This window comes from Haliotis rufescens, unplaced genomic scaffold (assembly GCF_023055435.1).
Source record: "Haliotis rufescens isolate VD_foot unplaced genomic scaffold, xgHalRufe1.0.p SCAF_95, whole genome shotgun sequence".
NCBI lineage: Eukaryota > Metazoa > Mollusca > Gastropoda > Lepetellida > Haliotidae > Haliotis > Haliotis rufescens.
Window position 1 is genome coordinate 504,728 of NW_025964389.1, and position 288,358 is coordinate 793,085.

At 42.0% G+C, this 288,358-nt stretch overlaps 14 protein-coding genes and 1 long non-coding RNA gene across 19 annotated transcripts in view; 9 read left to right on the forward strand and 6 right to left on the reverse strand.

Moving 5' to 3' along the window:
* The first annotated feature begins 1,645 nt into the window (after positions 1-1,645).
* On the forward strand, positions 1,646-8,930 carry LOC124112637. The gene is made up of 7 exons (XM_046472768.2): positions 1,646-1,734; positions 4,158-4,370; positions 4,915-4,966; positions 5,989-6,170; positions 6,994-7,166; positions 8,103-8,295; positions 8,791-8,930. Exons 2-7 carry the CDS (start codon positions 4,160-4,162, stop codon positions 8,835-8,837), a joined length of 858 nt encoding a protein of 285 aa, XP_046328724.2. The 5' UTR covers positions 1,646-1,734; positions 4,158-4,159; the 3' UTR covers positions 8,838-8,930.
* A 1,133-nt stretch (positions 8,931-10,063) lies between these two features.
* LOC124112657 lies at positions 10,064-33,109 on the forward strand. Of its 3 annotated transcripts, XM_048391691.1 has the most exons (25): positions 10,064-10,172; positions 13,887-14,107; positions 15,053-15,107; positions 15,633-15,799; positions 16,679-16,733; positions 17,066-17,232; positions 17,342-17,390; positions 17,622-17,701; positions 18,744-18,792; positions 19,011-19,177; positions 20,368-20,422; positions 20,945-21,111; positions 24,174-24,228; positions 24,549-24,715; positions 25,438-25,486; positions 25,718-25,797; positions 26,407-26,455; positions 26,695-26,849; positions 28,058-28,106; positions 28,582-28,748; positions 30,159-30,207; positions 30,474-30,640; positions 32,235-32,283; positions 32,487-32,617; positions 33,007-33,109. In XM_048391691.1, exons 2-25 carry the CDS (start codon positions 13,897-13,899, stop codon positions 33,060-33,062), a joined length of 2,445 nt encoding a protein of 814 aa, XP_048247648.1. In that variant the 5' UTR covers positions 10,064-10,172; positions 13,887-13,896; the 3' UTR covers positions 33,063-33,109. The 3 variants fall into 3 exon arrangements, with proteins under 3 accessions (XP_048247648.1, XP_048247649.1, XP_048247650.1); XM_048391692.1 differs by lacking the exons at positions 10,064-10,172; positions 30,159-30,207; positions 30,474-30,640; XM_048391693.1 differs by lacking the exons at positions 10,064-10,172; positions 25,718-25,797; positions 26,407-26,455; positions 26,695-26,849; positions 28,058-28,106.
* A 10,228-nt stretch (positions 33,110-43,337) lies between these two features.
* On the forward strand, positions 43,338-47,635 carry LOC124112636. The gene is made up of 7 exons (XM_046472767.2): positions 43,338-43,362; positions 44,474-44,676; positions 45,420-45,483; positions 45,891-46,069; positions 46,533-46,702; positions 47,075-47,267; positions 47,467-47,635. The coding sequence occupies exons 2-7, from the start codon at positions 44,478-44,480 to the stop codon at positions 47,604-47,606; spliced, it is 945 nt and encodes a 314-aa protein (XP_046328723.1). The 5' UTR covers positions 43,338-43,362; positions 44,474-44,477; the 3' UTR covers positions 47,607-47,635.
* A 4,606-nt stretch (positions 47,636-52,241) lies between these two features.
* On the forward strand, positions 52,242-58,114 carry LOC124112656. The gene is made up of 7 exons (XM_048391688.1): positions 52,242-52,311; positions 53,144-53,346; positions 54,339-54,393; positions 54,770-54,948; positions 56,025-56,194; positions 56,859-57,051; positions 57,940-58,114. The coding sequence occupies exons 2-7, from the start codon at positions 53,148-53,150 to the stop codon at positions 58,077-58,079; spliced, it is 936 nt and encodes a 311-aa protein (XP_048247645.1). The 5' UTR covers positions 52,242-52,311; positions 53,144-53,147; the 3' UTR covers positions 58,080-58,114.
* A 1,663-nt stretch (positions 58,115-59,777) lies between these two features.
* On the forward strand, positions 59,778-84,648 carry LOC124112655. The gene is made up of 17 exons (XM_048391685.1): positions 59,778-59,800; positions 61,589-61,791; positions 63,324-63,375; positions 64,677-64,855; positions 65,359-65,528; positions 66,110-66,302; positions 68,533-68,677; positions 69,940-69,944; positions 70,146-70,219; positions 76,691-76,922; positions 77,049-77,058; positions 77,185-77,228; positions 78,557-78,617; positions 79,322-79,494; positions 80,995-81,167; positions 82,791-82,983; positions 84,421-84,648. Exons 1-17 carry the CDS (start codon positions 59,793-59,795, stop codon positions 84,570-84,572), a joined length of 2,067 nt encoding a protein of 688 aa, XP_048247642.1. The 5' UTR covers positions 59,778-59,792; the 3' UTR covers positions 84,573-84,648.
* Positions 84,649-87,246: 2,598 nt separating this feature from the next.
* Positions 87,247-92,800, reverse strand: LOC124112635 (glutamate receptor 2-like). Its single transcript, XM_046472766.2, has 6 exons — positions 92,669-92,800; positions 91,523-91,567; positions 90,571-90,759; positions 89,330-89,675; positions 88,077-88,831; positions 87,247-87,691 (listed from the first exon to the last, which is right to left on the reverse strand). The coding sequence occupies exons 1-6, from the start codon at positions 92,714-92,716 to the stop codon at positions 87,602-87,604; spliced, it is 1,473 nt and encodes a 490-aa protein (XP_046328722.2). The 5' UTR covers positions 92,717-92,800; the 3' UTR covers positions 87,247-87,601.
* Positions 92,801-95,080: 2,280 nt separating this feature from the next.
* On the reverse strand, positions 95,081-106,687 carry LOC124112653 (glutamate receptor 4-like). The gene is made up of 6 exons (XM_046472784.2): positions 106,559-106,687; positions 101,205-101,249; positions 99,447-99,638; positions 98,229-98,565; positions 96,223-96,977; positions 95,081-95,572 (listed from the first exon to the last, which is right to left on the reverse strand). The coding sequence occupies exons 1-6, from the start codon at positions 106,607-106,609 to the stop codon at positions 95,507-95,509; spliced, it is 1,446 nt and encodes a 481-aa protein (XP_046328740.1). The 5' UTR covers positions 106,610-106,687; the 3' UTR covers positions 95,081-95,506.
* Positions 106,688-115,747: 9,060 nt separating this feature from the next.
* Positions 115,748-128,340, forward strand: LOC124112650 (glutamate receptor-like). Of its 2 annotated transcripts, none has more exons than XM_046472782.2 (9): positions 115,748-115,939; positions 117,974-118,031; positions 118,821-118,859; positions 120,331-120,531; positions 121,343-121,679; positions 122,559-122,784; positions 124,636-124,866; positions 126,498-126,801; positions 128,072-128,340. In XM_046472782.2, the coding sequence occupies exons 2-9, from the start codon at positions 117,978-117,980 to the stop codon at positions 128,168-128,170; spliced, it is 1,491 nt and encodes a 496-aa protein (XP_046328738.2). In that variant the 5' UTR covers positions 115,748-115,939; positions 117,974-117,977; the 3' UTR covers positions 128,171-128,340. The 2 variants fall into 2 exon arrangements, with proteins under 2 accessions (XP_046328738.2, XP_046328737.2); XM_046472781.2 differs by having other exon boundaries at positions 115,749-115,911.
* A 4,526-nt stretch (positions 128,341-132,866) lies between these two features.
* On the forward strand, positions 132,867-155,543 carry LOC124112652 (glutamate receptor ionotropic, kainate glr-3-like). Its single transcript, XM_046472783.2, has 5 exons — positions 132,867-133,000; positions 135,497-135,547; positions 149,614-149,817; positions 151,430-151,772; positions 153,123-155,543. The coding sequence occupies exons 1-5, from the start codon at positions 132,950-132,952 to the stop codon at positions 153,881-153,883; spliced, it is 1,410 nt and encodes a 469-aa protein (XP_046328739.1). The 5' UTR covers positions 132,867-132,949; the 3' UTR covers positions 153,884-155,543.
* A 1,131-nt stretch (positions 155,544-156,674) lies between these two features.
* LOC124112649 (integumentary mucin C.1-like) lies at positions 156,675-212,225 on the reverse strand. The gene is made up of 4 exons (XM_046472780.2): positions 212,126-212,225; positions 177,963-178,327; positions 176,979-177,060; positions 156,675-158,073 (listed from the first exon to the last, which is right to left on the reverse strand). Exons 2-4 carry the CDS (start codon positions 178,314-178,316, stop codon positions 157,913-157,915), a joined length of 597 nt encoding a protein of 198 aa, XP_046328736.2. The 5' UTR covers positions 178,317-178,327; positions 212,126-212,225; the 3' UTR covers positions 156,675-157,912.
* Positions 212,226-222,488: 10,263 nt separating this feature from the next.
* Positions 222,489-235,364, reverse strand: LOC124112633. Its single transcript, XM_048391690.1, has 9 exons — positions 235,153-235,364; positions 233,483-233,719; positions 231,576-231,821; positions 229,899-230,135; positions 227,994-228,239; positions 226,327-226,563; positions 224,419-224,664; positions 222,761-222,988; positions 222,489-222,620 (listed from the first exon to the last, which is right to left on the reverse strand). The coding sequence occupies exons 1-8, from the start codon at positions 235,217-235,219 to the stop codon at positions 222,762-222,764; spliced, it is 1,743 nt and encodes a 580-aa protein (XP_048247647.1). The 5' UTR covers positions 235,220-235,364; the 3' UTR covers positions 222,489-222,620; position 222,761.
* A 6,899-nt stretch (positions 235,365-242,263) lies between these two features.
* Positions 242,264-258,903, reverse strand: LOC124112647 (pleckstrin homology domain-containing family B member 2-like). Its single transcript, XM_046472779.2, has 6 exons — positions 258,765-258,903; positions 251,784-251,838; positions 251,136-251,281; positions 249,043-249,149; positions 247,560-247,789; positions 242,264-246,139 (listed from the first exon to the last, which is right to left on the reverse strand). The coding sequence occupies exons 2-6, from the start codon at positions 251,827-251,829 to the stop codon at positions 245,997-245,999; spliced, it is 672 nt and encodes a 223-aa protein (XP_046328735.1). The 5' UTR covers positions 251,830-251,838; positions 258,765-258,903; the 3' UTR covers positions 242,264-245,996.
* On the forward strand, positions 253,544-256,036 carry LOC124112648. Its single transcript, XR_006857641.2, has 3 exons — positions 253,544-253,809; positions 255,496-255,552; positions 255,858-256,036. It is a non-coding gene; the product is annotated as an uncharacterized LOC124112648 (long non-coding RNA).
* Positions 258,904-263,394: 4,491 nt separating the features above from the next.
* LOC124112646 (myb-like protein X) lies at positions 263,395-270,628 on the reverse strand. 2 transcript variants are annotated; one of them, XM_048391680.1, is made up of 7 exons: positions 270,048-270,628; positions 269,303-269,435; positions 268,845-268,988; positions 267,096-267,736; positions 266,345-267,011; positions 265,650-265,730; positions 263,395-265,216 (listed from the first exon to the last, which is right to left on the reverse strand). In XM_048391680.1, exons 2-7 carry the CDS (start codon positions 269,412-269,414, stop codon positions 264,597-264,599), a joined length of 2,265 nt encoding a protein of 754 aa, XP_048247637.1. In that variant the 5' UTR covers positions 269,415-269,435; positions 270,048-270,628; the 3' UTR covers positions 263,395-264,596. The 2 variants fall into 2 exon arrangements, with proteins under 2 accessions (XP_048247637.1, XP_046328733.2); XM_046472777.2 differs by having other exon boundaries at positions 266,345-267,736.
* Positions 270,629-285,169: 14,541 nt separating this feature from the next.
* Positions 285,170-288,358, forward strand: part of LOC124112631 — a 71,308-nt gene continuing 68,119 nt past the window's right edge. The window contains exon 1 of the mRNA XM_046472761.2: positions 285,170-285,254. Coding sequence (XP_046328717.1) covers positions 285,190-285,254 — 65 coding nt within the window. The 5' untranslated portion in view covers positions 285,170-285,189. The remainder of the gene's footprint in view (positions 285,255-288,358) is intronic.

A 288,358-nucleotide genomic window follows, 5' to 3' on the forward strand; every position in this document is an offset into this window, starting at 1 on the left:
TCAGGAAGTACTTTTATTAAACTCCCACCTATCCAGGACAGAGGGGCGTCCTCTCCCGTTATACAACGCTAAATCCAACTCCAGCAACCGCGATCACGTTGCTCTGACTTGATTCACACAACGACCGTTATTTTATGCGTAACGTAATGCGTTACGTCAAAATAAATGCACACCATGTTTACTGTTATAATCAAACACACTCAATACTTGAAAACCAGAGAGACAAATCAAGGCCGACAGGATTGTCGTGATATTATCGATGAATCGTCCTTGTCAAAGAAGTCTTATGAGTGAGTGAGCGGTTTTACGCCGCTTTTAGAAATATGGGCTTCACACATAGTACTCGTGTGGGAAATAGAACTCTGGCTTTCGGTGGGACGATCGAACGCTTTAACCATTAGGCTACCCTACCGCCCCATGCCTCACGATAGTGATGCCTTGTTCACGTTATCTTATTCTGGGCCGTTGAAGCGGATACAAGCATGCTGAGACTAAAAATTGCTCAGTTGTTTCTTGAGGTTACGTTTGGAGCCAAAGAAACACTGCTTACCCACAACCACAACACAACTGCCAGTCGTCTCCCTGTTCACCATTGGATACCCACATGGATCAGGTGCTCAACATTTTGGTTATCAATAATATCCGTGTGAGAAAAGGTCTTCAGCAACCCATGCTAACCGTAAAAATCGACTAACGGGATCGGGTCAGGCTTCCTGACTTGGTTGATGCATGTCATCGTATCCCAATTGCGTGGATCGATGCTTATGATGTCATTCTCTGGATTGTCTGGTCCAGACTCGATTATTTACAGACCGCCGTCATATAGATGTAAAATTTCTGAGTGCGGCGTTAAACAACACACAAACTAACAAACAAACAAACAAACAAACCCGATAGTCTTGATAACTTTAACAGAGCAGCTAGATTTTTTAAAGTTAAATATTCTTCTGATAGTTGTTGATTACGGTAGTTAAAGGGATACATTATTCTCTCTGAATCATGACAGTAAGAGAAGCATGCACTGAACATGTACACCAACGTTAACACCTCAACATTAGACAGCCAACTCTCTACAAGTGATCATTCTTTAGACCGAGTCGAAAATATCCACGGGTTTGATTTCTCGTGCGAATCAATATATTTTTTTTGTCACTGATCCAAGATATAAAGCGTTGCTCTCTGAAAGAAGGAACCCCACATTTCTTTTTTCACATTCCATGTTTTCAGGATATCCACCATACCCAGTGAACAACACCTGAAATTTCTCAAAAAATATTTTCTTTCAAAAAAGAAAAAACCTATATACAAGACAGGAAGCAACTGGTATTTATGTTTACTGAAACCTACGTTATCAACACACCACAAAACTAATGCACCAACAGGAAGTGACGTCAGCAGAAGAAACGTATTTCTTCTGCTGATCATTATTATTTTGTGGTGTGTACTAACTACTGTTTGTTGTGTTGTTTGTTGTTTGTATGTTAGCTGTTATGTTTTCCATTTATCAACTGGCGTATAAAGTAGGACACTACGTTAGAGCATCGACATCATCCCAAAATACAATCTTATCACTGGCTACAGTCACACCTTCACCATGTGTTTTTTCCTCGGTCTTCGAGGTGTGGAACTGTTCTTTTATCAAACTGACCAACCACGTGACCAGTCCCGCGACCTTAATATATTTCTGGTGCTGATACTACTCTCAGACTTGAGAAAAAGATCCAAAGCTCCCAGGTATGTTTTTTGCATTACTACATTACTATGAAAGACGATAGTTGTGAATAACATTCGTCGGTGATTGATTGCGTGAGTGAGTTGGGCGCCTGTTTGAATAGTATTCCTGCTATATAAGGTCGTGACAGCATGTAAGAAGAAAGCCCAAGTGATACAGGTCTTGGATGTTTTCCACTTTGGTGAAACACTCGAGTTGAGTATGATGCTGACCATCCATGTATCGCCATATAATCTGGGATTCGAACCCACGATTCCTGGATCCTGGCACGCCAAAGAGACGCAACTATGCAAAGTGAATAACGGCCCCTTAAACGACTGGGTCATCTGTATCCCAAAATATCCGCGGTTATGGCAAGCGGGTAGAATTGATAAGCGAAAGGCAGGGGATACGATTCTTAACATGGCAACTGTTACGATATTGACAGTATTTATTTGCTTATTTAGGTTTTAATGGAAAACAAATTGTAAAACATTTTCATATTTAGACACGCAGATCTGAGGATTTCAGTCAAGTTCAAAGGTCATCAGTACATTTAAGTTGCATTGTCTATTATAAAAAATGTGACTTAAAACATCTGTGAGAAATAAATGAGTTTCATATTCAGTGACTTCAGGATCTATTCTCTCTAACGCCATCTCTCAGATCATATATATCTTATCTTTCCTTACATTTTTTAAAATACTAGCTACTGACTGGTTAAGGAACGGGCACGTATGTTCCATGTAGCCCTCTAAGAAGTCAATCGGAACACATCCTATATAACTTGTTTATAATGAACCGATGTTTATCCGAAAGCATTGGGTAAAGGGAAGTAACTCTCTTCTTTTGCGTCGTCTGCTACGAAACTGCAGGCATATATTCCGGACCTGTATGAATGAATGTGGGAAAGATAAATTCGTTGTCAGCCGATGCCTCGGGGTATATGTGTGATCTACATTGACGACATCACGCCGTATACCCCTCGAGATCGTTGACAACTTAAAATATTGTGGTGACATGGAAATGTGGTGTGTTTTGCGGTTCTGTTGTGTTGAAGTTCATTCTGGCAACTTTGCGAATACCTGCAGGCAACTTATCATACTGTTTCGTTACATTTTACACGTGACTCATTATTGTTGATTAAAGGGATCAAGCATCTAAGCATCTCAATAAGCAATACACATTGTGATGCAGTTTAAATACTGTTTAAAGCGGTAATAAACTCACAAAAAATAAAAATGAGACATAAGGTGCAGCAATAATCACAATCATATTTCTATGAGCCGACGAACACTCCAGATTATCAGGAAGTACGTTTGTGTGAGACCTGAATTTATTAGAAAAGCTGGTAGAGTGGAACTACATCACAAGCCTGAAACACAACACTATAATTATGCATCTTTGTTTTGCAATCACATCTTGATATGGATATAAATGTAAGTGTATCTTAGAAATGTAGTCCTAAATTACCAGCCTCTCTGGAGATCCCCGGGCAGAATAAACCCCTAGTACACACACCTGTCATATGAACCAACTAAACTGCAGGTAAAAAATTTAAAAAGTACACATCTAAAAATGGATTTGACCAAAACTTTAACTTGAACTTTATCAAAAACGTTACTTGGCTGACAATGGTCCCCGAAACACTGCAAACCTAAGGTCCAGAACACAACTATGATACCCGTATCAAATACATCACCACGAATACTGGTAACCATTTCCTGTTTGTATCATCATTAGCCACAAACGAACATGGATGTATACTTTCTTTTGCCCGGCAGTGTATAGTAAGGAGATGTGACTGTTGGTGAAGGTACGACGTCGACGTTGTTTAGAGTCGTTGCGATGTCACGTGTTTGCTGACCCAATTCGACTATTCCTAGAACACCGGAACAAAGGTTGCACATTGCTTACTGCGCCGTACAACATAACTCACGCACTTCAACAAAAGCGACACAACTATTTCCATCAGAAATCTCTGCTAAAAGCAGAGTCCGTTGTACGATTCCGACTACACTAGAAACAGGTGTTTATGAATCACTATCAAAAAGTTATGATACCAGTCGTGCACTAAAAGGTGAGAAGATCCTGCCCCACTGGTGGCACCCATCACAAACACACGCAAAGAGAAGTCAATTGTTCACCCTAAAAAGCGCGGGTACATATCGTTCAAGTCAAAATAAGGAATTGCATCGGAATTCAGTTTTGTCACTGATGCGTCAAATTTGGAAATGTCCTCCACATGTCTGTCATAAAACTTTCTGAAATGTTCCACTAAGGCCTTGAATGTTGTCTGATCAAACACATTTTGAGCAAGAGTCGTATGGCGCTCTTTGTAAATGAGCAAGCCCGATTGTACCTCAAAAGTTGTGAAATGTAGACACCAAAGGAGGGAGGTGTTGGGATATTGCTCGTCATTAATCAACCGCATTCTCCCCAACAGACATGAAGGTCCTCGTCCTCGTCCTCGTCCTCAGCGTCAGCGCGGCCAATGGAGGCAACATTATTGACGGCATCAAGAACTCTTTGGAGACTATTGGTGGCGCGGTCAAGGAGACAGGGAAGGACTTCGTTCCCTTTGCTGCGACTGTGGGCAAGAACCTGCTGGGGACTCTGAAGAATGACACTGTTCAGATGGTCAAAGGTACCCTGTCTGGTAAGAAAACATAGATTCACATTGCTTATATGTGTATATGTTAGTGCTTTATTAAGCGCCAGCTTAAAGGAAGCCATCGAACGATACCCGAAGGTTAGATCACCTAAAATTACACGTGACCTAAATACTTACAATCGAGTTCTCCGTCTGCACACGACACCAGTGTTATTACAAGCTGTACTCAAGTGTAGGTATACCCCGTGACGTTAATATTACACGATGACGTAAGGCTCGTCTTAATACCGAGCGCCAGGGTAACAACAAGTACAATATTTTAACGTTTTGGGTTTGACGCGGCCTGGAATCGAATCCCGTACCTAGCGCTCCCCGGGCGGACGCCCTACCACTAGACAACGGAGACGGTGTCCATACGTTAGGCACTCTTAAAATCACACTTCATTTTCAGTATCTTTACCTTACTTAAGTTAAATATGCAGTGCATCGATGGACTCTGTGGTAGTGTTGGGCAGAACCGCCATCCTCCCGACGTACGGAATAACGTTCGGAATAACGATATTTCACTGTGTGTTGTATCTGATTCCAGATCTCATCGGCAAGGCGTTCGCTGATCTGTTCCACATTAAAAGGGACATGCCGTAAGTCAAGAAATAGAAACATCAGTATCACGTATTCGACGTAATGAGCGCCTAGGGCGCTCTCAAAGTTAGAAATAGGAGGCTCTTATCAGAATATAATTTTGTTACGAAAAAAAAACAGAGTGGAAAGATCGTAATTTTCGTGGTTTACGCCGACAGCCATTAATAATACAAAAGAAAAGTCTGTGCATATTACACACGACAGATATATTTTCTAGAATTTAATTGCCCATAATTAAGGGTGCACATTACACACGAGTGTGGATTATACACGAATAAATAAGTCTTGTGTACATTGATCAATCGGAAGGGGTGCTAATTGGGATTGTTCACTAGCCAATATATTAACAAATATCGCCTTGGGCGCTTATTAAAGCGGGGCGCCTTTTACGTCGAATACGGTAATTATTATATTTAATATATGCCAAATAAGCACTGTTACAACAGTTATTTTTGATAACCATGAAATACAATAATCCAAATGCACTTACATGATTAAAGTACATGATGGCGACACAAGGATTTTAACAGACATATATTCCTATCCTAGTTTTACCGTAGGGACTAACCATTGACAAGATAGTGTTTCAGCCAGTATACAATTCCTGCGAGAGAAGGAACAAACAATTGTTTTGGACCAAAATATCAATTACCGAATGAATACCCATCATACCAATGTACGGATATTGTCATGGCATAAAGCCTGGGAACATGGAATTAGTAGCTTTTCACAGAGCATCTCATTCGAGCATCCCACTCGAAACAATAAAAGTAAAACCGCATATTTACTTATAGCCAGGGGTGATTATTTGTTAATAAATCTGAGCCAGTTAAAGGATAAGCTGATATCATGGGTAGCGCCTAGCGGCCTATGGTACGTTGGCACCAGCCAAATCACGGTGCCAGGCCATGCGTTCCAAGTTAGTCCCCTCTTTTGACAAGCAGTAGAGTGCTGTGGACCAATTCTGACCCATGTTCCTTAGGGATTCATTACATTAATCACTCCTTCATCCTCATTTCAGCGCGATCGTGAATCAAGTGAAAACTCTGGAATCTAAGCTGACCCACCTTCTCGACCTCGGCACGTCCCAGTTCTCTGATGTCATCGACGAGGTGTTCGCAGAGATCCAGACCATCTACACCCAGCTCAAGAACCTCGAGATGCACCCCGAAGAGGCTCTCAAGAAGGTCGAGGCTCTTGTTGGTAGGTTTCATATTGTTTTGTAGGTGAGTGAGTGAATGTTGTTTAACGCCGTAGTGATTCAAACAAGGAGATATTCGTGAATATCGAGGTCATATCGAGGTTTATGAACTCATGACCTCAAGGCTTGCAATGTCTGAAATGTAGCTATAGCATATGAGGTGAAGAGAACAATGGTTTAACGTCGAGTCCAAGACTATATAATATTATATCGACTTATATATATTATGTGCTTGCGTGTTGACTGCTTGTACTTGTCCGGGATTTGTGCCGGTTTGCCGAGCTACCCAACTCTTTATCCCCTTAATGACCAGCGTCAGGCAGGGTAACAACAAGTATCATATTTTAACGTCTTGTTAGTGAGTGAGATGGGTTTAACGCCGCTTTTAACATTATTTCAGTTATATCACGGCGTCAGCTTAATGTGTGAGGAAAACCCGAAATGATGCAGGTCTCAGACGTTTACCACTTCGGTGAAACCCACGAGCAGGGGAAGGTGCTGACAAACTTAGAAACATAATCGGGGCGAACCGGGATTTGAACCCACAATCCTAGGTTTCTGGTGTGCCTAAGGGACGCATCTCTGCACAGCGAATCGCAGCACCTTATAATTAGACGACTGGGCCACCCTTGTGGTATGACGTGCCTGACGATAGAACCACCGACCTTCCGTTCTCCGGGAAGACTAGAGTCATTTACCATTTGATACGACGTTTATCAAATGGGTTTAATGCATCGATAACACTATCAATTACAAGACCACACTTTTACCTTTGTGGACACTATAAGAGTTTAAATGTCGATGACAGCTCGATTCTGTCCGCAGCCAAGCACACATCTTTGTCCAGCGAGTTCCTGCAAGCCCTGGAGAGAGACGCTACCACAATCGTCCACTCTGTGTTCAGTTTGAAGAAGCGCAACGTCATCACAGACACCCTCAGCTCCCTGGGGAGCACCATCGCAGCTGCTTTCAAGCCAGCCATCGACTCTGTTTCACAGGTATGTGATTCAGCACGTGGTTGATGTGCGGTTAAACGGACTTTTGTGCTAGCCCACTTGGATACCGCACTCATACGCGGTATATTGACAGCGAGCTGACCAGTCCTTTGTTATCCCCTTAATGCTGAACGCCAGGCAGCGTAACGCTGGCAGCGGACGTAACCAGCGACCTTCCGCTCTCCTGACTAACGCTCTATCCTCTAGACCACGAAAGCGGCCTGATTCAGAAAGACAGCATCTTCATTAAACATGTGTACCTTTCTTGGCTCTGTTTGGATAATGTTGATGGTTCTGAATTGTTTTAATTAAGTCTACTTCAAGACCCCAAGGGACGTAATTCATGTCATCGATGCTAAAACGTATCTCGAAAAATCACTTTATGATTATAAAATATAAAATATTTGTATATATATGATCATGTTTATTAAAGGTGGGGTAGCTCTGTGGTTATGGCGTTCGCTCGTTCAGTCGAAGGTCCGGGTTTGATTTTATATTGGTACCATGTGCGAAGCCCATGTCTGGTGCCCCAAAACCTTGCTTATTAAAACGTCAGTATATCGATAGCATCGGTTCATATAACAACGACTGCCGATAACCCACAAGAATTGTTTTTGTTCGATATCAAAACAAAATCTTTCAAACTCTTAAATTTCCAATTCACGTGAGTAAATCAGAGGAAGGGAATTGGCTATTTGAGTGTTATTGAACGATATCAGATCATCGATATACCCGTAGCTCAAGTTCAACTTTTTGGCCAAATTGCCTTGTTTTGATTTTGCCAATCCGAGCTGAAATTCCGATTCGTGTGCATTAAGAAACAGATCAGCAAGAAGGTGGCCACTCTTGGTGTCCATGGGGATGCCTACCTCTTACCCCTAAACCTTATACCGACAACGTTCACCCCTGAGTGTTCAGTGCAGGTGATGTTTGCTTCAGATGGTCCATGGCGCAGGATCAGCTCTCAGCGTCGCCGCTAACGGCCTACTGAGCGCTGCCAAGGACTCCCTCTCCCAGCTGGGGGACAAACTAAAGCCCCATGTTGCTGCCCTCTCCACCCAGATCGGCCAGCTGACACAGCACGGCACCAACGCCATCAATGCCATGAAGGACGCCATGACCGACATCTTCAGTAAGTTTCCTCCACCAAGGAGACAGTTCTGTTTAACACCGTTCTCAGTATTACAGTTATACCGGGCGGTGAGGTAGCCTACTTCTTGGATATTACTAAAAGCGGCCTTAAACCAGGTCACTCACTCAGTAATGTTATATCACACCATCCCAGGTTATTGTTTGAGAAACGCCCGAAGACTCAAAGGTTAGGCGTTCGGAAGCCAACAAGAAGGGTATAATGCTGACAGACAAACATCATAGTCGGATCATATTTAGAATTCCAGACCATAATCTGCTGATCCCGGCGTTTTTAAGGGACGTAACTCTTTACTGAAATCTTGGCACCTTCGACCTCGCGATAAACGTTGATCCATCATTACAGGGCCATATTAGCAATTAGCATGGCTTTTCATTTTATTTACAGTCACATTGCTTATTTGGGTTCATACATCTGCGATCATTGTTCTATCCTATTTTTGATGACATGTTTCACTGTTCATGCCATGTATTTCAGGTCAGACCATGCAGAACGCTAAGCCAGCCCTCAACAACATTGCCTAGACTGCTGCCAGCGCCGGTCAGACCATTGTTAAACAGCTCGGTGGTACCCAGTGAAGGGCAAAACCTTTACGACATTAAACACGCTTGCTATAACGACCTTGTCTGGTGTTTGTTTCTTGCTAGTGAAGGTTAAAACCGTCACGACTTTAAATACACTCGCTTTAACGACCGTGTCTGGTGTTTGTTTCTTGCTAGTGAAAGTTAAAACTGTCACGACTTTAAATACACTCCCTATAACGAGCGTGTCTGGTGTTTGTTTCTTGCCAGTGAAGGTTGAAACTGTCACGACTTTAAATACACTCGCTATAACGACCGTGTCTGGTGTTTGCCTCTTCTTAGGTCATAGCCACAAGGTCAAGATCCGTGTCAGGCTTTTCAGAAACATGAGTCAGTGAGAAGGAAGTCTTTACGTCATTGATACATTAGCCAAGATCAGGATAATTTTAGAATTGTACAGAATTTTCAGATATTGGTCTGAAAGTTATCAGATGACTTCATATGAATGAGAATTAGGCTGTCACATCGCAACACAAGGGTAATGCTAAATGTGGTTTAAAAACTTGAGTTATGATCTTTCAATGATATTCTTTCTAAAATATGTACGTTAGCCAGTCTTTTTTGAAGTGGAAAATTACAATTGGACGCATACAGAAATAGAGTTATCGCTCTTGTTTGGGCTAGTTTTTAGGTTCATACGCCAATATGGAATCCTTCCAGACAGGCACGAGTAATCGGACGGACTTGCACGAGCTTGACACGGATGGTGTTTAACCCAATCGGCTCACCTCTGTCACAACAACCACAGAGCTCGATCTGGCTATTTTTGTATTCGCTATATTTAGATCTCTCTATTCACCATAAACATTTCACACAATCGGCCGTCATGTTCGACGAATTATATACATAGTAATCGATTGGTGTTTGATTTACAACCAAACCATTCAATCACTACAACACTGCTGCCATTAACATAGGTTACGGAAAAAGCCGAGTGAACTCTTCGACCAGGTTTCTGGGGACTTCGCTAATCCGGAATCCCCGCGGTAACAGTCAATTTGTACACATGTACAGTAAGAAAGTACACATGTACAGTAAGAAAGTACACATGTACAGTAGGAAACTACACCCTAAGTTTACACACAAACACTTGCAGGTCAGAGATGCAACGGTTATCTTGCCACACCTTATCTCTGTCTCAGTCGGTCCCCAACATGTGCTCAGGTTCTCTGGGAGCGGCTGCAGTCCGCGTGCCGTGCCATGTAGGTCACGTGATTACTCTGAATAAAGTCCACGGATTATATAATTATTTTAGACTTGTACAACACGCAGTCTCAGGTAAGTGTCAACGTCCATCTTTGTACACGAAGGTTTTTTGTTTGTTTGATAACACCACACTCCGCCATCTCCAAGCTATATGACGGCGGTCTGTATATAATCGAGTCTGGACCAGACAATCCGGTGACTGACAAAATGAGCATCGATCTACGTAAATGGGTTACGATGACATGCATCAACCAAGTCAGATAGCCTGACCACCCGATCCCGTTAGTCGCCTCTTACGACATGTTTAGTCGCGATTTACGGCAAGCATGGTTTGCTGAAGATAAGGTTTGCCCCGGCCGTATGTGTGGCTCTCCAGATACTTGAGGGGGACTGGTCAGATCATTAGTAGAAGTACCATATTGGGAAATAATTATTTTACACGTGACCAAATGGCGAACGCCTATTGGATAGGACAGGAGCATCTGCAGGGCCCCGGTCCATAAAGCGAGGGGCGGTCGGGTAGCCAAGTGGTTAAAGCGTTCGCTCGTCACGCCGAAGACCCAGGTTCGATTCCCGAAATGGGAACAATGTGTGAAGCCCATTTCTGGTGGCCCCCGCCGTGATGTTGCTGGAATATTGCTGAAGGTGGCGTAAAATCACACTCACTCACTCACCCATAAAGCGACCTTTGAGCAGAGGTAATGGTAACCCCTACTTTAACTTACGATAGTCGTAGCGCTAAGGTCGCTTTGTGGAACTGGACCCTGCACACTACTTGCAATGTTCAACCATTATTGTTCAAAATACACAAAAGCGGTTTTTCATGGGGTTTCTTAAGATAAGAATTTATTATAGAAAATTCCATCAAATTCTATTGCGGTTTAAAATGTTTTCACATATTTCCACAACATCAGGATGGTGGCATAGTGAATGCATATTGTGTGTTTTCGTATGATAAATATCAGACATTAGCATAGAAATATGCATTTTGCGAACATTTGGTTGTATATTTTAGTCCTATTAATTCTATTTACGATATGGAAACACACGCGGGAAATATTCTATCTTTCAGCCATACCTCCCTAAGCATAATATATTCTAGGCATACCTTTCTAAGCAAATATACTTTGAGCTACCGCGTATGAATATAATGATACGGGAAAGGTCCCCCTTTATTATGTAGATCCTAATGATAAGCAGTCATATTTGTTTACATAAACACTCACACATCGGGAAACCTTTCTCTAGAATTGGAACTATATGTGATATATTTTCAAGCAATCAGACACTGATGGAGAGAGCTTTACAAAATAGTTCCCTCAATGTTACCTCATGTCGATATTTATCGGATCATGACAAATCTATTATAAAAGAATTCGGGGATATTAAAAAAATAACGGATGATTATAGAAACACAGAGAGGTATCGAGTGACGGTAATAGATGGATAAGAAATAGGAAGGACTAAGTGTAATATGACAATCAACAGAACAATGGCGGTGTATTGTGATGGTTCAAATAACCAGGAAAGACGAGAGGGTGTGTAGAAAAAAGAATGAACGTTTGAGATGACTTGATCAATAATAGGTCATGCCTCCACGATTGGTCGAATATTTCTTTATACGGAGTGACTATGGCATAGTCTGAACAAATCTCCTAATGACAATTTGAGAGAGTCTTGTCCACACCTCTTGCAGCGCCTGACCCAGTTCGGCTGACGTAGCGGATGACCTTTGACGTTGACGGACACGTCTCCTGATCATGCTCCAAACGTGTTCTGTGGGGGAAGGATAAGGACTTAGATCTGGCCATTGCATGTTGGTGGTGTTTTGCTGCAGCATGAAGTCAGTTGCAATACGTGCACGGCGAGCACGAACGTTATCGTCTTGAATATAAACCGAGGACGAGCAGACGGCACAGCTATCGGCGCCAGTATGTCGTCTCGGTAGTAATGTCCAGTGACCCTTCCATGGACAATATGCAGTGGCGTTCTGGCAGTCATAGCGATCCCGCCCCATATCATTACAAACCCAGCCCAAAGTATGTCATGTGACCTTACATGCCATACGTCAGGACGCCCCCAGACACGTTCACGCCTGTCCAGAAAGTCCAAAACATAACGCGAGACCATCTTCGATTCCTCCAGTTCTACGCTCTAAATACCACTGGAGTCTGGATTGAATGTGTCGGTTTAATGGTGAATCAACACGTGGTCGTAAAGCATGTAGACGATTTCTAATCGTCTGATCAGTATCTTGAACTTCTGTGGTCTGGCGGAAGCGAACAGCGATTGTATTGGATGTTTGGGCTCGATTTCGTAAAGCCTGGATTCTTATTTATCTACCCTGGACATTTGTTGCTGACCTAGACCGCCCTGTGCGAGGCCGATTATTAACAACTTGTGTCTGCGGAAACCTATTCCAAAGTCTGCAGATCACAGACACATTGAACATATTGGTTCATATATATTACATAACATATTAAGGTTCTACCCGTTTGAAGCATGCTAATAGTCCTTAGGTGTTCATCAGTTGTAGACGACGCATTCCCAATCTGATCCCAAATAATGCCTTCAAGCAAGAGCAGATACGTTACGTGATACTATTGGTAATGGAAATCAACTAGACTAATGGCTCAGAGGGAGTTGATGGCATTTCTCTGAAGTATCAAACCAAGAAAGACCCCCTACCCACCTACACGGAGGAAATGCATGGTTCAACTATAATAGGGGGACACATGTGGCCCAGTCGTCTAAGGCGCCGCGATTCGCTGTGCAGAGTTGCGTACCGTGGACACGCTAGAAACCTATGATTGTGGGTTCGAATCCCGGTTCGCCCCGATTATGTTTCTAGGTATGTCAGCACCATACCCGTGCTCGTGAGTTTCACCGAAGTGATAAACGTCTGAGACCTGCATCACTTCGGGCTTTCCTCCCACATTAAGCTGACACGCCGCGATATAACTGTAATACTGTTAAAAGCGGCGTTAAACACAACTCACTCACTCATCGGTATATCCCCTTTTGCCTTTGAGTTTTGATCTGTGATTCGTGTCCCAGCAAGATGGATCCGAAATCCATTCTCCACGAATCTTGATGCATGAGCCATCATCAGTTGTCCTTCACTCGTTTGTTTGTTTGTTTGTTGTTTCCGCCAATATTCAGCTACATGACTGCGGTCTGTAAATATTCGAACCCAACAATCCGGTCCGGACAATCCAGTGATTGACAGAATGAGCATTGATCGCCGTAACTGGGATACTATGACATGCAATCGACCAGGCCTGATCACCCGAATCATTTAGTCTTACGGCAAGCATAGGTTGCTGGGGGACCTCTATTCTTACCGGAATCCCGACCGGTGCCGTCATGCGTGACCCGCCACCCAGAATGCGGGATCTGTAGGCCATGGTTCTCGGAACATGATACATGATTCGCTCAACATGATGTCGATAGCATCAGATATAAACTGTAATTTACATGCTGATCCAGATGGATCGATTTAATATTTTAGAAACCTTTATGGGAATCAAGTTCACTAAATGCAAATGTTTAAAAAGACTATATGTACGAGTAACTCAACAAAATTACAAAACGAAATTGTCAAGGGGAAAAATTAAACATTCCTTTTCAAAAGTTGAACTCTCTCATGCGTATGGATGGGGATTCCGGTATATGTGTCACTGTTGCATGTTTCTTTCAATTAACAATAGTTTCATGATAGTTCATACGATTCTCGGTGGAAAATGTGGTTTTGGTTCTATATTTCCTTTTATTTTTGGACTGTAGAACAACAAACATGAAGGTTTTCACTGTGGTGCTGACCTTGAGCCTGAGCGTCGCCCTTGGACAGAATGTCCTGACAGGCATCAAGGATGACCTGCAAACCATTGGTGGTGCTATCAAACAGACAGGAAAGGACTTCGTACCTTATGCTGCCACCGTTGGCAAAGACCTGCTCGGAACCCTCAAGAACGACACTCTCAAGATGGTCGGGAGCACAATCACCGGTAAAACACGAGCATGCATGAAACCATTGAAGTACTACGACGACAATATGAACACTAAAACGTTAAACACATAACCACTGGAGTGTCCTTGTAAGCACCAAAGGGGTATTTTAAGCACTACTGCCTTGCTGTTAGCACTGCAACCTCACTGTCGACACTACAAGGGTATTTAAGCACGGCTGCGTAAATGTAATCACTGCAACCTCACTGTATGCACTACAATGGTACTTAAGCACTGCCCCTTAAATGTGAGGACTGCAACCTCACTGTAGGTACCATAAGGGTATGTACGCACCATTGTGTAAATGTAAGCACTGCAACTTCACTTTAGGCACCACATGGGTATTTAAGCACTGCCGCGTAAATGCAAGGACTGCAGCCTCACTATCGGTACCACAAGGGTATGTATGCACCATTGTGTAAATGTGAGGTCTGCACCCTCGCCGTAGGCACCTAAAGGATATTTAAGCATTTGTACGTACATGTAAGTACTGCAACCTCACTGCAGGTACAACAAGGGTATTTAAGTACTTCGCATAAACGTAAGCATTGTCACGACTCTCTAAGCACCGCAGTGGTAATGCCGGCCCTTTGATAGAAACGTAACCCCTGCAATGGTTATGTATTGACCTCGTGTTCATGCAAGCACAAACACGGTAGTATAAGCGCCAATGTGGCAATATAAGGCCTGCAACGATGGCATACACACCAAAAGAGTGGTATATTCACTTCACCTATAATGAAGACGCTATAACCGTAATAATGTACCACAATAGCAATATAAACACTAAAATAATACATACACAATGAACCTTCCGTCATCACCAAAACGGTAAAGTAGGCATATCAATTTTAAACTATACACTAACATACATCACAGTTTGAATCTCACTGTAAATTCAGTGCAAAATAAATTTCACATATTCAAATACATTTCTTTTTCAGATCTTCTTGGACAGGCTCTTTCTAAACTGTTCCATATCGGCAAGAGAGATACGCTGTATGTATAGGCGATATTCTGTAACTTATTATGATCCACTTCTTTGAGAGGCTTTTAGAAGTTGGAGACTAAGTAGGATAAGATAGATGGATGAAAAGCTCCTTTATCACAATTAGGAGCGACGTTTCGGTGTAGGTTCTAACCCCGTTATCAAGTAAGTGACTTACTAACTATTAGGATCCACACAATTGCTTCCAGATTTGCATGCTTCCGAAGTGGTTCAAAAGTTCGATATCAGAAAAGATACAAATTATTTATGTTTTCCGATAAAACTCACCAATACACTCCAAACACTCCATCCTCAGAAAAAACTCTATAAGAAAGAAGCACAGAATGTCATGGCATATATTTACTAAAGGAGTTGTCGAAAGGTTTGATGTCGGATAGAAAGGTTATCTGCTTTAATGTTCTGTTACAAATGCACTCAACCCATAATAAACCTAAAAACGTAACTGCGTAAATGTTGGAAAGTACAAGGAGAAAATGAACGCACAGTACCGTTATATAGATTTTATCACCCCATAGCACAGAAAGGGATGTGTTGACCGGCCTCAAGGATGACCTGCAAACCATCGGCGGTGCTATCAAACAGACAGGAAAGGACTTCGTACCATATGCTGCCGGCGTAGGCAATGACCTTCTCGAAACCGTCAAGAACGACACTCTCAAGATGGTCGGGAACACAATCTCCGGTAAGACAAGCACATACGTGAAACTACTTAAACACAATGACAAATAAGCACTAAAACGTCAACACATAATCAATATAAAGTGTCCCTAAAAAGTAACGCAGTTGTATTTAGGCACTACTTCGTAAATGTAAGGACTGGAACCTCACTGTAGGTATCTCGAGGGTATTTAAGCACTGCAACCTCACTGTACATAGGTACCAAAAGGGTATTCAAGCACTGCAACCTCACTGTAGGTACCACAAGGGTATTTAAGCACTGCAACCTCAATGTAGGTACCACAAGGGTATTTAAGCACTGCAATATCACTGTATGCTCCACACTGGTATGTAAAAACTTCAACCTCACTGTAGGCACCACAAGGGTTCTTAAGCACTTCAGCCTCACTGTAGGCACCACAAGGGTATGTAAACACTTCAGCCTCACTGTAGGTACCACACGGGTATGTAAACACTTCAGCCTCATTGTAGGTGCCACAAGGGTATTTCAGCATTTCAACCTCACTGTAGGTACCACAAGGGTATTTAAGCACTTCAACCTCACTGTGGGTACCAAAAGGGTATTTAAGCACTTTAACCGCACTGTAGGCACCACAGTGGTATTTAAGCACCAATTCGTTAATGTGAGGACTGTAACCTCACTGTAGGCACCACAAAGATATTTAAGCATTACTGCGTCAGCCTGTTCACGCCTCGCAAAGCCCCGCAGTGGCAATGTTACCACTGCACTGGTTGAGTACAGACCCAGCTATCATACAAGCACTGCAACGGTGATATAATGTAAACATACCGTAAACTAAACACAACATACATGACAGTTTGTATTTCATGATAAATTTCAGTGCAAAACACATTTCACGTACACAAATTCATTTCTTTTCAGATCTTCTTGGAGAGGCTATTTCGAAACTGTTCCACATCGGCAAGAGAGATACGATGTATGTATAGACGATATTCTGTAACTAATTACGATCCACCCTCGATCTTTAGGATGTTTTCATCATCATAATCATCATCATCATCATCATCATCATCATCATCATCTTCATCATAATACCTCAGTCAGAGAGTAACATACAGAGCAATAAGATAAAGATATTTAGGCAGTTGCTCCAAAGTTTGATCTCGGATAGAAAACTTAATTCATTAAATGTTACATCTTCTCTTTCACAACATCTCTAAGCCATCAACTTAATTGTGTACATTTTTTGATATATAAAGGGCTTCTTTTACCAAATGTCTGCACCAAAGCCAATTCATTTTAACACAGCACAGAAAGAGATGTGTTGACCGGCCTCAAGGATGACCTGCAAACCATCGGCGGTGCTATCAAACAGACAGGAAAGGACTTCGTACCTTATGCTGCCGGTGTAGGCAAAGATCTTCTCGGAACCCTCAAGAATGACACCCTAAAGATGCTTGGGGGCACAATTTCAGGTAAAACACGTGCATGTGTGAACACTACGACGACACAAAATCCGTTAACACGTCCACTTGAGTGCACATCGAAAAACACGTTTAACGTATGCTCATTCATTCATTTCAGACCTTCTTCAGAATGCTCTGGCAAACCTGTTCCACGGCAAGAGGGAGCTGTATGTATAGATAACATCCGATACTACTGATCCACTGGGTTTCCATCACTTTGTTTGTATTACGTATATGAATTACTTAGGGAGCATTTCAAATGGTCGATTTCCGAATAAAATTTTAGTTATTTAAATCTCCATACCCCTAAACGTTAATTGAAAATACTGACTTACTAAATGACTTTCTTTCGGAAGCAAAACAGACAGAACCATTGTGTACTTTCTGTCCACCCACAGCTCAGAAAGGGGTGTCCTGGAAGATCTTCTTGGAAGCATGGACAACAAAACCATCAGCTTGGTCGGAGACACAATCGCTGGTAAAACACGTACACACAATTATTTAAAGACCATGACAGGAAAATGCGAAATAAGGCGTAAATAAATAATGTTTCAACGTTCGTGTAAGTCCCATAGGGGTGTATAAACAATACAACAGTAATGCATGCACAGGGAACCATAGTTAATCAGTCAGTCCGTAATGTAAATAAATAGAGCGCTGAAGTGTAAGTGTAAGACACGTGGTCTTGTGCACAGCGCACAAGTAATGCAGGCACAGGGAACCATAGTTAATCAGTCAGTCCGTAATGTAAATAAATAGAGCGCTGAAGTGTAAGTGTAAAAGAAGTGGTCTTGTGCACAGCGCACAAGTAATGCAGGCACAGGGAACCATAGGTAATCAGTCAGTCCGTAATGTAAATAAATAGAGCGCTGAAGTGTAAGTGTAACAGAAGTGGTCTTGTGCACAGCGCACAAGTAATGCAGGCACAGAGAACCATAGGTAATCAGTCAGTCCGTAATGTAAACAAATATAGCGCTGAAGTGTAAGACACGTGGTCTTCTGCACAGCGCACAGGTCAGGAATCAGGTGAAGTTAAGCAACGTTGGTAAGCAGAGTGTCCTTGGATGGGTGAGCTTGGCTCCTGAGCGTTTCTGGGACTTCGGTCCTGCCCCACCCTGAAGCACATGTAACACATGTGGTGTCTCCTTGTGCAAGTGATTTTGTCCTTAATGTGCCTCCATATATCCAGTAAAGAATGGGTATCCGGTAGGATGAGATGTCAATGTAGTTGTTAACCTTCTAGCACCTCACAGGCACCTTGGGTTGTATACTCCCCGGGGAGCTGAGAATGATTTTTGAGTGCATTCTGATCCATTGACCGGAGTTAAGATGACTACTAAGCGCTTAGATCAAGCTTCTGCATGGAGTACGGAGCTGTGTAAATATAGATTATTATTAGTAGTATTATTAGTATTATTATAAGTATTATTATTATTATTACTGAACTCTACAACTTTTGAAGTTTGAATATATTATTGTAATGAAAACAACACATATTTACCGATTAAGTTCTGTTTCAGACCTTATTGGGCAAGCTATTGAAAACCTGTTCCAAGGCAAGATAGAGCTGTATGTATAGATATCCGATACTTATTATGGTCCAATCTTTTGTTTCCAGATACATGTTCTACTTAGGGAGTAGTTCAAAACCTAAATGTCTAATTCAAAGCGTAGTTACTAAAAATATCAGACAACCACCACATAGCCCATACCCCTGAAGATTTGAACATTTTGACAGAGTAAAAGATATTAAAAAATCACAGTACATACATTTGATCAAATCACAGCACAGAAAGGGATGTGCTGACGGGCCTGAAAGACGAATTTCAGACCATCGGTGGTGCTATCAAAGAGACGGGAAAGGACTTCGTACCATTTGCTGCCAGCGTGGGTAAAGATCTTCTTGGAACCCTCCAGAACGACACTCTCAAGATGGTCGGAGGCACACTCACCGGTATGACGTGCAAGCTCGATTTTATTTCAGCACCACGACAACACAGTGCCTACTAAGACGTTAACACATAATCATAACAAGCTTTCATGTAAGCATCACAATAGGAAGTGAACATTACTACAAAAATGTAAATAAAAGTGACAAAACCCTTTCTATAATGATAGTGAGTGAGTGAGTTGGGTTTAACGCCGCATTTAACAGTATTTCAGTTATATCACGGCGTGTCAGCTTAATGTGGGAGGAAAGCCCGAAGTGATGCAGGTCTCAGACGTTTACCACTTCGGTGAAACCCACGATCACGGGTACGGTGCTGACAAACTTAGAAACATAATCGGGGCGAACTGGGATTCGAAACCATAATCATAGGTTCCTGGCGTGCCCAAGGGACGCAACTCTGCACAACGAATCGCGGCACCTTGGACGACTTGGCCAGATGACATTTACTTTCATTTTTGTATATATTGTCCTGAATCTTTGATGATAGAGGCGTAAATGTATCGGTGGTCTCTTGTTTAGTAAAAAATCCCTCTAGATCAAAGAATATTCCCCATGGTAATGTTGGATAATGATGTTTAGAAAGGAAAATTGGACAGAATTGAACTTGGTTCTTATCTGAGATTGCAAACACTGAAGCAAATTATTTGAGGTTTGGGGAATCCACATGGTATATATTCCATTTGCCTCAAATACTATTTGTGAATGTCAGGAACGTCTTTCTTCAATTGTATTTAGAATTTGGGTTAATCTTTGAGACGGGGATTTGGTTGCTCATTTGCTGGATCCTGTGATAGCTCTTTCTTGTGTCTTACTATGACACTGTTGTCACCTCAGCTTTACTGTTAGCATGACAAGGGCAGTGTACATATTTCGACAGAACTGTAAGCACTACAACGTTAATGCAAGGACTGGAACACTACAACGGTAATATAAGCGTCTCAGTGATGGCATACACACCAAAAGAGTGGTATATTCACTTCACCTATAATGTATACACTATAACCGTAATAATGTACCACAATAGCAATATAAACACTAAAATAATACATACACAATGAACCTTCCGTCATCACCAAAACGGTAAAATAGGCATATCAATTTTAAACTATACACTAACATACATCACAGTTTGAATCTCACTGTAAATTCAGTGCAAAATAAATTTCACATATTCAAATAAATTTCTTTTTCAGATCTTCTTGGACAGGCTCTTTCTAAACTGTTCCATATCGGCAAGAGAGATACGCTGTATGTATAGGCGATATTCTGTAACTTATTATGATCCACTTCTTTGAGAGGCTTTCAGAAGTTGGAGACTAAGTCGGATAAGATAGATGGATGAAAAACTCCTTTATCACAATTAGGAGCGACGTTTCGGTGTAGGTTCTAACACCGTTATCAAGTAAGTGACTTACTAACTATTAGGATCCACACAATTGCTTCCAGATTTGCATCCTTCCGAAGTGGTTCAAAAGTTCGATATCAGAAAAGATACAAATTACTTATGTTTTCTGACAAAACTCACCAATACACTCCAGACACTCCATCCTCAGAAAAAACTCTATAAGAAAGAAGCACAGAATGTCATGACATATATTTACTAAAGGAGTTGTCGAAAGGTTTGATGTCGGATAGAAAGGTTATCTGCTTTAATGTTCTGTTACAAATGCACTCAACCCATAAACCTAAAAACGTAACTGCGTAAATGTTGGAAAGTACAAGGAGAAAATGAACGCACAGTACCGTTATATAGATTTTATCACCCCACAGCACAGAAAGGGATGTGTTGACCGGCCTCAAGGATGACCTGCAAACCATCGGCGGTGCTATCAAACAGACAGGAAAGGACTTCGTACCATATGCTGCCGGCGTAGGCAAAGACCTTCTCGAAACCGTCAAAAACGACACTCTCAAGATGGTCGGGAACACAATCTCCGGTAAGACAAGCACATACGTGAAACAACTTAAACACAATGACAAATAAGCACTGAAACGTTAACACATAATCATTAAAAGTGTCCCTAAAAAGCAACGCAGTGGTATTTAGGCACTACTTCGTAAATGTAAGGACTGCAACCTCACTGTAGGTATCTCAAGGGTATTTAAGCACTGCAACCTCACTGTACATAGGTACCAAAAGGGTATTTAAGCACTTCAACCTCACTGTAGGTACCACAAGGGTATTCAAGCACTGCAACCTTACTGTAGGTACCACAAGGGTATTTAAGCACTAAAACCTCACTGTAGGTACCACAAGGGTATTTAAGCACTGCAATATCACTGTATGCACCACAAGGGTATGTAAACACTTCAGCCTCACTGTAGGTACCACAAGGGTATGTAAACACTTCAGCCTCACTGTAGGCACCACAAGGGTATGTAAACACTTCAGCCTCACTGTAGGTACCACAAGGGTATGTAAACACTTCAGCCTCACTGTAGGCACCACAAGGGTACTTAAGCACTTCAACCTCACTGTAGGCACCATAAGGGTACTTAAGCACTTCAACCTCACTGTAGGCACCACAAGGGTATGTAAACACTTCAGCCTCACTTTAGGTACCACAAGGGTATTTAAGCACCGCAACCTCACTGTAGGCACCACAAGGGTATGTAAACACTTCAGCCTCACTGTAGGCACCACAAGGGTATGTAAACACTTCAGCATCACTGTAGGTACCACAAGGGTATGTAAACACTTCAGCCTCACTGTAGGCACCACAAGGGTACTTAAGCACTTCAACCTCACTGTAGGCACCACAAGGGTATGTAAACACTTCAGCCTAACTGAAGGTACCACAAGGGTATTTAAGCACCGCAACCTCACTGTAGGCACCACAAGGGTTCTTAAGCACTGCAACCTCACTGTAGGCACCACAAGGGTATGTAAACACTTCAGCCTCACTGTAGGTAGCACAAGGGTATGTAAACACTTCAGCCTCATTGTAGGTACCACAAGGGTATTTAAGCACAAAAACCTCACTGTAGGTACCACAAGGGTATTTAAGCACTTCAACCTCACTGTAGGTACCACAAGGGTATTTAAGCACTTCAGCCTCACTGTAGGTACCACAAGGGTATTTAAGCACTTCAACCGCACTGTAGGTACCACAAGGGTATGTAAACACTTCACCCTCACTGTAGGCACCACAAGGGTATGTAAACACTTCAGCCTCACTGTAGGCACCACAAGGGTACATAAGCACTTCAACCTCACTGTAGGCACCACAAGGGTACTTAAGCACTTCAACCTCACTGTAGGCACCACAAGGGTATGTAAACACTTCAGCCTCACTGTAGGTACCACAAGGGTATTTAAGCAACGCAACCTCACTGTAGGCACCACAAGGGTTCTTAAGCACTGGAACCTCACTGTAGGCACCACAAGGGTATGTAAACACTTCAGCCTAACTGAAGGTACCACAAGGGTATGTAAACACTTCAGCCTCACTGTAGGTACCACAAGGGTATGTAAACACTTCAGCCTCACTGTAGGTACCACAAGGGTATTTAAGCACTAAAACCTCACTGTAGGCACCACAAGGGTATGTAAACACTTCAGCCTAACTGAAGGTACCACAAGGGTATTTAAGCACCGCAACCTCACTGTAGGCACCACAAGGGTTCTTAAGCACTGCAACCTCACTGTAGGCACCACAAGGGTATGTAAACACTTCAGCCTCACTGTAGGTAGCACAAGGGTATGTAAACACTTCAGCCTCACTGTAGGTACCACAAGGGTATTTAAGCACAAAAACCTCACTGTAGGTACCACAAGGGTATTTAAGCACTTCAACCTCACTGTAGGTACCACAAGGGTATTTAAGCACTTCAGCCTCACTGTAGGTACCACAAGGGTATTTAAGCACTTCAACCGCACTGTAGGTACCACAAGGGTATGTAAACACTTCACCCTCACTGTAGGCACCACAAGGGTATGTAAACACTTCAGCCTCACTGTAGGCACCACAAGGGTACATAAGCACTTCAACCTCACTGTAGGCACCACAAGGGTACTTAAGCACTTCAACCTCACTGTAGGCACCACAAGGGTATGTAAACACTTCAGCCTCACTGTAGGTACCACAAGGGTATTTAAGCACCGCAACCTCACTGTAGGCACCACAAGGGTTCTTAAGCACTGGAACCTCACTGTAGGCACCACAAGGGTATGTAAACACTTCAGCCTCACTGTAGGTACCACAAGGGTATGTAAACACTTCAGCCTCACTGTAGGCACCACAAGGGTATGTAAACACTTCAGCCTAACTGAAGGTACCACAAGGGTACTTAAGCACTTCAACCTCACTGTAGGCACCACAAGGGTATGTAAACACTTCAGCCTCATTGTAGGTACCACAAGGGTATTTAAGCACAAAAACCTCACTGTAGGCACCACAAGGGTATGTAAACACTTCAACCTCACTGTAGGCACGACAAGGGTATTTAAGCACCGCAACCTCACTGTAGGCACCACAAGGGTTCTGAAGCACCGCAACCTCACTGTAGGCACCACAAGGGTATGTAAACACTTCAGCCTCACTGTAGGTACCACAAGGGTATGTAAACACTTCAGCCTCATTGTAGGTACCACAAGGGTATTTAAGCACAAAAACCTCACTGTAGGTACCACAAGGGTATTTAAGCACTTCAACCTCACTGTAGGTACCACAAGGGTATTTAAACACTTCAACCGCACTGTAGGCACCACAGTGGTATTAAAGCACCAATTCCTTAATGTGAGGACTGTAACCTCACTGTAGGCACCACAAAGATATTTAAACATTACTGCGTCAGCCTGTTCACGCCTCGCAAAGCCCCCCAGTGGCAATGTTACCACTGCACTGGTTGAGTACAGACCCAGCTATCATACAAACACTGCAACGGTGATATAATGTAAACATACCGTAAACTAAACACAACATACATGACAGATTGTATTTCATGATAAATTTCAGTGCAAAACACATTTCACGTACACAAATTCATTTCTTTTCAGATCTTCTTGGAGAGGCTATTTCGAAACTGTTCCACATCGGCAAGAGAGATACAATGTATGTATAGTCGATATTCTGTAACTAATTACGATTCACCCTTGATCTTTAGGATGTTTTTATCATCATCATCATCATCATCATCATCATCTTCATCATCATACCATCTCTGTCAGAAAGTAACATACAGAGCAATAAGATAAACATATTTAGGGAGTTGCTCCAAAGTTTGATCTCGGATAGAAAACTTAATTCATTAAATGATACATCTTCTCTTTCACAACCTCTCTAAGCCATCAACTTAATTGTGTACATTGTTTGATATATAAAGGGCTTCTTTTACCAAATCTCTGCACCAAAGCCAATTCATTTTAACACAGCACAGAAAGAGATGTGTTGACCGGCCTCAAGGATGACCTGCAAACTATCGGCGGTGCTATCAAACAGACAGGAAAGGACTTCGTACCTTATGCTGCCGGTGTAGGCAAAGATCTTCTCGGAACCCTCAAGAATGACACCCTAAAGATGCTTGGGGGCACAATTTCAGGTAAAACACGTGCATGTGTGAACACTACGACGACACAAAATCCGTTAACACGTCCACTTGAGTGCACATCGAAATAGAAAACGCGGACGCGAACGCCAAAGCCAACGCCAACGCCAATGCCAACGCCAACGCCAACGGCAGAGATATTTTGCCGAAACAGATTCCATTGGGCGTAAAATGCAATATAGCAGTGTTAATGATATGAATATATAATTGAAAATCAGTCATGACAGCAGGTTTTCGCGGAAAGTGTAAATATGCATTGCTATACCGGTAGCACATCCGCTCAAAATATTTGCATAAAATGAGTAGCTGTTTGTTGCCTTATTCGCACTCTGTGTAAAATAATCGAGTCTTGACAAGACAATCAAGTGACGAACCAGACAGAGTTCATTCACTGATATTGTTGACACTAAAACAGATTTGTTAAAATTGAATTACGTCTGCTGTGTACACGTGTAGAACCGTTTAAGAAATAAGTTCGTTTTCAACACAGTGAGGATTAAGCACAACAGTGGTATCGTAAGCACAACGGCAATAATGTACGTGTATTCACCGAATGTTACCGTAATCACCAAAATATGAGCACTGCAGTAATGTAAGCACTGCATCATTTATGTATGCACTGCAACGTTAAAGTGCACACTTCTCGCTATAAATGAGAATATACAAATTCTGTGAAAAAAACACGTTTTACGTATGCTCATTCATATCTTTTTCAGACCTTCTTCAGAATGCTCTTTCAAACCTGTTCCACGGCAAGAGAGAGCTGTATGTATAGATAACATCCGATACTACTGATCCACTGGGTTTCCATCACTTTGTTTGTATTACGTATATGAATTACTTAGGGAGCAGTTCAAATGGTCGATTTCCGAATAAAATTTTAGTTATTTAAATCTCCATACCCCTAAACGTTAATTGAAAATACTGACTTACTAAATGACATTCTTTCGGATTCAAAACATACAGAACCAATGTGTACATTCTGTCCATCCACAGCTCAGAAAGGGGTGTCCTGGAAGATCTTCTTGGAAGCATGGACAACAAAATCATCGGCTTGGTCGGAGACACAATCGCTGGTAAAACACGTACACACAATTATTTCAAGACCATGACAAGAAAATGCGAAATAAGGCGTAAATACATAATGTTTCAACGTTCGTGTAAGTCCCACAGGGGTGTATAAACAATACAACAGTAATGCATGCACAGGGAACCATAGTTAATCAGTCAGTCCGTAATGTAAATAAATAGAGCGCTGAAGTGTAAGACACATGGTTTGTGCACAGCGCACAGGTCACGAATCAGGTGAAGTTAATCAACGTTGGTAGTAGAGTGTCCTTGGATGGGTGAGCTGGGCTCCTGAGAGTTTCTGGGACTTCGGTCCCCACCCTGAAGCACACGTACCACATGTGGTGTCTTCCTGTGCAAGTGATTTTGTCCTTAATGTGCCTCTGTATATCCAGCAAAGAATGTCAATGTGGTTGTTAACCTTCTAGCACCTCACAGGCACCTTGGGTTGTATACTCCCCGGGGAGCTGAGAATGACTGTTGAGTGCTTTCAGATCCATTGACCGGGGTTAAGATGACTATGCGCTTAGATCAAGCTTCTGCATGGAGTACGGAGCCATATAAATAGACTATTATTATTAAAACATCACACATTTACCGATATAGTTCTGTTTCAGACCTTATTGGGCAAGCTGTTGAAAACCTGTTCCAAGGCAAGATAGAGCTGTATGTACAGACGATACTTATTATGGTCCAATCTTTTGTTTCCAGATTGCCATTCTCCTGATTGTATTAAGTATATGTTCTACTTAGGGAGTAGTTCAAAAACTAAATGTCTAAATCAAAGCGTAGTTACTAAAAATGTCAGACAACCACCACATAGCCAATACCCCTGAAGATTTTAAGATTTTGACATAGTAAAAGATATTAAAAAATCACAGTACATACATTTGATCAAATCACAGCACAGAAAGGGATGTGCTGACGGGCCTGAAAGACGAATTTCAGACCATCGGTGGTGCTATCAAGGAGACGGGAAAGGACTTCGTACCATTTGCTGCCAGCGTGGACAAAGATCTTCTTGGAACCCTCCAGAACGACACTCTCAAGATGCTCGGAGGTAACACTCACCGGAATGACGTGCAAGCTCGATTGTATTTCAGCACCACGACAACACAATGCATACTAAGACGTTAACACATAATCATAACAAGCTTTCATGTAAGCATCACAATAGGAAGTGAACATTACTACAAAATGTAAATACAAGTGAAAAAACCCTTTCTATAATGATAGTGAGTGAGTGAGTTGGGTTTAACGCCGCTTTTAACAGTATTCAAGTTAAATCGCGGCGTGTCAGCTTAATGTGGGAGGAAAGCCCGAAGAGATGAAGGTCTCAGACGTTTACCACTTCGGTGAAACCCACGATTACGGGTATGGTGCTGACAAACTTAGAAACATAATCGGGGCGAACTGGGATTCGAAACCACAATCCTAGGTTCCTGGCGTGCCCAAGGGACGCAACTCTGCACAACGAATCGCGGCGCCTTGGATGACTGGGCCAGATGACATTTACTTTCAATTTTGTATATATTGTCCTGAATCTTTGATGATAGAGGCGTAAATGTATCGGTGATGTCTTGTTTAGTAAAATATCCCTCTAGATCAAAGAATATGTCCTAAAAACATTCCCCATGGTAATGTTGGATAATGATGTTTAGAAAGGAAAAATTATATTCTTTGACAGAATTGAAATTGGTTCTTATCTGAGATTGCAAACACTGAAGCAAATCCTTTGAGGTTTGGGGAATCCACATGGTATATATTCCATTTGCCTCAAATACTTTTTGTGAATGTCAGGAACGTCTTTCTTCAATTGTATTTAGGATTTGGGTTAATCTTTGAGACGGGGATTTGGTTGCTCATTTGCTGGATCCTGTGATAGCTCTTTCTTGTGTCTTACTATGACACCTCAGCTTTACTGTTAGCATGACAAGGGCAGTGTACATATTTCGACAGAACTGTAAGCACTACAACGTTAATGCAAGGACTGGAACACTACAACGGTAATATAAGCGTCTCAGCGGTGGCATACAAACTAAAACAGAAAAATATATTCATGGCGGCGATCACCACAATGTTAATATGGGCACTACAACGGTAACATAAAAACAAAAAGGTATAAAATATGCACAACGAACCTTATGTAATAGAAAAAAACGGTAATGTAAACATATACGATAATGTTAACAGTACAACCATGACGGTTTATATAAAAAAATAATGAAAAGACACATTTTCAAGCATACCCATTATTTTTTGTTTCAGACCTTATCGGGCCTGTTCTTGATAACCTGTTCCATGGCAAGAGTGAGCTGTATGTATTAACACTCCGGCACTTAATATGATCCTCCTTTTAGCTTCCGGTTTCCGATCCTTCTGCTTGTATCAAGTATATGTGATCCGTGAAGATCCGGGGTAGAAAAGGTCGTCAGCAACCCATGCTTGCCGTAAAAGGTGACTATGCTTGTCGTAAGAGGCGACTAACCGAATCGGGTGGTCAGACTCGCTGACTTGGTTGATGCATGTCATCGATTCAAATTGCGTGGATCGATGCTCATGATATTAATCACTGGATTGTCTGGTCCAAACTCGATTATTTACAGACCGCCGTCATATGGCTGGAATATTGCTGAGTGCGGCGTAAAACAACAAACAAACAAAACAAACAAACAAGTATATGGTCTACTTAGGTCTACACCCTAATTGGATAATGTTGACTTACTCAGAGAGATTCTTTCCAAATAAAATGACAGTGCCAAAACATATATATATATCTGATCAACCCATAGCTCAAAAAGGGATCTCCTGACCGGCATCAAGAACGATCTTCAAACCATCGGCGGTGCTATCAAAGAGACAGGAAAGGACTTCGTACCATTTGCCGCCAACGTGGGTAAAGATCTTCTCGGAACCCTCCAGAACGACACTCTGAAGATGCTCGGAGGCACACTCACCGGTAAAACACGTGCACGAACGAAACTATTTCAACACCACGACAACACAATGCATACTAAGATGTTCACACATAATCATTCAAACGTTCATGTGATCATCACAATGGAATACAAACGTTACAAAGTTAATGTAAATGTTACCGACAAATCACTTTGCATATTCATGAAACAGTTCTGCTGACAGCGTAGTACATTGAGCGATTCCGACTATGTCATAAGCAAGTGTTTACGAATCATTATCAAACAGTGATGATACGAGGTGTTCACGAAAAGGTGCGCGTATCCCACGACCCAACACCCCCGTCACAAACACATGCAAAGGCAAGTATGTGTTCACCTGAACTATCATGTGAACTTGTGGTACAAGTCAAAACAATCCAGTGATTAATATCATGAGCATCGATCCACGCAATGGGGATCGATGACATGCATCAACCTTAGTCAGCGATACTGACCACCCGATCCCATTAGTCGCCTTTTACGACAAGCATAGTCACCTTTTACGGCAAGCATGGGTTGCTGAAGACCTATTCTACCCCGGATCTTCACGAGTCTTCAGTTCATGGGGATCAGTTCCTGGGGATACCTAACCTAAATGGTATATTCCCAAATTGCAAATGTATGCTATTTATAAGAAAGTCCAGCATTTAACACAATTTTCTCTCCGCACACTCCAACTTACAGTTACTTTCAATTTTGACAAATTGTCCTGAACCTTTGATTACAGCGATAGAAGTATATCCATGGTCACCACGTTTAGTCATAAATTCCCCATGGACAAAGGAGTGAATTTTCCCTTAAGTTTGTCATGTGGTTTAGTCATGTTTAGAGTGGAAACGCATTGGAAGAATTGAACTTGGTTCTATTCTGAGATTGCAAACATTCAAGCAAATCCTTTGTATTTTTGATTAAGTAAATATATATTGTCAATTCAAGAGAATGCCTAATCTAGATTATCCGTCGAAAGTAATTCCATTTGGGGAGAAGGGCAAAATGGTTGTGAAAATTATATGAATGGACTACTGAAAATTAGTGATGATACAAGGTGTTCGCGAAATAGTAAGCATGTTCTGTCTTACCCGTAGCACACACCATTCACACAGTTTGCAGAAACAAATACACTGAATGAACATGTTAACGCCAATCATTATTAATAGCACTGCAGTGGTAATGTAAACACTACAACATAATATAAGAACTACATCAGTAATACATGCACTCCAACGACAATGTTATACCTACAAAGGGAAAATATACACAGAAACAGTATATACACAATGAATCTACAAATGCCATCACGAAAACGGTAAAGTAAACATATCAACGTTAAAGTATTCATGAAAACCTTAACAGTTCATAAAAACGTCATGAAAATATAAATTTTACGCATACCCATTCATTTTTTGTTTCAGACCTTATTGGCAATGCTCTTGCAAACCTGTTCCATGGCAAGAGAGAGCTGTATGTATAAACATTATCCGATACTTTTTGTGGTCCACCTTTAAGCTTCCAGTTTTCCATTCTTCTGATTGTATCAAGTATATGTTTTGCTTTGGGAGCAGGTCAAAAGATCGATGTCTGATAAAAAACTTAATTGTTTAAGGTTTCGGAGACACAAACATACAACTCACACCCCTTAACCCTAATACGTTCATATGGACACAATCAGAGAGATCCTTTCCGAAAATATGACAGTGACAAAGCATATATATCTGATCAACCCATAGCTCAAAAAAGGATCTCCTGACCGGCATAAAGAACGACCTACAGACCATCGGCGGTGCTATCAAAGAGACAGGAAAGGACTTCGTACCATTTGCCGCCAACGTGGGCAAAGATCTTCTCGGAACCCTCCAGAACGATACTCTGAAGATGCTCGGAGGCACACTCACCGGTAAAACACGTGCACGAACGATACTATTTCAACACCACGACAACACAATGCACACTAAGACGTTAACACACTATTATTCAATCTTTCAAGTTATTAGGCATCAGAACTGAACATAAACATCACTATGTAAATGGAAGGGTAAGCTATAAAACTGAAAGTAGAGTACATTGCTCGTTTCCGACTATATCATAAGCTTGTCTTTCCAAATCGTTATCAAACAGTTATAATACATTGTAAAAAGAGAAGCTTATCCTGCCTCTCCACCGGTTCCCGTCACAAAATCTTGCAAAGGCTTAACTGCCTTCCCTTGAAAAAACCATTTGGTTCACGTCAAAATAGAGAATTTTACCGGACATTGTTTTGGTCACTGAATCCCCAAAGTTGTAATTGTATTCTCCGTGTCTATCATGAAACGTTTTGAAAGGCATATTCAAGGCATTGAATGTTGTAACCCTGATCAACTTCCTTTTGAGCATCATTCGTCTGGCCAGCGCTCTTTGAAATCTCCGTAGAAATACCATTCTCGATTGAACTTCAAAAGCTGTGAAATGTAGACACCACCATAGGCTGGATCTACTGGAAGCTTGCTTGACATAAAGGGGCAGCTGATTATTGGAAGTTGAAGTCATCCTTCCTATAAAGTCTTGTTAGAATTTTTCGTCACTCTGAATCGTTGTGCATAGATCTAAATTATCTAATTGGAGTTGTGGAATTATTGCTCGACATAACGGGGAAGTTAACAATTGTAATATTGAAATCGTATCTTCTGTCTTGTTCGGCAAAGTCAAAACAAAGAAATTTATCCATGAAATTTAGCTTAAGCTTCAGGTCTATCGATAATCCGATATCCTTCAATGACGGCGAAATTCTCTTCATCTGAGGGAGGTCGGGTAGCTTAGTGGTTAAAGTGTTCGCTCGTCACGCCGAAGACCCGGGTTCGAATCCCGACATGGGTACAATGTGTAAAGCCCATGTTTGTTGTCCCCCGCCGTGATATTGCTGGAATATTGCTAAAAGCGGTGTAAAACCATACTCACTCACTACTCTCTTCATCTGATTTACCCACCTGAACAATAAATAAAGGCAACGAGTGGGACGGCATGTTTCAAATGCAGCCTTATGCATATAGATTCAAAGTGACAAAATAAATGTCCATAATACTGAAATAAATAATCGCGACAAAACCCTTTCCATATTCACAAGAAATCTCGATTGTACCTTTCCGGCTATATCATGAACATGTGAAATAGTGATGATAACAAGTGTTTGCAAAAAGGTGACCGTATCCTCCCCTCCCGTAGTCCCAAGCGCAAAGGCGCAAAGGCAAGTAAATCGTTCACCTGAAAAGACACAGGAACACATGGTACAAGTCAAAATAGGGAATTGCATCGGACACATTTTTTGTCACTGTGAAAATGCCCTCCACAACTTTGTGACAGGTTTACTGAAGCACCTCAACGGTATTATAAACACAATGTACATTATGTCACGACTAAAACGGTAAAGTTAACATCAGCGTTAATGACTGGAACAGAACCTTGACGATTTTAATGGAAACACACATTTCACGCGTACCCATTCATTTCTGTTTCAGACCTTATTGGGAATGCTCTGGCAAACCTGTTCCACGGCAAGAGAGAGTTGTATGTATATATAATAGCCGATACTTATTATGATCCACCAATAGCTTCAGTCATTTTGATTGTATCAGGTATATGTTATGTTGAGGCAGAAGTTCGATGTCTGTTGTAAACTTAATTGCACCCTAAAAGTAATTGTGAAACTTTTGATGGTCCGTAATGCGATTCTTTCAGAAGGTAAAATACACATATTTTATAAAACATAGAACAAAAGATGATGTCCTGATCGGCCTCAAGGATGACCTGCAAACCATTGGCGGTGCTATCAAACAGACAGGAAAGGACTTCACTGTTCTTGGCACCTTACCCACCTTGAAAGACATCCTTTCGCAAACAGGTATATGAAGACGTTAGTTTGATTTCACGGAATGTTTTAAAAACGATAGGTTCATACATAAATTATGTCTGAATATAATGGTTTTCAGCGTCGTGTTGATACAATGTGTTTGATGATAAAAAGTAACATAGACACTGGTACGAGTGAAGAATAAGAAAATCACCCACTGTCTTTTACTGCAAACAATATCAACAGTAATAAGTTGTATAAGGTGTCGCAATTTGCGTCCCGTGGCTGTCAGGATCTGCTTCTAGTGAGTTCGGATCACAGATTCTCTTCGATAACTATGCTTCGTCTGTACGCCCATACCTGAACCAGTTGGTGTCACTTAACACTCCATGACGCATAACCCAATCATTCACACATCTGTGTGCTTTCTTTACTTCCAGTCCTGAACCAATGGTCCGATCTGATTCACCTTGATCCGATTGAATGGGGTAGTTAAACCCGTTGATGTAGTGTGTTCAAGAATAAACATACCATACCTCTCTAGCTTGTGTGTTAAGCGTTTCAAGTTTGTAATAGAAACTTGAATAGTCATGCGCCATTTTTGAGATAAACCTGTTGCCTTTGTAATTTGGAGGTATGTTTCCTTAATTCTTCAATGACACTGAAGAATGCTTGATTCTGATTGGTAAAAATCAGGTATTAAAAGCCATTAAATACTTCAATGCCTCCGTAATCAAGTGTAATTGCACGTTTTCAAAGCGTTCTTGTCGTCAAGGTAAGATGGAGATAAACTTACTGTGTTTTAAAATTTGAGGTCCCCGCACTGTAGACTCGACAACTCTTATTTAGTTATTAGACTTCTAATTTCACAACTCAAGTAGATTTATCTCTAAATTCGACACCTGAAAATTTCGAAAGGGTTTACTTATCGGAATATTTTGAGGTTTCAAATCAACGATCACATACCTCCCAATATTATTGAATAGGCTAACGCCAGAATTATAACAGTGGTATTACAACAGCATATAAACGGGTGACTGGTTGAATCTATGCTGGAATCAGATGGGTACGACGACACACTAAAACAGACAGGTGCCTGATAAGAATTGTTTGATTGGCCTGAATTTGAAGTTGACAGATGATAAAGTAGACACAATTTATGTATAACAGTACCAGTAATTAAAGAAGTTGTTATCAATAAATTGTGTCTACTTTATCCTGACAAGAAATTGATCCCTATTGTGTCCACCCCATTTCTCTGCATTTATTATCAACATAAGTATTGATAGTACTGACTACGGCAGATTTTTATATCGCCTTTTATCGCTGGCAGTGCCACTTGTTTTTCGTTATGTTTAATTCTGAAACCATTTCAAGAAGACAAGACAATTTCATGGTTTGAGAAGTGATTCAGGTCTCAGACGTTTACCACTTTGGTGAAACCCACAAGCACGGGTATTCTGGTGAAAAACCTTGAAACATAATAGGGACGAACCGGGATTCGAACCCACAATCATAGGTTTCTGGCGTGCCCAAGGAACTCAACTCTGCACAGCGAATTGCGGCGCCTTAGACGACTGGGCCACCCGTGCCTCCCAAACTTCCGTCAATCAGCGTGAAAGGATTACCCAATGAGAATGAAAGGATTAAAACTCCTAAATATATCTGTATGGTATTAAGCATTCACTACCAATTTCATCTAATAATCAACCTTATCTTGTCAAAAGCACAAAATCTAATGCGATGCTGTCTTCATGGTCACACCCGGTGTGACATGTGTCATTCAAGGAACACGCACACCCTACGTGGCCAAACACACGTCTCCAATAAAGTTATAATTGTTTACACAAACACATCACCAACTATGGACATTTGAAATACTTGGGGGAATCGATTTAAAGCCCGGGGTCATTTTGGCCAGCGTGGGTGAAGTGCTCTGGGCCTAAGGGGAGTGAGTGAGTGAGTGAGTTTGGTTCAACGCCGCTTTTAACAGTATTCCAGTTATATCACGGCGTGTCAGCTTACTTTGGGAGGAAAGCCCACGGACGTTTTTACAATACATGACAACGACTAATAACAAGCTACCTGTTTGTAACATTGTCCTGCTCAGGTTACATGCCATGTTTCAGCTAACTTATAACTCTGATTATGGGAGGTGGGTTAGCCTAGTGGTTAAAGCGTTCGGTCGTCACGCCGAAGACCTGGGTTCGATTCCCAACATGGGTACAATTTGTGAAGCTGTTTCTGGTGTCCCCCGCTAAAAGCGGCGTTAAACCATACTCACTCACTATGACTTTGACAAACGCTACTAGACAATGACGATCCAGGAAGAAAGATGTCAACAGGCGTGACAAAGAACTACTTCACCTTGACCTTATGATATTACGCATGCGCGCTGACAAAATTTAAAACCCACAAACGGGAGTATTTACCTTACAGCTGAACAATACTGCATAATACAAACAGTCGAATCGTTTTTCAACAGAAATTGTGCTATTGATACAAATAATCCTGAAAAAAACTCGAACCGATGCCGTGAAAATCAGAATAGGAATACATATTTCGCTATGCACTCTTGCGCTAACACGGTACCCATTGAACTTCAACGGCGTAAGGTAGTCAGTATGAATGTTATATTTCATTATGTACAGATATTTAAATGATATGATTATTCTGGGTCCTTAAACAACGATCTCGCAGGCTTTTCACAGACACTAAATCCTCACAAACAGCTGAGACGTTGGTTTCTATCATTCAAAAGTGTGCTTAAGAAAGTATTAGGCTAAACGAACACTAGTAATGACAATAGTGACAGTGCTGGTTTTGCGTCTTCACCATGGTTTGATGCAGATTGTAAACACATATAAAACAAACAATAAGAAGTTTTCTATAGTTTCAGAGTTACCGTCGACATTGACACGTTGATGATCTTTCATAATACCCGTAATACATTTAGGGAAACATGTCGTGGTGAAATGGGCGTATTCAAAGTAAATTTATTAATGTATCAACATGACCACTGGGTCATTATTACAACACAAAACAACAACAATGCAAAAGAATTTTGTCTGTATGGAGAAAAAGAAAACTTACATTGACAGGTAAAATTACAGTTAATATACCTCTAGCCCTTTCAACATTAGTTCATATATTTTCAGTTCCACTAAATCCGCCCAGTACGTTTATCATTAAATTCAACGAATCATTTTATACACATATGTGGGATGTTAAACAAGACAAAATTAAAAGATCAACGTTAAAAAGAAAGTATGAAAAAGCGGACTCAGAAAGGCTGAGGTTAAAACCTTTATTGATTCTTTGAAGCTGTCATTTTTTAGAATTGTGTAAAATATACCCAGTTTTATAATAACCCTTGCAGTTTCCCCATTAGCATTAAGCTCACTATTCCTTCTCGGGGCAAATATTAAAAAATGTTATTAAAATAAATAATCCCGACTGGAAGGATGTATTGACTACCTGGGAAGTATACTATTGGTACCACAAAACAGACTTGCTGATCGCAACTGAAATACTATCTGAATCTATTTGGCTTAATCCTCAATTCTGAAACCCTTATTTCAAAATACAAAAAAATGGTTTAAGAATGGAATAATACTATAAAGGGTATTTGTAAAACCGATGGAGGATTTAAATCATTCAGTGAGTCACTTTACAGGAACAATACTGGAATATAATCAGATGCTACTGAATATTCCAAAACAATGGAAAGTAACGATTGTCGATACCAAGTTAAACATCACTAACCAAACCATAAACTCAACCCAGTCGGATTTGCTGTCATCAACAAAAGGGTCGAGATTATTCTGTGTAAAACCTATCACCACAGCAATCCTCCAGTGTTTTATAAAACATGAGAACATATCCTTAATATTATAGCTAAAATGGATAGAATTATCATTGAACCGCCCGGATGTTATCAGAAATGAACGGGTCACTGCAACTTTATAATGCCCTCATATTGCTTGACGACGGGCCATTGAGTTTCAATAGTGACGTCATCTGGTTTGTTCTATGACGTTTCCATATTTGTAAAAGTGGATCAGTGACATTCGTTGTGTGTTGATTGCAGTAAAAGTTTCAAAACCGATATTGTTGTTTATTTTTATTTGATAACAAATTCTATCCTCAGTCTTTCCAACTGCCTCCTTCGTCGGGCTGTTAATGGAAGACCTCGGGCTTCCCCAAATGATAATGCCCCGAAAAATAGCGTTACCCTTATGTCAGTATCTCCAAGAAAGATTTTAGAAAATGTACCAGAGATGTTAAGTTACTAGATATTCAGTACAGATTCATTCACATAGTTATTGATGCTAAACAGGCATTGTTGAAAATGAAACTTGTAGATCAGGATTTATCTTTTTTTATAAGTGTGAACAAAAAAGTCTATAAATGTGTACATCAAATGTTAACATGTAAAAATTAAAAAAATTCTCAACTTATATTCAGCAAGTAGTATTTCCCTTATTGGAACATTTCATGAGATATTATTTTGTTTCAATAATTCTAGCAATTTACATATGGCAGTAAGGTTATAACAACAATATTTGAGTTGTGGTATTTTCCCGGATGAATGGTCAAAAAACATTATATTTCCTATCCATTAGAAGGAGAGTGTTCATAATGTACATATCATTGGGGTATCACTCTTATGGGTATTTTTTGGCAAAATATTTAGGCAGGTCCTAAATAACAGGTTGGAACAGTTTGTCGATAAGCTCCAGAACGTCAAGGCTGAATGAAGACTGTAGAAACAGAGCCACTGGACGTCTGGAAGCTGGAGAAAGTCAGACATCAGTAGCCAGGCACTTTAACGTGAGGCAGAGTACCATTTCTCGTCTGTGGCAGCGCTACAGACTCCACAACTCTACAAGAGATCGACCGAGAAGTGGAAGACCCAGGGTCACAACTGCAGTGCAGGACCGCTTCATCCGGGTTTTGCATCTTCGCAACCGGACAATCAGTGCAGCATACATAGCTAACAATGTTCCTGGTCTTCGTTGAGTCTCAGCGCAAACCATCAGAAATCGTCTAAGACAGCATAGGATACGGCCAATGAGACCATATACAGCGCCCGTTCTGAGGCAACATCATCGTCGGGCACGTCTGCAATGGAGCAGAAATGTTCGACCATGGACCCTAGTGCACTGGAGAAGGATATGGTTCAGTAATGAGTCGCGGTTCATGCTGTATCGCTATGATGGTAGGATGCGTGTCTACAGACGGAGAAATGAACGCTACACTCGACACTGTATTCATGAAGTCGACCGATACGGCGGTGGATGTGTCATGATGTGGGCAGGCATATCCGTGAATGGAAGGAGAGATCTGGTGCCCGTGCAGGGAAATTTAACTGTTGTACGCTACCGTGATGAAATCCTTCAACGTCACCTTATTCCCGCCATTGACGTCAGAAGAGAGAGTTCCAGCAAGACAACGCAAGACCGCATACTGCATATGTTACCATGGATTATCTTGCCCACAACAATGTTACTGTGCTGCGATGGCCCTCCAAATCGCCTGATCTAAACCCCTTTGAACATTAATTTTGTTGGATCTGCTAGACAGACGTGTACGACGCCGACAGCCTCAACCACAGACGCTTCAACAGCTGAACCATGCCTTGCAGGATGAGTGGAGAAGGATTCCACAACGCCAGATTCGACGACTCATACAGTCCATGCCCAGGCGGTGCAGAGCTGTGATCGATGCTCGTGGTGGTAACACCCGGTACTGACTTTGGCACAGTGCCATCACAGACACAGACATCCCTTAGGACATTAAAAGATTGTTGGTAGTGTAAGAAACATGTGCCTCATCCTGTATAAAATTTGGTCGTTGTATCTTCATTAGTTATTGTGTAATCCTACGTCATTAAACATGTTATGAACCATCGATTATTCTGTTATGCGTTTCTTTTTTTGGCCAGTGTAGTTTGTGTTCGGCATATCAACGGTATCTGTTTGAGTAAAATTAACGAAAGACTTAAAACTAACGCTAATGTCAATCAAACAATTGGATCAGGAAAGCGATCAGACAACCAATCAAAATTTGGATTAAAATCATAAATATCGCCTAATTGAGAAATGCAAAAATATTTATTATGACAATAAATTTGAATATGTTCTGTGGAAACCAGCGTCGGGGTAGCCAAGTGGTTTAAGCGTCCTCGTCACGAAAAATTCTAGCTTACGATTCCCATCATGGGTATATACGTGAAATCAATAACGTGTCCTCCGCGGTGTAAAACGATAATCATTCACTCACTTAGATAAAGGAGGAGTGGGAAGTTTCCTCGTCATCATATCATCAGGCGTTCGTCGCCATCATCATGAAGGTCTGTGATAGGGCTGAGTGGACTATTAAAGCATTGACTCGTCACACCGAAGATCGGGTTTGAGTCTGACAAAGGTACGATGTGTAAAGTTCATATCATGTGTCCCCTGCCGTGACAGCACTTGTTGTGAGACCCGCCGTGATATTGCTGGAATATTGCTAAAAGCGGCGTAAAACCATACTCACTCACTCACTTGTTGCGAGACACATGAGTTCCTTGAACCTTCGTTTGCCCATCCTCGTATCTCAAAGCATTCAAAGTATTTGCTTTTAGATTTGACCAAGGTTGGTAATCTATCAGGAAAGGTCATTATGTTGTTGGGCTGTATATGCGACGTGGTATCAGTGATTGTAGAGTGACCCTGCTGCATGTAGGTCACGTCTCTCTGATCCCCACAGTTCACGCGAACACCATGTGCACAGTCAGTGTTTGAGTATGTGAGTGAGTGGATATATCAATGAGTGAGTATATGTGTGAGTGAGTCAATGCGTGAGGGAGTGTCAGCTAAAGTTTAACACATGATGACGCTGAGTGTTCATGAATACGGCCGGGGCAAATCGGGATGAATCAGATCGCCTTACTGGGCAACCCCAAGACAAATTTCGAAAGGAACTCAAAATCATTCCAATTTAAACATCACCGCTGAACGCCGCATTCGAACTATCAACCGTTTTGGTATTTTTGTTTTATGAGAAACCATGTAAATAAAATCGCAATTTGGTTCTTATCCTCCAATTAGTTACATGGGTATATGACCGTTTTCCGTCGCAAAACATATCAGCTCTACGTTTTAGGAAAGATATGTATATAGAGAAAAATATATCCGTCCGGGATAGAGACCCGCAGAGATGACAACAATCAGACACATGTCCACGGAAGGCGTCAACAGGTGTGCACTTCTCATGGTTTGACAAATCAAGTCAGGTTTGGGAATGTCTGAAATCCCAGGGAAATAAGTTTTTAGCCGACATCGTACGTTTGGACTGTTTATGTGCGTGGACGATGTGTGTTTCTGGCCATCATGGTTACCATGACATGCTGAAACTGGAATATTGTTGCTGTGTAGAGCTCCGTATCTAATATAAGGACAGATGCCTGGTTTGAAGATTGACTTGGTTGGCATGATCAACACCTATCGCAGTTGACTTCTGACACTAAATTCCGTTACTAGGCAACCGTAATGATTTGAGATAAGAGATAAAGGCGTGTTCACTCTAGATCTGTTCTCAGCGTTCAGTATGTCCGATTATCCACGAACCAGAGTGACAGTGCAGGCACACTGAACACTTGTTGTCAAGAAAAACCAGGGAACTTCTGATAAGTGTTGGAATTAGTGGCCTGTCAGGTTGTGAGTTGTGATCAATCTTGCAAACAGCATATATAAATAACGTGATGATGTTTGCTAGTAAATAGTTGTTTTTGTTCACAGAAACAAAACAAATTCAGCTTGAGTTGTGCGATGTGGAACGTTTGACCGAGCGATCGTGTGTTGAGTGAGTGAGTGAGTGAGTGAGTTGGGTTTAACGCTGCTTTTAACAGTATTCCAGTTATATCGCGGCGTGTCAGCTTAATGTGGGAGGAAAGCCCGAAGTGATGCAGGTCTCGGACGTTTACCAATTCGGTAAAACCAACGAGCACGGGTATGGTGCTGACAAACCTAGAAGCATAATCGGGGCGAACCCACAATCATAGGTTTCTGGCGTGCCCAAGGGAAGCAACTCTGCAGAGCGAATTGCAGCGCCTTAGACGACTGGATCGTGTGTTGAGGTTTCTAGAGGTTGTATATATAAGAGAAGAGATAAGCATTACGTGCGTGCATATTTTCGAGTGATAATCAGCATACGCTTCCCAAAAATGTCGTTATAGACACTGTTCCCCAACCCCTGCCACCCTCATAACCCCACCCGCCAAACTTCTGATAAAGTACAGATTGTAGTACTTACTTGGGTTCCGTCCCATCCGGGATTCGAACCCACGCAGCCAGAGTGAGGCACCTAATCGCCTGCACACAAAGTGAGCGATCGGTACCACTCAGACACCGAGGTGTCCATAAAATGAAAGTCCGACAACTTTGTGTACCCCTCTAGTTCGCGATCTAGGCTACCAGCTGTCGGACTTTCATTTTTGTGGAAGCCTCGGTGCCCGAGTGGTTCTGATCGCTGACTTTGTGTGCTGGCAATTTGGTGCCTCACTCTGGCAGAGTGAGTTCGAATCCTGGATGGGAGGCAACCCTAATATGATCGTAGGTTCGATACTTAAATGCGCCCCGTTAATACTTCTCGCTGTGTCAGTGTCATGCTTGTCGTAAGGACTAAGACTTGCTTCTCTTCGGGTCTTCCAATTTCAAGCCAACTCATTGTGATATAACTGAAAAACGGCTCAACGAGGCGTTAAACCCAACAGGCACACCCATGCACATTAACATGGAAAGGTTGGGCCTCTGTGTGTTCAAATCATGGGGACTGTAGAGTCCCTAGAGTCTAGATAGGGATCACTAAGCGCAGTGAGGTAACCTTTGGTGAGACCGATCCCAAAAGTAGATAAGACTTTCTGATGATTATAGTTCTCTGCATTTGGGTGCGTACGTAGTCCAGCATTAGACAGATAAACAAATAGATACATTAGATTTACAAATACCTACATTTTGAGTTACTCAGATGACACCGGGTATAGCGACAAAGTAAATGTGGTTTAACGTCGCGCTCAAGACTATTTTTCATATGTAGCAAATAGCATGCACCTGTGTGTGGCTGCTTGTTCTTGTTCGGACTAATGCCAGTTTTATTGTGTGAGATACCACCGCAGTTAACATGGAAACCCAACTCTGACACACTTAAACACACTGCAAAGTACTATATTCTAGGTCGGTACGAAGTGTGCATACTGTATCTGAGTGGGGTGTCCATGCTAAACTGCGGCATGCTATCTAAAGCTCAAATGTTCATTATGACTCTGCACCCCAAGGAAAATCCCTTCCAACACTATAGTTTAGTAAATATAACCAACAAAATAAAAATCTCTTATATTTCTAGTTCAGGTGGTTAAATCAGTGGAAGGGTACTGGCTCTTTAACCATTATTGAATTATCAGGTCATCGATATACCTGAAGCTTAAATAAAAGAGGTCAAACCATTCGGCTCAGCAAGAAGGGTTGCGCTGGGTGGGGTGGGGTGGCAAGATTGGTGCCCCTGGGGGTGCCTACTTCTTGTCTTATCCCCCAGGCTCGCACAGATGTGATCAATGGGGGAATTCGAGGATTTCACATACTAAGTATTCTTTTCTCAGTAACCTTCAGATGGTATTTGCTTTCATCTTTGACCTATTGTCCCGATTCTCCGACGATAGAGATGTAATTATATCTATAGTCACCACACATGCCTCAAGCTTTTCCTCAAGTTTGTTGTGTGGGATAGTGGTTTACACAGTTGAATGTTTCTTGCACAAAAAGGAACTTGGTTTCTTCTCTGAGATTGCAAATATTGAAGTAAATCATATCTAGAACATTCAAACCTTTCCTCGACTCATCGTTCATGGACGCATCATCATGATTCATCATACTTTGAATTCTTCTTATTTTGCTCAATCTGGTTCTACAAGCGCTCATATGGCAAAACATTGTGTTCCTGTGCTAACATTTTAGTAGGTATTAGTGGTATTCCATACATTTATTATAATATGATCAATGTCTCATGTAGACATTTCCAAAATGTTCGTGGAAGATAGATGAAAATAAGCATGTTTAACACTTTACAATGTGTATTAATGACCAGCCTTGGCAGTAACTATTCTCAGAAAGTTCTCAACAAAATGCACTCTACCTTCTACATAATGACATACATGCCCCGTTAAGGAACGTAAAATGTGATAATCTGAATATATTATTATAGATCCTTATCAATAAGATGAAACTGATTTTCCTCATGTACGCTTCTTTTTGATACTTATTTTGCATTTCCTTATTCTATTATTCCGATACCCTTGCGTTTGGTTCATGCAATCGTTCAAGAATTGGGTTCAAGAAATTAGCTAAAAAGTTGGTCTAAGAATTGGTTCAAAACTTGGTTCAAGAATTTGGTTTAGATTGTTCTCACTTTTGATAATATAATGAACACTGGATAAGAAATTTTGACAAGTCTCGATGACAAAATTACATTACCTCTTAAAGTCAACTCGTATGTTATAATCACCTCTTTCAAATCAGCAATTACTTCAATAGAGTGGGGATCTCAGTGGGTCACCCTTCCAAGAGGATGGTCACCAGTCACACTTACGTCAGATTACACTGACCGACATATCCAGATAACACTTACAGCGGATGTCCTAATTTGCCCTACCATATGCCATATTTACATCCAAGTATGGCCGACCACGTGACAGCATGAAAAAGTTTAAAAAGACAAGAACCAAGCCTTTGACCTTTGTCTTACCACCCAAACCAAAGGTGAGAAATGTGCCCTTTGTATTTTTTTACTCTGAATTTAATGGTAAGGTTATCTATAGATGTACTGCCTGACATTGTTGTTCCAACTTTCCTATACAATACATGTTAACAGTTGGATGTCAGTTGTTACTTTAGTGATACAAAATAGTTAGTGAGTAAGTGAATTTGATTTTTACTTTTTGGTTTTTGAATGCTGAAGTATTACACTTACAGGTAAAACCTCGAGGACGGGTATGGTTATTATTATTATTATTATTATTATTATTAATCATAATCAGGAGAATCACCAACGCTTGAGGGACACAAATCTGTACAGCGAATTACGTTTTTATGAAACTGGACCACCTGTGCCACCACGTTATAAAGGATTACAAAAAATCCCCAACATTGATGTCGTCATCCAGCAACTCATCTTTTGCAATCGCCAAACAAGCACTTGTAGTAATAGATGAAGCTCAAATTTGCTTAACGAGTAAAAAAATGAAAAGGTTCAAAATCAAATGTATTTTTGTTTGACGCCACAATATGGGTTATAGTTACTTACGATCTATTCATCTGAAAAAAAAAGAGAAAAGAAACCAAACCAGCTTTAGAACATTTCGAATGTACATAATCAAAGCCTGGGCTTGGCTGGGCTGGGTAAACCACTCGTTGATAGCACGCAATCAACAGGCCCTCATTTTGTCAGATCTTGTTATTAGCGTCACGGACAGAGCACCCCAAGGCCCTGGTGTCCACACTCATACTCTCATTAACTTATTTGTATGTATAGCAAAAGTATGAATGGAGTCAAAATAATAAAATAATAAAACATGTGGACCATTAATTTTGTATGATATACTATCTGTGTTTGGCAGTGAACATGACGTGCTCCATTCCCAGATCTCTATTTTAATCATGTCAGCTTAACAACTACTATTGGTCCAAATTCAATAATATGGATGTTTGTCCACGTGCATTACGAAGATTATATTAAGTGAGGAAAATGATGAGACTGTCATTGCAATAATTACTGAACATGTTTACCAATATGAAGAGTAAACTTCCTTGGATGTTGTCTTCCAACTTAAAGCCACGTCTGAAGCTCACATTTGTGTACTTTACATTCCAGCAACATGAAGGTCCTTTTCATTCTATCCGCTGTTCTTCTGGCCACGGCCCAGGCCAACGTGTTCAGTAATATCGGCAGCTCCCTGACCAACGTCTTCAAGACCCTTGGTGGGGCCCTCATGCACCAACTGGACACGACTGGAGTTGATCTTCTGAACGCTGGACTTACCGCAGGGAAGACTCTTATATCTCAAGGAGTTCAAGGCAAGTATACTTCAAAACAAATCATAATTATTTACATTGAAGGCTGTTGATTATGTCCATACTGTCGCTTCTCGTTTTGTCGGCAGTGAGGTAAATATTTTTTGGAACATAATAAATATTGACACTTTAGTCCATAAAGGCTTCTTTGCGTTACAGTTGAACCTCATAATACCTGTATTCAGTATAAAGTAGTGTTTTATTTTAGTGCTTGTCCCATCAGATCATACATGTAGGGTTGACGGAAAATATGAAAAAATGGTTGTAATTATTAATCATAATCATTCTAAACCACCCTGGAATAAGCCCTCCCGACTAACTCACTGACTCACTATTATTGTGTCCATTGGAATCCACCGTGCATGGTTTATATGGTCAAGTTAACCGCACTGACTATTTGACTACACTGTGGTACGGTCGTCAGTGGCTAAGGGCTTTGGAGAATGAGAAGGTTTGAAGGTGTGTGTTCAATTCTTGATGAGACATTGTCATATAAATATACAGACTTGTTATTCATCAGGGAAACCAAACGTCAACCAGGTAGTAAACAGCAAAATTTGAAAGATATGAAAACTAGCTCCTTTTAGTATATCTATCACTTCCTTGCTCCTTGGTTTCACGAAGGTTGTAAACGTTTTCAACGTGTAACAATTTCAACTTTCCTCCATGTTTAGACGACTTACCTAACCATGAAAGTAGAGCCGTCCTTGCTTCATTTTTGCTTCATTTCCTACCTATTGCTTCAGCTTTAGCTCTGAACACTGCGAATGCCCTGGCGAATAAGGATGGCACTTCCACCAGAGACCTCCAGTATGTATAGATACATGTCAATTAGATGTCATCTAACAAAACCGTATGAATACATGACCAAGACCAACTGTTGTTTTGCATAATCACAGTCGTGCCCCTTAATCTGCCTGTAATGAATAAACATAATACACAAAACTAGCTGAACATTTTAAAACTGACAATTCAACCTAATTCATCCATTTTTGGCGAAATATTGACAGTTTTTGAAATCGTAAGAAACTCCATTTGCTGATTTAAATATCTCAGCAAATATTTCGCATGTCACATCTCTCAATGGGTGTTCTTTAATATGTGCATCTTGCACTGAAACTACTTTGGAAGGTGCCTCTCAATTAAAGTTAGGGGTAAAGTTCTTCTATACTGTTCAGGTCCCCCTCGCCCTATTCAGTTGTTCTATCTTCCCATAGGCTCCCCGCTGTACTCCAAAACGTGGAGTCCTCCCTCCACAACGTTGTTGACACTCTGATGGGCGAGATGAAGAACATGTTCGGCTTCCTGGTCAAGGGTCTGAAGGGCGTCATGGATAAACTGTCCAAGCTGGAGATCACCCCTGAGGAGGTCATCAGTGAGGTCGACAAGTTTGTCAGTGAGTAATGTGCAAGGTGTACTTTACATATTGAATTGTACAATGTATAGTCAAGCAAAAGCCAATTCATCATCATCGATCAAAACATAATGATTCCATTTGCTTGTATGCTTAGTAACACATTGGTGGCCAGGTGGTCACTCACCCTCAAGTCTATCATTTGTCATTTGTGTAACTGCAATGAAAATGCAGATATAATTCAAATGCGGTGAAACCAGTTTTAAAAGTCTGGACCCGCATCTATCAAAAGTCATTTCTTTTAGACGAATATGTTTGGAAACGTCATTCATCTATAATAGTTAAATGTGATCTCACTGTATGTATGTAAATTGCATGCATTTAAATTATCAGAGATCCTGTTACATTGAATAATGCCAAATACAAGTACAAAAAAATCATGCCTGACTATTCAAGTGAAATATCAATGAATTCATCTCCATGATATGAACTATCTTTCTCACAGACACCCACAACCTGGTTGCTGATAACTTCTTGAAGACCATCAAGGACAAGGCTGAGGAGGTCATCTCCAGCCTCATCAAGAGCAAGAGGAACGGCTTCACAGACTTCTTCTCAGGGATTGGACAGAGCCTGGCCAGCACCTTCCAGCCAATGGTTGATGGTGTCAAGTCGGTACGTGTCTCCTCAACCATTAGTTAAACTTTTAAGCCACAATGGCGTACAGGGCAGACGAACGTTGCGGATGAAGCGTGAGGTAGAGGAAGGCGTAAGGAGATGGTCAAATGAAAGGCCCAACGAAGATGGTAGCTGGATACTTATCTGGTCCCGTAATGTAACTGAAAACAATTACTGTAATGCTGTAAACTGGAACAGGCTTTTAGGTATATCAAGGACTAAATTCTACCTCCTGGCAAATGTGTGTCCTTCGCAAAATCAGTTAACAGACCGTAATTAAACGAATAAAGACGATATAGATATGAGTTATTATTGCAGACACTGGGGAAACGTTTGTTAGTTTCAACCGTGATATCATGTTCTTTGTAGCTTGCCACTTCTGCTGGAACTGCTATCAAGACCGGAGCCAGCAACCTCCTCCAAGCTGCCAAAGACTCCGTCACCCAGCTGGGACAGAAGCTCCAGCCCCACCTCCAGGCCCTAGGCACCCAGCTCGGAACCGTCGTCATGCACGGAGCCAACGCACTCAGCGCCATGAAGGCAGCAGGCAGTGACATCATGCGTATGTGTCTTGTCTTTTTCGAAAGTCAGACTTAAAACAATCTGAAAATGAGTTGATATTTACACAACTCCAAAACAGATATTAACAATGATGATTGTCTCTTTCTGTAACACAGTAGCAGTAACGACCCTGTAGTTATTTGTTCATCGATACCAGGATATTGCATGTTATGATAATAGCTGGTTTGATCCGTTGACAGAACAAACCCTCTCCAACATGAAGGAGCCTCTCAACAACATGGCCAACACCGTCGCCAATGCTGGACAGACCGTCGTAGGACACGTTGCTGGAGCTCTCTTGGGCACCAACACCGCAACTGATGCCCCCGCAACAAACTAGTTCTGCAATAAACTGTTTTGTAAACCTTGTTTCATAATTTACATTTCATTACATCTTGACAATCGGGAAAGGGTCATTTGTCACACAGGATCCTATTTTCCAAAGCCAGTTTAGTGTCATGGCAACCATAACGCTATGTTGAAGAATGGAAATTGCAACAGTAAAAGCCTTAAGATAACTTTCTAGAAACTGGACACAGGTCATCACAGAGGATTTGAGTGAATGATTAAGTGTGCTGTTTTTTTATGCCACTTTAAACGGTATTTCAAAATAATCCGTTAGGTACCAACCAAATCAAAATAATCTATTTCCAAAACACGTTCGAACAAATAGGTTTGTCCTCCAGCTTTACCCCAAACGAAATATCAATCTCTGAACACACTAGGTCAGCTGAAATAAAGTGTGCTGGGGGTAAAAATAAAATTGTCCTGTTCTTCCTTTCGCCTTTTATTGAAACACTTTCTTAACAAAATAGTCTGTCTCAAAGCAAAATCGACACAAACGCACACACACATACACCAGGATATAAATGGTCGTCCAATAACTTGCCTTCGTGCATGATGATCTAAATATAAACAGGCCTCCGATCATTGACACGCGAACAGGTCGTGTGACTCGAGTTGCATGTATACGAAGTGCTGTGAGATAAAGTGAATGTTGAAAACCCACAGTTGCTTTATTCAAGAAATAACATGTACAATAATCAGTATGAACAACGATCAATCTAATCGATACAAGAAGAGACGAGATCGATCAAGTCACATAGATGGCCACCAGATCTTCTTCAGCTGATAAATACTGGACACTCGGGAACTATCCTTCCAATCACTTCTTTCAGTGGCATTTCGAAGTTGGTGTGATGAAGAAAGACAAGTTCTATGGATGAACAACTTCTTTATTACAAATAGTGCGATGTTTCGGTGTAGAGCCTAACACCTTTATCAAGCAAGAAGTTGTTCATCCATAGAACTTGTCTTTCTCGATCCTTCGAATCGTTTTGGTTTGAAGCCAGGCTGATGGCAATACCAGGTTTAAATTAAACCTAGCACAGAGCCAGCCCTTCAAGGACAGTAACATTTTCACATTCTAAACTCGGAGTACTATGCATTATCTTCAGGACGGCGATATCTAATGCCACATTTCAGAACAAACAAATCTCCCAAATCCTCACATGTATTCGGCTTTTAAAAGGTCCTTTATGCTGCAATACTTTTTCATTTAATATTTCAACTTTTGTTGTTATCAATGTAGCTTAGGTGTGTATTATGTGTACCAATCTCTCAATATATGTTTTATATGCATTTTAACTTATATATCATTTACTTACGCACTATAACTTTAACGAATTCCGTTGTGAGTAAGTGTCATTGTCATGTGCTTGCATGGATGTAGTGTCACCAGAGGGTAGGGTCCAGTATTTTGGAGGGCAAAACACAGTCCAGTTTTGCCTATGTCTGTGTCCTATATCGCCTCTCAGTGTCCGTCCCAAGCATTTTCACCCAGAGAGAGCATCCAGAGAGAGAGAGAGAGAGAGAGGGGTCGGGGTGGCTCAAAGAAGTCATATAACTAAAGCATGTTGGCATTTCGTTACACAATAATTACAATTAATTTACAAAGTGTTGGCTGAGAAGCGTAAATCGTTTCCCGAACGTTTTGCTTCAAACTTTACATTCTTGGTGCACCCCAAACCGTATTTAACAAAATGGCATCACCGCTTGTATAATCATCAATGCATTGATAGTCTAAGTCATCAGATTACTTGTATATGTATGCTTGTCTCGTCTTCCAACAGTTTAAAAACAGAAGGAAATACTCGGAATTTACTCGGAGTTATTTTTTAAAAGTAATGGTCGCATGATAATAATAAAGGAATCGGGAACACATTTCAACCAGGAGTGAAGTATGTTAGATAATTACTCGCCCGTGAAGAGATCACCCGTTTAATAAACATACGGCTGTACACATTATGTAATACCAAGGCGCGTGCTTATGTTATATGGGAACACGTTTCACAAATAAATGATGGGCTTTTTCAATGACGTTGCGTGTGGAGAGCTTATGCACACTCGATGACCCCAGGAACCCTGTTGCTAGGCTGACGTCACATAACATTGTTTTGCCGGTGGATTTTGCAAGAAAATTCCACAAATTGCGTCATAGGGCATTGTGACGTGTTGTATATTTTGTGGTGCGGGGTCCCGTTGCGCACAGCAGTCGTGGCGCAACGACAGTCGTAAGTCTATGTCTACCAGAACTATTCACTCATTTCCTAAAATTGTTATTACACGGGAGCTCGTTTAGTATTCTATATAGATGTTATGACCGCCAACGATTTTGAAGGACGATACGGATAAGATGGGAAATTTTTATAGCGGACGCTGTTGGATCAGTTGTGCGTAATATATACGATTTGTCAAATATCCATTCACTCGACGAGGCACACTGCGTCTTAGTCTACCAATTGCGATTTTAGGGAGTCTGACCTACTCACCTTGCAGCGCCTTGCCGCGGTCGGCGGCCCATGGCGTTGACACGCATGTCTAGCCATCGTGTCCCAGACGTGTTCAATGGGGGGGGGGGGGGGGGGGGGGGGAGGTCTGGGTTCATTGCGGGCCATGGCATTCTATGGATGTTGTGGGCAATGATGATTCGTGCACGGGAAGCAGAGACGTTGCCGACCTGAAGGACAAAAGGTCGACCCGCACGCCTTGCAAATGGGATGAAAATGGGTGTCAGTGTGTTGTCCCCACAACAACTATCCAGTGACCGTTCCTTGCACAGTTGGTTTCACACAGTCATAGTCATACCACCCCACACCAAAACCGATCCAGCGCCACAACTGTCATGAGGAGTGAGTGAGTGAGTAGGGTTTAACGCCTTTTGTAACTGTATTCCAGTTATATCACGGCGTGTCAGCGTAATTTGGGAGGAAAGCCCGAAGTGATGTAGGTCTCAGACGTTTACCACTTCCGTCAAACCATGAACACGGGTAATGTGCTGACAAACCTAGAAGCATAATCGGGGCGAACCGCTATTCGCACCCACAATCATAGGTTTCTGACGTTCCCAAGGGACGCAACACTGCACAGCGAATCGCGGCGCCTTAGACGAGGCCACCCATGTCCCCTGTCATGAGGACTTTGGTTGACATTGGCTTGGCGTTCATTTCGACGTCAGCAGATACGGCCACGCCTATCAAGGAAGTGCATGTAGATTATTTCTGATCGTCTGACCCATAACCCCTGATGAAAGTTTGCAGCAATTTGATTCTCCGTTTGAGCTCGATTTCGCATAGTCTGATTTCGGATTAATCGATCCTGTACTCTTGTCGTTGACCTGGGACGCCCTGAAAGGGGTCGATTGTCAATGGTTTTGGTTTGTTGGTACCTGTTCCATCGTCTTCTAATTGCATACTCTAAAATAGACCCATGAAGAACCGCGTTAGAATTGGTCTTCAGCAACCCATGCTTGTCGTAAGAGGCGACTAACGAGATCGGGTGGTCAGGCTCGCAGACTTGGTGGATGCATGTCATCGTATCCCAAATGCGTGGATCGATGCTCATATCATTCACTGGGTTGTCTGGTCCACACTCGATTATTTACAGACCGCCGTGATATAGCTCGAATACTAAGTGCGGTGTTAAACAAGAAACAAAACGAAAACTGTAAAACATTCAAGATATTGGCCGCTGCACGTTGACTTCGACCAGTTTCCATCATTTCATTAACCCGTAGACAAGGTCAAAAACAGACAATGAATGAAATCAAATAAATCAAATCTGCAGGAAAAGCAGAATAAACAAAATTGACAAAGGTCACGGTCCGCAGAGATTAATCGATCATTTTTGAAAGTGTCAAAATCAGGAATGACACCCTTCGCACGTGGCTCTACTGCGTGTGAGGCACGTACAATCTATAGGATGCCTATAAGGGTTACATTTTACATATATAAACGTTAATACATAGGATGTCTGTTCACATTTATATTTCATGATCCCCTACTTTTTTTAAAGAGTATATTACCTTATGTGCACTGTTCATGGAATAACGATCCAGATACCAGATACTACCATTATGTTCCCGACTGAGTAGCCATATCACAGCATCGAGTGAGCTGTCTCTGAAATGAACTGTCTCTTACAACAGTAGCACCAGACACAAAAAACTAATTACCACTGTCACCTACCAGCGGTTTACAGCGTTCTGCCTACCAATTTATGCCTGGAAACAATACATACTGTTTTAACGAGTTTTAAACAAGCATATGTGTTCATAAGTATTTGATTAAAAATGACTGAGCAAGCAAATTTTACATGGACTCCACAAACCTGAATGAAAATGGGCTTTTTCACACTGACATAACAGATCGTGGAAGTACTGCCAGATCTCTCAATCTTGGATGGAAGTTTCCACAGACAATCTGATAATGCTTCCATATGGTCCGACTTAACATGACAAAACAGGTATATTGATGACATTAAGGATGCAATTTTGTAACATAAAAACTTGTCACTTAAAAAACTAATTGGCTGACGATTTTGATATCTTACAAACGTTCATTTCTATCGCTCTGATGGCCTACATAAAACATGTGTCAGTTTCATAAAGGTTGGGTTTTTTGTTTATTCATACCACGTGATCGAACTTATCTTTAAATGTTAAGAACCTCTGCAGAATTTTTTGTCTTCTCCTAACAAGCACCAAGGTAAGATCATGTCACATTTCATATGGGAAGCCCCCTATAACAAATAGACGCTGTGTATCCAGACACGGAAACTTCCAAGGGGTGAGAAGACATACTGGATGTTTAAATGTGAAATTACCTAAACATATGGTTTCATTTGAGTAATGTTTGCTAATTATCATAAAAGGTGCTAGGATCTATGAAAATGAATACTTCTGTAAGACCAATTATAATATGATATGTCTAAATTGCACGACACAGCTTACAACTGGACTGATAAATGTGAATGCAAATAAAAATGTCTTCTTATATTCTTTGTGTTGGATTTAACATAGTTTTGAACCTTAAAAATATACGGAACTGAATTTACCAAACATTTACGAACATTTGTAAACGTTTTATTTAAAATCATGTTATCTCGAGATTGAAAACTAGAACTGCACAACATATTTGACTTTGCTCAGTTTTCCCCAATTTGCTTAAATTTTCAAACAGCGAAAGTATGTCAGGCGCTAAAATAATCGAAAATGTTGAACATTAATTTCTTATTCCATCATGTCTGTGTTTGGCAGTGAACCTGGTGTGCTCCATTCTTAGTTCTCTGTTGTATTTGGGGCAACCTAACTACTGATCCAAATCATATAATATGGATGTTTGTCCACGTGCATTATGGCGAAACTAAATAAAGATGAGAAAGAATAAATCATGGGAGGTTGTCTTCTACGGGATACTGCAGTGAGAGTTCCCGAGAGTATTAACGCTCACGTGTGGTACATATTCCCACAAAACAGAATGTGTCCATGTCATTTATGTTTCGGGCATCAACTTCTAAAATGTCATAAACTTATTTCAGCAACATGAAGGTCCTGTTCATTCTGTCCGCTGTTCTTCTGGCCACGGCCCAGGCCAACTTCTTAACCACAATCGGTCAAAATCTGTCCAACGTCTTCAAGACCCTTGGTCAGAGCATCATGCACCAACTGGACACGACTGGAGTTGATCTGCTGAACGCTGGACTTACCGCAGGGAAGACTCTTATATCACAAGGAGTACAAGGCAAGTTTAGGTCAAAAACTAGTTTCTAGATTATTAATATTTGTGACCTTATTTTCCCTTTTCCTGTTTCTTCATTGGTACAGACGGAAGTAAGAATTTAATTAATTTTACTCAGTTTTGAGACTTTGTCTCGCTTTTCCCATGGTCCTCTGTATACCACATTCAACACTGAACACACTTATGTTTCACCAAGCACAGGGCATATATACGTATGTATAATGGTGTATACTCAATACTGAATGTATGAAACGGAATGCCAGTGCATAATCAGCCTCAATTATCCGATGGAACATAATTCTATTGGATGTATAACACAAAATAGCGGTTACAATTAAATGAATTGATAAACATTATGCATAGACGTCACATACTAATTATATAAGACGTCAACGAAAGAGAATAATCAGTCGCAAGTATCTGTAGTAAAAAAAACATCAAACTAGTGGTCAAATATGTATATGCATGGATCACTGAAAATCAGTAATGACACTTGTGTTTGGGAAAATGATAAGTATGCCCTGCTCTTCGGGCAGCAACCACCACTCTCATAATTTGCATACAAATGTGTTGCCTGATGCTTGAATGTTTACCACTGTGTTATGTTAAATCCTGATCCATGATATCATATGAACATGAAACATATAGAAATTGTAGAGAATCAATGTTGAGTCTTTTAAGCAGGAGAGAATACAATCAAAGATGTTACAGTCTCACTTAAACAATTCTTTATAGCTTTTGTCGACGTCGTTAATTTTGAATAATATCAGTTCCAGGAGCACGTTGCATAACCCCTAAAATCAACATCACTCTATCACATCACACCGTAGAGTAAAATAATAATTTGTTGTCTTGGAACTCTAAAGATGTACACGATCATGTCTCTTGAACAGCCAAACAGCTACATGCATGAGGTGTTGATTGATATTACCCCACCATACGTTTTATAACAATCAGGTAACAACTGTTGAAAGTCTTGCCACATATCATTTCAGCGCTCGCTCTGAACACCGCTAATGCCATCGGCTCTTCCGGAACAAGAGATATACAGTGAGTAAGTTAGGTGTAGGTTAGCAAAACACTACAATACTCATTGTAACCAATGCCATTCAAAAGCTATATATTTGGAAACAGATTCCACAGAGTGGTCAAACCACACATAACAATCAGACGCATTCAATACATTTTCCCAAAAGTAGCTTAGTTGCTGTTTTCCCAGGGGTAAGTTTCTGTAAAATGGAACTATGCGTTCTAAATATTGACTCATCACTAGTTTGGAATGCAAGTTTAATTCATGTTCCTTCAAGTTTGAGATTATTGCAGTGCATTTGAAGAACCTCGTGAATCTAAACTGTGAAGATTCAAGTATCGACACTGAGTTGTCCAGGTGACTTCCGTCTCATTCCACGGCCTTTGTTTCTGACAGGCTCCCCACCGTGCTCCAGAACATGGAGTCGTCCCTCCACAACGTTGTGGACACTCTGATGGGCGAGATGAAGAACATGTTCGGCTTCCTGGTCAAGGGTCTGCAGGGCGTCGTGGACAAACTGTCCACACTGGAGATCACCCCTGAGGAGGTCATCAGTGAGGTCGACAAGTTTGTCAGTGAGTATTGTACTTGATGACATATTTTTATACGGTACGAAGTTAAGTACATATGCCATCTTTGTCATCATGTGCATGTTGAATACTGATTGTTTGTGGTTCCAGATACAAATTATATAATTTGCATAAATTGCAAATAAAAGCAACAAACCATAAGAGATACCAACTATATCATAACCATGTTAATGAATCACTGTTAGATAGTGCCGATACCAAGTGTTCATGAAAAGGTGGGCATGTCCTGGTCCACAGGTGACACCCATCACAAACACAAACACATACAAAGACAAGTCAAGTGTTCACCTGAACAAACATGAACAAGTTACAAGTCAAAATAAGGAATTGCATCAGACATCATCAGACGTTACTAATGCATTAATTTTGAAAATGTCCTCCTCATGTCTCCGAATTTAAGAAATAAACAACGAGTTGTCTATTGTACAATAAACTATGCAGGGAGAATAAACCATGAGAGGCGCAACCCCGAGAGGTTTATTCGTCCTGCAGTGTTTTATTGTACGATGCACCCCGACCACGAGCCGCTTATTTCTAAAATGAGATATCAATGATACGTACAGCCTCGTTGAGGATGTTAGCAAAAAGTACATGCTTAAATTTACCCGTATTGAAATGATGTTCAATGCCTGAAAAAGAATCCAAACGCGGCAATGTCGGACAAGTCAATTTTAAGAACATGGCGGTTACATTCGGTCTTTCCCGCACATTCTCACAATTTCCTACTCGATTATCTGTACCGATCATCATATGTCTCCCACTTTTGGATTCGAACGTTCAGCCATTGAGCTTATCTACGTTGCCAAGCTACATCTATGGGGATCAACACACTAGACACTTCCCTCTCAAAGATAACGTCGTTCAATTTACGATATCAAGTTCCGAGCGCATGTTCTAATGACATCATAAAAGAACAATGTTTTATCTTCATTGTTCTTTGCGAATTATCGCGCAGTTATCTGATATAACACTTTTGGAATGGTTCATGGGTATTGGGTATTAGGTATGGTCACCTTGGCAGGGTTACACCATCAATACATAATGTATTATTGCGTCTCCAGACGCCCACAATCTGGTTGCTGATTCCTTCCTGAAGACCATCAAGGACAAGGCTGAGGAGGTCATCTCCAGCCTCATCAAGAGCAAGAGGAACGGCTTCACAGACTTCTTCGCTGGCATTGGACAGAGTCTGTCGAACACCTTCAAACCAATGGTTGATGGTGTCAAGACTGTACGTGTCTCATCAATCATATTTTAAAACTTGAAAACGACAATGGGGCACAAGGGTCAGATGAACCTAATTGGTAGGGGTAGGGGTGAGGGTAGGGGTAAGGGTGGAGGGTAGGGGTAAGGAGTGAGGGTAGGGGTAAGGGTGGAGGGTAGGGGAAAAAGGTGAGGGTAGGGGAAAGGGGCGAGGGTAGGGGTAAGGGTGGAGGGTAGGGGTAAGGGGTGAGGGTAGGGGTAAGGGTGGAGGGTAGGGGTAAAAGGTGAGGGTAGGGGAAAGGGGCGAGGGTAGGGGTAAGGGGTGAAGGTAATGGAAGGGAATGCATTAAACAAAAGCGACAAAACCCTTTCCATGTTCATAAGCAGAGTCGATTGTACGATTCCGACTATTTAACCATCAAACAGTGATGATACCAAGGGTACCCGATTAGCCAATCCTGCCCAATCGGTGGCAGAACATCCTAAATCCAGATACTTATATTCAAATAAATTGACGTGACATTGTGGCTGTGCTTATTCAATCTATTTCTTTGAGTCACTTATGGTTCACTGGTGATGTTACGTACGTTGCAGGCTTGCCGCTCCTGCTGGAACTGCTATCAAGAGCGGTCAATGAAGCAGCCATTGATGACAGATACATGATATATTATGTATTTGTTCCTTTCCCACAGTTGGCTACCGTGGCTGGATCTGCTATTAAGAACGGAGCAACCAACCTCCTCCAAAAGGCCAAGGACTCCGTCACTCAGCTGGGACAGAAGCTCCAGCCCCACATCGCAAACCTCGGCTCCCAGCTCGGCACCCTCGTCATGCACGGCAGCAACGCCTTGAATGCCATGAAGGCAGCTGGCGGTGACATCCTGCGTACGTACTTCAGACAGACAATATCTCACGTACCCCAAACCAGTGTAGCTAAATGTAGCAGTGTAACCCAGTGCAGCTTATGTGTTGGCGTGAATGAGATGAAAGAGGTTTTCTGAAAGAGATGTAGCAGAGTGTGTGTCGATTGTGCAACCGTAGGGGGATATTTTGAGTTGGTCAAATGAGCGCAGTTTCTTTGATTATTGCTTAAAACTGCACTCATCAATACCGTACTCTTCAACCAAAGACGGAATGGCATGTTCAACTTCAAATACCCGCTAAGATAGTACATTATTAAGTACGAGATGCATATCTGTTCTATGTTTTGAGAAATGAATCGGATATGAAAACATTGAACATCAATTCTTCCATATGGCTTAACATTCATCGCAGCAATATTGTATTCAAATTTCGTATTTGTTAATGAAAACGTGGCCTCCAATTGCTAACGTTTCACAGAGCAAACTTTCATCATTGCTGAATATCATGTATTACTTGGAATTCTATTGAAATGAACCTGTCAAGATCCGGGGTACAATAGGTCTTCAACAACCCATGCTTGCCGTAAACGGCGACTAGGCTTGTCGTGAGGGGACTAACGGGATCGGGTGGTCAGGCTCGCTGACTTGGTTGATGCATGTTATCGTATCCCAATTGCGTGGATCGATGCTCATGATCAATCACTGGATTGTCTGGTCCAGACTCGATTATATACAGACCGCCGTCATAGAACAGGAATATTGCTGAGTGTGGCGTTAAACAACTAACGCAACAAAAAAATCTATTTTTATAGTTAAAAAAAGAATATGGTCTTACCATTTTCGGATTGTTCATACACATTCGTTTAAATGAAATGTCATGATTTGGAAACTCATTGGTTCACTTCCACAGAGCAAACCCTCACCAACATGAAGGAGCCCCTTAACAACATCGGCCAGACCGTCGTAAATGCTGGACAAACCGTCGTCGGCCACGTCGCTGGGGCTCTCCTTGGCACCAACACCAACACCGAGACAACCCTTGCACCATGACCACATTATTAAGGAAATAAAGAAACGAACATCAATCACCCTTTCTATGTTTCAATGGAACAATTACTGTTTTGATGGTTCATATTTACATAAATATGAAATTCAATAAAAACTTGAGTAAATCAACCCATTCTAGGCGAGCACTTTTCTACTCACTCACTCACTCTTCAGGCTACACACGAAGAGGTTAATTAGATCTGAAAACGCTCGCATGTAAAAGGATTAATTTTCTTCATTGTATTTTTTTTTATCTGTACACCGCCTGAGAGTTTAATGTTATAATCTATCCATTATTTTTCATATATTATACTACTTTTTTAACTCATGTTTTTTGTGTCAATCTTCAAGAAGGTTATCCATGGTCACTTTTGTGTTCTAGATGTGTTGAGGAGAGATTAAGTTCGTCAGTAGAGTGCATTATCATTTAGGTGTTTCGATCATAATCTACAGGATTAAAAAGGCCAGGGGCGATAACAACTGCAAACGATACAGTGAAAGGCCTTTAAAGCTGACGGTATAGTCCAAAATACCTCTAAGCTCCTGATCACCAGGGGGCAGGGGTGGCCCAGTCGTCAGTCGTCTAAGGCGCCGCGATTCGCTGTGCAGAGTTGCGTCCCTTGGGCACGCCAGACACCTACGATTGTGGGTTCGAATCCCAGTTCGCCCCGATTATGTTTCTAGGTTTGTCAGCACCATACCCGTGCTCGTGGGTTTTACTGAAGTGGTAAACGTCTGAGACCTGCATCACTTCGGGCGTTCCTCCCACATTAAGCTGCACGCCGTAATATAACTGGAATACTGTTCAAAGCGGCGTTAAACCCAACTCACTCACTCACTCCTGATCACCAAAGAATGGTTATCTTGTTTTTGATTATTTTGAGTCGGCATTCACGCCTATTGGGGCCAGGAAAGCAGGGTTCAATACCATCATGTAACTTATATTTATGGTCTCAAATAGAATCATCCCGTCGTGTTAAAGACATTCAGGAAAAATATGTGTTTTCTTGTCGACGAGGTCAGCAAAATAGTATACGTTCGTATGTTTTTTCATATCGCGAATTCTCCAGAATCAAATTTGGAAGATGGCATACGTATACAAGGAGATACAGATCTCAATCAGTCACAAGTGTCAATCTGCATAAAGCGACCTTATCCCCAGGACAATCGTTTGGGAGTCCTTGCACTAAGATGTTTTTGTACAAGACCCCGTGAATCTGGGTTAGAATAGGACCAGCTTACTGTGCTGTTCGTTGACTGCGTACCCCAACAGCGTGGGTCCTTGCTCGCAATATCGATCACTGGGTTGTCTGGTCCAGACTGGATCATGTACAGGACGACGTCCTATGGCTGGAATAATGCCGAGTGCGGCGTTGATCAAACAGACAAACAAACAAATATAAAATCTGGAATATTCCTGATGGCGTCCTTAAACAACAAGCAAACAAAAATTATATAGGTTCCCTCTCCCAAATAGCTTGTTTTTTATGTAACGGCGCACTCAGCAATATTCCAGCTATATGAAGGCGGTATGTGTTTGACTAAGTATGGACCAAACAATCTAGTGATTGAAATCATGAGAATCGATAGCATTGGGATGCGATGACATGCTTCAACCATCAGCTGGTCTAACCACCCGATCCCGTTAGTCGCCCCTTACGACAAGCATGGGTTGCTGAAGACCAATTCCAACCCGGCTCGTCACGCGGTGCACGTATGGAAACGTAAGTGTCATGTCAACTTAACCGATGAGATCCTAGTGCCTAACGTGGAAAGACTTTGGTTGATATATTATATCATTATTTAATGTGGTATCTACTAACATAGTCCATTGGAAAATCCATCACCTGAATATTTTGTTGTACCGTTTACACATCCCGGGAATACTGTGCTAACAACAAGAGGACGTGTATACATTTGAACTGGCACTATACGTTTTTCATGACAGCATATGGCAGGGCACATTTGGATGTAAGCTTATGTCAATAAAACGGTGCAGATAATATTCAAGTCCATATGACTCTTTCAGATGAGATCCTCTTAAAAATTCACTGATAAGGTCACGTGATTTCAAACTTTAAAAGAACAGTGACCAATCCTTCTTTCAGTTCTACTTTGCAGGGAGCCACCAGGTAGGTCAGCTAAATTGTCTGCAATGATGGAACCCTCTTAAGGGAAACTTTCGAACAGATGCTTCCATCAATGTCACTTCCACTTTTGTAAACGGCATAAGGATTAAAGAAGAGTTGCTGAGAATCAGCCGTATGGTGGTGTCGAATTTCGGAATAACACGAACGTTTCGATAGTGCGATGAAAGGTTCAGCGCATGGGAAACGAATTACGACGTTATAGAGAGCTAAGGAAATGGGTACCGTTGACAAACAAATATAAACTTATTAAGAATATAACCAGTAACTTAAGTTGACTTCCGCACAACTGTATCACCTCTTTGGGAGAAATTTTCGAAAGAGAGTTGGAGAACGTAAAGGATCTTGAAAGTTTCTACCGAGCTTACAAGAAAGTGACATTAAGTAAATACAAGGTAGTCATGGTATAAGGATAGTAACGCCACAACTACTGAAGAAGACAAAAGCAAGAGATTGGACTGATCTTGGACATTTAAAAACAATAGGAATAATTAAGAGTAAGTGAGTGCATATTGTTTGACGCCGCAGTCAGTACTATTCCAGCTGCATCATGGCTGCATGTAAATACATCGAATCTGAAAACACCAGCAATGGCCCTTGTCCTGAGAGGGTGTTGAAAGATATATCACCACATTTAGCAATATACTAGAAATATCACTGTGGAGTATGCCAAGAAGGCGTGACTCATTGGCCATGTCGTGACTCGAACTCTCTTTGGCAATACCAGCAAATCCCTTGACAAATAAGCTTCTCCAGAGCCCGTACATGATGAGGTAGATGGAAGTGTGTACGGGGATGACTATGTCCTATTCAGAGAGGCGGGGGGGGGGAGTTGTTTTTGGATTTTCATAAAAATAATTTGTTCTCATGTGGACATGCTGGATGTTCTGTAAAACTTTAGGTCCACAAATAACCTGCCTGGCTCTTCCTTTCGGCAACAAAATAGTCTGTTGCCAGACAAATCACAACCGTTGACAGTCGTAATGAAGGTTGTTACATAGTCAACAATTGTTTGTGTTTTTTAGATGAAACAATCTAGTATTATCGTGTGGCTTAGAGTACATAGTCGAAATGGTAGGGATAATCTAGTCGAGATTGGCATTGTGTTGCTTCGTTTCACGCCGCACATCACAGGGGCGCAATGCATTTCAACCATATGATGAAATGCATAATTCAAAATTCAAGAGTCCAAACATTACAAAACAAAATTTATCCATGACTCTTTTGTATCTGTTTTGTGAACACTTACTTCTTTATGTAAATAGTGAGAGAGATGGGTGTTACTGGTAGCAAATGGCATGCTTACACTTTTAGGGACTGGTTATTCTCTATTGTTATATTTAAACTTGTATCAACTTATTTCAGCAACATGAAGGTCCTGTTCATTCTGTCCGCTGTTCTTCTGGCCACGGCCCAGGCCAACATCTTCACCGACATCGGTCAAAATTTGGCCAACGTCTTTAAGACACTTGGTGCGAGCCTCGTAAAACAACTGGACACGACTGGAGTTGACCTTCTGAACGCTGGAATTACCGCAGGGAAGACTCTTATATCTCAAGGAATTCAAGGCATGTATACGTAAAAAAAATCAGATTTTACTGTTTAGTTTAGTTTGCTATTTATGTAGAAGACTTTTTGATGCTGTCGGTCCTTGTGTTTTCAGCACGACCAGATGTAAAAAAAAGAACTTAACTACAAATGGTTCTTTGCCTTACATATGATGCTCATGATACCTGTATATATCTCTTTATCTCTCAAGTATTTAGTGGTAAGTGTATGAGTATGATTTTACGCCGCTTTTAGAAATTTTCCAGCAATATCACGGCGGGGGACACCAGGAATAAGGAAATGGGGGAAATCGAACCCGGGCCTTCGGCGTGGGGGGGGGGGGGGGGGGGGGGGGGGGGGTGTAGCCTAGTGGTCAAAGCGTTCGCTCGTCACGCCGAGGACCCGGGTTTGACTCCTCACATGGGTACAATGTGTGAAAGCCCATTTCTGGTGTCCCCAAGAATGTATTATTGCTACAATATATTCACTCATTCATTATATCTGTCATTACCCAGGAGGATATTGAATGAATGCTACAAAAACCTAAAATTTAAATCCTCTTGGATCAATGGAAACACTGGAATTACTTTTATTCCCCAGGAAATACAGGATTGTGTAATGAAAGTACAATTTCTCAATAACGTAGCCATACTGGACACGAATAAGCTTGGTATGGGAAATCTGTGTGCTGATAGAGGGCGAATCTTTGATTCAGTGAGGTAAGGAATGCCAGATGCCAGAACTCCCAGATGGAGTTGAATTAAATGAATCTGTTGCTGAACGAACTTTCTGAGAGAGTCATTATGGTTTAATACAACACCGCTTTGAACGGCATTACACTTTTACCACGCCGTTTCAACTAAACGTAGAAGGAAATTCTTGGAGTGATGCATGACATAGGCGAATATCACTCTGGTGAAACCACCACAACATGCAGAGGTTTCCATTCCTGCACGGCTAAAGGACGCAACGTTATCTACACGAGTACAATTGGCCCCAAGAACCTATGCTGGTTGAAGGGGCGACTTAATGGATCGGGTGTGTAGACGCGGTGGCTTAGTTGATGGCGTGGCATCTTACCCCGAGGACGTTAACCGTTATTCCTATCGATCCTTTGTTTGCCCGGTCAAGACTCGATTATTTACAGATCGCCGTCATATAGCTTGAATATTTAGTGTCGAACAACAAGCAAGCAGAACCAATTTCCTTCTTAGTCTTCAAATATATAGTATGGTTCTAAAATGGCGAAACTTAAGAACTCAATGATCATTATGATCCATAGTGTTCTACACTCCAAGAAACCCTTTGGACCAAACAAAATCTATTATGTCAACATTTTGTCATTCCATATTTTCGTACCTTGGGTACAATTCTAAATACAGTTATTGCCATATTTGAACTAACTGTTGGTTTGTTTACAGCAGACTGTCAACCAGGAGAGGGTCATTAGTGAAGGGCATGCTACTGTATTTGAAGAACAAGATGCACTGTGCTTATATTTCTGTGTTTCAATGACTTTGTAGTATATGTTGCTACCCGATCGTTGTTTCAGCTCTTGCACTGAATACTGCAAATGCTCTGCAAGGATCAACTCGAGAGATAAAGTAAGACCTTACAAATACTGAATGTTGACTTTTGTTGTATTTACAATGGTGAATACATTTGTAATAACATGATTTGGTTTCTTGTATTGATATGAGGTAAATAACTAATAAAGAACATGATAATTTGCCTGTTTGTTCGTACAACTTCTGGCGCATTTAAAGATGTGTTCAACCTTCTAGCTCCGCACCCTCTCCAGTTTGTAAGAATGGTACAGTTTATTGATTGGCTTTGTTAGTCGGTTGGTTAAGAGAATTACGTCTGTTCATGGTCTGAAATATACATCAACAAATCTGACTAAAATTTAACTTGAAATTTTAATTTCCATGGACATTTTGGGTTCTAACAAAAAATGAGAGACTACTCGAGAGACAGAATTCTTTTCTTTTCTTTCTTTTACGTGTATTGATTATATTGATAATGTAACAGCAATGTTAACTCTTTAAACTCGATATTGATGTATTGCAATCGGATCATGGGCAATTGCTATACGCCGAGAGTAAGATACACAGTCACACCGATCTTAAATGTAATGGTGCGAGGAGGTACAAATTGAACCCTGTGTCCATCCCATGCCTGTCCGGGTTAGAATTGGTCTTTAGCAAACCCTGCTTGTCGTAAGAGGCTACTAATGGAATCGGGTGGCCAGGCTCATTGATGCATGTAATCGTATATATACTTGCATAGATCGATGCTCATGATGTCAATCACTGGATTGTCTGATCCAGACTCGTTTATTTACATACAACGGGCAGATAACAGGAATATTGCTGAGTGTGGCGTTAAACAACAAGCAAAACAAAACAAGCAAAGAACCCATTTTCCGTATTCCCGATTTGGTTAGCATCTGCAAACCAGCGTTTGACGGGTGCTACCGGTAGAGCAGGACATGCTTACCCTTTTTGCGAACACCTGGTGTCAATCACTGATTTTCAGTGATCCATTCATAAATTTATACGGCTGTTTTGCTTTTTACGCTCAAAAGAATTTGTGTCGGCAGATAATCGAGACTGGGTATTCACTGGTGTTTAGATGTTTCCAATCCTGTCCAATGCAAACGATTTCGTTATTGGGTAGTAAACCGACATAGCTCCTTACAATGCAACCTGGCACTTAAGGCTTTCTCTCGTCAAGGTTAGATGGAAAGAGGGTTAGGTCCATATTCTGTCAAGCTTTGTCAGAAAGTTGTTTGTTGCAGTAGAACTGCCTTTGAGGAACCCCCAGATGTTTAGTAAAGGAGGTTCATTTATCAATATTGTCTTACCCAGATCACTCAACCCCATATGGTCTTTGTTTCCGACAGGCTCCCTCCCGCGCTCCAGAACGTGGAGTCCTCCCTCCACAACGTTGTGGACACTCTGATGGGCGAGATGAAGAACATCTTTGGCTTCCTGGTCAAGGGTCTGCAGGGCGTCGTTGACAAACTGACCCAGCTGGAAATCACCCCCGAGGAGGTCATCAGTGAGGTCGACAAGCTTGTCAGTGAGTTGATTACTGGCAATAAGCGTCATCTTTCATATACAACTGTTGAATTATTTTGACAACAGCTTCTGTACACAGTTTTGTTCTCAAAGATGAACAGTTTTATGACGATAATATGTATATGCAGGTGAATAATTTGCAAATGATAAGTAGTCTCATCACCAGAATGTTTTCATTAATTTTTAATCATAAACAATAAAAAACCTCGATAATATTTTGTAACGCATGGAGGTGATGGAAATTAAAGAAGTTCAGCTGAAACAATCACCATGTTGATCATTTCCACACACCTTCGTGACATAACATAATCTTGATTGTAAACCCTCAACCTGACACGACAAAATAAAGAATTTGCATCACTTATAATTTTGGTCACTGATGCGTCAAATTTGGAAATGTCCTCCACATGTCTACTTTAACTTTTGGAATGGTTCCTGGGTATTGGGTATGGTCACCTTGGCAGGGTTACACCATCAATACATAATGTATTATTGCGTGTCCAGACGTCCACAACCTGGTTGCTGATTCCTTCCTGAAGACCATCAAGGACAAGGCTGAGGAGGTCATCTCCAGCCTCATCAAGAGCAAGAGGAACGCCTTCACAGACTTCTTCGCTGGCATTGGGCAGAGTCTGACCAAAACCTTCCAACCAGTGGTTGATGGTGTCAAGACTGTACGTTTCTCCTTAATCATGTTTTGTAACTTGAAAATCGAAATGCGACGCAGGGATCAGATAAACATAATGGGTGAAGGGAGGGGCAATGGAAGGGGGTCGGGGAAGTGAACCTGGCCCACACCTCGCCATTGTTTGACGGTATCAGGAGTATATGTGTCTCCCAAAACGTGGGTTTTAACTTGCAACGATGAAGGGAGTAATGGATGAAGGATTGGTGATTGACTTGTAAGAGGTAACGTTGATGAAAACACCAATGACTGTCAAATATTTAGAGATACCCATCCATGGCTGAATTGTATAAACTATAACTTGCTGCGATATGCGCAACAATGGCTAAGTATATTGAGGGATATTGAGCCATGACGGACCCCATCGATACACTTGAAAGCAATATTATTTTTGGATGTATACGAATTGTACCTGACTTCACATAAAAAAAACGTGATAATGGCTAGTCAGAAATCTTAATGGGCATCGTGAAATTACTCCAGACCATTTTTCAAATGCTCAACTATTCCAATGCCTCTCCTACTGATGAAAGATACACGGCCTATCATGTATGTGCTCCTTTCCCACAGTTGGCTACCGTGGCTGGAACTGCTATCAAGACCGGAGCCACCAACCTCCTCCAAAAGGCAAAGGACTCCGTCGCTCAGCTGGGACAGAAGCTCCAGCCCCACATCGCAAACCTCGGCTCCCAGCTCGGCACAATCGTGGCCCACGGCAGCAACGCCTTGGGCGCATTGAAGGCGGCTGGCAGTGACATCCTGCGTACGTACTCCATACAGACAGTATCTCACATGACCCCAAACAACGTACAAAAAATGTGTGATGAATTTCAATCAGTGTGTGTGTAAGAAGTTGCATGGAACCAAGACGATGTGTAGGGGATTATGTGTCGATTTGCAGTGAGGTTCCGTGTTGACCAATTTTGACCCTTTGCGAGGTTTGTGTTGACATTACAGTCCCTGTGTGAGTGGTTGTGTTCATATAACAGCCCCTGTGTTTAGTGTTGTGTTGTCATTACAGCCCCTGTGTGTGAAGGTTGTGTTGACATTACTGCCCCTGTGTGTGAAGGTTGTGGTGTCATTACAGGCCCTGTGTGTAAAGGTTGTGTTTACATTACAGCCTCTGTGTGTGAAGGTTGTGTTCACATTACAGCCCCTGTGTGTGAGTGTTGTGTTGTCATTACAGTCCCTGTGTGTGAGTGTTGTGTTGTCATTACAGTCCCTGTGTGTGAAGGTTGTGTTGACATTACAGTCCCTGTGTGTGAGTGTTGTGTTGTCATTACAGTCCCTGTGTGTGAAGGTTGTGTTGTCATTACAGCCCCTGTGTGTGAAGGTTGTGTTGTCATTACAGACCCTGTGTTTGAGTGTTGTGTTGACATTACAGCCCCTGAGTTTGAGTGTTGAGTTGTCATTACAGCCCCTGTGTGTGGGGTTGTGTTGTCATTACAGCCCCTGTGTGTGAGTGGTGTGTTCACATTACAGCCCCTGTGTGTGAGTGTTGTGTTGTCATTACAGCCCCTGAGTTTGAGTGTTGAGTTGTCATTACAGCCCCTGTGTGTAGGGTTGTGTTGTCATTACAGCCCCTGTGTGTGTGTTGTGTTGACATTACAGCCCCTGAGTTTGAGTGTTGAGTTGTCATTACAGCCCCTGTGTGTGGGGTTGTGTTGTCATTACAGCCCCTGAGTTTGAGTGTTGTGTCGACATTACAGCCCCTGTGTGTGGGGTTGTGTTGTCATTACAGCCCCTGTGTTTGAGTGTTGTGTTGTCATTACAGCCCCTGTGTGTGAAGGTTGTGTTGTCATTACAGCCCCTGTTTGTGAAGGTTGTGTTGTCATTACAGCCCCTGTGTGTGAAGGTTGTGTTGATATTACAGCCCCTGTGTTTGAAGGTTGTGTTGACATTACAGCCTCTGTGTTTGAAGGTTGTGTTGTCATTACAGCCCCTGTGTGTGAAGGTTGTGTTGACAGTACAGCCCCTGTGTGAATGGTTGTGTTCATATAACAGCCCCTGTGTGTGAGTGTTGTGTTGACATTACAGTCCCTGTGTTTGAGTGTTGTGTTGTCATTACAGCCCCTGTGTGTAAGAGGTTGTGTTGACATTACAGCCCCTGTGTGTAAGAGGTTGTGTTGACATTACAGCTGCTGTGTGTAAGAGGTTGTAATGAGTGTCCATTCTCTATGTGTAAGAGGTTGTGATGAGTGTCCAGCCCCTGTGTGTAAGAGGTTGTGATGTGTGTCCAACCCCTGTGTGTAAGAGGTTGTAATGAGTGTCCAACCCCTGTGTGTAAGAGGTTGTGATGGGTGTCCAGCCCCTGTGTGTAAGAGGTTGTGATGGGTGTCCAGCCCCTGTGTGTAAGAGGTTGTGATGTGTGTCCAACCCCTGTGTGTAAGAGGTTGTGATGGGTGTCCACCCCTGTGTGTAAGAGGTTGTGATGGGTGTCCAGCCCCTGTGTGTAAGAGGTTGTGATGGATGTCCAACCCCTGTGTGTAAGAGGTTGTGATGTGTGTCCAACCCCTGTGTGTAAGAGGTTGTGATGGGTGTCCAGCCTTTGTTTTTAAGAGGTTGTGATGGGTGTCCAACCCCTGGGTGTAAGAGGTTGTGATGAGTGTCCATCTTCTTTGTGTGTAAGAGATTGTGATGAGTGTCCAGCCCCTGTGTGTAATAGGTTGTGATGGATGTCCAACCCCTGTGTGTAAGAGGTTGTGATGGGTTTCCAGCCTCTTTGTGTTTAAGAGGTTGTGATGGGTATGCAACCCCTGTGTGTAAGAGGTTGTGATGGGTTTCCAGCCTCGGTGTGTAAGAGGTCGTGATGAGTGTCCATCCTTTGTGTGTAAGAGGTATCCAACCCCTGTGTGTAAGAGGTTGTGATGGGTTTCCAGCCTCGGTGTGTAAGAGTTTGTGATAATCGCCCAGCCTCGGTGTGTAAGAGGGTGTGATGAATATGTGGCCTCTATTTGGAACAGGACTGATAATTGTGAGTTGTTCTTCTTCAGAGCAAACACTCACCAACTTGAAGGAGCCCCTTAACAACATCGGCAAGACCGTCGTAGATGCTGGACAAACCGTCGTCGGCCACGTCGCTGGGGCTCTATTGGGCACCAACACCGATCCTGCCACAACCGTCGCCCCCTCTCCATAGTCCGATATGAGTTATTATTGAATAAATCCTTAGCCAAGGACTCTTGACTCATTTCTTTTCATTCGCGTTCTTGATGCCATGAAAATATCAAAGACATTCACGCACACACATCTCTGATGCTATATACGAGTAGGGCTGGTGGGGTAAGTCGGTGGGTGAAGCGCCACTCCAGGGCTAAAGGTTCACAGTATGAAGGCCCTGACTAGTGTCATCAGCTGGACAGTTGCGGGATGGAGTGTGGGACTGTGAGTTACCTTACTGGTGGTAAGTGATGAACCACTTGGACTCTTATTGTATATACAACATCTTAAAGTGCACCTTACAACGATGGTTCTGATCTGTGAAGAATTGATCTTTGGCAACCCATGCTTATTTGACGAGGCTTGTCTTTAGACGTGGCAAATCGGACAAGGCGGTCAGGCCTGCTGACTTGGTTGATGCATGTCATCGTGTCCCAGTTGTGTAGGTTGATGATCAGCCCCTGTGTGTGAGTGTTGTGTTGACATTACAGTCCCTGTGTTTGAGTGTTGTGTTGTCATTACAGCCCCTGTGTGTAAGAGGTTGTGTTGACATTACAGCCCCTGTGTGTAAGAGGTTGTGTTGACATTACAGCTGCTGTGTGTAAGAGGTTGTAATGAGTGTCCATTCTCTATGTGTAAGAGGTTGTGATGAGTGTCCAGCCCCTGTGTGTAAGAGGTTGTGATGTGTGTCCAACCCCTGTGTGTAAGAGGTTGTAATGAGTGTCCAACCCCTGTGTGTAAGAGGTTGTGATGGGTGTCCAGCCCCTGTGTGTAAGAGGTTGTGATGGGTGTCCAGCCCCTGTGTGTAAGAGGTTGTGATGTGTGTCCAACCCCTGTGTGTAAGAGGTTGTGATGGGTGTCCACCCCTGTGTGTAAGAGGTTGTGATGGGTGTCCAGCCCCTGTGTGTAAGAGGTTGTGATGGATGTCCAACCCCTGTGTGTAAGAGGTTGTGATGTGTGTCCAACCCCTGTGTGTAAGAGGTTGTGATGGGTGTCCAGCCTTTGTTTTTAAGAGGTTGTGATGGGTGTCCAACCCCTGGGTGTAAGAGGTTGTGATGAGTGTCCATCTTCTTTGTGTGTAAGAGATTGTGATGAGTGTCCAGCCCCTGTGTGTAATAGGTTGTGATGGATGTCCAACCCCTGTGTGTAAGAGGTTGTGATGGGTTTCCAGCCTCTTTGTGTTTAAGAGGTTGTGATGGGTATGCAACCCCTGTGTGTAAGAGGTTGTGATGGGTTTCCAGCCTCGGTGTGTAAGAGGTCGTGATGAGTGTCCATCCTTTGTGTGTAAGAGGTATCCAACCCCTGTGTGTAAGAGGTTGTGATGGGTTTCCAGCCTCGGTGTGTAAGAGTTTGTGATAATCGCCCAGCCTCGGTGTGTAAGAGGGTGTGATGAATATGTGGCCTCTATTTGGAACAGGACTGATAATTGTGAGTTGTTCTTCTTCAGAGCAAACACTCACCAACTTGAAGGAGCCCCTTAACAACATCGGCAAGACCGTCGTAGATGCTGGACAAACCGTCGTCGGCCACGTCGCTGGGGCTCTATTGGGCACCAACACCGATCCTGCCACAACCGTCGCCCCCTCTCCATAGTCCGATATGAGTTATTATTGAATAAATCCTTAGCCAAGGACTCTTGACTCATTTCTTTTCATTCGCGTTCTTGATGCCATGAAAATATCAAAGACATTCACGCACACACATCTCTGATGCTATATACGAGTAGGGCTGGTGGGGTAAGTCGGTGGGTGAAGCGCCACTCCAGGGCTAAAGGTTCACAGTATGAAGGCCCTGACTAGTGTCATCAGCTGGACAGTTGCGGGATGGAGTGTGGGACTGTGAGTTACCTTACTGGTGGTAAGTGATGAACCACTTGGACTCTTATTGTATATACAACATCTTAAAGTGCACCTTACAACGATGGTTCTGATCTGTGAAGAATTGATCTTTGGCAACCCATGCTTATTTGACGAGGCTTGTCTTTAGACGTGGCAAATCGGACAAGGCGGTCAGGCCTGCTGACTTGGTTGATGCATGTCATCGTGTCCCAGTTGTGTAGGTTGATGATCATGAAGCCCTCCACTCAATTGTCTGGTCCACACTCGATTATTTATAGAATATATAGCTGGAATATTATGAGTGTGGCGTTAAACAACAAACAAACAAACAATTTGGTTGTCTTATTATATGTTTTAGTTAAAAAGCGAGTCGGTGGTGTCAAATAAAGTTTAAAAAGCACACTCAATAGTCTTGAGTAGCTGCCTGGGGCGACATACTACCCGAGCAGAGTCCCTACTCCGACGTCCGCGCTCTGTCGTCACCCTTATACATAAGCTCAGTGCGTACGTCAGCGTCGGTGCCCCCGGTGCCTGTTCAAAGACCAGACCTGCTGTCCAGCAGTGCATACAGAAGCTGGTTACGTAACATGACGTTCGACCAGGACTTCTGTTGATATATATAGACTGGTGCCGTGGCAATATATACCTGTGTAGATTATTAATACCCTCTGTGTGCTTAGATCGGGGATCACATACCATGTACGGACACCAGTATGACTGTTTACATCATACGTGTTTACCCCTTAGATCAAGTGTTTACCCTTTAGATCAAGTGTTTACCCTTTAGATCAAGTGTTTACCCCTTAGATCAAGTGTTTACCCCTAAGATCAAGTGTTTACCCCTTAGATCAAGTGTTTACCCCTTAGATCAAGTGTTTACCCCTTAGATCAAGTTTTACCCCTTAGATCAAGTGTTTACCCTTAGATCAAGTGTTTACCCCTTAGACCAAGTGTTTACCCCTTAGATCAAGTGTTTACCCCTTAGATCAAGTGTTTACCCCTTAGATCAAGTGTTTACCCCTTAGATCAAGTGTTTACCCCCTCGATCAAGGGTTTACCCCTTAGATCAAGTGTTTACCCCCTCGATCAAGTGTTTAACCCGTCGATCAAGTGTTTACCCCTTAGATCAAGTGTTTACCCCTAAGATCAAGTGTTTACCCCTTAGATCAAGTGTTTACCCCTTAGATCAAGTGTTTACCCCTAAGATCAAGTGTTTACCCCTTAGATCAAGTGTTTACCCCTAAGATCAAGTGTTTACCCCTTAGATCAAGTGTTTACCCCTTAGATCAAGTGTTTACCCCTTAGATCAAGTGTTTACCCCTTAGATCAAGTGTTTATCCCTTAGATCAAGTGTTGCTGTTTAAGATTTCTCCCCTTTGATATCTGTTCAGTGTGTACTTTGTCCTTGATATACATGTGTCGCCAAATCGTCTGAGGCGCTGTAATTAGCTGTGCAGAGTTGCGTCCCTTGGACACTCCAGACACCTATGCTCGTGAAGCTGAATCCCGGTTCGACCTGATTATCTTACAGTCTGTCAGCACCATACCCGTGCTCGTGGGCTTCACCAAAGTGGTAAACGTCTGAGACCTGCATCAATTCGGGCTCTTCTCCAACAAAAGCTGACTCACCGTGATATGACTGGAATACTATCAAAAGCAGCGTTAAACCCAACCGACTCACCTACTGAAGTAACAGAAATGTTTTTTCCAAGGCGTTTGACAAAATATGGAGGAGGTTTTGGCACTTTTGTTCAGACCGTTTTCCCGGTTTTTTCAAACACTGTAAACTCATATTATGAATGTTACTCTAGTATTCCTTTGAGAGTGTTTATTACTCATCATGGCTGATGTAAACAAACCAACGGTGACAATGATTAAGAGGGCAAATAAAAGCATTTGCCCACACTGACTAGGCCTCATGAAGTACACATTGAACTGGATAGCAACGTGGGAATGTAGGGGAAGGCCTGTTTGCAGGTTTGTGCCATGGGAATAATGATTCTGAAGATATTGGTGTTATCGAGGTTTTAGTACAAGATGTTGGGGCTTCACATTTGAACAGCAACTCGGAGAGATGAGGGAAACGGAAAAGAGAGAGTGAGAAAAAGAGGGTTTGAAAGAGAAGTTGCGAGAAAAATAAAACGAGTGAGTGAGTGAGTGAGTGGGTGGGTGGGTGGGTGAGTGAGTGAATGAGTGAGTGAGTGAGTGAGTGAGTGAGTGAGTGAGTGAGTGAGTGAGTAAGAGCGAGCGAGCGAGTGAGTGAGTGAGTGATTGAATGAGTGATTGAGTGAGATGATACAGAGATTAAGAGACAGTGGCTGATAGTACGGGGAACGACCCACACCGTCAGAAGACGATGAGAAACAGTCATCCAGGTCAAATACTTCACACATCGAGCCCCGTTCTGTTATGCCCTGACTTCTGTGCACGGAATCGGGTGAGCGAATGTCCGGGGTGAAGAAGTGTCCAGTCCAGTTGCCAAACACTCTCCTATTGATGAAGGAATGTCCTCCCCATGGGAGATTGTCCTAACCCAAGTCACTCATTGGCCAGGTGTCAGTCTGAGCCCTGTTTGCTTTAAATGCACCATCATCCCACCTGTGGACAATTTATGCCATTGCATCTGAGTCGTGATTACTACATCCCGCCCCGAAATTCAGAAATGGTGACATGAGAACAAAATCTCTCCCAGTACTGTCAATGGAGAAGGACTATTCTAGATAACGAATAACATGTAGAAGGAACACAGGGTAAATAATCAATACAAATTGGTCACCGGATATTAGAGGATGTTTTTTTTCTATCCCCAAAATGCCAGTGGTAAACGTCCTCTTTGTTTCTATCGATGATACAGTTGTCAGTTCCACACAGATCCGCACCAGGGATCCAGTGCAAGAATAGATTCACCTTTGTCCTTTAAACGATTTTATCACGCTGGTCACGGCTCGGTCAGATATAATCAACCGTCTTATCTCTGTGTCAGAGAACCATAGTTAAAGCCTCGCCATAACATCAACACCAGGAGGGGAACCAACTTGCAATAATAATAATAATAATAATAATAATAATAATAATAATAATAATGCGCTTAATCCAGACGAGAATGGCTGCTCAAAGTGCTACACGGATGACAATAAACATAATTCATGTAACTTTGAAATTGCTTATGAAACAATACACAAAGAGGGAGAAATGAGGTTTTGAAAACTACTACAGCAGCTTACAGACAGGTAGGTGTTGAGGCTCCTAAAATTTCAAGACTGGCATAGTGCTTCAGCTCAAGAGGGAGTTCCAAAGAACTTTAGCAATGTCAGAGAAGAGTAAATATCTGAATTCTTCCCTAGTCGACAGCATTTCAACTTTACCACGAATACCTGTAAATAATCGAGTCTGGCAGAAAGTGATTGATTAGAGGAACAACTGTTGACACTGTCGGGGTAAAAACCACTCAGTCATTCACGTAATAGTTTGTAACGACATGCATGATCCGTTTTAGATGGCTCTTAGGGCAAGCGTGGTATTATGGGGGCTTTTCTGTCCCTGAAACCAACATTGGTATTACGCAGACTGTGATCGAAACACCGACCTTCCGCTCTCAGGGCAGATACTCTATCCACTGGGCCACGATTCGAATCTCGACAGGGGAAGTAGCGGGCCGCGTAGCTGAGAACATTATCATCAGATGTTACTGATGCCGAGTCATAATCAGCTGATTGTGAAATAGAAATAGCACCAAGGCCCTGTAGGTTGACTTGTATATTTTAAGTCAGCTTAAATTTGAAGGACATATGTCAGATAATGCTTCTAATTACTGTGGGTATCTGTACGAAGAATCGCGCCACTGCTTTTTCCTATGTTCAGAATACCCATTTTATGAAGTGAAATTTCCCTGATGTCAAAGGATACGATATCAATACAGAACTAGGTGGAATGAAAACAAAAATCGCATACAAAATTCAAAATATTGTCAAATCAAATTAGTTTACACAATTCAATACACAATTGAATAATGACCTTTTCAATAAAATGTATCTATTTCGTAACTTTGAAATAGCTTGCTTAACATATTGTGGTGTACAGTGTTTTTTTCCATTTTGTTTCTATTCCTGAAAGAATGTTTGTTTTCAGAAAGTGTTGTGATGGTGGCGTATTCACATAAGCCGACATGTGTTGTTTATCGGTCCATATTCAGACTGAGTAAACATGTTTCAATCTAGTGAGCTGAACATGGCATGAGTGTAATGTGTAGGCATATTACTATGGACATTGTGGCTATCAATTGGCTCCATAACGCGCTCGGTTTCATATGGAAGAGAGGACTATTTCATAATATTCGAAGAACATCGTTTGGGCAACAAATGAGTGAGTTCACCTTAAAGCGGCGTTGAACAACATGTCAGTTATATCACGCCGTGTCAACCGGGATCGAACCCACGACTCTGCACATCCAATTTTAGCGCACTAGACGACTGGGTCAGTTATATAAAGAATCACCACATTGGTTAAAATATAATCGGAGCTTCAAGACAAGTTATGTTGCAACATCATCAACAAACAGTCCCATTTTAGTGCAGATGATGGTGCCGCAAACCAAACTTTGAGTTATTAAATATCGACCAATCTGTTCTTATTTCAAATTCCGTGGCCAGTTCAGATTCGGGCCAGCAAACCGTGCTTGTCGTAGGAGGCGGTTAACGGGATCGGTTGATCGGGGTCGTTGACCTGGTTGACATATGCAATCGTACATCGATGCTCATGATGTCAATCCCTCGATAGTTTATAGACCGCTGTCTTATGGCTGAGTGCGGAATTAGATAACACACAAACAAAAACCAATATCAGCTGCCTGTATTCTGAGCCTCCTGGTTTCTGAGATGACAAGGCTCAAACATTTTCCTCAATTTATCCCCGTGTTATGGGTTTTCGGACGCTTAAGAAACATCGTAGTGTTCTCTCTAATCACATCAACAACTATAAAACATCTCTTTCAATATTAAAAGACAACTTTCTCTGAAAAGCAAGCCATCATCCGAGGATTTACAATGTCTGTGTGATGCTACACCCCTCGTTATAGCGCGAGTAATCGCGATAAACATGGTAGTCCGAAAACGTATAACGTCAAAAAACCTTTGATACGAGGATATACATATTTGAAATTTAAAAATCCCCCCAAAATTTGTTTTAAATTCATCAAAAGAAAAAATCCATGTATTGTTCTTGACATGGTCATGACATTTCAGCTTCTGTTAAATTCAAGTGTCAGATATACATGACCAACCGTATAACAAACACACACGTTATAACGAGGTAAGGGGAAGCTTAAGGCATCAATACCTATCAAGACCCTGACCATGTCAGTGCTGAGAGTTTCCAAGTCGGTGACTGTCCAGTGACGCATGTTGGGTGGGGTGTGGTGAGTAGGGAGGGGGAGGGGTGTGGTCTTATCAATAACTCGAATGCGAACATGCTTATCGCAGATGGTTTGTTCTCAAAACATTGCATAAGTCAGGCGTATATAATGAGTACCTCCGCTTGCCGAACTCAATCTTTGCCGAACTCCGTGATTGCCGAACTCAATCTTTGCCGAACTCCGTGATTGCCGAACTCAGCTACAGGTAGGTTTCATCCCACAGCTGCCTTTGATAACTCTCTTAACTTTAGAGTCGATCATTAAAACAGTTTTTATCGGATCATTCTTCAAGAGATCTTTCAAATACAAAGCTGAATTAATGTTTCTATCGAAAATGAATTGTGTCCCCTGGCTGTGCACATATACTGTCAGGCAAAAGAAAGCATGCCTGTTTGATGGTGGCTAAAATTATACAAAAAAAACCCAAAAAGATATTGATGGTGATATTTGATACGGGTGTCATGTTTGTGTTTTGGGTCTTACGTTTGCAGTGTTTCAGCAAATGTTTTCAACCTGGTTAAGTTCTGATAACGTTTGTATTTTGTCTGGCACTTTAGATTAGGTTAAAAGTCACACTGTCGTTGTTTTCATTAAAACTTCGGTAATTTTATTTGAAAGTGTCTGACATGAGTGTGTGGCTTTCGGAAAAATGGGTATTGATAATTTTATACAATCTGGGGTTTCTTAGTATAGTGTCCATGGGAGTGTTTTTGTGTGTAATGCAACTGTTACCATACCTTCAAGCTATCCACGAGTCTAAGAATGAAGGTCGTCGTCCTCTTCACTCTGGTTCTCCTGGCTACGGGGGGAGACGCCGGTAAAGTCAAAGACTTCTTCCACAACGTTGGACAAAAGCTGGGAGACTTCTTCAAAAGTGCTGGACACACCATCCTGCACGAGCTTGACCTACACGGGGGCGAGCTGCTGACTGCCGGGGTACAGGCCGGGAAGATGTTACTTTCTCAGGGCATCCAAGGTACGTCGTGTCGTACTGTTTCAGGGCATCCAAGGTACGTCGTGTTGTGCTGTTTCAGGGCATCCAAGGTACATTGTGTTGTGCTGTATCAGGGCATCCAAGGTACGTTGTGTTGTGCTGTTTCAGGGCATCCAAGGTACGTTGTGTTGTGCTGTTTCAGGGCATCCAAGGTACGTTGTGTTGTGCTGTATCAGGGCATCCAAGGTACATTGTGTTGTGCTGTATCAGGGCATCCAAGGTACGTTTTGTTGTGCTGTTTCAGGGCATCCAAGGTACGTCGTGTCGTACTGTTTCAGAGCATCCAAGGTACGTCGTACTGTTTCAGGGCATCCAAATTACGCTGTGTTGTGCTATTTCAGTGCAACTAAAGCAGATCATGGTATTTCAGTCATACATTGTATGTCATGCAATTTCGGGGAATCCAAGGTTCGTTGTAGGTATTCAAGTAATGCGTGGTATTTCAGGGCATGTAGGATATGTCGTTGCAAATAGACTTCTTCGTGGGAATTTAATGAAATCAGGGAATGTCGGTGAATTTACGCCCGATGTAGAAAATGAAACAGTCGGCAGCTGAGTGTCCAGTAACCATTTGAACAATGCATTCGTGGTAATCGACAACGTCACCCGTCTACTTTAATTATGCTTTCTGTCGCCGACTCGCAAACATCGTTTCCTTCAAGTGGAAGCACAATAATGTCTCAAAGTGGGGGCAAATTGTTTCCAAGCATTCACTTATGTACTGTGAAGTTACAAAGGGCTGTATGTTACTCATTTCTCAATGAAGTGAAAGCTTAAACAACAAAACTTCAATGTAAGACACTTCTCTCTTCCTTCAAACAACTTTTTGTCACTCTCCCTCCCTCGTTTTCTATCTATCAACTATCTTATGTCTCTTCTACAGTCTTGTATGCATTAAATTGAATTATGTAAACAATAGGGGTGGGCCATATATGGTGAAGGACGTGTCACCACTCTTGTTCACATCTTGAGTAAATGCATAGGAATAGTGGATTGAGTTGATAAAGGGGTCGCTAGTGATAACAACGGCTCGCCTCCTGGACGTTGGGTACTCTCTGTATGTTGTCCTTCTCTGTCCACATGTTGGGAGCACCATACACGTCGGTGGTAAGAAAATGACTGATAAAGGTCGTTGTGTGAAATTATAACGCAACGATTATTGAAAGTCCGATTGGCATAGCGCTATGATCGCCTTGTGGAACATGAAATTGAGATGTAAAATTATACGTGTGTGTGTGTGCCTGTACTAGTTAGGACTGACGCCGAATTTATTGTGCCAGCCCACTGAGATACCATTCCGCAGTTAAACAGGAATACCCCACTCAGACACAGTCCTTGTTTTAGTCCCTTTATGCCGAGCGCAAGACAGGGTAACAACATATAACAAAATGACGTAACGTCATTCGACTATGAAATCTAGTGACGAGGACAGCTATCTGTAGTACACAATAAGTTCTCAAAGCAGGCCATCCCTAACAAATGAAAATGAGCCAGTATTAGAGAATAATATGCAAGACCAGAATGGAAACGTTTGTGTAGTCATATGTTCAAGGGAAAAACAAAATCACAATACAATATGACATAACAAGCCATTGTTAGTATGTTGTGTGTTGCAGCGCTGGCGTCTAACACAGCAAATGCCTTTACAAGACCAGATAAAAGATCAGACATGATCAGGTAAGCACAGAGCATCCTCATCCCATGATGTAACCGTCATGCATCTAGGTCAACAACAGGAGTGAGTGAGTTTGGTTTTAAGCCGCTTTATGCAATATTCCAGCAATATTACGGCGTAGGACACCAAAAATGGGCTTCACACATTGTACCCATGTCGGGAATCGAACCCGGGTCTTCGGTGAGACGAGCAAACGCTTTAACCACAAGGCTACCCGACCCGTTATGTACAGGCCGCTTTGACATAGCTGGATTTCGGTGTAAAACAACATTCAACCATCCTTTCATACATATATTACCCCTGCACTGACTTGTCGCACGAGTGAAACGTGAACAGTAAATAAAAGCTACAAATCCTTTTCCATAATATCATATGAAAGCTCTACTGTAAGTATAGTCCTTTGTACGATTCCGACTATATCGTAAGAATGCATTCTTAAAGTAACTGTCAAATACTGGTGATACAAGCTGTGAAAAAGTGAACGAATCCTGCCTCCCCGGTGGCACCGGTCACAAACACATGCGAAGGCAAGTCAATTGTTAACCTGAAGAGATACGGGAGCATGAGGTACATGTAAGAGTGGAGAATTGCACCAGACATCTATCTTTGTATCTACCGTTGGATCTGTTGACGCTAATGCCTTAAGTGTGTGTTTCTGAAGTTTGTATTTGGGTGTTATATTTACTGTATTTTTTGTTCGCAACAGCCAGCTGTTCACTACTCTGGAGCAGGATGTCCACGGGGTCATTGACAAGGGTCAGGCAGAGCTCAAGGCCGTTATGGCGTGGTTCCGGCAAAGTCTCAGTGAAGTTATCGACATGGCCGCCAATCTCGAATTGACACCAGAGGAAATAGTTCAAAAGATTGATGCTCTTGTCGGTGAGATATATATGACGTCATACCTCCTTGTATACTTAACATAATAGTTGAAGATATGTTTCATAAAGGTAATGTATATATTGAAAAAGGAAAAGTCCAATAATAATAATATATCAGCTGAGCACGAACCGCTAAGGGTAAAATTATGAGAGTGAGTGAGTATGGTTTTTAGCAATAGTCCAACAATATCAAGCTGGGGGACACCAGAAATGGACCTCTCGCACTTACCAATGTGATGGCCCGTGACGATTCCGGGGTAGAATAGGTCTTCAGCAACCCATGTTTGCCGTGAAAGGCGACTATGCTTGTCGTAAGAGGCGACTAACGGGATCGGGTGGTCAGGCTCGCTGACTTGGTTGACGCATGTCGTCGATCCCAATTGCGTAGATAGATGATCATGATATTAATCACTGGATTGTCTGGTCCAGACTCGATTATTTACAGACCGCCGTCATATAGCTTGAATATTGCTGAGTGCGGCGGTAAACAACAAAACAACAACAACAAAAACAACAAAACAACCAATGTGATACCGTTATTTCATTTCAAATGGTACTTTTAAATGATATTTTGTACCATATAAGTATGTAAACCTGTTCACTCAATACATTTGTTATTAAAAAAGAGTTATGACAGATGTAACTAAAATACACGAAAGTGTCGATATTCGATTTCTTATTTCATATTTCATTCGGCGGCTACGGTGGCCCAGTTGTCTAAAAGGCGCCGCAATTAACATACACGGAGCTACGTCTGAGGTGTGCCAGAACTCCACCATCTGATACGCTCTGATTATGTTTCTAGTTTTGTCAGCACCACAACCGAGGTCATGGGTTTCACCTAATTTAAGACTTGCATCACTCCATAGTTGTCAATACTTGACACTCAATACTTGCCAATACTTGTCAATACTTGACACTCCATACTTGTCAATACTTGACACTCCATACTTATCAATACTTGACACTCCATACTTGTCCATACTTGACGCTCAATACATGTCAATACTTGACGCTCAATACTTGTCAATACTTGACACTCCATACTTGTCAATACTTGAAACTCAATACTTGTCAATACTTGACACTCCATACTTGTCAGTACTTGATGCTCAATACATGCCAATACTTGACGGTCAATACTTGTCAATACTTGACACAATACTTGTCAATACTTGACACTCCATACTTGTCAATACTTGACGCTCAATACATGTCAATACTTGACGCTCAATACTTGTCAATACTTGAAACTCAATACTTGTTAATACTTGACACTCCATACTTGTCAATACTTGACGCTCAATACTTGTCAATACTTGACACTCAAAACTTGTCAATACTTGACGCTCAATACTTGTCAATACTTGACGCTCAATACTTGTCAATACTTGACACTCCATACTTGTCAATACTTGACGCTCAATACTTGTCAATACTTGACACTCAAAACTTGTCAAAGCGGCGTTACACATGACTCACTCGCTTGTGTGGACTCCAGGGGTACACAACACCATGGTGGACTCGTTCCTCACCACTGTGATCTCTGGAATAGAGAGCGTCATCAGGTCAGCTCTCAAGTTACACAAGAGAAACGGCTTCACCGACTTCTTCTCCAACGTCGGCAGCTCCATCGCATCAGCCTTCTCCCCCATGGTGGATGGCGTGAAACAGGTACAAACTTCCTTTAAAACATTCTTTAATAAAGATTGTGTGGTCTGCGGGGGTGAGATGAGGTGAAATAGCAACGTGTGTTTGTGTTTGTGTGTGTGTTGGTTGTGTGTGCGTGTTGGTTGTGTGTGTGTTGGTTGTGTGTGCGTGTTGGTTGTGTGTGTGTGTGTGTGTGTGTGTGTGTGTGTGTGTGTGTGTGTGTGTGTGTGTGTGTGTGTGTGTGTGTGTGTGTCCGGATTAGTCCAGATTAATACCGGTTTTACATTGCTCCCCACTGAGATACCATATCGCATCAGGGGCAAAATAGCTGTGAAATTTTTTGAATAAACAAGTGAAAATCAGTGAAAAGATAATCGCGAAAAGTGAAATCATGTCCTGCCCTACCGGTAGCACCCGCCATTCACACAATTTTCATAAAAACATAGTATTTATTGACTTACGCCTCACAGCAGTAAAGCGTGCATGAATTAGTACAGACGGCTGGAATGTAACATATTCTTAGCACATATTTCCCCTGACTTTATATACTACACATGTTGCATGTGCTGCAGTAAAGCCAGTTGTTCCCTGTTTATGTTCACGTTTGCAAAGTGCGATTCTTGTGACACCTGTGTGACCCTTCCATTTAGTGAGTGAGTGAGTTAACACTGAACGTCGCATTGGCATGGTTTCAGCCATGACATTGTAGCGCCTCGTTAGTTTTGGTACATATTATGCCAAGGACACACTCATATTTCACCCTTATGAAGACGGTCTGTAAATAACTGAGTCTAGGTAAGACAACCTGTTGGCATGCAGTGAATTTATTTTGCAGAAGGGGTTATTATTACTTGAGAAGGAAGATGAGTTTTATTTTCTGTTAGTTTGTTTTAAATACGACCAGCTTAGAAGTAATTATATCGAACTGCCATTTTAACAAAACCTTATATCAATTATGTCAACAACTGAAAACTCTCCATAATTGTATAACATTACACTCTATCTCTTACCAAAGTGGTAAATGTTTATGCTGGTTCAGTTACTCTGTCTGACGTTACCATTATCGTTCGCAATATTGACTTGATAGAAATAACGTCTATAGCTTATTTGGGAGTTTGAATATTGTGAAAATTGCTTTATGATGGCAAAGGTCCACTATAGATGACATGTCAGTCAATTATTCTTGATACATCTGTAAACTGTCAGTTGGAATACCACGATTCACGACCCGTGAAGATCCGGGGTAGAATAGGTCTTAAGCAACCGACGTTTGCCGTGAAAGGCGACTATGCTTGTCGTAAGAGGCGACTAACGGGATCGGGTGGTCAGGCTCGCTGACTTGGTTGATGCATGTCGTCGTATCACAACAGCGTGGATCGATGCTCATGATGTCAATCACTGGATCGTCTGGTCCAGACTCGATTATTTACAAACCGCCGTCATATAACTGGAATATTGCTGAGTGTGGCGTTAAACAACAAACGCAACAAAAAACAAATCTATTTTGTTAGTAAAAAAAAGAATACTGTCTTACTATTTTCGGGTTGTTCATACACATTCGTTTAAATGAGTTAAATGAGTTTGTTGAGTGCGGCGTAAAACAACAAATAAACAAACCACGACTCACTCCCCCCTCGTTTGTTCAAGATGGCGACGTCAGCAGGAACGGCCATCAAGGCAAGTGCAGCTGGTTTTGCCTCTGCAGCCAAGGATTCCATGAATCAGCTGGGCGAGAAGCTCAAGCAACACCTACACACGCTCGGCCAGCACGCGGGGAAGCTCGTGCAGCACGGACAGAACGCGCTCAGCGCCATGAAGGACGCCGCCGGAGACATCATGAGTATGGGCAACCTTGGAATGTTTTTTCATCAATTGAAACTTGACTATCATTTTAAATGAAAGAGCAACACGCATAGGTAAAACCTCCGCCCGTAACCCCTGCATCGACGTTTTTAAAAATCATAAACCCTGACTAGAATAATTAAAGACTAGAAGACTTGAAGTCTTTCCTTGAGATCTTCTTCGAAATTCCAGTTCCCACGCTCGAAAAATGACGCTTAAATTCGAATGAATGTCACGTGGTATTATAAAGCTGGCAATAGACGAAACAGATCGTGTGTTTCTTTTGTCATGGTAACCGTGTTTCTCTGATTATGAATTGATTCAGAATCGTGGCTACTAAATAATAATCCTAAACAGTCAAGCTATTAATATATTCATCGTTGTCATTTGTTCTGTCTGTATGGTTTAGAAATTGAATATTATGACTCTTCTTATTAAATGCGGTAGTTTAATGCTTAAAAAACTATCAACTTTAATGTCATAAATATCACTTCAACGGTAGAATTACAAGGCGACGATATCGTGTGTTTCTTGGCTATGATTGTCAGTTTGTTGGGGATCAAATACAAGATTCCCCCTGATTGTTTAGCCAGTCAGCAAAATGTCACGTCATTACCCCTAAGATTTCCTGGGGTAGAAATGGTCACCGGTAACCAATGCTTTTCGTAAAGGCAGCTAAAATTGATAGTTTGCCCAGACTGTGCCCCGATAGCTTGGATCAATACTCTTGCTTTCATTCACAGATTTGACCGCCCAAAATTTGATAATTAACAGGCCGCTATGATGATGATGATGATGATGATGATGATGGAAAGTTTACGAGCGCTTCCAGGAGTTCCGATTTCGTACTCAGAACATACCTTGAAACATATTAAAGAAATGATGAAAACCGTTTAAATTTGAACCCCCGGGGTAAATAAAGTTAGGGAAGTAAAATGATTATACAGGAGTAAGGGGATATTTTGGAATAACGTACTGGCTATGTTCATACAGGTGGCTTAAAAAAGTGACTATGCGTGTCGTAAGAGGCGACTAACGGGATCGGGTGGTCAGGCTCGCTGACTTGGTTGATGCATGTCATCGATCCCAATTGCGTTCATCGATGCTCATGTTGTCAATCACTGGATTGTCTGGTTCAGAATCGATTATTTACATACCGCTGTCACATAGCTGGACTATTGCTGAGTGCGGCGTTAACAACAAACAAACAGACAGTGTCTGCGACGTTACATAACATCACTGGAAGCTGCATCTGACCGTCATTGCATTTCTCAGGGTAACAAAAAGTACCATCTGTTCACGTCTTTTGGTATGACGCCGTCGGGGATCGAACCCTCGACCTGTCCACCAGAGCACTGAGGCGGTCTCAGCTTAGATATACGTGATTTTGACGTTACATTACGTCACTGACCGTCATTGTACGTCTCCGTTTCAGAGCAGACCCTCAGCAACATGAAGGATCCACTGACAGGGATCAAACAGACCTTGACCAGCGCCGGGGGCACGATTGTCCAGCAGGTGCTTAACGCCATGAGTGGAGGAGACCACGCCTTGGCAGGAAAGGACGCCGTCCCCACTAACCAATAGAAGGAAGGACTTGGCCTCTGCTTCATCGCTCGCATGATCACCAGCTTCATCATTTCTTAATAAAACTGCTATTGTCGATGCTGTTTTATGTTTTATCAACACGTAGTTAACCAAGAACCACAAACAGGTCACGAGTGGCTGTGTGGACTCAGACGCAATTTGCGGAATGTGTGAGTATAGTTTTACGCCGCTTTTAGCGATATTCCAGCAATATCAAGGCAGGGCTCACCAGAAATGGGCTTCACACAATTTACCCATCTTTGGAATCGATCCCGGGCCTTCGGCGTGACGAACGAAAGATTTAACCACTTGGCTGACCCACCGCCCCTGATATAACTGGAATACTGTCCAATGTGGCGTTATACCAAACTCATTTATTCAATGAGCGCATGGTGATAGTATTTTCTTTTGACTTGGGTTGGATTCCCCCCAAAGGAAAACAACAACACAGTATTGAATCTTTACCAAATAATATGCTCCATGGGTGCTTGAGTTGCAAGCCAGTGTCAGGTACATATGAAAAAAGGCATGATACTCCAAGTCCGCAGGTACACCAGGTATGTTAGATGTTTAACGTTTGTTTGTTGGTTGTTTAACAATATGACGGCGGTCTGTAAATAATGACACATGAAGATCCGGGGTAGAATAGATCTTCAGCAGCCCATGCTTGCCTAAAAAGGTGACTATGCTTCTCGTAGGGGCGTCTAACGGGATCGGTTGGTCAGGCTCGCTGACTTTGTTGATGCATGTCATCGTATCCCAACTGCGTGGATCAATGCTCATGATGTCAATCACTAGATTGTGTGGTCCAGACTCGATTATTTACAGACCGCCGTCATATAGTTTGTATATTGCTGAGTGCGGCGTTAAACAACAAACAAAACAAAAAATAAAAATAATCAAATCTGTACCAGCTAAGCCAGTGATTGATAGCATGAGTATCGATCCACGCAATTGGGATGCAATGCGATGACATGCAATCAACCAAGTCACCACGCCTGACCACCAGATCCATTTAGTCGCCTCTTACAAGCATGGATTATTGGGGACCTACATTCTTACCAGGAATCCCCATGGTAAACCCACAGGAACTCGACGTTTGCCGAGTTCAAGCCCGTGTAGCGCCGTTATTTCCGGCCACCTTTTTCTGTTTACCTCAGTGGCGCAGCGTAGAGCTGACATTTGATGGTTGTTTTAAAATAAATACGAGGTAAGGTGACCGCAGATGAACACGATTGTGTAGCCTATGGATTGTTTAGCAAGTTCCAATAGATTGAAATAAGTGACATTCATATTTTATGCGATATCGTGCTGTGATTCGAACCGAGTGCGAAATCTTGCATAAGAAACAAGATGGCGGGTTTCACTCCTTGTCTCTATGTATATAGAGGGGTGTGATTTTTTTCTATACGAATATATTATGTTATACACGCTATCATCGAGTTCCTGTGGGTAAACCAGTGACGATAAACATAACCAACGTTCCTTGTCACTGGGGTTCCATGATGAGCAATCAGCTCACCTAGCCAGACCACCTATGTCTGCGGGAGTCGGCCACCATGGTCTCGTGGATAGAGCGTCTGCCGGAGAGCGGAATGCCTGTGGTTCGATCCCCTGGCCTCGTCATACCAAAAGACGTTACACGATGGAACTTGTTGTTACCCTGCCTGGCGCTCGGTAAGCGGATAAAGGACTGGTCAGTTCGGAGTGAGTATACTGTGTCTGAGTAGGGTATTTATTTTAAAGTGCGGCGTGGTATCTCAGTGGGCTTGCAATATAAACCGGACCAAGGCAGGGCTAACAAAAGCAACCACACACACATTGGTGCATGGACGAGACTACAAGCTACAATAATCTTGAGCGCGACGTTTAAACCAACTCACCTTACATCCCACCTTTTAGAATAAGCATTGTGTGTTTGCATCTATTCTGATCTGTTATCACCAAGGTTCCATTTAAAGTAAAGAAACACGATCAACACGAATTTATTTGTCAAATCCATTTATTCAGCTACATGCATAAATGGACAAATGTGTATGTGATTATTGTGGAGTTAGTGGGTGGATGAGAGTGAGTGAGTGAGTGGGTGGAGGTGAGTGAGTGAGTGGGTGGAGGTGAGCGAGTGAGTGGGTGGATGAGAGTGAGTTAGTGAGTGGGTGGATGTTAGTGAGTGGGTGGATGAGAGTGAGTGAGTGGGTTGATGAGAGTGAGTAAGTGAGAGTGCTTAAAGTCAGCTGAAACGTATGGATAATTATTCGAGATGTCTTACGAAGGGTACATACCACGAATGGGTTAAATGGGTCCACTTATCCGTTTAACCAGCACAACTTGCTGCTACTTCTAAACAATTTAACAGGATATTCTTTCAGCAAGACATAACAACAATTAAATGTTAAGGTCTTAGCCTTGCACCCCATCCTTCGTTCTGCTTATATAAAACCCCACAAACCAAACGTACTAATTGTGGAATGAAGCACTTCAAATTTCAGATCAACGTGTTCTTGTCAAATTATCCCTTTACAAATCCCTTCCAAAGAATGGTTTGTTTGTTTGTTGCTTAACGCCGCACTCAGCAATATTCCAGCTATATGACGGCGGTCTGTAAATAATCGCGTCTGGACCAGACAATCCAGTGATTGACATCATGAGTATCGATCCACGCAATTGGGATACAGTGACATGCATCAACCAAGTCTCGAGCCTGACTACCCGATCCCGTTAGTCGCCTCTTACGACACACATAGTTGCCTTTTACGGCAAGCATGGGTTGCTGAAGACCCATTCTAACCTCATTCTTCACGCGCCCAAAGAATTCAATACATAACACAAAAAGGGAAATATTCTGAAGTTAGAAAATCATGCTGATTCATTGGAATCCTGATAGTTTTGGATCAGGACATGTTCGGCTATATAGTGACGATTAGCATCTGAAATTTATTTTATGCCATCACAGAAATAATCTCTCTGTAACAAATCTTTCCGCACGGTGGAAATGCCGGGACGTTATCGTTGCTGACGACGTCTGAGAATTAGAGGTCGCTCTCACTCCCCTGTACATGGCGTTCAACAGACAGATTAGGATTGTCAAAGGAAGTTGCAAGGGCTTCACGTTTCCATTTCTGAAATGAAAAAATAATATTGAGCGAGTGAGTTAACACTTCGAACAGCATTTCAGTTGTTTCAGTTTATGACTTTCACTTTTTAGTTTTCATGATGACAAACACCGGATTGCCTTGTTCTCACTCGATAATTTACATACCGCCATAAAAAAGCTGGAGTTTTACTGAGAGCGCGATAAACAACAAACAAAACATACTTTTGTGAAACATTACATTTGAAAATTAAATTCAAAAGCTGCTTGTTGTGACCGAGAAGTTTACATTTAGGTGTTCACTTGTTTATTGATTCTAAAAAAGAAATACACCAAGGAACGGGAGTAATATATGAATGAAACAAAATATATAAAAGCGTGTCTTGGATCTCAGTGTTGGTATATATACTTACATATTTGGTTCTTTTGGTACTGTTCGCTTCAGCGCACAGACAGACAATAGCTAGAACAGCGCCGAGGAGGAACAGAACCAGTACCCCTGTAAACTTTCGCACTGTAACAGGCTTGTCATAAACCAAAGACCCCTTCAATCCCATTGTGTCGATAAAGTCAACACCGTCATATATGAGTTCTCTCCCCTTTGTCGCATCACATCCTCTGTTCATCCATTTCTCCTTGATCCTCAAGATCACATCCTCTTCTTTCATTTCAAGGATTTTGTTGTCAATGACGTTACATATATCGCTTGCAATGTTACAAGCAAACGCATATCCTTTGTCATTCAGCGGTTGTCCGAGCGTGATGAGATCACAGGGCGCACCTCCAGCTGCGTATTCAGCCATTGGTCCTTCCATCATGAAAGCATAGGCGCCACGAGATGCTCGTACTTTCGTGATGCCGGCGGCAGTTGTTTGGACCAGATTAGCATCGTCCCTGTTAATCTGCTCCCAGAGTCGCTTGGCTAACGGTTCCTGGGATGTCTCGAGGAATGATGCGATGTGGCCGTATTTCGCGCAGCCGAAGGATACGTCGTCTTGCTGGACAAGCTCCTCGAACGATGTAAAGGGCACGCTGTAGATGCTGGAGTCGTTGGTGAGGAAGAGCGCGGTGAGGCTGGAGACGAAGGACACAAGGACGAGGATGGAGAACAACCACCAGGCGGAGGTCAAGACACGGCCGGACGATGACCGGGGCAGACAACGGCTTCCTGGAATGGGAAACATACACTCGTGTGGACAAGAACGTTCAACAGGAACTTAACCTGCCACAATTCATCCAAGGTCCGACCTGTGAAGACCCGGGGTAGAAAACGTCTTCAGCGACCCATACTTGCCGTTAAAGACGACTATGCTTGTCGTAAGAGGCGACTAACGGGATCGGGTGGTCAGGCTCGCTGACTTGGTTGATGCATGTCATCGATCCCAATTGTGTGGATCGATGCATATAATATCAATCACTTGATTGTCTGGTCCAGACTCCATTATTTACAGACAGCCGTCATATAGTTGGAATATTGCTGAATGCGGCGGTAAAAAACAAACAAACCAATTGCGTTGACCGATGCTCATAATATCAATCACTGGATTATCTGGTCCAGACTCGATTTTATACAGATCGCCGTCATACAGCTGGAATATTGCCGAGTGCGGCGTTAAACAAAGAAACAAACACAAACGTTACGGAATAGAAGCATATATATACTTACTCTGCCACATCAGTGTACTCAGAGTGTGGAAGAGACTACTGGACAGGGACCTCTCCCCCAGGGGTTCCTCATCCTCCCTGCCAAGTATAAATGACCATTTCTCGTATGGGCTGTATCGGACGATAACGGTGAAGAGGGCGGTGATGACGGCCAGGGTGAGAGCCAGGATGCCCCACATCCAGAGGGAGAAGGGTTTGAGGAGGAGGAGGAAGGCGTGGGATGCCAGCCAATCAGAAGGCTTCGTGTACAGTATCCGGATCCCGGAGGACATGTAGGGCTGGGTGTAGCGGATGAACCTTGACCGCTCGGACACAATAACCAGAGGGGCGGCCGCGATATCGGCCTCCTGCTGGCAGAATTGACTGGCTTGTATAACTTATTGACATTAATTGTTCGTTTATTTGTTTCTTGTTTAACGCCGCACTCAGCAATATTCCAGCTGTATGACGGCGGTCTGTGAATAACCGAGTCTCGACCAGACAATCCAGTGATTGACATCACGAGCATCGATCCACTCAATTGGGATACGATGACATGCATCAACAATGTCAGCGAGCCTCACCACCCGATCCAGTTAGTCGCCTCTTACGATAAACAAAGTCGCCTTTTACGGCAAGCATGGGTTGCTGAAGACCTATTCTACCCCGGATCATCACGGGTGGCAGGACTACTTCTCCTTGTTGCCAGGCAACAAACACTCACTGTTAAATGCAAGGTGTGCGAGTGGCGGTTAGGGCAGGGCATGGTGACCCTTTTCGTTAACACCTAATGGCATCACTGATTTCAATATATTGTTTCACGCCGCACTCAGCAGTATTCCTGCTATATTACGGCGGTCTAAATAATCAAGTCTGGACCAGACAATCCAGTGATTGATATCATGAGCATCGATCCACGCAAATGGGATCGATGACCTGCATCAACCAGGTCAGCGAGCCTGACCACCCGATCCCGTTAGTCGCATTTTACGACAAGCATAGTCGCCTTTAAGGGCAAGCATGGGTTGCGTAAGACCTATTCTACCCCGGATCTTCACGGGTCTCGATCTACGCAATTGGGATACGATGACATGCATCAACCAAGTCAGCGAGCCTGAACACCCGCTCCGTTAGTCGCCTGTTACGACATAATAACAATAAAAAAATCTTTGGAATCGACACACTACAGAAAACGTAAGTTGATGGAATCTTCGACAAGCTGGAAATGGAATAACAAGGAGGTTCCCCGTGCAAGTGACGCACATTGTTGATGACCTCTCCAATCATCCCTGTCCACGTCCCGTCCTGCCGCCGTCTCCCCCACGTGTTGTCTTTCACCAGGTCGAGGGTGTAGGAGAAGTTGCAGCGCCGGGCGACCTCGTCAAGGATGTCGACGATGATACCCTCGAAGCCTTCACCAGTCTTGTGGTTGGGCATCAGGAAGGGCCAGTGCTGTAACAATAGGTGATAGGATTTGTACAGGCATCTACGTAACTCCAAATCCAAGTGAAATCGGATTAATAATGTAAAATAAAGTCATGATACGATCGGAATCTTGCCCACATACAGAGAGAATAACACCCTTGGCAGGTATTCGCAAAAAGGTGTGCGTACGAGTCAAAATAGGGAATTGCATCGGACATAATTTGTGTCAGTGCGTCAAATTTGAAAATGTCATTTGGAAATGTCCTCCACATGGCTATCATAAAACGTTTTGAAAGTTTTCTTAGGTATTGAATGTTGCAACCTTTTTTAGTCGAATGACGCTCTTTGAAATCTTGGTAGGAAGAGTACGCTCGATTGTACCTCAAATGTTTCAACACCAAATATAACTCGACATAAAGGGAAAGGTGAATACTGAAGGGCATATTGTGGAGATATATTTGACACAATGAATCTATATGTATAGATCTAAATATGAAACCACCTAGGTGAACTCCAGTATGTCGAGTCCAGGTGTTTAAATCAGAGGAAGGGAATTAATTGTCTATTTGACCGTTGTGAAACGATATCACATCAGCGATATACATGAAGCTGAATGTTTACAAATCCTAAGTCAGAACTTCCTGTTCACATGCATACAGAAACAGACCAGCAAGATGGGGGATGCAACACAACAAGATACACAGGGGTGCAACTTCATCTTTATTTTCATTAGGATTAATCTAGCGATTGTCCGTGTCTGCTTACCACCTTCAGAGAAAGTCTTGCTTACCTCAATGGTTGTCACGTGAATGACGCCAGGGATTGCAGTTGACGCCTTGAACACAAAGATCAATATACAGTATATATCATACACGCTCTTAAAAGAAGAATACAACAAAGTAAAAAGGATGTAACAAGGTCTTATAGGACGTGAGAAGGATGCATCAATGTCCTGTAAGAAGGGTACTAAAAGCTCTCGTAAGAAGGAAGCATCAACGTTTTTGGCGCAGCACTTTTGTGTAAGGATGCATTAACGTCTTGGGCGCAGAACCGTTGCGAAAGGATGCATCAACTTCCGATAAGAAGGATGCATCAACCCCCTAATAGAAGGGTGCACTAACGTCTTGGGTGCAGCACCGTTGTGTAAGGATGCATCAACTCCCTATAAGGATGCATCAACTACCTATAAGAAGGATGCATCAACGTCTTGTAAGTAGAACGCACCCGTACCCTGTAAGAACGCTACCACAATATCGTGTACGAAGGATGTCAAAGAGTTTTGTTATGAGGATACACCAACACCTTGTAAGAAGGATGCATAAACAGCGTGTAAGAATCACGCCGGTGTTTTATGCATCAACATCCCCCTGTAAGAAGACTTCAAAGATGTCTTGTAAGGAGGATGCATCAACGCATTGAAACAAGGGTGCAACAGTGTCATGTTACAAGGATGCATCAAAGTCCTCTGTGAGAGAGGGAGAGGAGATTTTAACGCCGCTTTTCATAGTATTCCAGTTATATCGCAGCGTGTCAGCTTGATATGGGAGGAAAGCCCGAAGTGATGCAGGTTTCAGACGTTTACAACTTTGGTGAAACTCACGAGCACAGGTATGGTGCTGACAAACCTAGAAACATAATCCGGGCGAACCGGGATTGAAACCCAAGATCATATACTTCTGACGTGATAAAGGAACGCTACACAGTGAATAGTGGTGCCTTAGAAGGCTGAGCCCCCGTAAGAAGGTTGTATCACATCTTGTCAGAAGGGGAAAAAACTTGTAAAAGGGATGGATCGACTTCCTATATATAGACGAGAATATGTATTACGTAGTCATATTCATACAGTAACATACCTATAGAAATAATGATCAGAATTATTTAAAACAAACAATAACCATGATGATATTCCAACTTAGAACGGTTTCTGAATACCTACTTTGTGTAGACTGGTCACAAGGACCAGAGCAAACAGTAGTGGCGCCATGTTGGATTACCGTGGATGTGTGGACCCCACCCTCCGGACCACGGTGTCGGGAACGCGGACTAGCCTTCCAGGCGGATGAAACAGTATCTGTGTCATAGGAGCCACCACGTGTCTGATAATGGCGCGTGATTGATAAGGAACAATGGATGGTCTCGTGAATGTGTGAAAGAAGTGTGCCACAAGCTCTTGTTTCTGACCCCCTCCTCTTCCATCCCCTGTGTTTGTCGCTTAACGCCGGACTCAGCAATAATACGGCTCCGTGACGCAGCCTGTATACAAGGTGATTGATGTTGTGAGCCAGGATCCACGCCATCGATCGGGGTATGATGATGTGTCATCAACCGAGTCACAGGGTCTGACAACCCGATACATGAAGTCGCTTAAAAACAGCATAGGTTGCCTGGGAGCAATGCTACCCCGGAATCCCAACAGATCCTCATGTGCTCTTAAGTTCCCCAAAATGGTTAACGTCACTTCAGACTCTCCTCCCACATCACGGAGAAACGCCGTGCTACAACTGAAATACTGTTCAAAGCGGTCTTGTAAAAAGCCATTCACTCACTAATTTGTTTTCCGTTTCAGACCAGGAATCGAGATTTTAATCTTGATGTGGCTATAAAACATCATGTACAGAGAAGCGAAATGCATGGGTTGCTGAAGGCAAATTCTTCGGGTTACTATGGCAACCAACTGAGCAAGTCTGACCACCCCATTCCTCCATGCGTCTGCCCCACGAAAAGCATAGGGTGCTGGCGATCCATGCTGTACCGAAATCGCATTAGGCCCGCTGAAAGTACAAACTTTGGGGGCTGCAAAATATGGTCACCACACAACAAATCTTTGTCAGGGTGACTTCCGGTATTCTCGATCAGTATGAATGTAATTTTAATGGGAAATAAAAAGTAATAATGCTTTGTATCCAGAATAAATAATGATGTGCAGTCACGACATCGGCCCCTAACTATCGACTTCACAAATGTCAATGTCGTTGTATTGTGTTAAAAGACCATCCGTGACTGTTAGTATCAAGAGCATGTTGAATTTGTCCATGGACAACTGAAATGCATGGTGCTACTTGCGCGGCGCGGGTCCTGTGTTATGTTTTTTGTTTTGTTTGAGACCGCCCGACTCAACATTTTTTCCGGCTATATCACGACATTCTGTAAATAATCGAGCCTGGACAAGACAATCGGGTGATAGACGCCATGGGCATCCAATCACAAAATAATACGATGACATGCATCGAGCAATTAGATCGTCGCTTACCAAAAGTGACAGTCGAAATGTGTTTTCTGATTATGCAACCTCGAAACGGATAACACGAGGTATTCCGAACGACAATAACGGGCTGTACGATTGATTCGTCATAACCATCACCTATTTCTCGCTTCAGTGGGATAAACATTTCAAAAGGAAGAGACTTCCCATAGACCGAGAGAAGTACTGCCACTCTCGATTGTTCAGTGTTCAAATTTGGAATCGAGAACATTTTCAAATTATTTTTCAAAGCGTCATATCAACTAATCACCAAGTCTTATTAAAAGACTATAATACTGTTACCTTGCCTGAATTTTAGGGGATAAAACAAGAACTGGTCGGATAGAAGCCAGTGTGTGTGTGTGTGTGTGTGTGTGTGTGTGTGTGTGTGTTGTTGTTTAATGTCGCACAAGTCTTGACCAGACAATCCAGTGATTGGCATCATGAGCACCGATCCAAGCAACTGAGATACGATGACATGCATCAACCAAGTCAGCGTGCCTGACCACCCGATCCCGTTAGTCGCCTCTTACGCCTCTAGTAGAAGCAAACACACATACACTCGTGCACATAAGTGCAACAATCTTGAACGATACGTCTACCCCCATTTCAGCTCCACTCTTCTATCATTCATCATACAACAACCGTCGTCTAGGAACTAAGAGGAGGCATGTTCGGTGCAAGATCTTTATTTCCTTGGCGTGTATTTACATCGAACTGGGACTATCTCGGAGTATTGTATAAGACAAAAGAGGAACCATATTTGGTGTTCACTAAATCATGTACATGTATTCTCATTCACGAGAGTATTTACATATTTAATGTGAGTCAGTACCGTTAGATGATTATACAGCTGAACACAATATGTGACCGGTCATTTGATATTCTAGTGGTCCTGGGATTACGTACGGAGAATTCATATTTTTACAGCTACAGCTGCAAAACCAGATATTTTAAAATAAAAATATACCGTGGGCCTGAATATTTGTCTTCAGAATATTTTCTGAAGAATATTTTTTCAACAGTCTGAAACATAAATATATTTTTTCCTCCCGATATCCCCCCCCCCCCCCCCCCCTACACACACACACACTCCCCCTACCCCGCCCGAAAATCAAAAGGTCGTTCCCCCTCACATGATATATAATGTATATATGAACTAATATTACCTACACAACAGGTACGATCCTTACAGGAGGAGGCGCTTTCATATTACGAACATTAGACACAGAAATACAGACAGAATCACATTTGGTCCAAGCTAGTGTGCAATCTCGATATACGGACTTCTATGAATGAAGAAAACCTATCGGTGGTACCGCTTACACATATACTAATACAATGATCTATGTACACTGATCCACGCACACAACATGCTGAACACATCACAGAAGAAGACATGGCCTTACAGGGATTTTCAGACACAAGTTGTCCATTTAGGCAACCTTTACGTCAATCTTTCAAATAATGGCTTTACTGTTATTAAAGGGGGGTAACTCCCAATGTCCTGGGCTGTCTAAGTATCTACTACAGTTATCTGCCGCTGTCAAATGAGTCTTGGATTCGTTCTTGGTCGGAAGTACGCAGGCTGGGAAGCACCTACACACAATAAAAAGAAATTAATTATTCATCACGTGTTTGCATGGTGTCTAAATATGATAACATTCAGTGGCGAAAAAAACTGACCCATCGTTGTGTTTTCTTTGCCATCCCAAAATGTATTGTCATAAATTAAGTCATTATTTACATTTCATTTACAATTGTTTTACTACATCACTACACTGATCTCCCTGCAATATTGCAAGATAAAAGTGTTACTAAATATGTCATCGGTATAAATCGCAAAAAGAACTGTAACCGGAAAGATTAATCTAGGAGTATGTTTTTAGCAATGAATTGAATGTGTTATTCCGGTCCGAAAGAGAATAAAGTTGTTTGCAGAAGACATATCCCTTAACAGAAAACTCCACAGAATAGGCAATTTTGACACATTCCCTCTGCCAACTGGTCTTACGTCTTCATGACAATAAGATGTATCGTATCGCCTAGACTGTCTCCCAGACCCTAGAGAATATATTGAAACAGGAATCCAACTGAACTCACGTTTAGAATGAGTTGGCAAGTCTAGATTGTCTAGCATCCATTTACATTTTTTTACTTTTTATACTTATACTTATTTTAAGTAGATAAAATAAAAAAAACTTTATTTCTTAGACAAAATATCAGTCTGTGCTTGACCGTACACTTACATTGACAGAGTAACCACTCTTCTTTGCGTAGACGATTTCCCCAATAAGACAGAGCCCAGCCAGGAAAATCCCAAGGAAGAGGAAGATGAACCCGGAAGCGAATCTCTTCAGGGTCACAGACTTGTCTTTCAGTAGCCCGGACTTCCGGCCGAATGAGTCAAAGAAAGGCACACCGTCGTATACGAGTTCCCTCCCCTTGTCGACATTGCAGCCCCTTGAGGCCCATTTGTTTGTGGTGTTGATAATGAAGTCCTCTTCCTTCAATTCAAGGATTTTCTGGTCGAGAATACCGCACAGGGTAGACTTGTTACTGCAGGCAAATGCGTAGCCACGGTCGTTCAAAGATTCTCCGACGACAGTGAGGTCACACGGCGTCTTTCCAGCCATGTACTCGGCCAGAGGGCCTTCGACAATAAATGCGAACTTCCCAGCCCTGACTTTCTGGACGCCTTGGTCAAGGGTTCTCATCAGTGTGTTCTGAGCGTTCATCGTCGCCCACATTCTTTTCGCGAGGTGACTCCTTGTCGTTCTGAAGAACATCTCAGTGGACCCGTATTTGAATGTGCCATAGCGTATGTTCTTCTGCCTGACAAGTTCTGAGAAGGTTGAAAATGGAACCCTTGACACGTTAGGTTCCTGAGTGATGAAGAAGGCGGTGAGGTTGGCTGTGAAGGCGACGAGAATGAAGAGAGAGAACAGCCACCAGAACGCCATCAGGATGCGCCCTGATATTGATCGAGGGGAGGGGGTGTAGTCTGAAACATATTAGCCAAGTTATTCAGGTTATCTGGCATTCTGGACGTTTAAAATAAACTATAACTTGCTCCATAAAGGCAATACTTTGTTATTATTCCATATCATTCTACCGGTTACCAATTCAATGCTGGTTAAACAGAGGCATATTTTGAACAAAGTGATTTTCTTAAAATAAACTATAACTTGCTCCATAAAGGCAATACTTTGTTATTATTCCATATCATTCTACCGGTTACCGATTCAATGCTGGTTTAACAGAGGCATAATTTGAACAAAGTGATTTTCTTAAAATAAACTATAACTTGCTCCATAAAGGCAATACTTTGTTATTCTTCCATATCATTCTACCGGTTACCCATTCAATGCTGGTTTAACAGAGGCATATTTTGAACAAAGTGATTTTCCTAACGAGACATCACATGTGTTACATGTGCTTCAGTGTCAGGCACGGCCGAATGCCTAGAATCTCCCTGGAGAAAGGCTTGCCAAAGATGGTCATCAATCCCCCTACTTTCCACGACCAACGTGGATAAGCCTGTGCCTAATTTGTGACCTGTACATTGTACTCGGAACCGCGTGTCGATGCCGTGAAGCACACTGTCAGGACCTTTCAGTTAGGAAAGCAGCGATTCTGCTCTAAATAAGACGACAACGTGATAGAGAAAGGAACTTGATGACATGACACAGAATGATGTTGCTATGAGCCAAAACAACGTGGCACTTTGGTTAATCATGTCGGTTCGTATGTGTCGCCACATTTGACTTTGATATCTTTGAAAAGGCATATTTTGTTCTATGTATATGCCAGTTAATGTGTATGTTTGGTTTCTGTTGATATTCGTGGATGGCAATGACGATGTAGGGTAGGCCAATGGTTACAGCAATAGATAGGACCGGGTTTGAGGCCCCTTATGTAATGGAGAACTGGTAAGGGCGAGTTGATTCTACTACCGGAATCAACAGGTGGATTGAGTTCTCTGACTTAAGCTATGTTATGGTTGGTATATAATGTCTCTATAATTTTGCTTGAGGACCATGAGTTGGAATAGTTTCACTTTGTTTGAGTGAACGGTCAGTGATTTCCTGGCTGAGAATCAATTCACAACAATAACATGACGTCATCTTAATGCCTGCTGTGATTCCTACTCTTTCGCTGCTTTTCAGTTTTCGATTCCTTAACTGAATCACATTCGAATTTGTTTGGAGAAATTAATCATCGTCATCAACTGATATTAACTCATCAAACTTACTCTGCCATCCAAGCACGCTGAAAGTATACAGGAAGCTGTTGAGGATAGTCAATCCCGCGTTTTCTCGTTTCTTCTCGCCAAGTGAAGCGTCCTCTAACGGACTGAATCGAGCAATGACGTGGAGAAGAGCTGTAATGGCGGCAACGAGGAGAAGGACAACGATCCACAGTCCAGGACTGAAGACAGACAGAAGGATAAACAGAGGTTCGCTGTTCATCCAATCAGTGGGTCGCTTGTACAGGATCTTCAGTCCGGCGTCAACGTATGGCTGCGTGAAACGCACGACCGCAGCTCTCTGTGGCATGATGGTCAGAGGTGCAGCAGCAATGTGCGCCTCCTGGTGGCAAATATTGACGTTTTCATCACAAAATCATAGAGACAAAGGGAGAGAACTGAAGTGTCGAACATCAGGGAGAATTACGAATGGATGTTTATCAAAGAAGTCAAGGTACCAGCGGACCACCAGTTTTGTTCGTTTGTTTCGTTGTTTAGCGCCGCACTCAGCAATATTTCAGCTAAGTGATGGCAAGGGTTCCTGAAGACTAATTCTAACCCGGACCTAGGAACTACCCGTTGTCAAATATGGAGCCAACGCAGTGGTTGATAATATGAGAATACTGGCGTCATTTTGACTACTCGTCTCCATATTCCGCTTGCAAAAACGTTCCAGATACCTCCCAAGTTTGGAGAAGAAATACAACAAGTTCATCCCACTCCACCTGGTACCATAAACGTAACTCTGAATAACGTTACCTTCCCACAACGCGGGGGGCGGTCGGGTAGCCTAGTGGTTAAAGCGTTCGCTCGTCACGCCGAAGACCCGGGTTCGATTCCCGACATGGGTACAATGTGTGAAGCCCATTTCTGGTGTCCCCCGCCGTGATATTGCTGGAATATTGCTAAAAGCGGCGTAAAACCATACTCACTTACTCACTTCCCACAACGCAGAACGTCGTAGCCTTTTAGACATTTCGTCAAGACACACTCGTCTCCCTTACTTTTTTACTCAATACAATGTTTGGTGAGGGAGTGCATGGCATAAATCTGATTATGATTATGCACTAATTTAATTAAATCTGCTGAAACTGTCTAGTCTCATGTGGTATTGATTGCATCGATGTATTGCCATCGAGACATGAAGAAATGGTATCGACACCTCAATCAAACATTTGAACCATACACGACATCTGTACTTTTTGAAACCATACACATACGTACATTTCGTAGAATTTCCCCAATCATTCCGTTCCAAGTACCATTTCCTCCTCTATCAGGGCTGCCATAGGAACCGTCTCTCACAAGTCTGATCGTGTAGGTGAAGTTGGCGCGCTTGGAAAGCTCTTGAAGAATATCAATGATGATTCCTTCAAAGCCCACGCCGTTTGCTTTTTGCATCACGTGAGGCGCATTCTGTAACAAGACAGGGTGTTTAATACAAGACCACACCTTTGGATTGATCAATCAGAGGTTATATTGATTGACAGGTAGTTTCAATTCAAAATAGACAACCGTTAATTTACATATATGTATGTCCTATGCCTGTTTTACAGCTAATTGTCTATCAAGTTTCGGATAAACATTGTTGTTTTTTAATGATCAAACAGTTCTTTGTTCATTTGCCGGCTCTTATCGTCACCTGTTACTGGGAATCTCATGTGCCCCGGAACTTAGGCTCTGGGTTCTGGTTTAGTTAAGCTTTAACAAGGAATACAAATATTAATATTTCAGCCAATAAGATAAAAGCCTTTTTTATCAATTCATCAATGACCATTCATTGTACCATTTACATAAACATATACATACAAATAAATATTGACTTAATAGTACAGTTGAGGATGATACGGGAATGATGTTCAAGGACGTTCGTCAAAAGGGATTTGCACACTTAAGTACTGCATCCTTTGTGTCTTATGGTTGAATATCTTTTAGATCAACGCATTTGTTTTTAATGATCAAACATTCGTTTGCCTGCCAATGCGCGATGAACATCTATACGCATCAATAATCAATATGATAATGTCAAAGTCAATGAACCTCACACAGTAAACAGGATTAAAGGACACACCAAAACTGATGCACGTCTTAAAATAGAAATTAATATCTAAAATCGTGCCACTTTAACGCGTGTAAATGGCACAAAACGTAGTCGACAAAATTAAAATTTCAAACTTTGATGACAAGTGCACTTGCAATCATCATGGAAAAGAAGTAAATTTGGAGTCATGAACTTTTAATAAATCACAATATGATTAAAAGGAACATCCATGGGGATTGGTCGCACCCCATTTGTCTGACACCTTAAAATCACATATATCTCAGTTGAATTCTCCAAATGTCCAATGGACCCGTGAAGATTCCGGATAGAATAGGTCTTCAGCAACCCATGCTTGCCGTAAAAGGTGACTATGCTTGTCGTAAAGGGCGACTAACGGGATCTGGTGGTCAGGCTCGCTGACTTGGTTGATGCATGTCATCGATCTCAATTGCGTGGATCGATGCTCATGATATCAATCACTGGATTGTCTGGTCCAGACTCGATTATTTACAGACCGCCGTCATAAAGCTGGAATATTGCTGAGTGCGGCGTTAAACGCCAAACCAACCAACCAAATGTCAAATGCATGTTGGCCAAATGGTAAAATTAATAATTAGTCCCGATCATACCTTATTAATCAGAAACTCACGAAATAACCAGGGTTAGAATAACGCCCTGCCTACAACCTATACTAGTCGTAACATGACGCTAATATTAATTAGATGGAGTGTTCAGGCTTGGTGACGCTTGTCAAACTTTTAACGACTATTTCACTCATGTTAACATTAATCCGGATTCATGGCGATGGAAATCTTTTTCAGAATCGTTCATGCTTTTAATTTTTCCGATTCCGACCAATCAAGTGTGACGCAAATGCACCCGTCTGGATTAACGAGGTCGCAGTATCGCTCAAGGCCACGCGGCATCTGTAACATCCTTACCACCACCGTTGTCACTTCGTAGTTGGGCAACGTTTGTCCTGAAACCTGCAAAGATAAAACACAAAACCTTGTGTCAACACATTGTCATTGACCTCTTGCACACAGCGAGCTTTGCGATACGACTATTGTGAGCATCTGTTAAAGGGAACACAATACATTTTGAGTGAGATTGTTTGTCAACTCATTGTATGAGGAAAGCCGGAAGTGATGGAGGACTACTTGGGTGACAAGCTCCTCGCAGCGATACCCCGTTCGCGGAGCTCTCTATACTATCGCGGCCACCAGTCAAAACTCCCCACTGTGATAGGTGGCCCCAGCCATGCTTGGAGTTGAACACGCAGCCGAATGACCGTTATGTTTACAAACAAGTGACGACTGTCATGACGCCGAATACACTTACCCCTGCTAAATTACTTTCTTTCTTTGTCAATTTGAATTTCTATTTCATTAAAACTATCATGTTATTGATATAGTAAGAATCTAAGGGAGAAGTTGGTTGATTTTCCGTTAGTCTGCAATCTCGAACCAATCTGATTATGCAAACAACAAAGTAAATTCATCTGGAAAACATGGTCAGTCGTAAACCTTTTCAAAATTCCCTATGATGGCATTCCCAAAGGCATAAACAAAAGTATGAACGTTACTACATTTGGGGATAGAGGCCAAATTTCAAGATTCTTGTAATGGCCGCGCCCACACTTGTGGCAGCGATGTTGCCCATTCGTCAACACTCGCCCCTTTCCGTAACCTGCAAGATGACTCGTCCCCCTATCGATGAATGTAATGTGCGAACATGCGACAAACCAATCAGAATGCGCGTATGATTTCAAGTTCTTTGTCAAAGAATCCTCAAAAAATATTTTTTGATTTTACATATGTCTTACATCTAAAAATATACCCACGACACAGTTAAATGTGTTTAATCATACTGTATAATTCCGCACGTCCCGATGTGCTTTAAATTGCATCTGAAATATAAATAAATATAATGTATGGGGAAATACATGTGAACTATTACGCAAATAGTTGACAATTGTTTTAGGTATATCCGATTGCCTTAAGACGGAACCCGGTCGCAAAAATGGCCACGAGAGGGGCACGAGTCGCTATTCGGCTTGTCCCGGAATAACACGAGGTGGTCACGAATGCGATGTTACCGTGAGTGTAACGAAGGTGTCACGCGCTGGGAAGGAGCGTGCTTGGGTGAAACTGATGAGTACGGGCATATTACTTCAGGTGTTAACGACAGTTCCACATAGTTTAGAAACGCTTTGCGAACATACATATAATTGATTTGTTAAATACATTCGACATCAAAAGCGCATTTTAGGCATGCAATACATTATCGCGTCAGCTGGAGTCAATCAATGTCATTCTTATGTTGGGGTCGTGCCAGTAATGACCATGTAGGGGCCCCTGAACATCCGGGTTACACTTGGTCTTCAGCAACCCGCGTTCAGCATCCTCGGAGTCAGTATACTGTTTCTGAGCGTGGTATCCATGTCAAACTGCGGCATGGTTTTTCATTGGACTTACACTGTAAGCCGGCATATAGTTGCGACAAGAACAAGCAATAATTACATTTGAATACATAGTCGTGGTATATTTTCCCATCGGTCTGTTTCTATTGGTAGTTTGTTGTTACCAGTTCTAAAATGAAACAGTAACAGTTTAGAAATATGATCTAGAAGGAGTACAAACTTCTCAAAGTACGGAGAATCTTGAAAGAGTCTATAAAACTGCGCTGAAGGACATTGATCACTTCTCCATGAGTGGAAAACATTGGTTGTGAGTGAGAGAGTGAGTGTTGTTTTACGCCGCTTTTGGCAATATGCTAGCAATATCACGGCAGGTGACACCGGAAATGGGCTTCCTACATTGTACCCATGTGGGGAATCGAACCCGAATATTCGGCGTGACGAACGAAGGCTCTTACCACTGGTCTACCACCCGCCCTCCATTGTCTACTACTCTTGTCACAATGCAATTTCTATTACACTCACTAGGTTTCTCAAAAACACATCAGATGTGTTCAATATAGTTTAACAAGGGATATAAATTACCAAGTTTGTTGCGTTCTGTCCTATATTTCGGCGTAAATGACGTTTTCGTATTAACTTGTGTCTCATCTGCTTGATGATTGGGAAAACACATTTAGTACAATTACAAATGTATAAGCATACAAGAATGAGTGAATGAAGTTTATGCGTATGATAAACATGATAAATAATGATGTGACTAATTCTAGATATCACTTTCATCTATGTGTTTTGTGATTTTTAGGCCCCCAGGTAATCCCTTAAGAATTCAGGAGTGGGTTCTTCCATGCCTACGGCACCTAATTTAATAAACCCAGATCACCTATTACCTCCCTTAAGGGTAAAAACTAGGTGAAGTGGGTGGACTCTCTCTCTCTCTCTCTCTCTCTCGCTCTCTCTCTCTCACTCACTCATAAACACATACACTCACAAACACACATATACGCTCACACACACACTCACACACATACTCTTACACATACACACTCAGAAACACACATACGCTCACACACTCTCACACACACACTAACAAACACTCTCTCTCTCAAACACACACATACACACACACACACACACACACACACACACACACACACACACACACACACACACACACACACACACACACACACACACACACACACACACACACACACACACCTGCATGCACATATCAATACAACTGAAATAACAGTGAACGCGAGGTTTAATCCCACTACAGTTCACCTCTATATATTTGATCTCATGTCACGAACCTTAACTTCCTTAAAAAATGCATGATAAAAATGTCTTTTGTAGTAATGCCATATCTTTTCTAAACTTTCTAAATGTTTTTGCCTTAGGAAAATATGAAAGGAACAAATGTGAGTCTTTCTATGCGCACCGAAGCCTGTCTATCCAAGATGACTACGGTGGGGTTATCGCAAGGGGCGTCGAGCTGTTCAACAAAATTAATGTCTCAGTAGGGGATTTGAGATTATTCAGTTGTTCCCCCACCGGCGAATGATGCCCCGAGGCTACCTCAAACACAGAGTGACGCGAACACAAAGTACACCTATTGCTACATATTCATTGCATTAATTATATATATATATATATATATATATATATATATATATATATATATATATATATCAATCGTCGAGATGCATGTCAACGACGTCAACACAATCAACAATTACGGTTTTTACGATTACTTTTTTCAACATTATAAAACGTATTATTTATTATATTTTGTCATGTCAAAGGATCCTTTGTTAAATCTTAAATCCATATTCTTTGTAGCGTTGCAGCAATCAGAGTATATCTATGACCTGTTTTAAGTGTGTTCTCGGCGAAGTGACGCAACATATCCACATCTTAAACATCAGCTGGTTGAATGCCGCACTTGCAGGTAAGTAAAGCATTTAAGTCCTTGAGTGTACAAGTAAATAACTATGACGCTTGTTTGTGGAAACGAAAACCATTAATGTAACTGGTAGTCCCCAGGGAGCTGAGAATGACATTCGCGAGCACACTGTCTTATAACTGGGTTCGTAATGAAGCTGCGATTTGCGTATACGAGTATATGAGACCTAGCGCGTCATTAATGATTATTTTAGTAACAATCGATGCATCGCGATTATACACGGCCCGTGGCTTTTTTGTTTGTTTGTTTGTTGTTTAACGCCGCACTCAGCAGTATTCCAGCTATGTGACATCATGAGCATCGATCCGCGCAATTGGGATCGATGACATGCATCAACCAAGTCAGCGAGCCTGACCACCCGATCCCGTTAGTCGCCTCTTACGACAAGCATAGTCACCTTTTAGGGAAGCATGGGTTGCTGAAGACTTTTACTACCCCGGATCTTCACGGGTCGGCCCGATGGCACCAGCGAATAGATAATACTGATGCCGCACTTCATTATCTGTAGAATCAACTGACGGAGTAACGTGAAAAGCTGCAGGAAATGAGTTACCTTCCAAGTTTCTTTGTTGTCAACATAAACAAACAAATAAAGTAGCCGTTTCCTCGACTCGAAAGTTTGATGAATCAGGTTTTGTTTTGTTTTTGGAACCATTGGAGATCATTCTTAATCTGTATTTTTATTTTTATTTTTATAAGTATTTTTATCGTACGTAATTAGACCTTCAACATTCACCGCCACGTCCGAAACTCAGCATGCAACAACAGAAGATGATATCGACATTTTTAATCAGATTTACGAAAATGATATCCGTTTACTCCCCCTGATCCGGCCACGTTTGAAACAAGATATAGGGCGGTAGAGGGCGTTGTTGGTTGACGTGGAAACGGACATAAAGCACAGTGTGATCGCTAACGAAGGGGGAATACTTGTGAAACTGAACGCACTTACACCTAGATGATAGCACGAGTTGTGAAACATAAAACGACTCGAGCAGAACACTATCAAGCTGTGCTGATCAGGACGCGATAAATGTTGCCTGGTCTGCACTTGGAGGAGTGGCAAAGCGGCTGTCCCCGAGGCTGTTTGGTACGACAGTGTACGACCCATGGCAAAATGAAGGAGTTAAGGCAGTCCCTATGTTGGAGAAACTCCAGGTTTGAGTCAAGTCGCGTATAATCTAATTAGTCTAATTTAACTCAGTTTTAATGATCCATATTAAAGTAACAGTTGATGACCAAATAACAAGAGCATAATGCTCATTGTAACAATGGAAGGAACATCAACAGACAGGAAGATTAGCATTCTTTAACTATATGACGCGGTCTGTAAATAATCGATTCTGGACCATACAATACAGTGATTGACATCATGAGCATCGATCCACGCAATTGGGTTACGATTACAGGCCAGCGAGGCTGACCACCTGATCCCGCTAGTCGCCTCTTACGACAAGCCTAGTCGCCTTTTACAACTTGATGAAGACCTGTTGTATCCCGGATCTTGCGTGGATCGATGCTCATGATATTGATAACTCGATTGTCTGGATCAGACTGAATTATTTACAGACCGCCGTCATATCGCTGGAATATATTGCTGAGTGCGGCGTTAAACAACAAACCAAAGCTAACATCAATCAGAAATGGACTTCACACATTATAACCATGAGTGGAATCGAACCCGGGACGACGACTTGCCTGGACTATGCTTTAACAACAAGGCTATCCTACCGCAGGTGACAATAATCTTACGACCCTAATTATGAAAAAATGCTATTGAACATCTACCGAATCTTCCCGCCACGTGTATATTTGTGTAATCAATATTCTATATGGAAATGCGACTCCTTGATTAGAATCTGGTCAGCATGTCAGTCAATGACAATTCAATAAATATAGTCGCTTACCTCAAAGATGAAAAGCAATAATCCCAAAACTGGAAGGCACGGAGAAACCATTTTGCAAGGGACGATGCTGCTCTCGAGCTGGTCCTCTAATGAAGGTAAAGGAGACGTGTGCACGAGACAGAAGTCTCAGATTACACCCGCGACATCGGAGGCCATGGTTGATGCAGGCTGCAGTGTCAGGTGACAGTCATGTGACCGTGGGACACGGTACCAGGTGACGCCCCACGGTCTCAGTGTCACGAGGAAACACATGTTAGTCGTGTCACATGAACATATTGTAAATTCGGTTGTAACTCCTACAAGATACAAGATCGCAGTGCTAAGGGTATTACATATATTCAGAATCATTGAACTTATGTGGCAATTATAATAGAATGGTTTTGAATCCAACAGGGTATTTACTTGAGAACATAATACCAACTTCGGTACGTAATTCACAGATAAAGACTGTGGTGTTAATAACGCGACAATTGTCTTATGTAAGGGGGTGAACGACAGGGTTTAGTCAATTAAGTCGTACGAAGATAGTCTCTGATATTGGTGAGGTGAGGTGAAATTGGGTTTAACGTCGCGTCCAAGATTATTGCACTTATATAGCGACGTGCATGTGGCTGCTTGTACTAGTCCGGACTGATGCCGATTTATAGTGCTAGCCCACTGAGATACCATGCCGCAGTTTAACATGAATACCCCACTCAGACACAGTATACTGACTCCGAGCCGACCAGTCCTTGTTTTAGCCCCTTAATACCGAGCGCCAGAGAGGTACCATCTTTTAACGTTTTTTGGTATGACGCGGCCGGGGATCGAACCCCGGACCTTCCGCTCTCCGGTCGGTAGCTCTACCACTAGACCACGGAGGCGGTGTCTCTCAAATTAGCTCTCGGATGATATATTTATGTTGAGTATCTTGCTCATATAGAACACATTGCGCGTATCAGCAGGCTATTGTCCCAATGTTCCTATTTAGTTGGGATTTTTTTTGTTTTTGGTTTAAGCAGCGTTATTACAGCTATATGACGGCGTTCTGTAGATAATCGAGTGTGGACCAAACAAATCCAGTGATTGACATCATGAGCATCGATCCACGCAAATGGGATTGATGACATGCAGCAACCAAGTCAGCGATCCTGACCACCCGATCCCGTCAGTCGCTTCTCAGGACAAGCTTAGTCGCCCCTTTCGGCAAGCATGGGTTGCTGAAGACCTACCCCGGATCTTCACGGGTCTCATATTTAGTATTATATTTTGTCTGAAATGTACTTTTGAGACGTCACTTACTTAAGCTCACTGAAGCAAGTAGCATGCTGTCAACATGACCTCTTTCCGTGTATATAAATGCTGGACAAAACACGCATCCTGTGTTACAAAAACGGGTGGCCTAATAGTCTAAGGCACCACAATTCGCTGTGCAGAGTGGCATCCCCTGGGGGCGCCAGAAACCTATGAATGTTGGTTCGAATCCCGATTCGCCACTATTTTGTCTAATTTTATCAGCACCATACCCGTGCTCGTGGGTTTCACCAAAGTAGTAAACGTCTGAGACCTACATCACTTCGGGCTTTCCTGTCACGCCGTGATATAACTGGAATACTGTTCAAACCCAACTCGCTCAACTTCATAATATAACAAACAAAACAAATGTGACTTTCCCGAAGGGTTTATTTTGGATGCAAATTGATTGCCGCACTCACTATTGTTACTTTAATCACTCACTCGTACTCGGCAACCCATCACCGTGATACGTGTCATTCATTCTTTATGCTTCAACAGATTACAAGTTTAGACTGAAAGGATGGCCATGTTTCACGGTCTAAAGCCGTTCCAGTATACATGTAATTAATGTTTTGTGTTATAATATCGTGTCGTTTCTTATATACGTTTACATGCTATTTATGTTTTTCGTGGACTAGTACAAGCAAGCCACACACACACGTGCAAGCACGTAGCTATATAAGTGCAATTAGCTTGGATGCGACGTTCAACCTAATTTCACCTCATCTATTGTTGACAATAACAGATTGTTTTTTTATATGAGACAAAATATCGTCGGGATCCTCCTACCATTTGGGTTCACATCTTTGAAATCAATATGGATGCTGTCGAAGTATGTGCCAAAAACGGGTCAAAAGAGAAGAAGAACCTGTTGAATGTCTTTCAGAGTGGTATGTTGTCATTGTTGGTATGCAAAAACTGAAAACGAGGAAAAAGAATTAGGAAAAACCCATTCTGTCCAAGCCAGATGCCGTCCAGAGTCTTGCTGTCCAACATGAAAAGCTGATAGCTATTCCCTCTATCAAGGCCTTAAATAACATAACCATTACGTGGAAACATCACTACATCAATTGTTCGATCAAAGAAATGTATATATATGACATATTAAATAATGTCACATGTACACGTAAGCCAGTTTTGTTAACTGGGGTATAAACCTGGCAAAACTACGCAATAAAGTACTGTCGGGAATGCCGGAGAACTGCTTTTTTGGCTTCATTTAATAAATACGAGTCATAGAACTATAAAAAGAGCATGTATCAAAATAACGCAAATTGCCCTTATCTATCCTGTCCTAACTGCCACTGTGATCACCCTTAAAATGTACCCTTACAGGTAAAATGGTGATCAACTTAGAAAATATTTGTGTGTTGTCATGCATGTATGAAATGGCCTATAACCTGAGGTAATCACCTGACACCTGTCCCGAGGTGATGACCTCACACCGTCCCGTACATTCTCCCAGGTGCAAATGTCACCGAGTTGGGGGTGGTCTCAAAATATTGCTGTTATTGTACTTAGTTGACATGTGAGTGTGAGTGAGTGAGTTTGATTTTACGCCGCTTTTAACAATATTCCAGCAATATCACGGTGGGGTACACCAGAAATGGGCTTCACACATTGTACCCATGTCGGGAATCGAACCCGGGTCTTCGGCGTGACGAGCGAACGCTTTAACCACTAGGCTACCCGACCGCCCCTAGTTGACATGTTCGTTGATGGGGTAGCCATTAAGGATATGTACTGCATTATATTTGCTTGGAAACATGATGAAATAGTAAAGATCTATGAAACGGGATGAGTATTGGAAGGTTGCGGTTTTGGAATCCAGAAGTATTTGTTGTTCTACTGATGATTTCTTGAGGTAGCATTTATCTCCGCTGATGACGTATATAAATCTGTACTTTTGAAGGTTGTGTTACGTCTTGCCACGAACCCTTTACACTTAGCCAAGATGGGCACAGCAGGGTTGAGCTCACAATGTCTGACTGGCGTACGTAAGACAACGTGACCGTGTTGTGCCGCCAGCACATGTGTCCTGTACTTTACAGGGTTCTTATTCAGCCGTATTTTCTCCATGAGTTAAACTTTCGTCTTATATGGTCTGAAGTCGACAATGTCATATATACCTGAATGGTCGCCTTCAGACTACTCATGGTTTGGGTGACAGTATCTGATTCCCGGACGTTATATTAACCCGCGTTGTCCATGACAATGACACTGAAGTTGTTTAAAATGGGCAATAGCTGATGTTCCAATCAGTCTATGAACACATCACCTCCTATAATTTCCTTATGAAAATCACCGGTTTTCCTTTTCGCCTCGAAAACTAGCACACATCCACCAATAAGCCTCATATCATGGGTTGCAGCGTGCAAAACAATGACACGATTACACTTACCTTATGATCAGTAGTCATAGCAGTAAACATCAATTATATCTTTAATTCCTCCCAAATTCTCCTACAAGTCAGGGTTCCCTTCTGCTCATAAAGCTTGTACACTATACGCCTATCACCCTGTATCAAAGCTGTCTAATATTCCTTTTACGTACCAGTTTTCTTTTTGAGACCACCCCTTTATCTGCATTGTTTTATTTATCATATCGTAAACTTGATGGTGTGAATTGAAAACCACATAGCTTGGGCAGTTCGGTAATTCACCCTATCTAAATTAATACATGGTTTCCCTCTATCTCTCGAAAGTGTAAAGAACTTGTATACATTTCCCAATACAGATTCCGTAACGTGTACCTTTGTTGTGGCTATGCAAGTGTAATGTAACACGCATCATGGGAGCAATGTTAACAAAACAAACGTAACGTCATTTACCATTTTAGAAGATGCACATCATTTTCGCCAAATGATTTTTGTGTGTGGATTAGATATTTTATGAAGACTACATTATTATCATTATAACGGAGTCACGTGCTGTTATTTCTATAGTCTGTTTCAGACTGCCCTCATTTGACTAAGAATAAATGTGAACTTTCGTTTTCGTTCAAATTTGTCTCCTGTGAACTTGCCCTTGTGACTGCAATACTTCAAACCACAGGTAATACGATCGTTGGTTACTCGATATTTCAATAACAACAGTTTGTTAAAAAGTATATCCTTTTTTAACAGGCAAAAAGCACTTTCTAGCATTTCCGACAGTACTCTAGTATTATTCACTTTTAACTTGACTCTAAAACCTGTCGACATGTCAATTTCCCTTTGTACTGAATTTTATAGCACCATAAAAACTTCACGTTCTGACAAATAATTATGCTTTGAGGGAATACATTTTGCCAAATGTTGGACAAACCTGACCTGTAGGAATTGGACGATACTGATACACGTCCACGCTAGGTCATTGATGGCCAAATTGTATTTCATGCTCCGCAGTAGGGACGACAGGCATCACTGAAGTTCCTACATACAAACATTAGGATCCGGGGTAGAGTAGGTCTTCAGCAACCCATGCTTGCCGTAAAAGGCGACTATGCTTGTCGTATGAGGCGACAAACGGGACCGGGTGGTCAGTCTCGCTGACTTGGTTGGTGCATGCCATCGTACCCCAATTGCGTGGATCGATGCTCAAGATGTCAGTTAATGAATTCTTGTTATAAGGGTAGTTAGGTTATTCTTTTACTGTCTTGATCAAAGGGCTGAAGGCTAGCTCTTTGTCTTGGTTGATGATTATAAATAATTATCTATGTCACCAGCCATCATAAAACCTCTGACCACAGTCACTATCACAGCACTGCACCACAGTACAAGTTCAGATTTTAGTTAATATTATTACTTACGAAACTTAGTCTCTTATCTAAAGATATATTAATCCTACTGATTGCATTAAATGACTCGGGGCGGTCGGGTAGCCTAGTGGTTAAAGCGTTCGCTCGTGACGCCGCGGACCCGGGTTCGATTCCCGACATGGGTACAATATGTGAAGCCCATTTCTGGTGTGCCCCGCCGTGATATTGCTGGAATATTGCTAAAAGCGGCGTAAAACTCACTCACTCACGCATACGACATACTGGAAGGGTTGGCCGCCACTCAGGCTGAAAGCTACGCTCCTCTGTGTGTCTTGCAAACACGTTGCCTTTTTTGTCAATGCAGATAATTCTCAATACAAATCGGTATACCAGTAGGATCGGAAGAGTAGCACTCTGGTTAAAGCGTTCTCGACGTCACGCCGAAGACCGGGTTCAAATCCCCACATGGGTAAATGTGTGAAGCCTATTTCCGGTGGCCCTCGTCATGATATTGGTTTAATATTGCTAGAAGCGGCGTAAAACCATATTCACTTACTCAATCGCCCTCCTTCGCGATACATCGATATGTATGTTCATCGTACTCAACACAACGTGTGAGCCACTGTGGTTATTGACTTGCCTTTGCATGTGTTGGCGATGGGTGCCACCGGTGTGGCAGGATACGCTCGGGTATAGTCAGATATAGTCGGAATCGTACACTCTGAGAGAAAGTTAAATTACTCGTTAGGATCGACACGTTAGAAATGTCGGTCAATCGGCGCATGGAATCATATCCGACTGATTAAGAGTCATAAAATATTTTAAAAAAAACGAATCTCATTTTTAACCGCTTACATTTGTATCCGTATACATTTCACACCAAACATATCATCCTGGGGAATGTTTCAGATCGAAAACAGACATACAGGTTTGGAATCCACGATGGCGGCTACAGCTACCGTTTGTTCAGTTGCAAATATGGACTTAATTATAAATATACATTGTATTGCAAGGTGTACATATATATGCATTTTAACATGTGCTAAAACATTGTATATTCCTACACCATGACTACGCATTATTATAACAATGAAATATGTTCTAAGTATATCACTATAGTTTACAATTGTATGCCACAAATGGTGAATCATTATAACGCGTCTATGGAGATTAAATCAAGCAAAAGACTCGTTTAATTAGTATCCAATCAGCTTGATAGAATCTTTTAATCCACTGTACATCTGGCTTCGTTACCTGTGTGCTATTTGGCATTGTTTCTGTACATTAAGCTTCATCCAATTATCTGTATGCTCTAGTTATCTATTACCCGTTGTCGTCCATGTTAATCTGCTACTTATCACAACATGTCACGCATATATATACCTTCATTACTTGGTTGTAATTAAATTAAATTTCTGGGCCGCGTCCCAATCAAACCCTCTCATCCAAAACTTAATAAACCAAAATATCAGCCCCCAAAACCAAGCTCTAGCTCGTAAACACCCCTTACTTACCCCAATATCCCAAAGAATAACAAACTACCTAAATGAACACCAAATTAAAAATCTTAAACAAAACTGCAAACACCCCTAAACTTAAAATACCCAAAATAGACACAACACTAGCTAGCCAAATAAATAAACAAACCGACCCATTCATAGCTAAAACCACCGCACTAGCATACATACACGAAAATTGGCCAAATTGGTGTCACATTTACACGGATGGATCTTCAGATCCGACCTCCAAACACACAGGTTTCAGAGTCCATACCACACAACCAACTAAAACCACACAATCCTTCCGACTCCCAAACAACCAATCAATATTCACGGCAGAACTAATGGGCATGGCCTCAGCCCTCCATAATCAAGAATCCCAATACAATACTTAAAATCCTAATACTTACCGACTCCCTAAGTGGACTACACGCCCTCCAAAACAAAAATACCAAAAACCGACCTAAATTAATAAATCAAATACTCAAAAGCTCCAACGACCTAACTAAGGCAGGCAACAAATAACCTTCTTGTGGATACCCGCCCACGTAGGAATATACGGTAATGAAAACGCCGAAAACTCTCTCTAAACTCAATCTAAACAAGGCTTTCACTCTAGAAGCAATACTAAACCCACAAAATAAACTAGAAAACTTCAAGGCCTTAGGCGTATTCTTAATCAAAACGGAACTAATAAAACGCATCTAAAAACACTATAATCTACCAAATCAAAATTACATAAAATAACCAAACATCCACCATACCCAGCTCCCTTAGTTCTCCTCCCCAATCCCATCGGCATCTATTCCAAATCTAAAAATTCCCAAATTCTATATAAGCAACCCCTAAAGCCCCCTCTTGGGTTGCGCACACCACTTTCGCCCCTTTCGGAAACACATTAAATGGCCTGGCCGGGCCCTTGTGCGAAATACGCATCAGTCGGAAAGCGCACGTTAAATCTCCAAAGTGAGTGAGTGAGTGAGTGAGTGAGTGAGTGAGTGAGTGAGTGAGTGAGTGAGTGAGTGAGTGAGTGAGTGAGTGAGTGAGTGAGTGAGTGAGTGAGTGAGTGAGTGTAATTAATGGTTAAAACTCAGAGATATATTACATTCCGAAATACTTCTCTGTCAGTCCTGGACGGAGCAGGTCAATGGAACAATAAATGGGGGTCCACCATTTCAAGTGAAAAAAAAAACTTTAGGATTTCTATGCAACTTAACAAGGGGAGCACACTGATAATTGGCGCTAATTGGTGATTAGAAATAGACAGCGCTGATAGTTGTGAACAACTGGAAGCCAGAGCCTAAATTATAACTGTAAAGTATTAGCTTCCATTGTGTCGTTAAACCCAACCTCACCTCACCTCACGTCATTTTTATGGCAAGAAATCTAAACAAATATATGCAAATTGTGTGAGTTAAGGGAAGGGTGCTACTGCTAAGCCGAGACTTGCTTAAATTACCCTTTTCGCGAACAACCAGTGTCATCGCTCATTTTCAGTGACCCTCTCATACAATATTTTGTTTTTTTATTACCGCTACGTTGCCTTTTCTGCCCAATGGAATCTGTTTCCTCGGATAATCCAGACTGGTTATTTATGGGATTGACGTTTGATAGTTATCACGATGTTCTAAATTTATGAGCTCCGAGCTCGGCAGACTGATCAAGAAAGCAAGAATTGACACTCGGATATGAGTCTAATCTAACCATTAAAGGTTTCCGGTCTTAGTGACAAAGGGTGTGGTCAATTGCAGAAGCATTGGCACTGATACCAGCGTTGGGGGGATCTAAACCAAACTGATTTTTCTTAGCAGCTCATGGAGCTGAAATGTTGAAATGTTCTCTCATTTAACTCAATATCACTACACATTATAGGCGTATCTTCAATCATTCCCTGAAATCCTTTTACATGTCGTCATTAGTCCACGAGTACATCGAAAGAAAGAAACGTCAAGATGTGAAAAGGGATTTCAGTTGACAGACTTGTAAGTTCAAACTCTGTTTTAAATAGACAAAAGTACAGTCGCAACATTGGTTAATCTCCACTGAAATAATTGGTTCGATAAGATCGGCAGATTTAGTTTCAGACTGTTTTAACTCCTTTTGGCATAGTGAGTGATGGTGCTGACAAACCTAGAAACATAATAGGGGCGAATCATACATTTCCGACGTGCCCAAGGGACGCAACTCTGCTCACCGAATTGCCCCGCCTTGGACGACTGGGCCACCCGTGCCCCAGAAATTTATCAGAAGTTATATAATAATGTATAATCACCCAATAACTTGAATGTTACCAAAATTGGACTTAGAACAATTTAAGGTCTAAGCCCGGATCATCACACGGGCCGGGACGTTTTGCATAGTTTGGTCTATCACACGTTCAGAGAGAATGAACAACACGTCTACTGCTAACATTAGCGTAATTGAGAGCTGTCAATTACCCCAAGTAAATAGGATTTAGATGTAAATATTGTAAATGACCCTTGTGATAAGTCATGCTATGATAAATAACAGAGCTCGTGTTAATTATTGCGTATATGCCTGAATACACCCCAATACACAAAAACAACTTCATTGAAATTTTAAGATGAAAAACAACTCCAGGCCTGATAAATATTCAATATAAGGTGAGGTGTCAGATCAACCACGACACACACGAAGGATCTGTGATCACATCTATTGTCCACAAATGAAAACTAGTGGACCGACCCTGCCAATCATCGTTACTGAAACAGCTGGCGCACGATTTGCACGTGAATACTGTCGCCCTTTGATCGAAGTTCGTTGTTGGGCCGACTTCTGCAACAGTTGAAACTATTTTATGTCCCGGAATCTTGCTTAATCGTAAGTAGACAGATATACGAGACTGTAGGTATGTATATGTTTGTTAAAAGGAACATGTTTTAAAGTACAAACAAGTTTTAGTTCGACCTCATGTGGCAAGAGCATGTTTTTGAAGGAACAGCTGAAATATGATGCGATGAGATTTATAGAATGTGATGGGTCTTTGCGGTTTTTGATGGATCATTTAGACACGTTCAACGAACATGTGTTCGTGTTTCACACTTAATGTATGTTTGATCAAGGAGGATTGAACACGTTCCTACGGAGGCCCATAAGGGCTATCCCATTTTATATTATTGTTAATAATGCAAGATAATATCTTGTTAATTCAAGAAACGTTTACGAAAATGCAAGAAACTAAGTTCCAATTCAGTTGACGATTCAACTAATGAGAAAATTGCACGATGTTGAAAATTCAAGATGGCTGAATTGAGCAAATGAAGGTTTTACTTTTTGCTTGGAGCTGACATTGTTGCCAGAAAGGAACGTGGACATTCAAGATAAAAAATATATAATTTGCGGCCATAATGGACTTCCATAGGTGGCGCACAAATCCTTCAGCAGAAGACCATATATCAAACAGAAAGAAACCATACCTCGTTACCACCAATCCCAATTGCGTGGATCGATGCTCATGATATCAATCACTGGATTGTCTGGTCCAGACTCGATTATTTACAGATCGCCGTAATATAGCTGGAATATTGCTAAATGCGGCGTTAAACAACAAAAGAATCAACCTTACCTCGAAAAAGAGAAGCGAACAAAAAAATGATCGAATCGCGCTGTCCGCTATGAGCGTCGCCTTTTAGAAAGTTATGACAAAACAATTATAGAAATTTAATAAAAAAAGTAACTCCGGTATAAAATTTTCAAAAGATAAGTTACGAGATCTTTAGATGGTCATGCCATTTCACATAAATTTCAAAGAACAACTTTTACGAGGTCGAACTTATTCAAAACGTATTTGACCGTGTATATTATAATGAATTATGAAAAGCATATTTCATGTAGTTGTTGAAAGTTGACGGTGACAAATACACAGTTCACGTGTCGTTTTTCAAAAATGATATCTCAATATTTTGACATGTTGTATTGAAGCGGAGGTGAGTGAAGCTGGTTATTTATGACAGGGTATATGATTTGTTTTTTTTAATTGTTTGTGTTGAACTCCGCACTCAGCAATATTCCAGCCGTATGGAGGCGGTCTTTGAATAAACAAGTCTGATTGAGATGTTGGCGTTCGATTAGGATGCGATTTAGGCATGGGACTGACCCATGTTAAGCTTCATTGCAGGTAATGAGAAAAAAGTAAATATAGAGCGTGCGTGCGTTTGTTCGTTTTAGGAGATTTCCGTAATATCGCAATAGGTATTGCATACTTCGATCAGCGGATGTTGGTGTGCAGATGCTGAACAGCCATCGAGGTCCGGTTTAAGCAGACATTATGCCTGTCACTGTGACATTTCAAACTCCAGAACCTTGTGCACATTCCACTAATTCATTGAAGTGATGTTAGCCCACCGCTATCGTAAGGCGCCGACAATTTGATATTCTGGGTGCCTGGAATTTTATCGAAGAAAATATATTGTTCGTGAAAATTCTTGAAAAAAAACATTCTCCTTCAAAATGTTGACAAAACAACTTTTCTGCCACAAAAAGTACATTGCTGCAACAAGTTTGTCTAAAAAATATTCTGGTTTTGCAGGTATTTCTATTCTCTTGGCAAATGGTCAAACAAATGAAATACACTGTTGATGCCTGCTAAATTTGGCGGCTCCAGTTATATCACGGCGTGTCAGCTTAATGTGTGAGGAAAGCCCGAAGTGATGCAGGTCTCAGACGTTTACCACTTCGGCGAAACCCACGAGCACGGGTATGGTGCTGACAATAATATAATATATAATCGGGGCGAACCGGGATTCGAACCCACAATCATAGGTTTCTGGCTTGGCCAAGGGACGCAACTCTACACAGCCAAACACGGCGCCTCAGACGTGCCCTCCAATGAACCATATAAAATTGTGACCATATAAATTGTATTCCTGTATTCACATTTCAGAAAAATGTCGACCCTGTCATTCGTATGCTACATTATTATGACAAGCGTCACCATGAACGTAAGTAAATCAAACACACAAACACAAGGAAATGTTTAACAATCTCACAGGGAAGTCTATACTGCAGTCCATTCTTTTCCGAAACAGGGTAGAAACATGGTTTTACACCATCCCGATAAAAACGCAGTCTGGATTAAGACCCGTGAAGATCCAGGGCAGAAGAGATCGGGGATCTGGCAACCGGATCTTAATTCTATGCTTAACATTTTATTCCCTTTGAAAGCATTTCTCTTATTGCTTTTGTTTGTTTGTTGTTTAACGCCTCACTCAGCAATATTCAAGCTATATGACGGCGGTCTGTAAATGGTCCAGTCTGGATCAATAGGTCTTCAGTTACCCATTGCCGTAACTGGCGACTATGCTTGTAAAAGGCCACTAACGGGATCGGGTGGTCAGGCTTGCTGACCTCGTTGATGCATGTCATCGTATACCAATCCAGTGATTACCATCATGAGCATCGATCAACTCAGTTGGGATCGATGACATGCATCAACCGATCCCGTTAGTCGCCTTTTACGACGAGCATAGTCGCCTTTTACGACGAGCATAGTCGCCTTTTACGGCAAGCATAGATTGCTGAAGACCTATTCTACCCCGGATCTTCACGGGTCGATTTATGTGATGAACAAAATATTTAACGATGTCAACTCCGTTGTCTATCTCATCTATTGGCATCATTAGAATTGATGATGCCACTTAAAACCACGACACATTATGATCTAACAATGTATTTATCAACCACCATTTTATATCCTCCATGTAACTATCCTCTGTTCTTGCGTTTCGCAGGCTGTCTGTGGCGAACATCATGAAGTCGTAACTCTGCTGGTGAGTATGGCGTTTTGTTTGTTTATTGTTTAACGCCGCACTGAGCAATATTCCTGCTGTATGACGGTGGTCTGTACACCATGAAGTCTGGACCAGACAATCCAGTGATTGACATCACGAGCATCGATCCACGCAATTGGGACACGATGACATGCATCAACCAAGTCAGCGACCCTGACCACAAGATCCAATGGGTTTGCAGAAGAACTATTCTAACCCTGATCGTCACGGATGGTAAGTATGTTGCGACACTGGACCAACTGTTGCCTCTCTGTGATGTTCAGGGCGCCGTTCTACAAAGTGATCTTCGTGCAAGATGATCTTAAACACAGACGTATCGATGCTCATGATGTCAACCACTGGGTTGTCTGTTCCAGACTCGATGATGTTGGAGGCCGCAGTGATACAGCTGGAATATGTCTGAGTGCGGCGTTTAACAACAAACAAACATAGACTTTTTTCTTTACTTAGTCTTAGCGTTACGATCTTTTTGTGGAATGCGATCCTTGTTTACAGTACTCATTGTGAGCATCCGATTATCGAACTTTTCATCTTCCTGAGGCAAGGGTGTTTACAAACTATAGAAGTCCAGTTTCCAACTTTGCCGAACTAGGCTGGAATTCCGGAGTTACATTTTGTCTGGACTTACGAGTCCTATCAAAATCGCGTAACCAACTAGACATTTGGTTCGTAAAGGTGCAGGGTCATGGGTGGCCCAGTCGTCTAAGGCGCCGCGATTCGCTGTGCAGAGTTGCGTCCTTTGGGCACGCCAGAAACTTATGATTGGGTTCGGGTTCGAATCCCGGTTCGCCCCGATTATGTTTCCAGGTTCATCAGCACCATACGGGTGCTCGTGGGTTTCACCGAAGTGGTAAACGTCTGAGACCTGCATCACTTCGGGCTTTCCTCCCACATTAAGCTGACACGCCGCGATATAACTGGAATACTGTTAAAAGCGGCGTTAAACCCAACTCATTCACTCACTCACTCACTCACTCGTTAATGTGCAGATTTCCGTCGACTGTAGGATTTGCAAAGCGTGTGTACCGTCAAATGGGCGTCGACAGATATATGCACCCCATTTCTAGTCTCAAGAGACGATTAACTTGGGAACCTGGGTAACGGGTTAGAATTGGTCCCTAGCAATCAATCCTTGTCGAAGGTAACGACTTGATGGATAGGATGGTTAGGCTCAGTTGATTACGTGTCAATGTAGCTCGACAGCGTGGTTGTTGCTCACAATATCAATCACTAGATTGTCGGGTCTAGTCTCGCTTATTCATACACCTGGAATATCGCTGAGTGGGGAGTGAAACGAGAAACCTTACGTGACAAAAGATATCTGATCATGATGTATCTGTATATCTGTGTTTCGAAAGTGTGGTATTGATCAGACCTAGACTTGCTTAGTGTGTTTGACCATGACATCGCTGCTCTGTCTTCAAGTGATGGAGGACGTGTTCTGTTCTAGGAGCCGCCGTTTGTGATGGAGAAGACCACTCAGCCCCCCTCCGACACCAAGAAGTATGAGGGGATGTTGATCGACATCCTGGACGAACTCGCCCGTCGCCTCCACTTCACCTACAACATTCGCGTGGTCTACGACGGCAAGTTTGGCTACGAGGTGGAGCCAGGGAAATGGAATGGACTTGTTTCGGAGCTGATCAATAATGTAGGAAAGACGAGAGCTTAGTTATTTTTAAAAATAATGCCTCCACTACTAGCATCCCTCCCACACACACACCTCCCTCCCTTCCAAATACGTCTTGCTTGTCTACTAGATGGGTTGGGGCGAGACTAGGCGACAGGTTTGACTGCCTGTGATCGTGCGGCGATGGCGTGGCTCGCTGCTCATGATGCCACTCACTAATTTGGCTGGTTCCCCTCGATTATGTACAGGCCGCCATTATGTAGTTGGAATACAGCTGAGTGCGGCATGACACAACATTAACTCAGTAACTGCCTTGTAACGAAGTCTATCCTATAACCTCTAAACCGGCCTTATGTCTCGAATTTCTCAACACCTGTAGAAAGGTGAACAATTGTAAAATGCAGTTAGTTGAAGGTTGTCAGTCGAAAGAGGCGACTAAGGGGTTGGGGTGGTCAGACTCGCTGACTATCCCAGTTGCGTACATCGATGCTCACGATGTCAGGACTCGATTATTTACAGACCATTTTAACTCACTAACTGCTTTGTAACGATATATGTCCTGCATGTAGCTGGAATATTGCTGTGTGGCGTGAAACAACAAACAAAAAACACCATCGGTACATCTCCTTGTTTGAATACATATAAAAAATTACAGAACCTTAAAAAACAAAATGCGCATTTAATACAAAAGTCGTTTTCAAGTCATATTAGCACATCTACGTGTTTGACTTTAGACAATAATTTCAGTCAAATGAAAATCAACTGATACGTCTTCTGATCATGAATATGTTTGAAAACCTGAAAAAATATATATTGAGTTTATCTCTCTCAGAACTCTGACCTTGCGTTGTCGCATCTGACCATCAACTCGCAGAGGGCAAAGGTCGTCAAGTTCACGCAGCCATTCATGTTAGCCGGCCTTCGCATCCTGTACCGGCCACCCGACCCGTGGACGAATCAGCAGCCTTGGTACATCATGCTTACGCCATTCACTGCCGGACTCTGGGTAGTCATATTTGTCTTGTGGCTTGTGATTGGCTGCTTATCATACGCCATAGACAGATTCAGCCCATTTGAAGACAACTTAGGACAACGATCCAATGATGTCGAGTGTAGAGGACTGCCCTGTGGAAAGCTATACACCCTGTGCTGTATACTCGTCCAGCGAAGTGAGTACTTCTTGCCCCTCCCCCCCCCCCCCATTGTAAACCTTAGGCACAGAGTTACTGTTTTTAATATGATCGCATAACTTGTATCATACTTGTACTTGTACTCATATATCATGAATATTGCCGAGTGTGGCGTTAAACAACAACACACAAACAAACAAACAAACAAACAAACACCGGTTTGCTTGGCCAAGATTCAAATAATTACAGACTGGATTATTGCTGAGTGCGGCGTTAAACAACAACCACGCACTCACTCCCGAGTAAAGATATCTATCCTGTATTACATCCATTATTTGTCAGGTATCTCTAGGTATTGGGTCCCTGTGGAGATACGGGTTATAATTAGAATTGTTTTGCAGCAACCCATGCTTGCCGTTAAAAGGCGACTATGCTTGTCGCAAGAGGCAACTAACGGGATCGGGTGGTCAGGCTCGATAACATGGTTGATGCATGTCATCTTATCCTTATAGCGTAGATCGATGCTCATGAAAACCATTGGATTATCTGGCCCATTCTCTTGTTTTACGGACCACTTTCATATGGCTGGAATAGTACTGAGTCTGGCTTTAAACGACAAACAACAAGACCGGTTCAAGTCCCATATTGGCTGTCCTTATTCATACCCTTGCCTTGGCCTGTGGGTTTGAACGGTGTTTATAAACGTCTATGACATACGCCATTTTGGGGTTTTCTTTCACATCAAACAGACAATATATCGAGAACTGTGAAATGTTGATAATTCGGACCCCGTTAATCCGGAAACCCTTTCTACCGGACGATAACTACACACAATGCGCGGGATTGATTGCCTCTCACTTGACCTGTAATTAGCATCAAATTGATATTGACGCTGACCCATCCCTTTGCTCTCTGCAGATCACATCAATTCCCCGCGGTCTCCGTCTGGGCGCTTCCTGGCCTCCGTCTGGTGGCTGTTCTGTATCCTCATCCTCATCACCTTCACCGCCAGCCTCACCGCCATCTTCCTCTCCCGCGACACTGTCATCAACGGCATCCCCTTCCACAGCTTCGACGAGCTGTCCCGCCAGACGCAGGTCCAGTACGGCGTGTTCAAACCAAGCCTCACTCTCGATTACTTCAAGTAAGTCGACGCTCAACAAGAGCAGATGAGTGAGTGAGTGAGTGATTGAGTGAGTATGGTTTTACGCCGCTCTTAGCAATATTCCAGCAATATCACGGCGAGGGACACCAAAAATGGCTTCACACATGTACCCATGTCGGAAATCGAACCCGGGTCTTCGGCGTTACGACCGAACGCTTTTACCACTTGGCTACCCGGCCGCCCCCAATAGCAGATGACCGACCATTTGTTGTTCTGTGGCAAGGGGCGGGAAGAGCGCTGGGACTTTCGTTGGGGAGACACTGTTTCATTCCAAGTGGTAGCATATGTCCGCAGCACCCCATTGTTGGCCGTAGGAGGCAACTTAATTAAGACTCTTTGGGAATTCCGGGTAAGAATTCGTCCCCAGTAGCCTACGCTGGTCGTGAGAGATAACGGGATCGGGTGGTCATGATCAGGTTCGCTGACTTCGTTGATGCATGTCATCGTTTCCCAATTGTGTGGATCGATGCCACTGGAATGTCTGGTCCAGATTGGATTATTTACAGACCGCCGTCATATAGATGGACTTGCTGAGTCCGGCGTTAAACAACAAACAAACAGACAAACAAACAAACCATACGGGAAGGTGTCAAAGAAGCTGTCAATGGGACCTGACCACCACCCATCCCAACTGATGGTCCACCTGTAGTGAAATGGGGTTTCACGTCGCGTTCAAGTGAGTGAGTGAGTGTGTGAGTGAGTTTATTTCCGCTTTTAGCAATATTCCAGCAATATCACGGCGGGGGACGGCAGAAATGAGCTTCACACATTGTACCCATGTCGGGAATCGAACCCGGGTCTTCATCGTGACTAGCGAACGCTTTAACCACTAGGCCGACCTCGCGCTTCCTGTCCCGCCTCTGGTGTTTTGAGCGTTAACGTTTAAATAATTGGGTCGTTCCTCACACGTCAAACTGCTATGTAGATACACAGCTGTTGAAAGCGTCATTAATCCAAACCGACTCACTCACACACACATATTTGGGCCGTGGGGTAGCCTTGTGGTTAAACCATTAGCTCGTCACATCGAAGACCCGAGTTTTATTCCCTACATGGATACAATGTGTGAAGGCCATTTCTGGTGTTCACCGCCGTGATATTGCTGGGATATTGGTAAATGCGTCCTAAAACCATACTCACTCACTCACTTACTCACTCCATCCCTTACTCCTCATCCATAATTTCCGTAAAAGGCGACTATGCTTGTCGTAAGAGGGTGGTTAGGCTCGCTGACTTTGTTAATGGTCCATGCCATCGTATCCCAATTGCGTGGATGATGTCAATCACTAGATTGTCTGGTCCAGACTCGAATATTTAGAGACCGCCGTCATATAGTTGGAACATTGCTAAATGCGGCGTTGAAAACAAACAAACCAAACAAACTCGCTCGTCACACCGCAGACCCGGGTTCTATTCCCTAGATGGGTACAATGTATGAAGCCCATTTCCGGTTCCTCCGCCGTGATATTGCTAAAAGCGGCGCCAAACCTCACTCACTCACTCACTCACTCACTCACTCACTCACTCCAGTCACTCACTCCTGTCACTCACTCCTCCACTCACTCATTCCTCCAGTCACTCACACACTCACTCACTCCCCCTGTCACTCACACCTCCAGTCACTCATTCACCCAACACCCATGAATGAATGAATGAATGAATGAATGAATGAATGAATGAATGAATGAATGAATGAATGAATGAATGAATGAATGAATGAATGAATGAATGAATGAATGAATGAATGAATGAATGAATGAATGAATGAATGAATGAATGAATGAATGAATGAATGAATGAATGAATGAATGATAACGTTTCTGTCAACAGGAACTCCGAGAAGCCGATGGTGCAGAGAATGTGGCAGGCCATGAATTCCTTCCATCCTAGTGTCTTCATCACAAGTACCAAGCAGGGACTGGACAGGCTGAGACAGGGGAATGGCAACTTTGCGTTCATCATGGAGGGACCCCTGGCGGAGTTCGAGGCCGAGAAAGAACCCTGTGACCTGGTTGTCCTTGGAACCCATATGGACGAACAAGCATATGGGTTTGCGTGCAGGTAGACGGTGTTCCACCCATTAATTCAACATTTGAATCTTGTTCTTGATCTAACACAGCTGGTGATTTGTGGAATAGGTTCAAGCCGAGGTGTTTCGCAGACACTCGTTGGTAGAATTCCCTGCCCATGTTCCCCATGCGTGTTGAGAGCAGGATGATATCGTCTGGTCGGTGTTGAATTTTTAAATCCAGACACACCAACAGTTGATAACTTAGTTAGGTCAATTGTTGCCGGTATGATGCCACACATTTCGTCTGTGACAGAGCCTGACCACATGGTTCCTGGTGGCGGTCGGGTAGCCTATAGGCATAGTGGTTAAAGCGTTCGTTCGTCACGCCGACGACCCGGGTTCGATTCCCGGCATGGGTACAATGTGTGAAGCCCATTTCTGGTGTCCCCCGCCGTGATATTGCTGGAATATTGCTAAAAGCGGCGTAAAACCATACTCACTCACTCACATGGTTCATGTGTTCGTCGCTTCGTTCGAATACCGGGTCGCCCCGATTGTGTTTCTAGGTTACAGCACCGTGCCTGTGCACGTTAGTTTCAGCAAAGTGGTAAACGTCTGAGACATGCATCACTTCGGGTTTTCCTCCCACATAAAGCTTACACGCCGTGTTATGAAAATAGAACTTAAAAAGCGGCTTTAAACACAACTCATTCACTTACCCTTTCGAGAAGCATCAGACACTTGTAACCTGTAAAAGAAAACCTGGAGGATTGATAGTCTAAAAGTCAGCGTCCATGTCCATATAGGGAAGAGTGTGAGTCATTGAGTTTAACACCGCTTTGAAGATTATTCCAGTTATATTACGTGTCAGGGTGCGTTGAATTGACCCGTGAAGATCCGGGGTAGAATAGGTCTTCAGCAACCCATGCTTGCCGTGAAAGGTGACAATGCTTGTCGTAAGAGGCGACTAACGGGATCGGGTGGTCAGGCTCGCTGACTTGGTTGATGCATGTCATCGGTCTCAATTGCGTGGATCGATGCTCATGATATTAATCACTGGATTGTCTGGTCAGACAATTCTATGATTAACATCATGAGCATCGATCAACGCAATTGGGATACGATGACATGCGTCAACCAAGTCAGCGAGCCTGACCACCCGATCCTGTTAGTCGCATGTTACACCAAACATGGGTTGCAGCTGACAAATTATAACACGGTTCTCCACGGAGACCCAATACCTAAAGATGCCTGACAGCAAATGAATGTAATACAGGACAGACATATTTACTCGGGAATGTCAGCGCAATTGAAATACGATGACATGCATCAACCAAGTCAGCGAGTCTGACCACCCGTTCCCGTTAGTCGCCTCATACGACAAGATGAGTCGCCTTTTACAGCAAGCATTGGTTGCTGAAGACCTAGTCTTCCACGGATCTTCACGGGTCAGGTCTCAGACATTTACCACTTTGGTGAAACCCACGAGCACGTGTATGGTGCTGACAAACCTTGAAAACATGATCAACGCGAATCGGGATTCGAACCCACGATCATAGATATACTGGCGTGCCCAAGGGACACAACTCTGCACAACGCCTTAGACGACTATGCAACACCCACTTTTCCCAAATAACAATAACCCAACAAGACTGAAAGTATTGTATTTTCCTGAACGCAGATGGGAAGGAAATCTCTGTGATCGGATCGACCACAAACTCCTCGAGATGAGGGAGGACGAGTTTCTCTACAAGGTCAAGGTCAAATGGATGTACAGTGGGTGCAAGGAAAGACGGCAGCAGGAAGTCTTCTCAGGCGGTCTCTCCTACCTTGACACGTTTGGTCTCCGGCTAGGTGGCACTGCAGCGAAGAGCGTCACTCTCAGAACCTTTGGTGCGGGGTTCCTGGTCTTGTTTGTAGGACTTGCCGTCACGATTCTCATCCTAGGGGCGGAAGTGACCTATGCAAGGTCACGGAAAGTAACGGTAAGATGTCATGAATAGCCGTTCTTATATCAGTTGTATTACGACCTGTTAGCATAATGTGGGTGAGTGAGTGAGTATGGTTTTACGCCGCTTTTAGCAATATTCCAGCAATATCACGGCGGGGGACACCTGAAATGGGCTTCACACAATGTACCTATGTCGGGAATCGAACCCGGGTCTTCGGCGTGACGAGCGAACGCTTTAACCGCTAGGCTACCCGACCGACCCGCGTAATGTGGGAGGTCGTCATGGCCAAACCCACGAGAAAAGAGATTGGTGCTGACAAAGGTTCGTACACGGAATCAATTTAGGATTCGAAAATATGAACATCGTAAACCACTTAGCACAACCCTCCTCCATCCCGTCTTCATCGCAAAAATTCTTCTGCATTTTGTTTCCCGATGCCTGATGTACCTTGTAGAGAGTGTTTGTGATTGATATGTTTGTTTGTTTGTTGTATAACGCCGCCCGTAGCAATATTCCAGCTTTATGACGGCGGTCTTTAAGGAATCGAGTCTGGACCAGACAATCCAGTGATTGACATCATGAACATCAATCCACGCACTTGGGTCGATGACATGCATCAATCTGGTCAGGTCACCCGATCCCGTTAGTCGCATAGTCGCCTTATGATTGAAATGAAAACCAATGCGACGATGAAGCCAAATTGACTCACTATACTTTATTCAGAAGGACTATCGTTTACGAATGTCAGAGATGACCGCCTCCGTGGTCTAGTGGTAGATCGTACGCCTGGAGAGCGGAAGGTCCAAGGTTCGATTCCCGGCCGCGTCATACCAAAAGATGTTAAAATAGGGTAGAATAGGTCTTCAGAAACCCATGATTGTCGTAAAAGGCGACAATGCTTGTCGTAAAAGGCGACTAACGGGGTCGGGTGGTCAGGCTCGCTGACTTGGTTGATGCATGTCATCCTATCCCTATTGCGTGGATCGATGCTCATGATGTCAATCACTGGTCCAGACTGGATTATTTACAGACCGCCGTCATATAGCTGGAATATTGGTGAGTGCGGCGAAAAACAACAAACCAAACCATGGTATCTCAGTTGGCTAGCACTATAAATCGGCATGAGTCCGGACCAGTACAAGCAGCCACACGCACGCACGCACGCGTGCATGCACGTCCCTTTATAAGTGCAATAATCTTGAACGTAACGTTAAACCCCCTCTAACTTCACCTTTTCCGAAATATCCGTTGTCACGTACTAACTCGTAGGTAAAGTTAAGTGACTAATATTCATCTGTTTCAGACCAAGTTCCCCGTGCATCAACCCATGAGAGACGAAGGAAGGGACCCTATCTGTGGAATCTCAACGAACAAACTCATGAATGATGATTCACTTTCATAACACACTTATTACAGATACATACTCGTCTCCTTACCTTTGTTATCTACATTGTTGTGTATGCATTCATAATCAGATTCCCGTTATCGTTACATCACATGGGCACAATGTTTGATTTACCGTTTTTCTATTTTTGTTATGCGATTAAACTGGACGTTATGCATTCATTGATACCCTGAGTGTTGTTACGATATGTTTGATATGTAGAGGTATGCATAGAATTGAATTGTGAAATAGTGAAATGACCACACAAGATTTATGTTGCTCTGTTTCTTTATGGGCAAAATCAAAACAAGGTAGTTTGGCAAAGAAGTTTAACTTAAGCTTCAGGTACATTTTATATCGATGATCTGTTATGGCTCAATATCCATCAAAAGCACATTCCCTTCCACTGATTTACCCACCTGAAGTAGAAATAAAGGAGACCAGTGAGACCGCTTCATCTCGTATTAAGATGTATGCATAAAGATTCAGATTTGCAAAACTCTGCACAAGCCTTTATGACAGCAGATTTGGCTTCAACTTTACAATATTCAACTTTCCATTTACGTGGAGCAATATTTCTGCAGCTCCAACCTGTGGTGTCTACATGTCACCACATTTGAGTACAATCGAGCATGCTTTTTCTGTGAAGATTTGAAAGAGCGTCATACGACTCTTGCTCAAATGTTTTCTGATCAAGGCCTCAGTAAAGGTTTACAAAAATGTCCAAATTTGACGCATCAGAGCCAAAATGATGCCCGATGCAATTCCCTATTTCGACTTTTATCATTTGTTTCCGTGTTTTTCAGTGACCAATTGACTTACCTTTGCATGTGTTTGTGATGGGTGCCACCGGGGTGGCAGGATACGTTTACCTTTCGGCATGGTATCGACACCCTTTGATGGTGAATCATACACACATGCTTATGAATTGTACAATCGAATGAGCTTTTAGAAGAGATTTCTTATAACTTTGGAAAGCGTTTGGTGCTCTTTTTAATGATAGTCATCTAATTCTTAGTTGACTCAGCATAACAGACATATGCGATGAAGGCTATGATAAAACTCGGGGACTTCAGAAAAATCGATCCCGGTAATTCTTTATTCAGACAGAGGCATCGTGGTTGTGGAAACAATCTGATATGAATGCGATTGAACAGAACAATAGCGCCTGGAGAGTTTGTGCAGGCATATACCCTTTGCGTACCGGGTAAAAGTCTGGTTATTGATTACCAACGACGTATTGTCGGGGATTATTGAGTATATTGACTTCTACATTCTTCAGAGAATGTCCCTTTTCCAGACCATCCAACCGTGTCCATACACTAGCTTGGAACGGAATCAGGAATGTGTTTCCTTCGTAATGCATTGGTTATTACGTGAAGAACGCTTTGCCAATCATCGTTTGATCTGAGGAAAAATGACAAGTTACAGTTGATCGAAAAACGTGTTATACAACCAATCAATGAAACTAAGGTCTGGCACGGGCTGAACTCTCAGACCCGCTCTCTTGATTAAACCTGTTTCCGGTGCCGTTGGGTGAACGTCAACCATTAATCAATTCCACCGGCACACCCTTGTAGATTTGTCCAAGTCAAGCCCAACTTTACTGCCTGTTACATTATTTACACTTTAGGCCTCGTCATCTAAAGCGCATCAATTCGCTGTGCAGAGCTGCATTCCTGAAGCGTGCGAGAAACCCATGATTGTGGTTTTGAATCCAAGATTCGTCCTTGACTTGTTTCTTGGATTGTCAGCATCAAATCTCATTAAAAACAGATCTTTTACCCTGACTAAACTTTTACTGCCGGGTCTAAAAGAAGGATCTTTGAAATTACCAACCCAAGTCGGAAGTTTTTATTTATGACCTCGAAGGTACATCTGTTTGGGTGTAGATGCCATGCCCTCAGAAACTAAAGGATGTATAAGATATCCACAACATGTAAAGTGCGACTTTTATTATTGTTCATTCGGAACTGTCCCGGATGTGGAACATCTGTACAATTCCAGGTTAGAGTTGTTCCCAATCATCTGGTGGTTGTGATAGCTGACATGATGGATCAGGTGGGCAGGTCGGTGACACGGTACTGCGCGCCATCGTACCCGGACAATGTGGATCATTGCTCTTAATATCAACCACTGGATTGTGTAGTCCACATTCGAAAAATTACCGAGAAACATCATCTATTGGCGAGTGGGACATTAAACAACCAAAAAATCCAAGTGATTAGTGATATGTTTTATGCGAGGCCCTTAATTCTATGATTGTATTGTATGTGTGTTGGGAGTGTCAGCACCAAAGCCCTCCTGTTTCATCAGCTACAGTGTCTGAGATGCAGTCCACCTTACTGTACTTGTATTGCCTGCACCGACAAGTCGATCGCCGGTCCCGCTTGAGTTGGTCAAAGCGTCACAGGGTACAGAAGGCATCAGATCAGCACAAGTGGGTAGCCGAAACTTATAGGGTCACTAACATTTTCATATGAAATAACTGTTATTGACATACATACACACACGCACGCACGCACGCACGCACGCACGCACGCACGCACATGCAACCCATGTTTGCCGTAAAAGGTGACTATGCTTGACGTAAAAGGCGACTAACGGGATCGGGTGGTCAGGCTCGCTGACTTGGTTGATGCATGTCATCGATCCCAATTGCGTGGATCGATGCTCATGATATTAATCACTGGATTGTCTGGTTCAGACTCGATTATTTACAGACCGCCGTCATATAGCTGGAATATTGCTGAGTGCGGCGTTAAACAACAAACCAACCAACCAACATACATACACACATACACACATACACACATGCACACACATGCACACATACACACACACACACACACACACACACACACACACACACACATTAAAAGGTGTTACTTATTACTCTGATTCTCGACTTTAAGGGGCGGTGGGGTAGCCTAGTGGTTAAAGCGTTCGCTCGTCACGCCGAAGACCCGGGTTCGATTCCCGACATGGGTACAATGTGTGAAGCCCATTTCTGGTGTCCCCCGCCGCGATATTGCTTGAATATTGCTAAAAGCGGCGTAAAACCATACTCACTCACTCACTCACTCGACTTTAAACCCCAATTCACTCACGCAAACCTAAAGCACCGTCATTGTTTCATTTTAAAATGCAACGGTTATCTATAATTGTAGGTTATTTTGCATCGAATGTCTCGGTATATTTTCACAGCTGGTGTATCGTTCACGTTATTACTTCAATGAATAGTCTCAAAGACCACCTCATCGGCCTAGGGGTAGAGCGGCCGATCCCCGGCCGCGTCATACCAAAAGACGTTAAAAGATGGTACTTGTTGTTACCCTGTCTGGCGCTCGGTATTAGGGGCTAAAACAAGGACTGGTCGGTTCGGAGTCAGTATACTGTGTCTGAGTGGGGTATTCATGTTAAACTGCGGCTTGGTATCTCAGTTGGCTAGCACTATAAATCGGCATCAGTCCGGACTAGTACAATCAACCACACACACACGTGCATGCACGTCGCTATATAAGTGCAATAATCTTGGACGCGACGTTAAACCCAATTTCACCTCACCGCATAGTCTCAAAAAATATTCACATTATATGAAGAGTCCGTCTGTATTTATATATGAATTTTTATTTATTAAACAGTTATATAGAATCTATATTATGTTACATCTCTTATATGTTTTTTTCCTTAGTGGGGGCGGTCGGGTAGCCTAGTGGTTAAAGCGTTTGCTCGTCACGCCGAAGACCAGGGTTCGATTCCCGACATGGGTACAATGTGTGAAGCACATTTCTGGTGTCCCCCGCCGTGATATTGCTGGAATATTGCTAAAAACGGCGTAAAACCATACTCACTCACACTCACTCACTTTCGTTAGTGCCATAAATGTTGTCTCCTGCTCAACGTTTTCGGGTCAGGGATTTAGTGTGAACAAGTAAAACAGTTGATATACTTTTCAGATTGTTGGGATGGAGAGTAAGTGAGATAAGTTTTACGCTGAGTGTAACAGCATTTCTGGGATACCAGGCAGGGTAATAATAACTACCACCTTTAGCATTTGTGGTTATGTAGCGGCCGGAACCACCAAACTTCTGCTGTCCTTGGAAGGGGCTCTATCAACTAGACCATTGCGCTAGTCTGAGAGGACAGGAAAACGGATTTGTAAGTAAACGGATAACGGCGTATTTGTTTCATCGACCTTTTCTTCTTTAATAAAACTAGGGGCGGTCGGGGAGCCTAGTGGTTTAAGCGTTGGCTCGTCACGCCAAAGTTCGATTCCCGACATGGGTACAATGTGTGAAGCCCATTTCTGGTGTCCCCTGCTGTGATATTGCTTGAATATTGCTAAAAGCGGCGTAAAACCATACTCACTCACTCACATTAATAATACTATGTTTGTTTCGTCAACGTTGATATGCTGAGAAGTTGAGAAGTTGATAGTTAGGCACACTGAGACGACGAAACAGAAACCGCAGACCGAATTTGTTCCCGTATCAAATAACACGTTGATAACTAGACAATAGATATATAACAAAAGCATAAACGACACATTTCCTCTGTTATCGCGTTGTCCAACTCAAGACACATGCTGGAATGAAACGTAGGCCAATCTCACTGCAGGGATATCACTACGCTATCATGTTTCGACATATTCCAAATTGGTCTGGGTTTGACATCGGTAACGAGATCACGCGAGACTTGTCTCGAGGTGAAACTGAGACATGGGGTCACAAGGCGAGATTCATACCATCTCAATGCCTTGTTCAGCTGCACGACTAACAGTCTACCGCTTGAATAATGACGCCACAAGCTCTCCTGTCTATCGTGATCGCGATATGCATTTCTCAGGTAAGTCAATTATATCCTGAAATATGGGTAGCCTAGTGCTTAAAGCGGTTGTTCATCTCCCCGGGTTCGATTCCCCACATTGGTACAATGTTAAGCTAACTTTGGTGACGCCCGTCGTGAAACGGGTTGTATAATGTTAATTTTGGCGTCTCGCTCACTCACTCAGTCACACTCAGTCACACTCACTCACTCACTCACTCACTCACTCACTGGGAATGTGTCTGAGGCAGGACCCAGATTAACCTCATCTTTATGTCAGTCCATATAAATATATAACGATAGGAGAACTATAGTTCGTTTGCTGTAAAATCTTTCCGATAAGGGGGCACGGGTGGCCCAGTCGTCTAAGGCGCCGCGATTCGCTGTGCAGAGTTGCGTCCCTTTTAGCACGTCAGAAACCTATGATTGTGGGTTCGAATCCCGGTTCGCCCCGATTATATGTTTCTAGGTTTGTCAGCACCGTACCCGTGCTCGTGGGTTTCACCGAGGTGGTAAACGTCTGAGACCTGACCCGTCATGATCCGTGGATGACTAGGTCTTCAGCAACCCATGCTTGCTGTAAAAGGTGACTTCGGGCTTTCCTCCCACATTAAGCTGACACGCCGTGATATAACTGGAATAATGTTAAAAGCGGCGTTAAACCCAACTCACTCACTCACTCACTTTCCGATAAAATGCGAAATAGATATAAATCCGAAAGCTACAATTCGTCTTAAATGTCCTGAAAGTTGTTTATTTGTCCATACCAACGCGTCACCATAATTTCAGACACTGTCATAAAGTGTAGAAAAAATAGCTTAACAAACTTATCAATGGTGATTTAATGCCTGTTTTTACAAGGGATCCGCGCAATAAATATAACAGCGGAAGGGCATCGCGGAACACAGGGATAGTCTCAAAACTTCTATTCTGAAATATTTTCATTGTCACTGTTACTGCCAACTGAAATAATAATTTGACTGACATGGTCTAAACCGTCTCTATTACAATATGAAGCTTTAATTCCGGTTTCAACTTTGACAACGCAACCTGCCCAATTTGCAATAATCATAAACGTGAAATACCAAGGTTTTCAAATCATCTGTGAATTTCATCACGTGCCGTATTGTTATGACTTATTGAGCTCGTTCTGTTTATTTGCATTTGAAATTAGCTGAATAACAATACCAAGAACATCACTAACATTGCTTTGAGAATATGTTTCAGATTCTCATTGTATATTTCGTTTAATAACTACTACAGAAAGATATACGCATTTATAGATTTATAGATTATAGACTTTTCAGTTGACAGGATTTTATTTCATAAAAACATAGTAGTTTAGCCTAACACGCGCGAATTTCACGTAATAAAGGAGGGCTGTTCTGTTTTGCAGTGCAGACACCCTTATAACAATAGGCATTAAATCACCAAAATTACATGAAAGTTTGGTAAACAACTTTTTCTATCCCTCATGACAATGTCTGAAATTATGGTGTCGAGGTGGTATGGACCAACAAAAAACTGTCACGCCATTTAAGACGAATTGTTGCGTTCGGACTAATATTTATTTTGCATTTCATCGGTACGAATTTGCAGCATACGGACTATAGTGTCCCCGTGCTTAAAGGCACTGAGAGTATAGTTCTGTGGCATGTCATTGGGCATGTCAAAGGATCAGGTAATTCCAAACCAATCCAATATTTTGCCGGACCACAGCTTTTTCGGCACCCGTTCCTTTACCACTGTGGTAAATGCCTTTGGAATTCCTTCCGTACAACGAAAGGGAGCACGGGTGGCCGAGTCGTCTAAGGCGGCGCGATTCGTTGTGCAGAGTTGCGTCCCTTGGGCACGCCAGAAACCTATGATTGTGGGTTCGAATCCCGGTTCGCCCCGATTATGTTTCTAGGTTTGTCAGCACCATACCCGTGCTCGTGGGTTTCACCGAACTGGTAAACGTCTGAGACCTGCATCACTTCGGGCTTTCCTCCCATATTAAGCTGACACTCCGTGATATAACTGGAATACTGTTAAAAGCGGCGTTACACCCTACTCACTCACCGTACAACGTAAATATAAAGCGTTAACGCCCGAAGGTAGCCACACTCGATTATCCGCCGAAAGAGAATCTATTGGATGATAAGGGAAAAAAGGCGGTGAAAATTATATGAATGAATTACTGAAAATCGCGAAATCCAACGTGCCAGGAGTCGATGAGGTGAATTATTAGTAAGTACACACTGTCGTTTATAACCTATCTAAATGTAGGGACAATTAAAACAGGTAGGGTGTTTTGTTTTATGCGGGATCGTTAAGCACGTCCATATTAATTGCAGTGTGTCCAAAAAGTGTCTACTTACTGGTTTAGTCTTAATGATGGCCCGAATTGATAATGTCAACTTCAAGTCGAGGAATATTCTAACTAAGTCTGTTAATATCTATTTATTAGTAATCTTCTGTGTGTAAGTAATGAGATTTATTTATGTAGTTGCTCTTAGTCTATAGTTCATATTTCAGAGTTCAAGCCAGTCTCTAAGTGGCCGAAATCTTAGAATCACCACCATACACGTGAGTACAATATACGGACTTGTTTGTTTGTTTGTTTGTTGTTTAACGCCGCACTATTCCAGCTATATGACGGCGAGTTGTTCATACTGCCATAACGTGCGCTCGGTACTACGTGATAAACTCGACTTAATGACCGTATCTCCTAAAATTCTTTAATTCAGATACGAGACCTCCCCGTGCGAAGATTTTAGGACACCCCATAGGATTTTTCGTACGGTAGACTTTCTAATCTTTATGTCAAAGTCGAGGCTCCGTACGAGTGAGCGAACCCTTCAGACAAGCATATCTGATTTCTTGTATCTCGAAAACGAAAATAACCGAGGAATTCCGAATGCAAAATCAGTTTGTTGTGTATATTTTAATCACGATGTCGTTTTTAAGCGCTTTGATGGTAACTTTATCCAAAAGTGTAAACTATGGAGGTTATATCGGTGCTCTATGGCTGTTTTATTTGATGACCTCGAACTTTCCGAAATGAGGTGGTACAAAAATAAAGATGAATCGTAGTAGAATGCTGACATCTGATTGGCTCGGAACCCACTCATTCTTCATTTAGATTGACTGGTCAAATTTCGACCGGGGTTCAATCCCCATTATGTTATTAATCCACACAAGTTAAATGAGCCACTATATATTTAAGTCAACGGAAACTCTTTGCGTAACTGTAAAAAAAATGAACAATGTACAGTAATCTGTGTTTTCGTACGGACGTGCAGGGGGTACCGCTGCGTATGTCTGAGCTTGATCTCCGCATACTTCTTGTATGTCTGAGCGTGATTTCCACTCACCTAATGTATGTGTGAGCTTGATCTCCGCTCAACTCATGTATGTCTCAGCTGGATCTCCTCTCACCTCATGTATGTGTGAGCGTGATTTCCACTCACCTCATGTATGTGTGAGCTTGATCTCCGCTCAACTCATGTATGTCTGAGCTGGATCTCCTCTCACCTCATGTATGTCTGAGCTGGATCTCCGCTCACCTCATGTATGTCTGACTTTGATCTCCGCTCACCTCATGTATGTCTGACTTTGATCTCCGCTCACCTCATGTATGTGTGAGCTGGATCTCCTCTCACCTCATGTATGTCTGAGCTGGATCTCCACTCACCTCATGTATGTCTGAGCTGGATCTCCTCTCACCTCATGTATGTCTGACTTTGATCTCCGCTCACCTCATGTATGCGTGAGCTTGATCTCCACTCACCTCATGTATGTCTGAGCTGGATCTCCTCTCACCTCATGTATGTCTGAGCTGGATCTCCTCTCACCTCATGTATGTCTTACTTTGATCTCCGCTCACCTCATGTATGTCTGACTTTGATCTCCGCTCACCTCATGTATGTCTGACTTTGATCTCCGCTCACCTCATGTATGCGTGAGCTTGATCTCCACTCACCTCATGTATGTCTGAGCTGGATCTCCTCTCACCTCATGTATGTGTGAGCTGGATCTCCGCTCACCTCATGTATGCGTGAGCTTGATCTCCACTCACCTCATGTATGTCTGAGCTGGATCTCCTCTCACCTCATGTATGTGTGAGCTTGATCTCCGCTCACCTCATGTATGTCTGACTTTGATCTCCGCTCACCTCATGTATGTCTGACTTTGATCTCCGCTCACCTCATGTATGTGTGACTTTGATCTCCTCTCACCTCTTGTATGTCTGACTTTGATCTCCGCTCACCTCATGTATGTCTGACTTTGATCTCCGCTCACCTCATGTATGCGTGAGCTTGATCTCCGCTCACCTCATGTATGTCTGACTTTGATCTCCGCTCACCTCATGTATGTGTGAGCTGGATCTCCGCTCACCTCATGTATGCGTGAGCTTGATCATGATCTCCTCTCACCTCATGTATGTCTGACTTTGATCTCCGCTCACCTCATGTATGTCTGAGCTGGATCTCCGCTCACCTCATGTATGCGTGAGCTTGATCTCCGCTCACCTCATGTATGTCTGACTTTGATCTCCGCTCACCTCATGTATGTGTGAGCTGGATCTCCGCTCACCTCATGTATGTCTGACTTTGATCTCCACTCACCTCATGTATGTCTGAGCTGGATCTCCGCTCACCTCATGTATGTCTGACTTTGATCTCCACTCACCTCATGTATGTCTGACTTTGATCTCCACTCACCTCATGTATGTCTGACTTTGATCTCCACTCACCTCATGTATGTCTGACTTTGATCTCCACTCACCTCATGTATGTCTGACTTTGATCTCCACTCACCTCATGTATGTCTGACTTTGATCTCCGCTCACCTCATGTATGTCTGACTTTGATCTCCGCTCACCTCATGTATGTCTGACTTTGATCTCCGCTCACCTCATGTATGTGTGAGCTGGATCTCCGCTCACCTCATGTATGTGTGACTTTGATCTCCACTCACCTCATGTATGTGTGATTTTGATCTCCACTCACCTCATGTATGTCTGACTTTGATCTCCGCTCACCTCATGTATGTGTGAGCTGGATCTACGCTCACCTCATGTATGTCTGACTTTGATCTCCTCTCACCTCATGTATGCGTGAGCTTGATCTCCGCTCACCTCATGTATGTCTGACTTTGATCTCCGCTCACCTCATGTATGTCTGACTTTGATCTCCGCTCACCTCATGTATTGTCTGAGCTGGATCTCCTCTCACCTCATGTATGCGTGAGCTTGATCTCCTCTCACCTCATGTATGTCTGACTTTGATCTCCACTCACCTCATGTATGTCTGACTTTGATCTCCGCTCACCTCATGTATGTGTGAGCTGGATCTCCGCTCACCTCATGTATGTCTGACTTTGATCTCCGCTCACCTCATGTATGTGTGAGCTGGATCTCCGCTCACCTCATGTATGTCTGACTTTGATCTCCGCTCACCTCATGTATGTCTGACTTTGATCTCCGCTCACCTCATGTATGTGTGACTTTGATCTCCACTCACCTCATGTATGTCTGACTTTGATCTCCGCTCACCTCATGTATGTCTGAGCTGGATCTCCTCTCACCTCATGTATGTCTGACTTTGATCTCCGCTCACCTCATGTATGTCTGACTTTGATCTCCGCTCACCTCATGTATGTCTGACTTTGATCTCCGCTCACCTCATGTATGTCTGACTTTGATCTCGGCTCACCTCATGTATGTCTGACTTTGATCTCCGCTCACCTCATGTATGTCTGACTTTGATCTCCGCTCACCTCATGTATGTCTGTCTTTGATCTCCTCTCACCTCATGTATGCGTCAGCTTGATCTCCTCTCACCTCATGTATGTCTGACTTTGATCTCCGCTCACCTCATGTATGTCTGACTTTGATCTCCGCTCACCTCATGTATGTCTGACTTTGATCTCCGCTCACCTCATGTATGTCTGACTTTGATCTCCGCTCACCTCATGTATGTGTGAGCTGGATCTCCGCTCACCTCATGTATGTCTGACTTTGATCTCCGCTCACCTCATGTATGTCTGACTTTGATCTCCACTCACCTCATGTATGTGTGACTTTGATCTCCACTCACCTCATGTATGTCTGAATTTGATCTCCGCTCACCTCATGTATGTGTGACTTTGATCTCCTCTCACCTCATGTATGTCTGACTTTGATCTCCTCTCACCTCATGTATGTCTGACTTTGATCTCCGCTCACCTCATGTATGTCTGAGCTGGATCTCCGCTCACCTCATGTATGTCTGAGCTTGATCTCCTCTCACCTCATGTATGTCTGACTTTGATCTCCGCTCACCTCATGTATGTGTGAGTTGGATCTCCGCTCACCTCATGTATGTCTGACTTTGATCTCCGCTCACCTCATGTATGTGTGAGCTTGATCTCCGCTCACCTCATGTATGTCTGACTTTGATCTCCTCTCACCTCATGTATGTCTGACTTTGATCTCCGCTCACCTCATGTATGTCTGAGCTTGATCTCCGCTCACCTCATGTATGTCTGACTTTGATCTCCGCTCACCTCATGTATGTCTGACTTTGATCTCCGCTCACCTCATGTATGTGTGAGCTGGATCTCCGCTCACCTCATGTATGTGTGAGCTGGATCTCCGCTCACCTCATGTATGCGTGAGCTTGATCTCCTCTCACCTCATGTATGTCTGACTTTGATCTCCACTCACCTCATGTATGTCTTACTTTGATCTCCTCTCACCTCATGTATGTGTGACTTTGATCTCCTCTCACCTCATGTATGTCTTACTTTGATCTCCTCTCACCTCATGTATGTCTGACTTTGATCTCCGCTCACCTCATGTATGTCTGAGCTGGATCTCCGCTCACCTCATGTATGTCTGAGCTTGATCTCCTCTCACCTCATGTATGTCTGACTTTGATCTCCGCTCACCTCATGTATGTGTGAGCTGGATCTCCGCTCACCTCATGTATGTCTGACTTTGATCTCCGCTCACCTCATGTATGTGTGAGCTTGATCTCCGCTCACCTCATGTATGTCTGACTTTGATCTCCTCTCACCTCATGTATGCGTGAGCTTGATCTCCTCTCACCTCATGTATGTGTGACTTTGATCTCCGCTCACCTCATGTATGTCTGACTTTGATCTCCGCTCACCTCATGTATGTGTGAGCTGGATCTCCTCTCACCTCATGTATGTCTGACTTTGATCTCCACTCACCTCATGTATGTCTGACTTTGATCTCCGCTCACCTCATGTATGTGTGAGCTTGATCTCCGCTCACCTCATGTATGTCTGACTTTGATCTCCGCTCACCTCATGTATGTGTGAGCTGGATCTCCGCTCACCTCATGTATGTCTGACTTTGATCTCCGCTCACCTCATGTATGTCTGACTTTGATCTCCACTCACCTCATGTATGTGTGACTTTGATCTCCACTCACCTCATGTATGTCTGACTTTGATCTCCGCTCACCTCATGTATGTCTGAGCTGGATCTCCTCTCACCTCATGTATGTCTGACTTTGATCTCCGCTCACCTCATGTATGTCTGACTTTGATCTCCGCTCACCTCATGTATGTCTGACTTTGATGTCCGCTCACCTCATGTATGTCTGACTTTGATCTCCGCTCACCTCATGTATGTCTGACTTTGATCTCCGCTCACCTCATGTATGTCTGACTTTGATCTCCGCTCACCTCATGTATGTCTGTCTTTGATCTCCTCTCACCTCATGTATGCGTCAGCTTGATCTCCTCTCACCTCATGTATGTCTGACTTTGATCTCCGCTCACCTCATGTATGTCTGACTTTGATCTCCGCTCACCTCCTGTATGTCTGACTTTGATGTCCGCTCACCTCATGTATGTCTGACTTTGATCTCCGCTCACCTCATGTATGTGTGAGCTGGATCTCCGCTCACCTCATGTATGTCTGACTTTGATCTCCGCTCACCTCATGTATGTCTGACTTTGATCTCCACTCACCTCATGTATGTGTGACTTTGATCTCCACTCACCTCATGTATGTCTGACTTTGATCTCCGCTCACCTCATGTATGTCTGAGCTGGATCTCCGCTCACCTCATGTATGTCTGAATTTGATCTCCGCTCACCTCATGTATGTGTGACTTTGATCTCCCCTCACCTCATGTATGTCTGACTTTGATCTCCTCTCACCTCATGTATGTCTGACTTTGATCTCCGCTCACCTCATGTATGTCTGAGCTGGATCTCCGCTCACCTCATGTATGTCTGAGCTTGATCTCCTCTCACCTCATGTATGTCTGACTTTGATCTCCGCTCACCTCATGTATGTGTGAGTTGGATCTCCGCTCACCTCATGTATGTCTGACTTTGATCTCCGCTCACCTCATGTATGTGTGAGCTGGATCTCCGCTCACCTCATGTATGTCTGACTTTGATCTCCTCTCACCTCATGTATGTCTGACTTTGATCTCCGCTCACCTCATGTATGTCTGAGCTTGATCTCCGCTCACCTCATGTATGTCTGACTTTGATCTCCGCTCACCTCATGTATGTCTGACTTTGATCTCCGCTCACCTCATGTATGTGTGAGCTGGATCTCCGCTCACCTCATGTATGTGTGAGCTGGATCTCCGCTCACCTCATGTATGCGTGAGCTTGATCTCCTCTCACCTCATGTATGTCTGACTTTGATCTCCACTCACCTCATGTATGTCTTACTTTGATCTCCTCTCACCTCATGTATGTGTGACTTTGATCTCCTCTCACCTCATGTATGTCTTACTTTGATCTCCTCTCACCTCATGTATGTCTGACTTTGATCTCCGCTCACCTCATGTATGTCTGAGCTGGATCTCCGCTCACCTCATGTATGTCAGAGCTTGATCTCCTCTCACCTCATGTATGTCTGACTTTGATCTCCGCTCACCTCATGTATGTGTGAGCTGGATCTCCGCTCACCTCATGTATGTCTGACTTTGATCTCCGCTCACCTCATGTATGTGTGAGCTTGATCTCCGCTCACCTCATGTATGTCTGACTTTGATCTCCTCTCACCTCATGTATGTCTGAGCTGGATCTCCTCTCACCTCATGTATGTGTGACTTTGATCTCCGCTCACCTCATGTATGTCTGACTTTGATCTCCGCTCACCTCATGTATGTGTGAGCTGGATCTCCTCTCACCTCATGTATGTGTGAGCTGGATCTCCGCTCACCTCATGTATGTGTGAGCTGGATCTCCGCTCACCTCATGTATGCGTGAGCTTGATCTCCGCTCACCTCATGTATGTCTGACTTTGATCTCCTCTCACCTCATGTATGCGTGAGCTTGATCTCCGCTCACCTCATGTATGTCTGACTTTGATCTCCGCTCACCTCATGTATGTCTGACTTTGATCTCCACTCACCTCATGTTTGTGTGACTTTGATCTCCACTCACCTCATGTATGTCTGACTTTGATCTCCGCTCACCTCATGTATGTCTGAGCTTGATCTCCGCTCACCTCATGTATGTCTGACTTTGATCTCCGCTCACCTCATGTATGTCTGACTTTGATCTCCTCTCACCTCATGTATGCGTGAGCTTGATCTCCGCTCACGTCATGTATGTCTGACTTTGATCTCCGCTCACCTCATGTATGTGTGAGCTGGATCTCCGCTCACCTTATGTATGTGTGAGCTGGATCTCCGCTCACCTCATGTATGTCTGACTTTGATCTCCGCTCACCTCATGTATGTCTGACTTTGATCTCCACTCACCTCATGTATGTGTGACTTTGATCTCCACTCACCTCATGTATGTCTGACTTTGATCTCCGCTCACCTCATGTATGTCTGAGCTGGATCTCCGCTCACCTCATGTATGTGTGACTTTGATCTCCGCTCACCTCATGTATGTCTGAGCTTGATCTCCGCTCACCTCATGTATGTCTGACTTTGATCTCCGCTCACCTCATGTATGTCGAACTTGATCTCCGCTCACCTCATGTATGTCTGACTTTGATCTCCGCTCACCTCATGTATGTGTGAGCTTGATCTCCGCTCACCTCATGTATGTCTGAGCGTGATCTCCGCTCACCTCATGTATGTCTGAGCGTGATCTCCGCTCACCTCATGTATGTCTGACTTTGATCTCCTCTCACCTCATGTATTGTCTGAGCTGGATCTCCGCTCACCTCGTGTATGTCTGACTTTGATCTCCGCTCACGTCATGTATGTCTGAGCTTGGTCTCCGCTCACCTCATGTATGTCTGAGATTGATCTCCGCTCACCTCATGTATGTCTGAGCTGGATCTCCGCTCACCTCATGTATGTCTGAGCTGGATCTCCGCTCACCTCATGTATGACTGACTTTGATCTACGCTCACCTCATGTATGTCTGACTTTGATCTCCTCTCACCTCATGTGTGTCTGAGTTTGATCTCCGTTCACCTCATGTATGTCTCAAGTTTGATCATTCGGTCGATGGAATCTGACATCTTGGTTTGTCACAATAACCGCAACTATGGTATACTGTGACATACGCCGCAGTAAACTAACACTTCGTGAAAGTACTGAAACACCAGTCACAGCTGCGTGACTTCGTCATGTGTCTTGAACATGTTTATTCAATATTATCTCAAAAGGACGTGAGTGCCATTGATTTCCACAGTGCGGAATTGTCTAACCTCTCATGCAAATGACAAAACAAGACAGTAATCAGTATTCGCCTTTTGCCGAGCCATCGATTACTTAAAAGGCAACATTGGTATTATCATGGATCACCATTGCATCAACACAAAACTTTCGGGAAATTTTTGCTATCAGCTTTTAGCTTTGTTAACATATATGAGTGCATGCCATTAATGGCACGCCTTCGCCCAGAAACCTCATGTCTGTCTTGTTTGTTGTTTAATGCCGCACTCAGCAATATTTCAACTATATGACGCCGGTCTGTAATAATAGGCACCAGACGGAGGCCAGGAAGCGCCCAGACGGACTCTGCGGGGAATTGTTGTGATCTGCAGACAGAAAAGGGATATGTGAGCGTAAATATCAATTTGATACTAATTACAGGTCAAGTGAGAGGCAATTAATCCCGCGCATTGTCCGGAAAAAAGGGTTTCCGAGTTAACGGGGTCCGAATTAACAACGTTTCACTGTTTCGAAATATTGTCTGCTTGTTTGTGGCTTAACGCAGCACTCAGCAATATTCCAGCTATATGGCGGCGGTCTGTAAATAATCGAATCTGTACCAGACAGTCCAGTGATTGACATTATGAGCATCGATCTGAGCGATGGGATACGATGACTAGCATCAGCCAAGTCGTCGAGTCTGACCACCCTATCCCGTTAGTCGCCTCTTACGACAAACATTGGTTGTTGCTGTGCCGGGAGTCGACACCCACCAACTAAAACGATCATGCGCGATGTCGTAGACTGAATGTGACGACCATCCGACAAGACAGGTCGGTTGGTCCACACAAAAGAAGCCACCGGTGTGAATCTCGCTAGGGGTGGGGACAGCTTTGCCCCCTAAGGAGCCGTTATTGCTCTTTGCCGCGCAATAATGTGACGGTGCTGGTTTCGAGTCACAGAATCGCCCTGATTACGATTCATGGTCGGTCAGCTCCCGTGATCATGGATCTTAGTAAAAGTATAAACGTTTAAGACCTACATTACTACGGGGTTTCCTCCCACATTAAACAGACGCACCGTGATATACCTTAATTTTAGTTGGTTCAGTTTCTTACCACCACTTACCCCCCCCCCCCCCCCCCCCCCAACGACACGCACGCACGCACGCACGCGCGCGCGCCGAATATCAAATTCTGACATGTAACTCTCTTTCTCACTCGTATAGTGTCCAAAAACCCTCTATCTTGTATTTTAAGGTAAAGCGAATACGTTTTAATGCAGTGATGCCCTGTCATGGCAGTACCATTTGTTAAATACTTTGCTTTAATTTAATATTTGTTTTAGGGCCAATACATAACACATATGATCACACAAACATACGTGTTTTGTCAACAAGTCGTGGTTGATACGCATATTTTGTTTGTGGCCTCCGTCAACAATATTCCAGCTATATGATGGCGGAGTGTATATAACAGAGTCTCGTCAAATCTGTGGTTGATATAACGGCAATGTCCAACCAAGTCAACGAGCCTGACCACCCGTCCTGATCCATTAAATCGCCTCTTACGACAAGCCTAAGCCATTGGGTCTCTATCTAATAGTGAGTGAAGTGTGTTTAACGCCGCGTTAACATTACGCCAGTTCTATCACGGCGTCTCAGCCTAATGTGGGAGACAACCCCGAAGTGATGCATATCTCAAAAATTTACCGCCTTGAGGATACCCAGGAGTTCGGGTATGGCTCTGACAAACCAAGAAACATAATCAGGGCGAGCCCGCATTCGAAGTTACGAACGTAGGTTCCTGGCTTGCCAAAGGGACGCAACTCTGCACAGCGAATTGTTGCGTCCTAGAGGGCTGGCCCACCCGTGCCACCACCACAGTAACTGTTCATTGAAAATTTAATCTTTTGAAGAGTGATCGAGTTTTGTTTGACGGTTTTCCAGTAATATCATGGCGGGGGAAAAGTCCGAAGTGATGCAAGTCCCTCGTATTATTGACCCCCTATTTTAAAAGAGGTGGGACATTATGATATGGATTTTCATATGGATATGAATGAACAGTGTCAATATTAATGTTTATCACATATGTTAATGATAGTTCTGTCACAGTTGCTTAACCGTTATGTTTTTTTCCCTATTTTGGACCCGATGTTTTTCTCAAATACTACAAGAACACCCAATAGATGAAGTCACAAAAAATAACCACCCGATCCACTCCTTCTTTTATTGTTGATCTTTTCTGAGATATGAAACGAGGCACTCCTATGGCATTGCTCTTTTAATTCAATAGTACACAAATGTATATTGTAGGATTATAGTAACGTCAAAAAAGCTAATTGGGTCAAATATACTGAACCAAATTAAAAACTTCACAATCCTCAAATTTTAACCCTTATTGTGTATTTAAACAGTAATGGCCACGTATTGTCTTCAGATAACACCCGTTTTTGTGCAGGTGAATCGATCAAAATCATGTGCACAGCACTATAGTGGCAAAAGTGTTTTTTCACGTGCAACTGGTCACGTGGCCATAATACCGCACGTGTTTTCAGCCATACTTGTTAGCAGTATTAACAAAAAAAGAAAAACACAAGAAAACAAAAGTCTTTACGGCCATTTGTCATGCCACGCCTTTCAAATGTGCAACGTGAACGTGCCATCGGCATGTTGCAGACGGGAACGTCCGTAGCTGAAGTCGCAAGGACGATGGGTTGTAGTCCACGGACTGTTTATGATTTACAGACGCGTCTACAGCAAACGGGTACCACCGCTGATCGCCCTCGGCCAGGTCGACCACGTGTGACGTCACATGCAGAGGATCGTCAGATTGTCTTACGTCACCTCCGTAACCGATTTTTGACAGCTACATCAACCAGAAATGAACTGTTTAGGGGTAGACTGAGTGCGCAAACTGTTCGAAACCGTCTGAGAACTGCTCACCTTCAAGCACGACGGCCATACTGCGGGCCGATTCTGACTCAATTACACAGACGTCAACGTCAATTGTGGGCGCAGCGACACTTACGATGGACTCAGAGGAATTGGAATCAAGTTGTCTTCAGTGATGAATCCCGATTTAATCTTCGATTTGCTGATGGTAGGGCGAGGGTGTGGAGGCGCCGTCATGAACGTTACGCCCAGTGTTGTGTACAGGAAGTTGACAGATTTCGAGGCGGAAGTGTCATGGTGTGGGGTGCTTTCTGTGGCAATGCACGTTCCAGGCTTCTTGTCATCCGTGGCAACCTCAACGCTGCTGCTTACCGCGACCAGGTACTGGCACCAGAACTTCTGCCTTTTATGGCAGCACATGGACCCGCTTTGATCTTCCAACACGACAATGCCAGACCCCACACAGCAATTTTGACAAGGAATTTCCTTCAGAATGCGGGAGTCAACCTCATGGACTGGCCGTCAAGGTCTCCCGACCTCAATCCCATCGAACACGTCTGGGATACTCTTGGCAGAAGTCTGCGCACTCTCCAGAACCAACCACAGAATTTGCAAGATCTTGGCACCATTTTGCAGCAACAATGGCGTCGTCTTCCCAATGATGTGTTCACAAGCTTCACAAGGTCCATGCGGAGGCGTTGTGTGGCAGTTGTCAACGCACATGGTGGCCACCCACGCTACTGAACTTGTGTGCCATCAGATTATCGTGCTTGGGACTTATGATTTAAACTGTTAATATTATTACCGATACCGTAGGTGCTAGGAACAAATTATGGTTACCACCGTTAATTAAAATCCTTCTTTGGACATTAATGATTAAAAATTACCTTCTCTGATACATTTGTCCGTTGTATATCATATATGGGATTACTTTTAAAAATGTGAAGTTTTTAATTTGACTCAGTATATTTCACATCCCGAACTGTCTTTGAAAGTCAAACTGATACAAATGACACTTCAAGAGAGCGAAATACCCAAGGGGAAAGGAAATTGTAGAATTCAATTTGTAAACATTTTATCTTATTCAGAGTCGATTCTGATCAATGATTCCTAGGTATGTCAATTACTTTATCTCAGAGAAGAAACATGACATATGATCAATTATTTATATTTCCCTGGGATGCAGCAGTGCGGATAGTCTAAGATGTATACAATGTATTGTCAAGAAGTAATTGCAAATTTGACTTGCAAAAGGTTTTGAGTCGAATGTATGTCCTCATAGAATACGTGACGATCTGTTCTGTGCTGCGTTGGCGAATATGTGAGTGAATAAATATTTGCGCCGCTTTACACAGTGTAATCAGTTGCTATGTTGGGAATCGAACCTAGATCTTAGGCGCGACGTGCAAATGGTTTTATCACCAGGCGACCATTCATGTTACTTTGAAATTCCATATCGTAATGTCCGGCTGCGAATGGTTACAGGAGGCCCAGCAGTTCGCTGTGCAGAGTTGCGTCCCTTGAGCACACCAGAAACTCGTGATCGTGCTCGAATCCTGGTTCGCCCCGATTATGTTTCTAGGTTTGTCAGCACCATACCCATGCTCGTGGGTTTAACCCTCTGGATGCCGAGTTTTTTCCTGAGGCACATTTTCCTAAGATCGGAAAAGTGAAGGTTGTGCGAGAATTGCGCTCATGCGGCGCTGGATCTACCTCTGGCTATACAATTACGCAGAGTTGGAGAATATTAAATTTCCTATTTGATGGTGTAAATTTAACTGCAAATAATTAACCGGTTTTAAAATAAGACACTTCTAAGTGTTGTCCGAGAATTTATTCTGCGTTGAAAAACAGTCAATTTCTCCGCTTTTTATCGTACACCGATAAAAGTACTGTGAGACGATTTTTTGTATTTAGACGCTTTACCGAAAAAGTGAGCGAACAAAATACTGCCTAATATCTGAACGACATAACTACATTTGAAATGGAGTTATATGCGTATGTATAACGACAAACATTCAATTCCAAAAATAGCATGCCGTAAATGACGAAAACTGATTTTTCTCTATAACGTCAAAAGGCGACAGAGAGGTTACACACGTACAAAAAAAGGGGGCATAACTCCACTATGCTTAGCTCTAGTTTGTTGTAACTCAGGTCACTTGATGAGAATTAGCTGTGGGTAAGGACAATATATTTTAGTGGTGTTTTGTTCAGGAGGAACCAAACTATTCCAACACAAATATCGACATTGAAACTGCAGACGTTTAGTTATAAAATATACCCATAAGAAATGATGAAATCGTACTTCATAAAAAGGAGGTAATAGAGAAATGGATGGCTTGATCTAACCTATAACTTAGTCCTTAGGTTGTGTGCGTGATGTATTTTGAATTTTATTCGACTTCAAAGTGAGGGTTGTAGAGGAGGGACATATATGACCCTGTGGCATCCAGGGGGTTAACCAAAGCGGTAGATGTCTGAGACCTGCATCATTTGGGCTTTCGTCACTGTTCAAAGTGGCGTCAAACCAACCACAATCACTCATTCATAACATAAACACAGAATAAGGACCTGAAGTACCGATAACAGTATAACTTAATTCCATAACTGTACATGCTACAACGATGACATCTATTGGCTTGTATTACCCAGAGGTTGAAGAGGCTCATGATGAGATACTAAATTTGTTGGTTTGGTTGGTTGGTTTGTTGTTTAACGCCGCACTCAGCAATATTCCAGCTATATGACGGCGGTCTGTAAATAATCGAGTCTGGACCAGACAATCCAGTGATTAATATCATGAGCATCGATCCACGCAATTGGGATTGATGACCTGCATCAACCAAGTCAGCGAGCCTGACCACCCGATCCCGTTAGTCACCTTTTACGGCAAGCATGGATTGCTGAAGACCTATTCTACCCTGGAATCTTCACTAAATTTGTACGTCACACGTGTGTCTTAAAATGATGACCTCATGATTGTCGTTTGATTGGATAACTCGAACCTCGCCAACTTAATTTGATATTGCCTTGATTAGTGTTGAAAGTAAAAAAATAGTAGGCTGAGAAGAAATGGTGGACGTCGTTGAAGTTTTAATCTTTCGAGGTTTTCATCGGTACCTAACTTGCTAACTCCTAATTTCTGTTTTCAGGCACCACCTTTGGTGGTTGTCAATAGCAACATTTCACAGAGTAGGTACGGTGACCGGTACGAGGGCATCCTCATCGACATCATCTCCAAGATCGCTCGTCAAGCCAACTTCACATTTGACATACACGTCGTCAACGACAACCAATACGGCTTCGAGTCATCCCCCGGACAATGGAATGGCATGATCGGGGAGGTGATCAATAACGTAAGTAGCCGGAGGGGGGAGGGGGGGGGAGCGTCAACGAGGGATAGCCAATGGAAATAGTGAGTGAGTGAGTTGGGTTTAACGCTGCTTTTAACAGTATTCCAGTTATATCGCGGCGTGTCAACTTAATGTGGGGGGAAAGCCCGAAGTGATGCAGGTCTCAGACGTTTACCACTTCGGTGAAACCCACGAGCATGGGTATCGTGCTGACAAACCTAGAAACATTGTCGGGGCGAACCGGGATTCAAACCCACAATCATAGGTTTCTGGCGTGCCTACCTCTGCACAGCCAATGGAAATAAAGGGGTGTATAAGTGGTATGTGACAGCCTGGAACGAAGTGTTCGAGAGGGTGCGCGTGCGTGCGTGCGTGCGTGCGTGCGTGCATGTGTGTGTGTGTTGGGAAGGGGTCGCGAGGGGGGCGGTGGTACGGAGCGATCGAAGGAAGAGAAGCAATGGAAGTAGAGGAGAGAGATTATGCAGGGTGCTCAGCTGGAAGCAGTCGTGTTTCCAATATGCCCTGAAAGGATAATTTATAAGAAACACACAGATATATTTATTTTCGAATGCATACCAAACGTCTTTTTTATAACATTTTTGGAACATAGCTTTAAAAAATAATTTGTTTGCTTATGGTAGTGTGAGACGTTATTTACTTAGGAATTCTTTCATCGGGTGATAAACTTCAGCGAAACAGTACGCTAACGGACGTTGTCTTCTTTTGTTGAGGTTACTGCAAACGTAACAGCAAAACAAATGCGTTACTTAGCTAATCAAATACCATTAATTTTTATATTATTTAATCATAAAATGGAGTCTGCTACATTAAAGGTGATAATGAAAGAGGGAGACTAAAGCCAGTGGACCTCGGGCAGAGATGGAAAGGGCGTGGCAGAAAGGGGCACCAGGGGGGTTAACGGAGACAGGTACAGGGGAGATCTATGTGGGAGTAAGGTACGGAGGGCAGAAGATGAGGCAGGGGATGACGGAGATGAGTAGGAGCAGGTGGTACCTCACTGGCGAGGGTCTCGAGGGTCAGAGCGGGGAAGGAGTGACCGATAGGCTCTTGGACACGAGCAACCGAGAAAAGGTGATAACGAGACACGAGCACGTTTTCCAGATGATCTGGAACCACAGTACCACACGTGAGGTCGACGCGGTACAGATGGGTACAGATGTCAGGGTTAGGGATCTGTGGAGAAGGGTTAATATCGGGAAGGGCAGGATGAGTTAAATATTAGAATTGTCCACAGATGTTTGCTGTAACATGGATGCTGTAACTGTCTATATGTTGCACTAACGCAAAGGTCAAGCCGGAACTATGTTTTTCATTCATCAAAAAGTAACGATACTTCGAGATTAACACCTTTTTGGTACCAAAAGAACCCCATTGAATTCTTTAAATACATACAGACTACAGACAGATCGGCCGGGTCTCTTTGTTAAAATTCTTTGAGCGTGATGCACTCAACCACTTTCGACTGTCAACTTCCTAGCGTAAGGCATAAGGCAGCTTGGGTTGTATACTGCCCAGGGAGCTGAGAATGACATTCGAGTGCACACTGTTCCATTGACCGGGTACTCATCATTATTTTTATTATCATTATCTGTAGGTGGCAGACATCGCTGCAGCTCCTCTTACCATCGCTTCCAGGAGGGCCGGCGTCATCAGCTTCTCCCAGCCCATCATGGACGCCGGCATCCGCATCCTGTACAAGAAGCCCACGACGTCCATGTACAACCAGTCCCTCCTCATCCTCCTCTCGCCCTTCACCACCGGACTGTGGTTCATGATCCTCGCATCCTTTGTTGTGGCCAGCCTCATCTTCTTCGCCATCGGGAAGCTGAGCCCGTATGAGGAACTTCAGGACAACCCCCACGTCGGCGACGACATCCCTCTTACTACCACGCTCATCAACGCCTTCGTCTACACCATCAGTTCCTTCATGCACCAAGGTGAGGACAGCGTGGCTAGCACACCAACGACATCTAGGCCTACACTGTTGCTGAAATGTTGTTCAACAATACTCTGTTGGCTGCTCTTGGGATATGCCTATTCATATTTAATGAGGTTTTGTTATTATATATGTATTTCACTCACTACCTCAAGACATAAAATTAATTTCCCTTAAAGGAGAAAGTAAACCGTTAGTTTGGACACATTTCCAGGCCATAAAGTGAGCATTTTTTTTATAATTGAGAAAGTCTTGTTCTGATTTACATGAAAATATCTGATTTCTGTTCTAACACACTTCGCTATATAAGTGTAACAATCTTGAATGGCTTTAACCTCCATTTCGCCTCACCTCACCACTTTCACAGCATCTAAAAATATATATTTGCTCATTTTTTAAGCCATGCAAATCATGCGGCCCGCCCAAAATCCCCTTATAAAACCTTTCCTTTTTCATTGCAAATGTTTGACAAGTACAGCTATCACTGGTCAAAAAGTAAAAATAAACGTTATTCTCCAGTGTTCTGCACCCTAACCCTAACACAACAGTATTGTGATCATGCGAAGTTAAAGTACCAAGATATTCCTTCGGTACAATAGACACGTCGACTCTCTTGGACCGCAATGCTTTGAGTTTCGTTGAAGGTAGTACCCTACACAAAGCATTTACATCAATGGGCACCGTAATGACATGATAAATACTATGTATGGATGCTACGACCCATCGATCGGACGGCGTGGAACGATGCCCCTCCCATAATCATTTCCCATTTCAAACACATACAGTGATGAATGCTGGACATGTCCCGTCGACCTGTGCTGGTCGTTAGAGGCGACCAAATGAATCAGGTGAACAAGGTGACGTGGTTGATTGCGTGACCGTACCCCGACGGCGTGTTTCGTTGCACTCTGATTTTCTGATCCAGACTCGATGTACTAAAAGCCATCGTTATATAGCAATCGTTATATTGCTGAGGAAGGCGTTAAACAAAAAATACTGATAATGACCAATTAGTGTACATTTTTTTGTGATAGCATCAACGGAATTAAAAACATCAAGTTTTCATGCAACTCTTTTGACATCTAGACTGGTCACACATCAACAAATTCACTTTCACATCATAGTTATATTTGTTAAAATACTCATTTACGAAAATAAAAAGCAAAAACTGCACACTTTCCAAAATATTCAACTTAAACTGTCAGAATACTATAATGTAACAAATTGTGCAGCTGCTATGACCAGCAATATATTTTATAATTTCTGGTCAACATGTCATATGCTTTTCATGTAAGTGTGAAAATGATCTACATGCAATAAAAATGTAAACTTTCGTTTCCTCTTATTCCAGAGAGAGCAGGGGTTCCACGCTCCACTTCTGGCCGCATCATGTCCATCTTCTGGTGGATTTTCACCACCCTGGTTTTTACCACATTCGCCGCCAACTTCACAGCGTTCCTCTTGGTCAGACCCCCCGACATTCGCACCATCCCCTTCATGTCCTTCGACGAGCTGTCCAAGCAAACTGACGTCAAGTACGGCACTCTGGCTAAAGGCTACACCAACTACTACTTCTCCAAGTCCAAGAGACCTCTGGAACAACGCCTGTGGAAGAAGATGTCTTCCGACGCCACCCTGATGGCCAAGAGCGTGAGTGAAGGTGTGGCCCGCGTCAGAAATGAAAACTACGCTTTCATCATGGAAGGTCCTACGGCTGAGTTCCTCTCTGGTCAATATCCCTGCGACACCATGGTCGTTGGAGAACCCTTGGACGACAGAGCCTACGGATTCGCCTGCGGGCAGAACAGCGATGTATGTACCCTTCTCAACCCCTACATCCTGAAACTGAAGCAGAACAGTTATCTGTCCAACAGGAGAAGAAAATGGATGAAGAATTACCAATGTAGCTATGGTGGAAAGAATGAAATCAAGATCAGGGGAAGTCCCGTGGTGGATGTGTTTGGCATTTCAGGAATAAGGTTGGAGACCCAGCTGTCCTTCAACAGGTTCTCTGCCGCTCTGTTTATTCTCTTGGCTGGTGTTGTGCTAAGTTTGATCGTTTTGGGAGGGGAGATATTTTATGTTAGTAAATTTGGTCTCCCTCAAAAGTAGTTTCTGAGATTCTGACTTCTTTGCAATAGGTCGGTTTTGCGGATGTGATGTTCGGTTGATGAACTGTACGCTGGTGTAGGTTAGATAATTCGGAGGGAAAATATTTCATGTCAATCACCCCTCCCAAACGTACTTTATCATGTATAAGAATTTGTCCATGGAAATAGGTTTTCTCTGCTGAAGTCAAGCTATGATACGTTTGATTGTGTTTAGAGGGAAGACACATTTCCCTCCTCATTATATGTTCTCCCTAAAAAGTAGTTTGAGTACGTATATCTTTTGAAGTTAGCATATTAGCGAAAATCTGTATGAGTTATACTCCATGAAAATGTACATGTACTTGATTTAAGTAAAATATTCAGCCGCAGTGGTTGAAGATAAATGTGTATGAGCAAATGTCGTCAGTAGTTTGTAGGTCAAGTTTATCATTTGTAACGTGTTTAAAGGTACTCGAAACAAGAAAGTGTAGCAGCTCATTTTGAAAGTCAATAATCAAACCCCTATTGCCTGGACAATTTAGCTTCTCCTTCAATGTGAAGAAATTAAGCAAGCTGAAAAATGTTTTCCCATGTTACCATAGGTCATTAAAACATTACACATGTGCCGTCTTTACAACAGAGGCAGTGTGGTGACCAGTCGTCAAAGGCGACGGAATTCGCCGTGCCTGAAACCTGTGATCGTTGGTTCGAAACGTGGACTCGCCCCGACTTGAATCGTAGTTTCTTAGTCAATCGGCACCATATCCGTGTTCATGGGAATCACGAAAACGTTTAACAACAAAGACATCCCAAGGTTTGTCAGAACTAGGTCGGTGGTTATGGGTTTCGTAACGTCTAAGACTGCATCACTTTCCTCTCAGATCAAGTTGTCACGCCGTGATATAACTGGAATGCTGTTCAAAGCAGCGTTAAGGAAAACTCATTCTTCAAAACATTTCAATTTACAATGAACATTTAATATAATGGGGGCAGAGGTGGTCAAGTCTTCTGATGCGCTGCAATTCACTGTGCAGAGTTGCGTCCCTTGGACACTATTAACCTTGGGGTCGAATCCTATTTGCCCGATTATGTTTCTAGGTTTGTCAGTACCATTCGCGTTTTCTTTGGTTTAACTAAAGTGAAATAGGCCTGTATCACTTCGGGCTTTCCTCCCACGTTAAGCTGACACGTCGTGATATGAATTGAATATTGATCAAAGCGGAGTTAAGCCAACTTACTCACGTGATATAACAGGCAAAACAAATTTGACATATCTTAAATGGTTATTTTCATTGCAATTGCCTCACTCATTATTGTTGGAAGGGTAGTTTAACGTACAACGCCGCACCCAGCAATATTACAGCTATGTGATGGTGGCCTGTACATAATCGAGTCTGGACCAGACAATCCAGTGATTGATATTATGATGATCGATCCACGCCATCGTGGAAAGTTGATATGTCATCAACCAAGTCAGCGAGCCTGACCACTCGATCCATTGAGTCCCCTCTTACGACCAGCACAGGGTGCCAGGGATCAGTTTTAACCTGGATTCCGCATGGATTCTCTCATCGTCTTCAGCATCATCACACCAGAATTTAACTGAATCGATGTATTTGCCACTTGTACAGTATCGGGATGTCCATATGTAAGTGCAGTTGTCCATGGCCAGTTGCAATAAACGTATTATTTTGGAAAGGGGTTGTGTTTTAGCATGAGGAAACAACAGGATCTGTTTCGTCGGATAATCGAGGCTGGTTTTTGTCTGGCGTTGACGTTTTATATTCAATCTACATGTATGTCACTTAGTCTGATGTCTCGCATTAAGTTTATACGCTATAAAATATCTGAAATTTGGATCAAGACATGTTAAGGGAAGATTCATCCACGACATGTGAAGGTATTGGACTGAAAGATAACTCTGAAATTGTCATCATTTTACCATCTCTCCAGATGCTCGGGTTCGCCATGTAGGGGTGCGTCCATTACGCATTTCAGACACCTATGATCGTGGGTTCGCATCCCAGATTCGCCCTGATAATGTTTCAAGGTTTGTGAGCGCCATACCCGTTGTCATGAGTTTCACCAAAGATGGAAACGTCAAAGATCAACTGGGCTGACACGAGTCACTCCCTCATTATTCCCACCATCTTCGCAAGTTATTTGATTGTGAAATATCAGCTACCTGATAGACACTTCGTCTGTTGAACAAGAGGCGATGTATTTTCATTGACATCAATTGTTTAGGGACATTTTACAGCTGTCATTTCGTTCTCCTGGGACCTGCTTCTCCTGGGCATGGCGTTCAGCACCCAATCCTCGTTATTTATTAATGCATAGTGTCAAATATATAGTAATTACATTTACGAATGGACTGTCACTTTTCTGTGAGTTCAATGGAGTATGACCCTTCATAGAGAGAGGGCAAACATTGTATAAACGTACAGTCTAGCCCGCACTCTATGAAGGTTCATACTCCAATTAACAATCGCCTAGTTAAAGTCAATTCTTATAATTTTTTATCACACTTTCTTACCTCAAAGGGGGCGGTCGGGTAGCCTAGTGGTTAAAGCGTTCGCTCGTCACGCCGAAGACCCGGGTTCGATTCCCGACATGGGTACAATGTGTGAAGCCCATTTCTGGTGTCCTCCGCCGTGATATTGCTGACATATTGCTAAAAGCGGCGTAAAACCATACTCACTCACTCACTCTTACCTCAAAGAATGTTGGCCAAGATCTATACACAATTTTATTTAATATGTATGACTTCATGTTTACACTGACAGCCATACAACAACCAACTATATCGCGGAGTAAAGTAGTTCCTTAAAAAGATAGGTGACATGAGCGTATGTATGCACAACTTGCACTTCAGAAACATCTTAAGCAACACATATATTCAAATAGCATCACCATTAGATGAGAAAGGTCTGTAAAGAACTACTTCAGAAAGTCAGTCACAATGACAGCGCGTCGTAATACATTTACATCAAGTATCGATCGAGCAGTTAACTCCCTGAAGTTTCTCAATGTATACTCAAACGTTCAAAATGAAAGGGTCTAAATGATCAGATGGAACGCTTCCGTGCTTATTCGAGCTTCGGATTTCCCAGGGTTTTCCCAGAAATGTGGAAGTAGTCCGTTAGTGTTTACGTCATTTCAAGAACACGTTCTCGTGAAAAACGAACGTATGAACGTCACATTGAGTCGTTGTTTGTATGTGTGTGTGTGTGTGTGTGTGTGTGTGTGTGTGTGTGTGTGTGTGTGTGTGTGTGTGTGTGTGTGTGTGTGTGTGTGTGTGTGTGTGTCTATTTGTAATTGTCCGGACTTAAACCGGTGCTAGCCAACTGAGATATCATGTCGCAGTTTAAGACTGATACCATCCTTCATATTCTGAATTCGGGCTAACCAGTCTTTGTTTTATCCCTAATCCAGAGCGCCATGGTCAAAGGCAAGGGTGCAGGTCACGTGATCGACACCTGTCAGACAATAACAAACCTCGCAAGTAGTCCTTTATCAATCCCGAATGGTACAGTAACTACATTTGTATTAGGAGATATAAGAAAATGAGTTGGTGCGAATCTTTCACGGGTTGTGACGTAACGTTTACCGTGCCACAAGACGCATATAAAAGTTCATGGAATTTGCATGTGCTTTCGGACTAATTTTTTAGTATTTTAGCACACGATGTATTACAACATGATTAAATACTATTAATCTGGTTCACTTCGGTTTATCCTACACGAATCTGACACGCTGCATTATTAGTTAATCCGACTTTGAAGCCAAAATTACATGTTCACACTTTTAGCGAATGAAAACATGATTATCTTAAACATTTCACAAACAAACGTTACTGTCAGAATTCAAATCTCCCATCCCCAGATCTGTGTTAAGATCAATATCTTTCTCTCATAAGAGCTCTGTTTATCTCTAATTAGATATCTGTTTATCTCTCACAAGATCACTGTTTATCTCTCATGAGATCACTGTTTTTTTCCACAAGATCACTGTTTATCTCTCAAATGATCACTGACTGTCGCACATAATATTATTTGTCATCTTCTTCATCACTCGATTTTTTTACAGGGGCTGGAGTCGTCGTTGTAGTTGTCGTTGTAGTTGTTGTTGTAGTTGTCGTTGTTGTTGTACTTGCGGTAGTTGGAGTAGTGGTAGTAGTCGAGGAGGCAGTTGCTGAAAGAACTGCCTCACCTGTTTGAATATTGTCAAAAGAAAAAAATATATCATTCACAACCTACGTTGTCCTTGGCGTAAAATGTCCACAGATCTAGAGACTCGTCAATTGATGGCGTATAAAACATGACTGATCGCCATGGTAACATGTAGTAGGGTTCATTAAAACATGAAGTACATACATATATTTATTTGTAGCCATCGGGCGGCCATTTCTTAAATAGTTTGGTTACAGGTGTTGTCTGACAAAACCACATGACAGTATACAGTAAACTACGGTTATAACGAACTCAAAGGGACTACTAATTTTAGTTCGTTATAACCGTAATTCGTTATAAGCATATATACAGCATAACTACAGCAAATAGTCGGGACTAACAAGTTGGTTCGTTATATCCGTCAGTTCGTTATAAGCGTGTTCGTTATAACCGTAGTTTACTGTAATTGTTTCTCGTATACTGTTTGACGTCATTGTGGCGTATTTAGTACCCTTGTTGCAATATGTCTTTCCGTCTTTTTGTTTGACTCGATGACTAGAAAGAGGTGAGGTGAAGTGAAGTGAGGTTAACGTCGCGTTCAAGATGATTACACTTATATAGCGACGTGCATGCACGTGTTTGTGTGGCTGCATGTACTAGTCCGGACTGGTGCCGATTTTATAGTGCTAGCTCACTGAGATACAAAGCCGCAGTTTAACACGCCGCATCTTTTAACGTCTTTTGGTATGACGCGGCCGGGGATCAAACCCCGACATTCCGCTCTCCTGACAGACGCTCTACCACTAGACCACGGAGGCGGTGATGACTCGAAGGACCAACGAAGTATGACATTAGTGCACAGTTGGTATTATTACAATGTCATGTGAACAAAAGCCACACAACTATATTAATGATCATAAGGGGGCGGTCGGGTAGCCTAGTGGTTAAAGCGTTCGCTCGTCAAGCCAAAGACCCGGGTTCGATTCCCGACATGGGTACAATGTGTGAAGCCCATTTCTGGTGTCCCCCGCCGTGATATTGCTGGAATATTGCTAAAAGCTGCGTAAAACCATACTCACTCACTCACTAATGACCATAAGAAGCATCAGTATATTTTTCATTTTTAAATAATATGACACCAAGTGTTCGCGAAAAGGTGCCAGACCTTGCTCCCCTGGTGGCACCGTCCCAAACACATGCAAAGGCAAGCTTATTGTTCACCTGAACAAACACGGGAGCATATGGTTCAAGACATAACAGGGACTTGCATTGGGCATAATCTTGGTCACTTTTTGTTTGATTGTTTGTTGTTTAACGCCGCTCTGAGCAATACACATGCTTTATGACGGCGTTCTGTAAATGATCGAGTCTGAACCAGACAGTGATTGATGTCATGAGCATCGATCCGCATAATTGGGATCAATGACATGCCTCAACCAAGTCTGCGAGCCTGACCACATGAACATGTTAGTCGCCGCGTACGGCAAAAATGCGTTGCTGAGGCCTGGGTCTAGTCAGGTCACATTTCAGTACGACGTCAAGTAGAGGCTAGTCAGGTCAAATTACAGAAGGACGTCAAGTAGAGGCTTGTCATGTCACATTACAGTAGGGGGTGAAGAAAAGACTAGTCAGGTTACGTTACATGAGTATGTGAAATGGAGTAGTACGGTTGCAGCCAGGTTACATAAAGTGGAACGTCAAGTAGACACTGGTCAGATTACATTGAAGTGGAACGTCAAGTAGACACTGGTTAGGTTACATTCAAGTGGAACGTCAAGTAGACACTGGTTAGGTTACATTCAAGTGGAACGTCAAGTAGACACTGGTCAGGTTACATTGAAGTGGAACGTCAAGTAGACACTTGTCAGCTAACGTTGAAGTAGAACGTCAGACAGAGACTGGTCAGGTTACGTTGAAGTAGAACGTCAAGTAGACACTTGTCAGCTAACGTTGAAGTAGAACGTCAGACAGAGACTGGTCAGGTTACGTTGAAGTAGAACGTCAAGTAGACACTTGTCAGCTAACGTTGAAGTAGAACGTCAGACAGAGACTGGGCAGGTTACGTTGAAGTAGAACGTCAGATAGAGACTGGGCAGGTTACGTTGAAGTAGAACGTCAGATAGAGACTGGGCAGGTTACGTTGAAGTAGAACGTCAGGTATAGACTGGTCAGGTTACGTTGAAGTAGAACGTCAAGTAGACACTTGTCAGCTTACGTTGAAGTAGAAAGTCAGATAGAGACTGGTCAGGTTACGTTGAAGTAGAACGTCAGGTATAGACTGGTCAGGTTACGTTGAAGTAGAGCGTCAAGTAGACACTTGTCAGCTAACGTTGAAGTAGAACGTCAGACAGAGACTGGGCAGGTTACGTTGAAGTAGAACGTCAGGTATAGACTGGTCAGGTTACGTTGAAGTGAAACGTCAGGTAGACACTGGTCAGGTTACATTGAAGTGGAACGTCAAGTAGACACTTGTCAGCTTACGTTGAAATAGAACGTCAGATAGAGACTGGTCAGGTTACGTTGAAGTAGAACGTCAGATAGAGACTGGGCAGGTTACGTTGAAGTAGAACGTCAGGTATAGACTGGTCAGGTTACGTTGGAGTGGGACGTCAAGTAGACACTGGTCAAGTTACATCAAAATGGAACGTCAAGTAGACACTGGTCAGGCTACATTCAAGTGGAACGTCAAGTAGACACTTGTCAGCTTACGTTGAAGTAGAATGTCAGATAGAGACTGGGCAGGTTACGTTGAAGTAGAACGTCAGGTATAGACTGGTCAGGTTACGTTGAAGTAGAACGTCAGGTAGACACTGGTCAGAATACATTGAAGTGGAACGTCAAGTAGACACTTGTCAGCTTACGTTGAAATAGAACGTCAGATAGAGACTGGTCAGGTTACGTTGAAGTAGAACGTCAGATAGAGACTGGGCTGGTTACGTTGAAGTAGAACGTCAGGTATAGGCTGGTCAGGTTACGTTGAAGTGGAACGTCAGGTAGACACTGGCCAGGTTACGTTGAAGTAGATCGTCAAGTAGACACTTGTCAGCTAAGGTTGAAATAGAACGTCAGATAGAGACTGGGCAGGTTACGTTGAAGTAGAACGTCAGATAGAGACTGGGCAGGTTACGTTGAGGTAGAACGTCAGATTGAGACTGGGCAGGTTATGTTGAAGTAGAACGTCAGATAGAGACTGGACAGGTTACGTTGAAGTAGATCGTCAGATAGAGACTGGGCAGGTTACGTTGAAGTAGAACGTCAAGTAGACACTTGTCAGCTTACGTTGAAGTAGAACGTCAGATACAGACTGGGCAGGTTACATTGAAGTAGAACGTCAGGTTTAGACTGGTCAGGTTACGTTGAAGTAGAACGTCAGATAGAGACTGGTCAAGTTACGTTGAAGTAGAACGTCAGGTATAGACTGGTCAGGTTACGTTGAAGTGGAACGTCAGGTAGACACTGGTCAGGTTACGTTGAAGTAGAACGTCAAGTAGACACTTGTCAGCTTAGGTTGAAGTAGAACGTCAGGTGAGGTGAGGTGAGGTGAAATTGGGTTTAACGTCGCGTCCAAGATTATTGCACTTATAAAGCGACGTGCATGCACGTGTATGTGTGTGTGTGGCTGCTTGTACTAGTCCGGACTGATGCCGATTTATAGTGCTAGGTCACTGAGATACGATGCCGCAGTTTAACATGAATACCCCACTCAGACACAGTATACTGACTCCGAGCCGACCAGTCCTTGTTTTAGCCCCTTAATGCCAAGCGCCAGACAGGGTAACAACAAGTACAATCTTTTAACGTCTTTTTGTATGACGCGGCCCGGGATCGAACCCTGGATCTTCCGCTCTCCGGGCGGACGCTCTACCACAAGACCACGGAGGCGGTCAGAACGTCAGGTAGAGACTGGGCAGGTTACATTGAAGTAGAACGTCAGATAGAGACTGGGCAGGTAACATTGAAGTTGAACGTCAAGTAGAAACTTGTCAGCTTACGTTGAAGTAGAACGGCAGATAGAGACTGGACAGGTTACGTTGAAGTAGAACGTCAAGTAGACAATTGTCAGCTTACGTTGAAGTAGAACGTCAGAAAGAGACTGGGCAGGTTACATTGAAGTAGAACGTCAGATAGAGACTGGTCAAGTTACGTTGAATTAGACCGTCAGATAGAGACTGGGCAGGTTACGTTGAAGTAGAACGTCAGGTATAGACTGGTCAGGTTACGTTGAAGTGGAACGTCAGGTAGACACTGGTCAGGTTACGTTGAAGTAGAACGTCAAGTAGACACTTGTCAGCTAACGTTGAAATAGAACGTCAGAGAGAGACTGGGCAGGTTACATTGAAGTGGAACGTCAAGTAGACACTGGTCAAGTTACATCAAAATGGAACGTCAAGTAGACACTGGTGAGGCTACATTCAAGTGGAACGTCAAGTAGACACTGGTCAGATTACATTGAAGTGGAACGTCAATTAGACACTGGTTAGGTTACATTGAAGTGCAACGTCAAGTAGACACTGGTCAGGTTACATTCAAGTGGAACGTCAAGTAGACACTGGTCAAATTACATTGAAGTGGAACGTCAAGTAGACACTGGTCAGTTTACATTGAAGTGGAACGTCAAGTAGACACTGGTCAAGTTACATCAAAATGGAACGTCGAGTAGACACTGGTCAGGATACATTGAAGTCGAACGTCAAGTAGAAACTTTTCAGCTGACGTTGAAATAGAACGTCAAGTAGACACTGGTCAGGTTACATTGAAGTAGAACGTCAGGTAGACACTTGTCAGCTTACGTTGAAGTAGAACGTCAGATAGAGACTGGTCAGGTTACGTTGAAGTAGAACGTCAGATAGAGACTGGGCAGGTTACGTTGAAGTAGAACGTCAGATAGAGACTGGGCAGGTTACGTTGAAGTAGAACGTCAGATAGAGACTGGGCAGGTTACGTTGAAGTAGAACGTCATATAGAGATTTGGCAGGTTACGTTGAAGTAGAACGTCAGATAGAGACTGGTCAGGTAACGTTGAAGTAGAACGTCAGGTATAGACTGGTCAGGTTACGTTGAAGTAGAATGTCAAGTAGACACTGGTAAGCTTACGTTGAAGTAGAACGTCAGATAGGGACTGGGCAGGTTACATTGAAGTAGAACGTCAAGTAGACACTGGTCAAGTCACATCAAAATGGAACGTCAAGTAGACACTGGTCAGGCTACATTCAAGTGGAACGTCAAGTAGACACTTGTCAGATTACATTGAAGTGTAACGTCAATTAGACACTGGTTAGGTTACGTTGAAGTGGAACGTCAAGTAGACACTGGTCAGGTTACGTTGAAGTCGAACGTCAAGTAGACACTGGTCAGCTTACGTTGAAGTAGAACGTCAGATAGAGACAGGGCAGGTTACATTGAAGTAGAACGTCAGATAGAGACTGGGCAGGTTACGTTGAAGTAGAACGTCAGATAGAGACTGGGCAGGTTACGTTGAAGTAGAACGTCAGATAGAGACTGGGAAGGTTACGTTGAAGTAGAACGTCAGATAGAGACTGGTCAGGTTACGTTGAAGTGGAACGTCAGATAGACACTGGTCAGGTTACGTTGAAGTAGAACGTCAAGTAGACACTTGTCAGCTAACGTTGAAATAGAAAGTCAGATAGAGACTGGGGAGGTTACGTTGAAGTAGAACGTCAGATAGAGACTGGGCAGGTTACGTTGAAGTAGAACGTCAGATAGAGACTGGGCAGGTTACGGTGAAGTAGAACGTCAGATAGAGACTGGGCAGGTTACGTTGAAGTAGAACGTCAAGTAGACACTGGTCAGGTTAGATTGAAGCGGAACGTCAAGTAGACATTGTTCAGGTTACATTGAAGTGGAACGTCCAGTAGACACTGGTCAAGTTACATCAAAATGGAACGTCAAGTAGACACTGGTCAGGCTACATTCAAGTGGAACGTCAAGTAGACACTTGTCAGATTACATTGAAGTGGAACGTCAAGTAGACACTGGTTAGGTTACGTTGAAGTAGAACGTCAAGTAGACACTGGTGAAGTTACGTTGAAGTAGAACGTCAGATAGAGACTGGGCAGGTTACATTGAAGTAGAACGTCAGATTGAGACTGGGCAGGTTACATTGAAGTAGAACGTCAGATAGAGACTGGGCAGGTTACGGTGAAGTAGAACGTCAAGTAGACACTTGTCAGATTACATTAAAGTGGAACGTCAAGTAGACACTGGTTAGGTTACGTTGAAGTGGAACGTCAAGTAGACACTGGTCAGGTTACGTTGAAGTAGAACGTCAAGTAGACACTTGTCAGCTTACGTTGAAGTAGAACGTCAGATACAGACTGGGCAGGTTACATTGAAGTAGAACGTCAGGTATAAACTGGTCAGGTTACGTTGAAGTAGAACGTCAGATAGAGACTGGTCAGGTTACGTTGAAGTAGAACGTCAGATAGAGACTGGTTAGGTTACCTTGAAGTGGAACGTCAAGTAGACACTGGTCAGGTTACGTTGAAGTAGAACGTCAAGTAGACACTTGTCAGCTTACGTTGAAGTAGAACGTCAGATACAGACTGGTCAGGTTACATTGAAGAAGAACGTCAGGTATAAACTGGTCAGGTTACGTTGAAGTAGAACGTCAGATAGAGACTGGGCAGGTTACGTTGAAGTAGAACGTCAGATTGAGACTGGGCAGGTTACGTTGAAGTAGAACGTCAAGTAGACACTTGTCAGCTTACGTTGAAGTAGAACGTCAGATACAGACTGGGCAGGTTACATTCAAGTAGAACTTCAGATAGAGACTGGGCAGGTTACGTTGAAGTAGAACGTCAGATAGAGACTGGGCAAGTTACGTTGAAGTAGAACGTCAGATAGAGACTGGGCAGGTTACGTTGAAGTAGAACGTCATATAGAGATTTGGCAGGTTACGTTGAAGTAGAACGTCAGATAGAGACTGGTCAGGTTACGTTGAAGTAGAACGTCAAGTATAGACTGGTCAGGTTACGTTGAAGTAGAATGTCAAGTAGACACTTGTCAGCTTACGTTGAAGTAGAACGTCAGATAGGGACTGGGCAGGTTACATTGAAGTAGAACGTCAAGTAGACACTGGTCAAGTCACATCAAAATGGAACGTAAAGTAGACACTGGTCAGGCTACATTCAAGTGGAACGTCAAGTAGACACTTGTCAGATTACATTGAAGTGTAACGTCAATTAGACACTGGTTAGGTTACATTGAAGTGGAACGTCAAGTAGACACTGGTCAGGTTACGTTGAAGTAGAACGTCAAGTAGACACTGGTCAGCTTACGTTGAAGTAGAACGTCAGATAGAGACAGGGCAGGTTACATTGAAGTAGAACGTCAGATAGAGACTGGGCAGGTTACGTTGAAGTAGAACGTCAGATAGAGACTGGGAAGGTTACGTTGAAGTAGAACGTCAGATAGAGACTGGGCAGGTTACGTTGAAGTAGAACGTCAGATAGAGACTGGTCAGGTTACGTTGAAGTGGAACGTCAGGTAGACACTGGTCAGGTTACGTTGAAGTAGAACGTCAAGTAGACACTTGTCAGCTAACGTTGAAATAGAACGTCAGATAGAGACTGGGGAGGTTACGTTGAAGTAGAACGTCAGATAGAGACTGGGCAGGTTACGTTGAAGTAGAACGTCAGATAGAGACTGGGCAGGTTACGGTGAAGTAGAACGTCAGATAGAGACTGGGCAGGTTACGTTGAAATAGAACGTCAGATAGAGACTGGGCAGGTTACGTTGAAGTTGAACGTCAGATAGAGACTGGTCAGGTTATGTTGAAGTAGAACGTCAGGTATAGAGTGGTCAGGTTACGTTGAAGTAGAATGTCAAGTAGACACTTGTCAGGTTACGTTGAAGTAGAACGTCAGATAGAGACTGGGCCGGTTACGTTGAAGTAGAACGTCAAGTAGACACTGGTCAGGTTAGATTGAAGCGGAACGTCAAGTAGACATTGTTCAGGTTACATTGAAGTGGAACGTCAAGTAGACACTGGTCAAGTTACATCAAAAAGGAACGTCAAGTAGACACTGGTCAGGCTACATTCAAGTGGAACGTCAAGTAGACACTTGTCAGATTACATTGAAGTGGAACGTCAAGTAGACACTGGTTAGGTTACGTTGAAGTAGAACGTCAAGTAGACACTGGTGAAGTTACGTTGAAGTAGAACGTCAGATAGAGACTGGGCAGGTTACGTTGAAGTAGAACGTCAGATTGAGACTGGGCAGGTTACGTTGAAGTAGAACGTCAGATAGAGACTGGGCAGGTTACGGTGAAGTAGAACGTCAAGTAGACACTTGTCAGATTACATTGAAGTGGAACGTCAAGTAGACACTGGTTAGGTTACGTTGAAGTGGAACGTCAAGTAGACACTGGTCAGGTTACGTTGAAGTAGAACGTCAAGTAGACACTTGTCAGCTTACGTTGAAGTAGAACGTCAGATACAGACTGGGCAGGTTACATTCAAGTAGAACGTCAGGTATAGACTGGTCAGGTTACGTTGAAGTAGAACGTCAGATAGAGACTGGGCAGGTTACGTTGAAGTAGAACGTCAGATAGAGACTGGTTAGGTTACCTTGAAGTGGAACGTCAAGTAGACACTGGTCAGGTTACATTGAAGTAGAACGTCAAGTAGACACTGGTCAAGTTACGTTGAAGTAGAACGTCAGATAGAGACTGGGCAGGTTACGTTGAAGTAGAACGTCAGATAGAGACTGGGCAGGTTACGTTGAAGTAGAACGTCAAGTAGACACTTGTCAGCTTACGTTGAAGTAGAACGTCAGATACAGACTGGGCAGGTTACATTGAAGAAGAACGTCAGGTATAAACTGGTCAGGTTACGTTGAAGTAGAACGTCAGATGGAGACTGGGCAGGTTACGTTGAAGTAGAACGTCAGATAGAGACTGGTCAGGTTACGTTGAAGTGGAACGTCAGGTAGACACTTGTCAGCTAACGTTGAAATAGAACGTCAGATAGAGACTGGGCGGGTTACGTTGAAGTAGAACGTCATATAGAGACTGGGCAGGTTACGTTGAAATAGAACGTCAGATTGAGACTGGGCAGGTTACGTTGATGTAGAACGTCAGATAGAGACTGGTCAGGTTATGGTGAAGTAGAACGTCAGGTAAAGAGTGGTCAGGTTACGTTGAAGTAGAACGTCAAGTAGACACTTGTCAGCTTAGGTTGAAGTAGAACGTCAGATAGAGACTGGGCAGGTAACATTGAAGTTGAACGTCAAGTAGACACTGGTCAGGCTACATTCAAGTGGAACGTCAAATAGACACTTGTCAGATTACATTGAAGTGGAACGTCAAGTAGACACTGGTTAGGTTACGTTGAAGTGGAACGTCAAGTAGACACTGGTCAGGTTACGTTGAAGTAGAATGTCAGATAGAGACTGGGCAGGTAACGGTGAAGTAGAACGTCAAGTAGACACTTGTCAGATTACATTGAAGTGGAACGTCAAGTAGACACTGGTTATGTTACGTTGAAGTGGAACGTCAAGTAGACACTGGTGAGGTTACGTTGAAGTAGAACGTCAAGTAGACACTTGTCAGCTTACGTTGAAGTAGAACGTCAGATAGAGATTGGGCAGGTTACATTGAAGTAGAACGTCAGGTATAGAGTGGTCAGGTTACGTTGAAGTAGAACGTCAGATAGAGACTGGGCAGGTTACGTTGAAGTAGAACGTCAGATAGAGACTGGGCAGGTTACGTTGAAGTAGAACGTCAGGTATAGACTGGTCAGGTTACGTTGAAGTAGAACGTCAAGTAGACACTTGTCAGCTTACGTTGAAGTAGAACGTCAGATACAGACTGAGCAGGTTACATTGAAGTAGAACGTCAGGTATAGACTGGTCAGGTTACGTTGAAGTAGAACGTCAGATAGAGACTGGGCAGGTTACGTTGAAGTAGAACGTCAGATAGAGATTGGTTAGGTTACCTTGAAGTGGAACGTCAAGTAGACACTGGGCAGGTTACATTGAAGTAGAACGTCAAGTAGACACTGGTCAAGTTACGTTGAAGTAGAACGTCAGATAGAGACTGGGCAGGTTACGTTGAAGTAGAACGTCAAGTAGACACTGGTCAGTTAGATTGAAGCGGAACGTCAAGTAGACATTGTTCAGGTTACATTGAAGTGGAACGTCAAGTAGACACTGGTCAAGTTACATCAAAAAGGAACGTCAAGTAGACACTGGTCAGGCTACATTCAAGTGGAACGTCAAGTAGACACTTGTCAGATTACATTGAAGTGGAACGTCAAGTAGACACTGGTTAGGTTACGTTGAAGTAGAACGTCAAGTAGACACTGGTGAAGTTACGTTGAAGTAGAACGTCAGATAGAGACTGGGCAGGTTACGTTGAAGTAGAACGTCAGATTGAGACTGGGCAGGTTACGTTGAAGTAGAACGTCAGATAGAGACTCGGCAGGTTACGGTGAAGTAGAACGTAAAGTAGACACTTGTCAGATTACATTGAAGTGGAACGTCAAGTAGACACTGGTTAGGTTACGTTGAAGTGGAACGTCAAGTAGACACTGGTCAGGTAACGTTGAAGTAGAACGTCAAGTAGACACTTGTCAGCTTACGTTGAAGTAGAACGTCAGATACAGACTGGGCAGGTTACATTGAAGTAGAACGTCAGGTATAGACTGGTCAGGTTACGTTGAAGTAGAACGTCAGATAGAGACTGGGCAGGTTACGTTGAAGTAGAACGTCAGATAGAGACTGGTTAGGTTACGTTGAAGTGGAACGTCAAGTAGACACTGGTCAGGTTACATTGAAGTAGAACGTCAAGTAGACACTGGTCAAGTTACGTTGAAGTAGAACGTCAGATAGAGACTGGGCAGGTTACGTTGAAGTAGAACGTCAGATAGAGACTGGGCAGGTTACGTTGAAGTAGAACGTCAAGTAGACACTTGTCAGCTTACGTTGAAGTAGAACGTCAGATACAGACTGGGCAGGTTACATTGAAGAAGAACGTCAGGTATAAACTGGTCAGGTTACATTGAAGTAGAACGTCAGATAGAGACTGGGCAGGTTACGTTGAAGTAGAACGTCAGATAGAGACTGGTCAGGTTACGTTGAAGTGGAACGTCAGGTAGACACTTGTCAGCTAACGTTGAAATAGAACGTCAGATAGAGACTGGGCGGGTTACGTTGAAGTAGAACGTCAGATAGAGACTGGGCAGGTTACGTTGAAATAGAACGTCAGATTGAGACTGGGCAGGTTACGTTGAAGTAGAACGTCAGATAGAGACTGGGCAGGTTATGGTGAAGTAGAACGTCAGATAGAGACTGGTCAGGTTATGTTGAAGTAGAACGTCAGGTATAGACTGGTCAGGTTACGTTGAAGTAGAATGTCAAGTAGACACTTGTCAGCTTACGTTGAAGTAGAACGTCAGATAGAGACTGGGCAGGTTACGTTGAAGTAGAACGTCAGATAGAGACTGGGCAGGTTATGGTGAAGTAGAACGTCAGGTAAAGAGTGGTCAGGTTACGTTGAAGTAGAACGTCAAGTAGACACTTGTCAGCTTAGGTTGAAGTAGAACGTCAGATAGAGACTGGGCAGGTAACATTGAAGTTGAACGTCAAGTAGACACTGGTCAGGCTACATTCAAGTGGAACGTCAAATAGACACTTGTCAGATTACATTGAAGTGGAACGTCAAGTAGACACTGGTTAGGTTACGTTGAAGTGGAACGTCAAGTAGACACTGGTCAGGTTACGTTGAAGTAGAATGTCAGATAGAGACTGGGCAGGTAACGGTGAAGTAGAACGTCAAGTAGACACTTGTCAGATTACATTGAAGTGGAACGTCAAGTAGACACTGGTTATGTTACGTTGAAGTGGAACGTCAAGTAGACACTGGTGAGGTTACGTTGAAGTAGAACGTCAAGTAGACACTTGTCAGCTTACGTTGAAGTAGAACGTCAGATAGAGACTGGGCAGGTTACATTGAAGTAGAACGTCGGGTATAGAGTGGTCAGGTTACGTTGAAGTAGAACGTCAGATAGAGACTGGGCAGGTTACGTTGAAGTAGAACGTCAGATAGAGACTGGGCAGGTTACGTTGAAGTAGAACGTCAGGTATAGACTGGTCAGGTTACGTTGAAGTAGAACGTCAAGTAGACACTTGTCAGCTTACGTTGAAGTACAACGTCAGATACAGACTGAGCAGGTTACATTGAAGTAGAACGTCAGGTATAGACTGGTCAGGTTACGTTGAAGTAGAACGTCAGATAGAGACTGGGCAGGTTACGTTGAAGTAGAACGTCAGATAGAGACTGGGCAGGTTACGTTGAAGTAGAACGTCAGGTATAGACTGGTCAGGTTACGTTGAAGTAGAACGTCAAGTAGACACTTGTCAGCTTACGTTGAAGTAGAACGTCAGATACAGTCTGGGCAGGTTACATTGAAGTAGAACGTCAGGTATAGACTGGTCAAGTTACGTTGAAGTAGAACGTCAGATAGAGACTGGTTAGGTTACCTTGAAGTGGAACGTCAAGTAGACACTGGTCAGGTTACATTGAAGTAGAACGTCAAGTAGACACTGGTCAAGTTACGTTGAAGTAGAACGTCAGATAGAGACTGGGCAGGTTACGTTGAAGTAGAACGTCAGATAGAGACTGGGCAGGTTACGTTGAAGTAGAACGTCAAGTAGACACTTGTCAGCTTACGTTGAAGTAGAACGTCAGATACAGACTGGGCAGGTTACATTGAAGAAGAACGTCAGGTATAAACTGGTCAGGTTACGTTGAAGTAGAACGTCAGATGGTGACTGGGCAGGTGACGTTGAAGTAGAACGTCAGATAGAGACTGGTCAGGTTACGTTGAAGTGGAACGTCAGGTAGACACTTGTCAGCTAACATTGAAATAGAACGTCAGATAGAGACTGGGCGGGTTACGTTGAAGTAGAACGTCAGATAGAGACTGGGCAGGTTACGTTGAAATAGAACGTCAGATAGAGACTGGGCAGGTTACGTTGAAGTAGAACGTCAGATAGAGACTGGGCAGGTTATGGTGAAGTAGAACGTCAGGTAAAGAGTGGTCAGGTTACGTTGAAGTAGAACGTCAAGTAGACACTTGTCAGCTTAGGTTGAAGTAGAACGTCAGATAGAGACTGGGCAGGTAACATTGAAGCTGAACGTCAAGTAGACACTGGTCAGGCTACATTCAAGTGGAACGTCAAATAGACACTTGTCAGATTACATTGAAGTGGAACGTCAAGTAGACACTGGTTAGGTTACGTTGAAGTGGAACGTCAAGTAGACACTGGTCAGGTTACGTTGAAGTAGAACGTCAAGTAGACACTTGTCAGATTACATTGAAGTGGAACGTCAAGTAGACACTGGTTATGTTACGTTGAAGTGGAACGTCAAGTAGACACTGGTGAGGTTACGTTGAAGTAGAACGTCAAGTAGACACTTGTCAGCTTACGTTGAAGTAGAACGTCAGATAGAGACTGGGCAGGTTACATTGAAGTAGAACGTCAGGTATAGAGTGGTCAGGTTACGTTGAAGTAGAACGTCAGATAGAGACTGGGCAGGTTACGTTGAAGTAGAACGTCAGATAGAGACTGGGCAGGTTACGTTGAAGTAGAACGTCAGGTATAGACTGGTCAGGTTACGTTGAAGTAGAACGTCAAGTAGACACTTGTCAGCTTACGTTGAAGTAGAACGTCAGATACAGACTGAGCAGGTTACATTGAAGTAGAACGTCAGGTATAGACTGGTCAGGTTACGTTGAAGTAGAACGTCAGATAGAGACTGGGCAGGTTACGTTGAAGTAGAACGTCAGATAGAGACTGGGCAGGTTACGTTGAAGTAGAACGTCAGGTATAGACTGGTCAGGTTACGTTGAAGTAGAACGTCAAGTAGACACTTGTCAGCTTACGTTGAAGTAGAACGTCAGATACAGACTGAGCAGGTTACATTGAAGTAGAACGTCAGGTATAGACTGGTCAGGTTACGTTGAAGTAGAACGTCAGATAGAGACTGGGCAGGTTACGTTGAAGTAGAACGTCAGGTATAGACTGGTCAGGTTACGTTGAAGTAGAACGTCAAGTAGACACTTGTCAGCTTACGTTGAAGTAGAACGTCAGATACAGACTGAGCAGGTTACATTGAAGTAGAACGTCAGGTATAGACTGGTCAGGTTACGTTGAAGCAGAACGTCAGATAGAGACTGGGCAGGTTACGTTGAAGTAGAACGTCAGATAGAGACTGGGCAGGTTACATTGAAGTAGAACGTCAGGTATAGACTGGTCAGGTTACGTTGAAGTGGAACGTCAGGTAGACACTGGTCAGGTTACGTTGAAGTAGAACGTCAAGTAGACACTTGTCAGCTAACGTTGAAATAGAACGTCAGATAGAGACTGGGCAGGTTACGTTGAAGTAGAACGTCAGATAGAGACTGGGCAGGTTACGTTGAAGTAGAACGTCAGGTATAGACTGGTCAGGTTACGTTGAAGTGGAACGTCAGGTAGACACTGGTCAGGTTACGTTGAAGTAGAACGTCAAGTAGACACTTGTCAGCTAACGTTGAAATAGAACGTCAGATTGAGACTGGGGAGGTTACGTTGAAGTAGAACGTCAGATAGAGACTGGGCAGGTTACGGTGAAGTAGAACGTCAGGTATAGAGTGGTCAGGCTACATTCAAGTGGAACGTCAAATAGACACTTGTCAGATTACATTGAAGTGGAACGTCAAGTAGACACTGGTTAGGTTACGTTGAAGTGGAACGTCAAGTAGACACTGGTCAGGTTACGTTGAAGTAGAACGTCAAGTAGACACTTGTCAGATTACATTGAAGTGGAACGTCAAGTAGACACTGGTTATGTTACGTTGAAGTGGAACGTCAAGTAGACACTGGTGAGGTTACGTTGAAGTAGAACGTCAAGTAGACACTTGTCAGCTTACGTTGAAGTAGAACGTCAGATAGAGACTGGGCAGGTTACATTGAAGTAGAACGTCAGGTATAGAGTGGTCAGGTTACGTTGAAGTAGAACGTCAGATAGAGACTGGGCAGGTTACGTTGAAGTAGAACGTGAGATAGAGACTGGGCAGGTTACGTTGAAGTAGAACGTCAGGTATAGACTGGTCAGGTTACGTTGAAGTAGAACGTCAAGTAGACACTTGTCAGCTTACGTTGAAGTAGAACGTCAGATACAGACTGAGCAGGTAACATTGAAGTAGAACGTCAGGTATAGACTGGTCAGGTTACGTTGAAGTAGAACGTCAGATAGAGACTGGGCAGGTTACGTTGAAGTAGAACGTCAGATAGAGACTGGGCAGGTTACGTTGAAGTAGAACGTCAGGTATAGACTGGTCAGGTTACGTTGAAGTAGAACGTCAAGTAGACACTTGTCAGCTTACGTTGAAGTAGAACGTCAGATACAGACTGAGCAGGTTACATTGAAGTAGAACGTCAGGTATAGACTGGTCAGGTTACGTTGAAGTGGAACGTCAGATAGAGACTGGGCAGGTTACGTTGAAGTAGAACGTCAGGTATAGACTGGTCAGGTTACGTTGAAGTAGAACGTCAAGTAGACACTTGTCAGCTTACGTTGAAGTAGAACGTCAGATACAGACTGAGCAGGTTACATTGAAGTAGAACGTCAGGTATAGACTGGTCAGGTTACGTTGAAGTAGAACGTCAGATAGAGACTGGGCAGGTTACGTTGAAGTAGAACGTCAGATAGAGACTGGGCAGGTTACGTTGAAGTAGAACGTCAGGTATAGACTGGTCAGGTTTCGTTGAAGTGGAACGTCAGGTAGACACTGGTCAGGTTACGTTGAAGTAGAACGTCAAGTAGACACTTGTCAGCTAACGTTGAAATAGAACGTCAGATAGAGACTGGGCAGGTTACGTTGAAGTAGAACGTCAGATAGAGACTGGGCAGGTTACGTTGAAGTAGAACGTCAGGTATAGACTGGTCAGGTTACGTTGAAGTGGAACGTCAGGTAGACACTGGTCAGGTTACGTTGAAGTAGAACGTCAAGTAGACACTTGTCAGCTAACGTTGAAATAGAACGTCAGATTGAGACTGGGGAGGTTACGTTGAAGTAGAACGTCAGATAGAGACTGGGCAGGTTACGGTGAAGTAGAACGTCAGGTATAGAGTGGTCAGGCTACATTCAAGTGGAACGTCAAATAGACACTTGTCAGATTACATTGAAGTGGAACGTCAAGTAGACACTGGTTAGGTTACGTTGAAGTGGAACGTCAAGTAGACACTGGTCAGGTTACGTTGAAGTAGAACGTCAAGTAGACACTTGTCAGATTACATTGAAGTGGAACGTCAAGTAGACACTGGTTATGTTACGTTGAAGTGGAACGTCAAGTAGACACTGGTGAGGTTACGTTGAAGTAGAACGTCAAGTAGACACTTGTCAGCTTACGTTGAAGTAGAACGTCAGATAGAGACTGGGCAGGTTACATTGAAGTAGAACGTCAGGTATAGAGTGGTCAGGTTACGTTGAAGTAGAACGTCAGATAGAGACTGGGCAGGTTACGTTGAAGTAGAACGTCAGATAGAGACTGGGCAGGTTACGTTGAAGTAGAACGTCAGGTATAGACTGGTCAGGTTACGTTGAAGTAGAACGTCAAGTAGACACTTGTCAGCTTACGTTGAAGTAGAACGTCAGATACAGACTGAGCAGGTTACATTGAAGTAGAACGTCAGGTATAGACTGGTCAGGTTACGTTGAAGTAGAACGTCAGATAGAGACTGGGCAGGTTACGTTGAAGTAGAACGTCAGATAGAGACTGGGCAGGTTACGTTGAAGTAGAACGTCAGGTATAGACTGGTCAGGTTACGTTGAAGTAGAACGTCAAGTAGACACTTGTCAGCTTACGTTGAAGTAGAACGTCAGATACAGACTGAGCAGGTTACGTTGAAGTAGAACGTCAGGTATAGACTGGTCAGGTTACGTTGAAGTAGAACGTCAGATAGAGACTGGGCAGGTTACGTTGAAGTAGAACGTCAGATATAGACTGGTCAGGTTACGTTGAAGTAGAACGTCAAGTAGACACTTGTCAGCTTACGTTGAAGTAGAACGTCAGATACAGACTGAGCAGGTTACATTGAAGTAGAACGTCAGGTATAGACTGGTCAGGTTACGTTGAAGTAGAACGTCAGATAGAGACTGGGCAGGTTACGTTGAAGTAGAACGTCAGATAGAGACTGGGCAGGTTACGTTGAAGTAGAACGTCAGGTATAGACTGGTCAGGTTACGTTGAAGTGGAACGTCAGGTAGACACTGGTCAGGTTACGTTGAAGTAGAACGTCAAGTAGACACTTGTCAGCTAACGTTGAAATAGAACGTCAGATAGAGACTGGGCATGTTACGTTGAAGTAGAACGTCAGATAGAGACTGGGCAGGTTACGTTGAAGTAGAACGTCAGGTATAGACTGGTCAGGTTACGTTGAAGTGGAACGTCAGGTAGACACTGGTCAGGTTACGTTGAAGTAGAACGTCAAGTAGACACTTGTCAGCTAACGTTGAAATAGAACGTCAGATTGAGACTGGGGAGGTTACGTTGAAGTAGAACGTCAGATAGAGACTGGGCAGGTTACGGTGAAGTAGAACGTCAGGTATAGAGTGGTCAGGTTACGTTGAAATAGAACGTCAAGTAGACACTTGTCAGGTTATTCTGAAGTAGAACGTCAGGAAGAGACTGGGCAGGTAACATTGAAGTTGAACGTCAAGTAGACACTTGTCAGCTTACGTTGAAGTAGAACGTCTGATAGAGACTGGGCAGGTTACGTTGAAGTAGAACGTCAGGTAGACACTTTTCAGCTTACGTTGAAGTAGAACGTCAGGTATAGACTGGTCAGGTTACGTTGAAGTGGAACGTCAGGTAGACACTGGTCAGGTTACGTTGAAGTAGAACGTCAAGTAGACACTTGTCAGCTAACGTTGAAATAGAACGTCAGATTGAGACTGGGGAGGTTACGTTGAAGTAGAACGTCAGATAGAGACTGGGCAGGTTACGGTGAAGTAGAACGTCAGGTATAGAGTGGTCAGGTTACGTTGAAGTAGAACGTCAAGTAGACACTTGTCAGGTTATTCTGAAGTAGAACGTCAGGAAGAGACTGGGCAGGTAACATTGAAGTTGAACGTCAAGTAGACACTTGTCAGCTTACGTTGAAGTAGAACGTCTGATAGAGACTGGGCAGGTTACGTTGAAGTAGAACGTCAGGTAGACACTTTTCAGCTTACGTTGAAGTAGAACGTCAGGTATAGACTGGTCAGGTTACATTGAAGTAGAACGTCAAGTAGACACTTGTCAGCTAACGTTGAAGTAGAACGTCAGATAGAGACTGGGCAGGTTACGTTGAAGTAGAACGTCAGGTATAGGCTGGTCAGGTTACGTTGAAGTAGAACGTCAAATAGACACTTGTCAGCTGACGTTGAAGTAGGGGGCTCGGGTGTTCCAGTCGTCTAAGGCGCCGCGATTCGCTGTGCAGAGTTGCGTCCCTTGTACACGCCAGAAACCTGTGATTGTGGGTTCGAATCCCGGTTCGCCCCGATTATATTTCTAGGTTTGTCAGCACCATACCCGTGCTCTTTTGTTTCACCGATGTGACCTGCATCACTTCGGGCTTACCTGCCACATTAAGCTGACACGCCGCGATATAACTGGAATACTGTTAAAAGCGGCGTTAAACCAAACTCACTCACTCTAGTTGAAGTAGAACGTCAAGTCCGCTCGCCACTTGTCAGCTTACGTTACAATACTTCGTCACGCAAAGACAATCTATGTTACAATATAGGAGGACGTCAAAGCCTGATCAGGTAACATTTAGTGTGTCATACAAAGACTATCAGACCTTAACGTTATGTTGAAAGTGATCAGATGACGGCGGAAGATCAATATTTACCTGTATCAGTATCAAAGCTGTAAGACTCTAACCAATACTTACTGATGCAGTTGTATGACGAAGCTGTAGGTTCACAGTACTCCTGGATGCCGCAAGTGTGGCCAGCACAGTTACCAGATAGTCTCTAAAGGACACAATGATGAATAAATAAACAGACAGAAAATAAGAATGCTTGAGACGTCTCCATGATTAGCGACCGCCTCCGTCATCTTGAGGTAGGGCGTCTGCCCGGAGAGCGGAAGGTCCGGACTTCGGAGGTCCGAAGGTGGTACCACTGTCTGGCGCTCGGCATTGGGGGGGCAAAAAGAATGACTGGCCGGCTCGGAGTCAGTGTACTGTGTCTGAGTGGGGTATTCATGTTAAACTGCGGCATAATATCTCAGTGGGCTAGCACTATAAAATCGGCATTAATCCGGACAAGCAGCCACACATGCACACACACGCCCGTCGCTATATAAGTGCAATAATCTTGGAGGCGACGTTCAAACCCATTTCACATCACCTGACCTCCGTGTTTTGCACATTTGCGCATTTGGAATAAGACATATCACATCACTGCCTCCTTTTCGGGGCAGCCTTCTGGTTAAAGTGTTGGGTCGTCACACCGCAGGCCTAGGTACGATTCCCCACGCAATGTTGCGTCCCTTGGGACCGCCAGGATCCTGTGATTGGGGCTTCGACTATTGCTTGGTATTGTTGGTTTATCAAATGCATTCTCAAGGGTTCCACCAAGTGGTAAACGTATTTCACCTGCATCATTGGGGCTTTTCTCCTATATGCAAGACGGCAGGGTAGCCTTGTGGTTAAAGCGTTCGCCTGTCTAACCTAAAGCCTGGATTTGGTTCCCCACTCGGGGAAAAATGTGAAACACATTTCTAGTGTCCCCGTCGTGAAATTGCTGAAAGCGTAGTAAAGCCACACTCACTCGCACACTACTATATACACGAGCCGTGACATACGGCCAAAATTCGGTGTTGCACAAAACACATCCACTCACACAAAAACAGACAAATGTCAGTTACTAACCCCCGGAAACATGTCGGCAGTGGCATGTATCCATCCAATTTCTGCGAGAGGTGGATTCGTTGATACAAGCAACAACTCACAATCTCCGGTATTGGTGTTGAAGTTGATACTGCTGCACGCATTTCTTCTGTTGCAGCGATCTCCGCAGTCCATCAATCCCGATGTTGGAAGGATGAGGTAGGGAGACAGCAACGCCTTTGTATCTATATTCATGCCGTTGTTGCTCAGGATAGTGTTGTCTGCGCATACTTTAGTGGTGGCGGTAACGACAGAATACCATAGCGACGTGATGACAATCACCTGCCGGAAGTTCAAGCAACGACTGAACTGGCTTCGTAGACTCTCCAACGACATCGCACCAGTGTCTGTAAAAGGGACGAGTTGTTAATTGGTAATAGACGAAATGGGTACTCTCATTTCATAACACGTTGACATGTCTCTGAGTATTACTTAACTTATCACCAGGTGTCAATCAAACTACATTGTTGACCAATCAGAAAGTCCGAAACCACGCAGCCAGATTGAGGCATCTAATCGCGAGCACTCAAAGTCAGCGATCTAACCCACTCAGCCACCGAGGCTTCCACTCCAAAAATCCAACGACTGGTAGTTTAGATCATGAACTTTGTGTACCCCCTCTGACATTTGTTAATTGGCACGGCTTCCATTGCCTAAAGCTGTGAGTGAGTGAGTGAGTGAGTGAGTGAGTGAGTGAGTGAGTGAGTGAGTGAGTGAACATTATTCCAGTTATATCACGGCGTCGAAAGCTTTGAACACACAATGCCATTTAGAAAGTGGTCAAATGTATCAAATGTTATGTTTGGGATAACACTTTCTTGGACGGGAGTCACCCCAAAAATGTACGAGAATCCGTACTTTACTAAGAAAGTGTTATCTGAAATATAACATTTCAAACAGGCTCTCCATTTTGTCCAAAAATATCCGCAAAATGGCATTGTATCATATTCATAAATATAACATATTGACAAGAAAACCTATATGTGGGTGACATATTCTTCAGCGTGAGATAGGAGTAGGGGTGGGACATTTCGTGATTGATACATTTGTCCTCACAGACGAATAAATTAGGGTAAATGTTATCTGGTTAAAAGTGGTGAGGTCATAAAGTTATAAGGTTAAGCTAATCTCCCCAAACAGTAAAGCGCATCTCATTATACAGAAAAGCGCATTTACAATTACAATTTTAAGCTCCTTTTGTGGCTATGCCAGTGTCATTTGTTGTTAGACGTATTTAATTCGTATGTTATGTCGGCTTGAAAGGGTGTTTGTGTGTTCAACAAGTTGACTCGCATAATCTCAAGCTTCCATCCCGTGAAAATGCCGGGTTAGAATTGGTCTTCAGCATCCCATGCTTGATGTAAAAGGCGACTATGCTTGTTCTAAGAGGCGACTAACGGGATCGGTTGGTCAGGCTGACTTGGTTGATGAATGTCACAGTATCCCAATTGGGTAGATCGTCTGGTCCAGACTCGATTATTTATAGACCGCCGTCATATGGCTGGAATATTGTTGAGGGCTGAGTTAAACAACAAACAAACAAACAAACAAACAACATCTTCCGGCTTCCTTCTCACATCAGGTTGTCAGGCCGTTGTACAACTGAAACACTGTTCAAAGCTTCGTTAATACGAGCAACATTTGTATACATGTTACGTTGTAAACTGGAAGATATGGAATACTAGACAGAGTCAACCGTCTGTCCTTTGAAAAAAAGATGTCGGAGACCTGAATGAAATTAAACAGAAATATCAAGTGTTTTTTTTCTTGCTGTGAAAAACGTTTGGTTTATGAAAACCGACACAGACAATAACGATATATCAACTATTTTTCAAAGCAACGAAGAAAGATTTGCTTTCATGTTGAGAACAGCTAACCACATAGCCATTGGTACTTTGGTACGACAATACGACAAGTCAGCGATCTAACCCACTCAGCCACCGAGGCTTCCACTCCAAAAATCCAACGACTGGTAGTTTAGATCATGAACTTTGTGTACCCCCTCTGACATTTGTAAATTGGCACGGCTCCCATTGCCTAAAGCTGTGAGTGAGTGAGTGAGTGAGTGAGTGAGTGAGTGAGTGAGTGAGTGAGTGAGTGAGTGAGTGAGTGAGTGAGTGAGTGAACATTATTCCAGTTATATCACGGCGTCGAAAGCTTTGAACACACAATGCCATTTAGAAAGTGGTCAAATGTATCAAATGTTATGTTTGGGATAACACTTTCTTGGACGGGAGTCACCCCAAAAATGTACGAGAATCCGTAGTTTACTAAGAAAGTGTTATCTGAAATATAACATTTCAAACAGGCTCTCCATTTTGTCCAAAAATATCCGCAAAATGGCATTGTATCATATTCAAAAATATAACATATTGACAAGAAAACCTATATGTGGGTGACATATTCTTCAGTGTGAGATAGGAGGAGGGGTGGGACATTTCGTGATTGATACATTTGTCCTCACAGGCGAATAAATTAGGGTAAATGTTATCTCGTTAAAGTGGTGAGGTCATAAAGTTTTAAGGTTAAGCTAATCTCCCCAAACAGTAAAGCGCATCTCATTATACAGAAAAGCGCATTTACAATTACAATTTTAAGCTCCTTTTGTGGCTATGCCAGTGTCATTTGTTGTTAGACGTATTTAATTCGTATGTTATGTCGGCTTGAAAGGGTGTTTGTGTGTTCAACAAGTTGACTCGCATAATCTCAAGCTTCCATCCCGTGAAAATGCCGGGTTAGAATTGGTCTTCAGCATCCCATGCTTGATGTAAAAGGCGACTATGCTTGTTCTAAGAGGCGACTAACGGGATCGGTTGGTCAGGCTGACTTGGTTGATGAATGTCACAGTATCCCAATTGGGTAGATCGTCTGGTCCAGACTCGATTATTTATAGACCGCCGTCATATGGCTGGAATATTGTTGAGGGCTGAGTTAAACAACAAACAAACAAACAAACAAACAAACAAACAACATCTTCCGGCTTCCTTCTCACATCAGGTTGTCAGGCCGTTGTACAACTGAAACACTGTTCAAAGCTTCGTTAATACGAGCAACATTTGTATACATGTTACGTTGTAAACTGGAAGATATGGAATACTAGACAGAGTCAACCGTCTGTCCTTTGAAAAAAAGATGTCGGAGACCTGAACGAAATTAAACAGAAATATCAAGTGTTTTTTTTCTTGCTGTGAAAAACGTTTGGTTTATGAAAACCGACACAGACAATAACGATATATCAACTATTTTTCAAAGCAATGAAGAAAGATTTGCTTTCATGTTGAGAACAGCTAACCACATAGCCATTGGTACTTTGGTACGACAATACGACAAGTCAGCGATCTAACCCACTCAGCCACCGAGGCTTCCACTCCAAAAATCCAACGACTGGTAGTTTAGATCATGAACTTTGTGTACCCCCTCTGACATTTGTAAATTGGCACGGCTCCCATTGCCTAAAGCTGTGAGTGAGTGAGTGAGTGAGTGAGTGAGTGAGTGAGTGAACATTATTCCAGTTATATCACGGCGTCGAAAGCTTTGAACACACAATGCCATTTAGAAAGTGGTCAAATGTATCAAATGTTATGTTTGGGATAACACTTTCTTGGACGGGAGTCACCCCAAAAATGTACGAGAATCCGTAGTTTACTAAGAAAGTGTTATCTGAAATATAACATTTCAAACAGGCTCTCCATTTTGTCCAAAAATATCCGCAAAATGGCATTGTATCATATTCAAAAATATAACATATTGACAAGAAAACCTATATGTGGGTGACATATTCTTCAGTGTGAGATAGGAGGAGGGGTGGGACATTTCGTGATTGATACATTTGTCCTCACAGGCGAATAAATTAGGGTAAATGTTATCTCGTTAAAGTGGTGAGGTCATAAAGTTTTAAGGTTAAGCTAATCTCCCCAAACAGTAAAGCGCATCTCATTATACAGAAAAGCGCATTTACAATTACAATTTTAAGCTCCTTTTGTGGCTATGCCAGTGTCATTCGTTGTTAGACGTATTTAATTCGTATGTTATGTCGGCTTGAAGGGGTGTTTGTGTGTTCAACAAGTTGACTCGCATTATCTCAAGCTTCCATCCCGTGAAAATGCCGGGTTAGAATTGGTCTTCAGCATCCCATGCTTGATGTAAAAGGCGACTATGCTTGTTCTAAGAGGCGACTAACGGGATCGGTTGATCAGGCTGACTTGGTTGATGAATGTCACAGTATCCCAATTGGGTAGATCGTCTGGTCCAGACTCGATTATTTACAAACCGCCGTCATATGGCTGGAATATTGTTGAGGGCTGAGTTAAACAACAAACAAACAAACAAACAAACAAACAAACAGACATGAGGTTGTCAGGCCGTTGTACAACTGAAACACTGTTCAAAGCTTCGTTAATACGAGCAACATTTGTATACATGTTACGTTGTAAACTGGAAGATATGGAATACTAGACAGAGTCAATCGTCTGTCCTTTGAAAAAAAGATGTCGGAGACCTGAATGAAATTAAACAGAAATATCAAGTGGTTTTTTTCTTGCTGTGAAAAACGTTTGGTTTATGAAAACCGACACAGACAATAACGATATATCAACTATTTTCAAAGTAACGAAGAAAGATTTGCTTTCATGTTGAGAACAGCTAACCACATGGTACTTTTGGTACTTTGGTACGAAAATACGACAACGTGACATTGACAAATGTAACGCCTTTTTACACATTTTCGATGGGGCAACCATTGAAAAATCCCGCGTGGTCGCATTGTCGCGATTCGATAAAACAAAAAAGATTATTTAAAGCGCGACAATGCGACAATGCGACAATACGACAACGCGACAATGCAACAAATGGTCAGAATGTCTTACTGTTTTAGGAAAGTCAATAATGCGAAAATGCAACAGCGCGACAATGTTCCTTCTTATATTCCATAGATATATGACCTGCTGTTGCTAACAGTTTAGGTTCGAAGTCGGGATTCTCAAGAATGTAACGTCCATTCGAGGAGGATGTATTGAAATAACCTTTTACCAATATGCACACGTTATACACATTGATTGATGATTGTAACTGATCTTTTATTTTGATCTTAACCAAAACCCATTAACAAATGTATGTTTAAGTTTTGTATTGTGTAATCACGTATCGTATCAAATATTAGATAGAGGTTGAAAATCAGCCATGGTGAGGAGAAAGTTAACGAAAGCTGAAAGATGGCAAGTGATAGGCATGAAAAATGCTGGCATGTCATGCAGGGCCATTGCAAGACAAATGGGTCGTCATCACAGTGTTATCACTCGTTTGATTGTCAAACATGGTCAAACCAATGATGTCAATGACAGACATAGGTCTGGTAGGCCAAGAAAGACCTCTAACAGAGAGGATAGACGTCTTTTCAGGATAGTCAGACGAAATCCATTTGCCACTTCAACAGATTTAAGACTGCAGTGGATTACCCATCAGCAACTGTCGACGATGACCGTAAGGCGTCGCCTCAGAGCGGCTGGTTATAACGCCAGAAGACCAGTAAAACCAGTAAAACGTCCTGAGAGGAACATGCGGAATCGTCTGATATTGTGTCGTGCCCGTAGTCTATGGAACTTGGCCAACTGGAGAAGGATCCATTGGTCTGACGTGTGTCGAATGCTGCTACGAACTGTTGATGGTCGAATACGTGTTTGGAGGCAACGAAACATTCGTTTTGCACCAAGGAACATTCAGAAGACCTTAGCATGTGGCGGGGACTCTGTCATGATATGGGGTTGTGTTTCCTTTAGCTGCCAACTTCCGCTGGTGACAATTCCTGGAAACCTGAATGGCCAACAATACCAAGATACCGTTCTTCGTCCAGTGGTAGTCCCTCATTTTGACAACCATCCTCTTCAGACAAGACCTGTTTACAAGACCACACAGATCTCGGGCAGTTTTTGCTTATTTGCGTCAAGACGCTACTGCCACTCTTTCTTGGCCGGCCTGTAGTCCGGATCTTAATCCGACTGAGCACCTGTGGGACATTCTTGGCCGGAAAATCAGACATCGTGATCCCCCAGTTCAACATCTCGCTGGGCTTGAAGCCGCACTTCATGAAGAATGGATCCGTTTGCCTCAGAGAAGCATTCAACGACTTGTAATGAGTCTGAGGCGTAGGGTTGAAGCTGTGGTCAATTTCCGTGGATCATACAAAATTACTGACGTTTCTGTCTTGCAATAGACTCTGCACACCCTATGGTGTCTATGTGACACCTGATATGATCTGCTGATATCATGACAGTTACATGACAAAAAATGTTTTTCAATATTTTCTAATCCTTCAATTTCTGGTCTTCGGTAAAGTTCCTTTCTTCTCATATTCTTTTGGAACAACTTTTGCATCACATGAGGTTTCAATATACGGCTTATAACAATCGTACATCTCGTTATAATAGTCATTAAGTGCCAAAAGTAACAGCTCACAAATATGGTGGGTGGCGCTTAACTTTTGTGCATGTGTATATATGCTATTTGCAAATCATTTGTCACTATTTGATAAATGGGACTGTTCACCGTAGTCATACTCGGTTTCTAAAGTCACTGCCATATGTCAACGTACGTCCTCAGCATTGAATATTTTATACACGACATTATGTGAAGAAGAAAGCATTTACCTCGTGTGTTTCCGTATGTTAAATGTCAAATAATATATTTTAATTCTATATTATCCTCGCCTTAGATGAGCAAACACGGGTGTGTACCTTCTGTCGCCAGGCAGATTACATATTGACATGAAATGTTCAGAGGATAATCAATAAGGTCATTCTTTACAACGAAGATGGCTTTCATTATGAAAGATAAGAATTGCCATCCTTCTTGTTTTGAAATCGTGTTTGAAATCCCTTGAATATTTAATTTTGTCACTGTACATTGTAAAAGTTATAAAAGTTCCAGCAAACCTTTTCAAGCAGTATACACGTTCGGGTGATATTGGTCAATGATTGTCATTTGTGACCGAAACAGCATGGAGCAAAAAGTGTTTGTACATAGTTAGAGGTGGGGTGAAATTGGGTTTAACGTCGCATTTAAGATTACTGAAGCAATGTGTGTGTGTGTGTGTGTGTGTGTGTGTGTGTGTGTGTGTGTGTGTGTGTGTGTGTGTGTGTGTGTGTATGTGTGTGTGTGTATGTGTGTGTGTGTGTGCGTCTGTGTGCGTGGTGTATGTGTATGTGTGTCCGGATTTGGGCAGATTGTATGATGCTAACCCCTGAAATGCCATGCAGCAGTTTAACATGGACAACGCACTCAGACACAGTATACTATTTTAGCCCCTTAATGCCGAGAGCCAAGGAGGGTACGAACATGTAATATATTTTAAAGTCTTTTAGTTTGATGCGTTCAGAGATCTAACCCCTTTCTTTCCGCTCTCCAGGCAGACTTGTACTCGTCCGGACTGACGCCGATGTGATTTACTTGCCCTCTGAGGTATCATGCCGCAGTGAAAGATGAATATCCTGTATACTGACTCCGTGCCGACCCGTCCTTGTTTGACATTACGTGAAAAGGAGATAACATGAACAATATTCCAGTTATGCCACGGCATTTCAGCTTACTGTGGGAGGAAATCCCCAAGTGATGCAGGTCTCAGACGTTTACCACTTTTGTGGTTGGTTGGTTGGTTGTTGTTTAACACCGCACTCAGCAATATTCCAGCTATATGACGTCGGTCTGTAAATAATCGAGTCTGGACCAGACAATCCAGTGATTGATATCATGAGCATCGACCCACGCAATTGGGATCGATGACATGCAAGAACAAAGTCAGCGAGCCTAACCACCCGATCCCGTTAGTCGCCTTTTACGACAAGCATAATTATCTTTTACGGCAAGCATGGGTTGTTGAAGACCTATTCTACCCGGGATCTTCACGCGTCGACCCGTAATGGGATATCCTCAGTGTGAGTGCGTAAGAGAGTTAATATTTAACGTCAAATCGGCAATATTGCAGCCATATTGTGACGAGAAGTTACACAGTATTAATAGATATAATTAGACTAAATGAAAACCCGTCATCGATGGACTGAAAAGCAACTAGAATATCACAGTAATATTCAAACCTAGCATACAAACCATAAACAGATAACACAATAGGTAACAATACAATAAACAAGGGCTAGGGACCGCCATTAATTGAAGGTAGATCACCATACTGGGCACCATGGGGACTAACAGTACCTTTGCTACCTGTATGGACGCTAGCAGGCTTTACATCACCCCTAAAGGTGTTGGCGACGATTGGGAAGTTTAGCCGAAATATGAAAGAACACATATTCTACGATTAACACTATGATGGGAATAACGTACTTTGAATGATATGGACCTACTACATCCCCATCAAGAGCACAGCGAATAATAATCTTAGTAAGACAAGTTCTATAGATGAACAACTTCTTTATCACAATTAGTGCGACGTTTCGGTGTAGATCCTAACACCTTTATCAAGCAAGTGATGGATAGTGCTAACCAACATAGGTATATATACTTATTAACATCACTGTTTATACAGTAAATTGATTGATGGACAATGAGAGCTGATTAAGATAATTGGAAGCCAGTGGATGACAAATGGACACAGAGTCAGCAAGCAGACTGATAGATATGATTGGAAGCCAGTAGATTAATTGGATGGACATAGGGATTAAGCAATTAGGCGGCCCGCAACATCTTACAGAAAGCATCACAACTACTTGTCAAAGAGAGAATCCGACATCACCGCAAAACCAAGACCCTGACTCTTTACAGTATCACCAAACAACAAGTTCATATCGAGAATCTCCTACATACTGACACCTACTCCACCCTCAGAAGCATCCAGACCGAAGCCAACCAGAAACTAGATGCAGCAACCAAGACAACACAGATTGCCAAACTCCAAAAATTGAAACCATCCAACAACCCCAGGAAACCACGATCTACTGAAGAGTACCTCACGAAGACCGTCATCAACCTCAGCAGCAGAACTCTAAAACATGGAGAAACTGTAGTTCTTTCCAAAGGGTTGAAGTTTTCACCCACCTCTCGCCCAAACTATGATACATTCATGGCCAATGTTGAGAAAGGGCTTCAGCAACTAGACGTGTAGGATCAAAACCTCGTCCGAGGTGTTGTTTGGCAAGTATGCCCGCGGAGGAGGGAAGAGGGGAGGGAAGGCCAAGGGCACACTTCCCAAACAAAACCGAGGGCCAGTTTTTGATCTTACTTATGAACTGATCAAAGATATGATTTTGAAATAATTTTACTAATTGGTATTAACATGAATTCATTGATATTTACTGTTGAGAGTTTAACTGCAATACGCGGGGATTACATCCGCGCGCTGCACGTGACGCACGTGCTTCAGGCCCGTTGTAACAATGAGCGCACGTGGTTCAAGCCAATCGAATGAATTCCACTGAAGAGGATGGACGCAGACGACAACGATATATTTCTGACGCAGTCAGTTTTTAAAGAATCGGCATCATGTGCTGAAGAAGAGAAGGAAAGTGATGACTTTAAATTCCGTTTTGGAGATACATTCTCCGAGCGTGAAATAGACAAGAAAATTGAGATCTGTGTCCCTAGAACAACACGTTTTAGAAATGACTGGGCATTCTCAACATTAAAACGTGGCAAGAAGAACGCAAGTCACGGTCAATTGCGGACAATTTGGAATTACCGCAAAAGTGCTTGACAGAGGATATAGTCGAAATGAGCCTATCAACTATGAACACCGCTTTCAAATATTTCCTTTTTGAGGCGAGGAACTGGACGGCACCCAGTACACGGCGGATACTGTACATTGACTGTTTACCGCTCTACAGAGTGGCTTGAGGCTTAAAGGGCGAAAGGACATTAATTTGTCCGAGGATCAACAGTTTGAAGAGACAGAACATGTCTGGACGCTTTAATGAAGGAACTTTCCAAAAAAGGACTGGGCAGCTCTGCCAGGAAGAAAACTGAAACTATATCAATGGACGACGAAGAGCGCTTGTGGAGTAGCGGTTCATTAGGCGAAGACGACCCTCAGCAACTTGTGGATACGGTTCTTTATCTTACAGGTAAGTAAAGTAAATCACACAGTTGTTTTTCTTTATATGTTCGAAAATTTCTTTTACAAATAGTTTAAACTAAATCATTGGAATTTGTTCATTCACATATAAAATTGAAATATTAAAGTGTGAACCTTTTTGAACACAAAAGTTTAACAGTTATTAATTAATAATTAACTAAATTTTTATTATTGTTCATATTTGCCGTTGTCTAAAATACACATTTTCAAAACATTTACACAGGTTTGCATTTCGCACTGCGAGGAGGAAGAGAGCATAGAGCGCTGAGGCTGTTCTCGAACCCCCAAATAACAGGTCCCCACACTGACGATAATGGCAGAAAGTATCTACTCTACACGGAATCGAAGACGCGTCAAAGACTTATCACGGCGGCCTGAAGCACAGGAAGCTGGAACCGAAACAAGTTCGAGCGTATGAGAACACGGACAAGCGGGACAACCCTAAAAGATGTTTTGTGCGTCTCTTTGAAAAGTACAGGTCTTTGTGGTTAGTGTTAAAAAACACCAATGCATATTGCATGTATTACCTACGTTTACTTAGGGGTTTGGGAACTATGTATTTGATAATCGCTATATATAAATCTTGACTACATTCTAAATTTTGAATGAAATTTTCAGAAGGTGGAGTATCAGCCCACTCAATGCATTGTTTCACAAGTGTCCCTTTCTATCTTATTTCCCCCAGCAAACCTGGTCAACATACTGAATACTTCTACTTCACTCCAAGAAGGACTAGAACGTCGAAAGACTGGTATACTGCAAATGCCATCGGCCACAACACCTTACAAGTTACCTTTGAAAGACTGTGCAAGACGTCCGGTATTGAGGGCATGAAGACAAACCTTTCCTTGAGAGCCACGGCAGCCACTCGATTGTATTAAGGTGACGTTGATGAACAAATGATTTGCGAAATTACCGGTAGGTTGATAAACATTTTAGTCCTGCAGTGATAACAAATTGTTATTCAGCAAAAGTCATAACATATCAAAGAAATATTTTTTCCAAACCAGTACGATGGTCTTTTTTATTTATGAAATATACTCTTCAAAAAAAGAACCTTGACATAGATGTAAAACCACTTTTTTGCCAAATATCTAAAATAATTACATTAAATGAGAACCAAAAAAGTAAAACAGAAAGATGATGTGTCTATAATTCGCGAAAACACATGCAAAGCACATAAACGTAGTGTTTGGGGATCAATTTTATAGCTTCATCCAAACGCAACCGCCTGTAAAAAATGTGCAGCACAGGTTCCTGCATTTAGGCATGCAGTCTCCCCCCCCCCCCCCCCCCCTCCCGTCCCTGCTGAATGGATCTAAAAATCCACATCAAAGGCTGTGTTTCGACACCTTGATTGCATCTATGGGTCGTCTGTGTCAAGCGGTGATTGATGCACGTGGTGGGCACAACCGATACTGACATTTTCTGTACCCCTGTGACATTAACTGTATCGTGTACGTTTGTCTGTCTAGGTCACACGATTAATGTTTTGAACAGTGTGTACATTGATCGTCAAACAGTGTTTCAATTTTGGTTTCTGTGTCCTATTTTGAAACAATCGCATTGTATTACATTTTGAAAGTCAGTGTCAAGTTTCTTTTATTGAAGAGTATATATGGTAATATTGGTGCTTTGGGAATCTGTAATAGTTTTTTAAGTGTATTTGTATACGTATGTTTAATACTTTCAGTAATCTAAACAATTTGTTTCAGGACATCGGAGCGACGCCGTTCGAAATTACAAGAGAACTTCTGACAACCAAAAGGCAACGGTCTCTGACATATTTAGTATGTCGAAAAAAATGAACTCGCAATCACGTGATAAAGCTGATCCGAAAAGAGCAGATGACCAAAGACCTGAAGACAAACTAAATCGAACTGTGACGCTCAATTTCAATTTCAAATAATATCAATAAATAGTTGAGCCACGTTCTGTTGTTGTTTTTCATACAGAAAGGTAATCCAATACAGAGGGTATTCTTCGGGACAAAAACCAGGCTTTCAGTAGAAAATCTCCCGGGATTTCTTGCAGAAAACCCGGGGCTTACCCCAGGAATGCCCGGGGATTATCCTGGGAATGCCCGGTAAACTACCAGTAGAGGTTTAGTCAGTTCAAGAAGACCCTGGCGAGACAATAGAGTGAGTCACTAGAGGTTCATAACCAGGGGGGAAAGTTGACTATTTGAGACATCAGATCTCAAACATTTTAGAAAACAACAAACTACCAAAAGATATCTTAAACATTGCTGAAAGGAAAACTCTTAAAACTTTGAAAGCTAACCCATCCATCACCATAGCCCCAGCAGATAAAGGCAGAGCAACTGTCATCATGGACACCACTCACTTCAATGCCAGTACCTAGCCCGCCTTCTTGCCCCCCTGGGGAAAACAGCCACATCATTCATCACCCACTCAACAGAATTCTGTAGAAAGATAAGCACCATCACTGAGCCAGGCACACTCGTCAGCTATGATGTGGTAGATCTCTTCACTAATGTACCCAGAGACGAAGCCCTATCCAACAAGAACAGAAACAGTATACCGGGCCTAGACACCCATCTATCTATAGACAGTATCATCAAACTTATAACCTCTTGCATTACTTCCACCTACTTCACCTGGCAAGACAAGATCTACCAACAGACACAAGGCCTTCGCATGGGATCCCCGCTGTCTCCTATCATCACAGAAATCTACATGACGGACCTAGAAGAAACCGCCCTCCACACATCATCTATCACCCCCCTCTCCTGTTTTAGGAAAGTCGACGACACCTTTGTCATTCTCCAACCTGACCATGGCCCCAAAACCCTCCTCAACCACCTGAATGCCCAACACCCCAGGATGCAGTTTACTATGGAAGAAGAAGCCGACAGACAACTACCATTCCTAGATGTATGAGTACAGAAAGACAACAACAACAAACTCAATACCAGTGTCAACCGTAAACCAACCCATACCGATCAGTATCTTCACCATTCCTCCAACCATCCGGGGCGGTCGGGTAGCCTAGTGGTTAAAGCGTTCGCTCGTCACGCTGAAGACCAGGGTTCGATTCCCGACATGGGTACAATGTGTGAAGCCCATTTCTGGTGTTCCCCGTCGTGATATTGCTGGAATATTGCTAAAGCGGCGTAAAACCATACTCACTCACTCCTCCAACCATCCGCCACAAATGAAGAGAGGAATTATCGCCACCTTAGCCCGACGTGCCGTCAACATCTGTTCCACGCCACAACAGCTACAAACTGAACTCAATCATCTCCGCCATGTCTTCACTAACTTCAACAATTATCCTTCCAGCCTAGTTGAACAAACAATCAACAGCATCCTCAGCCCCATACAGCGGCCTCCACGACAATAGACAGCCCCGTTTGTCATCCGTCTTCCCTACATAGGGACAGCAAGCCACCAGATCCGCAGACTGCTCAAACACCACGCCAACATTGATACAGTATTCCAGAGAGGCAGGACAATCCAGAACGTCAGTGCCAATGGCAGGCCCCCTACATCAAAGAAACAAGACCCAGCTGGTGCCGTATATCACATACAATGTGACTGGCGACTCCTATGTAGGGGAAACATCCAGGCCCCTGCCCATTAGAATAAAAGAACACAAGACCTCAGTACCAAAAAATGACTCAAAATCAGCCATCTCCGACCACACCCAAACCCACCCCGACCACAACATCCAGTGGAACAACATCCAGATCCTGGCCAACAATCAATCAGACTACAAAATCAGGAAACTCTTAGAAGCCATCTACATCAAAAGGATCCAGCCAGCAATGAACAGAGATCAAGGCTACTACATCCCGCCTGCTTACCATCACCTAATTGCTAAGTCCCTATGTCCATCCAATTAGTCCACTGGCTTCCAATCATCTCTATCAGTCTGCTTGCTGACTCTCTGTCCACTAGTCATCCACTGGCATCCAATCATCTTAATCAGCTCTCTGTGTCCATCAATCAATACTGTATAAACATTGATGTTAATAAGTATATATACCTAGGTTGTTAAGCACTATCCATCACTTTCTTCTTTATATTACAGTCCGTTTGACTCCAAATGAGAACGATGAATTGCAAAATAACTCGAAATCCAGAAAAGTGTATGAAACATCAATACGCTACTTGACCATGAATACCCTGTACCCAACAAAATCTGAATTTTGTTTAATTTAAGACCCATGACGGATGAAGTTCTTTAAGAAACTATCATGTAATTTTGTATAGAAATGTGTACATGACACGTAGGGGGACAAACCGTGGAAGGAACAGCGCAAGCACGGTCTGCACGTGCTACACAGTGACCGTGTTCATTCAATGACAAGATGCGCTACTCAGCAGATGTTAAACAGTTGATGTTGAATGTGTATGATTTCTTTAGAAGTGAAGCAGAAAGAGCAAAGCCTTTTTATGCAATTAATAAATTCTTGAAACGAGCTTCAAAAGCTCTTGGTATGTCCCCTCAGAAACTTAAAATGTTGTTAGTCGACGCATTGTTGCGATTCGGTAAAACAAAAAAGAATATTCAAAGCGCGACAATACGACAACGCGACAATGCAACAAATGGTCAGCATGTCGTATTGTTTAAGGAAGGGAAATAATGCGACAATGCAACAGCGCGACAATGTCCCTTCAAATATTCCATAAATATATTAACTGCTGTTGCTAACAGTTTAGTTTCGCAGTCGGTATTATCAAGAATGTAACGTCCATTCGAGGAGGATGTATTAAAATAACCTCTTAACAATATGCACACGTTATAAGCATTGATTGATGATTGTAACTGATCTTTTATTTTGATCTTAACCAAAACCGATTAACAAATAACTGTTCAAGTTTTGTATTGTGAAATCACGTATCGTATCAAATATTATACTTTCTCTTGCCCGGCAGTTTATGTTTACATATATGCTATTTGCATTATTTGTCACTATTTGATAAGGGGCGGTCGGGTAGCCTAGTGGTTAAAGCGTTCGTTCGTCACGCAGAAGACCCGGGTTCGATTCCAGACATGGTAACAATGTGTGAAGCCCATTTCTGGTGTCCCCCGCCGTGATATTGCTTGAATATTGCTAAAAGCGGCGTAAAACCATACTCACTCACTATTTGATAAATGGGACTGTTCACTGTAGACATACTCTGTTTCTAAAGCCACTGCCATATGTCAACGTATTTCCTTAGCATTGAATATTTTATACACGACATTGTGTGAAGAAGAAAGCATTTACCTTGTGTGTTTCCGTGTGTTAAATATGTCATATAATATAATTTAATTCTATATTATCCTCGCCTTAGATGAGCAAACATGGGTGTGTACCTTCTTTCGCCAGGCAGATTACATACTGACATAAAATGTTCAGAGGATAATCAATAAGGTCATTCTTTACAACGAAGATGGCTTTCATTATGAAAGATAAGAATTGTCATCCTTCTTGTTTTGAAATCGTGTTTGAAATCCCTTGAATATTTAATTTTGTCACTGTACATTGTAGAAGTTATAAAAGTTCCAGCAAACCATTTCATGGAGTATACACGTTCGGGTGATATTGGTCAATGATTGTCATTTGGGGACTGAAACAGCATGGAGCAAAAATTGTTTTTACATAGTTAGAGGTAGGGTGAAATTGAAGCAATCTCGGTGTGTGTGTGTGTGTGTGTGTGTGTGTGTGTGCGCGCGCGCGTGTAGGCGTGTGTGTGTGTGTGTGTGTGTGTGTGTGTGTGTGTGTGTGTGTGTGTGTGTGTGTGTGTGTGTGTGTGTGTGTGTGTGTGTTGGCGTGCGGGTGCGTGTGTGTGCTGGGTGTATGTGTATGTGTGTCTTTGCCCGGACTTGGGCAGATTGTGTGGTGCTAACCCCTGAAATGCCATGCAGCAGTTTAACATGGACAACGCACTCAGACACAGTATACCGTTTTGTCCCCTTAATGCCGGGCGCCAAGGAGGGTACGAACATGTTATATTTTAAAGTCTTTTAGTTTGATGCGTTCAGATATCTAACCCCTTTCTTTCCACTCTCCAGGCAGACTTGTACTCGTCCGGACTGACGCCGATTTGATTTACTCTGAGATACCATGCCGCAGTGAAAGATGAATATCCTGTATACTGACTCCGCGCCGACCAGTCCTTGTTTGACATTACGTGAAAAGGAGATAATATGAACAATATTCCAGTTATGCCACGGCATTGCACCTTACTGTGGAAGAAAATCCCGAAGTGATGCAGGTCTCAGACGTTTACCACTTTTGTGGTTGGGTGGTTGTTTAACGTCACACTAGGCATTATTCCAGCTATATGACGTCGGTCTGTAAATAATCGAGTCTGGACCAGACAATCCAGTGATGATCATCGATCCACGCAATTGGGATACGATGACATGCATCAACGAAGTCAGCGAGCTTGACCACCTGATCCCGTAAGTCGTCTTTTACGACAAGCATAGTCGTCTTTTATGGCAAGCATGGGTTGCTGAATACCTATTCTACCCCAGACCTTCATGGGTACCACTTCTGTGAAACCCACGATCACGAGCATAGTGCTAAGAAGCCTGGAAACATAGTCGTTGCGAACTGGGATTCGAACCTACGATCATAGGTTTAAGGCGTGCCCAAGGGACGCAATTCTGCTCAACAAATATCGGCGCCTTAGACGACTGGACAACGACATACCCTTGCCCATTCCGTATGGTAAAAATATTTTTGAAATATAAATTAATATGTATTATCCTCACAAGATAATGGCATTATACAACTGTTATAGAATGTTTATGAAAGAAAAACGTACTAATAATCTTTATGTATCGTGACGTCATAGCATTCCAGCGTGACGCCATAGCATACAAAAGTGACGTAGATAGAGAGTGCTGTAACCTTTGTATTTCACAGTGTCAAAGACGATGCCGGTTTACATGTGCAAACAATTTGGTGGCTACATCGGTTCGCAATGAAATTTCCGGACATCGAATATTTCTATGACAACGCTATAAGGATAAACACTGAAACGTCGCCATTACAATAACATAAAGAAGTTTCTGTTATCCATAGATTGTGTCTACTTTGTCATCCGTCGATAACACATTTACTCTCCCGACATGAGAACAAAAAGTATCGGCGGGAGCCAAACATGGTTTTAAGAAATGACTTTTATTTTGTTTGCAGAACAGAAATGGTATTTATACTACCATTATTTGCCGTGAACTGAACATTAAGATTTTTTATGATTTTGTAAAAGGAGGTTTTTACTTCTGTCAAAATAGACAATTTGAGTATTGACATGTTTACCATAAACTGCGGAGTGAGCAGGATGTTTGTTCTGCACAAAATCATGAGTGCATTAACGACAGTAGCCGACGGGGAGTCGTTGTAAATGCGAAAATTAACAATGACAGTCTGTTTCTTCTCTGCTGGTGATTAGTCGTTTGATACAAAGTAAATGGGATTAGAAACAAACCTATTCTGTGTATTCAATGTGTTGTTAATTGAATTACCCAAAGATGATGGGGCATAGAAGAAATAAACACGTGGTATTGCGAACGGCAAATACGGGCTTTACCACTGAATCAATACAATCTAGGCAATCTAATAGCCATTCTAGGAGGTACCTTTGATCAGTTTTCAATTGTTCAATGGAAAATGTATCAAAATATGTTTGATAGCGTAGTCGCCAGTTTTTTACGAGGGCCTTAGAGCACCAGAAAGCTGCCTTCTGATTGGCTAATGTCGACTTCTTGTAAGTCATTCCGTTGGTCAGGCTAACGTAACCCCAAATGGTTGGTTTTGGTTGGTTGGTTTGTTGTTTAACGCCGCACTCAGCAATATTCCAGCTATATGACGGCGGTCTGCGGTTAATGTTATCTGGTTAAAGTGGTGAGGTCATAAAGTTAAAAGGTTAAGCTAATCTCCCCAAACAGTAAAACGCATTTACAATAACAATTTTAATCTCCATTTGTGGCTATGCCAGTGTCATTCGTTGCTAGACGTATTTAATTTGTATGTTATGTCGGCTTGAAGGGGTGTTTGTGTGTTCAACAAGTTGACTCGCATAAGCACAAGCTTCCATCCCGTGAAAATTTCGGGTTAGAATTGGTCTTCAGCAACCCATGCTTGATGTAAAAGGCGACTGTGCTTGTTCTAAGAGGCAACAAACGGGATCGGGTGGTCAGGCTCGCTGACATGGTTGATGAATGTCACAGTATCCCAATTGGGTAGATCGTCTGGTCCAGACTCGATTATTTACAGACCGCAATATTGTTGAGGGCGGAGTTAAACAACAAACAAACAAACAAACAAAATCTTCCGGCTTCCTTCTCACACCAGGTTGTCAGGCCGTTGTAGAACTGAAATACTGTTCAAAGCTTCGTAAATACAAGCGACATTTGTATACATGTTACTTTGTAAACTGGCAGATATATATGGAATACTAGACAGAGTCAATCGTGTGTCTTTTGAAAAAAGATGTCGGAGACCTGAATGAAATTAAACAGAAATATCAAGTGTGTTTTTTTCTTGCTGTGAAAAACGTTTGGTTTATGAAAACCGACACAGACAAGAACGATATATCAACTATTTTTTAAAGCAACGATGAAGGATTTGCTTTCATGTTGAGAAAAGCAAACCACATAGCCAATGGTACTCTAGCCATTGGCCATTTAGAACCATTAATCGAAAATAGCGACAATGCGACAATGCGACATTATCAAATTTAACGCCTTTTTACACATTTTCGATGGGGCGACAATGCGTCAACGTGACATATTTTGATCTTGAAAAATGTCGCGTGGTCGCATTGTCGCTATTCGGTAAAACAAAAAAGATTATTGAAAGCGCGACAATGCAACAAATGGTCAGAATGTCGTATTGTTTAAGGAAGGGCAATAATGCACCAATGCAACAGCGCCACAATGTCCCTTCTAATATTCCATAGATATATGACCTGCTGTTGCTAACAGTTTACGTTCGAAGTCTTGATTCTCAAGAATGTAACGTCCATTCGAGGAGGAAGTATTGAAATAACCTCTTAACAATATGCACACGTTATAAACATTGATTGATGATTGTAACTATCTTTTATTTTGATCTTAACCAAAACGATTAACAAATAACTGTTTAAGTTTTGTATTGTGTAATCACGTATCGTATCAAATATTATACTTTCTTTTGCCCGGCAGTTTATGTTTACATATATGCTATTTGCATTATTTGTCACTATTTGATAAGGGGCGGTCGGGTAGCCTAGTGGTTAAAGCGTTCGTTCGTCACGCAGAAGACCCGGGTTCGATTCCCGACATGGGTACAATGTGTAAAGCCCATTTCTGGTGTCCCCCACCGTGATATTGCTGGAATATTGCTTAAAGCGGCGTAAAACACTACTCACTCACTCACTAACTATTGGATAAATGGGACTGTTCACTGTAGTCATACTTGGTTTCTAAAGTCACTGCCACATGTCAACGTACTTGCTCAGCATTGAATAGTTTATACACGACATTGTGTGAAGAAGAAAGCATTTACCTTGTGTGTTTCCATGTGTTAAATATGTCATATAATATAATATAATTCTATATTATCCTCGCCTTAGATGAGCAAACATGGTTGTGTACCTTCTTCCGCCAAGCAAATTACATATTGACATGAAATGTTCAGAGGATAATCAATAAGGTCATTCTTTACAACGAAGATGGCTTTCATTATGAAAGATAAGAATTGTCATCCTTCTTGTTTTGAAATCGTGTTTGAAATCCCTTGAATATTTAATTTTGTCACTGTACATTGTAAAAGTTATAAAAGTTCCAGCAAACCATTTCATGGAGTATACACGTTCGGTGATACTGGTCAATGATTGTCATTTGGGGACTGAAACAGCATGGAGCAAAAAGTGTTTGTACATAGTTAGAGGTGGAGTGAAATTGGGTTTAACGTCGCGTTCAAGATAACTGTAGCAATGCGCGCGCGTGTGTGAGTGTGTATATGTGTGAGTGTGTGTGCGTGTGCGTGTGCGTGTGTGTGCGTGTGCATGCGTGCGTGTGCGTGTGCGTGTGCGTGTGCGTGTGTAGGCGTGTGTGTGCGTGTGTGTGTGCGGGGTGTATGTGTGTATGTGTGTCTTTGCCCGGACTTGGGCAGATTGTATGGTGCTAACCCCTGAAATGCCATGCAGCAGTTTAACATGGACACCGCACTCAGACACAGTATACTGTTTTAGCCCCTTAATGCCGAGAGCCAAGGAGGGTACGAATATATTTTAAAGTCTTTTAGTTTGATGCGTTCAGAGATCTAACCCCTTTCTTTCCGCTCCCCAGGCAGACTTGTACTCGTCCGGACTGACGCCGATGTGATTTACTTGCCTTTTGAGATACCATGCCGCAGTGAAAGATGAATATCCTGTATACTGACTCCGCGCCGACCAGTCCTTGTTTGACATTACGTGAAAAGGAGATAATATGAACAATATTCCAGTTATGCCACGGCATTTCACCTTACTGTGGGGGAAAATCCCGAAGTGATGCAGGTCTTAGACGTTTACCACTTTTGTGGTTGGGTGGTTGTTTAACGCCAAACTCAGCATTATTCCAGCTATATGACGTCGGTCTGTAAATAATCGAGTCTGGACCAGACAATCCAGTGATGATCATCGATCCACGCAATTGGGATATGATGACATGCATCAACCAAGTCAGCGAGCTTGACCACCTGATCCCGTAAGTCGCCTTTTACGACAAGCATAGTCGTCTTTTATGGCAAGCATGGGTTGCTGAATACCTATTCTACCCCGGACCTTCAAGGGTACCACTTCTGTGAAACCCACGATCACGAGCATAGTGCTAAGAAGCCTGGAAACATAGTCGTTGCGAACTGGGATTCGAACCTACGATCATAGGTTTAAGGCGTGCCCAAGGGACGCAATTCTGCTAAATAAATATCGGCGCCTTAGACGACTGGACCACGACATACCCTTGCCCATTCCGTATGGTAAAAATATTTTTGAAATATAAATTAATATGTATTATCCTCACAAGAGAATGGCATAATACAACTGTTATAGAATGTTTATGATAGAGAATCGTACTAATAATCTCTATGTATCGTGACGTCATAGCATTCCAGTGTGACGCCATAGCATACAGAAGTGACGTAGATAGAGAGTGCTGTAACCTTTGTATTTCACAGTGTCAAAGACGATGCCGGTTTACATGTGCAAACTATTTGGTGGCTACATCGGTTCGCAATGAGATTTCCGGGCATTGAATATTTCTATGACAACGCTATAAGGATAAACACCGAAACGTCGCCATTAAAATAACATAAAGAAGTTTCTGTTATCCATAGATTGTGTCTACTTTGTCATCCGTCGATAACACATTTACTCTCCCGGCATGATAACAAAAAGTATCGGCGGGAGCCAAACATGGTTTTAAGAAATGACTTTTATTTTGTTTGCAGAACAGAAATGGTATTTATACTACCATTATTTGCCGTGAACTGAACATTAAGATTTTTTTATGATTTTGTAAAAGGAGGTTTTTACTTCTGTCAAAATAGACAATTTGAGTATTGACATGTTTACCATAAACTGCGGAGTGAGCAGGATGTTTGTTCTGCACAAAATCATGAGTGCATTAACGACAGTAGCCGAAGGGGAGTCGTTGTAAATGAGAAAATTAACAATGACAGTCTGTTTCTTCTCTGCTGGTGATCAGTCGTTTGATACGAAGTAAATGGGATTAGAAACAAACCTATTCTGTGTATTCAATGTGTTGTTAATTGAATTACCCAAAGATGATGGGGCATAGAAGAAATAAACTCGTGGTATTGCGAACGGCAAATACGGGCTTTACCACTGAATCAATACAATCTAGGCAATCTAATAGCCATTCTAGAAGGTCCCTTTGATCAGTTTTCAATTGTTCAATGGACAATGTATCAAAATATGTTTGATAGCGTAGTCGCCAGTTTTTAACGAGGGCCTTAGAGCACCAGAAAGCTGCCTTCTGATTGGCTAATGTGGACTTCTTGTAAGTCATTCCGTTGGTCAGGCTAACGTGACCCCAAATGGTTGGTTTTGGTTGGTTGGTTTGTTGTTTAACGCCGCACTCAACAATATTCCAGCTATATGACGGCGGTCTGTAAATAATCGAGTCTGGACCAGACAATCCAGTGATTGATATCATGAGCATTGACCCACGCAATTGGTATACGATGACATGCATCAACTAATTCAGCGACCCTGACCACCCGATCCCGTTAGTCGCCTTTTACGACAAGCATAGTCGCCTTTTACGGCAAGCATGGGTTGCTGAAGACCTATTCTACCCCAGATCTTCACGGGTCGACCCCTAATAGGATATCCTCAGAGTGAGTGAGTGAGAGAGTTAATATTTAACGTCAAATAGACAATATTTCAGCCATAACCTGACGAGAAGTTATACATTATTAATAGATATAATTAGACTAAATGAAAACCCGTCATCGATTGACTGAAAAACAACTAGAATATCACAGTGACATTAAAACCTAGCATACAAACCATATATAGATAACACAATAGGTAACAATACAATAAATAAGGGATAGAGATCGCCATTAACTGAAGGTACATCACCATACTTGTGACCATGGAGACTTACAGTACCTTTGCTACCTGCATGGACGCTAGCAGGCTTTACATCACCACTTAAGGTGTTGGCGAAATTTAGCCGAAATATGAAAGAACACATATTCTACGATTAAAACTATGATACGAATAACGTACTTTGAATAATATCGACCTACTATACCCCCATCAAGGGCACAGCAAATAATAATCTTAGTAAGACAAGTTCTATGGATGAACAACTTCTTTATTACAATTAGTGCGACGTTTCGGTGTAGATCCTAACACCGTTATTAAGCAAGTAATGGATAGTGCTACCCAACATAGGTATATATACTTATTAACATCAATGTATATACAGTTAATTGATTGATGGACACAGAGAGCTGATTAATTGGAAGCCAGTGGATGACTTATGGACACAGAGTCAGCAAGCAGACTGTTAGAGATGATTGCAAGCAGGTGGATTAATTGGATGGACATAGGGATTAAGCAATTAGGCAGCCCGCAACATCTTACAGAAAGCATCTCAACTACTTGTCAAAGAGAGAATCCGACATCACCGTAAGACCAAGACCCTGACTCTTCACAGTATCACCAAACAACAAGATCATATCCAGAATCTCCTACACGCTGACACCTACTCCACCCTCAGAAGCATCCAGACCGAAGCCAACCAGAAACTAAATGCAGCAACCAAGACAACACAGATTGCCAAACTCCAAAAACTGAAACCATCCAACAACCCCAGGAAACCACGATCTACTGAAGAGTACCTCACGAAGACCGTCATCAACCTCAGCAGCAGAACTCTAAAACATGGAGAAACTGCAGTTCTTTCCAAAGGGTTGAAGTTTTCACCGACTTGTCCTGTGATTGAGGAGGAGTGGTGGGACATTTCGTGATTGATTCATTTGCCTCACAGGCGAAAAAATTAGGGTTAATGTTATCTGGTTAAAGTGGTGAGGTCATAAAGTTAAAAGGTTAAGCTAATCTCCCCAAAAAGTAAAACGCATTTACAATTACAATTTTAATCTCCATTTGTGGCTATGCCAGTGTCATTCGTTGTCAGACGTATTTAATTCGTATGTTATGTCGGCTTGAAGGGGTGTTTGTGTGTTCAACAAGTTGACTCGCATAATCTCAAGCTTCTATCCCGTGAAAATTCCGGGTTCGAATTGGTCTTCAGCAACCCATGCTTGATGTAAAAGGCGACTGTGCTTGTTCTAAGAGGCAACAAACGGGATCGGGTGGTCAGGCTCGCTGACATGGTTGATTAATGTCACAGTATCCCAATTGGGTAGATCGTCTGGTCCAAACTCGATTATTTACAGACCGCAATATTGTTGAGGGCTGAGTTAAACAACAAACAAACAAACAAACAAAATCATCCAGGTTGTAAGGCTGTTGTAGAACTGAAATACTGTTCAAAGCTTCGTAAATACAAGCGACATTTGTATACATGTTACTTTGTAAACTGGAAGATATATGTGGAATACTAGACAGAGTCAATCGTGTGTCTTTTGAAAAAAGATGTCGGAGACCTGAATGAAATTAAACAGAAATATCAAGTGTGTTTTTTTGTTGCTGTGAAAAACGTTTGGTTTATGAAAACCGACACAGACAATAACGATATATCAACTATTTTTTAAAGCAACGATGAAAGATTTGCTTTCATGTTGAGAAAAGCAAACCACATAGCCAATGGTACTCTAGCCATTGGCCATTTAGAACCATTAATCGAAAATAGCGACAAGGCAACAATGCGACAATACGACATTATCAAATTTAACGCCTTTTTACACATTTTCGATGGGGCGACAATGCGTCAACGCGACATATTTTGATCTTGAAAAATGTCGCGTGGTCGCATTGTCGCGATTCGGTAAAACAAAAAAGATTATTCAAAGCACGACAATGCAACAAATGGTCAGAATGTCATATTGTTTTAGGAAGGGCAATAATGCGACAATGCAACAGCGCCACAATGTCCCTTCTAATATGCCATAGATATATGACCTGCTGTTGCTAACAGTTTAGGTTCGAAGTCGGGATTCTCAAGAATGTAACGTCCATTCGAGGAGGATGTATTGAAATAACCTCTAAACAATATGCACACGTCATTAGCATTGATAGATGATTGTAACTGATCTTTTATTTTGATCTTAACCAAAACGATTAACAAATAACTGTTTAAGTCTTGTATTATGTAATCACGTATCGTATCAAATATTATACTTTCTCTTGCCCGGCAGTTTATGTTTACATATATGCTATTTGCATTATTTGTCACTATTTGATAAGGGGCGGTCGGGTAGCCTAGTGGTTAAAGCGTTCGTTCGTCACGCAGAAGACCCGGGTTCGATTCCCGACATGGGTACAATGTGTGAAGCCCATTTCTGGTGTCCCCCGCCGTGATATTGCTGGAATATTGCTAAAAGCGGCGTAAAACCATACTCATTCACTATTTGATAAATGGGACTGTTCACTGTAGACATACTCTGTTTCTAAAGCCACTGCCATATGTCAACGTACTTCCTCAGCATTGAATATTTTATACACGACGTTGTGTGAAGAAGAAAGCATTTACCTTGTGTGTTTCCGTGTGTTAAATATGTCATATAATATAATATAATTCTATATTATCCTCGCCTTAGATGAGCAAACATGGGTGTGTACCTTTTTTCGCCAGGCAGATTACATATTGACATAAAATGTTCAGAGGATAATCAATAAGGTCATTCTTTACAACGAAGATGGCTTTCATTATGAAAGATAAGAATTGTCATCCTTCTTGTTTTGAAATCGTGTTTGAAATCCCTTGAATATTTAATTTTGTCACTGTACATTGTAAAAGTTATAAAAGTTAAAGCAAACCTTTTCATGGAGTATACACGTTCGGGTGATTTTGGTCAATGATTGTCATTTGGGGACTGAAACAGCATGGAGCAAAAAGTGTTTGTACATAGTTAGAGGTGGGGTGAAATTGGGTTTAACGTCGCGTTCAAGATAACTGTAGCAATGCGCGCGCGTGTGTGAGTGTGTGTGTATATGTGTGAGTGTGTGTGTATGTGTGTGTGTGAGTGTGCGTGCGTGTGTTGGCGTGTGTGTGTGTGTGTGTGTGGGCGTGTGTGTGTGTGTGTGTGTGTGTGTGTGTGCGTGTGTGCGTGCGTGCGTGCGTGCGTGTGTGTGGTTGTGTGTGTGTGTGTGTGCGTGTGCGTGCGTGCGTGTGTGTGTGCGTGGTGTATGTGTGTCTTTGTCCGGACTTGGGCAGATTGTATGGTGCTAACCCCCGAAATGCCATGGAGCAGTTTAACATGGACACCGCACTCAGACACAGTATACTGATTTAGCCCCTTAATGCCGAGCGCCAAGGAGGGTACGAACATGTAATAAACTGGGCGGCAAAAGAAAGTATAGGTCGAGTTCCATGATCGATAAAAAAATAACAAGAAGACGTTTTGTTGTGAATTATAATATAATCTAAGGAGGGGTAACAAATGATTGATCCACCACAGTTTGAATGAATTCGTGCAATCACAGGTAATGTAAGCTCAAGGTAAACAATGATGGGGTAAGAAATTTCATATCCAAAAGTTGTCTGAAATGTCACCAAAAAATTGTCAGACACCCTACACGTTCATTGTCGACACAGTTGCCTTCAATAGCGTGTATGACCTCCAGCTGCCTCAATGCATGCTGTGATACGCCGCCTCATCGATGACGTCAGTCTTATGATGGCTTGGACTGGAATCCGTTGCCACTCGTCTCTCAGGGCCTGCTGCAATTCTTGTCACATCGGGTGAGTTGGCAGGTCAGGGCAAAACGTCAACGTTCTGCTGGTTTAGAAAGTTCCGAGTCAGTCTTGCAGTACGGGGCCTGGCATTGTTGTGCTGAAACAATTTCCCCTGCTGTTGGTTTTGTAAGAACGGAAACACAACTGGCTGCAACACTTGGTCTCTGTACTGCAGAGCGTTTAGGTTTCCCTGTATAATCACCAAATCAGTCTTCTGATCTCCACAAATACCGCCCTACACCATGACGACTCCCCCCGCTGAATGGATGGACCTCTCGAATATACGCCGGAGCCAAACGTTCCCCTCTGCGTCGATAAATTCGTTCTCTGCCGTCATTTCGAAACAAGTTAAACCGACTTTCATCAGTAAAGAGCACTCGACGCCAATTTCTCACTTGCCAGGGTCGAACCTGCCTCGCCCATCGCAGTCTCAGGGTCGATGTTGAGCAGTCAGTACCATTCCTCGGAAAGAACTATACGCTCGTATTCCAGCAGCAGGAAGTCGTCGTAGTACTGTACGTTGGCTAATGGGATGTCCCAACGATGTAGCTGCCGTCGCCTTCGCCGTTACGAATCTGTTTCGCAGGTGAATGAGCCGTACTTGACCGTCTTCCAGTAGTGTTGTCACTCGGGGTCGTCCGGTTCTAGGCCTGTCCTGTGTCCTCCCTGTCTGCCTGTACCGTTGAATCAGCCTGGCTACTGTCAATGGTGTACAACCAAACCTTTGGCAATTTGGACATGTGTTGCCCCCATTTCGGCCATATCGATGGCTCTCTCTCTCTGCTCCTGTGACAGTCGTGGCATTTCTTTTGTGTGCTTTCATCACGTGTGGTTATACCCTGCAGACGAACCCATTTATACAGCTAACACGCACGTACAGTTTATGCCATAGGCGGGAAACCTGTTTCTCCATTTATTTGTCACCGCACGAGCGCCGTCAAAGGTGGCGCGTTCGGGTGAGGTGTTTTTGGTACCTGTTCCTGGGCAAACATATTCCCAAGACGTCATTACATTCCAGCGTGACGCCATAGCATACAAAAGTGACGTAGATAGAGAGTGCTGTAACTTTCGTATTTCACAAGGTCAAAGACGATGCTGGTGAACATGTGCAACCTATTCGGTGTCTACATCGGTTCGCAATGAGATTACCGGGCATCGAATACTTTCTATGACAACGCTATAAGGATGTACACCGAAACGTCGCCATTACAGTACAATAAAGAAGTTTTTGTTATCCATAGATTGTGTCTACTTTGTCATCCGTCAACTTCTCAGAAATGTTTATAAAATAATTCATCGAATACTGTTCGACTCACGTAAATTTGGAAAAAGGACTAACACTATAATCAAGAGTCGATAACACATTTACTCGACGGGGAGTCGTTGTAAATGAGAAAATTAACAATGACGCTGGTGATCAGTCGTTTGATACGAAGTAAATGGGATTAGAAACAAACCTATTCTGTGTATTCAATGTGTTGTTAAATGAATTACCAAAAGATGATGGGACATAGAAGAAATTAACAGGTGGTTTTCCGAACGGCAAATACGGGCTTTACCACTGAATCAATACAATCTTGGCCATCTAATAGCCATTCTAGAAGGTTCTCTTGATCAGTTTTCAATGTTCAATTGTTCAATGGACAATGTATCAAAATATGTTTGTTAGCGTAGTCGCCAGTTTAGAACGAGGGCCTTAGTGCGCCAGAAAGCTGCCTTCTGATTGGCTAATGTCGACTTCTTGTAAGTCATTCCGTTGGTCGGGCTAACGTGACCCCAAATGGTTGGTTTTGGTTGGTTGGTTTGTTGTTTAACGTCGCACTCAGCAATATTCCAACTATATGACGGCGGTCTGTAAATAATCGAGTGTGGACCAGACAATCCAGTGATTGATATCCTTGACCCCCGCAATTGGTATACGATGACATGCATCAACCAAGTCAGCGACCCTGACCACCCGATCCCGTTAGTCGCCTTTTACGTCACGCATAGTCGCCTTTTACGGCAAGCATGGGTTGCTGAAGTCCTAGTCTACCCCAGATCTTCATGGGTCGACCCCTAATGGGATATCCTCAGAGTGAGTGAGTGAGAGAGTTAATATTTAACGTCAAATAGACAATATTTCAGCCATAACCTGACGAGAAGTTATACATTATTAATAGATATAATTAGACTAAATGAAAACCCGTCATCGATTGACTGAAAAACAACAAGAATATCACAGTGACATTCAAACCTAGCATACAAACCATATATAGATAACACAATTGGTAACAATACAATAAATAAGGGATAAAGATCGTCATTAACTGAAGGTAGATCACCATACTGGGGACCATGGGAACTTACAGTACCTTTGCTACCTGCATGGACGCCAGCAGGCTTTACATCACCACTTAAGGTGTTGGCGACGATTGGGAAATTTAGCCAAAATATGACAGAACAGATATTCTACGATTAAAACTATGATAGGAATAACGTACTATGAATGATATGGACCTACTATACCCCCATCAAGGGCACAGCCAATAATAATCTTAGTAAGACAAGTTCTATGGGTGAACAACTTCTTTATTACAATTAGTGCGACGTTTCGGTTTAGATCCTAACACCTTTATCAAGCAAGTAATGGCTAGTGCTAACCAACATAGGTATATATACTTATTCACATCAATGTATATACAATTAATTGTTTGATGGACACAGAGAGCTGATTAAGATAATTGGAAGCCAGTGGATGACTAATGGACACAGAGTAAGCAAGCAGACTGTTAGAGATGATTGGAAGCAGGTGGATTAATTGGATGGACATAGGGATTAAGCAATTAGGCAGCCCGCAACATCTTACAGAAAGCATCTCAACTACTTGTCAAAGAGAGAATCCGACATCACCGCAAAACCAAGACCCTGACTCTTCACAGTATCACCAAACAACAAGATCATATCCAGAATCTCCTACACGCTGACACCTACTCCACCCTCAGAAGCATCCAGACCAAGCCAACCAGAAACTGGATGCAGCAACCAAGACAACACAGATTGCCAAACTCCAAAAAATTGAAACCATCCAACAACCCCAGGAAACCACGATCTACTGAAGAGTACCTCAAGAAGACCGCCATCAACCTCAGCAGCAGAACTCTAAAACATTGAGAAACTGCAGTTCTTTCCAAAGGTTTGAAGTTTTCACCCGCCTCTATTTATAGACAGTATCACTAAACTTATAACCTCTTGCACTACTTCCACCTACTTCACCTGGTAAGACAAGATCTACCAACAGACACATGGCCTTCCCATGGGATCCCCACTGTCTCCTATCATCACAGAAATCTACATGACGGACCTAGAAGAAACCGCCCTCCACACATCATCTATCACCCACCTCTGCTGATTTAGGAAAGTCGACGACACCTTTGTCATTCTCATCCCTGACCATGACCCAAAGACCCTCCTCAACCACCTGAATGCCCAACACCCAAGGATGCAGTTCACTATGGAAGAAGAAGCTGACAGACAACTACCATTCCTAGATGTAAGTGTACAGAAAGACAACAACAACAAACTCAATACCAGTGTCTTCCGTAAACCAACCCATACCGATCAGTATCTTCACCATTCCTCCAACCATCCACCACAAATGGAGAGAGGAATTATCGCCACCTTAGCCCGACGTGCCGTCAACATCTGTTCCACGCCACAACAGCTAAAAACTGAACTCAACCACCTCCGCCATGTCTTCACTAACTTCAACAATTATCCTACCAGCCTAGTTGAACAAACAATCAACAGCATCCTCAGCCCCAGAGAGCGGCCTCCACGACAACAGACAGCCCCGTTTGTCATCCGTCTTCCCTACATAGGAACAGCCAGCCACCAGATTTGCAGACTGCTCAAACACCACGCCAACATTGATACAGTATTCCAGAGAATCAGGCTATCCAGAACATCCTCAGCGCCAATGGCAGGCCCTCTACATCTAAGAAAGAAGACCCAGCTGGTGCCGTATATCACATACAATGTGACTGGCGACTCCCATGTAGGTGAAACATCCAGGCCCCTACCCATTAGAATAAAAGAACACAAGACCTCAGTACAAAGAAATGATCCAGCCAGCAATGAACAGAGATCAGGGCTACTACATCCCGCCTGCTTACCATCACCTAATTGCTAAATCCCTATGTCATACCAATTAATCCACTGGCTTCCTGTCATTTCTATCAGTCTGCTTGCAGACTCTGTGTTCATTAGACAATTCACTGGCTTCCAATCATCCCAATCAGCTTCCGTAGTTGTTTACCCTGTCCCATTAGTCATTCACTGGCTTCCAATCATCTTAATCAACTCTCTGTGTCCATCAATCAGTTTACTGTATAAACATTGATGTTAATAAGTATAGAGAGAGATTCTTTATTCTATACCTATGTTGTGCAGCACTATCCATCACTTTATATAAAGGTGTTAGGATCGACACCGAAACACTACAGGTAACTGCCCACACTGCAAACAACCAGAAACCCCAGAACACTCACTCATCCACTGCACACACTACCTAACACATCGAACCGCATTACAAACCACCCTCAATCTAAACAAGGCTCTAACTCTAGAAGCAATACTAAACCCACAAAATAAACTAGAAAACTTCAAGGCCTTAGGCGTATTCTTAATAAAAACGGAACTAATAAAACGCATCTAAAAACACAATAACCTACCAAATCAAAATCACATAAACAAACAAACATCCACCATACCCAGCTCCCTTAGTTCTCCTCCCCAATCCCATCGGCATCTATTCCAAATCTCAAAATTCCCAAATTCTATATAAGCAACCCCTAAAACCCCCCTCTTCGGTTGCACATACCACTTTCGCCCCTTTCGGAAACACATTAAATGGCCTGGCCGGGCCCGTGTGCGAAATACGCATCAGTCGGAAAGCGCACGTTAAATCTCCAAAGTAAGTAAGTAAGTAAGACACCGAAACGTCGCACTATTTGTAATAAAGAAGTTGTTCATCCATAGAACTTGTCTTTCTTTTATATATTAGTCAGTCGTAGAGTGATCGCACTCAGTATTGTTCCAAATAAAACCTGATTTAAGATATTGGCATAACTTCATATAGGCAAAATAACATTTGCCTACATGAATTGTTATACTTGCCTTTCGAGGAAGTTTTTTTTTTTTTTTTTTTTTTTTTTTTTTAAATTTTTATTCAGTCATATACACAGGATACATAAGCACTCGGAAAGCAAAAAAGCTTTATGAATACAGGTACTTCTCAAAAGGGCCTTTCGAGGAAGTTCTTTAGTCCGCCCGTGTATTAAAGTGAAGCTACTCTAGTCACGTTTGTTAAGAGTCTGTCTGGCCTGTCATAACTTAACGATCGAACTGCCGAGTCACATGTGAACACAGTGACGAAAGGAAGGAAGGTTATAATGGTTTTTAAATCGATGAAAAGACCCAATGGTGGAAAATGGTGTACTCACTAAATCTTTTCGGAATTTATATCGCCTAAGTTGCCAAGACTTGTAAAATGCCCCCTCAACACGCAGCCCAGACAGCCTATGTGACTTCTTCCAGGAAGCGCTGCCTAGTCGAACCCACCGAGAACTTTTCGGAGAATGTGACGATTCACCAACACTGTAGAATGCTGCGTTACCCAGATTGTCGGAAGGGCAACAAACCCGGTACTTATCCAATGTCCGACATATTGGGAGGTACCAAACCTATGGCACCTAATTTACATAAACGAATGGATGTCAACTTCTTTATTATTGGGTTGATAATAATAACATTTATCTCAATAATTTTCCCAGTTTCGCGATGGTTAATTTTGACTAGATCGCCGATTGACGAGGGCGACGCAGTGGCTGTTTGTAAACATTGATAGTAGTACCTGGCTGACCTTCCCCTATTTGTTTCTTGATCTGCATATGACCCCAACGGATACTGTTTTTATGCTGCCGAAAAACCTTCCAATTTAATGATAAAATGCTATATCCGCATACGATAAAAACAAAAAGGGTACCAAACATATCTATAGAGAACTCGAGTAAAGTTCAAATTCTCAGGTAAAATATGGGGGTTCATTTCGTCACAATCCAACTCGTCTGATGCACCGCGAGTCGCTCTGCAGAGTTGCGTCCCTTCGGCACGCCAGAAACCTATGATTGTGGGTTCGAATCCCGGTTCGCCCCGATTATGTGTCTAGGTTTGTCATCACCATACCCGTGCTCGTGGGTTTCACCGAAGTGGTAAACGTCTGAGACCTGCATCACTCTGGGCTTTACTCCAACATTAAGCTGACACACCGCGATATAACTGGAATACGCATCAGGAAAGAAAGTTGGTAACATAGCGTTTTCTCCATGATTGGCAACTTTCAATGATGGTTTGCGTTCTTGGAAACTTTCAAGTGATAATCTCCATTATCTGACGAAACAGATTCCAAAGAGCGTAAAGGGCAATGTAATGATGACAATTACAGTAAAGTACGGTTATAACGAACTCAAAGGGACTTCTAAGTTTAGTTCGTTATAACCGTAGTTCGTTATAAGCATATATACAGCATAACTACAGCAAATAGTCGGGACCAAAAGGTAAGTTCGTAATATCCGTCAGTTCGTTATAAGCGTGTTCGTTATAACCGTAGTTTACTGTATATGAATGGTTCCCTGAAAATAACGAAAACACTGTATGTATGATGTGTCTGAAGGTCAATGAAAACAATGAAAGCTTTAAATCTCAAATATGACATTGAGGTGTGACATTCAATCCAATATGTGAAACATCGAAACGCACAGCACACAGTTTAAAGACGGACGTCATACTTCAATATGTATTTGTGTTTCTTCTAATGTTTTCTTCATGCATATTTGTTTATCATTCACCTTCTACGAATTAATTACATGGATTAACACAACTTATATATGTTAAAATGTGCAAAATATGACTGAATGAGGCCATTCATAAAACGCCTAAATATTTAAATAATTTGACAAATTGACAAACAAATCTTTCCATTTATTTGAAAGATTGTCTAACAAGTATCAAGATGTTCAAATGGGCTATCACAATAGATTCATTATGTTAGGATTTGAAGCAAAAATAATCAATATATAATTTGACTTTTGTTTTCATTTAATCCTATCATGGCACTGGATGACATAATTAAGCATTAAAATGTTTGGAATTCGTTATAATATTTATGCATTAAAATGCTTGGAATTCGTCATAATATAGTAAATGGACAGATGTGTCTGCCAGTTTGTAAAATAACTGAAATATTCAGGCGTTTGTATTTGGCATAAGTGAAACTTTTAAAACATACATTGACCGGTTTTACAAACTGACTGTAATATACATATATACTTTAATGACACATTAAAATATAGAACATGATTGTACATTTGCACTATTACACGAATCAGTAGGAAAAGTTTTGAGTGTGAAGTTAGGGTGGCCTTTTCTTTTACACTGAACAACTTCTTTGTGAAGTTTTAATGCTGAGTCTAACATTCACCCACTAGTCTAGCATTTTTTAACTTTGATTCTTTCCACTTTTATAAAAAAGGTTTGGTTTATGCTCAGATACATTGTGTTTCTGCAGTTATTTGGGTGATATTGCAGCAACCTGGTTCTTCAACCAGCAAGACTTCGAGGTGACTCCAAATGCTGTAAAGCTTACCTGTAAGTGCACACTCCTTGTCTGACTCCGTATCTGATTCTGTCTTATCACACACTTCTCCGTCTACTCACTACCTGCATGCACACACCACTATCCCAGTTAGCGCTCAGCGGAATAGTCCTTTTATTGATTTGCTGGCTCCGCCTCTGATCCTGCGCGTACTTGCAGGTTAAAAGATCGATTCGAAGCACGTGTGACGAGGTATCGCTGAGTCACACATCAGGAACATTAATGATTAAATGGAATTAGAAACTAATCTAAAAACTGTTTATGTTACTGTTTTTGTTTATAGTAATCGGATAAACGATCCAGTTATATATGGCGCTACAATTTACTGTGAATAGTGTATGGCGTCTATATGGTATGATCGAAAAACACGTTTTTAGTTCGATTCCCCAATATGCATTGGTTATGGTTTGTCAGAACTTTATCGGTGTTCTCGGTTTTCATCAAAGTGGAGACTGACTAAGACCTGCATCACATCGCCATTTTCTCTCACATCAAACTGACCCACTGTGATATAACTGAAATACTTATCACTGTAGCGTGAAGGGAAGTATTAACCGCTTTCGTGTAATTAATCAGCGCGGGGATGGTGCTCAAAGAACAAGGATCTCAATAAGGGTGAATTCAAATTCATCAGATCCTGTCACGACAACGGGACGCAGCTTTTCACACATCATATTGCGGCGCCTTGGACGTTCCTCGTTGCTCTTCCTTTTAACTGTTTAGTTTTCATGTCCATACTTGATGATCTACACATCGCTTTAATATAACTGTAATATTTCTGGCGTAGCAACATTCAAGTGCTCAAGACGACCATGGATAGCGTTACATGCAGAAGACCACAGACCAGCTTTCGACCGGCTGGACAACCCATACCATATGATTAAACCTTGAGTGGTATGATTACTCCCAAAAAGCATATGTTTGTGGTAAGAGTCGGGGCGATGGGAAAGCCAAGTGGTTAAGCGTTGGCTCGTCACGCCCAAGACCTGGGTTCAAATCCCCGCATGGGTACAATATGTAAAGCTCATTGCTGGTGTCCCCCTCCGTGATATTGCTGGTAAAAAGCGACGTAAAAACATACTCACTCGGTCGTGCGAGTAGACTAAAATGGATTGGTTGTCAGGCTCGGTGACGTGACTGCATGGTGTCGTGCTCTGACAACGTATACGACCCGTGAAGATCCGGGGTAGAATAGGTCTTCAGCAACCCATGCTTGCCGTAAAAAGGTGACTATGCTTGTCGTGAAAGGCGACTAACGGGATCGGGTGGTCAGGCTCGCTGACTTGGTTGATGCATGTCATTGGTCCCAATTGCGTGGATCGATGCGCATGACAATCACTGGATTGTCTGGTCCAGACTCGATTATTTACAGACCGCCGTCATACAGCTGGAATATTGCTGAGTGCGGCGTTAAACAACAAACCATCCAACAATCAACCGACAACGTATTGTTGCTTATAGTATCAAGCTCTGGGATGTTTCGCGTCACCGGCTTGTCCAATATACTAGTATATACAGGCTACAAGTTAGTTGAAATATTGCTGCTTTAGGCGTTCACACACCCTGACTCACACTCACACACCCTGACTGGACCGCCTCCGTGGTCTAGTCGTAGAGCGTCCGCCCGGAGAGCGGAAGGTCCGGGGTTCGATCCCCGGCCGCGTCATACCAAAAGACGTTAAAAGATGATAGTTGTTGTGTCCCTGTCTGGCGCTCGGCAATAACGGGCTAAAACTAGGACTGGTCGGCTCGGAGTCAGTATACTGTGTCTGAGTGGGGTATTCATGATAAACTGCGGCATGGTATGTCAGTGGGCTAGCACTATAAATCGGCATCAGTCCGGACTAGTACCAGCAGCCATACACACAAACGTGCATGCACGTCGCTATATAAGTGTAATAATCTTGAACGCGACGTTAAACCCCATTTCACCTCACCTCACCTCACCTCACCTCACCTCACCTCACCACACACCCTGACGTCTATGCAGCTCAGAGGCGGAACCGTGAAAGCGTATTTGCGTGTACAACATTTTCTTTCTCAACTTTTTTACAACTCTTTCTTTCTTTCCATTTCTTATCGTTATGTCATAAACTTGTGTTTGATTAATTAATTATTATTTTATAATGTGTCCTCCCGAGGTGATGCCGGGTCCGAATTGGCCCACAGCAACCTCCGTCTAAGATGTGACTTGATGGATCGGGGGGCACGGGTGGCCCAGTCGTCTAAAGCGCCGCGATTCGCTGTGCAGTGTTGCGTCCCTTGGGCACGCCAGAAACCTTTGACTGTGGGTTCGAATCCCGGGTCGCCCCAATTATGTTTCTAAGTTTGTCAGCACCATACTCATGCTCGTGGGTTTCACCGAAGTGGTAAATGTCTGAGACCTGCATCACTTCGGGCTTTCCTCCCACATTAAGTGATATAACTTGAATAATGTTAAAAGCGGCGTTAAACCTAACTCACTCACTCACTCACTTGATGGATCGGGGTGTCAGACTCGGTGACCTGGTTGATAGCATGTCATCCGACGGCGTGTATCGTGTTCACAATATCGATTACTGGATTGTTTTGGTCCATGTTCTATTATTTATAATTATTGGTGGCGCCATATATCCGGAATACTCCTGACTGCGGCGTTGAACAACAAAATAGATGTATCTAGATGTGGGACCTGGGTCAATAAAACCTAATACTAAATTAATCGCTTGCATTAACAACAACAAATATGCCCGTGTTTAATCGTTAAAGAAAGACATGTGTGCATAAAAATATACCATTGTACTTATTGGTCTCTACCCTGGGAGTGGGTATTGATAATCGCTGTGGTTCTGTTCATCAGACCTAAAAACATACACCAGTTTTCAATAATCTAGTCCTCAAGATCCGGGGTAGAATAGTTGTCATCAGCAACCCATGCTTGCCGTGAAAAGCGACTATGTTTTGCCGTAAGAGGCGAATAACGGGATAACGGGATCGAGTGGTCAGGCTAGCTGCCTTAGTTGATGCATGCCATTGCATCCCAATTGCGTGGATCGATGATCATGATGGCAGTCACTGGATTGTCTGGTCCAGACTCGAGTATGTACAGACCGCCGTCATATAGCTGGAATACTGCTGAGTGCGGCGTTAAACAACAAACAAACAACATGAAACCAAGAGCCAAGACTAGTGGCAACATTTGAATTTTACAGTACTGTTGTTGAACGTGTGACGAGTACGTTTACCAAATGCATATTTCCTGACGTTATGTGACATGTCTATGAATGGCATTTAGAAGTGATGCACATAAGAGATAGAATGTGTAGAGGTAGTCTTCATCAACTGGGTTATAGAAGATCGACTGAATAAGTGAATGAAGGATCACTCACCTGACGAAGTAGTAAGCATACACTCCGAAACGTTGTGTTCCTCTTGATAAAGAAGTTGACATCCATACGTTTATGGAAATAAGGCGCCTGTGGTTTGGTACCTCCCAGACTGTTGACTGACATTGGGAGAGCACTTGCCAGGAACGCACCCCTAATGGGTAATGGTTTGCTGGGGTTTGCTGTCAGGAATACAGCCCTTCTGACAATCAGAGTAATGCAGAAGACTGCAGTGATGGAAAGTCTTCAAATTCTTCGAAATGTTCTGAGTGGGTTCGTCTAGGCAGCACTTCCTGGGAGAAGTCCTATTCGCTGTCCGGCAAGGGCCCTGAGCTGATGATGAACCCAACCAGCCTGACTGTGCCAGGATCACCCAAACCCGCTTTGCCGGATATGACAAATGCAATATCGTGTAAATGTACCCTATTTTCCCATCCGTTATGCCACGGATTTCTGTTTATGAATATTTCTGATGTGGTTTTGAACCTTTAAGAATCTAAACTGGGCAGATATGTTAACTTAAATGTTGAAGATGTGTTTTAACTATACTGATCACATTGACGATGAAGAACATGTCTTATTTCTATGTCCATGAGGATTTGATCGCAGATTTACTTTATTCAGGAAAGCAGCTTTTTAAACCTGTCAAACAACGAGAAGTGTGTGCCCTATGTAAACATGAGGCACATGTCATTGCCATCACCTGCTTACTTTTATAACATCGCAGAAAGCCTTTGTTTTATGGGTCCATATTTCTATCTCTATATAGTTGTCATATTTGTATTGTCTCCCTGCAGTGCTGCACTATTTTCTATGTATTTATAAACTCCCATTTTATGCATGGCTTTTTATGATGTGTAGCGGTGAGACGAAAATAAACGTATGTTGTCACAAAGCATTCGTAGCACTACGATTTCCTTAACAGTACATTTTAAAGGGAGACAGTGATTCAAGGTTAGTCTCCCATTTCTAGTCTTGGTCTAGAAGTGATCACTGTCATGTTTGAAATTGAAACAGTATAGTCTTTTACCGTTAGAAAATGAAAATGATTTATTGACAGCAGACAGAAAGTGGGGTTTGATTAAAAAAAAACCTGCAAGGACTGCCAATTATCCCGAGTGTTGCACCCCTCTGAAACCCGTGAAGATAGAATAGGTCTTCAGCTACACATGCTTGCCGTAAAAGGTGACTATGATTGTCGTAAAAGGCGACTAACGGGATCGGGTGGTCAGGCTCGCTGACTTGGTTGATGCATGTCATCGATCCCAATTGCGTTGATCGATGCTCATGATTTTTATCACTGGATTGTCTGGTCCAGACTTTTATTTACTTATTTACAGACCGCCGTCATATAGCTGGAATATTGCTGAGTGCGGCGTAAACGAACCAACCAAACCAAACCTCTGAAGACATAAATCTCGCAGCTCTTCGCACGAACGCTTTTTAAGGATCAGGACCCTAATATGGTGCCAAACGTCATCTCTTGGCTTCCGGCTTAATATGTCTTCATACCTTTTTTAAGAACGCTTGAGTCATATCAGTGTACTCAGCTGGTACAACTTAATAAGATAGGGATGTTGACATAAATGTATTATCATGCGTGTTTTGTTTTTATTTGTCACTGTTTGGAAGGCGAAAACAGTTTTAATTGGCCTCCGCATACCACGTAAACATTTCAGCGATCGGAGGCATCAGGAATACCACTTAACAGTGATAGGCATAGGGGTACCAAAAGGGGATAAGCATCCTCTGATATAGCACTAAAGTCATCAATGTTGAACACTTACGTTTTTAAAAGATGTGCATATATATTATTTTGACATCTCACTGTAGTTTTCTTTGTTCAAGGAATTCTTTTGATAAGAACATACGAGTAGTGGGTGAATTGGGTTTAAAGCCGCTTTGAATTTCAACTAAGAACAACAAAAATCAGAAATGTAAAACTTGTTTGCTATTCACCAACCGACAACCACGACGTTGTCTAACGTTAAACACATCCTTACTTTTAGACTTTGCAAAACGTTCGTCTGTGACGAGTATTTGAAAAATAAACAAGAACTCATTGTATACATACTGTGTGAGTCGCCCTTGCGTGATGCAGGTGACACGTGTTCTCTGCAGCTGTTGCACATGCGCTGCGCTCTGTCGCCATCTGATCTTTACATGGTACAAGGCTCTGTACATTTTCGTGTGAGTGAGTGAGTTGGGTTTAACGCCGCTTTTAACAGTATTCCAGCTATATCACGGCGTGTCAGCTTAATGTGGGAGGAAAGCCCGAAGTGATGCAGGTCTCAAACGTTTACCACTTCGGTGAAACCCACGAGCACGGGTATGGTGCTGACAAACCTAGAAACATAATTGGGGCGACCCGGGATTCGAACCCACAATCATAGGTTTCTGGCGTGCTCAAGGGACGCAACTCTGCACAGCGAATAGCGGCGCCTTAAACAACTGGGCCACCCGTGCCCCCACATTTTCCTGTGACCCTAAACAGGTATTTTATCTGTCACTTGAATTTTTAAAATATGCTGACGGAGATTACACGAAATCTAATTACATAACATGACAATCGTGATAGGATACATGATGTAACACAACGTTATACATAAGCTTTAAAGTGAGTGAGTGTTGAGTTGGGTTTAACGCCGCTTTGAACAGTACTCAGTTATGTGTCGGCGTGCCAGCCTGATGTGGGAGGAAAGCCCGAAATGATGCAGGTCCCAGACGTTCATCACTAGGGTCACACACGGGTATGCTGACACACCAAGAATTATTATCAGGGCGAACCGGGATTCGAACCAACGATCAAAGGTTTCTAGTTTGTCCAAGGGGCGCAACCCTGTACACCGAATTGCCCAGAGATTGGCTTTTAAGGATTATACAAATATTTGAACATATTTAGTTCAATGTGGTTCTTTCATTTGTCGCCGTGGCCGAAGTTGACGCCAACAATACTGCAAATCATACGATGCTGATTCGAACACCGCTTGCGACAAGATATGATATAGTTCCGCTTATTCCTGGTGTACATTGATTTAGGAATGGATATCTGACAAACAAATTGTCCATTCATGAAACACAATGGATCGTTTACACTAGAGTAACGTCACAGGTTAGTTTAAACCATATTCATGTACAGAAGAGAATTTATCACTTCAAAATGCCTTTCAAAGACTTGATGTTCCCGTATATGTACTGTCTTGAATCTTGACAGCCAATACAGTGTTCAAATACAACCCTGGGCTCTCAAACGTTTGTATTGAACATCCTGCTAAAGTATTAATGATATGTAACTTAATACATCGATATAGATGCTAGTACAAACATAGCTGAGAGAACTGATTCGTTGTAACCCTGCTGCATCTATTCATGGACAGTTTTTATTCATTCCATCATTATTGGGTATATAACTAAATTGATTAAGTATACGACAGGCACCTTCACACATTAGTGTTTATTCCGTCGTTAATGCGTATTTCTAAGACCCCTAATTTCGATTATAGGTTGAACTTACAGTTTGAATTAATCGAGCCTGGACCAAACAATCAAGTAATTGACATCATGAGCATCGATACATGCATTTAGGATACGATAGCATGCATCAAATAAGTCAGCGAGCCTGACCACCCGATCCCGTCAGTCGCCTCTTACGACCATTTTGGGTTGCTGAAGACCTATTCTACCCCGGATCCCAGGCAAAACCTTGATTCATCTGTTTGTTTGTTGTTTTACGCCGCACTAAGCAATATTCCACCTTTATGACGGCGATCTGTAAATAATCGAGTCTGGACCAGACAGTTAAATGATTGATATCATGAGCATTGATCTACACAATTGGGATCGATGACATGCTTCAACCAAGGCAGCGAGCCTGACCACCCGATCCCCCTGTTAGTCGCCTCTTTCGGCAAGCATAGTCTCCTGTTACGGCAAGCTTGGGTTGTTGAAGACTTATTCTACCCCGGATCTTCACGGGTGCGTCTTTCAGGCGGAAAGCCCGGGTTCGACTTTGTACATGGGTACACTGTATGAAGTCCATTTCTGGTGTGTTCCGCCGTCATATTGTTGGAATATTGCAAAACTCGGTCGTTATAACCATATTCACTCACTCACTTAAGATCCTAGAAAGAAGCAAAGTGGTATGGCAAGAGAACCCTTGTTTCTCAGCTGATGACATGAAGAGAGTCGAAATTGGTGATTTGTTTTGGTTACTTGTTACAAGTGAACATTTCACGTTCGTGACACAAATGTATCTATTCCAATCAATATAGCAACTGGAAACTAAGAAAAGGCATCTCACGTATTCCGTAGAGATACTTTATTTATCTACCATCTATTTATTTACCAAGACACCAAAGCCCCCATACTGATCATGGTCAAAGAATTGTCATGGTCAACTGTGAATCGGGGCAAAACCTTGATTCATCTGTTTGTTTGGTTTGTTTGTTTTTTTACGCCGCACTAAGCAATATTCCAGCTATATGACAGCGGTCTGAAAATAATCGAGTCTGGACCAGACAGTTAAGTGATTGATATCATGAGCATCGATCCACTCAATTGGGATCGATGACATGCTTCAACCAAGTCAGCGCGCCTGACCACTCGATCCCATTAGTCGCCTCTTATGACAAGCAAAGTCGCCTTTTACGGCAAGCATTGGTTGCTGAAGATCTATTCTAACCCGGATTTGTCTGTAAACATGGTGTTATGCCATTGGTGCACAGTCCGTCCCTACTGCTGCCTAAACCACCCCAATCGTTGCCGCCTATGGTAAGTTATTGCGGTCACCTCCTTCACAGGACGCCTTGCAGTCAAGTTGGCTGAAGTTAACGGTAGATGTTGATATTCGCCTTCCTGTTATTGTACGGAATTCTCTAATGATAAGAGCAGCGGTTGTTAATCTATTGGCGTAATGCAAATAATGAGACGATTTTATCTAGGTGTCGTTTATAGGAGGCCTGTCACGTCCAGGTATCATTGCAACTCCAACCGTTTGACGGTACTTGTCCCACAGTCGGGAAATTACACTTTTTGATTTGCCAAACATGTCGGCAACTTGGGATATGAAGGTCCTCCATCTAATGTACTGTTCGATGAGATACTTCGCGGAGGCATTTTTATATAAACGTGTACTTAGCTCAATTACATTAATGATTGTGAGTTCCCCTAAAGGCACACACGCATTGGCGTCTATGTGCACGTGCATGACGTGTGATTCATGGATGATGTGAAATTTCAATCCGATTGGAGTAGGTTGGGTTTATCGCCGCTTTTACCAGTATTCCAGTTATATCACGGCGTGTCAGCTTAATGTGGCATTCGTGACCAACTCGTGTTATTCCGGGACAAGCCGAATAGCGACTTTCGTGGCCATATTTGCGATCGGATTCCGTCTTTGCGCAAACGGGCATACCTAAAACAATAGTCAACTCGTTGCGCAATGGTTCACACATTTTCCCCATATATACATAATATATATATTTCAGATGCAATTTAAAGCACATCGGGACGTGCGGAATTATACAGTATGATTTAACACATTTAACTTTTTCTTTGGTATATTTTTAGATGCAAGACATATGTAAAATCAAAAATTATTTCTGAGGGATTTTTTGACGAAGAACTTGAAATCATACGCGCTTTCTGATTGGTTTGTCGTATTTTCGCACATAACATTCATCATTTGGGGGACGAGTCTTCTTGCAGGTTACGGAAAGGGGCGAGTGGTGACGAATGCTTAATGTGGCAGGAAAGCCCGAAGTGATGCAGGTCTCAAACGTGAAACCCACGAGCACGGTATGGTGCTGAAAAACCTAGAAACAAAATCGGGGCGAACCGGGATTCGAACCCACAATCATAAGTTTTTGGCGTGCCCAAGGGACGCAACTCTGCTAAGCGAATCGCGGCGCCTCAGACGACTGGGCCACCCGTGCCCCCCGTTCAGATGCAACGGGTTTTTTGCATTAAACATTCAAATCTGACGTCCCCTACGCGGATTCATACAGTTTGTACAAAGGTTTTTCGATTTATACCTCAATGAACCGACAAAAATACACACTGTCAATCCTTAATTTCAACCCTTATACACGAAACATGAGCACTATCTGAGAAAACAGTGTTATCATAAATGTTATATTTGCCACACTCGTTTGCCAGAGTTTCAGGGTTCCATGGTTTATTTGTAACACATTTCTGAAAAGTGTATGGGTTGGTTGGTTGGTTGGTTGTTTAACGCCGCATTCAGCAATAATCCAGCTATATGACGGCGGTCTGTAAATAATCAGGTCTGGACCAGACAATCCAGTGATAAATATAATCAACATCGATCCACACAATTGGGATCGATGACATGCATGAACCAGTCAGCGAGCCTGACCACCCGATCCCGTTAGTCGCCTTTTACGACAAGCATAGTCACCTTTTACGGCAAGCATGGGTTGCTGAAGACCTATTCTACCCCGGAATCTTCACGGGACGGAAAGTGTATGGGACATGTAGGTAATAAAAATATGCCCTTCTGGGTAATTGAAAAGATATGCATTTCTATTTTTTACAACAATTGCTTATAACAGGTCACATTTGGCTCAGTAGGTCTTAAAATTCTCGACATCTTGTAACTTGTTCAGTTTAACAGCAAACATTGGTTGCCGAAGACCTATTCTACCCCGGATGTTCCCGGGTCTGCTACTGCTTAAGCAACAACAACAGCAACTGGTCCAACAACCTTATCATTCGTTTCCTTGGATACAGGAATCACAGGAAACAGGGCATCTATGGACTTTTTATTACATCCTGTTAGACCTGTGAAGATCCGGGGTAGAATAGGTCTTCAGCAACCCATGCTTGCCGTAAAAGGTGACTCTGCTTGTCGTAAAAGGCGACTAACGGGATCGGGTGGTCAGGCTCGCTGTCTTGGTTGATGCATGTCATCGATCCCTATTGCGTGGATGGATGCTCATAATATTAATCACTGGATTGTCTGGTCCAGACTCGATTATTTACAGACTGCCGTCATATAGCTGGAATATTGCTGAGTGCGGCGTTAAACAACCAACCGAACCAAACCAAAACATCCTGTTATGTGACACTTTCTTGAATGTCGCAGCGGCTCTGGAGTAAATCTGAAAGGAAGCCAGTTTGGATGATAGGTATTTCTGAATCACATCACTACATATTAAGAGGAATGTAAGTGAACTTGTAAAATTATTCAAATGTTTGTACATTTAAAAATTATACGTGACGTGTTGTGTAAATGTCCTACCTTAGAAGAGTTTTCCACCGACCTCAACTTCGCAGACTGTGAGAACTTTTTTATTGGGTTTTATGTATTGTAACAAAACAAAACGACCCGTTGTCGAGGGGTTGCAGGTCAGAACGTCAGGTCTTGATAGTTTTCCTTTCTTTTGTGCACATGTCATCGGTTGAGAGCTGTTGTTCTCGAAGGGGTTTTCTTTAAATACTAGGATTTCCAGGTCACGGAATTTGTTAGCTGTTATTACAATACAATACTATACCATTATGCATATCAGAAAATAATACACAAAGGTCAAAACAAGATCAAACTTGACAATTTTAACGAAAGATGTGTTGGATCCCACTACTAATTAACAATGGCCATAACTAGTCTTTTTCTTTGCATGTTTCTCTCAACTATGATGACATGAAAAATGTTGAAGTTAAAATATAATTTTCAATATTGCCGCAAGAACTGCACTTATTTGTTTGTTTGTTGTTTAACACCGTACTCAGCTATATATGACGGCGGTCTGAAAAATAATCGAGTCTCGACCAAACAATCCAGTGATTGTCATCATGAGCATCAATCCACGCAATTGGGATACGATGACATGCAACAACCACCCGATCCCGTTAGCCGAAAGAGATTTGACCGTCGTCGTAGAGCTGAGTGCAGCGTTTAGCAACAAACAAACAAATAAACTTTTGAATAATTGCAGTTCTGGCGGCAATAGTGAAAATCAGATTTTCATGTCATCATAATTGGGAGAAACATGTGACGTTTCAGCTTCAATGGTCCAGTGGAGGACCTGATGTTTACTGTGCCAAAAATGCAGTTTCGAATTATGGAGATCATGGCCCAAATGCAAGAGTAAAAAATATATAATTTAAAAATCAGAACATGAAATGTCATTTCAGATCAATCAGAAATTTCGGAATAATTGTCGTGAATACAGTTGTCTAAAATGGCTCCCAATGTACCTCTGGAACAATTTGGTAACTCATCGTTGGGACAAGCCTGTATATTTGAGCTTTGTTGGTCCAGTGGCGTCTGAGGAAATTATGTTTACATTGCGAGGAAAGGCATTTTGAGAGACATTAGGATTACATGTGAAATTGAGGTCGGAATGGTAAGTATATTGCTAATAATTGCTAGTGGCTGTAACAAAATTATTTTTTTCAAAATGGGTACTATAGCAGCGAAAATGCGATTCAAACCTGGTGAACAAGTACAAGGTGAAATCATTGGTTGAGGGGGTGGGACGCAATTTTGGGAGAATTTAAGAGGCTCTCACGTAATAAAGGAAACTGGTCTTGCTTCAACTGTCAATGAGTGAGGACCTCGAAGAATTTGCGATAAATGTGTTCCAAATATTTCAGCATCTACACTGTTCCCGACGTGATATTGCTGATTTGTGTAATGAGATATTGTGTCTTAAATAAATACATGTCTCCCCTAACGGCACTTGGTTTAATTCTAGCACATATTTTGTGTAAGCATTTATATTTCAGCATCTGCACTGTTACCAATGTGTGTTTGTTTGTCAAAAATGTGATTTATGTATCGAGATATAATGTCATAAACAAGAACATATCTCCCCTAACACCACTTGGTATATTCTATGTGCAACGTTTACGATATCATGCTATATAGATATAAAGAGATGTTTTTGAAGCACATACCGTGTCCACCCGTCCGTCCATAAAGGGTGACGTTATGTACATCATAGATATCCTGCAAGTCAACCATCCACCAAGGTCTCGACACAGACTTAGCGGAAGTGAAGCATTGACCTCGTCTGCGATAGCCGCCCTTGTTACCATCAACCACATGGTTAGGATTTGAATACTTGTCATAATCTGTACATCCGTATGTTGGTTTCCTTAGGGCCAGATTGCTGACGTCATTGGTCTTCACCAATATCGCTGCTGGTTGAATATTAGGCCATTAGAAAAATCCCTAAAATTTATTCAACCCGCACATTTTAAGGAACAACCAAATTTCTATCACAAATCATTAATTAGGGAAAGAAGATGTTATATAAAAAAAACCAAGACAAAATCAGATTGAAGACATTCTACAATGCCTTGTCAAAGTCTGCTCCAAATAACTCCCAATTCAGTTTCCCAGTGTTTATAGTTGTTGGGAAAGTACTACCCTGTTGCGAATCTAAACAAGATGTCAGCCTCCATGTCGTCTTCTTAACAGTGGAAAAATATTTTATTTTCTACTTTGTTGCTATTATGACTGAAAGTGAAAATCATCTAAATGGTGAGTAAAAGTTACAGTTTGTGTACAACATTTGGTACAAATGAATAACTATGTTGATCATTTTACTATTTATGATTCAAATGTTCACTAATGTTTGGTTGGTTTGTTGTTCAACGCCGCACTCAGTAATATTCCAGCTATATGACGGCGGTCTGTAAATACTCGCGTCTGGACCAGACAATCCAGTGATTAATATCATGAGCATCAATCCACGCAATTGTTTGTTTCACGCTCCACTCAGCAACATTAGTTATATGACGGCGGTCTGTAAATAATCGAGTCTGGACCAGACAATCCAGTGATTGACACCATGTGCATCGATCCACGTACATGTAACTGGGATCGATGACATGCCTGACAATCCGATCCCGTTAGTCGCCTCTTAAGACAAGCATAGTCGCCTGTAAGGCAAGCATGGGTTGCTGAAGAGCTATTTCACCCCGGATCTTCACGGTTCCATTAGGACAAAGGTTTGGCATCTTAACATGTGGGACAAATGTCATACAATCACAATAATAAAATACTCACATTAACAGGCACATTTCTTTTCAAATATATAACACTGTTTTAATGAGCTTAACATTCTTCGTTTTAATAGCATGATAGATGCACTGAATAACCGTATTTCTTAGTTCGAGTACAGAATATGTAGATATAAATATATCTTTAATAGCTCAAGTTTTTCACAAGGCACACTAAGGAAACCTGTGATAACGTTTCTTTACCTGTTTGTGTCCTGCATCAACAGTTAAACCCCCAACATCCCCTGTGTAATGCATCAAACACAAGACTAATCCCTCAACAAGGAAGAGATTTATACCATATAACACAATGAAACTATCACATAAAATTAAACATTTAACATGCATATTGAATTGTGTAGTTTATGCTTTGTTCGCTAGGTGTGCAAAGTCCTACACATAGTGCTAGTCTTTCTAGGGTTATGTGATTACACACAATAAAGTGGAATTCAGCTTGAATAAAACAAAGTCGAAACGAAAATAAAAATAGAACTTATACAGAGGAATTTTCGTCAAATTTATTATTCTACTGGAGCCGTGTTGTGTTGTTTCATGAAAAAACACAAAATAGTTGATATATTTAAAATTATAGATTACTCAGCTCACATACAGACGAGTTACGTTGTTCGCTGTTAATGCCTTATACTTATGTTTCAATAAGCATTCTCTGTCAATGGGATGGATCCGAAATGCACCCACTAGATTCCCACTTCCATGCCACTGACACGTTATACAACACAACATACCGATATTCTGAACACATATTTTAGCAAGTGAGTCGCTGTTTCCATTTCCTACCTTTCCTTCCATTGAAGAGTTTTCCACCGACCTCAACTTCGCAGACTGTGAGAACTTTTTTGTTGGGTTTTATGTATTGTAACAAAACAAAACGACCCGTTGTCGAGGGGTTGCAGGTCAAAACGTCAGGTCTTGATAGTTTTCCTTTCTTTTGTGCACATGTCATCGGTTGAGAGCTGTTGTTCTCGAAGGGGTTTTCTTTAAATACTAGGATTTCCAGGTCACGGAATTTGTTAGCTGTTATTACAATACAATACTATACCATTATGCATATCAGAAAATAATACACAAAGGTCAAAACAAGATCAAACTTGACAATTTTAACGAAAGATCTGTTGGATCCCACTACTAATTAACAATGGCCATAACTAGTCTTTTTCTTTGCATGTTTCTCTCAACTATGATGACATGAAAAATGTTGAAGTTAAAATATAATTTTCAATATTGCCGCAAGAACTGCACTTATTTGTTTGTTTGTTGTTTAACACCGTACTCAGCTATATATGACGGCGGTCCGAAAAATAATCGAGTCTCGACCAAACAATCCAGTGATTGTCATCATGAGCATCAATCCACGCAATTGGGATACGATGACATGCAACAACCACCCGATCCCGTTAGCCGAAAGAGACTTGACCGTCGTCGTAGAGCTGAGTGCAGCGTTTAGCAACAAACAAACAAATAAACTTTTGAATAATTGCAGTTCTGGCGGCAATAGTGAAAATCAGATTTTCATGTCATCATAATTGGGAGAAACATGTGACGTTTCAGCTTCAATGGTCTAGTGGAGGACCTGATGTTTACTGTGTCAAAAATGCTGTTTCGAATTATGGAGATCATGGCCCAAATGCAAGAGTAAAAAATATATAATTTAAAAATCAGAACATGAAAAGTCATTTCAGATCAATCAGAAATTTCGGAATAATTGTCGTGAATACAGTTGTCTAAAATGGCTCCCAATGTACCTCTGGAACAATTTGGTAACTCATCGTTGGGACAAGCCTGTATATTTGAGCTTTGTTGGTCCAGTGGCGTCTGAGGAAATTATGTTTACATTGCGAGGAAAGGCATTTTGAGAGACAATAGGATTACACGTGAAATTCAGGTCGGAATGGTAAGTATATTGTTAATAAGTGCTAATGGCTGTAACAAAATTATTTTTTTCAAAATGGGTACTATAGCAGCGAAAATGCGATTCAAACCTGGTGAACAAGTACGAGGTGAAATCATTGGTTGAGGAGATGGGACGCAATTTTCGGAGAATTTAAGAGGCCCTCACGTAATAAAGGAAACTGGTCTTGCTTCAACTGTCAATGAGTGAGGACCTCGAAGAATTTGCGAAAAATGTGTTCCAAATATTTCAGCATCTACACTGTTCCCGACGTGATATTGCTGATTTGTGTAATGAGATATTGTGTCTTAAATAAATACATGTCTCCCCTAACGGCACTTTGTTTAATTTTAGCACATACTTTGTGTAAGCATTTATATTTCAGCATCTGCACTGTTACCAATGTGTGTTTGTTTGTCAAAAATGTGATATATGTATCGAGATATAATGTCATAAACAAGAACATATCTCCCCTAACACCACTTGGTATATTCTATGTGCAACGTTTACAATTTGATGCTATATAGATATAAAGAGATGTTTTTGAAGCACATACCGTGTCCACCCGTCCGTCCATAAAGGGTGACGTTATGTACATCATAGATATCCTGCAAGTCAACCATCCACCAAGGTCTCGACACAGACTTAGCGGAAGTGAAGCATTGACCTCGTCTGCGATAGCCGCCCTTGTTACCATCAACCACATGGTTAGGATCTGAATACTTGTCATAATCTGTACATCCGTATGTTGGTTTCCTTAGGGCCAGATTGCTGACGTCATTGGTCTTCACCAATATCGCTGCTGGTTGAATATTAGGCCATTAGAAAAACCCCTAAAATTTATTCAACCCGCACATTTTAAGGAACGACCAAATTTCTATCACAAATCATTAATTAGGGAAAGAAGATGTTATATAAAAAAAACCAAGACAAAATCAGATTGAAGAAATTCTACAATGCCTTGTCAAAGTTTGCTCCAAATAACTCCCAATTCAGTTTCCCAGTGTTTATAGTTGTTGGGAAAGTGCTACCCTGTTGCGAATCTAAACAAGATGTCAGCCTCCATGTCGTCTTCTTAACAGTGGAATAATATTTTATTTTCTACTCTGTTGCTATTATGACTGAAAGTGAAAATCATCTAAATGGTGAGTAAAGTTACAGTTTGTGTACAACATTTGGTACAAATGAATAACTATGTTGATCATTTTACTATTTATGATTCAAATGTTCACTAATGTTTGGTTGGTTTGTTGTTCAACGCCGCACTCAGTAATATTCCAGCTATATGACGGCGGTCTGTAAATACTCGCGTCTGGACCAAAAAATCCAGTGATTAATATCATGAGCATCAATCCACGCAATTGTTTGTTTAACGCTGCAATCAGCAACATTAGTTATATGACGGCGGTCTGTAGTAATCGAGTCTGGACCAGACAATCCAGTGATTGACACCATGTGCATCGATCCACGTACATGTAACTGGGATCGATGACATGCCTGACAATCCGATCCCGTTAGTCGCCTCTTAAGACAAGCATAGTCGCCTTTAAGGCAAGCATGGGTTGCTGAAGAGCTATTTCACCCCGGATCTTCACGGTTCCATTAGGACAAAAGTTTGGGATCTTAACAGGTGGGACAAATGTCATACAATCACAATAATAAAATACTCACATTAACAGGCACATTTCTTTTCAAATATATTACAATGTTTTAATGAGCTGAACATTCTTTGTTTTAATAGCATGATAGATGCACTGAATAACCGTATTTCTTGGTTCGAGTACAGAATATGTAGATATAAATATATCTTTAATAGCTCAAGTTTTTCACAAGGCACACTAAGGAAACCTGTGATAACGTTTCTTTACCTGTTTATGTCCTGCATCAACAGTTAAACCCCCAACATCCCCTGTGTAATGCATCAAACACAAGACTAATCCCTCAACAAGGAAGAGATTTATACCATATAACACAATGAAACTACCACATAAAATTTAACATTTAACATACTTATTGAATTGTGTAGTTTATGCTTTGTTCGCTAGGTATGCAAAGTCCTACACATAGTGCTAGTCTTTCTGGGGTTATGTGATTACACACAATAAAGTGGAACTCAGCTTTAATAAAACAAAGTCGAAACGAAAATACAAATTGAACTTATACAGAGGAATTTTCGTCAAATTTATTATTCTACTGGAGCCGTGTTGTGTTGTTTCATGAAAAACACAAAATTGTTGATATATTTAAAATTATAGATTACTCAGCTCACATACAGACGAGTTACGTTGTTCGCTGTTAATGCCTTATACTTATGTTTCAATAAGCATTCTCTGTCAATGGGATGGATCCGAAATGCACCCACTAGATTCCCACTTTCATGCCACTGACACGTTATACAACACAACATACCGATATTCTGAACACATATTTTAGCAAGTGAGTCGTTGTTTCCATTTCCTACCTTTCCTTCCTTTGAAGAGTTTACCACCGACCTCAACTTCGCAGACTGTGAGAACTTTTTTGTTGGGTTTTATGTATTGCAACAAAACAAAACGACCCGTTGTCGAGGGGTTGCAGGTCAGAACGTCAGGTCTTGATAGTTTTCCTTTCTTTTGTGCACATGTCATCGGTTGAGAGCTGTTGTTCTCGAAGGGGTTTTCTTTAAATACTAGGATTTCCAGGTCACGGAATCTGTAAGCTGTTATTTCAATGCAATACTATACCATTATGTATATCAGAAAATAATACACAAAGGACAAAAAACAAGATCAAACTTGACAATTTTAACGAAAGATGTGTTGGATCCCACTACTAATTAACAATGGACATAACTAGTCTTTTTCTTTGCATGTTTCTCTCAACTATGATGACATGAAAAATGTTGAAGTTAAAATATAATTTTCAATATTGCCGCAAGAACTGCACTTATTTGTTTGTTTGTTGTTTAACACCGTACTCAGCTATATATGACGGCGGTCTGAAAAATAATCGAGTCTCGACCAAACAATCCAGCGATTGTCATCATGAGCATCAATCCACGCAATTGGGATACGATGACATGCAACAACCACCCGATCCCGTTAGCCGAAAGAGACTTGACCGTCGTCGTAGAGCTGAGTGCAGCGTTTAGCAACAAACAAACAAATAAACTTTTGAATAATTGCAGTTCTGGTGGCAATAGTGAAAATCAGATTTTCATGTCATCTTAATTCGGAGAAACATGTGACGTTTCAGCTTCAATGGTCCAGTGGAGGACATGATGTTTACAGTGCCAAAAATGCTGTTTCGAATTATGGAGATCATGGCCCAAATGCAAGAGTAAAAAGTATATAATTTAAAAATTGGAACATGACAAGTCATTTCAGATCAATCAGAAATTTCGGAATAATTGTCGTGAATACAGTTGTCTAAAGTGGCTCCCAATGTACCTCTGGAACAATTTGGTATCTCATCTCATCGTTGGGACAAGCCTGTATATTTGAGCTTTGTTGGTCCAGTGGCGTCTGAGGAAATTATGTTTACATTGCGAGGAAAAGAATTTTGAGAGACAATAGGATTACATGTGAAATTGAGGTCGGAATGGTAAGTATATTGTTAATAATTGCTAGTGTCTGTAACAAAATTCTTTTTTTTTCAAAATGGGTACTATAGCAGCGAAAATGCGATTCAAACCTGGTGAACAAGTACGAGGTGAAATCATTGGTTGAGGAGATGGGACGCAATTTTGGGAGAATTTAAGAGGCCCTCACGTAATAAAGGAAACTGGTCTTGCTTCAACTGTCAATGAGTGAGGACCTCGAAGAATTTGCGAAAAATGTGTTCCAAATATGTCAGCATCTACACTGTTCCCGACGTGATATTGCTGATTTGTGTAATGAGATACTGTGTCTTAAATAAGTACATGTCTCCCCTAACGGCACTTGGTTTATTTTTTAGCACATACTGTGTGTAAGCATTTATATTTCAGCATCTGCACTGTTACCAATATGTGTTTGTTTGTCAAAAATGTGATTTATGTATCGAGTTATAATGTCATAAACAAGAACATATCTCCCCTAACACCACTTGGTATATTCTATGTGCAACGTTTACGATAGCATGCTATATAGATATAATGAGATGTTTTTCAAGCACATACCGTGTCCACCCGACCGTCCATAAAGGGTGACGTTATGTACATCATAGATATCCTGCAAGTCAACCATCCACCAAGGTCTCGACACAGACTTAGCGGAAGTGAAGCATTGACCTCGTCTGCGATAGCCGCCCTTGTTACCATCAACCACATGGTTAGGATTTGAATACTTGTCATAATCTGTACATCCGTATGTTGGTTTCCGTAAGGCCAGATTGCTGACGTCATTGGTCTTCACCAATATCGCTGCTGGTTGAATATTAGGCCATTAGAAAAATCCCTAAAATTTATTCAACCCGCACATTTTAAGGAACAACCAAATTTCTATCACAAATCATTAATTAGGGAAAGGAGATGTTATATAAAAAAAACCAAGACAAAATCAGATTGAAGAAATTCTACAATGCCTTGTCAAAGTTTGCTCCAAATAACTCCCAATTCAGTTTCCAAGTGTTTATAGTTGTTGGGAAAGTACTACCCTGTTGCGAATCTAAACAAGATGTCAGCCTCCATGTCGTCTTCTTAACAGTGGAAAAATATTTTATTTTCTACTTTGTTGCTATTATGACTGAAAGTGAAAATCATCTAAATGGTGAGTAAAAGTTACAGTTTGTGTACAACGTTTGGTACAAATGAATAACTATGTTGATCATTTTACTATTTATGATTCAAATGTTCACTAATGTTTGGTTGGTTTGTTGTTCAACGCCGCACTCAGTAATATTCCAGCTATATGACGGCAGTCTGTAAATACTCGCGTCTGGACCAGAAAATCCAGTGATTAATATCATGAGCATCAATCCACGCAATTGTTTGTTTCACGCTCCACTCAGCAACATTAGTTATATGACGGCGGTCTGTAAATAATCGAGTCTGGACCAGACAATCCAGTGATTGACACCATGTGCATCGATCCACGTACATGTAACTGGGATCGATGACATGCCTGACAATCCGATCCCGTTAGTCGCCTCTTAAGACAAGCATAGTCGTCTTTAAGGCAAGCATGGGTTGCTGAAGAGCTATTTCACCCCGGATCTTCACGGTTCCATTAGGACAAAGGTTTGGGATCTTAACAGGTGGGACAAATGTCATACAATCACAATAATAAAATACTCACATTAACAGGCACATTTCTTTTCAAATATATAACAATGTTTTAATGAGCTTAACATTCTTTGTTTTAATAGTATGATAGATGCACTGAATAATCGTATTTCTTAGTTCGAGTACAGAATATGTAGATATAAATATATCTTTAATAGCTCAAGTTTTTCACAAGGCACACTAAGGAAACCTGTGATAACGTTTCTTTACCTGTTTATGTCCTGCATCAACAGTTAAACCCCCAACATCCCCTGTGTAATGCATCAAACACAAGACTAATCCCTCAACAAGGAAGAGATTTATACCATATAACACAATGAAACTATCACATAAAATTTAACATTTAACATACTTATTGAATTGTGTAGTTTATGCTTTGTTCGCTAGGTGTGCAAAGTCCTACACATAGTGCTCTTCTTTCTGGGGTTATGTGATTACACACAATAAAGTGGAACTCAGCTTTAATAAAACAAAGTCGAAACGAAAATAAAAATAGAACTTATACAGAGGAATTTTCGTCAAATTTATTATTCTACTGGAGCCGTGTTGTGTTGTTTCATGAAAAACACAAAATTGTTGATATATTTAAAATTATAGATTACTCAGCTCACATACAGACGAGTTACGTTGTTCGCTGTTAATGCCTTATACTTATGTTTCAATAAGCATTCTCTGTCAATGGGATGGATCCGAAATGCACCCACTAGATTCCCACTTTCATGCCACTGACACGTTATACAACACAACATACCGATATTCTGAACACATATTTTAGCAAGTGAGTCGTTGTTTCCATTTCCTACCTTTCCTTCCTTTGGAGAGTTTACCACCGACCTCAACTTCGCAGACTGTGAGAACTTTTCTGTTGGGTTTTATGTATTGCAACAAAACAAAACGACCCGTTGTCGAGGGGTTGCAGGTCAGAACGTCAGGTCTTGATAGTTTTCCTTTCTTTTGTGCACATGTCATCGGTTGAGAGCTGTTGTTCTCGAAGGGGTTTTCTTTAAATACTAGGATTTCCAGGTCACGGAATCTGTAAGCTGTTATTACAATGCAATACTATACCATTATGCATATCAGAAAATAATACACAAAGGACAAAAAACAAGATCAAACTTGACAATTTTAACGAAAGATGTGTTGGATCCCACTACTAATTAACAATGGCCATAACTAGTCTTTTTCTTTGCATGTTTCTCTCAACTATGATGACATGAAAAATGTTGAAGTTAAAATATAATTTTCAATATTGCCGCAAGAACTGCACTTATTTGTTTGTTTGTTGTTTAACACCGTACTCAGCTATATATGACGGCGGTCTGAAAAATAATCGAGTCTCGACCAAACAATCCAGCGATTGTCATCATGAGCATCAATCCACGCAATTGGGATACGATGACATGCAACAACCACCCGATCCCGTTAGCCGAAAGAGACTTGACCGTCGTCGTAGAGCTGAGTGCAGCGTTTAGCAACAAACAAACAAATAAACTTTTGAATAATTGCAGTTCTGGCGGCAATAGTGAAAATCAGATTTTCATGTCATCATAATTGGGAGAAACATGTGACGTTTCAGCTTCAATGGTCCAGTGGAGGACATGATGTTTACAGTGCCAAAAATGCTGTTTCGAATTATGGAGATCATGGCCCAAATGCAAGAGTAAAAAGTATATAATTTAAAAATTGGAACATGACAAGTCATTTCAGATCAAACAGAAATTTCGGAATAATTGTCGTGAATACAGTTGTCTAAAGTGGCTCCCAATGTACCTCTGGAACAATTTGGTATCTCATCGTTGGGACAAGCCTGTATATTTGAGCTTTGTTGGTCCAGTGGCGTCTGAGGAAATTATGTTTACATTGCGAGGAAAAGAATTTTGAGAGACAATAGGATTACATGTGAAATTCAGGTCGGAATGGTAAGTATATTGCTAATAATTGCTAGTGTCTGTAACAAAATTCTTTTTTTTCAAAATGGGTACTATAGCAGCGAAAATGCGATTCAAACCTGGTGAACAAGTACGAGGTGAAATCATTGGTTGAGGAGATGGGACGCAATTTTCGGAGAATTTAAGAGGCCCTCACGTAATAAAGGAAACTGGTCTTGCTTCAACTGTCAATGAGTGAGGACCTCGAAGAATTTGCGATAAATGTCTTCCAAATATTTCAGCATCTACACTGTTCCCGACGTGATATTCCTGATTTGTGTAATGAGATATTGTGTCTTAAATAAGTACATGTCTCCCCTAACGGCACTTGGTTTATTTCTAGCACATACTGTGTGTAAGCATTTATATTTCAGCATCTGCACTGTTACCAATGTGTGTTTGTTTGTCAAAAATGTGATTTATGTATCGAGTTATAATGTCATAAACAAGAACATATCTCCCCTAACACCACTTGGTATATTCTATGTGCAACGTTTACGATAGCATGCTATATAGATATAATGAGATGTTTTTCAAGCACATACCGTGTCCACCCGTCCGTCCATAAAGGGTGACGTTATGTACATCATAGATATCCTGCAAGTCAACCATCCACCAAGGTCTCGACACAGACTTAGCGGAAGTGAAGCATTGGCCTCGTTTGCGATAGCCGCCCTTGTTACCATCAACCACATGGTTAGGATTTGAATACTTGTCATAATCTGTACATCCGTATGTTGGTTTCCGTAAGGCCAGATTGCTGACGTCGTCTTCTTAACAGTGGAAAAATATTTTATTTTCTACTTTGTTGCTTCATCACCCCTGATTCCCTGGTCTTACAAAAGACAAAGCTAACATGCAAGTTTTTTCAGTTTAACTGAAAGAGTTTTGTTTAATGCTGCTGTCAACATTATTTCAGTTTGACACAGGTTGATGCCTCAATTACCTCATTGGTGAAACCCATAAGCTCCCATACGTAGCCGATAAACCGGGAACAGAATCAAGACGAATCTGGAATCCCCTAATTTCTGTGCCTTCATGGCCTTGTCAACATCAGAGGTGATGTCTATTGTGTCATTTATTATTCTACTGAAGCCGTTTTAGATCGTTTCATGAAAAAGCTCAAAATAGTTAATATATTTAAAATGACAGAATACTCAAGTCTTACATATATAGACGAGTAACGTTGTTCGCTGTTAATGCCTTATACTTATGTTTCAAAAAGCATTTTTCGTCAATGGGATGGATCCAATATGCATCCACTACTTTCACAAGTTCACGTGACTGACACGTTACACAATACAACATACCGATATTCGGAACACTTATTTGAGCGAGTGAATCGCTTTGTCAAAATCTTAGCCATAAAGCTCCAAGATAAATATATTTTTAAAAAACATGTTAAATTATTGTGAGATGAAATGGGGTTTAGTGCTCGCTTGTATAGAGACGTGCAATACACATTGGTTTGGTTGGTTTGTTGTTTAACGCCGCACTCAACAATATTCCAGCTATATGACGGCGGTCTGTAAATAATCGAGTCATTGGGATCGATGGGATCGATGTCATGCATCAACCAAGTCAGCGAGGCTGACCACCCGATCCCGTTAGTCGCCTTTTACGACAAGCATAGTCACTTTTTATGGCAAGCATGGGTTGCTGAAGACCTATTCTACCCCGGAATCTTCACGGGTCCGTGCAATAAACAAATGTTATTTGTAACATAATTGCAGGTTTTGTCAAAAGACCAATTTCGTCACGACATTGTCACATTATCTGCCAGCATAATTGGATAAAAGTTATCACAGAATAGCTTCAACAGTATATCATCCCACTTGCAACTGTAGAGTGCACAGTAGTATACTCTTGGCGATAAACCATACATGTCGGAGGTACATGCTCATCAGTTTAAAAGCAAATGTTCAGGAATTTGATTGAACAGATTGGTTGGTTGGTTTGTTGTTTAACGCCGCCCTCAGCAATATTCCAGCTATATGACAGCGGTCTGTTATAATCGAGTCTGGACCAGACAATCCAGTAATTAATATCATGAGCATCGATCCAAGCAGTTGGGATCGATGACATGCATGAACCAAGTCAGCGAGCCTGACCACCCGATCCTGTTAGTCGCCTTTTACGACAAGCGTAGTCACCTTTTACGGCAAGCATGGGTTGCTGAAGACCCGTTCTACCCTGGAATCTTCAGGGTCTTGATTGAATATATTTGCAATTTGATACTGACACGTTTTACAATGTTAATCAAAATTAAATTGCAATCCTGATTGTAAAACTGGTTGTACGAACTGTACTCTGCTCAGTCTTCACTATCAAAATAATAACATTTTTGTTCAGTACATAAGCGGGGTGATCGCTTGGTATGTTGTTTACAGTGCAATCATAGCTGTCCGAGAGGAATGGGAAGGGACGACTATACACGAATGTAAGGGATTTTGTTACCTTCTTTGTTGAATCTTGAAGCTGGTGGTTCCGTTTCAAACCCAGTAGCCAAAGAAATGGCCCCGAGAATGAAAATACCGACCAACATGTCCCAAATTCTTCCGAAGTATAAAGTCAGATAAAGCGTTACCTCAAACCATACACGTGACCTCAATCTGAATGCTGTTCACGCCACAGCGTCAGTGTACAAAGAATGCACGCTCTGGAAGACAATGCTATGTTTTTCTCTCGTGGGAAATCTTACTTGAGCTTGTGTACTTAGTACTGGGCACAGTGAAATCAACGCAGCACAAATGAAACACCTTGCTGTTGTTTGGTGCAAACAAAACCGATGTGTTTCATATTTAACTCACCTTACTCAATTTCAGTTGAGCTTATTCGCGCCTTGCATGTCCGTTCTTGCGAGACCGTGAAGATCCGGTGTAGAATAGGTCTTCAGCAACCAATGCTTGCCGTAAAAGGCGACAATGCTTGTCGTAAAAGGCGACAATGCTTGTCGTAAAAGGCGACTAACGGGATCGGGTGGTCAGGCCCGCTGACTTGGTTTATACATGTCATCAATCCCAATTGCGTGGATCAATGCTAATGATATCCATCACTGAATAGTCTGGTCCAGACTCGATTATTTACAGACCGCCGTCATTTAGCTGGAATATTGCTGAGTGCGGCGTAAAACCAATAAACCAAACCAAAAATCGTAGCAATATATCAGCTACATAAAGGCGGTCTGTAAATAATTGACACTGGATCGGTCAGCCCAGTCTTTATAACAACAGTAGTTAAACCGGTTATAAAATATATACATTTTGATACAGATTTGTGCTGTCCCCAATGGGGACTTCTAGTATCACCTAACTAAAAGTCGTATTTCCTCAAATGAAATCCTAAAGATCTAGCCCTTTCTCAGCCGTTTTCAACATTTAGTGTTCATGACCATATTATTTATTTTGTGATTTTTATTTCAAATGTGATATATTTCGGTACATTTGTCGTTTGTTGTGGGTCAACACATATGTTCCGCTTTTTGAGATACTTTGTTGTTATCTTATTTGGGCAATGCTTTGAGATTCTCACAAAATTCATTTTTGGCTCATTAAGCGTGTCAATATTTCCAGGCTGAGGATTCCTCAATGACATATGATGACATATTTTGTTCAGGTCATTAGATGTTATAGTGTATCAGTGTTTTGGCTCAGCATTCAAGCAGACAATATGTGGTGTCAACGCTGACAGCATTTTTGTTTTAAATATCTGTCTTTGTTGACATTTTATTGAATATTGTTGACACTTTATCCAGGTGGGCTACAGTCCCTTGACGCTATGTGTTATGGCTTATGTCACTCGTGACCTCAGTCGTGAATTTTTGTACAAGCAGAAATGAACTTGAATATTTTCCTCGGAATGATAAAAACACCCGTTCTAATGACTTCTCACATGCAACTGATATTGTGATGTATTCCATCACATACCATGTGCGATGTGTCTGACAATTCGCTGCCTCAGAATTACTTTCTTTCAATTCACCTTTAACTACTTTCGAGTCTGAAAGTTTGTAATGTTCACATCAATACACCTCGAACTGTGTGACTTGTAACATTACGCCAATTTTATTCATTTAGTAAAAATGTCAAACTGGCGACAAAATATGCCTAAAAGGCTTTTAAATTGATAAAACGAAAAAATTTCGTCCATAGATAGAAAGGTATACCACAATGATTTGAATTTTTTTCTGATTCTGAAGGTGCTCTATCTAAATTTGTATAGAAAGGTCCGATTCCTGTTTAACCTATTAAGTCACACTATCAATCTGGGTAACCTGTGTGACTCTAAAGTTGTTCCTGTGCTCCCCCACTATATAAACCCCCTTCACTTACACGAATAAATGTGCATTTGTGAGCTTTTAAGTGCATTATATTTTGCCCTGTTTATGATTAAAAGCACTATGAAAATGAGAACAAGACTTCCACAAGTTTAATCTGAAATGTAAAGCATAAAAGATGCAAAGATATTTTTAATGAAACATAAATAAAATAAGAACACAAAACATTCCTATCAGGAGAGAGAGAGCATCTCCTTTAGATCGCAAGTGAACTTTTCATCAACCCAGATTTCTAACACGTCAAAGTAAAGTCTGACAACCGTTATATACAAAATACATATACAAAATAGTGTCAGATTCTTGTTAGAACAAAATATTTCTGTAAATTGTGGCTTTTTTATTGAGAAACTAAAAATAATTTTTTTGCATAACCTAAAGATCAGAATCTGCGCTTTCCAATAAATACCAAATACAAATACACTCATTTTGAACTAATTTTGTCGACAGAACAGTATAATTCTGATGCCACAAAATGTCCATTATTTAGAATCTTTATATTAAGAATCTTGAAATAACAAAATTTGGATCTTGGCATGCAAAACAAATCAATGAGATCATCTATTCAAAGTGTTTGATTGACATTCTAGAAGTTGGGGAAGAAGTAAGAAAACATGCAACTTAATGGATTTCAATTTCTTGTTGATTGCATGCAGCAACGTTCGATGCAGACTTTACACCATTATTAAGCTAGGGCGAGGGAGTAAGCGCAATCACGGTGTGAGAATCTACATCGAAACGTGGCTAAATGCAATAAACCAGAAGTTGTTATTAAAAAAGTTGTATGTTTGTTTGCTTTCCTATTCAAATCACAAGATGGTCGTCATTGAGAAACGAACTAGGTTCAATGTTACAACAGCATTGTATATATCAGGGTGATCTGTACATATCCGAGTCTGGAATATAGTAAACGTTTGTTTGTTTGTTTGTTTGTTGTTTAACGCCGCACTCAGCAATATTCCAACTATATGACTATGTAAATAATCGAGTCTGGACCAGACAATCCAGTGATTGACATCATGAGCATCGATCCACGCAATGGGGATCGATGGCATGTATCAACCAAGTCAGCGAAATACAATGACATGCATCAACCAAGTCAACAAATCTGACCACCCGATCCCGTTAGTCGCCTCTTACGACAAGCATGGGTTGCTAAAGACCTATTCTACCCGGATCTTCACGGGACTATCGGTTTTCCATTTCGGTTTTGGAATAATGCTGTGTTTTGCAATTGTGAAATTTAATTTTGAATATTTCACAAGAGAAAATATGTTTAAGTGGTCATGAGGGGTTTGATGAAAATAATAGAAATATACTCAGGAGAAAAAGAAACCATACCTCTCAGTTGATTTTCAGTTGAAAATATCTGAAGTTAGCGATATTTTATAAAGATATGAACTGCAATGGCTCTTAGGCGGAATCGTACAATCGACTCTGCTTTTAGCAGAGAATTCTTATGTAAACATAAAAGGTTTTGTAGCTTTTATTACTGTTGTTATTATTATTTACAAATAATTTATTTTTTTTAAATGCATCAAAGAGTGTTTTTGTGATCCTGGCAGTCAGGCTGGTTAGGCTCATCAGCTCAGGGCCCTTGCTCCCTCTACACGCAATTAAGCGCTGTCTAGTCAAAACCACCCAGAACGTTTCGGAGAATGTGAAGACTCCCCAACACAGCAGCCTTCTGCATTACCCAGATTGCCAGGTTTGTATTCCTGGTAGCAAACCCTGGTACTCTCCCAATGTCACTCAACAGATTGGGAGGTACCAATCTAAGGCACCGAGAACAACTTAGGATGCAAGCGTGACATTTCAAGAGCGAAGTCTGCATATTTGCCATATTTTTCCTGAATCTTGTCAATCTCATTATTGTCAAAATGGACAGAAAATTCAATGATATAAATGAAATCATTGGATTTATCCAAAATGACAAGATCAGGTTTGTTGGCCTGGATACGTCTGAGGCTGTATACGGGCCTATTCCAAAGAATTTTGTATTTATCGTTTTCCATGACACCCTCTACATATTCTGGGTCGTACCATGGATGGCGCTGTGTCAAAACCACAAGCATACGGTAACAAAATGATCAAGCCACTCCATCATGTCTCTTAAGTTACTGTGTTTGTCCCCAAGCTGGGCATCCACTTATTATTATTTTTATTATATGGACCAAAATATTGTGAGCATCATACCAATTGGAATTACAACTATAAAACCATTGTGTTGAGCATATGCCAAAACACGGTCTTTCACAGTGTGATGTCATTGCCAGAATGCACAAACTGAAATGGAGGTAACAGAATGTGATTCAAAGTATGGCTGACCTGCATGAAAAGTTTCTGGTTCTCACTGATAAGGCCCCAAATAGCACCAGGCAAGCATTACTACATTAATTGTTTGATAAAAAAAAAACATGGAAAAAGTGTAAATAATGCAACATAGAACGCCAGTGGGTTCACTTAGGATGACATCGGCCAATACAGTGCACCAGTAAAATCAACTTTTGACTCGACTCTAAAGTCTGAAGACATGAACATTCCTCTTTTATAAGCGATCCCAAAGCTCCATTCAAGTCTGTACAAAGATCGGTGTATTGCTGGGTCACATGAGAGAACTCTGCATGAACATTCCTCTTTTATACTTGATGCCAAAGCTCCATTCAAGTCTGTGCAAAGATCGGTGTATTGCTGGGTCACATGAGACAACTCTGCATGAACATTCCTCTTTTATACTTGATGCCAAAGCTCCATTCAAGTCTGTACAAAGATCGGTGTATTGCTGGGTCACATGAGACAACTCTGCATGAACATTCCTCCTTTATACTGGATGCCAAAGCTCCATTCAAGTCTGTACAAAGATCGGTGTATTGCTGGGTCACATGAGACAACTCTGCATGAACATTCCCCTTTTATACTGGATGCCAAAGCTCCATTCAAGTCTGTACAAAGATCGGTGTATTGCTGGGTCACATGAGACAACTCTGCATGAACATTCCTCTTTTCAACTGGATGCCAAAGCTCCATTCAAGTCTGTGCAAAGATTGGTGTATTGCTGGGTCACATGAGACAACTCTGCAGGTTTTAAAGCACAGAGTGAGTGAGTATGGTTTTACCCCGCTTTTAGCAATATTCCACAATATCATGGCTGGGGACACCAGAAATGAGCTTCATCAATTGTACCCATGTCGGGAATCGAACCCGGGTCTTCAGTGTGACGAGTAAACGCTTTAAACATATGGCTATGCGAAGGCCCCTTTAAATCACAGAGGACCATCTACAGTCAAAAACCTTTCGGTTTAAAACAAACGACAACACAAACATTTAACATCACATTTTATTATCGTTCAGTCAGCAACGATTCATAATCACAGAATATCTATATGTTTATGAAATAATTGCAATGATGAGCTTACATGGACTTATACCAACATGAGAACACAATCACACTTTAAACCCCAAACAATTTATTATGTATGCATGCTTCTTGATTACATTCAAAATGAAATAGTATTTCTTAACATTTAACATAAGGGTAATGAACAATAGATGTGTACAGGCTCTAGACGGAAGGAATGTCATTGTGTGAAACATTCATTAGGTATGCATGCTACCTCAATTACAATCAAAATATAATGGTATTTTCTTGCCCAAGAATTTCTTTCACATGTACATTAAAATGCATAGTCAAACACTTAACTTACAATAGGCCATCCATATTTTTCTCATCTCAAACCACAACCAGAAAGAGAGTGGGCAGGCAAAATATTCAAAAAAAATATCTAAAAATAAAAAGTGTTTTAGGAGTGGGTGGCGGCTAAGACACCTTCCCCTATTCCTATGAGTCTGATGTTATATTCTTAGTCAATCAGAATAAGGCGGAGATGTATGATTTACATACAGATAAAACAAAAGCAGGAAATGACCAGAAGCACACTTTAAGGCTAAACATGAAATCCATGCTATGTGCTGTTATTCCAGAACTTTCTCTGGGAGAATAATATTAAAGTAGCATATTGTTTTTGAAGATTTTTCACTTTTTCATCAGCTGTACTTCAGTACAAACATTATGACATGCTACACACTGACTAAGCAATAATTACTGTATATGCTATGATATATAAAACAACATTGGTTTACATCATTGTGAAAGAATATTGTAAAATGTCTGTTAAAATGATAATAAAGAGTGGAATACTGTTGTTATCTTCAAAGGCACAGACATTTCTTTCATGTAAATGGTAAGATCAAAAAGCTTTGATCATGAGACAACATGGTGCTGTGAAGATTATGCATAAATAACTGACTAAGTTAGTGTTGATGTCATTATTAATAAAATCAGATTATTTTCCCCCAATTTGGTACCTCTTTGTATCAAAGTCTGACACACCCTCCTGAGTCAGGTTATGTACATTTTTGGCATGATCAAGCGAAACATTCGGAAACAGATGTAAACAGACAGTTCTGAATGGAAAAGAATAATACCTACCATGCTGTAGGTGTTTTACTCTGTTGTGTTCTTTAAAAGAGATAATGTTTTCTTGTTGTGGTTTCTTTTCTTGAAACAAACAATGTGCACTGATATGTGTAAACATTGTTCAAATACCCAGATTGACAATGAAGGCTGTCTAGAATGTGGTCACCTAAAATGGTCAAAGGTGTACGCATATTTCGTTTTAATTGGTTGGCAAAGTCCAGTCAGTGTTAAGCTGATATGACCTGTTTTGAGTGAGTGAGCTGGGTTTAATGACTCTGTGAACAATATTTCATTCATATAATTTCGTGTCAGCTTAATTTGGGAGGAAAGCCGGATGTGACGTATCAGACGTTTACCACCTTTACCACGTTAACGAGCATAGGCATGGTGCTCTGAAACATAGAAACATAATCGGGGACCCGTGATTCGAACCAACAATCCTAGGTTTCTGGCGTGCCCAAGGGATGCAACATAGCAAATTGAGGCAACTTAGACGATTGGGCCCAATAACCTGTTATGAAGGAGTGTCAGATCTTGAAGGAGTGAGTTATCAAATTGGAGTTAAGATCTGATTTCATTCTGAGTCAATTATTCATATAATACAACATGGTGCTTGAATTAATAAATGCATTTAATAGGAGGAAATCATAAAATTGCACATATTGAGTGTTGGAAGTCAATCCAGTTCTAATAATCAGTTCAGTTTGAGTAACACTGACAACGAAACAACTTGCAAGCATAATTGAAAATGTTATTATAAATTGCATATTAATATACTTATCCTATCTGACACTTCGCATTTCTGATTTCTTCTTCAAGGGATGCCGAGGAGTGTTTGGGGAAGTGTTTTATTTTAGAAACTGGAAACAAGGTTCAACCACGTTTCCACATATGATCGAAGGAATAAAGAAGAAATGGCAGTGTGAGATAGGATAAGTTTAAAAATATATATTGTGCAAAACTGTGCGAAACAGAAAAATAGAAAATAATTTGATCATGTCACCATCACCATTGATCACCATGACAAAGGGGTCAGTGTTTGAACAAATTATAAACATAAAATAATAATAAAATATAAAAAACAACAGAGCAATTACGGACAAGTGAAAACCATTTCATGCTTTGGGAGGGTCGGGGACTCAGATGTTATTTTTATATTTGTTGGAGTTTTTGTGTGCAAATGTCAGAAATCGGACGAGTGAATAAAAAAATATACTGGATCATTGAATGATGCTCAAAATATTATGTGTTGGTGGGAAAAAAGAACAAAAACAAATGAAATCATCATCTTAAGCTCCATCTGCTGAATACTTCCCTTATTGTCAGCAAAGTCTGTGTCAAGGTCATCTTAAGCTCCATCTGCTGAATACTTCCCTTATTGTCAGCAAAGTCTGTGTCAAGGTCATGGGATATGACTAGATTTATTATGCAAGGAATTTCTCTACAGCAAAATAGCATACTCAGCAATTTGGCGAGATATTAATGTCAAATTGAACATCATGTTTTACAGATTAATATTTTTTAAACACTGTGTAATCTCAAAATAGATTTGTGTGTTTGACATGTCGGTGACACAAGTGTTAAATAGAAAATAGGGTCGGTGGATCCATGATCAAACAAGCACAGAAATAATACACTTAGAGAAAGAGTACTTGTTTTGCCACTGTTTCAAACATTACTATTTTTTTCTCTGAAAAGAGAAGCGAAACAGATTTTGGAACCACAAGGCAAACATTTTTTGTGGTTGCAAATCTGGAGCCAAAAGTATACTTTTTCCAGCATTTTCTTGAACAGATTATTATGATTTTTAAACAAATCCCTGGTCACCCCCCAGATTATCAAATTATGTTTCAGGAAATCTGGGTTTGCACAATACATATCCATATGACAGGAAGACCAAAGGAAAAATAAACTGCTGTATTGTTTTTTTGATAAATTGATTCAAGCGAACATATTATGAGTGAGTGAGTGAGTGAACTGGGATTAACGCTGCTTTGAACAATATTCCAGTTATATAACAGTGCGTCAGATTGACGTGGGAGGAAAGACCAAAGTGATGCAGGTCTTAGAGGTTTAAGACTTTGGAGAAACCCACGAGAATGGATGTGGGGGCATACAAACATAGAATCATAATCAGGGCAAACCGAGATTCTAAGGCAATCATAGGTTTCTGGGGTGACCAAAGGACACAACTCTGCACAGCGAAACTGTGGCATCTTAGACGACTTGGCCACAAAACATCGTACACAATTTTAAGGTTTAATTCCCCTGAACTTTTCACTTAGACAATTAATATCCCATATGACTCTTAGAAAATGATTACAGGTTTTTCATATGAAAACATATGGAAAGAGGTGTTTAACATTTTTCCAGGAGTATGTCTCCAAAGGGAGATAACTCAGGACCCATGATAAATTTATCTGCAAATGTATTGATCAAGAATATTTTGCTAGGAACTGTACAGTACAGATTAACAATGCTTATTTGTACACAGTGAAAGTCTTCTACCCTTTTGTCCACTTCCAGAACATCGGGCTGAAACTCAATTTCCCCACCCGAACACTGGACACACATGACCTTTACCACCAGAACATCGGTCCGTACATCATGGACCCTAGAGCGGCGCCAGCAACCACACCCATCGCCATGTCCGATCCATTGTAGCGGTGACGGCGGTGGTAGTCGTCAACATATACCACATTTGGTCCTGGGTTGCTAACAACTGAAATGTAAGTTGTTTCTTATTCAAGAACTGTCCGTTAAGAAAAGGGAAGTATTTTGCTTTGGAACAATCTCATTAAAATCAGATCCTCTACTCTGATGTCACACCTCTCTGCTTGAAGATCTATGGACACCACCACATAAGGTCTCATAAGAAGAAAGTTTTAATCACCGAGGTTGAAAACCCTTGGTACACCTGAGACAAAAACAAATATAGTCTGGGGGTTACAAATGCAAAAATGGACATTCAGTCTCAACTCTAACTCACCTGTAGTAGATGTTCCACTAGGTCCATGGATGACACTGCCTAGCAGGTAGATGGTATATCTCAAGTCTAACTCACCTAAACAGTTAATTCACTAGGGCCGTGGATGACGGTCTAAGGCTGGTAGAGGGTCTATCTCAAGTCTAACTTACCTGTAGCTGTTGTTCCATAGGTCCACTAGGGCCGTGGATGACGGTCCAAGGCTGGTAGAGTGTCTATCTCAAGTCTAACTTACCTGTAGCTGTTGTTCCATAGGTCCACTAGGGCCGTGGATGACGGTCTAAGGCTGGTAGAGGGTCTATCTCAAGTCTAACTTACCTGTAGAAGTTGTTCCATTAGGTCCACTAGGTCTGTGGATGACGGTCCCCAGCCGGAAGATGGTCTATCTCAAGTCTAACTCACATGTAGCAGTTAATTCACTAGGTCCGTGAATGATGGTGCCCGGCAGCTTGACAGTCTGCCAAAAGTCTAACTTAATTGTAGAAGTTGTTACATTAGGTCCGTGGATGACGATCACCAGCTGATAGAGGGTCTGTCACAAGTCTAACTTACCTGTAGTATTTGTTCCATTAAGTCTGTAGATGACGATGTGGGGCAGGTAGACGGTCTATCTCGTGTCTAACTTACCTGTAGTATTTGTTCCATTAAGTCCGTGGATGACGATGATGGGGCAGGTAGACGGTCTATCTCGTGTCTAACTTACCTGTAGTATTTGTTCCATTAAGTCCGTGGATGACGATGATGGGGCAGGTAGACGGTCTATCTCGTGTCTAACTTACCTGTAGTAGTTGTTCCATTAGGTCCGTGGATGACGATGTGGGGCAGGTAGACAGTCTATATCGTGTCTAACTTACCTGTAGTATTTGTTCCATTAAGTCCGTGGATGACGATGATGGGGCAGGTAGACGGTCTATCTCGTGTCTAACTTACCTGTAGTAGTTGTTCCATTAGGTCCGTGGATGACGATGTGGGGCAGGTAGACAGTCTATATCGTGTCTAACTTACCTGTAGTATTTGTTCCATTAAGTCCGTGGATGACGATGATGGGGCAGGTAGACGGTCTATCTCGTGTCTAACTTACCTGTAGTAGTTGTTCCATTAGGTCCGTGGATGACGATGTGGGGCAGGTAGACGGTCTATATCGTGTCTAACTTACCTGTAGTAGTTGTTCCATTAGGTCCCTGGATGACGGTGCCCGGCTGGTAGACTGTTTGGCCGAGGGCTCCGTTGTACATGACATGTGTGGTCTGACCAGGGACCCCGTTGTACAAGACCTGACCGGGGTATCCATAGCTGGAGTTTGTAACCAATGTCTGGTAGGAGGGTGGGACGGAACTGCTCCTCTGTCCCATCACACGGGCTTCCTCCAGAGCTATCTGCCATGCCCTGGAGAGAGAGGGAAGTGTGAACTTGGGGTGTCAACATACAGAGCAATGGTTGCAGAGGGGGCTTAGGGGTGTCAAGCTACACATATCTTGCTGAAAATTTCCTCAATCAAAATAAATAATAATCCCAAGGCATGCGGTTATATGTCTATGTTTCACATTACAAGATCACTACCCCAACTGTCCTGTGTATGACCTGAACATTCTCAAAGTTAGTTTCATAATTAGTTAACAAATGTAAACCGCACTGTAGCTCACCTGGATATGTAGTCAACAGTCTTATATGTCACTGCTGCTGTGGGTATTGATACATTAATATACATGTCAAACCGCATAGAAACTTCTTTATTATATATATTTCAGAGCAGGCACAAAACCGGATCTTAACAGGTCGTTTGTTAGATTTGTGAGTTACATGTACCAACCTGCAGCCATCAATTCTCCATTTCATTCTGGCAAAATGGCATGAGTGTATATACTAATTACCACCGCTATGTGTATACTATTTATTCCCTGGATATAAACTGACCCTAAGGTGTTTGTTTGTTGTTTAACGCCACACTCAGCAATGTTCCAGCTATATGAAGGCGGTCTGTAAATAATCGAGTCTAGACCAGACAATCCAGTGATTGACATCATGAGCATCGATCCACACAATTGGCATACGATGACATGCAACAACCAAGACAGCAAGCCCTGACCACCCGATCCTGTTAGTGGCCTCTTACAATAAGCATAGTCGCTTTTTACGGCAAGCATGGGTTTCTGAAGACCTATTCTTCCCAGGAACTTCACTGATCTGCATGTACAATCATTATCAATTACATTATCTCCAGAATATCACAATACAGACACCCTTATCGCAATGCAATTTATTTGCCAATACACAGCCCTGATAATCAGTGTCCCAGCACCACAACTACACGAGGAGATGACGAAGATGGTAGTGAATGAGTGAGTTGGGTTTAACACCGCTTTTAACAGTATTCCAGTTATATCATGCTGTGTCAGGTTAATGTGGGAGGAAAGCCCAAAGTGATGCAAGTGTCAGGCATTTCGCACTTTAGTCAAACACACAAGCATGGATATGGCGCTGACAAACCCAGAGCAAAATCGAGGCAAACCAAGATTCGAAACCACAATCATAGGTTTATGGTGTGCCCAAGGGATGCAAGACTGCATAGTGAATTTGGTGTCATATTTGACTGGGCCACCAGTGCCCACTGTAGATCGCAGGTAAAACAAGATACGTACTTCATATCATCTGAGCTCTCAGCACATAGTCTAAGCTCCTCATTCCTCATGTCTAGAGCAAACAGACACCCCTTGGACATTCCCTCTGGGGGAGTCACACTGTTACACTGAAACAAGCAAATAACATCATAATGAGAACACTAGTGGCAAAAGTAAAAAACAATGCATGTTTGTTTCTGGTTTCCAACCCAAATCTGGAGCCCCAGACATTAAACCCCTTGTTTGTTGTATCACATCACTCAACAATACTCCAGTAATCTGAGGGTGGGGGTCCCAGGCTGGCGTCATGAAGCACATTCACTTGATTTCATTTCTTCTTTCTCTAAAACTTAAGACTTGGAAATCTTATGTAGGCGTTCAGGGTCATAGTTCAACACAGCCCACCTTTAATCATCATGTAAAAGGACGGGATTTGAAGGATTTATTTCTGAAAAATTAAAATATAATCAATAGGAAAAGAAATACAATTAATTAAACTTTTTTTACTTTGAGGATAACATTTTAGTGTTAGACTGTCCCTGAAATGGGGACTGCCTCTGTGGTCTAGCAGTCTAGCAGATAGAGCATCTGCCCAGAGAATGGAAGGGTGGTTGTTTAATCCCCAGAAGCACCAAACCAACAGACTTTAAATGATGGTAGTTGTTGTTACCATGCCTGGGGCTCGGCATTAGGGGATAAGAAAAGGACTGGTTGGCTTGGACTCATTATCAGGGACTTATCTGGGACTCTTTATGAACCAAGTGCTTGTGGCAGGCAAATTGTGAAAAATCATTATTTTGTTCAAAATTGGGATTTTCTAAAAGTGATTATTTTCTTTAATCCAGAGGGATATTGAGATTGCATTTAATGCAATAATATAAAACAAAGCATCAACACCTGTTCCTTCTTATTGGTCTTGCTTTAAGTGAATACAGTTTACCTCTACAAAGCCATAAACAGTGTCTCATTTAACGGTTATAACACTTTTTTTACCGGTAAAATTAAGCTTGGACTGGTAATTCATGTGACACCAGTCCCCGTGGACTGGCAAATAAAGTACTTATTATAATTCTTTGTTGTTGAGCAAAACGTCGGTGATATTCATGCAAATACGTTTTTCGAACAAAGTCAGCTTGTCTGTTACCATCAGGGTGTCCCCTTGTCTATTTCTAGGTTAAACATCCAGTTGTAGCGACTTTGTCTCGAAATAATAAAAATAAAGTGAAAATTGTGACTGAAGTTTATGTGAACGACATATAGATCTAACTAAGTCACTCCAGAGATGACATCTTTGCATTGAACATGAAGTTGAAAGAATTAAAACCAAATAATTTTCATATGTCTTTATATTTGTTGAAAGTTGGGACTGGCAAAAATTAGGGGGGACTGGCAGTTTCAAAAGCCAGCGGGAAGACTGATAAAATTAGTCATCAGTTACATATATATGAATACATTGTAACATGAATTAGGAAATGTTTTGTTCCAAATATCGGCCACTGGGCAGGTCTAAATAAATCCCTGAGAATCTTGCTAAAAGCGGAAAAAAACATACTCACTAACTCACTCACTCAAACGCGATGTTAAACCCCATTTCATATCACCTGGCCTGCTATTGAACAACCGTAGTATTTTCCAGTTATGTAATTGTGGCCTGTAAACAATCAAGCGAAAACAGATGTTCCACACTTGAGAGTATGAAGACACACAATCCACCAAGACACCGAGCCTGATCCCCAATCCACCAAGTCACCGAGCCTGAACCACCGATCCACCAAGTCACCTTACTAGTGAAGATCCGGATAAGAATTAATTTTCAGCAACCCATGCTTTCAACAAAAGGCACCTATACTTGTTGTAAGAGGCAACTAACGTGAACGAGTGGTCAGGCTCGATGGCCTGGTTGATGTATGACATCGTATCCAAATTGAGTGGATCGATGCTCATGATGTCAATCACTGGATTGTCTGGTCCAGACTTTGTTATTCACAGGCCACCTTCATATAGCTGGAAGATACACCCCTCTTAAGACCAGCATAAGTTGCTGAGGGCTATCTTTAACCCCAATCCATAAGGGGTGACAAACAAGTAGGAGTCCCTTCCAACCCCCACTGTACCTCAAAGCCTGGCTTAATCCTTTGTACTCGTGCTCGTACGACAATTCTCTCTTCTGCCCTGGGCTCATCGGGGTTCTCGAAGTACAACAGATCCCCATTGGTACGCAGGACAAACCAGTTCCTCTTCCAGCGGTGAAGGATCGAACCTGTCAAAGACATTAATGATCAATAAATCTTCACTAATTATACATAACATGTATGTGAAGCCCACTGTTTTCTTTCAGCTTGTGTTTGGCTCCAGGGTTAAAAACTAACAGTTTTTGTCCACTAGTCCGTATAATGATAACATATAGCAAAACCCTTAAAATGGGCCAATTTCTACTTGTCCTTTGGATACTTTTAATATTGAGCAGTTTGGTAAGGACTACAGGACTAGTGCCAATTTCTAATGCTGGGCTCTAGGAGAAATTTTAGAGGTACCTGAAATTTAGCTTTTTAAAACCAATACACTAAACTAAGCACATGAGCAATATGGCTACAATGGACAAAAATGGGCTAAACGGCTACAAAGTTGTCTGCAAAATCTAAAATTTTGTAAGAAAACATGCTGTATTATTTCTAACAGATTAGGTATATTTTCCCTCAATATCACAAACCAGGAGCTTCAATAAATGGGCTGCACATACGATTATGACTAAAAACGCTTACTCTGTCTGTGGAGCCAACCCGCCTTGGCTATGTCGAAACTTTCCATGTCTTCTTTCTGTTGAAAGAAAAGAACTTTTTCAACTTCAAGTCAGGAGGTTTCAACAGGTCTGCCTCTGACACCATGACAGCCATGTGTGTAACTCTTTAAAAATATCATACAACATAACGACGTGAACTTGTTAACTTGTATATACACATAAACAAATTTTGGCTTACCTGTACACAGGAAATAGACTTAGATATATATGTATATATTTGGGCTGCAGCAAATACTCTATTAGGCGAATACAATTCGTATCACGAATATTGGGTAACAAATACAAATATTAATTCTGAAAACATTAACAAGTCAGAAGTTGATGTATTATTTGTTATATTCAGTGAAACAATAACAACATAAATTATGATATATTATACATTTATATACTGCACTTATCCAGGTACTAGTAGTAGTATATGATCAAATGCGACAATCAAATTAAATATCATGAGAGTGTTGTCTTTTGAAAACATCTATGCGTAAAAAATATGTTATTATGGATATTTTTAGGTACAGAGTATGTAAATGCACACGATTGCACATTCATTAATACTCGATTCTAGTCGCAACGAGTAACGAATTCAATTCATGAATGGATACGGTTCGATTCACCGATTACGGGAGTGAATACGCGACTTCGAGATTCACACTTTTCCCCTAGCCTGAATCTAATTAAATGCGTGATTACAAGCAAAAATTCAATCATGGTAGTCCTCTTGAATTAGTGGCATTGAGGATATAATTTCATAACCATTTTTCAACGATTCAGTTCTGCTCGACTCCGCTTTGAACAGTATTCCAGTTGCCTCATGGCATGTCAGCTTACTGTGGGTGAAAGCCTGAAGTGATGCAATTATCAGACGTTTACCACTTTGGTGAAACCCAGGAGCATGGGTAGGGTGCTGACAATCCCAGAAACATAATCGAGGCGAACCAGGACTCGAACACATGATCATAGTTTTCTAAGAAGGCAACTCTGTACAGCGAATTGCAGCACCTTAAATGACCGGGTAGGGTAGGTTGCCCCCAATTCTATCCCTGACCCTTGGACCCCTTTCCAATCAAACGCCTTTGACGACTTTAGGGATGGATACAACTTGCCGATCAAACACCACTCTATACTTCTTAGCGTAGGGCACCCCTTTACGATCCTCAGGGTCAGTTATGAGCTAAAGTATAGGTTACCCAGCTAACACACGACGTTGTCACAACGTTGTGGAAATGTTGTGGATTGGTAACGTCGTCATATTATGTTGTCACAACGTTGTTATAAGTCAACGTGCAACGTTATTTCACAACGTTATAACAACGTTGCACATTCACGTTGTGAAAACGTTGTGCATTGGACATCACACAACGTTTTGTAGCTACGTTTCTGAAACGTCGGTGAATCGCTATAGAGTTTGCTTCTCGATAGTCATAAAGGAATAGAACTGCTTTATCAAAATCAACATGAATTTGTCAGAATACCAAGGCAGTAATGCATTACCTTTCTATATATTCGGCATTTAAATTTTCATCTCTTAATACTAAAATTTCCAGAACGTAATTGCGTATCTCTATGACAACGTTATTCCACAACGTAACAACAACGTTGCAAATTAACGTTGTGATAACGTTGTGCTTTGGACATTACAACACTTTTTGCAAATGATGTTTAGGAAACCACTTGTAGATCTACCATCTCTTAGTTTCATTTTTTTTAAACATATATATCTATAACGATGTTATCTGTCTACTAAATGTTGTCACAAGCAATATTACAGTTAAAAACAATTGCGCCCATTTTTAGCCGCGTGAGAGCGACTGCTGAAAAGTTTAGCCTGTTGCCTCGTGAAGTGACGTCAGAATGACGTCACATTGTCGCGGAAGATTTGTTGTCACCAGCCATCTTAGTTCAAGCTCACTCTAGACATATTAGAAGTCTACAACCAAGAGATTGTGCAGCAACTGGAACTGGACAGATGATCTGTGAATTCGGATGAGGTAAGTTAATTTTTCAGAAGCAGCCTCTGCTTGTTGATATGTTTCTGTACATGCAGATCGTCAAATGATTTAAATGTATCGTATTATTCAGCGGTGGCAGGGTTTAGAATGCAGTTTGCCGGTCACTTTCACTGAGCGTCAGTGTTGATATTAATATTTGATACACAGAACATAATGTATATAGAGGTGAAGGAGGCCCAAGACTTTTTTTCCATATTATTATTTTATGGATACCAAGGGTAATTACCAAGGGCAAGCAGTATATGTTTGACCAGAATTGAGTCTGGCGGCGTTTTGTGGCCGTCATATTATGTTCGGGTTTCGATCGTAAACGTGTAGGTCTGTAAATAGGCCTAACTTATGCATCGCCTACTGACCACTGACAGTTATCGCCATTTCTTCCGTGTTATTTCGGAAATCATTACCATTCAAAGTTTACTTGTACTAATCTTCGGACTTTGATTTTTGTGAAACAATGTGGCTCATTCAGGCCATGGGAAAGGTTTGGTAGATTTCTCTTATACAGCGAAGAGAGGGAATCAAAACAATGGAAGTATTTTCAGATCGACTCTCTGTAGGCTACTAGTTATAGCCTTAGTCTTAATGCGCTCAATGATGTTATGAAAAAATTGTATTTTCGGGAAGAGATAGAAACATACTTGCTGTTTCCAAAAAGGCCTAATTAGCACTGACTGAAGTAGCCTAAATGTGGACCATCAGGTTGTTGGTGCTGTCTATACATTTTATTTTAGCAAGGCTCTTATCATGGTGTATTTTTATTATTTCCAAAAAAGAATCAATTCATCATTTTCCGATAACTAGATCTATGTCCGACTCCCTTCTAATGAAAACGAGCAAAGTAAAACGAGTCTCTCGTCGCGCGCTATAACGGGGTGTTTGCAGTATTTTCATTTTGGTGATGATAAGCTAGTCGATAGTCAAAAGTTAAATATCACCATATATTGTCAGTGAGTTGGTCATCGTTTGTTGATTATTAAGGTGAGATAGGTGTAGCCAATGTGCACCAATTGATAGCAACCCTATTCGTTCGGTCTCGATCTCCATATGTTGCCACGTAGGCTACCATACTAGGTCTACAGAATTATATTTAACGATATTGAACTGTATTATTATGTTAATAAACGTAGTAACAAATAAATTTCAATAATTATTTACAGAGCTGTTTCAACTTCGTCTGGTATTGTATAAGCTATTGCATTTTGTTAATTTTCCCATGTTTCTATCTTTGTAAATATTAGAACATAGATTCTATATAAATATCCTGGCATATTAATGTTAGTATTAAAAAAAATAATCACAATTTTAATTAGGATAAATACCCCAAAGTGTTAACACTTCTATTCATAATTCATATTCAACATTCATGCTTCAAATATGGGAACTATTTATTTTATTTGGCAATATATATTTTTCATTTATGTATATATTTTTCAAATAAGGTTTTAGAAACTTGGCCAACATATTCACTTGAATCACTAGTTTGTGATGTACAGCAGAAAGGTAAAGTTACTGCTTTTGAATAACTACAGTTGACTGATATTGACTGATAAAACTATTTGCCAATACTACCACCAGTTACATCATAATCTAAGCAAATGTGATTTATCTATACAGTGCTGGTTTATTTAAAAATGTGATACGTTGTGGTTTCTGTTTTTCTTTCAGGTGGAGAAAACAGTATTGTGGGAGCATATTTGTTTAAAGTACATCACTGACAGAAAGGTATGTATGATGCAATAATATATACAAACATCTTCAAGAATTAAAATTTAGATGATTCTTATTTAATTATACCCACAATCTAAAAGGGCGGGGGTATAAAGTTACACCAATGATTCAGTGCTAAAAGCCTTTTTGCCTATGTATGATCCAAGAGCATCATGGTATTACTGTCTTCGCACTTTCAGCAGTTTTTAACTGTTTAAAGACATCAAAATATTATTTTTGGGAATGCAACCATTATTTTGTTATGTCAGAAATGTCCCTTGCCTTGCCATTTTATAATATTTGTGTCATTTTTTATTCAGGTACCAAGGCTTAAGGAGAGACTATGGATACAGTTGAAGATCATCCCTGTGACTTTTCATTTGAGGACTGAAAAGGCTCCTCAGCCACTCAGCCCAAGTTCTGACTTGTCATTTAATAAATAAAAAAAGGTCACCTCAACCAGAATTCTATTGTCATTTCGTTGCTGGGAAATGGATCTTAGGACAACAGATGCATAGACTATTCTGTTTGTCACAGTGTTGCTCTCAATGCTGAATGTATGGGGTAAGGCCAAGAAAATTTATAAATGTTTCAATTTGTGCAGGGCTTATTGTTTGATGGTTTTTAATTTGCATATTCGTGGGAAAATCAAATATCTTCGAATTGTGTTGAAACATTTGTGAACAATTTGCACATAGCCTTGAAAACTGTTTGGGAAAATAAATATTATATAACCAAATTGTACATGTAATTTAAAACATTTTGATTTTTATCTTGGCCGTATTTCAAACTCTGCCAAAAGAGAGTGCATTTCATTGACTTGCTGTTTCACGGATAGGGTTAAAGTGAATTCAGTTTGCAGAATGTATTGCTTGGTACCTGATGTCTTAACTAGATTGGTACCTGATGTCTTAACTAGATTGGTACAAACTTTTCAGGCTGCCTGGGAGGTATTGAGGAATAAGACAGGCGTTAATCTACATGGACATTGCAACAACGTGCTTCAATGGCTGTAGTGTCGCCATATGTATGCGATACCTACGTTGTCGCGACGTTTTGGATAAACGTTGTAGCAACGTAAAAAATGGATGTTGTGACAACGTCTTGATTTGGTTGTATTTTGGTTTACGCACAACGTTGTAGCAACCAATCTGGGAGTCTATAGATTTACGTTGTGACAACGTAGAATTGTTTGCTGGGTAGCTATCTCTTTTACTGAATTTATCCAATATAATTTGTGTAAAATCTGTATACTTTCCATCAAGTTTCAAGTTACGAGGAGAAAATGTTCATAAAGGTAAACAACCAGGTCATGATTACTTGGTAAATGAGCTATAATTATTCCACGATAGTGCCTAAGGGAAACTGTTGGCTAAATACTGTTAGATTATCTCATCAGCCTCGCTAAACTTTAAACTGGCAACTTGAGTTCGATTATCCAGGTGGCGCAACAGAATATTCTAAAAAGTGAGTCAGGTAAAGTGCTACACTCCCATTCAAGTTCCAAATTCATGTTGCCATATTGAATACCAGATTCAATACATAAAATACATAACCTGCACCTTGGGATTGCGATAGCACTGGTCATGTTCAAGCCCCCTATGTTGGCATTGCCCCCCCAGCTAATCTACTATCAACAGGGGTAATCGCAAATATTGCACCGATTGCCAAAACCGAACCTAGCCCACAGAGAAAACAGAAATGCTAAGTAGATTTAATCTAAAGGGGGGTGGGGTTGAAATAGGGTTTAACGTTGTGCTCAAGATGATTGCAATTATATAGTGATGTGCATGCATGTGTGTGTGTAGCTGCTTGTAGTTTTACCGACTAATACTGATCTAATAGAGCTAGCCCACTGAGATACAAGCTGCAGTTTAACATGAATACCCCACTCAGACACAGTATGCTGATCCTTAATGCCAGGCAAGGTAACAATAAGTACCATTGTGTAACCTCTTTTAATATGACCCGGCCGGGGATCAGGGAGCCCAGGCGCTCTACCACTAGACATGGGAGGTGGTTTTAATCAGATCAAAACATGTTAAATATAAATAAATTAGCATCTACTCTGATTTACTGCATGTCAAACTGAACCTGTATTTGAGATGCATCACAGCATGCTGTCAGATCATAATTAACTATGTTAGTATTGATGTGTTGTATACGAGAAGACAGTCAGGAAACAGTTGCATGGTCCAGCGCTCCGAATCAAAGTTGCCAAAGCATAAATACTACTATAATTAGTCGTTATTATCTTGAGAATAAATATAATTTGCCGTTTATACTTGACCTTTAGCAGTCTTTTTTTGCAAAAACGGTCCTGTTCTAGCCTGCGCACACAACAGGCATACAGACGCTATACAAGCAATTAATATGTTTGCAAAATTCCACTATCTGTTGTGGGAGTGTAAAAAACTTCGAGCTCAGATTAGCCATTGATGACAACCCTTGATATCATAATTTGAAGAGAATAATAAATCGTCTGCAATTTGGGTTAATGAATAGTCTTGGGTAGGAAGCGCTTGAAGAGTCGTGTTTATCCTCCATACATACTTGCTAACAGCGCATGCATATGTTGTGGTAAATTACTAATCAAGGCTACTACATGCCAGTGTGAAATAAATGCGCCACTGTTCCATTCACTACCATCATTACGTAATGTGAACCTCAGCAATGAATATCTGTACAACGCTCTTTCCTAGAACGCATGGGTCGGTTTCTTGGACCCCGATGACAGCGGTATATCGAGGGATCACTGTATCAACTTGCAAAAACCTGCCCCAGTGTTATGTATCACAATAGCAGTGACAGACATCAGTCATGCACTCACTGTCAGATGACGATATCTATCGCTCACATTGAACCTGAACATGCTATATCATTATCAGCTTCATTTCGTAATCGTTATCTATAATCTAGGCCTAATGACATTAGACTAAATGAAGCGACCTACTCCTTGCGTCGATCTCTCGTTACGACTGAATGACATCACTCTCTCTCTAAGCTTCCAGGATGATGACTTATGACTCATGTTTAATTTCTAAAACAAAAACATATCAGAAAGAGATTCAGATTAGGAATTTGTAATAGACAAAATGTCAAACGTCAAAGTGTTCAGTCTGGCCAAATAAAGCGCTAGATGTTTGGGAAAATGTTGACAACGCCTGAAAACAAATGTAAGTTCATTAATGAATGGAGTCGGAATACATGATAATGAATGGTTTTACCTTATCAAGGAGGAATGACACTCTAACTTAAATTGCGATGCGTCAAACGACGACCCTTGTTTTGATATCCTGTTAGCAAACAGCGCATGTGCGGGGATAACATCCGGTTCTCTCAAACTGGTTCCCGGCTCCCTATGCGCGTCGTCAACTTGTATACTATTTATTTAAAGACAGAACCCAGACGCAAAACAAAACTGCCCAACTCCAAAATGGACACGATATTATCAATCCAAACGACCTAGAAAATGATTTGTCAAGACAGGACATATTTTTGTCAAATGAGGGATGTTTTTGTCGGATGGAAAATATAACAGATGTTGTTTCTAATATGAGGTATTATAAAAAACAAAAAACAAAAACAACAACAAATGTACTGTAATATGAAACGGATACCCGTAGTCTCACGATTATCGGTGAAATTATCCTCATGGTCAATACCCGTGAATTTCCGGCGTAGAATAGGTCTCTAGCAACCCATCCTTGCCATAAAAGGCGACTATGCTTGTCGTAAGAGGCTTATAACAGGATCGGGTGGTCAGGGCTCACTGATTTGGTTGATGCATGTCATCGTATCCCAATTGCGTGAATGGATGCTCATGATGTCAATCACTGGATGGTCTGGTCTAGACTCGATTATTTACAGACCGCCTTCATATAGCTTGAATATTGCTGAGTGCGGCGCTAAACAACAAACAAACAAAAATCCTAAGGGTCCGTTTATAGCCAGGGAATGAATAGTATACACATAGCGGTGGTAATTAGCATATGCACTCATGTCATTTTGCCAGGATGAAATGGAGAATTGATGGCATCAGGTTGGTACATGTAACTCGCAAATCTGTAACGACCCGTGAAGATCCGGGCTAGAACGTCAGCAACCCATGCTTGTCGTAAGAGACGACTAACGGGATCGGGTGGTCAGGCTCGCTGACGTGGTTGATGCATGTCATCATATCCCAATTGCGTGGATCGATGTTCATGATGTCAGTCACTGGGTTGTCTGGTCCTGGCTCGAGTATTTACTGACCGCGCCGTCATTTAGTTGAATCGCAGCAAACACAATCATACCTACTGTTGGTCCAATGTTGGAAGATGATATTGTTCCAAAGTACTTTTTCCACAGAGTTTTCAAGTTGGTCCAATGTCGGCAACATGACTTTAGTCCCACATTGTACCAACATGAGGTCAGTGTTTTCCAGTGTATTAATAGGGGTGGTATTCTGGGTGCAGATTGATTGTTTGATGATTGGTGCAGATTGGGTATATTGTGTGGGTACACTGGTTAATGATATTCGCTGTGTTGGCGTTGCCCTTTTGCATCTTAGGGGGATATTATCTCTTAAATGCATCATTAAACCCATGAAATTCATGACTGCAGCTGTATTAAATTTAGTTATTATTCTTCATCTATATTTTGAATCACAATATTCGTTATATTTGCAAGTTAAGTAAATTAGAGTGATAATTTATGTGCACATCATACGTGTCATATATCGGTTCCACGTCCATGGCACAGAATTGTTCCCTTTTGTCTTTAGGTTTCTTGCTTTCAGCTTCTGCATCTGCATTTTGGATTTAATTACATAAATTTTATTATATTAATGAACTCTTTGCCGTTGATCTGTTTCGAAATACCCTAACAGTAGCATCAATTGATGTTGGATAATGATTTAATTCCAGGTGATGTGAATAATGATAAAATATTGTTGAAAATACTCACATCAATAAACATTTCAGATACATTAAACTCAGGATTATTTGAGGAATGCCTTTAATGTGACAAGTTGCATAAATCAAATTGATAGCTTCTATACATGCATTGATGTCTGTAATAATAACATTTGTTAATGACATACATACTTGTGGATTACAAAGATTCCGAGTTTCGATAAACATTAAAATGTCTTGCAACTTTATTTTGAGCCATTCCTGTTAGCAGCATACCCACGACGCGTAGACGTTGACATTCATCAATTCGTTGTATTGCGTATTGCGTTTTAATGAGCACCTCATAGCTTAACGATCCTTGTGTGCTGTTCACATTAAAAACAACACGTGTATGAGTAGCATGCTACCACCAAAGACGCAAACATCCAAATGAGATTTCTCCATAAAAAAAGTTTCAAAGATGCACTATTTATTTTCAGTATAAATTTATTTCTATTGAACTTTATATGAAACAGAATAACGTTTTTCGAGTGGAATATCAGGTTTATCTCATCAAGCGTAGCCACTCGTGGAAATATCTCCTTTTCCCCCGTCACGAGATGAGAGAAACATGATATTTCACGAGACACATGGACTATCCTATTTAGTATATACCTTTTGTGTAGTTTTCTGTCGGAAAACTAAATTATTTCATTACAAATTTATAACCTTGAAACGAAAGTTGTCCCTATCTAACACACAGTGGAGGTTCTCCACCCTGTGTATTTGCGGCTGAAAAGTAGTTTCCTGTTTGCAATATCTTAAAAATATTCTTGAAAACTACGAGACTGCTGTTGGAAGCGAATGAATACACGTTGGTGAAGTAACGAAAATGGCGGTTTCTCGATTGGGTTAAATGACGAAACAATTTCAAGAGAATAACAAACAGCATGAATCTATATTAACTCCATAAATGATATATATTTTTAAAATATATTTTGCCTTGTCAATGTGAGACACTAACGATAAAATTTGAGGGGAAGTAACTCTTGTAAGACAATAGTTCCGTTAAAGCACAGCAGTGAAATATCAATTGTTATGTTCACTGCAATGAAAATATCCCATTTCTCAACTTCGGAAAGCTCAGTTGTTCACACTGCAGTATATTAAAAATGTATACATGTACATATCTTTCTATGTATTGTAAACAGTATGAAGTGGTCATAGTAATCAATTATACCTATTTAATATTGCTTTATGTAAATCCATATTGTATGAAACATACAATTATGATTATTTTATATCAGTCTGGCCCAGACTCGACTATTCACAGACAGCCGTCGTATAGATGGAATATAGCTGAGTGCGCGTTAAACAACACACAACACATCAACAGTGTCTCTGAAAGCGTGACCCTAAGAAGATGATCATAAATAGGTGTCCACATGGACATTTTTCTTCAATAGAGAATTGCTTCCCAACTTAATGTGATATGGCGAGAGGATAAGTACAAATTTTCCCACTGAATGTTCTATAATTAAGAAAAACTTTGTAAGATTGATATGACATGTTCAAATGATTGACAACTATGGTTCCTACTCTTACAGTTTTGATTTCTGTCGTGATAAAGTACACACCAGGATATATGGCCAAAAGAAGTGAATATAGGGATGTTCCGAATGTCAAGGGTAAATCAGTTATAAACAAGTCGCAAGGCACGGGGCATATAGAATTAATCCACTTGGGACAGATAATCCGTAATCTCTCCTTGCTCCTTTCTAAATCATCACACCCTAAAAAAATCGACTTTGGTCAAAAACTGGTTACAAATCAGCCTTCTTGACATCCTTTAGCCTCACCTTTTCTTCAAATCCATGAGATTGCTATAATGACCACAGTCTGATGCTGATTCAAATGTACGCATAGCGTATCTTCACTACGATTCTGAAAGTTCAACCCGTGAAAATCCGGGGTAGAATATGTCATCAGCAACCCATGATGTAAAAGGTGACCATGCTTGTTGTAAGAGGCGACTAACGGGATCGGGTGGTCAGGCTCGCTGAATTGGTTGATGTATGTCATCGTACCCCAATTGCGCGGATGGATGCTCATGATGTCAATCACTGGATTGTCAGGTCCAGACTCGATTATTTGCAGACCGCCGCCATATAGCTGGGATATTGCTGAGAGCGGCGTTAAACAACAAACAGAGAAAGAAAGTTCAGATCTTTCCTTTTTCAGTGGAGATACCCCGGCCACAAAAATACACATGCCATGTCATTTAGTTTCCAGAACTATGTGGAACACGAAAAGAAACTAGACACTCACTGCTGTGTCTGCTGTAAGGTTGAACTCTCTGGCATGAATCATTCACACTCACTCACATTGAATACAGAATCAAACCGCGGGATAGAGGCCTGGTTATTAAAGACTATTAATCGGAAACCAGGACATTATTCATTTGATTGCCTTGGATTGCACTGAGATAAAATAACATTGTGATAGATTTTCAGGAAAATCTGCAGCACAAATCATTGTATTTTTTAATAAATACGATGTTTAAATGCGTCTGTGAGCTGGTGACTGTCAGTATTGAAAATAGCGTTTGGCATGGGGACTGCAATCGACACAATGTCCGCGCCCAGGGAAACAAACCAAGACTTAGTGAAAAAGAGACCTATTGCTGATTTCTGTAAAAAAAAACCTCCTTTGTCAAGTCCGATTGTTTCTTGTGTTGTCAGAATCAAGTGTTTAATACTCGGTCGGCCAGAATGATTGATGTTACGTTAACTGATACAGTGTTAAGTGTTATGTTTTGCTTTGACATTCAATGTAACGCTTATGTCTGTTCTGTGCTTGTTGTTGGAAACCAATACTATTGATGCTGAACAGAACATGATTCATTCATGCAATGCACCTCAATCCATGAACTTAATTTGTCATATACTTTTTATACAGATCTCGAAGCCTTGACAACACCGAGTAATTTTTTGCCTTTATTGAGGTAGCAATACACTTTCATATTCAACCATCTCAACAGCTGAAACAATTCAAACTATCCTGCATAAAATCCTGACACGGTCGCATCACCGCGGAGCTGAAGAGAGGGAGTGCATCCCCTCAATCAATCTTGGACGGTGAAAGAATTGTGGAAATTTCGTTTTTTCTTGACAAATAACATGTTTATCTCATGTTGTTACCATGTTGTTTATCTCATGTCACAAGGGACCGACCTTTTCATATCCGGGTTGGGGATTGGCGGGATATTTTGTACCGTAATCAGATATTGTTTCAACTACAAAACCCGATTTTTAAAAAATTAAATTTAAAACTATGAGCCTGCATTTTGTTTTAAGAAAAACACCTCTCGATAATTTAATGTTTATGGCAATTTCGTTTTTTAAACAGACTGAGACATAATCACTTTTTCACGAATTTTCCGTGAAAATTGATTTTTTGCGACTAAATACCAGGTAAGTCCCTAGGTTGAGTTGATAACGGATAATAAGTCCTTCGATTCTGCGCCGGGTTCCAGTAACAAAGTGAATGCTTATAGTTTTGTTTCACACTAAGCAGACATTCGAAAGTAATAAAAGTCACATAATTGCCCTTGTAATCTTTGAGGGATAAGTCCTCTCGAAGTGTTTCTGATTATTACATATAGCTCTCACGTAACCTGCCACTGATTAATATTTGTATCAACAAGATGATACGTTACCAACAAATACATACACCCTGGCGTTAACCTATCACTAATCATTTTAAGTATTGTAAGGTTAACATGCTTCTGGTTATTATCTGCCCCATCGTCAATACTTTGTACACACTCCTCCATTAACCCAGGATACATACGGATGAAATGCGATGTAACTGTGACACGTATATTAGTTAAATCAAATGAAGCCGTGTTTTACTGATGGAAGTCAAATGAGCTCAACTCTATGCAAATTATTTTGCGAACCCTACCTTTGTCTGACACTGCCTGGTTAAAATTGCGACTGTAAAGCAACCGTATGTATCAGGGATGATCGAGTGACGTATGCATACACAACCGATATATCGACGATGGTTTGACGATTTCTGACTTATACCTGTGTACTGGAGTCAACATTGGAATCTACTCTACTGTATAACAGTTCTTCACGTGTTACACATGTCCTGCAATGCCTGTGTCTTAGACCTTCATCACTTCGTGGGGCGTCCACTGGACATAAGAAGTTTCCACACTGACGTATGTCCGCGTCGTTTTGCTATCATGGGTGCCGTTTCCCAATCACTATTCCTGTCGGTGATGTGTACCACATCCTGAGAGAGGACATACTTAACTATCGCCAAATCGCCTCCATGACAGGCAACATGAAGGATGTTGTTACCGCCATCTTTCACTGCACTCAGGTCAGCACCTGCCTGCAATAGCATTTCAAAGATGGCGCCACGACCCCACCCGGCTGCCCATAACAGAGCTGTCCTCCCGCCCTGGCCTCTACTGTTAATGTCAACAGTATTCTTCGCCAGGACAGTCTTGACGATTTCCACATGTCCTACACGACACGCATGATGGAGGCTGTTGTTACCGTCATCAGCCGTCAGTGACAGGTCAGCTCCTTCATCTACAAGTAAGAGGAGCACTTTGTTATGTCCTTGTCGTGCTGCAGCCATCGCTGGGGTCTGTCCTCCTCGCCCTCTACAGTTGATGTCCATAAGTCCATCAGATAGGGTGTCCTTAACCTGCTGCAGGTCCCCAAGTCTGCAGGCGTCATGGAGAGCGGTGTCGAGGCGTTTATCAGGAGAGGGTTGTTGGGTTGCTGTCACAGAAGCATCATCATCATCATCATCATCATCAAATCATCAAATCATCATCATCATCATCATCAACAAATCATCATCATCATCATCATCATCGTCATATTCATCATCATCATCATCATCATCATTGTGCATCTTGATATTTAATGTTTCTAACTGATGGCATTTCTTCCCAACAGTGATTAAAGGAACTGTTTTGTTTTACGCCGCACTCAGAAATATTTCAGCTATATGACGGCGGTCCGTAAATAATCGAGACTGGACCAGACAATCCAATTGATATCGTGAACATCGATCCACGCAGTTGTAGCTGAAGTAAACCTGATTAACAGGTATTTCTCATTGTACCAAATTTATTAAACGTAACGAAACTGGTAAGATAGCACGCTCAGGTTCATATCTAATGGTGTTTCTAGTCTTTTACTGTTTTACCTCGATCAGGGGTCTCTAATGTCTCACTGACGTCAACGTCAACATCATCGTCATCGGCAGCATGTAACAGGTCACTTAAAACTGAAGAAGAGTACATGTCTTTACATGAGTTAATATAAAGAAGGAGCTATGTGAAGCTGCAGCTCATAACATGCCTCACTGCAGTGGGCTCTGTACTTTATTCAACAAAGACCAGAAAGGACGGTGGTTCGATCCCTGGTCGTGTCATACCAAAACACGTTAAATTATGGTACTTAGTGTTGCCCTGCCTGGCTCCCGGCATTAACAAAGACCGAAAAGGACGGTGGTTCGATCCCTGGTCGTGTCATACCAAAACACTTTAAAATATGGTACTTATTGTATCCCTGCCTGGTTCTCGGCATTAACAAAGACCGAAAAGGACGGTGGTTCGATCCCCTGGTCGCGTCATACCAAAACACTTTAAAATATGGTACTTACTGTTGCCCTGCCTGGTTCTCGGCATTAACGGGATAAAATAAAGATGGGACGGTGTTGTAAACTGAATCCGAGGGGTTTCAATGTTAAATTGTGGAATGGTATATCTTTGACTTGTACTGTAAAAATGGACTTGACGGCTGCATCCAGTCAAACATGCACGTTACTATAGGCGAGAAATACTCTTGGACACGAGGTTAAAACAAATTGAACCACACGTCACCTTTGCTTTACTTTACCTTGCTCGATATATTCCTGTCGTTTCTTCTCTTGTAACTGATCCTCAATTTCACTGTGACCATCAGCTTCCCCCGTAGTCTCACTGTCTGGTGGCCCCTTCTCCTCCCCAGCATCTTCAGCTGTAACTTGCTTTTCACATTCTTGTCCAGGACTCGTGTTAGGTATTTCCCTGTCACTTAGTAGATCCCCATCTTCACCATGTTGACATAATTCTGGTGTGATCTCAGCCCCCTGTGGTTTTCCCACCTTTGATGGGTCTTCACCTTCAGCATGCTGACCGAGTTCCTGTGTTGTGTCAGTCCCCCGCGGCGTGGTCTCATTCTCGTCCGATGTGGTCTCCTCCGTCGATATGGTCTCATTATCTCGCGGTGTGTTCTCATTACCCTGCAGTGTTGTTTTAATCTCCTGTGGTGTGATCTCATTCTTTGGTGGAATAGTCTCATTCTCCCGCGATGTGTTCTCATTCACCTGCCGTGTGTTCTCATTCTCCTGCCATGTGTTCTCATTCTCCTGCGATGTGTTCTCATTCTCCTGCCATGTGTTCTCATTCTCCTGCGATGTGTTCTCATTCTCCTGGGATGTGTTCTCATTCTCCTGCGATGTGTTCTCATTCTCCTGCCATGTGTTCTCATTCTCCTGCGATGTGGTCTCATTCTCCCGCGATGTGTTCTCATTCACCTGCCGTGTGTTCTCATTCTCCTGCCATGTGTTCTCATTCTCCTGTGGTGAGATCTCATTCCCCGGGGGCATGGTTTCATTCTCCCGCGATGTGGTCTCATTCTCCTGCAGCGTGGTCTCATTATCCTGTGGAGTGGTTCCAGTGCCCTCTGGTTCCTGATCAATCAACGAACAGTGTTGATCAAATTCCACTACTGCCCCAATGTCCCGTTGGTCCCTATTACTGACTGTGTCATCCACTGGGCCGTGCTGATCAAATCCCGATGTAGCCGCGCTATGATGCCGCTCACATGATGGAACATGCTTATCACATTCCCGTGTTCCAGTAATAAGTGGTTCCCTCTCCCGGGATCGGTCTTCATCCTGATTACATTCCTGTGAGGTCCAGGTGTCCGGTGAGTTCCTGTCCATTGACGGATCCTTACTTTCCTCAAACTGATCCAATTCCCGTGTAGTCCTATAAGCATGTGACTCCCTCTCATTCAGTTCATCTTCATGTTCATCCTGATCAGGTTCCAGTGTAGCCCTAGTGATCTGTGGTTCCTTCTCACTCAATGGAACCTCGCCATGTTGATCAAATTCCTGTGTCATCACGGTGTCTGGTAGTTCCTCCCTTGTCCCAATACCGTCACCTCCACTGTGTCTGACAGATTCCTGTTCCATCTCACTGTCAAGATGCTCATCATCATCGGGATCCTTCTCTTCCCTCAAAGCTGAAGCACAAAATAACCGTCACAATTAAGTTTACAATTCATATACACATGAACTTAATACACTACTCAAACCAATTTAAGGGGCAAACATTACTTTTACCAAAAAGTTCAGGCATAGAGACTAACAAACGCAGAAGATGCAAGATTCGGTAAACAATGTATAAATACTCCTGAATATTCATTTTAGTAAAAACAAATTCAAATTGCTTGGGTTTGACCTTGAATTGAGGTCAGCGTGATCAGAAGAGTGAGTTAGCATTGTTTTCCGCCACTTTTAGCGCTATCCCAGCATCCCAGCGGGGGATACCCGAAATGGGCGTGATCAGAAGACTGTGACATAACATACAATGTGACATACGGTAAGGTTGTATTACTCGGTGTCGTCATGCATGCCGCCTTTTGCTTGCACAGTTATGCAATTGGAGCGTTCAGTTGTGGGTCAGCGCCAGGTTCACAGCGGAATTCGTGACTTCACGATGGTTCTATGTGAGGAGGTAGTGAGGATGTCTTTTCGACATTTTTTGGCAAATTCCAGCAATTTCAAGCATGGACACCATAACTTGACGTTTTCGAGACGAGGGAACGCTTTAGCCACAACGCTACCTTAATTTTGCAACATGTTTGCTGTCATAGGCACATTCAGATCGATGTCAGATAAAATAAAGGATAACTGTGCAGGCTCGTATCATTCATCTTATTTCAACAGACAGTGACCTGGGTGGAGCGGGGGCACGGGTGGCCCGGTCGTCTAAGGCGCCGAGATTCGTTGTGCAGAGTTGCGTCCCTTGGGCACGCCAGAAACATATGATTGTGGGTTCGAATCCAGGTTCGCCCCGATTATGTTTCTAGGTTTGTCAGCACCATACCCGTGCTCGTGGATTTCACCGAAGTTGTTAACGTCTGAGACCTGCATCACTTCGGGCTTTCCTCCCACATTAAGCTGACACGCCGTGATATAACCGGCATACTGTTAAAAGCAGCGTTAAACCCATCCCCCTCACTCACTCACCTTGGTGGAGTGTATTTCCAAACCCGACATCAGCCTATTCTAACATACATCTGAGCATCCAAGTTTATATATGCCCACAAGTGTGCACGTGCACCTTACCAGCCACTTCAGCTTCTGGCGCTGCTGTGTTCTTGCCTCCCCCAACATCGCATGTTGTACGTGACGCTGGTTCTGGTTTGGTGTCGTGACTAGCACTTCCACCGCCTTTGTCAGCCCCTTTGTCACCGCCTTTGTCACCGGTTGCTGTAGGATGATAATAATTTACTACCGTTGGCCCTGGTTCATGTGAATCATTTAAATGCCCTCTTTTAATCGGTTGGGCTGTATATATGTAGAGTGATGTATTCGGGTGAGATATAAAATAATTTGAAAATGTGTCCTTTTTAAAGGTAAAATGGCTACTATTATTATTATTATTATTATTATTATTATTATAGTCTTCTTATTATTATCATTATTATTGTCATTCATCAGCTGTAACAGGTAAACAAGTATTGAGTGTATGCGTTTGAATAATTTGAAGTCAGAAGGATCTGTGCTACACTAGACGTACATACCCTCCGAGCTATGGATCTGCTCACTTGGTGGTGGTGGTGTTTTAGTGTATACATCCCCATCCTCATCCTTTGCGGTCCACAGACAGCACGGGAGGAACAACGATCCTGCCATATCTCACACAGGTGAACTTTCCTGAAAGTGACCTCTGATAAATTATGTTACTTGGCGCAATCATAATACGCTTGACACATTCACACAATTGGATGAGTGAGTGAGTGAGTGAGTGAGTGAGTGAGTGATGTTTTTTTGCAGTTATATAACGACGTGTCAGTTTTATATAGGGTTACAATCCGCAAAGACGAAGGATTTCAAGTTTAATTAACCCGTGAAGATAGAGGTTAGACTTGAACCTCAGCAACCATTGCTTGTCGCAAGAACCGACTAACGGGATCGGGTGGTCAGACTTGCCGACTTGGTTGATGCATATCATCGTAACCCTGCTGGGTAGACCGATGCTCACGATGTCAATCACTTGATTGTCTGGTTCTGACTCTTATTACAGACTGGCGTCATATACTGAAAATTGTGTAAAGTAAACAACGTGTGAAGCTATTATTGCTGACGTGATATTTTATGAGTCGGCGTCATTATTAACAGTCATTATGACTTTACTGAGACCATAAGTCACATCGCTTTAAAAGAGGTATTGAATTCAGTTATTCTTTGAAAACATTCCACGTAAACAACGTTAGGTCTGATAGAGACAGATATAGTATGTCTACATGTCAACAGGATCCCACCAACCGTGTTATGCAGGCGAGGTATGTCCTTCAAACCACTTCCTCAATGAACGAACCGTCTACCTCCACCATTTTGTCAAATCCAGTGTTGGTAACACGTAGTCCTCGACAATGCTGCAATGTCTCACCAACTAAGCGGACGTTTCCAGATGAGTCCAGTGAATCAGAAATATCTAAATACGTATAGTCACGTCAAAAAGTATGTGGTTACACCAAGGAAAAACCAAATACCCCAGATCTATCTTGGCAATGTCACCCGGTGGGATATTTATAAAGGGCTCTTCTTGTTTACTTAATTCACAACCGTGTTCCACCCAGCCCCGCTACGGTATTCAATAATAAGGCAGGCAGGTGGGTTTACGGCATTGTGAGCACTGACACTGCATGTTTCTCTGACCTATTTCATTTCAATAGCGGCACAAGACGCCTGCCTTTACAGCTGCACATCCGCATTCAGATTCACACAGTGTTACGCATGAGAGGTTTTAAAATACGCAGATCCAAATCTTCACAATTGATGAAAATTAGACGCTGGCTCTTCTAAGTTAAATATTTCAATTGCGATCATGACAAGCCCCGTCGATGATAAAATTGACCAGCTTCTTAAAATAAACATGACGCTGTCACAGGACTATGGACTATATTGCGTCTCATACCAGATATAACAAGTACCGACTCACGGCGACACAGTAAATATAGGAACTTGTTCGGCGGGTTAGTATATGCATTGATATAAGCAGCGTCTATAAATATTAAATCAATATTTGTATCGGTTATTTCACATGCACAGGTAGGATAGTTATGATAATGTTCATATGCTTTGCTTGCATGTTGTTTAACGCCGCACTCAGTAGTCTTCCTGCTTAACGACAGCCGCCCTTTGTGATCGAGTCTGGGCCACGATATACGTGGATCATGACAAGCATGGGTTGATAGGAGAGTAACGATATATTTCAGGGCATTATCATTTGCAGAAGCCCGAGGTCCTCCATTAATTGCCCGACAAAAAAAATAGCCTTACCGTTATTATAGATAAAATGTGTAAAATTTGTTATCAAATGATAAACAAAATAAACAACGCTATCTGTTTAGAAATATTGAATGAAATCAACACACAACGAATGTCACTGACCCACTTTTACAAATATGGAAACTTCATAGATGACGTCACTTTTGAACGTGACGTGACCTATACCTATCCCTATGACGTCAACCAACAACGGGCGTGATAATGGCCCGTCGTCAAGCAATATGAGGGCAAGGTTACAGTGGCCCGTTCATTTCTGACAACATGCGGGCGGTTTAGTGATGTGATGTCATACACCACACTACGTGGCCTAGAGACAATGTTATACACCACACCACGTGGCCTTGTGCCTCAATGATAAACGCCACACTACGTGGCCTAGAGACAATGATATACACCACTCCACGTGGCCTTGTGCCTCAATGATAAACGCCACACTACGTGGCCTAGAGACAATGACATACATCACATCACGTGGCCTTGTGCCTCACTGATAAACGCCACACTACGTGGCCTAGAGACAATGATATACACCACACCACGTAGCCTTGTGCCTCAATGATAAACGCCACACTACGTGGCCTAGAGACAATGATATACACCACACCACGTGGCCTTGTGCCTCAATGATAAACGCCACACTACGTGGCCTAGAGACAATGATATACACCACACCACGTGGCCTTGTGCCTCAATGATAAACGCCACACTACGTGGCCTAGAGACAATGATATACACCACACTGTGTGGCCTTGTGCCTCAATGATAAACGCCACACAACGTGGCCTAGAGATAATGATATACACCACACCACGTGGCCTTGTGCCTCAATGATATACGCATCACTACGTGGCCTAGAGACAATGATATACACCACACCACGTGGCCTTGTGCCTCAATGATAAACGCCACACTACGTGGCCCAGAGACAATGATATACACAACACCACGTGGCCTTGTGCCTCAATGATAAACGCCACACTACGTGGCCTAGAGACAATGATATACACCACACCACACCACGTGGCCTTGTGCCTCAATGATAAACACCACACTACGTGGCCTAGAGACAATGATTTACACCACACCACGTAGCCTTGTGCCTCAATGATAAACGCCACACTACGTGGCCTAGAGATAATGATATACACAACACCACGTGGCCTTGTGCCTCAATGATAAACGCCACACTACGTGGCCTAGAGACAATGATATACACCACACCACGTGGCCTTGTGCCTCAATGATAAACGCCACACTACGTGGCCTAGAGACAATGATATACACCACTCCATGTGGCCTTGTGCCTCAATGATAAACGCCACACTACGTGGCCTAGAGACAATGATATACACCACACCACGTGGCCTTGTGCCTCAATGATAAACGCCACACTACGTGGCCTAGAGACAATGATATACACCACACTGTGTGGCCTTGTGCCTCAATGATAAACGCCACACTACGTGGCCTAGAGACAATGATATACACCACAACACGTTGCCTTGTGCCTCAATGATAAACGCCACACTACATGGCCTAGAGACAATGATATACACCACACCACGTGGCCTTGTGCCTCAATGATAAACGCCACACTACGTGGCCCAGAGACAATGATATACACGGTCACCACGTGGCCTTGTGCCTCAATGATAAACGCCACACTACGTGGCCTAGAGACAATGATATACACCACACTGTGTGGCCTTGTGCCTCAATGATAAACGCCACACTACGTGGCCTAGCGACAATGATATACACCACATCACGTGGCCCAGAGACGATGGTATACACGGTCACCACACTGCAGGCCTTGACCTTTAATGTTATACACCACACTATGTGGTCTCGAGCCACAAGGATATACACCACACTATGTGGTCTCGAGCCACAAGGATATACACCACACTGCGTGGTCTCGAGCCACAAGGATATACACCACACATGTGGTCTCGAGACCCAAGGATATACACCACACTGCGTGGTCTCGAGCCACAAGGATATACACCACACTATGTGGTCTCGAGCCACAAGGATATACACCACACTATGTGGTCTCGAGCCACAAGGATATACACCACACTGCGTGGTCTTGAGCCACAATGATATACACCACACTGTGTGGCCTTGAGCCACTATGATATACAACACACTGTGTGGCCTTGAGCCACTATGATATACACGACATCCTCCCACATTTAGCTGACGCACCGTGATATAACTAACCCACTGTTCTAAACGGCGCTGAATCCAATTTATTCACTAACAAGATCGATGTTCTCACTGTCAATCTCTGGCTTGCCTGCTACGGGTCAAATGAGACGAGTCTACTTGAAGTTTGATTTAATGCTACATGTATATTGCTGCCTATCGCATGATACATTCAATCGACCATTGACATCAAACATGGTGCCATTGCAATATTATGTCTTTTAAGGTCACGATAATTGCCTTCGATGAATGTGCCTCCACAAGAAAGCACATTCTGAGGAGAAATGGAACGAGCTGAAGGACGACACATCTATCTGTAAGCTCCAATATAATACATGTTAAGTATTGTTTGGAGTACGCTGAAATAATATTTGCCTAATATACATTATTGTTTAACGCTGTTCTCACTAATAGTCATGCCATATGACGACGGACCATCTGGACCAGGCAATCCAGTGTTTATTGTTTGTTTATCAGGATATTTAGCAATATTCCATCTGTGTCTCGATCTGGAAATAATAGAATCTGGACCAGACATACTAGTGTTTAATATCACGAACAAAGACCCGCGCCATCGTGTACGAAGACACTCGAGGTCACTGAGGCTGTATAACGCCTATTACAACAGACACGTACGTGTTGATGGGTGTCAGTTCTAACCCAGAATCTCCACGAAGGCACTTTGTGCTACCAGCAAGTTTTAATTACAAAGCGGTGACACTAAGTGTCTATCAACCATTATGACAGTGAAGCACAGAAAGTACACGACATCACGCCGATATTAGTCATTTTCTGGAATTCGGTGAAACATACGGAGAACCGATACAACACTTCATAAGTTTCCTCCCGTGTGTCGCGTTATTATATGACGAAAGTCTTGCGAAGGAGCCGTAATGTTTACTGAAGATAGCGCAAACGTGCCTCCGCGTTCATTTAACGTTTAATCGCGAAAATGTCGCATTAATTTCTTCATAATACCATGATGGTGCCGAATTCGCGATGGAAAAATTTCGCAAAAGAGAGAAAGTTACTTATGAAAGGAGGTGTGGATTTACGTACAGTATAACGGATCTGCTGGGAACATCGTCGGGTTGTCCGTTTTATAACTGACCGTATTTGTCCCGATACAGACACTGACAGTAACCTTACATCTTCTCGAGTTGGGGTTTACTTGGTCCCCTTGCACTAGACGTCCTAGTGGAAAAGTAATGGTGTTCCACTAGTCTTAGCGCTAATATTGCTTTATGCATGTGGTTCCGAGTGATCGCGATAATTCAGATGCAGACCCATGGTGGTACGGATTAGAATAAAAGAAACAAAACCTTTTGCATGTTCAAAAGAAATCTCTGCTAAAAGCAGATTCGATTCCGAGTGCAAGACGACTTCATTGTTAACATGTGTTTCTACATCATTATCAAATAGTGATGATACCAGGTGGAAACAAAAAGAGGAGCGTATACTCCCCAACAGTGGCACCCTCCACAAACACACGCAAAGGCAAGTCAACTGTCAACCTGAAAAAAAGGGAACATATGATACAAGTTGAAATAGGGACTTGCATCGGACATCGTTGATGAGTTAAATTGGGAAATGGCTTTAACATGTCAAGCATAAAAGGTTTTGAAAGCTGTACTGGGGCATTGCATGTTGCAACCTTGATGAAACAACTTCTTAGTAAGAGTCGTATGACGCTTTTTGAAATCTTGGAAGAAAGAGCAGGCTCGATTGTACCTTAAATGTTGTGAAATGTAAACCTTGGAGCTGCTGAAATATTGCTCAACATGAAGGGAAAGTAGACTTGTGGAACGATGAAGTCACCCCCTTTTTCATACTGTGTTGTGGAGAGAGTTCTCTGAATCTCAGCTGCTTCGCGTTTGAGACGACACATTGGGACCCACGGTCAGACATGGTGACTTGTGTGGATGGATGCTCATGATGTCAGTCACTGGATTGTCTGGTTCACACACCAGAAAACTATAATATAAAGATGAATGTTGCTTGGGGCGGGGGTTTAACAAAAAACAAAATACACAGAGTTGTATGGATGTAGAATGAAGTTTCATAAAATCTACAGTAAATGATGTTTCAATATATGACAAGCGAACACAACAACATACTAGTATTTTAGAGGACAAGAAATATTATAATGTTAGAATAAGGCTTCGTTCATTGTCATCTTAAGTTTGTTTTGCCTAATACATACAACAGCGATACAGAATTACCGTTGACGCTGAAATAAGCGTTTAAGAAATATGACAATGATATGTGTGAAATGATTTTCTTTCATTTGTCTGCGTTTGTAGGAGAAACGAAACATTGCTGTGGTTGGACAGGATGATTGTTTGTTTGATGTTTAACGCTAATTCTCAATAAAGCAGTATACTTACGTTTCAGGAATGTGTAAACATATATTTCCTCATTTCCGTCCACGAAAACCACACCATTCGGACAACACTATGTTAGCATTTCAACTTCAAGAAAACATCTAATCCATATAACAATTTTCGAATAGATTGTTATCTGAATATTTACACATTTTACAATACGATGTTTCCTTTTTTACAGCTTTCAGTGTACCTATTTCTTGAGAAACCAACTATTCACAATGTTATCCTTAAGTTATGTATTCATTATTGTTCAAAAAGCTATACGTGTAAGAGTTAGCTATCTTGAACACGTATCGTACCGCACAGCACAATGACTTTGAAGTTTAGAAATGTCAACGATATTTATCTCTTACAAAACATACTCTGTAGACAAAACGGATTTATTATGAAATAATCATGAAGACATCTGACATGACACAAGAAAAGCACGAGTAACAACCCCAGCTCTCAAAGATGTAGCAATAGGGAGATGTTGTAACGTATAATTTAACACTAACAAAACTAAACATAGACAGATACTGAAGGCCACAATGCTGAATTATTCACTTTTCTTGTCATCATGCTCTATTTGGTAAAGAGGCATACTTCGCAGAGTATAGTTGCATAATTTAATGGATTCTCGTCGCAATGGTTTACCATCCTTCAACACACGAAAAATATAGCCACTGGCAAACGAATGAGTAGAGACCTTTTTATGTCAAAGATTTAAGGGACAATTGTTCTTGAACCTGCATGAAAAATGTTTGCTGCAATCGGAACCCACATGTGATGCTGTGGTCCTTACATAGTCTTGAAACGTATGTTTCAGCATGACAGCATTTATCAATTAACTTTCAACACTTATTATTTTGGGAATAAATTATAACAGAAGACTTTATTGATAGTAAGGGGAACTACATTTTTCGTTCGAACTTTAACAAAGTTTAAAAATATTCAGTTCTCAATGCAAACGAAAGTAATCTAATGAAAACTGTTGTGTTGTCCCAGTGAGTACATCGTCCATTGGTGGTCAAACAAGACCTTCAACGTTGTAACGTTGTCACGTTGAAGGTAAGGGTCACTTCGTATTGTTGACTGTATGGGGAATGGTCTGTTGTTGAGCCACAGGTAAGTTGACTGTATGATGGAAGGTCTGTTGTTCAGCCCTAGGTAAGTTGACTGTATGAGTGCAGTTCTGTTGTTGAACATCAGGTAGGCTGACTGCATGAGAGTAATTCTGTTGTTGAGGCCACGGTAAGTTGACTGTATGAGAGAGGTTCTGTTGTTGAGCCCAGGCAAGTTGTCTGTATGATGGAAGGTCTGTTGTTCAGCCCCAGTTAAGTTGACTGTATGAGGGAAGGTCTGTTGTTCAGCCCTAGGTAAGTTGATTGTATGAGGGAAGGTCTGTTGTTCAGCCCTAGGTAAGTTGACTGTAGGAGGGAAGGTCTGTTGTTCAGCCCTAGGTAAGTTGACTGCTTGGGGGAAGATCTGTTGTTCAGCCCCAGTTAAGTTGACTGTATGAGGGAAGGTCTGTTGTTCAGCCCTAGGTAAGTTGACTGTATGAGCGCAGTTCTGTTGTTGAACATCAGGTAGGCTGACTGCATGAGAGTAATTCTGTTGTTGAGGCCACGGTAAGTTGACTGTATGAGAGAGGTTCTGTTGTTGAGCCCAGGCAAGTTGTCTGTGTGACAGGAAATCCGTTGTTGATCCCCAGGTAAGTTGACTGTATGAGGGAAGGTCTATTGTTGATCCCCAGGTAAGTTGACTGTATGAGGGAAGGTATGTTGTTCAGCCCCAGGTAAGTTGATTGTATGAGGGAGGGTCTGTTGTTGAGCCGCAGTTATGTTGACTGAGGAGGGATTTCTGTTGTGTAGCCCCAAATAATTGACTTTAGGAGACGGTGTGGTGAGGTGAGGTGAAATGAGGTTTAACGTCGCGTCCAAGATTATTGCACTTATATAGCGACGTGCATGCACGTGTGTGTGTTTGTGTGGCTGCTTGTACTAGTCCGGACTAATGCCGATTTATAGTGCTAGCTCACTGAGATACCATGCCGAAGTTTAGCATGAATACCCCAATCAGACACAGTATACTGACTCCGAGCCGACCAGTCCTTGTTTTAGCCCCTTAATGCCGAGCGCCAGACAGGGTAACAACAAGTACCATATTTTTACGTCTTTTGGTATGACGCGGCCGGGGATCGAACCCCGAACCTCCGCTCTCCGGGCGGACGCTGACTTTATGAGACGAGACTATAAGGACAGTTTATAACGAATACATTGATAGTGAAGAACTTCTGTATCTCCTGGTCCCTGTAGAAGAACAAAGTCCATATAGACAATGACTTCACGAGCTGATATGTTTTACTCGAGTTGAGATACTTCTGGTGGTATGAACCTTCTCACTTCAACATCTGAAATTTCAATGCAAAGTTTTGCTGCTTCGCACACATGCATACATTTGTGAACAATTGATTGGTGAGTTGGGTGTGTTTTGGTCTCATTCTTCAAAATGTTGCACAGTAGAAGAGTTTTCTGAGAAGTGTGTCTGATGCAAGCTCCCAGTACACATATTTCCCAAATTTCCATTTCACGGCATCTATTTTAAAAGTTTGGATATGGTAGATATTGTTTGAGAAAGGAAACAACATATTTTGTCAGCAGGGCCATACTGATTCTCTTCTCGTCGACTAAGAAGTCAAACCAGTCCCGAATTATGATATATTTCCCAACTTCTGTCAACTGTGGCATGTTTGCTGAAGATATGTATACAACGAAATGGTTTATGAACCCTTTTTACTGTCACGGAGCTGTGCTTGAGAGAAAAGGGTGTCATTCGACAAGAATCAAGTGATAACCTAGACGTGGTAGCAGGTTCACAGATTTACTACTATCAGCTAATTATATCAATAGACGACAATAAAGAGGATCAAAAACCCAATTACACTGCCAAAAATCACTGATTAATAAAATCAGAGCAAATACACAAGATAATAATACACAAGATAATTAGTTTATCCAGTTATTGTATGACAGTAACAAAATGAGAGTAGCTAAACAACACTTTGACAAGATATTGACAAAATGCATAGACAGTCAATTAAGTTGGCTGCGTCGAATTAACTACTGAAGTTAGTCAACCTAACACTCTAAGTGAATAAGCTCGGTTGGGTTTATAGCGGTCTATGCCTAAAAAAAAGTCTCTTGGAGACTAAAATAGACGGAAAACGCCGGACTATCAAACTAGTCTTGTGGACTAAAGACTCCAGGTTCACAATCAGGTTCTTTAGCAAAGAGTAATGTGACTCCAAATATTAAATAGATATTTGTGCCGAACTAGACAACCAGAGGAATGGTCATCCACAGATTACAAGCAAACCGGAGTGGGAAACATCCTAGCTAATAAGATTAGCTCAATACAATCAGAGTAAGTCAGTACAGGATAAGACCCATGAAGACCCGGGGTAGAATAGGTCTTCAGTAACCCATGCTTGCCGTAAAAGGCGACTATGCTTGTCGTAAGAGGCGGTTAACGGGATCGGGTGGTCAGACTCGCTGACTTGGTTGATGCATATCATCGTATTCCAATTGCGTGGATCGATGCTCATGCTATTAACACTGGATTGTCTGGTCCAGACTCGATTATTTACAGACCGCCGTCATATAGCTGGAATATTGCTGGGTGCGGCGTTAAACAACAAACCAACAACAACCAACAACAGTACAGGATACAAACTGCCCCGCAATCACCTACGACCGAAACCTGGGGTTCGAATGACCATCCATTAGCAAGACGACCCGTACACGGTCTAGCGACGCCTGGAGGTAAAGACACATGACTTTGACCCATGTGCGCGAACATCGTAGAGAACAACCCGTCCTGGTCAGTAGGGGGAAGGCTAAAGCCTGGGAAGATAAAAAAAAGTGTGTTTCCTAACATAGAGCAAACCCGAATAGCAAACTTACCACCAAACGTAATGTGACTCCCAATAGTAAATAGATATTTTTGCTGAACTAGACAACCAGAGGAATGGTCATCCATAGATTACAAGCAAAACGGAGTGGGAAACATCCTAGCTAATAAGATTAGCTCAATACAATCAGAGTAAGTCAGTACAGGATAAGACCCATGAAGACCCGGGGTAGAATAGGTCTTCAGCAACCCATGCTTGCCGTAAAAGGCGACTATGCTTGTCGTAAGAGGCGGTTAACGGGATCGGGTGGTCAGACTCGCTGACTTGGTTGATGCATATCATCGTATTCCAATTGCGTGGATCGATGATCATGCTATTAACACTGGTTTGTCTGGTCCAGACTCGATTATTTACAGACCGCCGTCATAGAGTTCCCCCTGGTCAGTAGGGGGAAGGCTAAAGCCTGGGAAGATAAAAAAAGTGTGTTTCCTAACATAGAGCAAACCCGAATAGCAAACTTACCACCAAACCAATATGGAAGTACCAAAATAAAGCGCTGAACATAACCTATCCAATGGTACTACAAAACATTTACAACCGGATATGAGGGGCGGTCGGGTAGCCTAGTGGTTAAAGCGTTCGCTCGTCACGCCGAAGACCCGGGTTCGATTCCCGACATGGGTACAATGTGTGAAGCCCATTTCTGGTGTCCCCCGCCGTGATATTGCTGGAATATTGCTAAAAGCCGCGTAAAACCATACTCAGTCAGTCAGTACAACCGGATATGTCAAACTATTGAAAAATGACAATATATACAGGAGACGTATCTACAAGTACTTGATAATCCTACTCATGCGTGAAGATTTACAAACGACATTTAGTTCACTTGACAATCTAAGACAAACGTTCCGTTAGGATTCAATGATAGAATACACCCGTATGCTAATTGTAAGATGCTAATAAATGGATAAATTGTTCGGCGAGTTGACTGATTGTTATTTCACATCATCCTATCCCAATTGTGTGGATCGATTGTGTCACTAGTGTAACGTGAATTATTAATTATACATATATATATAGAGAGAGATCTTCACAAAGCGACTCTTCCATGGGGACGTTTTCCAATCATCAGCATGATGTACTGGCTGATTCCCAAGGCAGGTAACTCTATGTGACGAAATTTGATAAAACAATCGGTTTTGTGTTGTGGGACAAATCCACCTGATCCCTGTTTCCTCGTCGCTGAAAAAAACACAAACTCAATGGCATCTTGCCCGGGCTCTATGGGCCTCTCCAGCATTTTATTGTATGAACTCCTCTAACAAAGTCTAATGTCCCTTAGACCGAATGACACTGACTTTGGTGCTAGTACATTAAAGTCCCGACAGGTACGTCTTGCCGCTACTACACTCACTGCCACAGCTGAAAAGTGAAAAGTAGACTGTTCCTGTATGTCAGCCGTAAGGGCACAGGTTCCCTACCCTACTTGAGTGTAAATTGTGAAGCAACATCGTTTAGGTTTACTCTGTTATTGTTTAACGCCGCATTCAACTCTACTTAAGCTGTTTTACGGTGAGCTGTAAAAAATCAGGTCTGGATCAGACAATCCAGTTACTGACAGTGTTGGCATCAATCCCCGCCGTCAGGGTACTATGAATCAACCAAGTCGCCCAGTGTGACCGACGATTCTATTGGTCGCCTCTTACGACCAACATAGGTTGCTAGGACATGTTAAAACCAGGAATCCGCACGGGGTTTTCCAGAGTGTCACAGTAGTATCGTCATGATATGTGTTGTATTATAGTTTTCGGAGAGTTTTTTTAATATATTGCATTACGCATCAATAAGCATGTGAACACATGCCAAGGCATGTTTATGTTGTAGCCATTAGTTGTTGTAAAAGAAAAACAATCCTTGTACAATGTTTGTGTGGTCGATTAACACTAAATGTAAGTATCCTATTTGTATTATTAATGATACAGTCTCAAGTGAAGAATGGACTGCTTTTAGCAGATAATTCAATGGTTCTGGAAAAGGTTTTCTGAGTTTATGTATTTATGTTAACAAGAACCAGCAACAGCGAAACAATGTTAACCTGTGCATCAAGTACAGTATGTTGTCTCCGAGACTGAAGGACACTTATTGTAGTGGTAGTACATTAAAGTCGCGTCAGCTGCGTGCTGCTGCTGCTCTCACGACTATTGCTGTGTGAAAAGGAGACTGTTCCTGTATTTCAACCTTTGTAGGTGCAATACAATACAATTTGAGAAGTCCCATCTGTGTCCACTGTTTGCTGCCGCATCCAGCAATATTCCAGCTATATCATGTTAATTTTGTCTGTCCTGGACAATCCAGTGATGGATATTGTGATCAACAATCCACGCAGGGATCTGTTCTGACCAGAAATCCCTAAACTCGCATCCCCACCTGATTCATATGATCGCACGATTCTGTTTATGAAGCCCTGTCGTTTTGCTTTAGTCTTTTATTGCTTTACGCCGCATTCAGCAATATTTTAGCTGTGTGACGGTGAGCTGTATAAAATCAAGTCTGGATCAGTTACTGTCATTGTGGGCATCAATCCACGCCGTCAGGGTACTATGAATCAACCGAGTCGCCCAGTGTGACCACTGATCCAGTTGGCCGCCTCTTACGACCAGCTTAGGTTGCTGGGGACATGTTCTCAGTAGGAATCCCCACGTGTTGTCCACTGTGTCATATATAGTTCTAGTATTGTCATGATATATGTCTTACAGTTATCAATGTTTTATTTGACAGATTGCAAATGTTTATTTTCGCACTTTAAAGCTTCAATCAATAAGCACATGAACACATGCCTAGGCATGTTTTATGCTGTATGTTATTAGTTGTTTGAAAAAAACACCAAAAACTTGAATAATGTCGGTGGTCGAACAAAAATAAATATCAGTATCCTATTTGTATTATTGATGATATAGTCTCAAGCGAACAATGGGCTGCTTTTAGCAGATAATTCAATGGTTATGGAACGTGTTTTGTCGATCATTTTGAGACTCTATGTTTAAAAGAAGCAACAAAAGCTAAACAATGTTAACCTACGTAAACAATCCGTCCCTCTGAAGATAATTATTTTTCCGGCATTTGTATGTGAGGTGAGGTGAAACTGGGCTTAACGTTGCAATTATTTCACTTAATACATTACACATATGGAAAGGGAGATGCGGTGAAGTATTTTTCCTGCAAACTAATTACGTCTCCTTGTTACTTCTTTATGACTAAAAAGTCAAAAAGTGAGCAGGGCTCACTAATACCCCGGACTTTAACTCCAACATAGTTCAAAACATGAAAAAAGCAATAGTTTCTCAGAAAATCCACTTCAGAAATCATTTTTTGTACCTCGCCTCTCCTATTGGTATAGAAACTGTACCCACAATTTATTGAAAAAGAATCCTTGAAGTAGTTTTATAAGTTATGGGTCGCACAAATGTTGAAATAAAAAATATTCTATGTTAAAAAAAATGAAAAGAAATGATATTTTGTTTCACAAAAAACACAAAATTTACACTGCACCTCTTATATTTGTATGGAAACTGTTCCCTAAATTTGAAAAGAATCAATGAAGTAGTTTTCTAGTTGCAGGTCGCACAAATGAATCCTAGGTTAAAAAATATGAAAAATAGCTGTAAAATCCAAATATTGAAAAAACCCATCGCACTGCTTCCTCTTACTGGTATAGAAACTGTACTACTGTAGTAGTTTTCAAACCATAGGTCGCACAATTGTTGAATGAGTTTACAACATGAAAAAGCATCGCATTTCTTTCTTCAGAAAATCTTCACGGGTCTCGAGCGAGGTGATAGCGGTCCACCTGTGTCCTCGTGCCATGGAGACAGATGGTTGCGTCCCCTGTCTTCTCGTACCTCTCGTTCCTTTAATACCGTTTGCTGCATCGTGTATTGGTGTCTGCTTGTACTGAGCCGGACTGTCCCTGCCGCAGCCTAGACTACTATTTCCCGTGTTATCCCCTTTATGCCGAGCGTCAGACAGGGCAGCGACAAGTACCATCTTCTAACGCCTTCTTGGTATGTCGCGAGGATCGAACCACCGGCCTTCCGCTCTCCGGGCAGATACTTTATCAACTAGATCACGGAGGCGGTCCTCGAGATGTTGACAAACATTGTAATTACCTGTTTGTTGTTACAACGTTGTACCGAATTACAACTGTCTAGCTGCAGTGTATGTCCAAGAGTACCTTCCCTGTAGTAAAGTAGTTCCTTTATGCTATTTGCTCTAGGGAAATTATTCCCAGTTGTTAATAGGACATATTGTCCACGACACATTAACACTGGCAATATTTGTTCTGGATGTAGTAATGTCATTTGGAACTGATCCTCGCTGACAGGTACGCATGCATGAACATTTCTGAAGTATTTCCCGTTGCTGGGATTTCGCTTGTGATTTACAACCCCGTCAACCACTGGGTCTTATCGTATAAGTGGGTACAGTTTGGGTTTGATTCTTGTTTAACGCCACAATCTGCTGTGTATCAGCCAAAGGACGGCGGCTATATGATCGTATCTGGATCAGACAAACCACTCATACACTAAAGGATAATTCATAAGTATTTCAAAAGGGGTGTGGAGAGATGGGGCATGGTCCGCCAGCATGAGTATAATTAGACAATCATCCACATCAATTTCAGAATAGATATTTGGTGACACACACAAGACAAGAAATGTTAAAACCGTTTTCATAGGTGTATGTTGAATCTGAAGACACCGCGTGTACAATAATCGATCGTTTGAAGTAATCAATATTCTATTACAAATATATCGTCAACAGAATAACCATCTGCACGACAGATGTGTGGCTGCGTGATCCTGGCACAAACGGAAAAGTGTTCTTATGGTCAAAGCCGACAGCCCTCCGTCCGCGCTCAGTGCAGACGCTTTGTCCACTAGACCACGGTCCATCCCCGGGGTGCCATGAATAAAAGCGACAAATTGGACAAAAACAAGACAAGATATATTAAAACCATTTTCACGTGTGTATTATGAACTCTTGTTTACAGTACAAAAACGGAGGTGGTCAATATTTGGTATGCATAAATAATATAGCGATTCAACCTTTTCCATTAGCATAAGAAATATCTGTTCAAGCAGAGTCTATTGTAGGATTGTGAAGACCGCCGACGTGAAAATGAAAGACACGTCCACGTTAACGCCAAACGTTTTACCTCACGTGGATGTTTGCCAATGTTGGCTCCGAAGACGACATGGGATTTGGGTATGACTTACGACGTTGGGTGTATCATTAGTATCTGAATTATAAATGGCTTAACGTCTTCATGGACTATTTGCAACAGACAAAGAATTCAAAACCGCTTCAACTTAGCTAAAAAGCACATAGACAAAGTTTTAGAAACTGGCATCAATTCTTAATAAGCATAATCACTGTTGGATCGAGCAAGCTACAGCTTTTGTTATGTTGTCCCCACAGATACAGTCAGTTTACAGGGTGGCGTCATATCATTTGAATATAGTGGACTAAACAAAAGAAAAGAGTCCGCTTGCTCTCTGTGACGAGACAATCAATACATTCAACTGTTGGCACAAGTCAGTATGGCGCTGGCTTAAGTCGCTGAAACATGGTGTGTGGAGGGATGTCGATCTTCTTCCGATTGGTGTTGTTGTGTGCAGGGATAGTTGGCAAGTAAGTGAAATGTGGAATTGTATTAGATGTTTTATTTGTAAAACAATCGTTTGTATTTTTTCCGTTTGGGGTCTTTTGCAGGAAAGTCAGATGTTTTGGGATCAGACCTTTCAATCAGAAACCCAAATTTTGAAAACTACTACACTTCTATAAAGTACAAAGTTTATTTGTAAATATGTTACTTATTTATTATCCACCGCCCTTCACAGGTACAGGCAAAAGCAAGACAACTGTTCAGCTGAACAAACACGGGTACATGTGGTACAAGTCAAAATACAGAATTACAGCTGACATCATTTCGGTCACTGGTGTGTCAAAATTGGGAATATTCTCCACATGTCTGCCAAGGAAGTTTTTTGGAAGCCTTACTGAGGCCTTGCATGATGTAGCGCTGATAAAAAAACAGCCCTATTGAGCTGCGTTTGGATAAGTTGGAAAATTGTGGATTTAAATGTAATAAGGAAATGTTCCGTCAAGAGGTGAGGTGACATGGTGAGGTGAGGTGAAATGGGGTTTAACGTCGCGTCCACGATTATTGCACGTATATAGCGACGTGCATGTAGGTGTGTGTGTTTGTGTGGCTGCTTGTACTAGTCCGGACTGATACTGATTTAAAGTGCTAGCTCACTGAGATACCATGCCGCAGTTTAACATGAATACCCCACTCAGACACAGTATACTGACTCCTAGCCGACCAGTCCTTGTTTTAGCCCCTTAATGCCGAGCGCCAGACAGCGTTACAACAAGTACCATCTTTTAACGTCTTTTGGTATGACGCGGCCGGGGATCGAACCCCGGACCTTCCGCTCTCTGGGCGGACGCTCTACCACTAGACCATGGAGGCGGTCTGTTCCGTCAACAACCTTAGACATAAGTGTGAACGTCTTCATTTTTGTCATCAGACACCAACAGTGTATTAAAGCTCTACGTCTATCCATCAATCTCTTGGTGGGCATGTTACATTTTAAAGATTTGTCAATATTCGAAGACGTTCAGTCGCTGTCATGAATGTCTTTTTTAAAAACACAGTGTGGCTATTTTGCAAAAGGAAACATGTTTTTTTCATCAATGGAATGAGCTTTATCTAAAATATGGAAGATGAATTAATAATTGTGGCCACTGAACATTGTGTGACGTCAGTGAGTCATTGAACATTGTGTGACGTTAGTGAGTCAATGTCCATTATGCAACGTTAGTGAATCAATGAACTGAAGATTGTGCGATGCCAGTGAGTCATTGAACATTGTGTGACGTTAGTCAGTCCCTGTCTATTGTGTGACGTTAGTGAGTTACTGAACATTGTATGACGTCAGTGAATCACTGAATATTGTGTGACGTCAGTGAGTTATAGACCATTGTGTGACGCCAGGTAGTCACAAAACTAAACATTGTGTGACGGTAGTGAGTCACTAAACATTGTATGACGTCAGTGTGTAGCTGAACATTGTGTGACGGTAGTGAGTCACTAAACATTGTGACGTCGGTGAGTCACTAAACATTGTGAGACGTCCCTGAGTCACTGACCATTGTGTGACGGCAGTGAGTTACTGACCATTGTGTGACGGCAGTGAGTCACTTATCAGTGTGTGACGTCAGTGAGTCACTGAACATTGTGTGAGGCAAGTGAGTCACTGACCATTGTGTGACGTCAGTGAGTCACTGACCATTGTGACGTCAGAGAGTCACTAACCATTGTGACGTCAGTGAGTCACTGACCATTGTGTGACGTAATTGAGTCACTGAACATTGTGTGACGTCAGTGAGTCACTGATCATTGTGTGACGGCAGTGAGTCACTGATCAGTACATTGTGTGACGACAGTGAGTCACTGATCATTGTGTGATGGCAGTGCGTCACTGAACATTGTGTAACGTCAGTGAGTCACTGAACATTGTGTGACGCTAGTGAGTCACTGAACATTGTGTGACGTCAGTGAGTCACTGAACATTGTGTGAAGGCAGTTAGTCACTGTCCATCCTGACGTCAGTGAGTCACTGACCATTGTGTGACGTCAGTGAGTCACTGAACATTGTGTGACGCTAGTGAGTCACTGAACATTGTGTGACGTCAGTGAGTCACTGAACATTGTGTGACGACAGTTAGTCACTGTCCATCCTGACGTCAGTGAGTCACTGACCATTGTGTGACGTCAGTGAGTCACTGACCATTGTGACGTCAGTAAGTGACTGACCATTGTGACGTCAGTGAGTCACTGACGATTGTGACGTCAGTGAGTGACTGACCATTGTGACGCTAGTAAGTCACTGAACATTGTGTGACGGCACTGAGGCACTGACAATAGTGACGTCAGTGAGTCACTGACCATTGTGTGACGTCACTGAGTCACTTAACATTGTGTGACGGCAGTGAGTCACTGAACATAGTGTGACGCCAGTGAGTCACTGATCATTGTGTGAAGGCAGTCAGCCACTGAACATTCTGTGACGTCCGTGAGTCACTGAAAATTGGGTGACGCGAGTGAGTCACTGAACATTGTGTGACGTCTGTGAGTCACTGAACATTGTGTGACGGCACTGAGTCACTGTCCATTGTGACGTCAGTGAGTCACTGAACATTGTGTGACGCTAGTGAGTCACTGAACATTGTGTGACGCCAGATAGTCACTAAACATGGTGACGTCACTGAGTCACCGAACATTGTGTGACGTCAGTGAGTCACTGACCATTGTGTGACCTCAGTGAGTCACTGATCATTGTCTGGCGCTTGTGAGTCACTGAACATTGTGTGACGTCCGTGAGTCACTGACCATTGTGACGTCGGTGAGACACTGACCATTGTGTAACGCTAGTGAGTCGCTGAACATTGTGTGACGTCAGTGAGTCATTGACCATTGTGACGTCAGTGAGATACTGACCATTGTGACGTGAGTGAGACACTGACCATTGTGTGACGCTAGTGAGTCGCTGAACATTGCGTGATTCCCGTGCAACCTTTTGAGTTGAGTTGATTGGTTCAACTGTGTCATATGGCCCTGTGACGCAGGGGTAGTATTATGCAGATGGCTGTTCCAATGAATGCTCTTTCCACCCGTGACGAACAGGTCTGGTTGTTGATGAAATATAGTGATAGCTAAATAGACAGAT

Coding starts and splice junctions, on each gene's coding strand:
- LOC124112652 (XM_046472783.2), top strand. CDS start 132,950: ATGACGCCACAAGCTCTCCTGTCTATCGTGATCGCGATATGCATTTCT. Junction 133,001..135,496: donor TCGCGATATGCATTTCTCAG/GTAAGTCAATTA, acceptor TTCATATTTCAG/AGTTCAAGCCAGTCTCTAAG. Junction 151,773..153,122: donor CAGTTCCTTCATGCACCAAG/GTGAGGACAGCG, acceptor CTCTTATTCCAG/AGAGAGCAGGGGTTCCACGC.
- LOC124112633 (XM_048391690.1), bottom strand. CDS start 235,219: ATGGTTGACTTGCAGGATATCTATGATGTACATAACGTCACCCTTTAT. Junction 231,822..233,482: donor ACTCTCCAAAGGAAGGAAAG/GTAGGAAATGGA, acceptor ATATTCAACCAG/CAGCGATATTGGTGAAGACC. Junction 226,564..227,993: donor TGGACGGACGGGTGGACACG/GTATGTGCTTCA, acceptor TTGTAATAACAG/CTAACAAATTCCGTGACCTG.
- LOC124112636 (XM_046472767.2), top strand. CDS start 44,478: ATGAAGGTCCTTTTCATTCTATCCGCTGTTCTTCTGGCCACGGCCCAG. Junction 46,703..47,074: donor TGGTTGATGGTGTCAAGTCG/GTACGTGTCTCC, acceptor TGTTCTTTGTAG/CTTGCCACTTCTGCTGGAAC. Junction 47,268..47,466: donor AGCAGGCAGTGACATCATGC/GTATGTGTCTTG, acceptor ATCCGTTGACAG/AACAAACCCTCTCCAACATG.
- LOC124112656 (XM_048391688.1), top strand. CDS start 53,148: ATGAAGGTCCTGTTCATTCTGTCCGCTGTTCTTCTGGCCACGGCCCAG. Junction 54,394..54,769: donor TCCGGAACAAGAGATATACA/GTGAGTAAGTTA, acceptor TGTTTCTGACAG/GCTCCCCACCGTGCTCCAGA. Junction 54,949..56,024: donor TGAGGTCGACAAGTTTGTCA/GTGAGTATTGTA, acceptor TTGCGTCTCCAG/ACGCCCACAATCTGGTTGCT.
- LOC124112649 (XM_046472780.2), bottom strand. CDS start 178,316: ATGTCGTTGGAGAGTCTACGAAGCCAGTTCAGTCGTTGCTTGAACTTC. Junction 177,061..177,962: donor CTGCCGACATGTTTCCGGGG/GTTAGTAACTGA, acceptor TGTGTCCTTTAG/AGACTATCTGGTAACTGTGC. Junction 158,074..176,978: donor TTCGTCATACAACTGCATCA/GTAAGTATTGGT, acceptor ATATTCAAACAG/GTGAGGCAGTTCTTTCAGCA.
- LOC124112647 (XM_046472779.2), bottom strand. CDS start 251,829: ATGGAAAGTTTCGACATAGCCAAGGCGGGTTGGCTCCACAGACAGA. Junction 251,282..251,783: donor GGGTTGGCTCCACAGACAGA/GTAAGCGTTTTT, acceptor TGTCTTTGACAG/GTTCGATCCTTCACCGCTGG. Junction 246,140..247,559: donor TAATGGAACAACTACTACAG/GTAAGTTAGACA, acceptor CTTACATTTCAG/TTGTTAGCAACCCAGGACCA.
- LOC124112657 (XM_048391691.1), top strand. CDS start 13,897: ATGAAGGTTTTCACTGTGGTGCTGACCTTGAGCCTGAGCGTCGCCCTT. Junction 20,423..20,944: donor ATCGGCAAGAGAGATACGCT/GTATGTATAGGC, acceptor ATCACCCCACAG/CACAGAAAGGGATGTGTTGA. Junction 25,798..26,406: donor GGTCGGAGACACAATCGCTG/GTAAAACACGTA, acceptor GTTCTGTTTCAG/ACCTTATTGGGCAAGCTGTT.
- LOC124112650 (XM_046472782.2), top strand. CDS start 117,978: ATGTCGACCCTGTCATTCGTATGCTACATTATTATGACAAGCGTCACC. Junction 120,532..121,342: donor TTTCGGAGCTGATCAATAAT/GTAGGAAAGACG, acceptor TATCTCTCTCAG/AACTCTGACCTTGCGTTGTC. Junction 126,802..128,071: donor CAAGGTCACGGAAAGTAACG/GTAAGATGTCAT, acceptor CATCTGTTTCAG/ACCAAGTTCCCCGTGCATCA.
- LOC124112646 (XM_046472777.2), bottom strand. CDS start 269,414: ATGGCAGGATCGTTGTTCCTCCCGTGCTGTCTGTGGACCGCAAAGGAT. Junction 267,737..268,844: donor GCCAGAAGCTGAAGTGGCTG/GTAAGGTGCACG, acceptor TTTGTGCTTCAG/CTTTGAGGGAAGAGAAGGAT. Junction 265,217..265,649: donor ATTAGAGACCCCTGATCGAG/GTAAAACAGTAA, acceptor CTTCTGTGACAG/CAACCCAACAACCCTCTCCT.
- LOC124112635 (XM_046472766.2), bottom strand. CDS start 92,716: ATGGCGCCACTACTGTTTGCTCTGGTCCTTGTGACCAGTCTACACAAA. Junction 91,568..92,668: donor TTGTGACCAGTCTACACAAA/GTAGGTATTCAG, acceptor TTTGTGTTCAAG/GCGTCAACTGCAATCCCTGG. Junction 89,676..90,570: donor TTGGAGAGGTCATCAACAAT/GTGCGTCACTTG, acceptor TTCTGCCAGCAG/GAGGCCGATATCGCGGCCGC.
- LOC124112637 (XM_046472768.2), top strand. CDS start 4,160: ATGAAGGTCCTCGTCCTCGTCCTCGTCCTCAGCGTCAGCGCGGCCAAT. Junction 4,371..4,914: donor GGTCAAAGGTACCCTGTCTG/GTAAGAAAACAT, acceptor ATCTGATTCCAG/ATCTCATCGGCAAGGCGTTC. Junction 8,296..8,790: donor CGCCATGACCGACATCTTCA/GTAAGTTTCCTC, acceptor CATGTATTTCAG/GTCAGACCATGCAGAACGCT.
- LOC124112655 (XM_048391685.1), top strand. Junction 78,618..79,321: donor AAAAGATCAGACATGATCAG/GTAAGCACAGAG, acceptor TGTTCGCAACAG/CCAGCTGTTCACTACTCTGG. Junction 79,495..80,994: donor AAAGATTGATGCTCTTGTCG/GTGAGATATATA, acceptor TGTGGACTCCAG/GGGTACACAACACCATGGTG.
- LOC124112653 (XM_046472784.2), bottom strand. CDS start 106,609: ATGGTTTCTCCGTGCCTTCCAGTTTTGGGATTATTGCTTTTCATCTTT. Junction 99,639..101,204: donor ACGAAGTGACAACGGTGGTG/GTAAGGATGTTA, acceptor GTCTTGTTACAG/AATGCGCCTCACGTGATGCA. Junction 96,978..98,228: donor CAGCGTGCTTGGATGGCAGA/GTAAGTTTGATG, acceptor AATATGTTTCAG/ACTACACCCCCTCCCCTCGA.